The following is a 288,358-nucleotide window of genomic DNA, read 5'->3' as shown; positions in this document are numbered from 1 at the left end:
TGGTGCAGGCTGCCTTTAAGTGGTGCAGTCTGCCTTTATGTGGTGCGAGCCATTCGTGTGATATCGAGGCCCCCCTGCTGGTGAGCAGCCACTCAACAGCGCAGCTAGGCCTAACTGCTCGCAGGTATCAGGTAAATGACCAGGCAGCACGAATGTTACGCGCTGCCTGCATCTCAATGACCTGGATTGGGTTAATCACGCATCGCGACCCCTGCGCCGGTTTCGGGGATTATCCAATTTAGCCCCCAGTGTCTCTGTGAAAGGATGAGAAGTTGGATGGGGTACAGGATGCCTGTAAACTGGGGTCAGGGATTGGGTGTGGGGCAGTGACTGTTGAAGTGCCTTTTGGGAAAGTGATGTGGTAAGGAGAATCCCAGCCAAACCCAATCCTGTTCTCCCCAGATGACCAGACGCACATGCAACCCCTCAGCAGGAGTCATTGGATAATGATTGGACCAGTAACACTGGCTGACCTTTCCCCATCTAGCTCAGGGGATCTAGGCCAATTGTAGTGCCTCTACTGCAACCCCAGCTGAGATCAGCCAACTCCACACAGAGCAGGGATGGGAGACTCTGCTCTGTGTGGCATAGCTGCAGCTTTTACCAATTGCACCATCAGGGGAGATGATAGTCAATCTTTTATTCAGTTTTCAATTGAAAGTTGGGATATTCAGCCATGATCTCATTGAATGGCGAAACAGGCTTGAGAAGCCGAATGGCCTACTCCTGTTCCTATGTTCCTATTCAGCATATATCATTTTTTGCTATTTTACTTGGTAAATGAGGGCAAAACAGTGAGTACCATTCTGTACAACCGATGCTACAGTGCACATAACAGAACATTCAGGCAGAGCCATATTATCACCATCACAGATATAGGACACACAGATTTGGAGACTATGTCAAATTGGGTTATTTAATTTTTGAAATCAGTTATTACTCCTAAATACTAATATGTATCTATGTGCCAACCCTACTCATTATCAATGTTTAAAAAGTGTATGTGAATTGCATCAACTTCATTTCCATTGGCAAAGGTCTAAAACAAAATAGCCCTAGGTGTGTAGAGGAGAGGTTGTGTGGTTAGTTTCCTAATGAAGTTAATTCTAGAAATTGGATTTATGAATCACCTGCGGTATTAGTTACAGGCTCATTGCAAAATGCAGACAGGATGACAGGAATATAAACTCAATGTGCATTTACTATTATATAATTGTCATATGGAAAGTACACAGATAATGAGTACACTTTACAATGGGAAGGAGTCAGAGGAATTTGTCCCTCCATTTAATTTTTCTTAGCTTCATCATTTCTTCTCCTTCATATTCCCCACCCCATTTCCCAGCCAAGGGGACAGACAGGTAACCATAATCCAGGCATCAACCTGTCCAACAACAAAAACGTGCATTTATATAGCGCCTTTAAAGTAGTGGGTAACGTGCCCAGTGAATTCGGGGTGCTCCGCACACGATCACAGCCTAATTGAAGGCACTTACTTTGGCTTCCGGGTTTCGCGCTGGAAAGCTGCTCAGCGGGCGGACTGCGCACCCGCATCATAGGCTGTCAGCTAGAGGAGCCCTATTTAAAGGGGCAGTCCTCCATTGACTGATGCTGCAGAAAGGAGTCAAAATTACAGCATGGAGCAGCCTGGGGGGAAGGCTGCTCCCAGGTTTAATGATGCCTCACTCCAGGTCCTGCTGGATGGTGTGAGGAGGAGGAGGACAGAGATCTTCTCCCCGGCGGACGGGATGAAGTGGCCTGCCTCTGCTACCACGAAGGCCTGGCTCGAGGTGGCAGAGGAGGTCACCAGCAACACCAACATATCATCCATCTGCATACAATGCAGGAGGTGCTTCAATGACCTAAGTAGGTCAGCCGAAGTGAGTACACTTACTCATTCCCCTACACTCCGTCTGCCACATCACCGCCCCCACCCCACATCTCCTTCTGCACTGCCAACACTACTCTATCACATCACTCATCACACCCACTCAAAGCTCATCCTCATCTTACCTGCACTTACTCACCTCGCCAGTACTCATCCCACCACTACCACTCAACCCAATCCTCATATAATCTCATGGCTCCATCTCATACTCACCCTCTCATGCATCTCTTTCACGGTCAGCCTCATCCAACCTGCCACTACCTGTGCTGCAGCCACAGGGCATGCATCAGATATGTGCAGTAGGAAGCGTAAGGCAAACGTGTCGTGAGCATGAAGGGGATGCACAAGGGTGTTTGAGGGTTTGTCATGGTTTTCACTTATATTTGATTTCTGATCAACTTAGATTACATATTATATTGTCACCACTGCTGCCACGTCTTTGCAAATCTTGTCTGGTTTGTGCAATAATGCCTTTTCCTGAGGATCACCATGAAGACCCACAGCTGTTGCCACCCATTGTGTCACTGCAGAGTGGGTGTAGGTGTATTTGCAGGGCTCTTTTGTGCAGACGACTGAGAGATGTCGGTGATGTCCCTGGTGGCACCCTGGAAGGATGCGGAGGAGAAGTTGTTGAGGGCAGTGATGACTTTGACAGCGACAGGTAAGAAGATGGTGCTTGAGCCAGCCGGGAACAGCTCGGCAGGAAGGAGGCTGCAGATGTCCACGACTACATGTCGAGTGACTCTGAGCCTCCGTGTGCAGTGCTGCTCAGAGAGGTCCAGGAAGCTGAGCCTTGGTCTGTAGACCCTGTGGCGAGGGTAGTGCCTTCTGCGACGCATCTCTCTCTGTGGTTGCCCTCCCTCCTGCTGTGTGTCACAGCACTGTGTTGTGGAGCTCCATATGTCAGAGGTGGACGGCGTGGCCAGCGAGGCTGGTGATGCTGTTCGTTCTCCGAGGAGGTCATGACTGCAGCTATGGCGGCTCCTATCCGGAAGATATATATTTGAGGGGATCCGCAAGGTAGTTAAATGTGTCTGCACACCGGGGTAAGTGCAAGTTTGTGAATTTTATTGTTAGTAGGAGGGTGGTAGAGGCCAAACCTTGTCCAAAGTGACAGAGTGGCCTCCTGCAATGAGTGAGGGTCTCCCCCCGCCACCTGTCAAATGGACCTTTGCAGCTGCCACAGGCTGGTGGCTGCAACATGTCCATTTCAACTGGGAGTGATCCCCCCAGTTCGGGAAACAGTCTCAGTTGAGTTGAAAATCCCACCCCTCCTAAAATATCCTACAAATCAGGTCTGCAAACGACCTGAACTATCTAACTGGTTTAAGTGGGATCCCGCCGGCTTTAATTGCCGGCGGGAGTCCCACATGCGGGGGCTGCGCGCGCATCTAAGTGCGTCAGTGGGGAACCCGGAAGTGGGCAGGTTGGAGCCGGGCTCCGGATCCGCCCCGGGAATCCCCGATTTTCGGAGCTCCCCTGCCATGAACCCGCCGGCTCGGATGTCCGAAAATCGAGCCCATTAGGACAGGTGACCAAAATCTTGGTCAAAGAGGTAGATTTTAAGGAGCGTCTTAATAGAGGCGAGGTAGAGAGGCGGAAAGGTTTAGGGAGGGAATTCCAGAGCTTACGGCTAAGGCAGCTGATGGCATGGCTACCAATGGTGGAATGATGAAAATTGGGGATGACCAATAGGCCAGAATTGGAGGAATGCAGAGATCTCGGAGAGTTGTAGGGCTGGAGAAGGTTACAGAGATAGGGAGGTATAAGGCCCTGGAGTGATTTGAAAACAAAGATGAGAATTTTAAAATTCTACAGACAGGTGCCAGGAGTGTGTGAAGGCAGCTGGAGTAGTTCACTTTCTGATTTTCCCTCGCTCACTGTTAGAAAGTGTGTAGCCGCTGTTTAATTCCCCCTCACCCAGTAGCATAGAAGAAACCAGATATTTGTCATATGGGGAGCTCTGGATATGAAACCATCTTTACACCAACCATGGCATGGAACATCAATGCACCAGTATACTGTGCCACCATGATTGTAACTATAAAACAGTCTTATGCTCCCCTGATGGCTCTGTGGGTTAATGCACTGTCCAGTTTAGTACTGAGCTGTACAGACCTGGAAGGTCCTGGTTTGATCCCTGCTCTGTGCTGAGTTAGCTGCAAAGTTAAGGGAATATTGAATTAATAACACACCTATAGTGCTGCTGTGCATTGGGCACGAACTCCTCGCATAATGGGGTGCTGAGGCTTCTAAGCACTAATGAACAGGGTCCGTCATAATCATAGAATCATAGAATGATCCAGCACAGAAAGAGACCATTTGGCCCATCGTGCCTGTGCCGGCTCTTTGAAAGAGCTATCCAATTAGTCCCACTCCTCTGCTCTTTCCCCATAGCCTTGCAAATCTTTTCCCTTCAAGTATTTATCCAATTTCCTTTTGAAAGTTACTATTGAATATGCTTCCACCACCCTTTCAGGCAGTGCATTCTAGATTACAACAACTCACCGTGTGATTTGTTTTTTTCCTCTTTGCCTCTGGTTCTTTTGCCAGAGATGACATTAATACGTCCCAGAGATGCCTGTAGCACTTAGAAGCTGCACAACCTGTTGTGCATCAGGCTCATGAAGGCCCCGATTTTTATGTTAATTGGGGAATGTCTCCATAATGTGTTTGGAGCACCTGAACAACACACCAGACACTTCATACCCATGTAAAAAATGCATTGCATGTGATCCCTCTTCCCTTCAGTCGGTTCTTTACTATTAAAGTGTATTGCTGGATTTTTGATTTTGTATAATGCTTTGTTATTCACTGTTTCGGTGCTATATTGCTGTTGTTGGAAACAGGAAATTATTGAACCTTATTGGAGACTTACTGAGAACTTCTTAATGCTGGAACATTTCTGTTATCTTTGCATGTTTTCCCAGGGAGCAATCCAATTGTGCTACTTTAAGAGAAGCGATGAGGTATCTATATGGGCACACCACTCTATCTGCAGGTTTTAGACAAGGAGGAGGATCACAGGATGCTTGCCAGTCAGATGTGTTTGCATGTCGAGATCACTGCACTGCTAACTATATATACAGGTGCAGACATTCATACCTGGATATGTCAGATGAAACCTATATACAGAGACTATGCTAGCCCAAAGCTGTCACTAAACATTACACACTCCTGCAGCCAGACCTGCAAACCAGCTCAACAACAGGGACAGCTCTTTTCTGCCACAGTCAAGGTGAGTGCAGTCTTGTACTGTTGCTACAGGCTCATTCCAAGCAACAGCAGGAGTATCTGCCAATTCACCCAACTTGCAGTGCACACTTGCATCATATAGGTCACAGATGCCTCGTTTGTCCTGGCCCCTCAATTCACCAGCTTCCCTTTGGAAAACACACAGCCCTGTACTATTACATTCTAGTTGCATTCCCCAAAGTACAAGGCATTATTGATGGCATGCATATAGCCATACAGGGTCCTACTCTTAAGTGCTAACTGTATAAGTTTTTGGGTTTTATGATAGATATTCAACTCAGGTTTAACATCACTGCCCACTCCCTTAAGTGGACCACATTTCCCTTTGATCCCGAATGTTGCCTTACCTGTCCAATACCTAGGTACATGATAAAGGGACCTAGAGATTAAACAAAGAACTGTGGACTTCTCCAATGGATGACCCAAACAGTCTAGGCTGCTTGCACATTCTCAAATGATTGCAATGACTGCTGAGTTACCAGACTATGGGCCTATGAGATCCAAATCCCTGGAGTCAACAACAACAGCTGGAGTTCTGCAACTAACCCTCCAGCCAGCAGGCTCCTGCATTTGCTCTGCCTCACTTATACTCTGTGCTTCACCAAGTGCTTTCTCCTGCATTTTATAGAGTTTTACATGACAAGATATTGTAGTGTGTTAGGCTGCAACGTATGAGTACGTGTGAGGGAGTGAGTAAATAAGGAAAGAAAGCATCAAAGGATAATCCTAGACATGTGCTGGGCGCGCCAACACTTTATTTAAATGAGCCCACCTTGCATTACAGTGTGGGGTCAGCTCAGTGGAGCACAGACTCCTCCAGCACCTGAAGAGCAGCGTTTGTAACACTACTGGTCCCAAAATCCATTATCAACCCTGACAATTTTGTCATCAGGTTACACTTTGTGAACAGCCGTAGGAGTTGATTTTATTCAGCAAGCCATTGAAAAACTGGTGATAACTTATAGCACCAAAAGTTTTACTCCATTATGATATTATTTTGCCTTAAAACTGAGAGGGATCATCAAGACAAAACCCCTATTAATAGTATCAGACCTGTAGAGAGCACTTTCAGTTTGCATCAGGATGACTTGAACTGAATGCTATCCACCCGGGTTTAAATGTTAGACAGGGTGCTGCCCCAGTCAGCTCATACACTGGAAGGTATTGAATTACTTGCCTAATATATGTCCTGGGGTTTGATTTTAAGTAGGAATCAGCTGGAAAGCCACATTGGCCGTCTATGAGAGCCTGATGTAAATCAGCTGCTTTGGAACTCTGGAGAATTCTGAGCTCAAGGTTACTTTGAAATCTGATCAGAACTCCCTATAATTTATATATCACCAACTGCTACGGTTCTTCCAACCTTCTACAGTACAAATAGAATAGGATAAGAGAGAACAAAGATAGAAACATGCTGATCACTTCATTGCTTCTATTGTTGAAATAAAATTATGTTTCACGCATTACGCTTAGTTTCTCGGCAAAGGATCATTTGCTACTAACATCATTGTTATCAGCTTCATATGGAAATATTCACTGAGTATGGACAAGGTTATGAGCTGCAGTATGTAACCATACATCATCCCCATGGTGTGCATTGAAATGCTACTAAAAGTGGCTTGATATTTGGCATTATGCCATTTGAGCATTCACAATATGTTTTTACATATTTTCAGACTTGTGTTTGCAATGTAATATTATTATGGTATGTTTTTGGGGCGGCTAAATGCAATAAAACCTAGAAAGAGTCGGTTACACTACAAAGGAAATAATTATTACTGTGGTGTGTTTGAGGGGCCATGCTGGCACAAGTTAGACTCTTTTGGCACCCTCAGAACCCTATGTATATATAAAATCTTGCACCACACAAGGGAGTGCAGACAGATGCTCACAAAACTAGGTTTTAAGTGCCGTAGCCTTATTATTTGCAAAGAATCTATATCTGATGGTGCAAGAATGCGTCTTGCAATGTATATGCTTGCTTTGCAATAAATAAACTTCCAGCACAGCAGAGTGGCACAATATATTGCTGCACTGAACCACTGAATCATTGTGTAGTAGGATATATGATGCTGAGATTATGGCTGTAGTTCCCCACAAAGCAAAGTTCCCAGTCTCTGCTGGATTATCTGGGAGAGGTGCTGAGTCGAAATAAAGCATGTCCCCATTGGGAGGTAGGTAAAACATTGAATTGCATGTCATTCTGAGACACTTTTGTGCAATTCTTGGGAGCCATTGACAAAATAATTGGAATAGGTCTTCTGCTTATCTTGTCAGTCAGGAAATTGTGTATGGTGCAAGGGAAACTTAAGCTGGGGAAGGAAACATTAAATAGGGAGAAAATATACAAAAATGGAAGGATACAGAAAGAATGGACTCAATACAGGTGCTATTATTGACCATTTCCCCCCCTAATCAAAAATGCAGGTCAGCAACATTTTTACAAATTTGGAGTCTGCCCTAGATATTCTCTCAGGTTAGATCACTAGTCTTTCCCGTAAGTGGACCCTGCAACCCTCACAATCGAGAGGTTTTTTTTTGGTACCTAGTATCTAAACATACAAGAGTGTGACCAAGACTTGCGTTAGGCCTGGTCAGCTCTATTCTTGAGGTGTCATAGACTTTACCTGCCTCTCTCAGTAGACCTTCCAACTGACCTTGAACACGTGGGTCTTTGTTCTTTAGTGGCTTGTCTGGACAGGAATTTTGGCAGTTTGACACCTGACTCCTTCCCTGTCTGGAAGTTGGCCAGTAGAGTTACCAATTAATCCTACTACCATTCACCCGTCCCCCCGATGTGGGGCCCCTGAAACTAGCTTCTGGAAAGCCCAGAAGGACAAAACATTCCAGTCCCTAAAATGTGGATGTTTGCTGAGATTTCTTTGTGATAAACCTCTGTTGTCTGAGGCCATCTGGATAGATGTTCCACAACCCCTGCATGTGCCTATCCTGTGAATGTAATCGCTTGAAAGAAAACTTCAACTTAAAAGCTCCTGCCCTCTCAAAAGTAAATTCTGACCAATACGGTGTACACAGGGACAATTTTAATATAAATACATCAAGCCTCTACCTTCCATGGTAAAATGGTCATTAATCTAGAAACATGACAAACCTCCATTATCATCGTATTTGTATGCAGCTTTTGCATTGTGCCCAATACCAAAACAAAATAACAAGTTGCTGCCCATGGTGCAGGTGAGGTGCAAACGTGCAATTTTGAACTTGCATAAAACTGGCCACTTTTAAATACATGATGGATCATTCCAGAAGTTAAAAGGAAGCAATACAGAACAGTTTTGAGAGATATAAACAATTGCACTCTCAGTGCAGATGAAATGCCAAGAAAAGCCCAGGATAGCTATTGATAGTGCCACTTTATTATTTACCTTATGGAGCATCTGAGGGCCAGGAAGATTTTAGCTGTTAAGTCAGCTCTCATGTTTAAAGACTAAAGTTTCAAAGACCGGCATGACAAGAAGTGGGACAAGCCGGTAGGCTGTCCTAGGAAGAGGTTTTGACATGGTATGAACATTGCATGTAGCAATCAGGTCATTGTAGACCAAACAGCACACAGTCTACTTGAATCTGAGCCTCGTGATGCACTGCTCCTCAATTATGCCCATCTATTGCGGTGGTTCTGCTCACAGAGGTAGTTTGTTCCGTGCATGATTTGCCTCCTATTGATTCTGTGTTCACAGACCACATTCTCCTGAACCCCATTTTTTCAGTGACCTGGTGAACCTTTGAAATATTTCCCTTCATTTGTGAAATTAACAAACGGATATAACTGTGAATTATAAACCCAATCTTAATATTTATCCCATTCTAAGCAAAGCTACGCAAGGGAGTCTTGATTTTCCTTTAAGAAGGAATATTAGTCCGTAACTTATAATTTTTAAAGAGTATCTTTTGCAAAAGCATTATCACATCACCGAGCAGAGAAAATAACAGAAGAAAAATATGCCACTGCTAATTAAATTGTTTTGCTCCTCGAGCCTGCTCTGCCAATTGATAAGATCATGGCTGATCTGATTGTGACCTCAACCCTACTTTCCCGTCTACCTTTGATTCCCTTGTTAATCAGAAATCTATCTAACTCAGCCTTAAAAATATTCAATGACCCTGCTTCCACCGCTCTCTGGGGAAGGGAGTCCCACGGACTCGAGACCCTCTGAGAGAAAAAGTTTCTCCTCATCTCTGTCTTAAATGGGAGACCCCTTATTTTTAAACTGTGGCCCCTAGTTCTAGTCTCTCCCACAAGGGGAAACATCCTCTCAGCATCTACCCCCTTCAAGTCCCCTCAGGATCTTATATGTTTCAATAAGATCACCTCTCATTCTTCTAAATTCCAATGTATACAGGCCCAAATTGCCCAACCTTTCCTCATAAGATAACCCCTTCATCCCAGGAATCAGTCGAGTGAACCTTCTCTGAACCGCCTCCAAAGCAATTATGTCCTTTCTTCAATAAGGAGACCAAAACTGCACACAGTATTCTAGATGTGGTCTCCCCAACGCCCTGTACAACTGTAGCAAAACATCTCTACTTTTATATTCCATTCTCTTGCAATAAATGACAACATTCCATTTGCCTTCCTAATCACTTGTTGTACCTGCATACTAACTTTTTGTGATTCATGTACTCGGACATCCAGATCCTTCTTGTACCTCAGAGTTCTGCAATCTCTCTCCATTTAAATAGTATACTGCTTTTTTATTCCTCCTGCCAAAGTTGTTCACTTTTTCCCACATTATACTTCATCTGCCACATTATACTCCACCTGCCAGTTACCTTTTGTTAACTTTTACCTATGGTGATAAAACAGTTGGTGATGAGGGCTGTTTAGTTGGAGGAAACTGTGACTCATCCAAAACTGGAAAAGCAGTCTGACATCATAGAGGCAGTGGAGGGTTCGAGAAGGAGTGGAGAGGGTAGAGCTGGGAGTCATCGGCGTATATGTGGAAGCTGACCCCATGTCTGTAGATGATGCTGCCAAAGGGGCAACATGAAGATGAGGAAGAGATAGGTACCTACTATGGATCCTCCCAAGGTGATGGTGGCGGGGTAGGAAGGTAAGCCATTGGTAGAGATGCTCTGGATATGTTTGGATAGGAGGAGGAGGAGCAGCAGCAGCAGCAGCAGCAGCAGCAACAACAACAACAACAACAACAACAACGTGCATTTATTTAGCACCTTTAACATAGTAAAACGTCCCAAGGCACTTCACAGGAGTGTTATGCAACAAAATTTGACACCGAGCCACATAATGAGATATTAGGACAGGTAACTAAAGCTTGGTCAAAGAGATAGGTTTTAAGGAGCATCTTAAAGGAGGAGAGAGAGGTAGAGAGGCGGAGAGGTTTACGGAGGGAATTCCAAAGCTTAGGGCCTAGGCAGCTGAAGGCAGGGCCGCCAATGGTGGAGCAGTGAAAATTGGGAATGCGCAAGGCGCCAGAATTGGAGGAGCGCACAGATGTCGGAGGGTTGTAGGGCTGGAGGAGGTTACAGAGATAGGGAGGGGTGAGGTCATGGAGGGATTTGAAAACAAGGATGAGAATTTTAAAATCGAAGCATTGCCAGACCAGGAGCCAATGTAGGTCAACAAGAACAAGGGTGATGGGTGAACAGGATATGGAGCGAGTTAGGTTATGGGCAGCAGAGTTTTGGATGAGCGCACGTTCACGGAGGGTGCAGGTGAGAGGTCGGCTAGGAGAGCATTGGAATAGTGAGGCAACAAATGCATGGATGAGGATTTCAGCAGTAGATGAACTGAGGCAGGAGTGGAGAGGGGCGATGTTTCAGAGGTGGAAGTAGGCGGTTTTGGTGATCGAGGGGATGTGGAGTCGGTAGCTCAGCTCAGGATCAAATAGATGCCAAGGTTGCGAATGGTCTGGTTCAGCCTCAGATAGTGGCCAGGGAGAGGGATGGAGTCGGTGGAACCAAGTGAGGGCAGTCCCACTGAACTGGACAATGGAGGAGAGGTACTTGAGAAGGATGGTGTAGTCGACTGTACGAAAGGCTGCAGGGAAATTGAGGAAGATGAGGAGGGATAATGCACCATGGCCACAGTCACAGAGAATGTCATTCGTGACTTTGGTCAGGACTGTTTTGGGGAAGAAACTTGATTGGAAAGATGGGCACAGATCTGGGAGACAGCAACTTTTTGAAGGAAACAAAAAGGAAAATACTGCAGATGCTGGAAATCTGAAACTAAAACACATGTTTCCAGCATTTTCTGTTTTAATAATGTGTCCAAGGACTTTGGAGAAGAAAGGGAGGTTGGAGGTGGGGCGATAATTTGCAAGGATGGAAAGGTCGGGGTGGGTTTTTTGAGGAGGGGGTGATGAATATCATTTTGAAAGGAAGGGGGACGGTGCCCGAAGAGAGAGAATCATTTAAATTTCAGCTAGCATAGGGGCCAGGAAGAAAAAATGGGTGGTCAGCAGTTTAGTGGAAATATGGACAAGATGAGCTTGGAGAGGCATGGGGAGAGAAATTAATGAGGTACAAGCGTTCAGGGCTAGAGTGAAAGGTATGCGGGGAGGTTTGGCTTGGTGGCGTAAGGGGAGCATCAGAGACAGCCGAACAGATGGTCTCAATCTTAATACCAAAGAAATCCATGAGCTTCCTTGCATTTGTGTTGGAGATGAGGGTGGAGGGACAAGACAGAAGTGGTTGGTAATGGAGAAAAGAAGCCAAGCATTATCTTTGCTCTTCAGGGTGATGCTAGATTAGTGGGCAGTTTTACAAAGGAGCGTGAGGTCTGATAGAACTTGGCTAAGGGAAATGTGGTTCCTACACCAATCATATATCTGTTTCCCTGAGTACAAGGGAATCTCTGTGGTTCTGGGAGCTCTGACTTCTGCTTAAGATGAAAATAAAACTCACTGTTGATTGTAGAGCACATTAAAATTTTTGTAGCCATTTTGCCCTATGAAGCTACAAGATCCCCATGATATAAATACTTACCATATCTAATTAATTCTCCCGTCATATTTATATTTCTCTCTGTTGTTACCTAGATCACAATGTCGCAATTATGTTGCATCTTGGACGATGAATCAAACCCCAAATCAGCTGAAATCCAACCAGCAAAATGCAAAACACCATCGCCAATTTATGCATGCTGAATTGGGGCCAGTTTAAATGAGGCCCAGTTGAGGGGTGAGTTTTGTGCCAATGCCAATTCAGGCACATGCGATTCTAACCTGGCAGTGGACCCATTACTCAATATCCTACTGTTCCAGCCACTAAAACCTCCAATCGCCTGAACAGCATGTAGCATCTGCCCAATCCTTCTTTCATCTGCTGTGGCTACCATTTCATTTTAACCCTCTGCTCAAGAAATGTGAAGAACTGCTTGCTGTAAATGCACTGCCTGGTGTGGCAATGAGGGATGCAGACAAGGAAGACCCCAACTTCAATCTCTGCTCTGTGCTATGTTAGCTGATCACCAAGGAGGCAGATTTGGCCAGTGTTCTGAACTATGGAGGGGAAAACTCAGCCAGGGCTTTCACCCCTGATCTCTAGCCAATGACCACTGCTGGAAAAAGTGCAAGTGTGTGAACATCATGTGATCAGAGCATCGGGCCAGACTGCGAATTACAGTCAAATAGGCTGCCAGCACGCAACATCTAGGTGCACAGACACCAGATGGTCCGTGGAAGGTACCCCAGCATGAATCACCACCTTCTGCGAAGGAGACGTGAAAACTGGAAAGTTAAAAAAACCACAGGAATTGTGTGCCTGTGCAAATGTGGGTGTAAATTCTCTCCTTCTCCCTTGTGGAGCTGCCACATTAGAGCATGCAGCAATACTGGAGCAGTTCTATTTTATTCATCTGTGTGCACCTAATAAACTCAGGTTATGCTGCTAGATCTCAATATTCAAACACACAATCAGTACTCTGGAATATTTCACCTTCCCCATAGGGTGTCTCCTGAAGATCCAATTTTCTGATTTAATTAAATCCAATTTGATCCTTAAATTTGAATGTAGTTCATTCCGATACAGGTAATGAGAATAAAGAGAAGAGCTGAGATTCAGTGGTCAGCAGGAAATGGCCAGAAAAGTAAATATTTCCTAATGTAAGTTTTAGTCTGTGCTCAAGTATCTGGGCTGATTCATTAAAGTGTTTGTTTCATAGGTAAGATTAGTGATGTTTTAAAGCTACTTAGAGCTAATTTCAATTACTTTAAAAATGTGTAAAATAATTGGGGACTGGTGGTTTAAAGAAAATAAACTACTTTTGACATAGCAACTTGGCTCACTTCTGCTTTCAGGGCTTACAAATCACTAGTCCCTGACAGTATGCTTTAGTATGCTCTATTTTTTCACTTCAATATCATAAAGTTTGATTTTTAGTATTACTGAAAACTTAATATTTTAGGATCCAGTCCAATACTTCTTATACACAGCAGTTAATATCCACCACCTCATCTTGTATGCAAATACTTAATTTCTCCTGATCACAGCATCAGTATCATTCAAAGCAGTCATCTTTATCAATGCAATTTTGAGGAAGTTGAAAGCAATCTATGTAAGATCTTAAACTGAATTAACCTTAGAGAACATCAAAGGCAGCTTCATGAGCATCAATTTAGGCTATTCTCCACAAACCATTGTCCATGTCGCAAGCCATTGCTCTTGCTCATTTATCCTTGTGCTGATTTGTTTTGCTAATGTGATTTGACACAATCCACACTGTCGAGACCAGCAATCTTTATCAAGTGACATTAAAAAGACTCCACTTTCAACACTCCACCTAATCAATATAAATAAGCAGTGTTAGATTTCATAAATAAGCTTGCAATGTTGTTTTTAGACTCAAAAATCAATTCAGCTGAGAGCTATTAGTAAAAGGAAGTATATATAGAAGTAAAACTCTGTGACTATATTGTTTGCATTTACTTTTGATAGGAAGCTTTCTTATCTAACATGGTTTCCATAGCAACCATGCCAAAGCAGCTCAAAAACAGTTTAAAGCAAATCAAATAAGCCTAAATATATGTGACCTGACATATAACAATTTATCAGTGGATAAATATAACAGTGCACTGGGAGACTTTTTAGTACACCATGTTTATTATATTTTTGTACCTTTTGTGGTGTGGAAGAGACACAGCTGCTTTGAGATCAATGCACTTGATATCTATTTATACAAGAATTTAATGGGGAGGTCTGTTTTCACTGCCGCAGTGTTCCATCTGTCTTTCTACAGATCTGCATGCATACTACAAATTTAAGGGTTTTGGCTGTACATACATATTAGTCTTGGCAAAAAAGCAAATCTTTCATGAGTTTTTGACTCAACAAATAAACTTGCTAAATTATACATACTGCACTTAATTTTGGCAGTTGATATCTAAGGATTTAAATTTCACAGTTCAAATCTTTAGAAAATTAAATGAGTGCTGAATATCTTCAGATATCCTTGCTTCAAATTATGTATCACTCCTATTTGACCAATTTCTGAAAAGGAAATTAAAAAAATATGTTACCCTGGATCACTGGTAGTTTGAAAGCAATTAAATACTGAGAGGCTGTTTCCCCTGGCTAGAGAGTCTAGAACTAGGGGTCATGCTCTTAAGATAAGGGGTCGGCCATTTAGGACCGAGATGAGGAAAACATTCTTCACTCAGAGGGTTGTGAATCTTTGGAATTCTCTACCCCAGAGGGCTGTGGATGCTCAGTGATTGAGTATATTCGAGACTGAGATCGATAGATTTTTGGACACTAAGGGAATCAAGGGATATGGGGATTGGGCGGGAAAGTGGAGTTGAGGTAGAAGATCAGCCATGATCTTATTGAATGGCGGAGCAGGCTCGAGGGGCTGTATGGCCTACGCTTACTCCTACTCCTGCTCCTATTTCTTATGTTCTTATGTTTAACCAGATGAAAATTTCCATTAGTTTTTACCAAATCACTTGTATTTTAACCCAATAGCATTTAAACAAAAAATGGATATTCATTAACCCACAGCAGACTCAGTTGCACAACTTTTGTACTTGAAGAAGAATCCTGGAAGTCTTTTAAAACTCAACAGATGTTACAAGAGCAGCCGAGCAATATCCCTAGTCATCATGTTTTCAATAAAACTTACAGGTGGTACAGCTGGATAGCAATTTGCATCATAAAATACATTTACAAAGAAAATCAAATCTCTTTCATTATTTACTTTACTTGCAATCTTAGCACTTACACTAGCTGCAATAACTCACACTCTTCTCTCATTATTTCCCTTGCTTTTATCTTCTTTGCTGTGCTTCAGGCTTCTCTCTCTATGCTGTCCTCCTTCAGCTGAGAAGGTGAGATGGCCTCTGTAGGCAGCATCAATGCTGATCAATATCTACTGACAAGAGGCAAGCTTTGTGGGGGATGCACAACTCTCTCTGGTTACTTTGCATCCTCTTGTGCTGGAGCGTTGCACCACAGCAAGGTGCTCCATCTTGTTTCTTGGCTGAGAACCAAAAAAAAGTCACCCACAGAGAACTGAATCAGAAGTACAAAGCCAAAGTGAGGGGTTGCCACAGCGTGGTAACTGCAAGCAGTAACACATGTGGTTCTTGACTTTTCAATGAAAAGGGAAAAAGTTTAGAATCAATAGCTCGGTCATAAAACTTGTTCAGTTAAGGATGTGAAGAAAAAGAGTAGGGAAAAGTCAGCTGTATTAGGGAGCACAGCTCAGAGTAGCAAAGGAATCGCATTGAAAAGGGAACAATAGGTACGAAACTGGAAGTAATGAGAATAAAGAGAAGAGCTAAGCTTCAGTGGTCAACAGGAGATGATACAAGAAGCGGAAGGGGAAAGAAAGAAAAGGTAAATAGAGGGACTGAGAAAAGGGATGGAGAGATTTTTTTGATAAAAGGTAATTATTTAACTCTGGTTATAGGCAGATGGTCAGTTAGTAAACAAACAATTGAGAGACAACAAACTTTTAAATGTCGGTGGTCTTGTTGGTCCTGAAGTATTCCTTGACACTTTGGTTACCATCATGTTTGCACTCAGCATTGCAGCCCATCAGGTTGTGACAGACATATGGGATAGCTATGTGTATTTAACTGTCCAGCACTATGTTGATGAATTTCTTTGCCGATGACTGAATTTAAAGCTTTTAATTGATTTATGTATCTATTTGTATTAAATGTGGGGCAGTGCCTTTTATCGAAAACTTTTGTGGTCACCTTGCCCCGTGGGCAAACTCATTATACTGCCAGGAATCTTACAACACCAGGTTATAGACCAACAGTTTTATTTGAAAATCACAAGCTTTCAGAGGCTTTCTCCTTCGTCACCTGACGAAGGAGAAAGCCTCTGAAAGCTTGTGATTTTCAAATAAAACTGTTGGACTATAACCTGGTGTTGTAAGATTCCTTACATTTGTCCACCCCAGTCCGTCACCGGCATCTCCACATCATTATACTGCCAGTAGTATCAGTTACGCCTGTAGATGGTGCTGTGATAGGAAGGATTATATGTAGAATAATACTCCGACACACTCATATAATCATTATACATATGCACGGTAGTATTATGCGAGAGATAGAAGGCATTTATTTATTGATAAATTGGAACCCACCCCTCCAGTTCTTCCTCAGCCTTGATACAATTATCCTCCACCCTCTAACCCTCCTTGACGTAAAGACTGCACATAATCTCAACTCCTCATGTGCAATGCCACGGAAGATTGACTAGTTTATAATTAAAGACCTATGTCAATTCCAAATATCAAGCAAAAATTTTATCACACTTAATTTTTGTAAATGTGGTCTGTGTTTTAGTTTGAGAACTAATTAGTTGTAAACATAACTACACATTCTAGACAATGTATTTTCCTAAATGCAATTAACAACAATAAAGAATTATAATTTCAAAAGCACATTTTAATCAATTACTATAAATGTTCTATTTGATCAATGCTTTCTAAAATGACACTATTTATTTTATTTTTTTCATATTAATGAAGAACAGTTTAAATGATTTATTTGTATTATTTTCCTCTCTTGCTGCTCCTCTCACACTAAGATCAGTTTGACGGACACTGGCAGTCTTTGGTACCTTCACGTATGAACCTAAACAGTGAGTAGTTCTGGCTTAACACAACCTTTGGGATCATCACAGTCGAGCCTCACTCTGTCCTCACCCATCATTCACACGTGGGCACCTCCGGCATGGATCACTGCACCACAATCAGGGACCGAAACCCTGGCTGATATTTTTTATTACCCTCCCTCCTTCACCCAGTGATAATGAGGTAAATAATTGTATCCCCACCAATGACCCACCTGAGCCCAGCTAACTAAGAGCAGAACATGGATTGAACCTGGGACCTGCCTAATCTGCATGATACACATAGTGCATTTACTCACCGAGCCATCAGGGAGCAAAATAAGTATAGGGAACAATAATGCATTGTAGTGCCAGTAGGGCCTCAATGTATTGCATGCATAGTGTGTAAGTAGCCTAGAGAACTGACCTCGTGAGTGCAGCTTATTTTAATAAGTTAATTATACTGCCAATGCGTATTTGCCCTGGCACAAGGAGCATATTTGATGCAGGGGAGGGATATCCGGTGATCCAATTTAAAGGGAACTGGCTACTTAAACGTAAGCGGCCACGTAGAGCTGCAAAAATTCATATAGCCTTGAGAAAGGCTGAAAGAAGTTCTTGAATATGAGCTACCATGTCCAAAGATTGTTTGGAGAGTAAGAAGTAACAGGCAAAAACAGGCATGAAATTAGCTGGTGAAATGAACGATTTTTTCCCCCTTGAGCCTGTTCTAGGCCATTGCAACCAGCACAGATGAATATACTTCATGTTTTCATTGTAAGTAGTTCATTTTATTCCACTTGATTAGTAACTTGTTTAGCAAATATGCCAGAAAATTGAAATTGGATTCACATTGTGATGATGTAATGCAATTTATTCAGAGCCCTTTCAGTTCCATATGATGTGGTACTTAGTTTATCTACCCGTGATTGCCCACATTCATCTTGGACTTGTCAACATTTGAAACATCTTAATTGCCAACTACAGAAATACAAGTTCACAAACTTTATTTAATGTAGACTGATCTTTCTATTTTCTGCATGGTGAATTGAAAATACTTTAAAAAGAATGAAATGCATTCTCATCATTTAACACTGAAAAATGTATTCCAGCTAAATTGGGTAGATTTTAAGATATACAATTTGAACCTGACCAGAAAGTTTATTGATGTAAAACTGAAATAAGAACTCAGTGGAGAGCCATGTACATTGTCACCAGCATACGACAAATAAGAACATGATTCCAGCACAACACGGTCAGTCTGACAGTCAGTATCATGAAAAACTTGCAGGTCAACCTAAAAAGTTCATTTTTAAATTTAATTTATTATTTGTTCTCAGGATGCAGGCAATGCTTACACGACTGCATTTATTGCCCAATCCTTGTCTTGTGTCTCCACACAAAGTTATTCTTTAGCCATTGTGACATGACTACTAATGCAGTTAGAACACGTTTTTATCGTCTTAGTTTCTGGTTGAGAAGTTGACAACATACAGCTTCAAACTTAGAAAAATATTATGCATGTGACACTACTCATGTTATCCAAATTATTTTTAATAAATACATGGGGCGCAAAAAGGTCTTGGCATCAATAAAAACCTATAGTATGAACAAGATGCAAATTAAGATGCAACAGAAAAACGGAAAAATAGAACTTGACATTGGACCCTATTGCAAATCTGCCTTTACAAGTGCAAATTGTAATCAAAGCATGGTTCTTGTCTATCATTTGATTTTGCTTCTAATAGCAATAAATAGTATAATGTGGTGGTGTCGCTGAGCTTATAATCCCTTAAGATATAATAATGGACAGATCATAAGATGTGGTAGTGAAGAACGAAACTGCCATCAGCAATAATGCAAACTTTCAACTATAGTGGTCGTAATAAGATTGGCTGCCTTTAAAGCAAGAACTTGCATTTATATAGCACCTTTCATGACCTCAGGATGTCCCAAAGTGCTTCACAGCCAATTAAGTACTTTTTTTTTTAAGTGTAGTTTGGTCTAATACAGGGAAACACGGCAGCCAAATTGTGCACAGCAAAGTGCCACAAACAGCAATGAGATGAATGACAAGATAATCTGTTTTCGTGATGTTGGTTGCCTCTCCTGCTCTCCTTCAAATGGAGCCATGGGATCTTTAATGTCCACTTGAGGAGGTAGATGGGACCTCAGTTGAACATCTTATCCTAAAGATGGCACCTCCAACATTGGAGCAGTCCTTCGGTAATGCAATGAAGTGCAAGCCTATATTTACATACTCCAGTTTCTGGAGTGGGGCTAGAACCCACAACCATCTGACAGAGGTGAGCATGCTACCACTGAGCCATGGCTGACATCTAGTTTCATGGTTCTGATTTTCTAGGGTTAAGGAGATGTTACTAGAGATCAGAGATAGAGGAAGCCAGTTGGCAAACCAAATTCCAATAGTTAGAGTGATGGAACTATCAGCACTTCTCTTTTGGATTTCCATTTATTAGATGGTAAAAAATTTGATCTTTACATTATTGCATTCCATATACAAGTGGTGGTAGTTTATTACAGGTAGGGTAAATTCGACAGAAGAAATACCCATTCAGCAAATAGGACAACAACCAACACAATTTTGTTAAGGATATCGTATCAAGTTTTAGGAATTTTAAAAATTATTACTCTGCATCTGTGCCATAGTGCCCTAAAGTTACAATCATTTACTTTATAAAACACATAGAGGTCTTATAGTGCTCTCTTACTTTTAATAATTTTTTTAAAAGTAGCACATCAAAATAGTTTGATTAGATTGCTATGCAGAAACCGCTATTGATATCATAAATTACCATCTTTATCTGTGCTGAGCAGGAATCTCAGGACAGTTACTGTAGGCCTGAGGGCATGGCATACCTTGTCGATAAAACTGATTTTTTTTCTAGTTAAGCAATTGCGCTCTCCACAACCAAATAAACAAACATTTTGATATTTACACTGGTAGCTTGTTAGCTGAGCCGCTTGAGAAACATTAAAGGATTATTATTGCAGGTGTGTTATAGAATGGTTAAGCGCAGAAGGAGGCTATTCGGCCCATCAAGCCTGTGCCGGCTCTTTGTAAGAGCAATCCAGTTAGTCCCATTCCCCTGCCCTTTCCCCGTAGCCCTGCAATTTTTTTCCCTTCAAGTATTTATCCAATTCCTTTTTGAAAGCCATGATTGAATCTGCTTCCACCACCCTTTCAGGCAACGCATTCCACATCATAACCACTCGCTGCGCAAAAAAGATTTTCCTCATAATTGTTTGATACTTATTCTTCACTGCTAATGAAATCCCTTTCTCAGGAACCCTACATTTAAAATCCGTACATTCCTATGATTTCATCAGGGGTTCATTGACTTTGACAAAAATAAACATTTTTCAGAAAATATGAATTTTGGTCCCATGATTTCTTAAAGAAAGTACTTGCATTTATATAGCACCTTTCAAGACTTCACGACCTCTCAAAACGCTTAAAGCCAATGAAGTACTTTTGAAGTGTAGTCACTGTTGTAATGTGGGGAAGGGTGACAGCCAATTTGTGCACAGCAAGATCCCACAAACAGCAATGAGAAAAATGACCCAATAATCTTTTTTTGATAGTGTTGATTGAGGGATAAATGTTGGCCAGGACACTGGAAGAACTCTCTGCTTAACTACAAATAATTCAAGAAGGCAGATTAACAAACTCATCTGGAAGATGACACCTTTGACAGTACAGCACTCATAGAATCAAAGAATCATAGAAATTTACGGCACAGAAGGAGGCCATTCGGCCCATCGTGTCTGTGCCAGCTGAAAAAGAGCCATCCAGCCCTAATCCCACTTTCCAGCTCTTGGTCCATAGCCTTGCAGGTTGTGGCCTCTCTGCTAAGGGAAATAGCTCCTGCCTATCAACTGTATCTAGGCCCCTCATAATTTTATACCCCTCAATTAAATCTCCCCTCAGTGTCCTCTATTCCAAAGAAAATAACCCCAGCCTATCCAATCTTTCCTCATAGCTAAGATTCTCCAGTCTTAGCAACATCCTCATAAATCTCCTCTGTATCCTCTCTCGTGCAATCATATCTTTCCTGTAATGTGGTGACCAGAACTGTACGCAGTACTCTAGCTGTGGCCTAACTAGTGTTTTACATAGTTCTAGCATAACCTCCCTGCTCTTATATTCTATGCTTCGGCTAATAAAGGCAAATATCCCGTATGCCTTCTTAACCACCTTATCTACCCGCCCTGCTACCTTCAGGGATCTGTGGGCATGTACTCCAAGGTCATAGAAACATAGAATATAGGAGCAGGAGTAGACCATTTGGCCCTTCGAGCCTGCTCCGCCATTCAATATGATCTCGGCTGATCCTCTATCTCAATACCATATTCCCGCTCTCTCCCCTTACCCCTTGATGCCTTTTGTGTCTAGAAATCTATCTATCTCCTTGTTAAGTACGTTCAGTGACTTGGCCTCCACAGCCTTCTGTGGGAGAGAATTCCACAGGTTCACCACCCTCTGAGTGAAGACATTTCTCCTCAGTCCCTCTCTTCCTCTACACCTCTCAGTATCCTACCATCTATCGTGTATTCCCTTGCCTTGTTTGCCCTCCCCAAAAACATTACCTCACACTTCTCCGGATTGAATTTCATTTGCCACTTTTGTGCCCACCTGACCAGTCCATTGATATCTTCCTGCAGTCTACAGCCTTCTTCCTCACTATCAACCACATGGCCAAGTTTTGTATCATCTGCAAACTTCTTACCCATGCCTTCTACATTTAAGTCTAAATCATTGATATGTAACACAAAAAGCAAGGGACCTAGTACTGAGCCCTGTGGAACTCCGCTGGAAACAGCCTTCCAGTCACAAAAACACCCGTCCACCATTGCCTTTTGCTTCCTGCCACTGAGCCAATTTTGGATCCAACCTGCCACTTTCCCTTGGATCCCATGGGCTTTTACTTTTCTGACCAGTCTCCCATGTGGGACCTTGTCAAAAGCCTTGCTAAAATCCATATAGACTACATCAAATACACTACCCTCATCAATCCTCCTTGTTACCTGCTCAAAAAATTCAATCAAGATAGTCAGACACAACCTTCTCTTAACAAATCCATGCTGACTGTCCTTGATTAAACCGTGCCTTTCTAAATGATGATTAAAACTGTCCGTCAGAACTTTTTCCAATAATTTGCCCACCACCAAGGTTAGGCTGACTGGCCTGTAATTACTTGGTCCATCCCTTTCTCCCTTTTTAAACAACTCAGCACCACAAGAAGAGTTGGCTTAGATTATGTGCTCAAGCCTCTGTAGTGAGACCTGAACCCACAATCTCTGACTCAGAGCTACCACTGAGCCAAGGCAGACACTGTAACTATCGAGTCGCACAGTATTTTGGAACATCAGCAATGGAACAATATTAAATGAGTTTACAGTCAATATTACCTTCATGGTTATTTCCAATGTTTGTTGTGCCATCTGTTGGAGGCCGTGAGTGGAGGCATGGAGTAGGGGAAGTGGAACAAAATGAAGGGTTAGACACCCTGTACCACTCTTGCATATCTTTTAGCAGATGGGTACAGAATGCCATTGGCAGATCCCTAGGAAGAGGAATAATGGAAAAATTATAGAACTTTTTTAAAATTTGGTTTATTCCATAGACAGATGTATCACATATTCCTCTATAGTGTCCTCCCTGGAAAAGAACAACCTAACTGGCTTGAAGGACAGTTGTATGTTTAAATTTATATATGAACTGAAACTGAGAGGAAAATATGGGCATGATTTTAACCCCAAAGAATGGGTGGGGGGGCAGTAAAAATTTTAAATGTTGGGAGCCGGAACGAGTCCCAGCTTCAACACGCTGAAAAATGAGTTTCACTCAGACGCATCTGGGTGTGTGCATGCTTCAGAAACCCAGAAGTCCCACCGGCAATTAAAATCGGCAGGATGACATTTAACAGGGGAATTAAGATAGATGAAGTACTTAAATCAATTAAATTTGTGGGGATTGAGGCAGACAAATGATTTTAACTCTGCCTGAACGTGTCTCCCGTGGTCTTTGAAACACGCCATGGAATCAGAAGCGAGTTGCAGCCGGCAACTGTTTGGACATTTAAACCAGTGATTGACAAATAGGGTCAAAAGGTGAGTTTTTGCAGCAGGGCAAGCAGTTCTCTCAGACAAACCTTTGGCTGGGTGTTCTTAATGTTTAGACTGAGATTTCTCTGTTCACACTCAGAATTCTTCTGTTCAGACATATTTGCCTGCATTTTGGACCCCCTCAAACTGACACCATCAGGATGGGGGCGCAATGGATGTACTCAGCACTACATCTGAGGAGGAGGCCCATCACCATCCGCGGCAGGCACGGCCTGCAGTTCCGGGAGTTGCAGCTCCACAACACAGAAGTGCACCTCAGGGACATGCAGAAGAGCAGATGGGACCAACGGAGGGGCCAACGTCGCAGGAGAGGGTCTACAGGCAGAGGCTGAGCTTCCTGGACCTCTCTAAGGAGCAGTGCCTACGAAGGCTCAGATTGAGTTGCCATGTGGTCACAGACATCTGCAGGCTCCTTCATGCAGAGCTGCTCCCGACTGGGCCTGGTGGCCTTGCATTGCCCGTCGCAGTTAAAGTCACTACTGCCCTCAACGTCTTCACCTCCGGATTCTCCCAGGGTGCCACCAGTGACATCAACAGGATCTCTCAGTCATCTTCACATAAGTGCATAAGACAAATGACGAATGACTTGTTTGCCAGGGCATCCGACTAAGTGAACTTCCCCATCGACGACATCAGCCAGACTGAGAGGGCAGTGGATTTCCACTCTCTGGCTGGCTTCCCACGGGTACAGGGTGCAATTGATTGCACACATGTAGTAACCCGAGCATCTCCACATGAGCCAGGACTGTTCATCAACAGAAAAGGATATCACTCCATCAATGTGCAGCTGGTTTGCGACCACCAGAGGAGGTTTCTGCAGGTGTGTGCCAAATTCCTGGGCAGATGCCATGATTCCTTCATTCTGCGTGAATCCAACATCCCGGCCATCTTCCATGCATAAGACAGACTTAAGGGCTGGCTCCTTGGAGACAAGGGTTACCCCCTGCAGATATGGCTCATGACACCTGTGAGGAACCCCACCAGTGAGGCACAGAAGCGGTACAATGGCAGTCACATCACCACCAGGTCTGTCATAGAGCAAGCCATCGGACTGCTGATGATGTGCTTCTGGTGTCTGGATCGATCTGGGGGAGCCCTTCAGTATTCACCGGTGAGGGTGTGCAGAATAATACTAGTGTGCTGTGTCCTGCACAACATCGCTCAATGGAGAGGGTTACTGGTGGATGAGATCCCATTTGCACCACAAGCAGCCACACCTACCATCAACATTGAAGAAGAGAAGACTAGGAGGAGGAGGATGAGGAGGATCATGATGGGCGAACCATCGATGCAGTGTCTCATCTGGCTGCTCGTCACGCCAGGGAGTCACTCATACTTGATAGATTCTGATAGGGAGATCTGCAAAGTGACTACAGCTAAGTACTCAGACCACCTGTAATGACCACCACAACCACAACCCTCCTCCCCCACCTCAGGTTGCACAAAACAGTCATACATCGACAGATACACCCATTGCAAATGCAGCCAATGGGTAGCATCAACTCTCCTTTCATGAGCAACCACATGTAAGGGCACTTTCACAAAAGGGACTTAAGAATGGGCAAAACATGGCAGTGGTGGTGAGAATCATAACATTAAATGTGATGTTAACATAAAGCAAACAGAAATGAAAAACATGACAGTCTGTCAGATACCCTTGGTGATTACAAAACCTTAGCCCTTCTCTTCCTAGCGCTGCTATGCGGTGCATCCCTTGTGGCTGCAGCATAAGTAGTGGCAGATTGCTCAGATTCATGCCCGGGCTGCTTAGATGCTTTCGGTCTATGATCTCTGAGTTTTGGAGCCTGTGAGGGCCCTCCAAAAATTGCTCCAGGGCAGACTTGGCCATCTGGAGAGGAGGCAGCTTTGCAGGTACCAGTTGAGGTTGGGGGCGGACAATGGGTGAAGCGTGGGGGCGCTTTGAGTGGAGTCCCCACTTCCATGTCCCCTTTCGCGATCATCCCTCTCCTGGGCCAGGCCCACATCACTCCTACCATTCTGCTGGACAACAGTTTGGAGGAAATGTGTGACACCTTGTAAGGCCAATGCTAATGTATCTTTCTGCCTGTCCAAGGCAGCAGAATGTAGTTTGCGCTGAGTCCGCATGGCCATTGCCATGGCCTGAATGGACTCATTTGAGAGCCGTGCTTGAAGTTCGATGGAGGCTGCCATTCTCTCCATCGTAGACATTCCCGCACTTACCTGCGCTGCCAATGCACTAGCGATGGAGTTGGACTCCCTCATCCTCTCCGCTATTGTGGAGGGTGTCCGTGGCATGTTTTCCATTCCCTCACAAAGTTGGCCCTGTACTTTTATCATTCTCCTTCTCAACGATAGTCCCTGGGGTTCAGCATCTGTGCCAAGCAGAGCAGAGCTTGGAGAGGAGTGCGTCCACCGATGTGGACTCTTCACCGCTGCCCCTGCCCCCAGTGTCTGCTCGTGCTCACTTGCGTGTGTTGATTCACCAGGTGACAACCCAACTACCTGTCTAATAGGACCCACTGAGGTGTGAGCATCTGCGCTGGTGGATGGCCCGCTACAATGTGACGGTGCATCCTCAGAGGCAGGGAGCTCCACCGAGGAATTGCCCTCGGCCACGTCTTCAATCTGTGACACCCCTGGAAGAGAACATTTTTTTTAATATTCGTTCATGGGAAGTGGGCGTCGCTGGCGAGGCCGGCATTTATTGCCCATCCCTAATTGCCCTTGAGAAGGTGGTGGTGAGCCGCCTTCTTGAACCACTGCAGTCTGTGTGGTGACGGTTCTCCCACTGTGCTGTTAGGAAGGGAGTTCCAGGACTTTGACCCAGCGACGATGAAGGAACGGCGATATATTTCCAAGTCGGGATGGTGTATGACTTGGAGGGGAACGTGTAGGCGGTGTTGTTCCCATGTGCATGCTGCCCTTGTCCTTCTAGGTGGTAGAGGTCACGGGTTTAAGAGGTGCTGTCGAAGAAGCCTTGGCGAGTTGCTGCAGTGTATCCTGTAGATGGTACCCACTGCAGCCACGGTGCATTGATAGTGAAGGGAGTGAATATTTAGGGTGGTGGATGGGGTACCAATCAAGCGGGCTGCTTTGTCCTGGACGGTGTTGAACTTCTTGAGCATTGTTAGAGCTGCACTCGTCCTGGCAAGTGGAGAATATTCCATCACACTCCTGGCTTGTGCCTTGTCGATGGTGGAAAGGCTTTGGGGAGTGAGGAGGTGAGTCACTCGCCGCAGAATACCCAGCCTCTGACCTGCTCTTGTAGCCACTGTATTTATATGGCTGGTCCAGTTAAGTTTCTGGTGAATGGTGACCCCCAGCATGTTGATGATGGGGGATTCGGCGATGGTAATGCTGTTGAATGTCAAGGGTTAGACTCTCTCTTGTTGGAGATGGTCATTGCCTAGCACTTGTCTGGTGTGAATGTTACTTGCCATTTATCAGCCAAAGTCTGGATGTTGTCCAGGTCTTGCTGTATGCGGGCACGGACTGCTTCATTATCTGAGGGGTTGCGAATGGAACTGAACACTGTGCAATCATCAGCGAACATCCCCATTTCTGACCTTATGATGGAGGGAAGGTCATTGATGAAGCAGCTGAAGATGGTTGGGCCTAGGACACTGCCCTGAGGAACTCCTGCAGCAATGTCCTGGGGCTGAGATGATTGGCCTCCAACAACCACTACCATCTTCCTTTGTGCTAGGTATGACTCCAGCCACTGGAGAGTTTTCCCCCTGATTCCCATTGACTTCAATTTTACGAGGGCTCCTTGATGCCACACTCGATCAAATGCTGCCTTGATGTCAAGGGCAGTCACTCTCACCTCACCTCTGGAATTCAGCTCTTTTGTCCATTTTTGGACCAAGGCTGTAATGAGGTCTGGAGCCGAGTGGTCCTGGCGGAACCCAAACTGAGCATCGGTGAGTAAGTGCTGCTTGATAGCACTGTCGATGACACCTTCCATCATTTTGCTGATGATTGAGAGTAGACTGATGGGGCGGTAATTGGCCGGATTGGATTTGTCCTGCTTTTTGTCGACAGGACATACCTGGGCAATTTTCTGCATTGTCGGGTAGATGCCAGTGTTGTAGCTGTACTGGAACAGTTTGGCTAGAGGCACAGCTTGTTCTGGAGCACAAGTCTTCAGCACTACAGCCGGGATGTTGTCGGAGCCCATAGCCTTTGCTGTATCCTGTGCACTCAGCCGTTTCTTGATATCACATGGAGTGAATCGAATTGGCTGAAGACTGGCTTCTGTGTTGGTGGGGATATCAGGAGGCCAAGATGGATCATCCACTCGGCACTTCTGGCTGAAGATGGTTGCAAACGCTTCAGCCTTGTCTTTTGCACTCACGTGCTGGACCCTGCCATCATTGAGGATGGGGAGGTTTACAGAGCCTCCTCCTCCCATTAGTTGTTTAATTGTCCACCACCATTAACGACTGGATATGGCAGAACTGCAGAGCTTTGATCTGATCCATTGGCTGTGAAATCGCTTTGCTCTATCTATAGCATGTTGCTTCTGCTGTTTAGCATGCATGTAGTCCTGTGTTGTCGCTTCACCAGGTTGGCACCTCATTTTTAGGTACATCTGGTGCTACACCTGACATGCTCTTCTACACTCCTCATTGAACCAGGGTTAATCCTCTGGCTTGTTGGTAACGGTAGAGTGAAGAATATGCCGGGCCATGAGGCTACAGATTGTGCTGGAATACAATTCTGCTGCTGCTGATGGCCCACAGTGCCTCATCGATGCTCAGTTTTGAGCTGCTAGATTTGTTCTGAATCTATCCCATTTAGCACGGTGGTAGTGCCACACAACACGTTGGATGGTGTCCTCAGTGCGAAGATGGGACTTCGTGTCCACATGGACTGTGCGGTCGTCACTCCTACCAATACTGTCATGGACAGATGCATCTGCGACAGGTAGATTGGTGAGGACGAGGTCAAGCAGGTTTTTCCCTTGTGTTAGTTCACTCACCACCTGCTGCAGGCCCAGTCTGGCCGCTATGTCCTTCAGGACTTGGCCAGCTCGGTCAGTAATGGTGCTACCGAGCCACTCTTGGTGATGGACATTGAAGTCCCCCACCCAGAGTATATTCTGTGCCCTTGCTACTCTCAGTGCTTCCTCCAAGTGGTGCTCAACATGGAGGAGGACTGATTCATCAGCTGAGAGAGGGCAGTAGGTGGTAATCAGCGGGAGGTTTCCTTGACCATGTTTGACCTGATGCCATGAGATTACACGGGGTCCGGAATGAATGTTGAGGACTCCCAGGGCCGCTTCATCCTGACTGTATATCACTATACCGCCACCTCTGGTCAGTCTGTCCTGCCGGTGGGACAGGACATACCCAGGGACGGTGATGGAAGAGTCTGGGACGTTGGCTGAAAGGTATGATTCTGTGAATATGGCTATGTCAAGCTATTGCTTGACGAGTCTGTGGGACAGCTCTCCCAATTTTAGCACAAGTCCCCAGATATTAGTGAGGAGGACTTTGCAGGGTCGACTGGGCTTGGTTTGCCTTTGTCGTGTCCGTTGCCTAGTGGTCTGATGCCGGGTGGTCCGTCCAGTTTTATTCTTATTATGGCTTTTTGTAGCAAGATTGTAAAACTGAGTGGCTTGCTAGGCCATTTCAGAGGGCGATTAAGAATCAACCACACTGCTGTGGGTCTGGAGTCACATATAGGCCAGACTGGGTAAGGACAGCAGGTTTCCTTCCCTAAAGAGCATTAGTGAACCAGATGGGTTTTTGTGACAATCTGATCATTTCACAGCCACCATTACTGATACTAGTTTTTTTTTTATTCGATATTTTATTTAATTAATTGAATTTAAATTCCTCAGCTGCTGTGCTGGGATTTGAACTCATGACTCTGGATTACTAGTTAAGTAACATAACCACTATCCTACCGTACCAGCATACCCCATACAGCAATATTAATGATTATCGCAGAAGTAATGTTGCAATGAGCATACTGAGCTGTGCAACAGATCAACCATTGATAACGTCAATCCATGTTGCATGTGAGGGATGTTAAATTTCTGTCACCAGATGTTTGCGGGGTGCCATTCTCGGCATCCCCGGCGCACAGGCAGTCCACCGTCCAGCTTATATCCAAGGCCTCCTCCTGCGCCACTGTGATTTGTGGACGCCCCCTCCTGTCCTCACCCTCTCCCTTGCATTTTGCGCTCTCTTCTCCTAAAGGGGAGAAAGTACAGACGTGTCAATGAGTGAGGGTGATGTGGTCACCCGATGAATGCATTGCTTTCGGTCAGTATGACGAAGAAGCAGATGCATCAGAGGGTGACTATCAGACAGATTGCTCACATTCCATCAGGATTGGAGTGAGTGGGAGAGATGAGTGCACAATTTGGGGTGGGGGGTGAAGAAGTGTACAAAAAGTGAAGGTTAGTCGAGACTGAGCCCTAAGTGGGTGTGAGGAATGATGTGATGGAGTAGGCTTTGCAGGGCAGTGTGAGGGGGGGCTACTGTTCACCACAGAATGTAGGTCAATCAGTAACTGTACTCACTTTTCCTGACCTGGTTAGGTCATTAAATCTCTTTCTGCATTACAGCCATGACCAGGCCACTGTGCTTCTGTTGCTCACCTCCAGCTATACCTTCTTGGTGACACAACCAGGTTTCTTGCTGCGGTCTGCTGGGTACAGCACCTCCTCCTGCTTCTTACTGCGCCCAGCAATGTCTCTAGGGTGGCGTGGGAGAATCAAGGCGCTGGGTTCGCTTTACAACGTTACCCACTCATTTTTTCCTCCTTTCTCCTTCAAAATGCATTGCTGGAGTGGCCCTTTACATAGTGGGCTTTAAACACATCATACGGGTCGCAAGACTGCCCGCTGCGCAGCTTGAGGACGTGAAATGCAGAAGCTGAGTTAAGTGTTTCCAATTGAGTTGCGATCGCGCGGGAAACTGCACAATTTTTTTCTCTGGGTTTCCCACCCAATTATTGACTCCCCCACTGAGAACCCGCTTCCTAGTTAAAATCATGCCCATGGTGTTTGGGTTGAAGTAGTTTTATCTGCTGACAAAACTGGAAGTGGATTTGCCAATTTTTGCAGAGGAGGAATGATGTAAACAGTAGTTTACTTGGAAGCAATAATCTTCTGATAAGCAGCACTCTTTAAGATGGAATTGATTTGATCAAAGACAGTCCTATAAAGGCAATACTGACTTCAGACAATTGCAAAACAAGATTGGTAATGAGAACATCAGGAAATACTTTGTGGTCAAGCCAGCTGAAGATCAGTACAGAGACATTAGCTTGTATTGCTTTAGATATGTTATTCATTTACCAAAACGCCAAGTACCAAAATACATTTTTCTGGCTCATAACTGGGTAGAGACCAAAATAAAGACAAGATTCAAAGGTAATCTGATATATGCAGTGTGAAAAAGGGTTAGAATTTAGGAGAAAAAACACCCGGAACAAACACATTGCTGCAATGTGATCCTTTAGTTAATTATTACAATGAAAATTACAGCTGTAAATGCCTTACAAGGATTTATCTGTTGCTTTTTCCTGAGTTGTCCCTGCTTTGGTTCATAGCCAAGTGGCTTTACATTGTGGTTTTTAGGTCTTCTGTTGTTAATCAGTATGATCTTCATCTTGGAATCCAGGCAGTACAGCTGGCGTAGTTACTGCAGATACATCTGAGTTCTGTCAAAAAATAACACTAACATTCCATTATGTTGCTACTACACTGTACCTTCACAGTAAGAGCAGCTTGAATATCAAAGTTGACTATTGGAGATTTATGCTGTTAATACCCCCGGCTTCTTTTCTCCACTGTGGCAGATGGATTTCAACGCAGGTAACTTGGACCAAAAAAGGATAGATCTGAGTATTTTTTAAATGGTGAAAAGTTAGGAACAGTGGAGGTCCAAAGTGATTTAGGGGTCCATGTACACAGATTATTAAAATGTAGTAGACAGGTACAAAAAATAATCCAAAAGGCTAATAGAATGTTAGCCTTTATATCTAGAGGGCTAGAATATAAAGGGAAGGAAGTTTTGCTACAGCTATACAAAGCCCTGGTTAGACCAAACCTGGGGTACTGTGTGCAGTTCTGGGCACCGCACCTGAGAAAGGATATATTGGCCTAGGAAGGAGTGCAGCACAGATTCACCAGAATGTTACCAGGGCTTCAAGGGTTAGATTATGAGGAGAGATTTTGTAAACTAGGCTTGTATTTCCTGGAGTTTAAAAGGTTAAGGGGTGATTTGATTGAGGTTTTTAGGATTTTGAAAGGAATTGATAGGGTAGATAGAGTGAAACTTTTTCCACTGGTGGGGGAGTCTCGGACAAAGGGACATAACCTTAAAATCAGAGCCAGGTCATTCAGGAGCGAAATTAAGAAACACTTCTTCACTCAAAGGATGGTAGAAGTGTGGAACTCTCTCCCACAAAAAGCAGTAGATGCTAACTCAATTAATAATTTTAAATCTGAGATCAATAGATTTTTGCTAGCCAAGGGTATTAAGGGATATGGAGCCAAGGCGGGTGGATGGAATTAGGATACAGATCAGCCTTGATCTCATTAAATGACGGAACAGGCTTGAGGGGCTGAATGGCCAACTCCTGTTCCTATGTTCCACTACCAACTGTCTCCTTAAACCCTTCTTTCCTGCCCCCTCCATCGTCACCTCCAACAACAAGTGCAAGAAGCTCATGGACTTCTTTGTCACTTCCATTCAGCTGCACCTTGCCCACCAAGCCAAACTTCCCTCAAGGTTCCCCCCTACCCTAACCCTAAACCCACATCTTTCTCGATTTTCTCTCCGAGCTCCCCTCATGCCCTCTCCAAGCTCATCTTGTCCATGAGACCCATCTTCTGCTCCTTTGACCCCATTCCCACTAAACTGCTGACCATCCAACTTCCCTTCCTGGCCTCCATGATAGGTGACATTGTAAACGGTTCCCTCTCCTCAAATACTTTCAAAATTGCTGTCATCACCCCCTACTCAAAAATCCCACCGTCAACCCTTCCGTCCTTGCAAACTACCGCCCCATCATCAACCTCCTTTTCCTCTCCAAAGTCCATGAATGTGTTGTCGCCTCTCAAATCCGTGCCCATTTTTCCCACAATGTGTTTGAATCTCTCCAATCAGGTTTCCACCCCTGCCACAGTACTGAAATGGCCTTAAACAAAGTCACAAATGACATTCCCTGTGACCGTGACTGTGGTGCACTATCCCTCCTCGTTCTTCTCGACCTCTCTGCAGCCTTTGACACATCAACCTCACCATTCAGCTCTGACGCCTCTCTTCCATTGTCCAGCTGAGTGGGACTGCCCTTACTTGGTTCCACTCTTACCCATCCAATCGTAGCCAATAAATCTCCAGCAATAGCTACTCCTCCTGCCCCCACAAAGTTACCTCTGGAGACCCCAAGGATCTGTCCTTGGCTCCTTCCTACTAATCATCTACGTGCTGTCCTTTGGCGACATCGTCCAAAGACATGGCTTCAGGTTCCACATGATGATGACACCCAACTCTACCTTCCCCACCAGTTCTCTCGACCCCTCCATTGCTTCTGTGTTGTCAGCTTGCTTGTCCGACATCCAGTCCTGGATGAGAAGCAATTTCCTCCAGTTCAACATTGGGAAGACCAAAACCATCGTCTTTGCCCTCCCCCCACCCCCGCCACACAAATTCTGTTCCCTCGCCACCATTCCATCCCCCGCCCTAGCCACTATCTCGGGCGCTGAATTTTGTTTGAGGCATTGGGGGACCAGAAACCAATGTCGGTCAGTGAGCACAGGGGTGATGGGTAAGTGGGACCTGCTGCGGGATAAGATGTGGGCAGCAGACTTTTGGATGACCTCAAGTTTATGGAGGCTGGAGGATGGGAGGCCATCCAGGAGAGCATTGGAGTAGTTGAGTCTGGATCTAATAAAGGTATGGATGAGGGTTTCAGCAGTAGTGGGCTGAGGCAAGGGCAGAGATGGATGATGTTATGGTGGTGGAAGTAGGCAATCTTTGTGATATAGAGCATATGGGCTGGAAACTCAGCTTGGCATCGAATAGGACGCCGAGGTTGTGAACAGTCTGGTTCAACCTGAGACAGTGGCTAAGGAGGGGGATGGAATCGTTGACGAGGATACAGAGTTTGTGGGGGTCGGGGGGGGGGGCGTTGAAGATGATAGCTTTGGTCTTCCCAATGTTTGACTGGAGCAAATTGTGGCTTATCCAGTACTGGATATCAGACAAGCAATCTGACAACACAGAGAGAGTGGAGAGGTCGAAAGAGGTGATGGATAGGTAGAGCTCGGTGTCGATCTTCGATCTGCAACCTGTGGCCGTTCTTTTTAAACATGTGCACATTCACTTTGTTTTAAAACATAACTTTTAAACATAACTCAATCCTAAAATCCTTTCAGTGAAGACAAAGTGATCAAAGATCCATGGCAAACACCATCCTGGATTCAGCGACGGCTTCTCTTGGGATGAGAGTTGGGATAAGGATTTGGGAAACTGTTGAACTTTATATAATCTGTGCTTTTAGTATGTAATAAACATTCAGAAAACAGACTTAAACCATTGGTTAAATAGTTTTACTCCTGTGATTCTACTCAAAAGATGAGTCACATTAATTCCTACAGCACAAAAAAAACCACAATGCTCCTCTCCAATACTATAACTGGATAATAAATTTCAACTACCTCTAAATATCTTAAACATTTGAAGACATTATCTTAAACAATATAAGCTGCTATAATGTAATTCTGAGTTCAGGAGTTCATTACCACATTACCACACTGCCCACTGATACTTAATAAAAGAACAAAACATTTCAACTATCTCTAGAGTATTATTGTTGCAAAAGATATCTAAACAATATCGTGAAGTAGTCCCCAGGCCAGTTTGTTTATTTCCATAGGGATCATTTAACAAATTCTAGAGTTTATTGCTCAATATTTTCACAGAAACTGTAGCATTTCAGTACAGTATGTGGCCACTGCTAAGTTTATGACTGGTTTACTTCAGGACTTTCACATAAAGAATTCCATTAGCTGCAGTGTTTCAAGAGAAACACTAATGTAGTGGTAGTTCATATTTCAAAATGGTGAATTTGCATTTTGAATTGTTTTGTAGCACTCAATACCTATTCTCGGTATTGAATTGAACCTGCAAAATTGGTATCCGTACAATGCTAATGTTCCTATAAAATAGAAGAAGGAATTCATGGAATAAAATTTCTTTAAATAACCCACTGTATGGGACAAGTAAATGGAGGAGAAGAAATGTGTACTAAATTATAAAACTTTAAAAGGAGTCGAACAGCAAAGAGACTGAGGGCTTCAGATACCCACATCTTTAAAAATGGGAAGACATAAAACTGTTTTATAAAGGTTTTATCAATGAGGTCATGGAATACAAAAGCAAAGAGGCAATGCTAAACCCATACAAATCATTGGTTAGGTGGCAGTTAGAATATTGCGTCCAGTTTTGGGCACTATACTTTAAGAATGTCACGGCCCTGGAGAAGGTGCAGAAGAAATTTATTAAGATAACACCAGGGATGAGAGGTTTTAATTATGTGGGAAGTCTAGAGTACTGAAAAAAATTAAGAGGAGATCTGATAAAGGTGTTTAAAATTAGGGGTTTTGGTAAGGAAAATAGGGAAAAACTATTTCTACTGAATTGGTAACTAAAGGATGTAAATTTAAGGTTACCACCAAAAGCATGATGGGAGAGGTTAGGAGAATATTTATATACAGAGGTTTGTCAGGACATTAAATATACACCAGAAACAGTGGTGGAAGCAGGATCCATAACAGCTTTTAAAAGGGAAGTGGATAAATATTTGAAAAAGAAATAATTAAAAGGAAATGGAGAAAGGGCAGGGGAATGGGACTAAGTGGACTGCTGTTTTCGAGAGCTGGCATAAGCATGATGGGCTGAAATGGACCCCTTCTGTGCTCTGAAATTCTATTTTTCTAAGTGCTTCTATTTTATTCTCTGCCAAATAATGGAGAGTAGTCCTTCATGTGTTCTAGAATGGTTAATCTTTATGACAGGTAAATGCGTGTATGAAATTCCTTTGTTATTTTCATGGATTTATTTATTTCAAACAGGTTAAAATAGGAGAGGAAGGAATTTCACATGAAAACAGTGAATGTTTCTATCCCAAATTATAATTTCAAGGTCAAAGTATTTTACTTCTTATTTAGCTTATAGAATCATAGAAATTTCAGCACAGAAGGAGGCCATTTGGTCCATTATAGCAATATCTGTGATAACTGCATATTGAAGTTATCTACTCTAATTCCATTTCCCTGATCGTTCCCCCCTACTCTTTAATATTTTTTCCTCTCTAAGTGTTTATCTACTTCCCTCTTAAATACCATGATTGATTCAGCTTCAATAGCTGCTTCATTCAATTTTCTACATTCCCATTCTCATAACTCTTGAATGAAAGAAAATTATCTAATCTTATCCTCTAGGCTTCTGGTACTAATTTTAAGTTTATGCCTTTTGTTACTGATTTACTGAATGGTGGGCATAATCTTTCACTATTTACCCTTTCACTTAAGTAAAATAGGACATGATGGGTACACATACAGCCATAATTTCTGAAATAATGAGCTAAAAGTATATTTCACCTTGAAGTAGAAACTAAGGGTGGGGATTGTAAACCGTCACAGTCAACTGGGTTAACAAAGAATAAGTTTAGGATTTAGTTACACAAAGCGTACAGAGGAAACCTTCCACACCCCAACCCCAACCTCCAACCCCCAACCCAACCCCCTGGTACTGACTTAGTTCTAGAAGAAAATGATATCACTATTGGGATGTGTTTGGACCCAAAGTAAGTTACACTATTGTCATTGTGCAGTAGAGATCGTATTGTAGGATATCGGCATTAAGAGAAATTGAAAGAAAAATGTGTGCATTTTACTTTATTGCATTACACACTGGAGCCTTTCATGTGTTTCAAATCCTCTTATCTAAAAGTCTGCAGTCACATCTGGCAATTTTTCATCATTTGAAAGCATCTTTTTGATCTACAGAAATAAAAGCAGTTCTAAAAATTAGTGATTTCTTCATATGTGCTGCCAGCACTGATACGGAACAGTAACTGTTCAATTGGCAAGAGTCTACAGAGGGAGTCTGCCGAGGTGCTGGAGAATCCTGCTTTGATGGGTGAAGATGAACCCTATTATGTTTTTGCCAAAGGAGGAAAGCAGTGATATTGACTTAAATACTGGGAAAATTAAAAGAGGCCATATGTTCTCACTTTGTGCTTTGTGTCTAACAGATAGGGAGAGGGCTTTGATGTGTATACTGGCACAGTGGGGTGCAAGGCTCTGTGAAGAGTAGATGGTAAGTGAGGAGGATGTGAGGGGACATAGGGAACACTCTTAACTAATACTGCAGCAAAGAGCATAGGCGAAGCCAATGATAATGTACATCTGTTCAGGGGAATTTTTAAGCTTTGAACATTTCTGTGTGTAGATAAGTGGATCATTTATTTTTTACCATAATGGCCTGATTAATTGGAGTACTTCAAAGCAGATTGCCTGGATGATGTAAATAGGAATAGGAAATTTTTTTCACAGAGCTTTTAAGCAAGAAAAAAGAAAGGGCAAAAAGAACTAGCACTAAACGGGAGCACTGCATCTATTGTTATTAAAGTATTGTAGTAATTCTGCCAGTACAATAGAGAGAAAAGAAAAAAGAATTTCATAAAAAGTGTTGATTTAGGAAAAATAAAGGCAGCTGGTTGCAGTTTCGTCTTCTGTCTGAGCTATTTGTCTCTCTCGATGTTCCACTGATTGACATTGTTCAAGATTTGATAAAACTACCAAAAAAAGTTAATAAAAGCAAAAGAAGTTAATATAAAAATGTGCCAAATTTACCAAGTAAAACTAACTCAGCTGGATATAGCTTTATCTTTCATCTGATCTCTCTGCTGCTACAGAAGTTGTTAAACTTGATGTTTGACATTTCAAAGATGTGTCACATGTTATAATCTCTCTCCTATTAATATATACATATGTACACGTATACAGAGGAGGGGGAACTAATAGAAACTAGAGAGTGATCGAAAGGCTGAAGTTTTAGCGAAGGATTTCACATCAGGTTAAATTCAGCACTACCAGCAGGTCAGAATACTTGAAGGGAACACAGGTCAGAAACAGGATAATAATACTGTAGTGCCAAATCTCTGACCCATGCTCCTTTCGTGCATGGCTCCCTGCGGGCAGTGCAGGATTGTTGAATTTACCCTATAATGTCATAAACATTGGGGTATGAATTTCAAGCAGACTTGTCTCTGAACCTTGAGTTGAAATTACGTGCTTCAAATGACTTCAACTTATTTATTAAAGAAAGAAAGAAGAAAGACTTGCATTTATATAGCGTCTTTCATGACCTCAGGATGTCCCAAAGCGCTTTACAGCCAATGAAGTACTTCTGAAGTGTAGTCACTGTTGTAATATAGGAAACGCGGCAGTTAATTTGTGCACAGCAAGCTTCCACAAACAGCAATGAAATAAATGACCAGATCATCTGTTTTAGGTATCGGTTGAAGGATAAATGTTGGCCTGGACTCCTGGAGAACTCACCTGCTCTTCTTTGAATAGTGCCGTGGGATTTCTAAGTCCACCTGAGGGGGTGGAAGGGGCCTTGGTTTAATGTCTCATTTGAGGGATGGCACCTCTGATAGTGCAGCACTCCCTCAGTACTGAACTGGATTGTCAGCCTAGATTATGGGCCGGAAATTGCTCCGAGCGGCAAACCGGCAGTGCTCATTGTTCATTAGATTTAAATTCACCCACTAAGTTACCGCGTTCTTTTTGGTGGCAACTTCCTTGAACTCTGAGTTCAAATGACATCAGCGTTCTGTCCCAGGCTGTGTGAGTGGTGAAAGGACCTCTAAGGCCCCTCAATCAATCAGCTTGAAGCAAGCCACGCTGTGAGAACCAGGAAATGCAGTTCATTGACAAACCATGCAGGATAAAATCCAGGAAGTGGCCAATAAGGTTAATAAATGTATTATAAAATGACAAAGAGAAAGCAAAATAAAGAGAGGATAAAATTAAAAGACTGAGATAAAAGTGACAGAAGGAAAAAGTAAAAAAAAACTAAATTTAAAAAAAAAATTAAATGTCCAAAAACTATTAAAATCAGGAGTAATGAAACTCCACATTTTTAAAAGTTAATTTTTAGTTGTTTGGCAGCCATTAAGACTAACCACACCATTAAAAGTTAGCTTAGACCTGACATAACTGAACGTATCTGTTTTGTGGCGAGATTAGTTAGTTTCCATCTGGGCAGGAGAGTAAGTTGGCACTGGTCCATTGATTGTAGCCGGCGAGATCCCTTTATCGCGAAGCTGTCAGATCACCAGCTTACCAGGAAGAGCAAGCTCGGAATTTCCGTGTTTGACTGCGCATGTGCAGTCGCCGGAACTTGCTCTTTGATATTGCCACTAATAACAGTGAACGTTATTAGGCTCGCCGTTATTTTAAAAGCATTTCCTGGCCCATTGTGCTCAAGTTTCAAGATTGGGGCTTGAACCCACAATCTACTGACTCAGAGACAAGAGCACTCCCACTGAGCCAAGGCTGACACCTAATTATTTCATACAATGCACATTGTGAAGTTCATGGGCATTGTACTTTTTTGAACCCTTCCATGTGCTGTACCAGCCTCAATGAGAGCCAGTGCACAGCCTGTCACTGATGTGTGATATTGCCGTTCTAATGGATTAAATGATGATCAACAGCTGAGTATTGAGGAATTAACAGAATAAGAGTATGTATATCATCATCATTGCTTAATTTATCCCTATTCTCTTCACCCAAACAAATGTGCTGCTTTCATTAAGTTGGTAGGGAATTCCAGCACATAGTTAACTCCCCAGACAGGGTATATGCCAAACATTAGTTGACCCACCAAAGGGATTGTACCTTTGCCAGTTATCCCACCTGCCCTCCCTCCAATGACTGCTAAGATTGGCAACCTCTGAGTCTAGGACAAATCCAAATGCAAAGCTTAGTTAAAAGGACTGCAGAATTGCAGCACTTGGATTGTCTACAAATTACATTTTTCTCTTTACCGACATTGACATTTCACAAACAAAGAAAACAAATGTACTTCACATGTGAAACCACAGCTGTAATTTACTGGGAAAACCACATCTACATCCTAGCTGTTGTTAACCTCTCCAAAGTGTCATTTCCTACTTTTAACTAAGAAGATTACAGGTACGTAACAAATAAGACACGACATGGGTAACTGGTGATTTGAGTATTGCTTCACTTGTGAGAGACAAATGATACCTCATTCAGTATATTATTGCTTGAGGGGGGTTGTGTATATTTTACTCTTGTGAAACCGCCATTGCAATCAACAGCTCTCCAAATGTTACTAAAGTAGAAGTTTCAAAATTCACGAATGGTTAAGAAATTACATGTAAGTACCTGGAACAAAGTTACAGTTTTTTTTTACTGAGAGCTGGGGCTGGGAGGAGGGGAGGAATAACACAATATCAAGTAACTATATAGGTTTTTGAAAAACACTGTCTGAGAATTTTGTTTGATTTTTCCTGACATCAAAGGTAGCTCTTTATTCTTTGAAGTCTCAGCATGGTGTTTAAGGTACTACCTGAATGCAGAAATGGCAAGTTGCAAGGTGTCCATGTAGTTTATGCTGAACAGCAGAGCAGACCCAGAGATAAAAGGTAAACACAGAGTTTGACAATCAATGTCCAACAACTGGTCTGAACGGAAATGACAGGAATTCTCCATTGGATAACTACTTCTATCATCTTACGGCCATTGCTTCTGCCAATACAGCAACAGGCTATTGGAATTTAAACTATTTCAAACCAACATGAATTACAATACATCACTTGCACCTGTACCTAGTGTATCGTTTTGTATGTCATTAATATTTGTAAATATAAATTTTGTTTAATAAAAAAGAACAGTAATAATTAAAGGGCAGATATATGTAGCTGTTCTGATTTTCTGTTAAGGAAACCTATCCTACATCCATGGCTATCACTGTTTTGAGTTATTCTATATATGGTTTCACCAGATTAAAGCATCCTCCTGCTATTAATCAGCCACCCGTGATATCATGTTACTAATGAAGGCAGAAGTTATTCTGCTGATACTGTAAGCTTCTCTATTGATATCTGGCTTGAAACAGCCCAACTGCTGTGGCGAATAAACTATGAAATATCAGTATTTCAAGAGAATCAAGAATGATTTCACTTTTAACTCTTTAAATGTCTGCAGATATTTTTCTTCTTCAAATGGATTTTCACTACGAAAATCAGGTTTGATCACCATGTCAGAATGGTTCGTAGTGTGGGATTAGGTAAAGTCCTTTTTACATGGCCTGAGCTGTCAAAGTTTTCTGATAGTCCAAGATTGGGCTGGAGACTAACAATCTTAGTAGTTTTCTCAACTCATTCACCATCTAGGGTCACTTTCTATGGATCACTTTCTATAGATACTTTCTAGAGAAATGTGTTTATGAAGCATTTGGTCTTGCTACAGCCAAGATCCACTCTTGAGGTGCCAATAATGTTCACATTTGTTACTTTCATTGGAATGCTGCCAAATGCCATTTTCATGAATGTATGAATTAATATATTGTAATTAGAAAATAATTAGGCAAACTGATTTCTTCAGCCAGGTTACTGTTTTTATTTCCCTTGCTTGATTCTTATTTTTAGGTCCCTTCCACTCTGTTCCCCGGACTTTAATTTTATGCCTGAGGCAATAAATAAGCGAGAAAGCTGCAGACCTGTCCACAGGCCTCCTTTTTCTCTTGACCACTTTTAGTTATCTTCCTCTTTAACTTTCCCCATCCATCCACCATTTCACAAATTGAGATGACAGGCAAGCACTCAGCTACCAGGCTTCAGCCAATTACTCTGTAGGTGTCTGAAAGCGTTTTGGTTTGATTGGCTTTCTGCGTTTTTACCCCTCCTTGCCATGGGATAGTGCCTCGCCTCTGTTTGGTGCTACTTATAACTTGGCTAAGATTTCTGTACTTAGCACCTGGGGAATTATTTTGGTGCACTGAAGCACTGCACCACCAGGCTGCCTCCTCCAATTACACTGGATTTTGGCTACTAATAGTTGTGTTTCAGTGATCGGTCTTGCAATTTTCCCAACTTGTCTCGAAGGCATATCTCAACCACTCACTGTCTCATCAGACTAGCCAGCTGAAATTGGACCTTGAGGTGAAGCCCAAGTATGAATGTCAGACCAGGTTTCTCAGCCAGTGCTTAGTGCCTAATCATGCTTCACTACTGGATTGTATAAGATCATCTTATCAATAATGATTAATGGAGTTTGTAACTTCAAAAACCTCATCAAAGCTTTCATTTTGCACTTTATTTGTCTTCTTTAATCAAAAACTATTGATCAAACAGAGCAATTTCCTCCATTAAAGAACACATTATCCACTCAGAACATTATGGTGTATGAATACATAATTAAGGTCTGTTGAAAAAATGTCATCCTTTCTTATGCCTTCTCTTAATGTGACCTGAGACTATAGTGGATTGGATTACAGTTTTTGTTAGCCTTTTTCTTGTTAACTAACCTCTTCAAACAAGGAGAAACGTTCAGCTGCTTCAACCCTTCACTCGGAACAGGAACAATTCTCGATGGTGCAATGTGCTGAAAATCAAATGAAATTCTCAGTGATTTTTCAAAAACTTGCTGTGCTGTAGTGTGTGGATGTAGATTTAGTCCTTGATTCACTATATTTTGAACTCCTACTTGCAGCCAGGCTATCATGAGAGGTGACAACTGGAGTATGGATGCTTTCTCACAGGGCTGCGTTGTCACACCTAAGGAGTGACACGACTAGATGTGCTACCTGCCTTTTTCAACAATGAATGGTGCATGTCTCGGGGAGACCAAAAGAGAAGGCAAGAAAAGAAAAACATCAAAAATAGGAAGACAAAACTACAGAAACAATCCTCATGCAAAAATGCTCCAGCTTAATGTCAGCAAAACCAAAATCATCCCCTTCACCTCCAAGCATCAATCTCCTTGGCTACCATCTCAGGTTAGGTCATGAACTGTAGAACCTCACTGGCAAAAACCTTCTCAAAACCATTCTCTTTGCCCTAGTCTTTAGCTCCCACCTTAATCTTCTCTGCTTTACATTTTCCCTTTTGCTTCCTGGCCAGCATTATTTTTCTTCATCAATGCAAAGTGCTTTGAGTCTATATTCTTGTGACAATTTAGTACTGTGCTTTTGCATAATACAATTGCTCAATACATATTAAGGAAAGTAAGTGTGAAGGTAGATTTTGCCGGTCCTGCTTCTGGGCATATTGGATTGATACAATAGGCTCAGGGTGCAGGACATGGAAAATCTACCTTTGAACCTTTAAGCGGTGGCGAAAATAGAATACGTCCAGTTTTTTTGGGCATTTTTGAGTTCTTGAAGCTTCTATTTTTCTTTATAAAATGCTTTGATTGGCAGTCATGTTTGTTCTCAGTAGGTAACAATCTAACTGTATTATCAATTTTACAGCACTGTTAAGGAAAGAAATCAGCACTGCTTTCGTGTTTAACTGAAAGATATCATCACTCGACCAGTTCTGCTCAAGCGATAAGGTGCCCGCTTTGATTTTAACTCCCGCACTGCCTGGATTACATTAGGTGGAGGGAGTTAAAATCCTCCAAGGAACATAAACCTTCCTGTCCCACCCCTGCCACTCTGCCAGTGCCCTTGCTGTTGCCTGTCAGCTAGCCAGCCCACTCCTTGTAGAGCATTGAAACTTTATTATAGGAAGATAGGAACAGGAGTAGGCTATTTAGCCCCTCGAGCCTGTTCCACCATTCAATGCGATCATGGCTGATCTGTGACATAACTCCATATACCCGCCTTAGCCCCATATCCCTTAATACCTTTGATTAACAACAATCTATCAATCTCAGAATTAAAATTAACAATTGAGCTAGCATCAATTGCCATATGCGGAAGAGAGTTCCAAACTTCTACCACTTTTTGCGTGTAGAAGTCCTGGCTCTAATTTTAAGCTATGTCCCCTAGTCCATGTATTAAAGTACAGGAGACCTCCAAAAACAGGTACAAATGCATCAGCAGACAGAAACAATAATCCAGCAACTTTTTTTTTTATTCGTTCATGGGATGTGGGCGTCGCTGGCGAGGCCGGCATTTATTGCCCATCCCTAATTGCCCTCGAGAAGGTGGTGGTGAGCTGCCAAAACTAACTTGTAGCTCCTGCATGATCCCTTTAAATAGCGCTGGTGGAGTTTAAGACCTGCTAATTAAGAACATAAGAACACAAGAAATAGGTGCAGGAGTAGGCCATATGGCCCCTCAAGCCTGCTGTGCTATTCAATAAGATCATGGCTGATCTTCGACTTCAACTCCACTTTCCCGCCCAATCCCCATATCCCTTGATTCCCTTAGAGTCCAAAAATGTATTGATTTCAGCCTTGAGCCTGAGACAATGCCCCCTAGTTCTAGACTCTCCAGCCAGGGGAAACAGCCTTTCATCATCTACCCTGTCAAGCCCTCTAAGAATTTTATACGTTTCAATGAGATCACCTCTCATTCTTCGAAACTCCAGAGACTATAGGCCGATTTTACTCAATCTCTCCTCATAGGACAATCCTCTCACCCCAGGATGTTCAGCTGTTCGGCTGTGCGTTGGCTGGAGTGTGGAGTTCCAAAATAGCAGAGGTTTCTTTAAATCAACGTTGCACACTGATTTATGTCATAATCTCCCTACTCTACATGCTACCGGTGTTCGTTAGGTGCGTGTGAACAGCCACCTTTACCAAGATGGCATCCTGCACACATCATGCCGGAAGTGTGCCCGCGCATCTTGGATGCCATTATTGGGGCTTAGGTGTCCATGTAGCGCCTACAGAATGGGCGCTACATGGCCCAATTTAGCCCCCCTTGTCTTTTTCAATAAAGGGAAACTAGTTGAAGATCTTTCCAGGATACAGACTTTCGAAAGTGTAATGAGGCTTGGGTAATGGAGGAGTGGCAGTGTCTGGGTATCTTGTGGCCTCAGCATCTGAGCAGTACAAACACTTTAAATGGTCAGATTCATCTCTAAAATGAAACGTGTTGAGTCCATCACACAAAACTCATTTGGGAACCGGGCAAAAAGACTGGAAGATTCAAGCCAACATCTGTTGGCAGGTTTGCCTCTGATGCAATCATTCTTTAATTCCCTTTCCTATTAAATATGAAGTAGCAGAATGTTTGTGAGATTAATTATAATAAATATCACTGTCATGGAAGGATTGGAAGCAGTCCACCGGTGACTTTGTAACATTTAATTCTTTTAATTCAAGGAACATGGGGGTAGAAATTGGTCCTCGTTGTGCCCGTTTTCTGGGTGGAAAACAGGAGGCAAAAAAGACCATTTTCGGGGTGCAAAGTCCCCTGCTCGATCTGTGCCTGTGTTAAGGGTGCTGCCATTTTGGTAAAGGTGGCTTTGTAGGCGTTCCAGGTGGCCGCCAAAAACTGGTGTTAGACCCCTTACATATGTAAATGAGGGGCTTAAAGCCTCTTTCAGGTAGCCTCGCTGAAATTAGTTGGCGATCAGCAGACTAGATGCCGGGCCTGCTCCATTTAGGATTCTTCAGCGGTCCCTGCGGTCGCCGAGGAAAGTAAGCACATTTTTTAAAAAATCTATCAGTTATCATTGCTGTGGAGCCAGGAGGAGCAGGCGAGCTTTCCTGACTCCACAACACTAGCGATTGACGACCCCCCACCCCATTGACACTCCAACCCGCTGGGACTCACCTTCAAGCGAGACAACCGGTCCTATATTCATGTCTTGAAACGGGTAAGCTGCCTGTGGAGGCACGACAGGTGTCAGCAGCTTACCTAAATTATTGAAATGAGGCCCAAGGCTCAATTTCGGGCCGGCCTGGTTGGTGCCCGTCCTCCGATTCCAGGCCCAAAAACGAGCCTGCACAAATTCCTAGCCAGTGAACTTTTAGAGTTCAGCTCCTTTGATTAGTTATTGTGTTCTATATGTCCTGATAAACTTTACTCTTTCTTCAGCATCAGTTCGTGCCTTATACATTGTCTGTTCCTTTTGAGAGCAGTGAGATTGATGGGATTAATGGGCTGCCTTTACAAGGGACTTGAAGAAAGCTAGAGGCATTTCTCATTAGTCACTCTGACATCTTTTAGTGCTTATCAGATGGGTGAGTGAAAGGAAAGGGCACTTGTTGATCATGGCAAAAGCACTGTGCAGATGTTAGGAAAACATCTTATGTGAAAAGCTGATTTGCAGAAAGTGGTGGAAAAGATATTTGGTACAATTAGAAGAAATCTGACCCAGGCTGGTGAGGCCCAGTTTCCCTAGTTACATTAAAGATGACAAAAGGTGCTGAGTTGCACTTTGTACAGCTTTAGCCAATAACCAAGGCTGCTGACACCTGTCATGCCTCCAGAGGCAGCTTGCCCATTTCAAGACACGAATATAGGACAGTTGTCTCACAGGCAGTGGCCTGAAGGTGAGTCCCAGCGGGTTGGAGCGTCAATGGGTAGGGGGGGTGGGGTCGATAGCGAGTGTTGTGGAGTCAGGAAAGCTCGCCTGCTCTTCCTGGCTCCACAGCAACGATAACTGATAGATTTTTTAAAAAATGTACTTACTTTCCTCGGCAACCGCAGGGGCCGCTGAAGAATCCTAAGTGGAGCAGGCCCGGCATCTAGTCCGCTGATTGCCAACTAATTTCAGCGAGGGTACCTGAAACAGGTTTTAAGTGCCTCATTTACATATGTAAGGGGTCTAACACCAGTTTTTGGTGGCCACCTGGAACGCTACAAGGTCGTTTGATTGCTTTAAAAGACTACTTTTCACTTCAGAGACGAACCAAAACCACAGCACAGCTGATCATGTTATATTCAGAATGCCATTAAAATGGACTCTTATTCAGACTTTTGTTGAACTACAGTAGTTCAATTTCATTAATCGAGGTCAAATGTTCAACACTGTAAACTCCCCAAATAACAATGGCAGATGTTGGAGAAGCCTAATATTGTGGCAGCTATTTTTTATTATAGGATTTTACAATGATAAAGACATACAACGCCATCTACAGATTTACAAATAAACCTGTAGCGCAACTATGCATAACACAGAATACAGAATACAGCACATAATGCAAATATACAGAAACTCGACTAAAGCTGCAAGCACGGAGAAGGGGGTGTCTGAACTCCATCATTTACCTGCCCATGCTGAACCAATAAGATTATGTAGATCTATTGGACAGGAATTCTATAATGCTGTGTATGTATGAAGGTGCATGGAAATAGAGACCTCTGCAGCACTGAATCCATAACTCAGGAACAGTTTAATTTACACCCTGTGTATGCTGATAATACGATTCAGAGCGTAGATTTTCTTTTTCTCAGTTTTCTCATCCTTTTTTCTCTCGTTGTCTTTGAACGCTGACCAGTTCTAGGGTCCCGTGTGTGCTGGCAGTTCTCTAGTGCCTCAACCAAATAGCTTTTTTTTTCATGAGTAAGCCCAGTCTATTCAACCATGGGAGGCAGTCAAATCTATCCTGGCTCAGCACAGACCAGCAATTGAACCTGTGACCTTTCCGGTCTGTACACCTCGGTAGTAATCACGAGTTATACTTAATCACTGAGCTGTCTGCGGAACTCCTGGGATTTTTTTTTCTACATCTGTAATCTATCATTTTTAATGAGCATTTTATTAATATAGATGTAGTTAGAGGCTGCAGTGTGGTGCAGATTCTGAAATCTTGTGATAAAAGCCTACTAATTTTCCAGTTTGAGGCTGGAGCTTAAAGTTGTTGTCAAGCAGAACATTTTGTAAAACTCACCAAGTGATTATTTTGTAAACCCTCTGAGAACTCTGCGTTCCTCCAACTCTGACCTCTTGTGCATTGCCCACTTCCTTTGCCCCACCATTGGCGGACGTGCCTACAGCTATCTAGGCCCTCCCGTCCAGAAATGCCCTCCCTAAACATTTCCCCCTCCCCACGTCTCTCTCCTCCTTTAAGACGCTCCTTAAAAACGACCTCTTTGACCAAGCTTTTGGTCACCTGTGCTGATGTCTCCTTTTTTGGCTTAGTGTCAATTTTTGTCTGATTTTCTCCGGTGAAGAGCTTTGGGATGTTTTACTACATTAAAGGTGCTATATAAATGCAAGTTGCTGTTGTAGTGATTTACCTTTCTGGTAACATAAAGCAGCAGTGACATATTTAAATGATTCCAATAACAAAATAAATTAGTTTCTTTCCTGCTTCAATTCACTTTCTGATTGTCTCCCCTTACTTTTAGAGAAACTCACAGAACTGAATTTGGTTTCATTAGAAATGTAAAGATTGAGAGGAGACCTAATCGGGTTTAAACTGTTGTACAATGAATTACACACTGGCCTTTCACTGCTGGGGTTTTGGGTCTCTGTTCACTTCACAAACTACTCCTATTATTGAACTCAATCATCAATTTCATTGAGAAGAGCCATATATGGCTAAAGTGGTGAATGAGGGAAGAAATGCCTGCTCCTGGCCTCATTTGAAATTCATAGCAGTAGATTAAGGTGTAGGTAGTCTCTGGATAGTAACCGGGAGCAGGAGTCCTAGTTGATTTATATTTTTTCTCCTGAGCCCAGCGACACTGAAGTCAGTTGAAGCACCCATATTGTCACCTAAGCTAAGATAATTCTGTATGAGCCAATTATTTAAACTGGGATCTTCCTGTTCTGTATGATTTTGGTACCACAGCAGGCATTGCATTCACTCAGTGACTGTTGGAGGATTCTATATTTCACCCTTAGTGATGAACTATAGATGGAGGTTTGGAAAGGTCTCAGGTGAGTATCTCCCATCCCTTTTTGTGAGAGTTATCCCATATTAATTTTGTTAATGGGGATATCTATTCTGCAGTGTGATTGTGAAGGATGGGTGTCTACACCTGCCACCAAAATTTTAGGATAGGTAATAAGAACTCAGACATCCTTCAGGAGATATACAGAAGGAGTTCTGGCAGCCAGTGGATTGGTTGATTTCTGGTCTGTTAGGCAGGCTCAAATTTGTGACTCAGTGTTTCTATATCCCTATTTGAGAAACATCAGGTTTCAGTTGTGGAGATGGGTTGGGATACAATATAGCATACTGAGGCACGGGCTGCTAACTTACAAATCTTTGTGCATTATTTTCCCTGACTGTCATGTTTTAGATTGTCCTCCATTTCCTTCAGATTGTGTCAGTATGCCTCAGGTACATTAGCGTAAAGGAGGATTGGAATTTGCTTACTGATTTAGGGAAGGCTAGAGCAAAGCTTGAGGTTATCAGTCTACTAACTGACCCTTAAATTCAGTTAGTAGACTGGTAACCTCATATCACATCAAAGCCAACAAGTACATGGCCTTCAGGTGTTGTAAGAAGTTCCCTCTGGCAGATAAAAGCACATCAGCAGCTGTTGGTGTGACTAAAGCCTTCCTTCTTCCACTAATTATAAGTTAATTAGGGGCTCATTTTCCCAGTATTGGTAGCTTCCTCCCAATTGTACTGGAGGGGGTGACCAACGTATGCTAGTGTCTTGATGTTATGGAGGACGTTGCCACCTACTCCTTCTAACAGGGCAACTGTTGTTACTTGAGGTATTGTAGGTAGGAAAGTGAAGGGTAAATAGTTGAATGGATAGAGGTGGCAGATTGTTTGGCAATGATGTGGCACAGTAAGAATGTTTTATAAGAGTTTAAAACTGTGTGGTCTTTGTTTTATTGCTTATAGCCCTTGAAATGGATTTGTATTTTCTTTTCTCTGGCCTATATGCATTGTATAATCTGCTAGTCTAGAACATAGAAAGTAGCTCATTGCCTGAGTGAAGGGAATGTTTCAGGAATGTATAAGAAGTATAACATATTGTTTATTTTTCAAATGCTGACTCTCCTGAATTAAGCTGCTGTAAGAAGGTGCATTGTTATAAATTGGATAGCCAAGTGGCAAAGGATAGAATACTAGAGCCAGGTCTTCAGTTGCTTCTTAGCCTTTATTCAGAGAGATCCCACATAAACTTTCCTATAAAAAGGATACAAGAGAGTCTCCAATTGACACCCACCACCTGAATACAATTAACACTAATTCAGATAAATCACATGATACAATTAACAGATTGCAGGGCTTTGCAATGTAGGTTTGGTTTCACTCCAAGTACAAAGACATATAGTGGGCAGGCTAAGTAATTAGCTGTATCTATGCATAGATATGTATATAGAACCAGCCATTGTAAGAACTGGGGAGCAGTGATCGAACTAGCAATGGCTATTGTCAATAAAATGTTTATTTGGAATAAGCTCTGAATTTTCTTTGTATGGAAGAACCAGAGGGTTAAGACTTGTAAGCTGGTCCATTTATTTGAAATGTCTGTTGGTTAACTATTCATCCTTCCTCCTACAGAGTTACAATTCTCCCTATAGACATCAGAAAATGATACTAGACACTGATCAGGAAAGTAACAAGCCCTATATTCAGGCCTGACCACCACTGCCTTCCATTATGTTTCTCACTTCAGCCTCCCTAGTGCATTCCTCCTTTCCAAGACTGCTCCTCTGCCCATCAAGTCTCTGAACCTGTGAACTTCCCTCATTGCTTGTTGCCTCCTGTTACTGAATCTACACCCAGCCACAACTGACTTAATCATTTGCAAAGGGTTGATGTGCATTCTGTCTCAGGACATTAAACCAACCAGGCCATGATCAACATGAATCAGACCTCAACAAACAAGGGATTGGAAAAACACAAAATATAATGTAACCTATGATTTTTTAAAAATCTAACTTTCTTAAACTACAAAATAAAAATATCTTTATTTATAAACAAATTATTGGATCAAAAACATGATGCAGATTTTAACACAAAGGCCATCCTCACGAGTATCGTTCCTTAGTGGTGCCAGGTTAGTTGATTGTCCACACTTGTGTAATAATATTGTGTAGTTGCCCCTAATACATATCCAACAAATTCAGGATATTGTAGGATAAATTAATAGGTTCTGAGTGGGAATTGACTCTGGGAAAAGAAATGTTTTGATGATGTGCCACAAACTGGCAGCATTAATGTGGATTTTTAGTCTTTCCTGAGGGAACCATCTGCCACTACATCCACGCTTGTGTTATTTGAGGAGGCTTTGAAAAAGCAGGTGGTCTCCAAGCTATACACACTGAAATTATCTCACCCTGTGGAAAAGCTTTTGGAAAAAGTAATCACTTTAAAATACTTTTTGATGTTCTTCATTAGCAGAAAGCACCCTTGTACATTTATGTAATAACATTACATTACTGAAAACATAACACATTGAAGAAAAAAGGTCACTTGCCTTTCTGTTTTTTTTTCCTATTTACATTTTTTTTTTGTTTTGAAATAACTCTCTTCTCACCCATTTATTTTGTCCTCACAATACATCTCCTGATATTGTGTAGATCTACCCAATGAATAAATTCGCCTACATCCCACCACAACAGTAGCAAAGTTTCACAATGTGACTTATTTTACCAGAACTTAGCTTTTCAATTTCACTGGACTGTAAAAGTCAAGTTGGAAATGCACCTTAGAAAGTATTAGATGGGAATTCAATGCAATTTAAAAGTTGTCAAATTTCAATAGTTTGCTCACAGGAATAGTCTGCTAAGTTTTATCAACTATGCTAGTTTGTTTTGGTGAAATGCAGTTCATATTCTATTTTGAAGGCATTATTGCTTTTCCTTGATTTAACATATACTAGGTACTAGGAGGACAGACCAAATCATACCTACAACACTTTTCTTGTGCTCACTGCAAAAGGCAGCTTCCATAAACAGTCCCATGCTTTTTATGAGCCAAAACTTAACTTTATGGGTGTAGCGAATGGGATGTATTATGTCCAAGGACTAACAATTTACAACCTTACCATTGGGTTATGCTGGATACAAGGACTGATTCTCTGAGTATAGGTTGCTGGCCGGGAGCCTCACCTACCGGCAGCTCGTACCTAGAAAATCCGTCCCACAGTATGGGATGCTCACCATATACTCCTGATCTCCAACAGGCAGAAAAACACCAGGGGGTAGAATTTCAACAGTGGTTCTCCCGCTCTCTTGCCATAACCGACAGAAGATCAGTGGAAACCCTGCTGCTACTCTGAGTTTTTGATGATCTTGCACCGAATTTAGGGTGAGAGTTCAAGAGACCCCCACCTCCTGGAGAAATGCTACTCACATAATATCAGACTATATATTTCAGGCTAAGCTACAAATTGTTCATTACAAGAAAGAAATATATACAGAAGTAGGTTATAGTCAGCAGATCAAATAGTAATAGAGTACTTGGCCCTTTGGGATATTTTTTACTATTTTCCAAGACCAAAAAAAATACAAATTTTTGTAGATTCTTTTAAGTCTTTGTTCAGTGTTTCGGCTGCTGCTTAGATATAGCTGGTCCAGACAACTTTTCATATCTTAGTGAAGAAAATACTTATTATTTCTAAGAAAATTACATTTGAAGCAGCCTCAGAGAGGGAAATAAGCTTTTAATTAATTATATCTTACGGACAGATGGAGCGTGACCTGATGGTCCCCTCCCCCACTACCCTACTCATCTGCTTCATTACCAAATCAATTGCTCTGGCTTTTTTTCCCCCTGTTCTAAAACAATGATTATTCTTTTGAAGGCCAAGGCAATTAGGGATAATGGCTACATTTGAAAGCTTGCATTCTTTGACAACTGCCTGATTGGAATCTACAGCATAAAACATCTATCGCCCTATAAAGGATCTGTAAGTTGGTTAGCAGAGCTCAATTGCTGCTTGGATCCTAACCTATTCAATATCTGTGTTCAGTCACACCCATAGACCACCACCCACCAACAACAACTTGTATTTATATAGCGCCTTTAATGTAGAAAAAATGTCCTAAGGTGCTTCATAAAGTGCAATTAGAATAAATGCTGAGCCAACTCAGGAGTAGGTGTGTACCACCATGGTCCAAGCTAAAATATCTTTTCATGCAGCTCCCTTACCAAAGGGGCCAGCAAAATCCCATTTTGTCGGACCCCCCCCTCCAACAACCCTTGCCCGGCTCATGTCCACCAGATTTTCTGGCTTGGACTCAATGAAGGGAGCTTTAGATATTCCGAACAGTGGGCTCAGACACACATCAACCCGGAGGATTTTGCACTAGATTTGAATGAGTAAAGTACAAAGATTATAATCAAAATATATTTTTATCTTTTGAGCTGTAGGTTGTGTCAGACCTGTTGCTGTAGCTAGAGTTGCCTTGTTTGTGGCATCTAATGTAATTATTCAGCCCTGCACCTTTTAATACTTCATATTACAGCTCTAAACCCAAAGCATGACTAGTGTTTAACAGATCTGAGCACTGAAGAAGCCAGAATGATCATTTTAACATATATTCCTCTCGGATTTCAATGTTAAAAGAAAATGTTCATGTCGTTTACATAGCTGACTTTTTCTTTGATGTTTCTCAGAAGCAATTGTCGGAACAAAAAAGAAATAGAAAATCCTCCTCTGAAACCAGGAGCAACAATCACATTATTATCTTAGTATTTAACATTTTCTGTGGAATTATTGAAATGTTTTTGACATTTGAACTGATCCCCAGAGTGATTTAACTGTGACATGGTAAATTTTAACACAAAATTGTTGTTTCTTAATCTACATTTTGACAGAGAATCGCTTTTATGTTTAATTACATTTGCATGTTTTCCTAGGAATTAGTTAATTTTCAATAATCTACCTTTCCCTCATCACCAGCTTTATACACTGATACTTAGTATCATGCTAATTTTGAAAGTAAATTTGTAATAGCTTGTTTGAATTCAATATCAAAATATTTTACATTTTGTGTTCGCTCCCCATAGTACGGTCTCCTCGCTACTGCAGAGAGAGAGAGAAAGAACTTGCATTTATATAGCACCGTATGTCCCTTAGAAACATCCTAAAGCACCTCTCATACAATGAATTATTTTGAAGTGCAGCAATTGTCAATGTCCGTTTTAAGAATATAAGAAATAGGAGCAGGAGTAGGCCATACGGCCCCTCAAGCCTGCTCCGCCATTCATTAAGATCATGGCTGATCTTCAACCTCAACTCCACTTTCCTGCCTGATACCCATACCCCTTGATTTCCTTACAGTCCAAAAAAATATTGTTTTAAGCCTTGAACATTCGCAATGACTCAGCATCCACAGCCTTCTGAGGTAGGGATTTCCAAAGATTCGGAACCTTCTGAGAGAAAAAATGTTTCCTCATCTCGGTCCTAAATGGCCAACCCCTTATCCTGAGATGATGCCCCCTAGTTCTAGACTCTCCAGCCAGGGGAAACAGCCTCTCAGCATCTACCCTGTCAAGCCCTCTCAGAATCTTATATGTTTCAACAAGATCAACTCTCATTCTTCTAAACTCCAGAGAATATAGACCCATTTTACTCAATCTCTCCTCAAAGGACAACTCTCTCATCCCAGGAATCAATCGAGTGAACCTTCGTTGCACCGCCTCTAAGGCAAGTATATCCTTCCCTAAGCAAGGAGACCAAAACTGTACACACGTACTCCAGGTGTGGTCTCACCAAGACTTCCTTACTCTTGTACTCCAACCCCCTTGCAATGAAGGCCAACATACCATTTAACTTTCTAATTGCTTGCTGTACATGCATGTTAACTTTCTGTGTTTCACGTACAAGGACACTCAAATCGCTCTGAACATCAACATTTAATAGTTTCTCACCATTTAAAAAATATTCTGTTTTTCTATTCTTCCTACCAAAATGAATAACCTCACATTTCCCCACATTATATTCAATCTGCCACCTTCTTGCCCACTCACTTAATCTGTCTCTCTCCCTTTGCAGATTCTTTGGGGGGGAAAAAATGGATAGGGCCTATTATTGGGCGGGGGTAGCGCGATCCGCTATTACCCCGCACAAATGGCCCCTGAGCAAGCAGGACGAGACTTTCGTCAGACCTGAGGACTTACCTGCAAGCAGCATTCCGAATCAGCATTGAATGAGGATTCAATGCAATTCGCACTTTCCACCAGTGGGGGAGCTCTAATCTCTTAAAGGCAGGCAGACTTTTCAAAAAAAAATCTCTTAAAGGTAGCTAACACCTGTTATTTGCTGAAAAAAACAGTCTGCTATCTGCACGGAGTCTGAATGGAGATCAGACATCGCACATGTCAAAGGCAGATGCAGCTCCCATCCCCATGTTTACAAACTGATGAGTTATGTTAAAACGTTGAATAAAGGTTGCGCACTATTAAATCCCACATCCTCCAATCTGGATGCCAGACCTCACCAGTTTGCCAATCTGAGTTTGTACCATACCTGTGAGAGTGCATGCACCAAGGTTCTCTGCGGATGCACTGGAGGCCTTGGTGCAAGCAGGCACATGGGAACAACACCACCTGCACGTTCCCCTCCAAGTCACACACCATCCCGACTTGGAAATATATCGCTGTTCCTTCATTGTCGCTGGGTCAAAATCCTGGAACTCCCTACCTAACAGCACTGTGGGAGAACTTTCACCACACGGACTGCAGCGATTCAAGAAGGCGGATCACCACCACCTTCTCAAGGGCAATTAGGGATGGGCAATAAATGCTGGCCTTGCCAGCGATGCCCACATCCCATGAACGAATAATAAAAAAAAGGTGGACAGAAGGAGGGACATCCTATATCCTCAGGGAGTTAAGAGGCCCTCCAGGCATATACCCAAAAGGCAGTGGGAGACGAAGTCAATGCCAAGCACACAGCATCATGAATATGGATGCAGTGCTGGAAGAAGTTCCATACTTTGACATGAGTGGTCAAGGTGAGTGAGGTCAACTGTCAAGTGGCATCTCCTACCAACTACACCATTAGCCGCATCCACTACTCCATGCACTACACCCCCATCCCCCACATACCAACAAACTCTTTCAATCAGTACTCAACTCCAGATGCTTCCTCTCACCCACACACATTAGTACTGTTGCAAGCCGTACAACCACAACTAACAGGCCACACCTGTTGGCAGCTATTCAACTCTGAGCATCACCCAGACACATGTCCAGCTTTCTTGCAGGAGAAGGTGATGCATGTCAGGAAGCAGTAAGCAGCAGTAGCATTTAGCCCCTCGAGCCTGTTCCGCCATTCAATGAGATCATGGTGGACCTGTGACCTAACTCCATGTACCCACCTTAGCCCTATATCCCTTAATACCCTTAGTTCAGAGAAATCTATCAATCTCAGATTTAGAATTCACAATTGAGCTAGCATCAACTGCCGTTTGCAGAAGAGCATTCCAAACTTCTCCCACCCTTTGCGTGTAGAAGCATTTCCTACTTCACTCCCGCACTCCCTGGCTTTAAATGTTAGGTTATGTCCCCTAGTCCTAGTATTCAAGTATAGGAGACCTCCAAAAACAAATGTCTCAGCAGCCAGAAGCAATAATCCAGTCACTAACCTGTAAATCCTGCATGGTTCCTTTAAATAGCGGTGGTGGGGGTCCTCCAGGCACTCTAAGACACATTCAGTTAGTCGGGATTAAGACTGTGCGTTGAGTTGAGTGTTAGGCACCGTATTGGGACTTATCGCTTTAAATCAGCATTGCCCACTGATTGTATCCATTTTCTCCCTACTTTACAAGCTTCCAGCATTCGGTATTTGTGCATGCGCTAACTCCTACACCATGATGACGTCTGGCACACGTCCCGCTGGAAACGTGTGTGTGCATCCAAGATATTGGAGAGGCCACGTAGTGCCGAAACAACGGGTGCTACACAACCCAATTTAGCGCCCTTTGTGTCCTCCTCACATAGCAAGGTCTCAAACAGCACTGAAATGAATAACCAGTAAATCTGCCAGGGTGATCAACAACCAGCTAAATAGTCTTGCCTATCAAGATAGCACCAACCATATCTGCAGACCCTGGCATATTTCCTAACAATGACCGTTAGGAACCATCTTCACAAGGCCTAGGACAGCAGAGAGCTAGGTGGCAAGCTGTGTCATCTACTGCAAGGGCACCTACAGCTATAATGCAACTGTCCTTGCGGTAGATGGTCAGCTATGGCCTGAAACATGGCTCCAACTTCTTGCAGACATGCTGTGATGCTGAAATAGTGCTGTGGAGAGTCACCCTCCTTGTGATCAACTCATGCAGCACCACCTCCGCTTCAGCAGCCATCAAACAGGGGACCACATGCTGGCCTGCTCTGTCACTTGCATTCAGACCTGTGGTTGTATCTTGGGTTTCCTTTGCTTTTGTTAATGTTTATCACTTCTTAGTTCCCTCCTCCTTCAATCTTTGTAGAGGTTGGTATGTCTTCTAAGCCTTTCCAAAGGCTTCAGAATCTTTGTGCCAATATTCTGACACTCCCTTTTAGTTGTTCTCTTCCCTTTAAGCTTCACTCATACACAATTTTCTTCTCCTATCACGAGTGTGCTGCCCGTACCCATCTAAACCTGCACCCAAAACTATGAAAAAGAGCCAATGTCAGAATACTAGAAGCAAACAATATTTGAATCTGTCTAAATCTAGCTAATTACTATTCCAGTCTACTCATTGTGCCAGTTATAAAATCTAGGCTATAATGGCTAAACGGAAGCAACTGAATGACGCTCTGTGTTTGAAAATGTCAGTGCTCCAGAGCAGTGCTTCTCTGGGAAGTAGCAGTGTTAAAATCTCTTTTATGGAGAAAGAAAGTTTAGGGTAAATTTTTGTTGTTGTTAAAGCTACTCCCTGTTTTTTTATATATATTATCTCAAAAATTTCATGGACCTTTGTTGCCGACATTGAAACGCTCGAGTCAGGTCTCCCTGATTGCTAGTCAACTCCAGTGACCCAAATTATGGGGAGCATCCCAGAGTGGCTGCATTGCAGGCAGTGCTGGGGGCAACTTCAAACCACCCAGAGGGCACCCCTGAGTCATTCAACCTCAGGAAACCACACTGCTGGCTCACATATAAAGATGTTCTCGATCAGGAGTGGCTCTCAGGCTGGTTTGAAGTTGTACCTTCTGCTATTTACCATGGAACCAATGGGGAAATGCCTTGTAATTGATATCACCAGAGGGTCACTCTCCATAGTGGCAATAAGATTACATTTGTACAAAAAGTCGAAGAAATTTCAGGTGGTAATATTATTTTCTCTTATTAAAAAAGAAACAAACTGATCAAGACCTTCGATCCAGACCTTCAAAGCATCCTACGCACTCTCATCCCACGTAATCCCCGCGTGGGAGACTTCTACTGCCTCCCAAAGATACACAAAGCCAACACACCCGGACGTCCCATCGTATCAGGCAACGGAACCCTGTGTGAGAACCTCTCTGGATACATCGAGGGCATCCTGAAACCCATCGTACAGGGAACCCCCAGCTTCTGTCGCGACACTACAGACTTCCTACAAAAACTCAGTACCCACGGACCAGTTGAACCAGGAACACTTCTCACCACGATGGACGTCTCGGCACTATACACCAGTATCCCCCACGATGACGGCATCGCTGCGACAGCATCAATACTCAACACCAACAACAGCCAATCTCCGGAAGCCATCCTACAACTCATCCGCTTCATCCTGGATCACAATGTCTTCACCTTCGATAACCAGTTCTTTACCCAAACACACGGAACAGCCATGGGGACCAAATTCGCACCCCAATACGCCAACATTTTCATGCACAAGTTCGAGCAGGACTTCTTCACTGCACAAGACCTCCAACCAACACTATACACCAGATACATCGACGACATTTTCTTTCTATGGACCCACGGCAAGGAATCACTAAAGAGACTACACGATAACATCAACAAGTTCCATCCCACCATCAAGCTCACCATGGACTACTCCTCAGAATCAGTTTCTTTCTTGGACACACGAATCTCCATCAAAGACGGGCACCTCAGCACCTCACTCTACCGCAAGCCCACGGACAACCTCACGATGCTCCACTTTTCCAGCTTCCACCCTAACCACGTCAAAGAGGCCATCCCCTATGGACAGGCCCTGCGAATACACAGGGTCTGCTCAGACGAGGAGGAACGCGATGGACACCTACAGACGCTGAAAGACGCCCTAGTAAGAACGGGATATGACGCTCGACTCATCGATCGACAGTTCCGACGGGCCACAGCAAAAAATCGCATAGACCTCCTCAGGAGACTAACACGGGACGCAACCAACAGAGTACCCTTTGTCGTCCAGTACTTCCCCGGAGCGGAGAAACTACGCCATGTTCTCCGCAGCCTTCAACATGTCATCAATGAGGACAAACACCTCGCTATGGCCATCCCCACACCTCCACTACTCGCCTTTAAACAGCCACCCAACCTCAAACAGACCATCGTTCGCAGCAAATTACCTAGCTTTCAAGAGAACAGCGTCCACGACGCCACACAACCCTGCCACGGTAACCTCTGCAAGACATGCCAGATCATCGACACAGATACCACCATCACACGAGAGGACACCACCCACCAGGTGCATGGTTCATACTCCTGTGACTCGGCCAACGTTGTCTACCTCATACGTTGCAGGAAAGGATGCCCCAGAGCATGGTACATTGGCGAGACCATGCAGACGCTGCGACAACGGATGAACGGACACCGCGCAACAATCGCCAAACAGGAGGGTTCCCTCCCAGTCGGGGAACACTTCAGCAGTCATGGACATTCATCCACCGACCTTCGGGTAAGCGTACTCCAAGGCGGCCTTCGAGACACACGACAACGCAAAATCGTCGAGCAGAAATTGATAGCCAAGTTCCGCACCCATGAGGACGGCCTCAACCGGGATCTTGGGTTCATGTCACGCTACACGTTACCCCACCAGCGAACAAATGTTATCTGTTTTTAATATAATGGGTCATTTGCTGGCTTTCTCTGCCTTCCGGATGTTTCTGCCTCTCTCTGTTTTTTTTTTTCTCTTTTTTTTCCCTGTTTGTTTTTTTGTTGAATGTGTATTCGGGGGTTCTGCAGGTGACACCTCTCTGTCTGAACATGGTGATTGCCTTGGCAACGGGCAGTTGCAGGGGCAGTCTGTAAACACCATGTATTGTTCTATATGTATAAATGCGTAGGCTTCAAGGAGCTCCTGAACATTTACCTGAGGAAGGAGGAAGTCTCCGAAAGCTTGTGAATTTAAAATAAAATTGCTGGACTATAACTTGGTGTTGTAAAATTGTTTACAATTAAAAAAGAAGGCAATGTACTTTGAACAAATCAGACATTCCATCCACTTCAAGCTGATTGGTAGATATTTGTCAGCTTTATACCAATTATTTTTAACTCACTGGGATAGAATTTGATTTTGTGCCATAGTGTAAAGCAGGTGATAGCGAATCGGCAGCCCGTTTTACATTAACCAATGGAAATAAAGATTGGGAGGAGATGTAAAACTGGCTGCCGATTCGCTATTACCCATTTTACATTATTGCACCAAATCAAAATCTACCCTACTCTCTTTCCAATGCCTTTTAAATACCTGGATGTCTACTCCATACCTGAGAGGCCTGTTTATAAAGAACAGCCTTTTAAATGCTGAAAACGAGGGTAAATCCATTATGAAAGTCATTACGTATCAATTTTTGAATTCTACCTGTTGCTCTTCTCTGTCATGAATTGTCCCTGGCAGCCATATGTTTTTTAGGCCTTGGCCCCTACAGTTCTGATAAAGATTTACACCCAAAATCTTAAGTTTTCTTTCCTTTTCAGATAATATTCAGCCTGCTGCACATTTCATTACAACAGTGACTACACTTCAAAAAAAAGTACTTCGTTGGTTGTACAGCGGTTTGGGACATCCTGCAGTCATGAAAGGTGCTATACAAATGTAAGTCTTTCTTTCTTTCTACAATATTTCCTGTCCTTATTTTAGATTTCTAACATTAATGATATATTTTTGGTGTCAGCTGTGGCCCAGTGTGAGCACTCTGGCCTCTGAGTCAAGAGGTTGTGGGTTCAAGTCCCACTCCAGGGAATTGAGCTCTTAATCTAGGCTGACACTCCAGTGCAGTGCTGAAATAGTGCTGCACTGTCAGAGGTGCTGTCTTTTGGATGAGACGTTAAACCGAGGCCCCATCTGCCCTCTTGGGTGGAGGTAAAAGGTCCCATGGCACTATTTTGAAGAAGAGCAGGGGAGTTCTCACCATTGTAGGTCATAGTTTAGCCAAGCATTGGATCAACAACAAATGTCAAAAAGACTGCATTGAAGAACTAAGGTTAAACTAACTGGTTTGAGTTTGAGGTTAGGCCGAATTAAGTTTGAATATAAAAAATATTTTTTTTCTGAATTATTCAGAGCCAGCAGTATTTAAACAACCAATCTCCATCAGTAACTCTAATATTGACTTAAAGCTGCCAGAGCAGTTAACAGCACACACTGCTGAGGCTGGTGAAAGCATTAGTGCCGGAAGTATGCTGGGAAAATTGAATACGAAGTGTGTCTGATGGAGTCTAGTGAAGTGAAACTAGCTCTCTTAAGCTCACATAGAAGAACTTGCTTGAGGGAACCTTGCTAAGCAATGTGGGATTTCTGCATGATGGAGCTCAGGCTCACCAGGGATGTTGCAGTGGTATAAACAGGTGGTTTGGTTCATTGAAGCCTGCAGCACCTGCCTGCATGTTTAACATCTGCAGGGGCCCTGAAGAATCCTTTGTGCAGTGAGAGAGTCTCATAATATCGAGAACATTGTGGCTTCCCCTTTCATGGTACTCAGATTTGTTACTTTTCCCTTGTATGACAGTTTAATTGCAGTGCTGGAGCATTTTCTTTCCTCAACCTTCCTGCAGCTTTTGGTTGATCCATTGCCTTTTCTCTATGGCACTGCCCTAACATTGCTCCACTCCCACCTGTCCCAAAGTAGTCAGTGCATCAACTCTAATGGCTTCTCCTCCTGTGCCCACACCTGGTGTGCCCAAAGGCCTCAACCTTGCATTCCTTCTAATCATAATTTACATGATGCCCCGCAGTAACATCATCTGTAAGTAGATGGACAATTAGACCATCAAATAGGACTTTTGTTTTTGTTTCATCTCCAATATAATTTAAAACTTTCAGCCATGTGACTCAGTATAATGGTAATTTTACAGTATTAATATTCTTAAGGCTGTTATTGAAAACAACTTGTTTGCAACCTTGGCAGTGGTTAATGAGTCAGAAAACTAGATGATTTGACCAGGTCCATAGCTTACTTTACAATTTTTCTGAGATTATAAATGTTATTTTCAGTGAAATCCACTACTGAGGCGAGATGACATGATTGTGAATATTAAAGAATGTAAGGAATCTTACAACACCAGGTTATAGTCCAACAATTTTATTTTAAAATCACAAGCTTTCGGAGATTATCCCCTTCGTCAGGTGGATAATCTCCGAAAGTTTGTGATTTTAAAATAAAATTGTTGGACTATAACCTGGTGTTGTAAGATTCCTTACATTTGTCCACCCCAGTCCATCACCGGCATCTCCACATCAATATTAAAGAAGCCTTAGTTTTATGATAGTCTGCAGTAAATAAGAAAAATATTTTTTAAACAGTCTTTTCCCCCTGGAATGAGTAAAATTAATATAATACTCATCAGAAATTATGGGATTTTTTCTCACTCATGTACTCAGTGCCATCTAACACCAGAAATTATTTAAATAATTCTCTGATTTAAGGTATTCACTTGTCTGATTCCACCTACTACATGCAATTGCAGAAGGTTATCGACTAGTCTTTGGTTGGCGCTATTGTTGCACATCCAAACCTCCAATGGTTCAGTGCATCTAACACTGTATCAGCACCATCTAATGGTGAAGATGAGACATATCAGGTAAATGGATAATGGTCAGCAAACTAAGCCTGTAGAAACCTGGGGGTAAATTTTAAGCCCGAAGAACGAGTGGGTTGGGGGCTGGGGGGAGTAAAAATTTGAAAAGTTTTTGGAGCGGGAACGAATCCCAGCTCCAACCCACTGACTTCCACGTTTCACGCATCTGGGTGTGCGCGTGCTTCAGAAACTTGGAGGTCCCGCTAGCATTTAAAAGGACAATTAAGGTATTTGAAGTATTAAGGGAATTAAATTAGTGTATTGAGGCAGACAAACAATTTTAACTCTACCTGAACATGTCTCCTGTGGCCTCTGAAAGATGCCACGGAAACAGAGGCGAGTTGCTGCCAGCAACCATTTGGACCTTGAAACCACTGATTGACACATGTGAAGAAAAGGTGAGTTTTTGCAACAGGGCAGTCAGGTCTCTTAGACAAACCTTTTGGCTGGGAGTTCTTTGTGTTTAGACTGAGATTTCTTTGTTCACACTCATAATTCTTGTGTTCAGGCATATTCATCTACATTTTAAACCCCCTCAAACTGACTCCATCAGGATGGGAGATGCACTGGATGTATTCAACACTACATCTGAGGAGGAGGCCCATCACCATCCGCGGCAGGCATGACGTGCAATTCTGAGAGGTGCACCACAAGGACCAACAGAAGAGCAGAGAGGGGACCAACGGAGGGGTTGAGGTCGCAGGAGGCACTACCCTCGTGAGAAGGTCTATAGGCAGAGGCTGAGCTTCCTGGGCCTCTCTGAGGAGCAGTGCCTATGAAGGCTCAGATTGAGAGATCCTGGTGATGTCACCGGTGGTGCCCTGGAAGGATCCGGAGGCAAAGAAGTTGAGGGCAGTGGTGACTTTAACTGCAACAGGCAATGCGTGGCCACCAGGCCCAGTCGGGAGCAGCTCTGCATGAAGGAGCGTGCAGATGGCTGCAACCACCTGGTGACTCAATCTGAGCCTGCAGGTGTGTGCCAGATTCCCGGGCATCTGTCATGATTCCTTCATTCTGCGGGAATCTAACATCCCGGCCCTCTTCTACGCACAAGACAGACTTAAGGGCTGGCTCCTTGGAAACAAGGGAAATGCCCTGCAGACATGGCTTATGACACCTGTGAGGAACCCCACCAGCAAAGCACAGCAGCGGTACTACGACGGTCACATCACCACCATGTCTGTCATTCAACAAGCCATAGGAATGCTGAAGATGCGCTTCAGGTGCCTGGATAGATCTGGGGGAGCCATTCAGTACTCACCAGCGAGGGTGTGCAGAATAATAGTCACGTGTTGCGTTCTACACAAAACATCACTCAACAGGGAGGGTTACCAGTGGATGAGGTCCCATGTGCTCATGAAGCAGCCGTACCTGCCATGAATATTGAGGAAGACGAGGAGGAGGAGGGGGACGATGGGCGAAACATGAGCAGAGCTGCATCTCACATGGCTGCTCATGATGCCAGGGAGTCACTTGTATTTGATAGATTCTCATAGGGAGATCTGCAAAGTGATGATAGTCAAGGACTCAGACCACCCGTAATGACCACCACGACCACCAGCAACTCCCCACCACCACCCCCCCACATCCCCGAGGTTGCACAAAACTGTCCTGCAACCACACATGCACCCATTGTAAACGCACCCAATGGGTGGCATCAAGTCTCGCCATTCATGATGAAGCACGTGAAAGGGCGATTTCACAAAAGGGACACAAGAATGGGCAAGACATTGTAGTGGTGGTGAGAATTAACCAAAATCAAATATAAATGAAAAACATGACACCCTGTCAGACACCCTTGTGCAAACCCTTGGTGATTACAAAACCTTAGACTTACTCATCCTACTGCTTCTACGTGGTGCATCCCCTGTGGCTGCAGCAGTGAGAGTGGCAGGTTGCTCAGATTCATGCCAGGGCTGCTTAGATGCTTTTAGCCTACGACCTCTGGGTTTTGGAGCCCGTGAGGGCCCCTCCAAAAACTGCTCCATCTGCACCTGTGTAGGGCCAGACTGCCATCGGGAGAAGAGGCAGCACTGCAGATACCGGTTGGGGGAGCAACAGATGAGAGGAGGGAGCGCTTTGAGTGGAGTCCTCACTTCCGTGTTACCTTTTTCCATCATCCCTCTCCTGGACCAGGGCCACATCATTCCTACCATTCTGTTGGACAACAGTTTGAAGGACATGTGTGATGCCTTGAAAGGCCAGTGCTAAAGTTTCTGTCTGCCTGTTTAAGGCACAGCATGTTCTTCACCCTGAGTCCGCACGGCCGCTGCCAGGGCCTGAGTGGACTGATTTGTGAGCCGTGCATGAACCTCAATGGATGTTACCATTCTCTCCATCGCAGACATTCCCACACTTACCTCCACCACCATTCTACTAATGTTGGAGGTGGACTCCTCCATCCTCTGCATCAATGTGGAGACCGAGCGTGGCAAGTCATCCAGTATGCCGCAAAGATGCGTCTGTACCTCTATCATTCTCCTTTTCAAGGACAGCCCCCAGGGTTCAGCATCTGTGCCAAGCTGAGCAGAGCTTGGAGAGGACTGTGCCCCCCGATGTGGACTCTCCACCGCTGCCCCAGCCACCAGTGTCTATTCTTGCTCGCTTGTATATGGTGACTGACCAGGTGACAACCCAACTACCTTTCCAACTGGACCCACTAAGGTGTGAGTATCTGCACTGGTACATGGCTCACTAAGATGTGACAGTGTGCCCTCAGAGGCAAGGAGCTCCTCTGAGAATTGCCCTCATCCACGTCTTTACTCCTTGACAGCCCTGGATGAGAACATACAGTAATATTAAAATTCATCACAGAAGTAATGTTGCGATGAGCATACTGATGTGTGCAACATTGATGACATCAATCCATGTTGTGTGTGAGAGATGTTAAAGCTCTGTCACCAGATGTTTGCGGGGTGCCAGTTCCGGCATCCCCCACGGCCAGGCACTCCACCGTTCAGCTAATTTCCAAGACCTCCTCCTTCATCTCTAAGGGCCACGATTTGTGGAGGCCCCCCTCCAGTCCTCGCCCTCTCCCTTGCATTTTGTGCTCTCTTCTCCTGCAAGGGGAGAAAGTACAGATGTGTGTGTGAGTGAGGGTGATGGGGTCACCTGATGGATGCATTGCTCAGTATGACAATGAATGAGATGCATCAGAGGGTGACTATCAGACAGATTGATCACATTGCATCAGGATTGGGGTGAGTGGGAGAGGTGGGTGCACAAATCGGGGGTGGGGGGGATAAAGAAGTGCACAGAAAGTGAAGGTAACTTGACACTGAGTCTTAAGTGGGTGTGAAGAGTGATGTGATGGAGTAGATGTCACTAGGCAGTGTGAGGAAGGGTACTGTTCATCACAGAATGCAGGTGAAGCAGTAACTGTACTCACTTTTCTGCACTGCAGCCAAGACCGGAGCACCGTGCTCCTGCTGCTTACCTGTTCTGCCACCTCCAGCCACGCCTTGGTGGAAGAACCAGGTTTCTTCCTCCTGTCAGGTGGGTATAACACCCCCCCCCCCTCCTGCTTCTCACAGCAGCCAATTGTATCTCCAGGGCAGCATCTGAGAGCCTGGGTGCTGCCTTTCCTCTATAATGTTACATTCTGCTTTTTACTTCTTCCTCCTTCAAAATGCATTGTTGCATTGGCCCTTTAAACAGTGGGCTTTAAATCGCGTCATATGGGTGTGCAGTACACCTGCTGCGCAGCTTGAGGATACAAAACTCGGAAGTTGAATTAAGTAGCTTTAATTGAATCGCGATCACTTGGGAACACGCACAATTTTTTTCTGGATTTCCCAACTACTTATTGACTTCCCACCCCCTGCTAAGATCCCACCTCATTGTTAAAATTTAGGCCCTGAAAACTATAGCACTAATGGCTAGTTGTATCACCCATTCATAGTGGCTGGAAAATCTAGTTCTAGGAGTAAACTTTAGTGCAGGAGGGATGATTTCCATATTAAAGATGCACACGTTTTACAGATTGAATTGAATGAAAATGTATCATCTGTCACCTATGTAATAAATATTATAAAGCAGTACAGATGAAATGTTTCTCATCGCTCTGCATTCAAATGTGTGTTTCTTTAGCATCTCAAATAATGCTCCTCCTGAGGATGATTATTGCGATCTAGAACAATTATCTACATACAAGAACTGGACTGTTTGCCATTTAGTTGTGGGCTTTTGTGTTTAATATTGTTTTAGTAACACAGTGCAAAAAATTCTTGCTTTCATCTAAGTTTATCAGAGGGTTTTTATTGGCTTCTCAAGTCCTTTATGACGTTTCGCACGTTAAAGATGTTGTTTTTGAAAGTACATTCATGATGACAACAACTTGCATTTACTATAGCACCTTGAACATACAAATTGTCCCAAGACGCTTTCTAAAGGGGCAACAGAACACTAAGTCAGGGAGAAAATTCGGGGAGGTGATTGAAAGCTTGCAATAAAAGATGAGATGACAAAGAGTTTAAGAAGGATTTTAAAGTAGGAGAGAGAAGAGAGTCTTGGGAGGGAATGCCAAAAAGCAGTGCTTAGTCGGCTGAAAGCAATGGTGGGGCAGAGGGAAGGTGGGATGTTCATGAGGCCAGAGTTAGAAGAACAAAGGATACAGGAGAGAGAGTAAGTTTGGAGGAGGTACACTGGTGGAATGGAGCAAAGCCATGGTTTGGAGATCCAGTCAAGAATTAAAATGTAACGCTTTGGGCGATGGGGAGTCAATGTAGATCAGTATGATGGTGAAAGATGTTGTGGAGCTTGGTGCAGGATAGGATACAAGCAGCAGAGTTTTGGACAAGTGAGAGTTTTTAGAGAGTAGAGGATGGGAGACCAGCAAGGAGAGGGTTGGAGCAGCTGAATCTCAAGAACAACAGCTTATATAAGGGTTTCAGCAGCAAAGGTGCTGAGGGAGGAGAGAAGGAAGTTAATGTTGAGAAAGTGGAAGTGCATGGTATTTGTGATGGTGAGGATATGGGGTCTGAACCTCAGTTCAAGGTTGAACAAGATGCTAAGGTTGCAAACGGTCTGGTTCAGCCTTAGACACTGGCCATGAAGGGAAGGAATCAGTGCCAAGGGAGCGGAGTTTGTGACAGAGGATGAAGATGATGGCTTTGGTATTTCTGATGTTGAGCTAAGAGGAAGCTGTAACATTCAAGTTTGGATGTTGGACAAGCAGTCAGACAGTGCAGAGGTACTCGAGGAGTCGAGAGAGGTGTTGGAGAGGTACAGCTGGGTATCCCCAGAATATATGTGGAAGCTGACCCCTTCTCCGTAGATGATGTTGCTGAAGGACAGCATGTAAATGAGGAACAGTAGTGGGTAAGCAAAGATCTTGGGGGAGTCTGGAGGTGACAGTGTGGGAAAGGCAAGAGAAGCCATTACTGAAGATTTGCTGCCTACGTTTTCATTGGTAGGAATGGAATCATTCGCGGGCAGTCCCATGAAGCTGGACAATGGAGAAGCTTTAGAGGAGGATGGCATCGTCAACTGATTCAAATGTTGCACAGAGATTGAGAAGGATAAGGAGGAGTAATATTGCATGGTCACAGCCATAGAGGATGTTGTTCATGACTTTAGTTAGAGTTGTTTTAGTGCTGTGAGAGGGGAGCTGGAGAGGGAAGGGAGGTTGAAGATGGGATGGTCTTTGGTGAGGATGGAAGGCTCGATTGTGGGTTTTTTTTGAAGGTGAAATGGATGGTGCCTGAGGAGGAGAAGAAACCTTTCGCAATGTTAGCTAGCATAAGAGCCAAGAAATGGAGTTGGATAGTCAGGGGTAAGTAGGAAGGGAATGAACTGGGCAAAAGGTGGTTGTTGTGGATGAGATGAGCTTAGACAAGGTAGTGGCAGATGGGGAAGAGAAATGGAGCTTCAGGGCGAGAGTGGATGGGACCTGCGGGGGGATGAGCTGGGGCCAGGGGGAAAGAGGAAGGGAGGATACAGCAAGACAGCTGTATAGATGGTCTCAATCTGACCAAGAAATCCATGAGCTCCTCACAACTGGTTTTAAGGTTAGGGTGAGGGGGCAAGTGAAAAGCTTTAAGGAGTTGGTTAGTCGTAGAATAAAAAATCTGGGATTACTCCTCGATCCCTTTCAGCTTCAACCATTTTGACACCATTTATGGAGTACTTATTCGACTCATTTTTCTTCCTATCTGCAGTACTCCGTACTTGTTTATTAAATATCATCTCTCACACTCCTGCTCAAATAAATATTTTTTTAAATGTATTTTGTAATTCACAAAAGCCTTCTCAGATTTAACTGCCAATCTAGTCTGGTAGTATCTGTGAATTTGAACAATTTCTACTAAGCTTATTATGCAAGTAGTTACAATAAATTGGAAACAGTAGAGACATTCTACTGGGTATAGAATCATAGAAGTTTACAACATGGAAACAGGCCCTTCGGCCCAACATGTCCATGTCGCCCAGTTTATACCACTAAGCTAGTCCCAATTGCCTGCACTTGGCCCATATCCTTCTATACCCATCTTACCCATGTAACTGTCCAAATGCTTTTTAAAAGACAAAATTGTATCCGCCTCTACTACTGCCTCTGGCAGCTTGTTCCAGACACTCACCACCCTTTGAGTGAAAAAATTGCCCCTCTGGACCCTTTTGTATCTCTCCCCTCTCACCTTAAATCTATGCCCCCTCGTTATAGACTCCCCTACCTTTGGGAAAAGATTTTGACTATCTACCTTATCTATGCCCCTCATTATTTTATAGACTTCTATAAGATCACCCCTAAACCTCCGACTCTACAGGGAAAAAAGTCTCAGTCTATCCAACCTCTCCCTATAAGTCAAACCATCAAGTCCCGGTAGCATCCTAGTAAATCTTTTCTGCACTCTTTCTAGTTTAATAATATCCTTTCTATAATAGGGTGACCAGAACTGTACACAGTACTCCAAGTGTGGCCTTACTAATGTCTTGTACAACTTCAACAAGACATCCCAACTCCTGTATTCAATGTTCTGACCAATGAAACCAAGCATGCTGAATGCCTTCTTCACCACCCTATCCACCTGTGACTCCACTTTCAAGGAGCTATGAACCTGTACTCCTAGATCTCTTTGTTCTATAACTCTCCCCAACGCCGTACCATTAACGGAGTAGGTCCTGGCCCGATTTGATCTACCAAAATGCATCACCTCACGTTTATCTAAATTAAACTCCATCTGCCATTCATCGGCCCACTGGCCCAATTTATCAAGATCCAGTTGCAATCCTAGATAACCTTCTTCACTGTCCACAATGCCACCAATCTTGGTGTCATCTGCAAACTTACTAACCGTGCCTCCTAAATTCTCATCCAAATCATTAATATAAATAACAAATAACAGCGGACCCAGCACCGATCCCTGAGGCACACCGCTGGTCACAGGCCTCCAGTTTGAAAAACAACCCTCTACAACCACCCTCTGTCTTCAATCCAATTTTGTATCCAATTGGCTACCTCACCTTGGATCCCGTGAGATTTAACCTTATGTAACAACCTACCATGCGGTACCTTGTCAAAGGCTTTGCTGAAGTCCATGTAGACCACGTCTACTGCACAGCCCTCATCTATCTTCTTGGTTACCCCTTCAAAAAACTCATTCAAATTCGTGAGACATGATTTTCCATTCACAAAACCATGCTGACTGTTCCAAATCAGTCCCTGCCTCTCCAAATGCCTGTAGATCCTGTCTCTCAGAATACCCTCTAACAACTTACCCACTACAGATGTCAGGCTCACCGGTCTGTAGTTCCCAGGCTTTTCCCTGCCGCCCTTCTTAAACAAAGGCACAACATTTGCTACCCTCCAATCTTCAGGCACCTCACCTGTAGCTGTCGATGATTCAAATATCTCTGCTAGCGGACCCGCAATTTCCTCCCTAACCTCCCATAACGTCCTGGGATACATTTCATCAAGTCCCGGAGATTTATCTACCTTGATGCGCGTTAAGACTTCCAGCACGTCCCTCTCTGTAATATGTACACTCCTCAAGACATCACTATTTATTTCCCCAAGTTCCCTAACATCCATGCCTTTCTCAACCGTAAATACCGATGTGAAATATTCATTTAGGATCTCACCCATCTCTTGTGGTTCCGCACATAGATGACCTTGTTGATCCTTAAAAGGCCCTACTCTTCAGCCAGAAATGCCGAGTGGATGATCCATCTCAGCCTCCTCCCGATATCCCCACCATCACGGAAGCCAGTCTTCGGCCAATTCGATTCACTCCACGTGATATCAAGAAACGGCTGAGTGCACTGGATACAGCAAAGGCTATGGGCCCCGACAACATCCCAGCTGTAGTGCTGAAGACTTGTGCTCCAGAACTAGCTGCGCCTCTAGCCAAGCTGTTCCAGTACAGCTACAACACTGGCATCTTCCCGACAATGTGGAAAATTGCCCAGGTATGTCCTGTCCACAAAAAGCAGGACAAATCCAATCCGGCCAATTACCGCCCCATCAGTCTACTCTCAATCATCAGCAAAGTGATGGAAGGTGTCATCGACAGTGCTATCAAGCGGCACTTACTCACCAATAACCTGCTCACCGATGCTCAGTTTGGGTTCCGCCAGGACCACTCGGCTCCAGACCTCATTACAGCCTTGGTCCAAACATGGACAAAAGAGCTGAATTCCAGAGGTGAGGTGAGAGTGACTGCCCTTGACATCAAGGCAGCATTTGACCGAGTGTGGCACCAAGGAGCCCTCGTAAAATTGAAGTCAATGGGAATCAGGGGGAAAACTCTCCAGTGGCTGGAGTCATACCTAGCACAAAGGAAGATGGTAGTGGTTGTTGGAGGCCAATCATCTCCGCCCCAGTGCATTGCTTCAGGAGTTCCTCAGGGCAGTGTCCTAGGCCCAACCATCTTCAGCTGCTTCATCAATGACCCTCCCTCCATCATAAGGTCAGAAATGGGGGTGTCGCTGATGACTGCACAGTGTTCAGTTCCATTCGCAACCCCTCAGATAATGAAGCAGTCCGAGCCCGCATGCAGCAAGACCTGGACAACATCCAGGCTTGGGCTCATAAGTGGCAAGTAACATTCGCACCAGATAAGTGCCAGGCAATGACCATCTCCAACAAGAGAGAGTCTAACCACCTCCCCTTGACATTCAACGGCATTACCATCGCCGAATCCCCCACCATCAACATCCTGGGGGTCACCATTGACCAGAAACTTAACTGGACCAGCCATATAAATACTGTGGCTACGAGAGCAGGTCAGAGGCTGGGTATTCTGCGGCGAGTGACTCACCTCCTGACTCCCCAAAGGCTTTCCACCATCTACAAGGCACAAGTCAGGAGTGTGATGGAATACTCTCCACTTGCCTGGATGAGTGCAGCTCCAACAACACTCAAGAAGCTCGACACCATCCAAGATAAAGCAGCCCGCTTGATTGGCACCCCATCCACCACCCTAAACATTCACTCCCTTCACCACCGGCGCACTGTGGCTGCAGTGTGCACCATCCACAGGATGCACTGCAGCGGGATGCACTGCAGCAACTCGCCAAGGCTTCTTCGACAGCACCTCCCAAACCCGCGACCTCTACCACCTAGAAGGACAAGAGCAGCAGGCGCATGTGAACAACACCACCTGCACGTTCCCCTCCAAGTCACACACCATCCCGACTTGGAAATATATCGCCGTTCCTTCATTGTCGCTGGGTCAAAATCCTGGAACTCCCTTCCTAACAGCACTGTGGGAGAACCGTCACCACACGGACTGCAGCGGTTCAAGATGGCGGCTCACCACCACCTTCTCGAGGGCAATTAGGGATGGGCAATAAATGCTGGCCTCGCCAGCGACGCCCACATCCCGTGAATGAATTAAAAAAAAACTCTCGCCCTAGTTACTCTTTTGCCCTTTATGTATTTACCAACCCCCAACCCCACTCCCACCCTGATGCCACTCTTGTAACAAGTATCTGTTGAATCCTACACATCATCCAATTTCTTATCCATTTCCGGGTTTTAGTTTGAGTCGCGTCACTTTAACCTTAAGTAGTAGTCTTTCATGCAAAACTTCATCAAACTTTGCCTTTTGAAAGTACATTACACCATAAGGTTTTTAACTGTCTACTTGGGATGTCACTTGTTCAAAAAAGTCAAGGAGAATCTTTCCCTTCTGAACACATGTTGGCTGCTATTCAGTAGGTTATTGTAATATCGGTAATTTACTCCTGGCAATAAATGCCATTTTACCCAGTATGGATGTGAGGCTAATTGGGCTGTGGTTGCCTTTGTCTGCTTTGTTACTCTCTTTGAAAATAGGCACTATGCTTGTCCATTCCCAATCTAGAAAGATGTCTCTGGCATTTATCGACTCCTTGTAATTGCCATCTCACACCTCCATTTCATTTATGTTGAAGTTGTTAATTCTACTTGGATTATCACTAATCCAAGTAGAGATGGAGCTTCAGGGCTCCAGAGTATACATTGCTTCTATCTCTCCAGTGAATACTGTACTTGGATGAAGGAATCATGTAGTATATTAACTATCTTATGCTCATCTTCAGTTTCTATCCTATTAGCATCCTTTGGGGTTCTTTTACTTCTTCTCAGATTGCATTTTTATATACCAGCTTTACCTGTACACAACAGGGGTGAAGATTCAGGTTTTATTGTGCTTTTAAAGGTTCCACAATCAGATATTTATGAAACCAAATTTTAAATTTATGCAAAAGCCTCCCAAAATACCAGGGAACAGAAACCTATTCACCTACTAGACAGACAGAGGTTAGATATATGCTTATTTGCCATGACTGCACTGTCCCTTCCAAATCACCGAAGCTATCAGTGATTATAGATGCATATTTAGCACTAGACCTTCAGGAATTGGATACATTCCCAAACTGGAACCCTGTCCTCATACTTCTAAGGATATAAAAAGCTACCTATCTTTTAGTCACAGATAGCAGATAAGCATCACAACACCAACCTAACAGGGATCTGACCAATTTCATCCAAATTGTACGAGTGGACATTTTGCTCCGTGTCTGCTGCAGTAGTGGGGACTGCAAAATAGTGTTGTGTGGACCCCTTTGGAAATACATGTCAGCAATTGATTCTAATGGACACCAAGTCTGAATCTTGCCAAACTCGAGTATTCTATTTGCAAATAAACCCGATTCAGGGCACGTTGCATTAGCAATTGAGTTCAGTGCTCATCCATAGCCTGCCTGGAAAGTCCGGTCATGTATTTAGAATATATTATGAAGATCTGCCAGTACGATTTATATTTCATGAGTAGACTGTCTTGATAATTCACAAGCAACAAGCCCATGAGTGAGTTCATCAATAGTATGAGTGGGATAGAAATTAAGGCCATGACTAATGCTGGGTTACAGTTCTAAGGGTATCAGTGGGCCTCTGATATCTCATTCAAGTGAATATTAGCCTGGGCAGTGAATGCCAGAGGGCTATTCGACTATGGAGAGGTAATCACAGCCAAACATGAACCTCTTTTATCCAGTGTACACACATACATGCTCCCAGAGAGTTATTGGAGACAAATCAGGAGCAGAAACCTTGACTGTGTTTTGATCTTTCCCTAGCCAGGGGCAAACAGACTCATTGGGGCAACCCCTAATTTTGCTAAAATTAACAGACTGAACACAAACCAGGGACCTTCCTGGTAACATACCATCCATATATTTGCCCGCTAAGCTGGTAGGAGAGCTGTGTGTGTGTGTGTGTGTGTGTGTGTATATATATATATATATAAGACCTTTCAACCTACCAAGGTGATAAATTTGATTTGGTGCATTCCTTCAGGGTTTCATTCTAGTAACAATACCATAAATATAATTTCATATTTATTTTGTAATTGTGTAAATTTGTACAGTGCCATACAACAACTGCAGACAAATAATTTTAATTGCTGTAAAAAAGGGTCCTACCCCCCACCCCCAGTAATTCTAGCTCCTAAAAATGTTGGTGGTTGACTGACACTATTGATTAAAAATATCATTGTTCTAAAGCATGTCCTCTAGAGACATCATATACCAAGAGACAGTAACAAAGACAGCATTTATTGCAGTACATTGTCAATGTACTGTAGTACACATATGGAATGAAAATTCATATTCTGTCACAAACTTCTGAAAGTTATAAGAAAGATATGTTTGAAATATAAAACTATCTCAACAGCCCATGTTCTTGCAGATTCAATATGGTTAGTCGAAGGCGAAAGGACCACATTTTGTGACAACTGATGCCTCCTGGCTTGCTTTGGAAGTATTAATCCTGAGCTGTAGGAGTGACAATCCATGTACATTGCAGAGTAGGGAAGGGCTGACATTGTTTTGTGATACCAGCTTCCCATTATATATCTAGGTGTCCAATTAAATGGTTTAATCTGTGCAGCAAAGAAATTGAGCAGTTTTTGTAATTTTGCAAAGAACATAATTAGAGTTCAATAAAGTGAAATTCTGTTACATTCAATAGGTCGCCATTGACAAACACTTCAGGTTTGGATGTAACAGCACTGAAATAGTGGTATTTCATAGTGATTTAGATCATGATTACATGCCTGGAGTATGACTGCATGTGAAAGGTTAAAAAAAATCACCTATAGACCATTTGCATTAATGGCTAGTTTTGTTATTTAAAGGTCATGTTTTATCAAGAGTTCACTGCTTGCAAACCAGAATTTCCTCATTACAAAACCAAACAAGGGTCAGTATTATCTATTTGCCCACTGAATAATCAGCGAGCTCAGCAAGCTGTTCTTGTATTTCTTTTGAACTATTAAGCATGGAATCTGGATTATAGATCATCCCCAAAAGTGCTATTAAAGAGAAGTAACAGATTTTTATGGGTAATGCACCCTAAAGATTTCAGGTGATCTTACACCCATTTGAGTGTTAAATATATGATTGAGACGGTCAATTAGGTTTTAGTTAAAGACTCAAATTCATTTTAAAAAGATTTTTATTGGAAAATGACCCTTGTTTTGATGGAATTGACTGCACATTGTAGGAAATTTTTAAAAAACACCTAAAATGCATGCAAAATATTTTAGGAAAAGTGTGGCAATAATTTTTTTGGCAATTTAATTAACTGCTCAAAAACAAATTGTTTGGGAGATGGGGACATCAACAACTTGCATTTATATAGCACATTTAACCTAATAAAAACGTCCCAAGGCGCTTCACAGGAGAATTATCAGACAAAATTTGACATTGAGTCACATAAAGAGATATTAGGACAGGTAACCAAAAGCTTGGTCAAAGAGGTAGGTTTTAAGGCACGACTTAAAGGAGGAAAGAGAGGCAGAGAGGTTTAGGGAGGGAATTCCAGAGCTTAGGGCATAGCTGAAGACATGTCGCTAATAGTGGAGTCGTGAAAATCAGGGACGCTCATTGTATGTATTCCTGCACCACTAACTCTTTCAGTGAAGGCAGGTTGCTTTGGCTTCCATATAGTTCCTCTAGTTCGGTCACCTTATTTTGGAGTTGCTGCATGTTTTTGCCCAGCTCATTACCTAGAGAAATCTGAACCTTCAGCAAAGGGATAAGGTACTTGTGGCGACTGCAGTTGTGCAAAATAAGCCCACCTTTCTCACAAAATTGGTAGGCACCGTCTAAATTACCCAAATCTCTGCAGCACACACTGATAGCGCTGAGTGTAAGTACAAGCCGATCATAGTAACGCATATACAGTTTTTCCTGTAAACTAAGTACATTCAGAAGACTATTCAAAGCTCTGGTATACTGTCCGCTTCTAAGGCACCCGTATCCTTCTCGCACCTCTGGTAGGAAGAAGAACTCAATAAATTCATCAGATACACGGATGTCTTTGATTGCATACAACTGTCCTAAATAGTCCGTGAACGCCAGTTTGCGTTCAGTGATTTTCTCCTCCGTGAAGTTCCCAGCCATGATTTTCTTTGGAAAAGTAATTTCTTCTACCTCTTCTTTAAAATTCTTCAAGATGTTTTTATGTAATTTTTCAAAGTCCGAGTATCGCCGTTCAATATAAGCTTGGCTGCCATCATAGGTGCCAGACTTTATCACCACCACTTTGTACATCTGGGGAAGAAAAAATACTAATCAAAACAGTTGGGAGTAACTTCAAATAATGTTATGTGTTTGATTAGAAAATAGAGAGCTGCCATAAATACCCTTACAATGGTCCAAAGATTCGTCAAACATTTCAGCTCAGATGGTACAATACTATTTTCTTTATTAACTTTGGCACTGGCCAATTTGGTGTAGCATGAAGCAAAATTGGGATTCTGATGGCAGCACAAGACCTTTTGAGAATTTCAGATCCTTTTTTTACATAAATGCAATTCCCACTGAGGTCTGTAGGATTTGTGTTATTAATTAAGGTCTATGTTTTCCTCCCTCACTAATTTTAGCATAAAAATGGATATGAATATAAAGCAGGGAACAGAATTAGCAAGTGGAGGAAAATATTTCCCCAAGGGCACTATGCCAAACTATAAATCTGATCAAAGACCAAACTAAGAGATTTATTTTTTTAAACTTAGAACATTTCCCACACTTTCTTGCACCTGAACGGTTGTGGGTTTCTGAAAATATTGTACTTTCACCTGGGGAAGAATAGAAAAATCACAAGGATGTTGGAAACATCTAGAATTCAAATGTGATTGCAGAGAAATTCCACGAACATGTCACATTGGTATTGCCAGTCTGAAATGGATCAAAACACTCAGAAAATATCTGAGGAGGCAACAACAGTGGGCCAACTAAAAGTTGTTGGCATTTTAGTGAACGAGTTATACAAATGAGCTATAGAGTGAGGTTTAATGCTGTGTGACAGCAGCACATACACTAAGAATCATGTAGCTATACATATCTAATTTGCACACATCGTGAGATTAATCATCCTGATATCCAAATCCCGAAAGGAGGGAAATGTAATATTTGTGGATTTCTCTAATAGGAATACAGTAGTTCAGTGCAAAATGAAGCAAAACATTTTCTCACGACTTTTCGTATCGTGATTAGAAACAATAGCCTCAATATTAACAGGAGACCGGGGCGGGTGCGGGGGAGCCCGATAGCAGGCAACAAACCCAGCAAGGCCGGGGACGTGGAGGCCCTGCCGATTTTAACGGCAGGGTCTCATTTGAATAACTCTTCACTGACTCCTGCCCGACAGCTGGCCAGATTGACTGTCTGGACGGCGGGCGGGAATAGGAAGTTAGCGGCAGGAGGCCGCAGCCGGGGACCCGTGGGGACGGTCCCTGGGAATCAGAGGTAGGAGGACTTTGCAGCGAATGGGGGATCGGGGGTTCCAGTGAGATCAGGGGAGGGGGGAGCGGGGGGAAGGCTGGGGCTGGAGAGGCCTAAGGACTCCTTGAGGAGCCTGAGGGGATAACTCCTGGTCCACAAGGAGTTCTAAAAGGAGCAGATCTTTAATACTTATTTTGGCCAGTCAGCACCTCAAGCCTTTGATCTGTTGCCTGGCAGCTGACAGAATGGGACTCCTCCTGACATTCAGTTAATTCTAGGTTGGGGAGCCGGTGCTGTCATCGCAACTTTTGAATGTTAACTGGGCCTCCGCCTGCCTTTTGCTGGAGCCTTGTCGATGACCTGATTTGGGGTAGTTAAAATTCAAGCGGCCGGGAAAACGACCGGCTGGAGTTGGGAGGTAGAATTTTTAAATTTTAACCCCTTCCACGCACCATTCCCGCTGGGCCGGGGGTGGAGTGGAGGGGCGTTGAAATTGGGGCTAATGTGAATGTTTTAAATAAAAAAGAATGATTTCTACATTTTGATAATCATGAGAGTCTTTGGTGACGAGAAGATTAACTTTATCATCGAATGGGCTAGTTTACCCACTCATTCATAGTTGATGGGTGAAAAGTCAAGGGTTAAATCCTGTTGTAAATGTTTTTTTAAACAGTTGTATCAAACAAATATATGTGGCAAGTTGAAAATTGAGCGTGGAGTTACAATGACACTGACATTGAGGAGAGGAGTTATTTTCATCTGGATTGCAGAATATTCGAGCATCAAACAGGTACATAAATTATCATTTTGTCACAAGGTCACCCCATGTAATAACATCTGTCAGCAGCCAGTCTTCCATGAGTCATGGCAGAGTCTATTGAGGTCACTGTACATATTTCCCTTTGAGCCCTCCAGCAGCAGTATTTCAAACATGAGGTTTTTATGCATCTGGCTTTCCTAATGTCCTGGGAAAAATCAGTTGCACATAAATAGCCCACCTTCTGGGATTGAACTGGTTTCTCGTAATTCAAAACAGCTGGTCTTAGATATATAGGTTGCTTGTTGTGGTTTGGGTAAAATTAAAAGTCTGGTCCCCAAATTTCCGCAGCCGTGCCATAATTTAGATTTGAAGGGGAAGGTGGGGGGCGGTTTTCAACTGGAACGCAAATTTGGCGGGCAGTGGGTGCACTACACCTGTCCGATGGCTTCAGCGAGAGACTCAAACCATTTTGATAATAGGGCCTCATCTAAACATTACGGGCGACCTGCTGAATGTTTAGAAGCAGCTATTAGACGGGCTCACCTGAGTGTGTTGTTTGCACCCAGTTTTTTCAAGGTCAGCTTTGTGCCGATTTGGGCCACTGAAGGGAACACACTAGTTGTGGGATTGAAATTTAAAGGGATGGAAACAATTAAAGGAAAGTGACAGAATAAGGTGACAAAAATTCTTAGTGATTTAGGAAGGTTCAAAAGGTTCTCGGTTTTTGCCAACACTGAAAGAGAATGGAGTAAGAAACAACAGGCAAAAATGACGGAAAAGAAAACCCAAGGTGCAGGCATGATTTGCAGGCAAGTGACAGTGTAGTCTGGCACTCAACTCTCTGTGTGGTGGCTGCTGAAGCGGTGCTGCTGGTGCAGGAGATGTTTACAAGGAGGGTGACCCTCTTTGACACTCCACAGCATTATCCCCATAAATCAGCACTGCCTCATGCTTGCAAGGAAGTGGAGACTGCACCTGAATGGTACGGTCATTGGCTGTGCCAATTCTATGCTTCATGGAGTCCTTGAGTAGATACATCAACTCTTTGGCCCAGACCTTATAACCATCATCAGTTGCTTGCAACAATACCTGCAGATATGGTTGGTAGCAACTTGGTGGTGTGGACAATCTGACTATACTGGCTAATCACCCTGGGAGGTCGCCTTTCATGCAGTATCACTGAAAGCATAACACGTAACTAATAGGAGGATAGAAACAGAATCCATATGGATTGAAATAAAAGACAAGAAGGGATCAATCACACTAATAGGGGTACAATACAGACCACCTAATAGTGGAAAGGAGGTGAAGGAAGAAATATGTAAGCAAATATGCGAAATGAATAAAGGACATGGAATAATAATCATGGGAGATTTTAACTACCCACAAATAAACAGACAAGAAGAGTTAGGTAAAGGTGTACAGGGAATGGAGTTTTTACAATGTGTACAGGACTCCTTTCTTACCCAGTATGTAAAAACCCCAACAAGAGCAAAAGCACTGCTGGATCTAGTAATGGAAAATGAACCAGAACAGATAAGAGAAGTAAGCGTAGGGGGACATCTAGGCAATAGCGATCACAACATAATAAGGTTTAAGATAAAGATTGAGAAGGACATAATTAAGACAAAGACCACAGTGATAAATTACAGAAAAGCTGATTTTAAGGGAATGAGAATGGAACTAGGGAAAATACAGTGGAAACATTTACTGATAAACAAAGAAATAGAACAGTGTGGGAAACATTTAAAACAGTGATCAATAGAGTCCAGGAGAAATATATCACACTAAAAAGCAAGAACAAACTAGCCAGTAATGACACATCATGAATGAATGAAGAAATAAGGGCAAAATTGAAACTAAAGATAAAGGCATACGTTAAGTACATAGAAGTCAAAAAACAATTAGGAAGGCAAAGAGAAACTTCGAAATTAAATTATCAAGGAATATAAAAAGAAATAGTAAAGTATTCTACAGACACATAAATGACAAAAGAAAAACCAGGATAGGGATAGGGCCACTAAGGGATACACAAGATAAACTCACAGGTAATGACAGCGAAATGGCAGAAATATTAAATAATTACTTAGGGCCCGATATTAGCACCCGCTATCCGGTGCATTCCTGGCGGGGGGGCTCTGAAAATCGGGGAATCCCGGAGCGGGTCGGGAGCCCGGCTCCAACCTGCCCACTTCCGGGTTCCCCACAGACGCGCTGACGTGCGTGCTCAGCCCCCGCATGTGGGACTCCCACAGGCAATTAAAGCCAGCGGGGTGCCACTTAACAGTATTTATTCTGCTATTTCAGGTCTTTAACAGACCTGATTAAGGAGATATTTCAGGAGGGGTGGGATTTTACAAACAACTGGGACTGTTTCCCATACTGGGGGAAACACTCCCAGTTGAAATGGACGTGTTGCAGCTATCAGCCTGTGGCAGCTGCAAAGGTCCATTTGACAGGTGGCGGGGGAGAGACCCTCACTCATTGCAGGAGGCCAGTCTGTCACTTGGCACAAAGTTTAGCCTTCACCACCCTCCTCCTAACAATCAAGTTCACCAACTTGCACACTTACCCCGGGGTCCAGAGACATGTACCAACCTTGCGGACCCCCTCAGATGTACATCTTCCAGATGGGGTCCGCCGTAGCTGCAGTCATGACCTCGGAGTGCGAACAGCATCACCGGTCACGCCGTCCACCTCTGACACGTGGAGCTCCACAACACAGTGCTGTGACACATCCACCTGTACAGCAGGAGGGAGGGCAACGGCAGAGAGAGATGCGTCGCAGAGGGCACTACCCTCGCCACAGGGTCCACAGACCGAGGCTCAGCTTCCTGGACCTCTCTGAGCAGCAGTGCACACGGAGGCTTAGAGTCACTTGACATGTAGTCGTGGACATCTGCAGCCTCCTTCATGCTGAGCTGCTCCCGGCTGGCCCGAGCACCATCTTCTTACCTGTCGCTGTCAAAGTCACCACTGCCCTCAACAACTTCTCCTCCGCATCCTTCCAGGGTGCCACTGGGGACATCACCAACGTCTCTCAGTCGTCTGCACAAAATAGCCCTGCAAATACACCTACAACCACTTTGCAGTGACACAATGGGTGGCATCAGGTGTGGGTTTTCATTGTGATCCTCAGGAAAGGGCATTATTGCACAAACCGGACAAGATTCGCACAGATGTGGCAGTAGTGGTGCCAATATAATATGTGATTTGAGTTGGTCAGAAATTAAATATAAGTAAAAACCATGACAAACCCTCAAACACCCTTGTGCATCCCCTTCATGCTCACAACACGTTTGCCTTACGCTGCCTACTGCATATATGTGATGCATGCCCTGTGGCTGCAGCACAGGTAGTGGCAGGTTGAGTGAGGCTGGCCATGAGGGAGATGCATGAGAGGGTGTGTATGTGATAGAGCCATGAGATCGTATGAGGATTGGGTTGAGTGGTAGTGGCGGGATGAGTACTGGCGAGGTGAGTAAGTGCAGGTAAGATGAGGATGAGCTTTGAGTGGGTGTGAGGGGTGATGTGACAGAGTAGTGTTGGCAGTGCAGAAAGAGGTGTGGGGTGGGGGCGGTGATGTGGCAGACTGAGTGTAGGAGAATGAGTAAGTGTACTCACTTTGGCTGACCTACTGAGGTCATTGCAGCGCCTCCTGCACTGTATGCAGGTGGGTGATATGTTGGTGGTGCAGGTGACCTCCTCTGCCACCTCGAGCCAGGTCTTCTTGGTGGCAGAGGCAGGCCGCTTCCTCCCGCCCGCCGGGGGGAAGATTTCTGTCCTCCCCCTCCTCCTCACCCCATCCAATGATACCTGGAGTGAGGCATCATTAACCTGGGATCAGCCTTCCCCCTGGGCTGCTCCATGCTGTAATTTTTCCTATTTCTTGCAGCATCAGTCAGTGGAGGACTGCCCCTTTAAATAGAGCTCCTCCAGCTGACAGACCTTACTGTGCATGCGCAGTCCGCCCGCTGCGCAGCTCAGCAGCGGGGAACCCGGAAGAACAGGCAAGTGGATCCGATTAGGCTGCGATCGCGCACGGGGCAGACTGATTTCACCGAGCGCGTTACCCACGTGCCAATAGACCCCCCGCCGCGAACCTGCCACCCTGCTAATATCGAGCCCTTAGTCTCCCTGGTAAATTCTGAGGCAAACATGGTGGGCATGACATTAGAAGAAGAGATCAAAAAAGATATCAAGACATTTAAGATAGAATGGGGGGAGATAATTGCTAAACTAAGCAAACTTAGAGAGGATAAAACCCCTGGTCCAGATGGATTGCACCCACGCATATTAAAAGATGTTAGGGAAGAGATAACAGAGGCACTATTGCATATATGTATAAAAATTCATTAGGAAAGGGAATAGCGCTAGAGGACTGGCAGACAGCTAATGTAATTCCTATATTTAAAAAGAGAGAGCTAGTCCAGAGAACTATAGACCAATTAGCTTAACGTCAGTGGTAGGAAAGATAATGGAATCCTTACTCAAAGATGTAATAGAAAAACATCTAGAAACTAAAAGTATAATAAAGAATAGTCAGCACGGATTTCAAAAGTAAAGGTCATGCTTGATCAACCTTATTGAATTCTTTGTAGAAGTAACAGAAAGGGTTGACAAGGGTAATATATTTAGATTTTCAAAAGGCTTTTGATAAGGTACTGCATAGTAGACTCATGACTAAGGTCAGAGCAAGTGGAGTCAGGGGACAAGTAGCCGAACGGATAGCAAGCTGACTATGAAACAGAAAAAATAGAGATTAGGGATTAAAAGCAGTTACTCAGACTGGCAAAAGATGGGAATTGATGTTCCACAAGGATCGTTGCTGGGACCACTGTTGTTCACCATTTACGTTAATGATTTGGAGTCAGGAATCGGAAGTACAATTTCAAAATTTGCGGATGACGCCAAATTGGGGGGTATAGTTAATACTGAGGAGGACTGCAACAAAATGCAAGAAGACATTAATAAACTTGCAAAATGGGGGTGTAATAGAAACATAGAAAATAGGAGCAGGAGTAGGCCATTCGGCCCTTTGAGCCTGCTCCGCCATTCAATATGATCATGGCTGATCCTTTGTCTCGATACCATATTTCCGCTCTTTCCCCTTACCCCTTGATGCCTTTTGTGTCTAGAAATCTATCTAGCTCCTTCTTACATATATTCAGTGATTTGGCCTCCATAGCCTTCTGTGGTAGAGAATTCGACAGGTTCACCACCCTCTGAGTGAAGAAATTTCTTCTCATCTCAGTCCTAAATGTCCTACCCCGTATCCTGAGACTGTGGCCCCTTGTTCTGGATCCCCCTCAGCCAGGGGAAACATCCTCCCTGCATCCAGTCTGTCTAGCCCTGTCAGAATTTTATATGTTTCAATGAGATCTCCTCTCATTCTTCTAAACTCAAGTGAATACAGGCCGAGTCAACCCAATCTCTTCTCATACGACAGTCCTGCCATCCCAGGAATCAGTCTGGTGAACCTTCGCTGTACTCCCTCTATGGCAAGTATATCCTTTCTTGGGTAAGGAGTCCAAAACTGCACACAATTGACAAATGAATTTCAATATAGATAAATGTAAGGAGGTACATTTTGGTAGGAAGGATAAGGAGGCCACATACTCCTTGGAAAATAAGAGGTAGAGGAGCGGAGAGATCTTGGGTACGCAAATCACTAAAAGTAGCGATGCAGGTTAATAAGGCTTAAAAAAAAAGCAAACCAAGCACTGGGTTCATTTCTAGAGGGATAGAATTGAAAAGCAGAGAAGTTATGTTAAATTTGTATAGAACCTTGGTTAGACCACAATTGGAGTACTGTGAACAGTTTTGGTCTTCATATTATAGAAAGGATATAGAGGCACTGGAGAAAGTGCAAAAAAAAATTATTAGGATAATACCAGAACTGAAAGGTTATACCTAGTAGGAAAGATTGAACAGGCTGAGGTTCTTTACTCTAGAAATGACTGAGTGGTGAGCTGATCGCGGTCTTTAAGATAATTAAAGGGTTTGATAGGGCAGACGTATAGAGAAGATGTTTCCACTTGCAGGGGAATCCAGAACTAGGGGCCATAAATATAAGGTAGTTACTAATAAATCCAATAGGGAATTCAGGAGAAACGTCTTTACCCAGAGAATGGTTAGAATGTGGAACTCATTACAAGGAGTAGTTGAGGCAACTAGCATAGATGCATTTAAGGGGAAGCTAGATAAACACATGAGGGAGAAAGGAATAGAGGGATATGCTAATAGGGTTAGATGAAGTAGGGAGGGAGGAGTCTCATGTGGAGCATAAACACCGGCATGGACTTGTTGGACCAAACAGCCTGTTTCTGTGCTGCACATTCTATGTAATTCTATGCATTATGATTTGAGTGCTTCTGAAGAAGCATCCAACATAACTGTTAATCAGATATTCATATTTCTCAGTGGTGCTATCAGGTCTGCTGTCCCAGCTGCATTTTGGAATAGGAGTTTCCACCTGTATTAATGATCTGCCAAAGTGTGCTATATTCTTCTCTGTCTACAAATGCAGAGGTGTGGGGATGCTGGTTGGGTACAGTGCACCATTCAAGCAGCCTGCCATCTCTCTGCTAGTCCTCCCCTTCTCCTTCCAAACCTATTAGGTAGCTCCTTGAGAGGTTAATGAGTGAATGGCAGAGTAGGTGTGTGAAATGTACAAACATTTTTGACCCATAAAGTATAGAGCCAACTGCTCCATCCATCATGATCAGGAACATTGGAACTGCTTTCATAGGAACATAGGAATTGCTAGACGAAAATGACCAAGGTCCATCTAGTTCGCCTTCTACGATCCTGTTAGCTGCGTGGTACAATGATAATGGAGTTGTTGACTGATCAAATCAATCAATCTCTATCAATTAGTCTACAACAAACTCAGAAATAACACAAGAAAAACCCCAGTGGTGGGGAGCTTTGGGAACCACAGGTCCAAAGTTACCTTTACCCTCCCAAGCATGCTATACTTACCACGTCATGTCTCAAATTACTCGTACTGTATTCCAAAATGTTATTTTCTGAAAGAAATTTATCTAATTTGCATTTGAATGAGTGAACGTTTGTCGAAATAGCTTTGTGCCTTGAAAATTATTGCCTTCCGACACTAACAGGAATGTGGATGGCAAGAGGGGCACAAAAAGATTGCCAAGTCAGATAAAAAGATTAAAAACCTCTAGGAACAATTCACTATCTGCTGGAGTGAGACTCCATAGCTGCATTGGTCCCTTTATGGGTCTCCAAGGTGGAGTGTCATGTGAGGGCCACAAAACACATCATTACCAAGGTCCTCTACGACATTGATTACCAGCCTTAAATGGCTGCAGTGGGAAAAATTCGTAATAACGTTGTAACTCCAGCAAGTTCACGATTGCTATTAAGTTCAATAGTGAGCCTCGCGGTGAGAATGAACATTTATCAACTTTGGTCTGCGAAGGATTGGATCTCATGGCATGTTTCTTTTCCATGTTGTAACTTCTATGATTCTATAGTTGGTGGGTCTTTTACAAATGAATAATGGCAAGCGACATTAATGTGTCATTCGAATGACGCAAATTCACAGCAATTTCTAGCCCATTATGTCAGCTAGTGTATAAAAGAAGTTCATTCAGCCTCAGCAGAAAAATTAAATAACCAAAAAATCAGCAGGCAATGTGGTGTCGCTATAATGGGAAAATTCTGACTAACCTCAACTAGGCTGAAATGTAACATGGGGGTGGGAGTGATTTGTTTTAATTTTCATAGTAGATGCCACTTATTTGGAAAAATCTGAATTTGGCTCAGATACAAACAGTTTGGATTTAGCCATTCCTGTTCCTGTTTTTATTATGTTAAAAAACATAAATGCCAAATGTCCCCTCCCCGACCCACACATTTTATTTGGCCTGTGACCAATCATGGGGTATTTTCGCAGCCTTTGCTAAATACTTGCTATAACAAATACAGCCATTCCACTAAAATGGATATACAGAACTCCGTGGCAGTCCCTGAAAATACATCACTGGAGAACTCTGGAGTGCAGAAATGACACCATTTCATCGGCTTTAAGCAATGCAAACACATACCATTCTGCACAGTTGCCTACATTACATTTGCTCTTTTACACAATACTCTAGCCTGTGAATTAAACATCAAATGAGCAAGACTTACCAGTAATTCACATTGAGTATTAAGTTTCCTCAAATGTTCACATTCCTCTTTCTGTAGCTAAAAATGATTCTTTAAGGTTTTTCACATGTGGTTCATTTCTCTTATTAATGGGGAAGTGGTTGCAGCATCTGACAACCATTTTGAGTACAATTTGTTTGAGATGGATTTAATGTCAGTAACCGTTGGAGACATAAATGATGCGTGGTATATTTTACAAGGTCATTCTTAGTAGCAGAAGCAGGAGCTAAGCTTTTGAAGAACTTGGCAGAACCATTGGAATCACAATTAAAAATTTTCCTCTTCCAATTTTAAAATATGTCCTGAAACATTCTATTGTGACTTGATTTGTAGCCGTAAAAACACTATTCATGCAGTAACCTGATTAATAAGTTTTGTGCTTTGGGAAATAGATTGATCTCTCCAAGAACAAGCGTGAGGAGCTCATGGAGTTCTTTGCCACTGAGATTGAGACCATCCATCAGCTGCCTCTGCCATTTCACTCCCTTCCCCTAGCCCACCAAGCCGAACTTCCCATAACGTTCCCCCCTGCCCTAGCCCTGAACTCGCATCTTTCTCTACTTTCTCTCCTATCTCCCCTCATGCCCTCTCTGAGCTGTTGGCCAGAGGCTGCAGAAACCTATTGAGGTTAATTTGAATTGCTAACAAAGACACTGACCTTTTGAACTGAGGTGACCTGGACTTCAGTCACTGGTCTGAACTGGCCAGAACCGGTTTGAATTCGTTCCGCTTCTTACAGGGACAAAGGAACTGTGATGAGACACCAGTCCTTATTTAGAAAAGGAGTTTGAGGTGATGCTACCTAGGCCCTTGGAACAGAGCCAATCAGGGGATGACATTGATCACTCCAGCAACTTTGAGCCAACCAGAGAAGACAGCATCATTCGAAAAGACAGACTTGGGAATAAAACTGAAGAATTGCTGGCTTGGTCCCAGTGTTTTTTTTGTGAGGGAGACTCCGGAGACGAACCATCGTGGAAGTGGGAACCCTACGTCAGGGACGTAGAGACTACGTCAGGGACGTAGAGACGACGTTGGGAGTGAGAGAGAGAATTGCCTGGCCAGCAGTACCTCTCCTTTCCGGCTAATATAATATCCTTTCTATTCTGTGACCACTCAGAGAGTGTTCGTCAGAAAAACCTAGTGGGTGTGCGTTTAAATCCTAATACTCAGGGAGTGTTAGTCAGGGAAACCTAGTGGGTGTGCTTTTAAATCCTAGTTTGAGTATAAAACTGTCTAACCTGCTGTAAACTGCGTGCCTATATCTAACTAGACGTATAGGCACTTTGTACATGATCTAATAACGTTAATAAAGCGAATTGAGAATTAAGAGAGAATTGACTCTTCCTCTGTGTACTAAGCCAAAACCGTTAACCGGTGACTTCCGGTCAACATCTTTGGCGCCCCTGGGTGGGCTCGAGGATAAATCTCTCCGTTGCGTCAGTGGGAGCCTTGAGGCGAACCGAATTTGGCAAAGTATACAGAGAACACGAGTTTAAGTTAATTCATAGTTAATAACACAAGATGACGAATAAAGGGAAATCACCAAGCCCTGGGGACTTGGACTGTTTTGATTGGAAGGGACTCCTTCAAAAATATGTAATAGGGAAGTGGCCGCAATACGGGGAGTATGCGGGTCATATTGGAGACAAGGGAACGTCTGTTGGGGAGGTCCTTTGGAAAATTGCGCAAACAAAGATGTCAGATAGGAAATTTAAAAAGATACAAAAGTCCGTAGCGATCGGATGTTTACTTGAGGAATGGATAGAATGCCGACAGCAGGCTAGGAGAGAGAAAGAAGAGACTCAGAAAATCCAAGACGAATTAGAAGTAGAGAATAAAAAACTCCGTGAGGAGATCGCCCGCCTTAGTGAGAAGATAACTGATCTACAGGGACAGAGCAGTGCAAATTTGATGCACATGAACCAATATCAGTTACAGTGCGAAAAATTAACTAATGAAAAGAGTAAGAGAGAGGGAGAAGCCCAAGCAGCTAAAGCTGAGGTGGAGAGATGGAAACAACAATGTAGTGATTTAAAAACTGCTATGAATGTGATTCACAGAGCAGCTCAGGAGAAGAGGAGTAGTACTGGCGATCACACAACGTGTCAGAAACTGATAGGGAAGCTGCAAGATCAACTAGCCGCACAGAGGGGCATATTGTGTGATTTTGCACCCGGAAGAGGTGAAGAAAGTGGTCTAGGGGATGTAGATTGGGATGATTTAGCAGACAAGGCGGATAGATACAGCAGCGGTGATAGGGAACCTCCACTAGGGGACCCACCGCCAGCATATGCTCCAGAGCAGAAAAAACCGTCTGCCCCAATGGCCCCCCTTGTAACTACTAGAGCACAGATGGGGGAAGATGGCCAGGATATGACATATTCCACCCCACTTGGGGTACAGGAACTGAGGGTTATTGCGAAAGATATTGGAACGTGTGCGCCTGGGGATGATCCTAGGGAGTTGTTCCTAGCGGTCAGGCAACAGAGAGCGATACACGGCTTAGACGATGCTGAGGAAAGGAAATTAATCCTAATGTGCCTACACCCACATATACACTCCGCCCTACCGGAGGAACAAAAACTTGGTAGAGGCACAAATGAGGCCTTAAAGGACCAGATATTATCTGTCAAGGGCGATAACAGAGGGGATCCAGTGGAGGCGCTGATGAAATGCTATCAAAGGAAAGGTGAACACCCCACTGTATTTTCGGCCCGCATTTGGGCGGTGTTTCAGGGGGTCTACGGTACAGAATTAGACAGGGATAATTTACAGCGGGAGGTTAGGAACCGATGGCTGAGAACACTAGTGTCGCATGGCACTGAGGAGTCGAGGAAGGCACTAGATCAGTTTGACCCCGCTGATGACACACATACGGAACCCTGGATAATTAGGAAGATGGTTAGAGTATGGGAAAGGGAAATACCAAAACGATCCAAGGCATCCGGGGACAGAGCAATGCCTGTTAAAGATCAGGTGATAATTTGGAGAAATGAAGGGAGGGGACTTACTCAGGGGGAACCCTCTCCAGCTTATCAGACAGTGGGAAGAGGTAGAGGCAGAGGAAGAGGAAACTTCTCAGGAACGGGGAGAACTCAAGGCGAGGTGTCCAAATGCTATAACTGTGGCCAAGAGGGACACTTCGCAAGGGACTGCCCGAACCCAAGATGAGAGAATGTAGGTCGGGAAAGAAATCAGAGCCTACCCATGGAAGGGCCGAATAGACCAAGTCCTCAGTGTGATACGATAGAAATATCACCGAGTTCTGGGTTGTACCCCGAACTGCAATGACGGTTTCAGGCCTCTCCGTTATGGGTGTGTGACGCGCGGTTGGATGACACGAGGAGACCCCTAGTGAATGGTAGGGTCGGAGGCCGCCCTCTTACATTCCTCTGGGACACAGGGGGATCCTGAACCACCGTTAACACCACTCAGATCAATGACACAGATAGGAAAATTCAAAACAAGATTATTCTCAGTGGATTCACAGGGCATTCACAAGTGGGATATGTGAGTGTACCGTTGGAAGTCGGTGTGGGAGACATAGTGATAGAGCATTCAGTGGTCCTTATTAAATTACCTAGAGAACAGGAACATATATTAGGGAGTGACTATATGGCCAAAGCGGGATTCTGCTTCGACCCCGTTAATTGTATGATTTGGCAAATGCCTTTGGGCATGGGCAGTATAAATCACACTCTCGTCCCGGTGGGGGAATATCAGGATAGGATATGCACGATCGGGGAAATGTGGATAGAACCAGGAGAAAGGAGTAACGATCGTGGAGTACAACAGATTATTGTACAAAACTTAATAGTATTTGCCCAACATAAACATGATTGTGGGAAAATGACCGGGAATGTGTGTATACAAGGTCCAGACCCCAAACCACAGAAGCAGTATGGTTTCCCAAAGCAAGCAGAAGAAGAGATCGAGAAGGTGATACAGAGTCTGCTGCAGCAAGGGATATTAAGACCAATAGCTTCTACTAATAACGCACCTATTTGGCCAGTAAGGAAACCCGACGGTAGCTGGCGACTAACGATAGACTACAGAGAATTAAATAAAGTCACCCCGCTAACAGCCCCTACTGTAGCAACTAGCCCAGAGACAGTAGTTCGACAAAATGAGGATGCGCGGTGGTTTACGGTTTTGGACATAAGTAACGGTTTTTGGTCTATTCCACTGGAGAAAGAATGTCAATATAAATTTGCATTTACTTTCCAAGGACATCAATATACATGGACCGCCCTGCCGCAGGGGTTTCACAATTCCCCGTCCATATTTCACCAACGGCTGAGGGAAGGGTTAAAAGGATTCTCGAGGCCTGAATGTCTAGTGCAGTATGTAGACGACTTACTCCTACAAACTGAAACCAAGAAGGAACATTTTCAACTGCTAAGTGAATTACTGCAGTTGTTACATGACTTGGGATTAAAGATTAACCCTAAAAAAGCGCAGATCATGAAACAAAAAGTTACTTACTTGGGAATGATTCTGACGCCGGGACTAAGGGACATTGACAAGCGAAGGGTAGAGACAGTTGGCAGACTCCCTGTTCCGCGGGATGTAAAAGGGTTAAGGTCCTTCTTGGGGTTGGTGGGATATTGCAGGGACCATATTGATGGATTCGCCACAAAGGCGGCCCCGCTGATGGAATTATTAAAAAAGAATGTGGCCTGGGAGTGGAAAACAGAACACAGCCAGGCCATGACTGATCTAAAGCAAGCATTAGCTGCCGCGCCTGCTTTAAAAACCCCAAATCCAACGGAACCGTTTGCATTGGAGGTGGCTACCACAGACACCACCCTCTCGGCAGTTCTATTACAGGAGACACACGGGAAATTACGACCAGTAGCGTACGCCTTACGTATGCTCTCACCAGTAGAGCAGGGGTATACGGTATGCGAAAGACACTTGCTAGCTGTCTTTTGGGCAGTGCAGCATTTTACCTATATAGTGGGACTAAACCCACTTACAATATTAACAGAATACACCCCCGTACAGTTACTGTTAGACGGAGGGATTAAGGATGGTTCAGTTAGCCAAAATAGAATCGCTAGATGGACATTGTTGCTGCAAGGGAGAAATATAACCGTAAAGGGGGTAAAAACCACTCCGATGTTAGCAGACAACTTAGTTTATCAGGGAGAAAAACATGAGTGTCAATTGATGATAGCAAATGATCCCAAGGGCCCATTTGTATCAAAACAAAAAGGAGGGGGTAAGACAGGGCCTGAAAGCAGAAAGACAAAGGAAACAGGAAAGGAAGAACCCTCTTTTAAAATTTTTGTGGATGGTTCTTCATCAGTACAGGATGGGGAAAGGAGATCTGGCTGTGGGATATACATGGAGGATGACCACGGACAGGAAAGATTTAGTGCGGCTCTGAAATTACCTAACACTATGAGTGCACAGGTAGCAGAACTAGCAGCCGTCGCATATGTGGTTGGTCACCCGGAATATTTTCCGCCCAGATCAGTCATATATTCTGATAGCATGTATGTCTGTAATAGCCTCACAGAACATTTGCCCCCATGGGAAGCAAGAGGTTTTGTCTCAGCGGATGGACGATCCCTTCCGTCAGCCCCTCTATTACGGTACATCTTTGAAGAAGCACAGGGGAAAGGATATGGGGTCACAAAAGTGAAAGCTCATTCAAAACTATCTCCCAAAGGGAACAGGAAAGCTGATGAGCTAGCTAAACGAGGTGCTGTAAGTGGACAGGTATGGCAGCCACCGATTGGGGAAATCGGAGGCCAGAAAGAGAAGGAGGTCAAAATAATGGATTTAACGGAGGAGCAAAGGAAAGACGGAGAATTAAAAAAACTAATAGAAGGAGCAGAGTCAGACACATCCAAAAGGCACAAGGGGGTCTCTATATTCAAGACGGAGTGGTTCTGTGTGAAGGAAAATTTGTGGTGTCAGAGGGGGGACGAAACCAAATAATCCACTGGTACCATGACTTATGGGGACATAAAGGGACGGAGAGCACCCTAGATAGGATAAAGGAGGTGTGTTGGTGGCCCAGAATGACAGGTGACGTGGAACACTATGTCAAGAATTGTTTGATCTGTGCACAACACAACCCCGATAGAAATGTTAAGAAAGGGGCCCTCCGACATACTAGACCAGTAGAAGGGCCTTGGACTAATTTACAGATAGACTATATAGGACCCCTTCCTCCCACTCCAGGAGGATACAAGTACATTCTAGTAATAGTGGATACCTTCACTAAATGGGTGGAAGCTTTTCCGACCAGAACAAACACAGCCAAAGTTACTGCGAAAATTCTATTAGAAAAGGTGTTTACTCGTTGGGGTTTACCCCGAAGCATAGAATCGGATCAGGGAACACATTTTACAGCCCAAGTAATGCAAGATGTTATGACCCTTTTTGGGGATAGACAGAGATTTCACATACCCTATAGACCACAGTCTAGTGGAATTGTGGAAAGAATGAATCGGACATTGAAAAACATGATAGCCAAAATGGTGCAGCAGCGCAAGACAACCTGGCAGGTCGTTCTGCCCTTTGTGCTGATGATAGTCAGGAATACCGTGGCTTCATCAACAGGTTACACTCCTTATAGACTCATGACAGGAAGGGACATGAGGGGAATGGAGGGGTTGGTAGGTTTGGATTTGTCTGAACCCGAGGTAGACCACATTATATCAGAAAAATGGGTACAACAGCTAGTAGAAACAGTAAAAGAAGCAAATTATGTAGCCGCTCACCGACAGGGAAAGAAGAAACAGCAAAGCAAGGCTTATTTCGATGCAAAAGCCAGCCCGATAGAGTTGAGCCCTGGACAGAGAGTAATGATTAGAATACAACAGCCCACCTCATTCTTGAGTCCAAAGTTTGCCGGTCCCTATGAGATAGTAGACAAAGCTAGGCCATCTGTATACAGGATATTAACGGCACCAGATAAGAGTGGCTGGTACCACATTAATCAGCTAAAGTTGGTAGGAGAAAAACAAGATAATCATCATTGGCATGTGCTGCTCGATGCTAACGATGTTCTGAATTCTGAAGGTCAGGGAGATCAAGAACAGGACCAGCTACAGGTCCAAGAGGAGGTGATTGAACACAAATTTGATACTGTCCGTTCGCATGCAGAGGCGAATCCAGGAAATAAACGAAAGAAAAATAAAACAAAGAGGGGGAATAAGTGGGTTAGAAGAAACGGACGGTTAGAATCTGAAACAAATTGGGAACAGGATTTGGACGGTCTGGCTCAGTATATGGAGAGACTGGACTTATGATAGTACCTAAAAGAAACTGTACATAAGAGCAGAAATTACACTTGTTTATTCCAGGTCCAGCCTAGAATGAAGGGGATAATGCATTTTGTTGCTATCAGATTGACCATCATCAGAACTGCGGTTGAACCTGCCTCGGAGCCATCACGATGAATGAACGTGCCTGAAGCAGTGTCGGCGACGGAGGGATATCCCGAGACCAGGGACAACTTTGCTCTGCAGAATAAGACAGTCCGAACCAACAAAGGGAAAAGGGAGGATTTAAATTTGTATTATACGGGAGTGGATGGGTTAGCGTGTGTAGGAAAGACTTTGGGTATACCGGAGGGAGCGGGAGTACGGTTTTCATGTAACACCAATAATGAGGATGGTGATAAACGAAAACCTCACAGTCCAACGTACCGATATAGACCAAGATCTGTGGAAATATGTTCCCACCGAACTACCACCCATTCCGCACCTGACTGCAGATTGGACGCAAATAGCGAAGGAAGCCAATGAGATAATTCATCAATGGACTAAACACACTAAAATAATTAAAACTCATGCTGATAAAGCAGATGAACTGCTACAGGACCCCGGGTTCTGGGATAAGTTTTAGAATTGGGGATCTAATGTTCAAATACATCCACGGGTCAGGATTTTATCACATGCTGCTGTAGTTGTGATTTTATGTGCATTAATACTTGTCATATTCAATGTATATCAGCTTAGAAGGTGGAAAAATGAAATTTTGCAACAATTGAGTGTTAGTGCTATAATGAAACAGAAGAAGCGGTTATCAATATAAGGACACTGTGTGAAGTATATTTTATACACTTCTTGTTTGTATTTTTTCTATAACCATTTATATTTTTTCTATAATCATATGATATCATGGATGTAACATGCCCATTGGGGGACAATGACAGCCTCAGGAGTGGTACACAGAAAGGGAGAATAATGATCCTAAGATAGGTATCTTTGGATCAAAAGCGGGGAGATGTTGGCCAGAGGCTGCAGAAACCTATTGAGGTTAATTCGAATTGCTAACAAAGACACTGACCTTTTGAACTGAGGTGACCTGGAGTTCAGTCACTGGTCTGAACTGGCCAGAACCGGTTTGAATTCGTTCCGCTTCTTACAGGGACAAAGGAACTGTGATGAGACACCAGTCCTTATTTAGAAAAGGAGTTTGAGGTGATGCTACCTAGGCCCTTGGAACAGAGCCAATCAGGGGATGACATCGATCACTCCAGCAACTTTGAGCCAACCAGAGAAGACAGCATCATTCGAAAAGACAGACTTGGGAATAAAACTGAAGAATTGCTGGCTTGGTCCCAGTGTTTTTTTTTTGTGAGGGAGACTCCGGAGACTAACCATCGTGGAAGTGGGAACCCTACGTCAGGGACGTAGCGACGACGTCGGGAGTGAGAGAGAGAATTGCCTGGCCAGCAGTACCTCTCCTTTCCAGCTAATATAATATCCTTTCTATTCTGTGACCACTCAGAGAGTGTTCGTCAGAAAAACCTAGTGGGTGTGCGTTTAAATCCTAATACTCGGAGTGTTAGTCAGGGAAACCTAGTGGGTGTACGTATAAATCCTAGTTTGAGTATAAAACTGTATAACCTGCTGTAAACTGCATGCCTATATCTAACTAGGCGTATAGGCACTTTGTACATGATCTAATAACGTTAATAAAGCGAATTGAGAATTAAGAGAGAATTGACTCTTCCTCTGTGTACTAAGCCAAAACCGTTAACCGGTGACTTCCGGTCAACAGAACTCATCTTGTCCATGAGACCCACCTCCTGCTCCCTCGACCCTATTCCCACCAAACTGTTGACCACCCAACTTCCCTTCCTGGTCCCCATGTTAGCTGATATTATTAACATTTCCCTCTCCTTAAGTACTGTCCCCCTCCCCTTCAAATCTGCCTTCATCACCCCATTCCTCAAAAAACCCACCCCTGACCCCTCTGTCCTTGCAAACTACCGCCCCATCTCCAACCTCCCTTTCCTCTCCAAAGTCCTTGAACATGTTGTCGCCTCCCAAATTCGTGCCCATCTTTCCCGCAACTCCATGCTTGAATCCCTCCAATCAGGTTTCTACCCATGCCACAGCAATGAAGCGGCCCATATCAAAGTCATAAATGACTGTGGTAAGCTATCTCTCCTCATCTTTCTCGACCTGTCTTCAGCCTTTGACACAGTTGACCACACCATCCTCCTCCAATGCCTCTCCTCCATCGTCCAGCTGGGAGGACTGCCCTCACCTGGTTCCATTCTTATCTATCTAATCGTAGCCAGAGAATCACCTTCAATGGCCTCTTTTCCCGCTCCCGCACCATTACCTCGAGTTCCCCAAGGATCTATCCTTGGCTCCCTCCTATTTCTTATCTATATGTTGCCCTCAGTGACATCATATGAAAAGACAATGTCAGGTTCCATGTGTACGCTGACAACACCCAGCTCTACCTCATCACCACCTCTCTCGACCCCTCCACTGTCTCTGATTTGTCACACTACTTGTCCAACATCCAATACTGGATGAGCAGAAATTTCCTCCAACCAAATATTGGGAAGACTGAAGCCTTTGTCTTTGGTCACTGGCACAAACTCTTTCATAGAGTCATAGAAAGATACAGCACAGAAGGAGGCCATTCGGCCCATTGTGACTGTGCCAGCTGAGAAAGAGCTATCCAGCTTAATCCCATTTTCCAGCACTTGGTCCATAGCACTGTAGGTTATGGTACTTCAAGTGCACATCCAAGTACTTTTTAAATGAGTTGAGGTTTTCTGTCTCTACCACCCTTTCAGGCAGTGAGTTCCAGACCCCCACCACCCTCTGGGTGAAAAAAATTCTCCTCCACTCCCCTCTAATCCTTCTACCAATTACTTTAAATCTATGCCCCCGATCACTGACACCTCTGCTAAGGGAAATAGGTCCTCCCTATCCACTCTATCTAGTCCCGTCATAATTTTATATACCTCAATTAAATCTCCCCTCAGCCTCCTTTGTTCCAAAGAAAACAACCCCAGCCTATCCAATCTGTCCTCATAGCTAAAATTCTCCAGCCCTGGCAACATCCTTGTAAATCTCCTCTGTACCCTCTCTAGTGCAATCACATCTTTCCTGTAATGTGGTGACCAGAACTGTACGCAGTACTCAAGCTGTGGCCTAACCAATGTTTTATACAGTTCCAGCATTACCTCTTCTATTCTGTGCCTCAGCTAATAAAGGAAAGTATCCCGTATGCCTTTTTAACCACCTTATCTACCAGCCCGACTATCTTCAGGGATCTGTGGACATGCGGTCTGCTACTCGTAGCCTAACTCACACCACGTCCCATTCACTCATCACCCCTGTGCTCGCTGACCTACATTGGCTCACAGTCTGTCAACGCCTCGATTTTTAAAATTCTCATCCTTGTTTTCAAATCCCTCCATGGCCTCGCCCCTCCCTATCTCTGTAGCCTCCTCCAGCCCAGACACTCTTTAAAACCTACCTCTTTGACCAAGCTTTTGGTCACCTATCCTAATATATCCTTATGTGATTCGGTGTTAAATTTAGTTTGATAACCGCTCCTGTGTAGTGCCTTGGGACGTTTTACTACGTTAAAGGTGCTGCAAAAATGCAAGTTGTTGTTGTTGAAAGGACAATGGACAAAAATGATGCTCTCCAGTAGAACCTGAGGCCTAGCCGAAATATTTTATTGGGTTTGTGTAGTAAGTGGGAAACGCTGTTCATCAGTGCTGTTTTTGCTTCTCAGAGTTAATTTTAAGTGCAGTCTACAGTAACGAGAATGTGCACCAATCAGTTGTGTAAAATTTATAAAATAAAAATACTTTAAATATTAATGATGAAAGACCGCCATCCTTTCCCAAAAAGAACTGAAAGTTGTCTTTATTCTTTACCAAGAATATTCCAAATTTGAAAGAATTTTTATGATTCCATATATTTGCAATTCCAGGTTTGATTATTTAACACAAGAAATCATAGGTACTGTATTTTGTAGTCAGTACTTCGTAGGTTCAAGAGGTTCCTCTTTATGGTATGTTTAGAGCAGTCTTGAGAATGAAAAGGGTTTGTTGTGTCTAATTCAGATCAACGAGCAGGAAGGACACACCACTTCCCCCAGCACTTCATTTTTAAATGTACAGTTGAAGAAATATGCCCTGTGTATGTGAGGCCCTTTCAGAAATGTAGTTTCCAAGACAGAAACTTCCCAGTGTTTCTGAGGACACTGTACACTTCTTGTATGTCTGTTACTGGTTTCAGTAAAGTACACACAAGAGTTTTAATTTATTTTGTGTGTAATTTTCTGTATTAGCTCGGTATCAAGTTTCTTAAAGCATAGGAAATATTTCTTGTATTTTATCTTAATTTCTATTTTTTTTGAGTGTCATTGCTGGGGAATGGAACACTTGGTGCTTATCGCTGACATCTTTTGCATACTCAAGTGAGGTATAACATGGCTGGACACAGAATAAAGCTTCCTGTACTCTGTACACTTCGTTCTAGAAATTTATAATTATTATATATATGTGTAAGTTGACACTCCATTTTGCACCAACTATATTGAGTACACAGACTGTTGATGTCTCCATGTCATCAGCTGCCAACAAAAGAAATGGTTGAAAAACAAATTAAAACACACTACAAACTCCACAGAGTATGTATGTATAAATAGATACATGGGGGGGATGTATATGAAGACTATAATCTTATCTGAGGCTTCAGATGACAGTAATAACCTGCTTGAGATTTCGATCTAGTGATATATGATGTCCTCTGAACCCCTTATAATCACTCTTTGTCCTTTATCTTCTGTATAATCACATGCGATCCAGTCTGCTGAATCAAACTTACCACATATTTGGAACACTGGTCTTCTACAATTCTAGTTTCTGGTATTTTGAAGAGCAACCGGATTGGCTTCACCTTCTTATTCACAGTGTTCCAGTACAACAACTGTTGCTTTGTGGTCAGTGTGGCTTCTGGGATTGCAGTGCTATAAGGGGCTAAGAAAGGGAGATAAGCTTTAAAGTGAGTTTGGTTTTAGATTAGTAGCACATCAGCAAAATGTTCAACTTGTAACTTTTTTACTACTGGTTTGGAATCAACCCAGTAACTCTATCATTATAATATTTCAATCCTTTATTGTGTTGGATTTTGACAGAATACATATTGCAGATATCACATTTTCTTATGCCTGTGCCCTATCATGAAAATTATAGCACAGTAGGAAGCCATTAGGCCAATTGGGCCTTTAACTGAAGCTATCTATTCTAATCCCATTTCTCTGTATCCTTTTATTTTACTTTTCAAATATTTATCCAATTCTCTTTTAAATGATGCTATAGGCTCTGCCTTAATAGCTACTTGTAAGATTTTCTGTTATAATTCTGTTTTAAAAAAAATCCTTCGCGCTTCCAATTTCATTCTTCTAGTGATAACCTAGAGTACGTGCCCTCTTGTTGCTGATTTGCCACAGTGGGAACAATCTTTCACAATTTACCCTTGTAAAACCTTTCATAATTTTGAAAATTTTTATTAGATCCCTCCCTTAACCTTTTCTGTTCCAGTGAGTTTAAAAAAAAGGCTTTGAGCCTTTCTTCCTAATTATAACATCTAATTTCTAATATAATTCTAGTGAATCTTCTATGATTTTAATATCCTTCCTATAATGGGGTGCCCAAAACTGCACACAAAACTGCAGCTATGGCCTAACTAATGTCTTGTACAAATTCAACATCATTTCCTTTTATATTCAATGCCCCTGTGTATGAAACTCAGAAACTCATTTGGCTTTTTAATGGCCTTTTCAACCTTCACTCCCACCTTGAAAGATCCTTTTACCCACTCTGTTGGATCCTTCTCGTCTCAGCAGATGGGATTTTCTGCTCCCGTGCTCACCAGTCCACGGTTTTCTGCCCATTAAACTGAATAGGTGGAAAATCGGAGGCTGTTGAGCACAGAAGCAGAAAAACCCGGCTAGTCTGTTGTTGTAACATGCTGTGTCAACATGCTGTCCTGCCCATTCCGGTTTAGGGAGAATAATTCACTCATGTTTAATGTCTTGAGCTATTTTACTCAGTATAAAACTGAGTGTAAGAAGCCAGCGAGATTTGAACATGTATCCTGATTGAGTTGGAAAGCATTCAAATTGCTCAACACCTTAACAGTAACACAATTTAGCATTAAATGTAGTAGTGAAACTATCTTTTAATGTGGTTGGTTACACTACCTTCTTCACCTGCTTTGTTTTGTGGTGAAACTCCATCCATTGTGTTGCACCCTTGTGCATGGAGAACTGTGCTTTCAGTACCAGTAACACTTTCTTCCTCATTAGGCTTTTTGTTGCAAAATGCTGTTGAAAGTTCATTGTTCACTGACGAATTTTGTTGTTTGCTAATCTGATCATTTTTGTCATCTTCCATTGTTGTAACAACCTGCACGTAGTAAAAGCACAATATACTTTTAAAATTGTCTGTTTGAAGAGATGACTGATTGACTGTCATTCACTAACTGTAACGGTTGTTGTGGTGTAGCTGAGTTAAACTATTATTAGCTGCAGTATTTTTACAGTAGTATATGTTTCCTCAGTCCATGTCATAAATGGGAGGATCTGCTAGTTGTACTTATCTAAAAGAATGAACAAAAGAAAGACAGGCATTTATATTCTCAGAAATGTCTCAAGGTGCTCAACACACAAAGAATTCCTTTGAAGTGAACCGAGGCAAGCATGACAGCTATTTTCTGCACATTTTGAGCTGGCCGATATTTGAAGAGCCTGGTTGCCCGATTGGCACCCAGAGATCGCTGCAGTTATGATGATGAATTCCAAGGGCAAATTCAGGATGGTCCTCAGACCTTTCCATTCTGTTGTGCTTTGGCTGTGCGCCAAACGGATCACGCCTGGTCTTGGCCATTAATGAATTTAGGACCCTCTATGTTTCAAGGAATATTTGAGACACAGAGGATCATAAGTTCATTAGGGCCTGAGCCTCATTAATGCCTTCTATTTGTTTCATGCTAATATCACTTCTGCCATGTAATCTTTTCCTGTTCTTTACATAAGCAGTTTATAGGTCATTCTATTTCTTTTCTTGGGGGGGGGGGGGGGTGTATTTTTTTGCCTTTTCCCTTTCCCCTTGTTCTGTTCCTGCTTAAATGCTGGTCATCTGTAATACCTTCCTCTTGGCCCTTGCTATCCAAGTAAGTGGGCATTAATTGCCTAAAAGACCTGCCTTTGAGGTTGATTTTTAGCCGATTGAAAGCTCAAATTCTGAAAATTGATATGATGATGTCATGTACATCACTGGGTCAATCTTAGACTTTTGCAACTGGACATGCAACCTTGCCTATGGTGCACTGAAGGTTAATAAATATTGCAAACAGCAGAAATCCTGAGATTTAACCCTGGGGTACTCTACAACATCCTCCTTTATCCCGTTTTAGAGCCAAATCTCTTGTGAAGCATTTTATCAAATTCCTTCTGAAAACTTAGATGTCTAAACATCCATTACATTATACTTATCTACCAATTCAATTACACCCTCAAGGCTGGGCAGGGAATTACTGCCTTTACTTTTGTTAAATATGCTTGATTAGCTTTCTTTTTAATAGACTCCAATGTTTTTCCTACAATAGATATCAAGCTGGCAGGTCGATATTTCCTGGGACCTTGTTTCTGAGCATTTTCAAAAATGTAAACATTAGTTATGTTATGATCATTTAATGTACATTAATTTAATGAGCTGTGAAAAATTTCAACTACAGGTCCTCTATGTCTACCCACTTCTTCTTAAATGTTTTCTTGTGATTATTTGGCAGCTCCAGATTTTTTTAAATGACCATTATGATACTAATCTTTATTTTCTCCAAGAATTCAAAGATGTATCTCTTACCTCTTAAATGAGGACTTTGATTAAGCAGTGCGTGATGAGTAAGTTTGATTATGCAGCATCGGACTTGGACACCTAGAACATTAAGGTGACTGACACATTGCAAATTGCCCTGTATAAGTCCTTCCACAGGTTGAAGGCAGATGTCTGTCTAATAGCTGATGAGGAAACTTGGGATCCATGTGTTGGATGCCATTAAATGGGAGCTGCATGTATGATTATGCACTAATACATCCAGGGTTCAATGCCTACCTTGATTGGATTGAAGAGCCAAACAGTTACTGCTGAAGCTCCATACCACTGACTGATGGCTATCATTTAGGTTGATGCTGGTGCTCAGCCGTTATGCTGCTAACCTTGCAACTTGGGAGGGATTCCTGGTACCTGACGTCCTTCTCGTGCATTTGTCAATTGTCTAATGGCAAATGGTGGCGATCCCCCATGTGTGTGTTGGCGGCGGGGGGGGGCGGGGGGAGATTGGAGATAAGCATGGTCCCATTGGGGTCTATCCGACAGGTTTGCCATACTCCAGGACACTGTTGATTGCTGAGATTTTAATTTTGTTTCTCTATCTAACCTTAACATTTCATTTTAACCCTTTTTTAACTTTAGAATTAACTTGAAAATCTTTTACCTGTTTTCTTCTTCACCTTTTCTCCCACCGTCCATTTTGTGGCGGGGCAACAACTTCCAAACAATAGTTTTTGTTGGTTGAAAACAAGTTTTAAAAGCCAATTTTCCAACCAAACAAAAGCCGTAAACCTTAAGATTGGTACGGTAATGACAATGACTCAACCAAATCAATCTACCACATGTAAAAATGCTTCAAAACAGGAAGTGACAGCCAAATGAGAATACTTGTCAGCAGCCCCTGAAGCCTGACAGTGTAAATTCATTTGTGGCATGGTAGGCAAGTAGAACTAAGTCTTATCATTTTGCACACACACAAAACATTTCCTGTGTTTGCACATGGATGCACATTTGACAATCTTTATGCATTTTATGTAAATACTGCTAAATAAAGCACTTTGGTAGTGATCTCCTGAGGGTTCTGTAAATGTAGAGCTAAACAACAACAACTTGCATTTATATAGTGCTTTTAAAGTAGCCAAACATCCCAAGGCACTTCACAGGAGCATTATCAAATAAAATTTCACATCGAGCCACATAAGGAGGTATTAGGACAGATGACTAAAAGCTTGGTCAAATATGTAGGTTTTAAGGAGCGTCTTAAAGGAGGAGAGAGAGGTTTAGGGACTTTCTTCTATGATCATGTTGAATATGCATAGAATCTTTCTTGAGTTATTACCTGCTCTCCTGAGCTTTAGAGAATCAGGTACATTGTAAAACTGTCATTAACATTATATCCATTACCTCCTAGACTGGGGTGCCCAAACGACCATCACTGGGCCACTTGGGACCTGTGAGTCCTAACAATTTAGCCCACAAAGCTTCTATTTCTTATTCGCTAATTTGTTCTGTTTGAACTTCATGAGGCTGGAGGTTTCAAATGAGCTGTTGTTAGTGTTTTGTCTTAATGGTGGATAAATCAGAACACCAAGATCTGTTAGTATCCACAACTTGTGCAAATTAATGGAGTGATTCATTGAACTTTATACATGGTCGATGAAGCGCTCTGGCATGCAACTAAAATGGTTCATGAGGGTAAAAAGCTTGGACACACCTGACCTAGAACATGGTAGACTGCAAGAAGACCCATGCTATGTGGGCTGATTGTATAATTACATAGAATTTTACAGCACCTTAACAGGCCATTTGGTCCAACAGGTCCATGTTTATATCAAGTTACATCAACACTGCAGCACAGAAACAGGCCATATGGCCCATCTGGCCTATGCTAGTGCTTATGCTCCACATGAGCCTCCTCCCTCCCTACTTCATCTACCTCTATCAGCATATCCTTCTATTCCTTTCTCCTTCATGTGCTTATCTAACTTCTTCTTAAATGTATCTATGCTAGTTGCCTCAATTACTCCTTGTGGTAGCGTGTTCAACATTCTTACCATTCTTTGGGTAAAGAAGTTTCTCCTGAATTCTCTATTGGATTTATTAGTGACTCTTTTATATTTATGACCTCTAGTTTTGGACTCCCCCACAAGTGGAAACATTTTCTCTACGTCTACTCTATCAAACCCTATCATTATCTTAAAGACCTCTATCTGGTCACCCCTCGGCCTTCTCTTTTCCAGAGAAAATAGTCCCAGCCTGTTCAGCCTTTCGTGATTTTGATATCCTCTCAGTTCTGGTATCATCCTTGTGAATCTTTTTTGCACCTTCTCCAATGCCTCTATATTCTTTTTATAATGTGGAGACCAAAACTGTGCACAATACTTCAAGTGTGGTCTAACCAAGGTTCTATACAAGTTTAACATAACTTCTTTGATTTTCAATTCTATCCCTCTAGAAATGAACTCTATTGGTTGATTTGCCTTTTTTAGTGGCCTTATTAACCTGCGTCACTACTTCTAGTGATTTGTGTATCTGTACCCCTAGATCCCTTTGCTCCTCTATCTCTGATGTGGAGATGCCGGTGATGGACTGGGGGTGGACAAATGTAAGGAATCTTACAACACCAGGTGATATTCCAACAATTTTATTTTAAAATCACAAGCTTTCGGAGATTATCCCCTTCGTCAGGTGAATGAGTGGAAGGTTCTCAAATCGCATATCTTATATTAGGCTGGGACAGCATCACACCAATCAAAAGGTGTCGTTGTTGTTCAAACAGGCCAGTCACGGAGAACAGCACGTCCCAGTACACTGGATATACATTGTGTCAATTATACAGACAGAAAGAAATGGCAGAGAGAGAGAGAAAGAGAATATTAAAACACATAACTTTTTTTTTTCCCTTTTTGCTGGTGGGGTTACATGTAGCGTGACATGAACCCAAGATCCCGGTTGAGGCCATCCTCATGGGTGCGGAACTTGGCTATCAACTTCTGCTCGACGATTTTGCGTTGTCGTGTGTCTCGAAGGCCGCCTTGGAGAACGCTGACCCGAAGATCGGTGGCTGAATGTCCTTGACTGCTAAAGTGTTCCCCGACTGGGAGGGAACACTCCTGTCTGGCGATTGTTGCGCGGTGTCCGTTCATCCGTTGTCGCAGTGTCTGCATGGTCTCGCCAATGTACCATGCTCTGGGGCATCCTTTCCTGCAACGTATGAGGTTGACAACGTTGGCTGAGTCACAGGAGTATGAACCATGTACCTGGTGGGTGGTGTCCTCTCGTGTAATGGTGGTATCCGTGTCGATGATCTGGCATGTCTTGAAGCGATTGCCGTGGCAGGGTTATGTGGTGTCGTGGACACTGTTCTCCTGAAAGCTGGGTAATTTGCTGCGAACGATGGTCTGTTTGAGGTTGGGTGGCTGTTTGAATGCGAGTAGTGGAGGCGTGGGGATGGCCTTACTCGCCTTCAAACAGCCACCCAACCTCAAACAGACCATCGTTCGCAGCAAATTACCCAGCTTTCAGGAGAACAGCGTCCACGACACCACACAACCCTGCCACGGCAACCTCTGCAAGACATGCCAGATCATCGACACGGATACCACCATCACACGAGAGGACACCACCCACCAGGTACATGGTTCATACTCCTGTGACTCAGCCAACGTTGTCTACCTCATACGTTGCAGGAAAGGATGCCCCAGAGCATGGTACATTGGCGAGACCATGCAGACGCTGCGACAACGGATGAACGGACACCGCGCAACAATCGCCAGACAGGAGGGTTCCCTCCCAGTTGGGGAACACTTTAGCAGTCATGGACATTCAGCCACCGATCTTTGGGTCAGCGTTCTCCAAGGCGGCCTTCGAGACACACGACAACGCAAAATCGTTGAGCAGAAGTTGATAACCAAGTTCCGCACCCATGAGGACGGCCTCAACCGGGATCTTGGGTTCATGTCACGCTACACGTAACCCCACCAGCAAAAAGTGAAAAAAAAAGTTATTTGTTTTAATATTCTCTCTCTCCCTCTCTGCCATTTGGGTCTCTTTCTTTCTGTCTGTGTAATTGACACAATGTATATCCAGTGTACTGGGACGTGCTGTTCTCCGTGACTGGCCTGTTTGAACAACAACGACACCTTTTGATTGGTGTGATGCTGTCCCAGCCTAATATAAGATATGCGATTTGAGAACCTTCCACTCATTCACCTGACGAAGGGGATAATCTCCGAAAGCTTGTGATTTTAAAATAAAATTGTTGGAATATCACCTGGTGTTGTAAGATTCCTTACACTCCTCTATCCCGTTTAGACTCTTATTATCCAAGCAGTAGGTGGCCTCCTTATTTTTCCCACAAAAATGCACCACCTCACACTCATCTATATTGAAATTCATTTGCCACATGAGCCTCCTTCCACCTTATTTCATCTCACCCTATCGACATGTCCTCCTATTCCTTTCTCCCTCATGTACTTATCTGGCTTCCCCTTAAATGCATCAAAGCTATTCGCCTCAACCACTCCATGTGGTAGTGAGTTCCACATTCTCATCACTCTCTGAGTAAAGAAGTTTCTCCTGAATTCCTTACTGGATTTATTAGTGACTATCTTATATTTATGGCCCTTCGTTTTGGACCCCACCACAAGTGGAAACATCTTCTTTACATCTACCCTATCAAACCCCTTCATAATTTTAAAGACCTCTATCAGGTCACCTCTCAGTCTTCTCTTTTCTAGAGAAAAGAGCGCCAGCTTGTTCTGTCTTTCAGAATGTATAATCATTCCACCTTCCATGGTAAAAGCCAATAGTTGATTATTGCAGTGATTTTTCACAGCTACAGGTAATGCAATGGTGATAACAAGATCATAATGGATGAGGAAGGCCCTTCAACCCATTTGATTTATCCATCCAGAGAAATCCTAATGCCCCCTCACCCACTGTAGTATTCAACTGTTTCTTAAATGGTTCCAGGGTCTTTGCCTCCGCTACTTTATCTGGAAGTTTACTCCACATGTTGATTACTCTTTGTGTGAAGAAAATATTCCTGACATCTATCCTAAATGCACACTCTCTAGTTTAAACCTGTGCCCCCTAGTTCTAATTTAAAGTAATGTTCTGGATTAACTTTTTCCAAACTTTTAACAATCTTGTACACCTCACTAATATCACCTCTCAGACACCTCTTTTCCAGGCTAATAAACCCAAGTTTCTCCAGTCATTTCTCATAACTCATATCGCTAACACAAGAGATTAGCCTCATGTCTACTCTATGCACTGCCTCTAGCAAATCCAAAAAAACCTCACCACAGATTGACTGGACTGTACATGATGCAAGTTTTCTTGTCATGTCCACTAGAGGTCACAACTCAATTTTTCCAAATAAAGGATAATGCTAGTTTTACTGTGTACACGTTCCAACATATGTCAAGAAGGGCAGTCTTATCTTTCAGTGTCAAGTGTATCATGAGAAACTCTTCTTCTGCCTCAGTCTGGTGTTCTGAGCCACATGGATTGATCCCTGGCCTATGCTGCATTAGCTCATCTCAGTGGGAGCAAGGAGCTACAAGTGAGCTCAATGACCTTGAGCTAGAGAGGGAAAATATTTGGAGAAATCCCACATATTATTGCTATCCAATGACCCCTATGGTAAATATGCATGTGTGGACATCTGCTGAAGGTGAGATTGGGCTCAGCCCCGATGACCTGACACTCAAATAGGCCTTTGAGACTCACATCAAAAGAAGCCGTTTGAATGTATTGCTGGAAGGGTACCAGCACTCACAGAATTAATATACTGGTCTGAGTCAGTACCTTAAGGAGGGGAAAATAGGGTGAAAATGGGGAAAAAAATACTATTGAGTGTAGGTCCCGGTCTGAATGGGATGCATTCTAGGTTGCTGAGGGAAGTAGGGGTGGAAATTGCAGAGGTACTGGCCGCAATCTTCCAATCCTCCTTAGATATGGGAGTGGTACCAGAGGACTGGAGAATTGCAAATGTTACACTTTTGTTCAAAAAAGGGTGTAAGGATAAACCCAGCAACTATAGGCCAGTCAGTTTGACCTCAGAGGTGGGGAAGCTTTTAGAAACGATAATCCGGGACAAAATTAATAGTCATTTGGACGTGTGGATTAATAAAGGAAAGCCAGCACAGATTTGTTAAAGGCAAATCGTGTTTAACTAACTTGATTGAGTTTTTTGATGAAGTAACAGAGAGGGTTGATGTGTATTTGGACTTTCAAAGGACGTTTGATAAAGTGTCACATAATAGGCCTGTCAGCAAAATTGAAGCCCATGGAATAAAAGGGACGGCGGCAGCATGGATACAAAATTGGCTAAGTGACAGGAAACAGAGAGTAGTGGTGAACGATTGTTTTTTGAACTGGAGGTAGATATACAGTGATGTTCCCCAGGGGTCAGTACTAGGACTGCTGCTTTTTTTGATTTATATTAATGACTTGGACTTGGGTGTACAGGGCACAATCTCAAAATTTACAGATGACACAAAACTTGGAAGTGTAGTAAACAGTGAGGAGAATAGTAATAGACTTCAAGAGGACATAGACAGACTGGTGGAATGGGCGGACTCATGGCAGATGAAATTTAACGCAGAGAAGTGTGAAGTGATACATTTTGGCAGGAAGAATGAGGAGAGGCAACATAAACTAAATGGTACAATTCTAAAGGGGGTGCAGGAACAGAGAGACCTGGGGGTATATGTGAACAAATCTTTGAAGATGGCAGGACAGGTTGAGAAAGTGGTTAAAAAAGCATACGGGATCCTGGACTTTATAAATAGAGGCATAGAGAACAAAAGCAAGGAAGTATGTTGAATTTTATGAAACACTGGTTCGGCCACAACTGGAGTATTGTGACCAATTCTGGGCACCGCACTTTAGGAAGAATGTGAAGGCCTTCGAGTGTGTGCAGAAAAGATTTACTGGAATGGTTCGAGGGATGAGGGACTTCAGTTACATGGATAGACTGGAGAAGCTGGGGTTGTTCTCCTTAGAGCTGAGAAGGTTGAGAGGAGATTTGATAGAAGTGTTCAAAATCATGACTGGTTTAGATAAAGTAAATAAAGAGAAACTGTTCCCATTGGCGGAAGGGTCAAGAACCAGAGGACACAGATTTAAGATGATTGGCAAAAGAACCAAAGGCAATATGAGGAAAAACTTTCTTACGCAGTGAGTAGTTATGATCTGAAATGCGCTGCCTGAAAAGGTGGTGGAAGCAGATTCAATTGTGGCTTTCAAAAAGGAATTGGATAAATACTTGAAGGGAATAAAATTGCAGGGCCAAGGGAAAAGAGCGGGGGAATGGGACTGATTGGATTGCTTTTACAAAGAGCCAGCATGGGCTCGATGGGCCCAATGGCCTCCTTCTGTGCTGTAACCATTCTATGATTCTATGAATTATATAGTACAAAAACAAATCTCCATGTTGACCATGTGCAGAACATATTGGTTTGGAAAATAGTCTCGTAAAGCCTCAATTTTATTTTGATAAAATAGGCTGCATTAGTTTATTAGCTCATTCAAGCAATGGAAAAATGATTGACTAAACTGTAATGGTGAGAACATAAACCAATCACAATTGCATTTATAAGATTGATTCTAAAATAGACACTATTAACAGTAAATTGTTTTTCTTTAATTTCTGGAAACTATTTAGTCATTAGTAACTTCACTACATGCAGGATTATTACTCACATGTGAAAATGACAGAAGTAACATACCCACAAAATAAATCTAAGATTTCACTAGTGACTACAAGTTCCAGATGCCCTGATAACTGAGTAATCTCTTACAGTTCAAAGCTATGGGTCCCTCCCACTCACGACAAAACTGTTGTAACTCACTAGTTCCAGTAAAATTTCCTCCAAATATATTAAACGGCCCAAAGAGGACAAATAGAGCAAATCTGTATATTGTAAGTACTGTTTAAAAAAAAAGAAAAATTCAAACCTTGAATTATTTTAATGCAGTGTATACACATTATTGCAGTCTACAAAGGAATTGTAAGAATGTACAAAACAGGAAGCACTGAGTTTGAAGCATGAACTAACCTTTAACGTCTGAATTTCTTCCTGGAGCTGGAACAGCAAAGCAGACTCGGACTTTGCAACTGTTGTGATCTTAGATGTAAACAACTGAAGTATGTCTCCAGCTTTACATAACTGAAACACGTTTCTGTGGATGCATGCAGTTTTGATAAAGACACTGTGGTTTACATGATTGGAAGAAAGACAGAAGTTATGCCCTGTTAATCTAAACTAATTACCTCATGTAAGGGAGGAGTTTATGCAAAATTAAAGCTATTTAGCAGTTTTTTTAAAGGGGCACTGTATCCATTCAAAATGTTTGCAAACCAAGTTTTAGTTTGTGGAGGGAGAAGAGCCAGGTGGTGTGTGCATCATTTTTGTTACAATAACATCATGTTCAAATGACATGATAATGAGTTTGATGATACTTTTATCACCATATGCATTTCTAAAGGAAACAAAGACTTTTATCAATTGGTCTTTTAGGTTCTGATGGTATCCTTTTAAATACACAATATCTTCATGCTTTGGGAAATCTTATTTGGGGTAGAAATATGGAAGACTCATAGGTCTTTGCAGTTAATTTTCCACCAAGGAAAGCCCAGTTTTTTTAACATAATAATAGAATCTGTTCAATGGCTATGATTCTGGGTGAACACTATTAGTCTTGTAGAGGGAACACTGGCCCCTCGCCTTGTTTTTTGCTCCAACAATAATTTTCATAGACCATCGAGTGACACTTCATATTTTAGAGTGGTTATTAAAACTGTTGCTTACGGAAATACCCTAGTATGACTTCTAAATTAAGAACACAATAAAAAGGCTCAGAACAAGTAATTTTTCATCTAAAAGACACACACATATAAGAAAGAACAGCTGCACATACTCACACTTTGCATTTTGAAAGCAAACACCTAAATCTTCTGAGCGTTTATAGTGGTATCAAACGTTAGAGGAAGCACCAGGCCATGATCAAAACTCTCAAGCTTTGAATAATAAAACATTTTATAAATAGATGCTATGAACTATTTATCCATCTTTCGGATGAGACGTTAAACCAAGGCCCGATCTGCTCTCTCGGGTGAACGTAAAAGATCTCAATTGCACTATTCAAAGAGAAGGGGAGTTCTCCCGGTGTCCTGGCCAACATTTATCCTTCAACCAACATCATTAAAACAGATTGTTTGGTTATTTGTCTCATTGCTGTTTGTGGGACATGGCTGTGTGCAAATTGGCTGCCACGTTTCCCTATATTAAGACAGTGACTGCACTTCAAAAGTATTTAATTGGCTGTGAAGCACTCTGAGGTGTCTTGAGGTCATAAAAGGCACTATGCAAACTCAAGTTTTTTTTTCTCTTTCTATGATTAATTCACTTCTAGTTTCTGAAATACTAAGGGTTAGTATTTTTTTAATTGAAAAGTTGTAAAGCACTAGCTACATAGTGACCAGAACAAATAAGCTTGGGATATGTCAGACAGGCAATTTAATCATTCAAAGCAGTGAATGAAATGAACTGAAAACCTGGTATCTGATGCAATTAGACTTACAAAAGTTTAAAGAGGCAGTTGGACAATTTACTTTATCCACTGGGTACGATGTCCACCTAAGCAAACACGAACATATGAAGGGGATGAGTGCCTGGCGACGTGGCACATTGATATGCCAGTACCAGTGCCCTGCCCATGCTCGGTAGCATTAAGAAATGGCATGTTGGTTTGCGCCCAAGGATTCTACAAGTTGTAGGTTCCAGAGTCAACACACATCCCCACACGGAAAGAAAGTTGGGCACCTCCCAGTAGAGAGCTACAGAACAGGATTTTCTGAGACGCTAGGTTTGATTGCCTCTATACTCCTTCAGGTTTGGAATTGTCTGTTTCATGGGAGATGACATGATGATGGGGAGAGATATAGCATTCAAAAAAGTGCAAAGTTGAATATTTCCTTCGTTGTATGAATTTTTTGCTCATCAAGGTGAGGAATGTTGGTGCTGAAAAATGTAACACATGCATTGCATAGTAAAATAAGAAGTATATTTTGCTCTATGTATAAAGTTAAAAAGAAAATTATTTTCCTAAACTGGGGATGTTTATAATGACAGCTTAGTATTTTTTTTTCTTTTAACTTTACACATACCAAAAAAATATACCCCAAATAAACTCCCAGACCACAAGGGTGCTGCACACATCAATAATGTCACCAGGTGCTCAGTTGTTGTGTTGTGTTCTCTTTTTCCCTTCGCTAAAAAACCTGCCAGCACTCACTGTCTTATATATGAAAAGTGGCTATTCGGTCAAGAACCACGGAACTGTAGCACAGCATGAGGCACCACCTTCAGGTGAAGGGGAGAAATAGAGAATATTTTTTAAAAATCTGATATTTTCCTTAGTTCAGGATTGTTAATAATGAGGAGCCAAAAACGTTTATTCGGGGTAGGAGCGCAAATGCCCAGTGCGTTGCTGCCCATGTCGGCCCATGTCACCCATCCCATGTGGCACCACCTGAAAGGTGCTACAGGTCGTGACTCATCACTTTTATATGTCATGATAGATCGAATAATGAAATGAGGAAAATTGGGAATCACAACAGGAGGAAACAGATGGAAAAGCCCATTGCAGCAGCAGGACAGTTAACAAAAGCAGTGAATTTATCTGAATCACATGAATTGTATTATAAGTTTAATTCGGTCATCATTCCCATACATTAATTTATATTAGCCTGGAAATTGCTGTCGGCATTAAAGTTAACTTAATATTAAGCCCACCTGAGTCAGAAGGTCGTGGGTTCCAAACCCATTCCAAGGACTTGGATGCAATACCTATGGAGTGACGCATTGTCGGAGACGCTATCTTTCAGAGGGGATGTTAAGCCAGATGGTTCATGTATGTGCAAAAGATGGCGAGGCACTATTCAAAGAAGAGCAGAGAAGTTCTCATTTATCCCTGTCAATGTCATCAAAAACAGATTAATTTATCATTTATCTTAGATTAAACTTAATTTACTAACTTTAAAAACCTACATGTTAGCGCTGCAAGTCATTAGCGATTAATAGTTAACAGACAATCAGCTGTAAGTGGGTTCCTCACCAGGTATTAATTATGGTGGCTGGAAGTTGACGAACCAGTTGTAACTAGGATGTGTCAGAAAGGTATATAGCACATGGATCTTTACAAAAGCACAGAGCTTGAGCACAGAGGTTGGTAAAGACAGATAGTGAACCTCTAACGGAGTGAATTGCTAACAGAGTGAGGATTTTCAACTGGCAATTAGGTGCAGAAGGGGAAGGAGATGCTAAGGGACTATAAACTAATCTATCAACTTTTTAAAACTTAAATAAAAAATACATAACATTTTTAAAAAGACTAAGTAATTACTAATTAATTTGAAATCAAGCTAAATCCATTTACTAATTATAATCTAGATCTCCAGTGATTCTATTAGTCCTAGAAATAAACTACTGATTAAATAAATGAAAACTAGAGATGTCAATACAGGCTGTGTCTTGGGACAATAAAATGTGTGGGAGTTTGTGGACAGCAAGACTGTCCAAAATTGCCACATCTTCAGTAAATGTCTCTGGCTTGAGATACACTGGCTCAGAGTCTTTGAGTTGCAGTGCAATTTAGAGGCAATCCGACACAAGGGAGGGGGAGGTCCCGCAGACACTGATCCTATCCAACAGGTACGAGGTACTTGTTTTCTGTGAGAATAAGGATGAAGGCTGCAGGGAGGATGCCCAGAATGCTAATCATGGCACCGTGGAGCATGAGGCAGTCCAAGGGAGGGAGGATTCTATAAACGATGATAGATAATGTCCTCTGCGGACAAGACCGAGAGTCCAGGAGGGTGTGTTGCCTAGCTGTGCAAGGGTAAAGGACATCTCAGAGCAACTGGAGAGGAACTTGGAAAGGGAGGTGGAGGATCCAGTTGTCATGGTTCATGTCGACACCAATGACATGAAGAATAAGGAGGAGGTCCTGCTAAGAGAATATCAAAAGCTAGGAACTTAATTAAAAAGCAGGACTTTGCGGGTGGTAATCTCAGGTTTAGGGATAGTCAGATCGGAAAGGTGAATGAGTGGCTGAAAGACTGGTGTGGGAAGGAGTGGTTCCATTTCATGACACACTGGCACCAGTACTGGAACAGGAAGGAGCTGTACCGCTGGGAGGGGCTCCACCTGAACCAAAATGGGACCAGAGTCCTAGTGCAAAAGACAAACAGGGCATTACAAAAGGCTTTAAACTAGCAAGATGGGGGAAGGGATCTGGTAGCAATACAAATGCTTAAAGATAAAAGAAACAGGAGATGAGTGTAAAGGTAAGACCAGAGTAAGGAATAAAGATAACATAAATGGTCGAGGAATAAATACAGTTATAAATCAGAAGTATAAAAGGAATAAAAATAAAACCAAAGTAACTATTAAAGATGAATTAAACTGCTTGTACAGCAATATACAAAGCATCCAAAATAAAACAGGGAACTGGAGGCAATAATCCATAGTGAGGAACCAGATGTAGTTGGACTAACTGAAATATGGCTACATAAAGAACAGGACTGGCAACAAAATATTGCAGGTTATAACATAATCAGAAACAATAGGGAACGAAGGAGGGGGCATGGAGCAGCTGTACTAATTAGAGATAACATAGTGGGAGTAGAAAAAAGGGACATAACTAACAGAAGGATAGAAACAGAATCCTTATGGATTGAAATAAAAGATAAGAAGGGATCAATCACGCCAATTGGGGTATACTAGAGACCACCTAATAATGGAAAGGAGGTGGAGGAAAAGATATGGAAGCAAAAATGTGAAATGAGTAAAGGACATGGAATAATAATCATGGGAGATTTTAACTACCCGCAAATAAACTGACAAGAAGAGATATGTAAAGGGGTACAGGGAATGGAGTTTTTACAATGTGCGCAGGACTCCTTTCTTATCCAGTATGTAAAAAGCCCAACAAGAGAGGAAGCACTGCTGGATCTAGTAATGGGAAATGAACCAGAACAGATGAGAGAAATAAGCATTGGGGAACATTCAGGCGTTAACGATCACAACATAATCAGGTTTAAGATAAAGATTGAGAAGGACATAAGACAAAGACCAAAATAATAAATTGGAAAAAAAGCTGATTTTTCAGGGGATGAGGATAGAACTAGGGAAAATAAACTGGAAAAATTTACTGATAAACAAAGAAATAGAACAGCAGTGGGATACATTTAAAATAGTGATCAATAGGGGTCGATTTTAGGAGGGAGGCGGGTTGGCAGCAGGGGGTCGATTGGGCACATGGGTAACGCGCCCATTGAACTCGGGATGCTCCGCACGTGATCGCAGCCTGATTGAAGGTACTTACCTTGGCTTCCGGGTTTCGCGCTGGAAAGCTGCGCAGCGGGCGGACTGTGCACCCGCATCATAGGCTGTCAGCTGGAGGAGCCCTATTTAAAGGGGCAGTCCACCACTGACTGATGCTACAGAAAATATGCAAAATTACAGCATGGAGCAGCCCAGGGGAAAGGCTGCTCCCAGGTTTAATGATGCCTCACTCCAGGTCTTACTGGATGGGGTGAGGAGGAGGGGGAGGACAGAGATCTTCTCCCCGGCGGATGGGAGGAAGTGGCCTGCCTCTGCCATCACGGAGGCCTGGCTCGAGGTGGCAGAGGAGGTCACCAGCACCACCAACATTACGCGCACCTGCATACTGTGCAGGAGGCGCTTCAATGACCTAAGTAGGTCAGCCAAAGTGAGTACACTTACTCATTCCCCTACACTCCGTCTGCCACATCACCGCCCCCACCCCACATCTCCTTCTGCACTGCCAACACTACTCTATCATATCACTCCTCACACCCACTCAAAGCTCATCCTCATCTTACCTGCACTTACTCACCTCACCAGTACTCATCCCACCACTACCACTCAATCCAATCCTCATACAATCTCATGGCTCTGTCTCATACTCACCCTCTCATGCATCTCTTTCACGGTCAGCCTCACCCAACCAGGGCATGCATCACATATGTGCAGTAGGAAGCGTAAGGCAAACATATCGTGAGCATGAAGGAGATGCACAAGGGTGTTTGAGGGTTTGTCATGGTTTTTACTTATATTTAATTTCTGATCAACTCACATTACATATTATATTGTCACCACTACTGCCACGTCTTTGCAAATCTTGTCTGGTTTGTGCAATAATGCCCTTTCCTGAGGATCACAATGAAGACCCACAACTGATGCCACCCATTGTGTCACTGCAGAGTGGGTGTAGGTGTATTTGCAGGGCTCTTTTGTGCAGACGACTGAGAGACGTCGGCGATGTCCCCGGTGGCACCCTGGAGAAGTTGTTGAGGGCAGTGGTGACTTTGACAGCGACAGGTAAGAAGATGGTGCTCGAGCCAGCCGGGAGCAGCTCGGCATGAAGGAGGCTGCAGATGTCCACGACTCCATGTCGAGTGACTCTGAGCCTCCATGTGCACTGCTGCTCAGAGAAGTCCAGGAAACTGAGCCTCGGCCTGTAGACCCTGTGACGAGGGTAGTGCCCTCTGCAATGCATCTCTCTCTGCGGTTGCCCTCCCTCCTGCTGTGCAGGTGGATGTGTCACAGCATTGTGTTGTGGAGCTCCACGTGTCAGAGGTGGATGGCGTGACCGGCGAGGCTGATGATGCTGTTCGTCCTCCGAGGAGGTCATGACTGCAGCTATGGAGGCCCCCATCTGGAAGATGTACGTTTGAGGGGGTCCGCAAGGTAGGTAAATGTGTCTGGACACCGGGGTTGAGGTTCCAATTTTGTGAATTTTATTGTTAGGAGGAGGGTGGTGGAGGCCAAACTTTGCCCAAAATGACAGAGTGGCCTCCTGCAAAGAGTGAGGGTCTCCGCCACCACCCCCCACCCCGCCCCTTTACAGTTGCCACAGGCTGGTGGCTGCAACACGTCCATTTCAACTATGAGTGTTTCCCCCAGTACGGGAAACAGTCTCAGTTGAGTTGAAAATCCCACCCCTCCTAAAATATTATGTCAATCAGGTCTGCTAACGAACTGAACTATGTAAATAATTGGTTTAAGTAGGATCCCACCGGCTTTAATTGCCAGCGGGAGTCCCACATGCGGGGGCTGCACGCTCATCTAAGCGCGTCACTGGGGAACCCGGAAGTGGGCGGGTTGGAGCCGGGCTCCAGACCCGCCCCGGGAATCCCCGATTTCCGGAGTCCCCCCCCGCCACGAACCCGCCGGCTCGGAGGTCCGAAAATCGAGCCCATAGAGTCCAGGAGAAATATATCTCACTAAAAAGCAAGAACAAACTAGTCAGCAATGATACACATTGGCTGATTAAAGAAATAAGGACAAAATTGAAACTAAAGAAAAAGGCACACACTAAGTACATAAACACCAAAGGAGAGGATGACAAAAGGGAATTAAAAAAAAGTAAGTATTCTACAGACACATAAATAACAAAAGAAAAATCAGGATAGGGATAGGGCCTCTCAGGGATACACACAATAAACTCACAGGTAATGACAGTGAAATGGCAGAAATCTTAAATAATTATTTTGCCTCAGTATTTACCACGGAGACTAACAATGTGGACATGACATTAGAAGGCGAGATCAAAAAAGATGTAAAAACATTTAAGATAGAAAGGGGGGAGGTAATTGATTAACCAAACTTAGAGAGGATAAAACCCCTGGTCTGGATAGATTGAATGTGCACATATTAAAAGAAGCATGGTGAAGACCGCTCTGGGAGTGGCCATTTCCATGAATACTCCCTGGGCTGCTCTCAGTGAAATGACTGTATGAGCATGGGAGGCGGTGCGAGATCACATACCGTCCAGCTCTTCAACCGGGGTAAAGGCAAAGCAGTCTCGATGATGGAAGGTCTGAAGGAATCTAGCAAACCACCAATTGGGAGGGGAAACTTCCCTCAGAGGGGATTCACATGCTATAATTGTGGCAAGACAGGACATTATGCTAAGGAATGTAGACAGTTCAGAAACGAGGCATAGGATAGGAACCCACCCCCATATGGACCATCTCGGCCATCCCCCGCTGACCTAAGGAATGATAAGTTAATAGCTCTCTAAACAGCTAGTGCCGTGTCTGAACTAACTGGACGAGTATCGGTAGTTACCTACGAAACTCCCTTAGCCCCTCCAAGTCCATCAGGGAACTTGGGGCCAGTGTCTTCTAGCCATGCATGACAATCATGGAAGAGAGAAGGCCCCCCAACAAAGTCAGCCGTGAGGTTCCGACACGATGGCCAGGCCAGATCTGTAATCCGTGCTGTCAACGCTCTCAAGACCAACCGCAACATCGTCATCAAACCAGCGGACAAAGGAGGAGCCATAGTCATACAGAACAGAACAGACTATTGCAAAGAAGCATACCGACAACTGGACAACCAGGAACACTACAGACGGTTACCCGCAGATCCGACCAAAGAACACACCCACCAGCTCAACAAACTGATCAAGACCTTCGATCCAGACCTTCAAAGCATCCTACGCACTCTCATCCCACGTGATCCCCGCGTGGGAGACTTCTACTGCCTCCCAAAGATACACAAAGCCAACACACCCGGACGTCCCATCGTATCAGGCAACGGAACCCTGTGTGAGAACCTCTCTGGATACATCGAGGGCATCCTGAAACCCATCGTACAGGGAACCCCCAGCTTCTGTCGCGACACTACAGACTTCCTACAAAAACTCAGTACCCACGGACCAGTTGAACCAGGAACACTTCTCACCACGATGGACGTCTCGGCACTATACACCAGTATCCCCCACGATGACGGCATCGCTGCGACAGCATCAATACTCAACACCAACAACAGCCAATCTCCGGAAGCCATCTTACAACTCATCCGCTTCATCCTGGATCACAATGTCTTCACCTTCGATAACCAGTTCTTTACCCAAACACACGGAACAGCCATGGGGACCAAATTCGCACCCCAATACGCCAACATTTTCATGCACAAGTTCGAGCAGGACTTCTTCACTGCACAAGACCTCCAACCAACACTATACACCAGATACATCGACGACATTTTCTTTCTATGGACCCACGGCAAGGAATCACTAAAGAGACTACACGATAACATCAACAAGTTCCATCCCACCATCAAGCTCACCATGGACTACTCCTCAGAATCAGTTTCTTTCTTGGACACACGAATCTCCATCAAAGACGGGCACCTCAGCACCTCACTCTACCGCAAGCCCACGGACAACCTCACGATGCTCCACTTTTCCAGCTTCCACCCTAACCACGTCAAAGAGGCCATCCCCTATGGACAGGCCCTGCGAATACACAGGGTCTGCTCAGACGAGGAGGAACGCGATGGACACCTACAGATGCTGAAAGACGCCCTAGTAAGAACGGGATATGACGCTCGACTCATCGATCGACAGTTCCGACGGGCCACAGCAAAAAATCGCATAGACCTCCTCAGGAGACCAACACGGGACGCAACCAACAGAGTACCCTTTGTCGTCCAGTACTTCCCCGGAGCGGAGAAACTACGCCATGTTCTCCGCAGCCTTCAACATGTCATCAATGAGGACAAACACCTCGCTATGGCCATCCCCACACCTCCACTACTCGCCTTTAAACAGCCACCCAACCTCAAACAGACCATCGTTCGCAGCAAATTACCTAGCTTTCAAGAGAACAGCGTCCACGACACCACACAACCCTGCCACGGTAACCTCTGCAAGACATGCCAGATCATCGACACAGATACCACCATCACACGAGAGGACACCACCCACCAGGTGCATGGTTCATACTCCTGTGACTCGGCCAACGTTGTCTACCTCATACGTTGCAGGAAAGGATGCCCCAGAGCATGGTACATTGGCGAGACCATGCAGACGCTGCGACAACGGATGAACGGACACCGCGCAACAATCGCCAAACAGGAGGGTTCCCTCCCAGTCGGGGAACACTTCAGCAGTCATGGACATTCATCCACCGACCTTCGGGTAAGCGTACTCCAAGGCGGCCTTCGAGACACACGACAACGCAAAATCGTCGAGCAGAAATTGATAGCCAAGTTCCGCACCCATGAGGACGGCCTCAACCGGGATCTTGGGTTCATGTCACGCTACACGTTACCCCACCAGTGAACAAATGTTATCTGTTTTTAATATAATGGGTCATTTGCTGGCTTTCTCTGCCTTCCGGGTGTTTCTGCCTCTCTCTGTATTTTTTTGTTTTTTTTTGTTTTTTTTTCCTGTTTGTTTTTTTGTTGAATGTGTATTCGGGGGTTCTGCAGGTGACACCTCTCTGTCTGAACACGGTGATTGCCTTGGCAACGGGCAGTTGCAGGGGCAGTCTGTAAACACCATGTATTGTTCTGTGATGTATAAATGCGTAGGCTTCAAGGAGCTCCTGAACATTTACCTGACGAAGGAGGAAGCCTCCGAAAGCTTGTGAATTTAAAATAAAATTGCTGGACTATAACTTGGTGTTGTAAAATTGTTTACAATTGTCAACCCCAGTCCATCACCGGCATCTCCACGTCATAAATAGGGGTGAGCAGCAGTTAATGTTCGTAGACACAGGATCATCAGTGACCATTATTCATACCCCACAGCCTGAGCATTATGAGGCTGCAGGACAGCCACGTGTGCTTTTAAATGGATTTGACAGTTCAAGTCAATATGCATACCAGGTGGGCCGAACCCGATTGACACTCCTGGGGTTCCAGTGCATACTTGAAGCAGTGGTCGCTATGCAAACCATCGATGGGCGTGGGATACTGGGAACCAACGCGCTAAGCCAGTTCTGTGTTATTATCGACTATGCTAACGAATGTGGGTGACAGTGTTGACTCAGTAATTAATGACACAACGGGCTCAATTTTAGCACCCGCGATCGGGTGCGTTGGTGGCGGGGGGGCTACGAAAATCGGCGATTCCCAGAGCGGGTCGGGAGCCCAGCTCCAACCCGCTCACTTCCGGGTTTCCCACTGACGCGCTCACATGCGCGCGCAGCCCCCGCGTGTGGGACTCCCGCTGGCAATTAAAGCCTGCGGGATGCCACATAAGGTATTTATTTAGGTATTTCAGGTCGTTTAGAGACCTGATTAACATGATATTTTACATGGGGTGGGATTTTGCAAACAACTGGGAGTGTTTCCCGTACTGGGGCAAACACTCCCCGTTCAAATGGACGTGTTGCAGCCATCAGCCTGTGGCAGTTACAAAGCTCCATTTGACAAGTAGGGGGGGAGACCCTCACTCATTGCAGGAGGCCACTCTGTCACTTTGGACAAAGTTTGGCCTCCACCACCCTCCTCCTAACAATAAAATTCACCAACTTGCACACTTACCCCAGTGTCCAGACACATGTACCTACCTTGCGGACCCCCTCAGATATACATCTTCCGGATGGGGGCCGCCGTAGCTGCAGTCATGACCTCCTCGGAGGCCAAACAGCATCACCAGCCTCGCTGGCTACGCCATCCACCTCTGACACGTGGAGCACCACAACACAGTGCTGTGACACATCCACCTGCACAGCAGGAGGGAGGGCAACCGCAGAGAGAGATGCGTTACAGAGGGCACTACCCTCGTCACAGGGTCCACAGACCGAGGCTCAGCTTCCTGGACCTCTCTGAGCAGCAGTGCACACGGAGGCTCAGAGTCACTCGACATGTAGTCGTGGACATCTGCAGCCTCCTTCATGCCGAGCTGCTGCCGGCTGGCCCGAGCACCATCTTCTTACCTGTCACTGTCAAAGTCACCACTGCCCTCAACAACTTCTCCTCCGCATCCTTCCAGGGTCTCTCAGTCGTCTGCACAAAAGAGCCCTGCAAATACACCTACACCCACTCTGCAGTGACACAATGGGTGGCATCAGTTGTGGGTCTTCATTGTGATCCACAGGAAAGGGCATTATTGCACAAACCAGACAAGATTCGCAAAGACGTGGCAGTAGTGGTGCCAATATAATATGTAATGTGAGTTGATCAGAAATTAAATATAAGTAAAAACCATGACAAACCCTCAAACACCCTTGTGCATCCCCTTCATGCTCACGACACGTTTGCCTTACGCTTCCCACTGCACATATGTGATGCATGCCCTGTGGCTGCAGCACGGGTAGTGGCAGGTTGAGTAAGGCTGACTGAGACAGAGCCATGAGATTGTATGAGGATTGGGTTGAGTGGTAGTGGCAGGATGAGTACTGGCGAAGTGAGTAAGTGCAGGTAAGATGAGGATGAGCTTTGAGTGGGTGTGAGGAGTGATGTGACAGAGTAGTGTTGGCTTTGCAGAAGGAGATGTGGGGTGGGGGCGGTGATGTGGCAGACGGAGTGTAGGGGAATGAGTAAGTGTACTCACTTTGGCTGACCTACTGAGGTCATTGCAGCGCCTCCTGCACTGTATGCAGGTGCGTGATATGTTGGTGGTGCAGGTGACCTCCTCTGCCACCTCGAGCCAGGCCTTCTTGGTGGCAGAGGCAGGCCGCTTCCTCCCGCCCACCTTAACTGGGAGCAGCCTTCCCCCTGGGCTGCTCCATGCTGTAATTTTTCCTATTTCTTGCAGCATCAGTCAGTGAAGGACTGCCCCTTTAAATAGGGCTCCTCCAGCTGACAGACCTTACTGCGCATGCACAGTCCGCCCGCTGTGCAGCTTAGCAGCAGGGAACCCGGAAGAACAGGTAAGTGGATCCAATCAGCCTGCGATTGCGTGTGGAGCAGACTGATTTCACCGGGCGCGTTACCCACGCGCCCAATCGACCACGCGCCGCGAAGGTAATATCAGGCCCAATGAATTTTTGCACAGTATTAGTAATTTCGGATGTACGCTCGGTATACACGATTAAGAGACAGGAATTGTACGATCCACTGGTGCATGACAATCCTGAAGTACAGGCTGCGTCGCGAAAATGGATGTCGGTATTCGCGATTAGTAAAAATGATTGTGGGCAAATGGAGGGTGAGGAGAAGGTAAATGGACCTCCACATTCATTTGCAAAACAGTACCTGATCCCTCCTGAATGCCATCCGTATATAAAGGCTAGTATTGAGTCATTGTTATAGCAAGGTGTTAGAGTGGGCACGTTCACCACAAATTCCCCAAATGGCCCATTAAGAAACCAGATGATAGCTGGCAATTAACGATTGACTATCGCAAATTAAATTCGGTTACCCCTGCTTGCTCACCAGTGGTCAGGGAAACACCAACGCTGTTGTCCCAGTTACCAACAAGGGGCAAATAGTTTTTGACCTTAGATGTAGCCAACGGATTTTGGAGCATTCCAGTCTGGAAACAAGATCAGTGTAAGTTCACCTTTACTTTCCAAGATCAAAGCTATTCCTGGACTTGTTTGCCCCAGGGTTTTCACAACGCCCCAACCATTTTTCACAAGCGAATGGCCAAAGCCATCAAAGACTTGTCCAAACCTCGCTGCCTACTACAGTATGTAGATGATTTGCTACTAGTAATGGCAACAATAGAGGAGCATCTTGTGTTATTAGATGAACTGTTGCAAATACTCAGTGAAGCAGGTCTTAAACTCAACCCTAAAAAGGCCCAACTGCTAAAAGAGCAAGTTACATTTTTGGGAGTTTCAATCTCGGCGGCGGGACAAACTCCAGACCAGCATAAGGTGGACATTATTCAGGACAAACTCCAGACCAGCATAAGGTGGACATTATTCAGGACAAACTCCAGACCAGCATAAGGTGGACATTATTCAGGACAAACTCCAGACCAGCATAAGGTGGACATTATTCAGGACAAACTCCAGACCAGCATAAGGTGGACATTATTCAGGACAAATTCCAGACCAGCATAAGGTGGACATTATTCAGGACAAACTCCAGACCAGCATAAGGTGGACATTATTCAGGACAAACTCCAGACCAGCATAAGGTGGACATTATTCAGGACAAACTCCAGACCAGCATAAGGTGGACATTATTCAGGACAAACTCCAGACCAGCATAAGGTGAACATTATTCAGGACAAACTCCAGACCAGCATAAGGTGGACATTATTCAGGACAAACTCCAGACCAGCATAAGGTGGACATTATTCAGGACAAACTCCAGACCAGCATAAGGTGGACATTATTCAGGACAAACTCCAGACCAGCATAAGGTGGACATTATTCAGGACAAACTCCAGACCAGCATAAGGTGGACATTATTCAGGACAAACTCCAGACCAGCATAAGGTGGACATTTTTCAGGACAAACTCCAGACCAGCATAAGGTGGACATTATTCAGGACAAACTCCAGACCAGCATAAGGTGGACATTATTCAGGACAAACTCCAGACCAGCATAAGGTGGACATTATTCAGGACAAACTCCAGACCAGCATAAGGTGGACATTATTCAGGACAAACTCCAGACCAGCATAAGGTGGACATTATTCAGGACAAACTCCAGACCAGCATAAGGTGGACATTATTCAGGACAAACTCCAGACCAGCATAAGGTGGACATTATTCAGGACAAACTCCAGACCAGCATAAGGTGGACATTATTCAGGACAAACTCCAGACCAGCATAAGGTGGACATTATTCAGGACAAACTCCAGACCAGCATAAGGTGGACATTATTCAGGACAAACTCCAGACCAGCATAAGGTGGACATTATCCAGCGGTTGCTGCTGCCAGTTTCCAAAACAGCATTAAGGTCATTTCTGGGTCTGGTAGGATACCAGAGGTCTTTTATTCCACGATTTGTTGAATTGGCCAAACCTGTTTTTGAACTTTCAAAAGGGAATGTGGATGAGGTGAACTCGCAATGGACCAAGTCCCACACTAAGGCAGTTCAGCAACTGAAAGAGGCAGAAATGCAGGCCACCTGTTTAATCACCCCAAACCCCGACCAACCCTTCCACCTGACATAGCAAAGACTTGATATCACCCCGAAACGGACTGCCCTCCTTCCCCAGCTGTTGTTGTACTGGGGCGAGCCACGTGAGCGTCCCCTACCCTCGTTGGACCATGCTATTCACCCAGTCCAGAGGGAGCCTTTATTAAATGCATCGGATGTCTATATCGACAGATCATCGTTCCACCATAGGGACACCGCCTACACCAGCTTTGCTGTCGTCCTTGCCGATCGAATAATTCAGCACAAGTGCGTGCCCCATTCGGCACAACATGCTGAAGTCACTGCACTCTTGACTGCTGTGATTGTAACCTCTAACCAACCTGCTAATATCTGGTCTGACAGTGCTTATGCTATCAACACCATGTTGTCATTGCCTTTATATCATAAGAATGATTTTTGTACTTCGGATGGTAAGCCTCTTGTGCATGGGAATGTGTTTAGATGATTGTGAGATGCGTCATCAGGCAGACAACAGCCATGTTTTATCGGAAAGGTTAAGGCACATACAAAAGGAATGGACTCTCATTCAGTTTGGTAATTCCTGGGCTGACCATGCGGCCAAAGAGGTAGCCGTTAACGGGGTTCTCCTGGAATCCTTGTTCAATGATTGGGTGTCAGCTATCACTAGCCACAATCCGGTCAACACGGATCCATATGCCCTACAGATGTCCGATACGCCCAATCGGCAAGTCATCACCTGGCACCGGCAATCCAAACCTTTACCCCAGCCTACTGAATGGGCCCACCTGACGGTGCTCATTGAAAACAGCATGTGCGGATGTCCAGACAACCCAATGCTCATGTATCAGCCCAAAGCAGACTCTTTCCCCATTGTGTGTGTTCCCCCTGTTTTGAGTGAGGAATTTTTTGACATGTTCCATGCTCATCCGGTAGGCAGCCACTGCTCGGCAAAACAGTGTGGTTGCCAGGGTCGGGTAGGGAGACGTCTGGTCTGTCTGCAACACACCTACACACCAACCTTGCTTTTCTCCGGGCTTTTCTGGACCCATCTCCAGAAAGATTTCATCGGTCCATTGCACAAGACTCCGACAGATCACTGGCACTGCCTGGTGATTGTGGATAAGTTAAATGGGCATGCATTTACAGCAGCCCGACTGTTATTGAGTGAGGTGATCTGCAAGTGGGGAGTGCCGATACAGGTAGACAGTGATCAAGGATCACACTTCACAGGTCGAATTTTTATCGAACTATGGAAACTTATGAAGGTAGAACACAAACTACACATATCACTTCACCCACAGTCATCGGGAACCGTCGAAAGGGGTAATCAAAACTAAAGACAATGCTTAAAAAGTTTTGTGCAGATCACTCAATGGATAAATATGCTGCCTAAATGCCTGATGGAAATCAGAACAACTCCCAGTAACACTACAGGTATCTCACCATACCAGGCTATGACAGGAAGATTGATGCGCTCCCCAGGATACCTACTGGTGCCCATAGCAACCCCACGGCAACACGGTGCAGCAAGCCATCAGTGGTTGGACCAAATGGTTGACTGTGAATAAAACCAATGAATTTGTGGCTCAAAACAGTGGGAAAAGCAAGAATCAGATTAAGAAGTATTTTGACTAAAAGGTCCATCCTTTTGAGTATCAGGTTGGAGATTTGATAATGGTTCGGAACTACAAAAAAAAGAGCACCTGTTCGAACCAAAATGGAAGGGACCATTTCCCATAGTGGACCGCATTAGTCCATCTGTATACCTCATCCAGTGCACGGGAAAGGGAAATAAAAGGAACGCCAAGTGGTACCACATTAATCAGTTAAAATCAGGGAAGTAATAGTTCTTTCCTTCAAAAGGTCAGAAATGTAAGAGCATGGTTCATATCGAAACCTTGTCAGTTATCCCAACTTGCTTGGCGTCTAGATATTTAGCAAGAAGGCGGTACTGAGGGATGATGAGGTCCTGTCTCAGTGTGAGGAAAAACAGCCGTTTCTGGGTGTGTAAATGCACAGCTGAGGTAAAGGCCATCTAGAGTTGTTTGACACTGAGTCAGCACGGGAGATGGGACAGTTTATTACTAGAAGATAAGACCAGAAAGGCATATCTGATGTCCCAAATGCCAAATAGTACTTGTGTTAATTTTGTTTATACTGCACTCAATGTATATATGATCACAAAATGTAATCACAGTATGTAACCACAAACACTACGCTTGTGTCTTAGAGGTAGAATAACGTTACAAGGAACCAATATGAGCCCATCATGAAGTGCTTATGGTGGTGCCTCCTGATTGGAGCGTGGGAACCATCATATCTACTTGGGAACTCAGGAATTGAGACAACAGGACTGTAAACGAAGGGTGGTGGGAGATGGAGTAAGCCAAGGGAACCAGACCGACTCCTATTCCATTTCTAGCTTGCACGACAATGAAGGGAACATAGGAATATAGGAACAGGAGTAGGCCATTCAGCCCCTCATGCCTGCTCCGCCATTTGATAAGATCATGGCTGATCTGTGATCTAACTCCATATACCTGCCTTTGGCCCATATCCCTTAATAACTTTGGTTGCCAAAAAGCTATCTACCTCACATTTAAATTTAGCAATTGAGCTAGCATCAATTGCCGTTTGCGGAAGAGAGTTCCAAACTTCTACCACCCTTTGTGTGTAGAAGTGTTTCCTAATCTCACTCCTGAAAGGTCTGGCTCTAATTTTTAGACTGTGCCCCCTACTCCTAGAATCCCCAACCAGCGGAAATAGTTTCTCTCTAACCACCCTATCCGTTCCCCTTAATATCTTATAAACTTCAATCAGATCACCCCTTAAACTTCAAAACTCTAGAGAATACAACTCCAATTTGTGTAATCTCTCCTCGTAACTTAACCTTTGAAGTCTGGGTATCATTCTAGTAAACCTACGCTGCACTCTCTCCAAGGACAATATGTCCTTCCAAAGGTGCTGTGCCCAGAACTGCTCTCAGTACTCCAGGTGCGGTCTAACCAGGGTTTTGTATAGCTGCAGCATAACTTCTGCCCCCTTGTACTCTAGTCCTCTAGATATAAAGGCCAGCATTCCATTAGCCTTCTTGATTATTTTCTGCACCTGTTCATGACACTTCAATGATCTATGTACCTGAACCCTTAAGTCCCTTTGGACATCCGCTGTTTTTAACTTTTTACCATTTAGAAAGTACCCTATTCTTGATCCAAAGTGGATGACCTCACATTTGTCTACATTGAATTCTATTTGCCACAGTTTTGCCCATTCACCTAATCTATCAATATCCCTTTGTAATTTTATGTTTCATCTACACTGCTTACAATGCCGCCAATCTTTGTGTAATCGGCAAACTTAGATATGAGACTTTCTATGCCTTCATCTAAGTCGTTAATGAATATTGTGAATAATTGAGGCCCCAAGACTGATCCCTGCCATCCTGCCAATGTGAGTACCTACCCATTATCCCTACTCTCTGTTGCCTTTCGCTCAGCCAACTTCCTAACCAAGTCCGTACTTTTCCCTGGATTCCATGGGCTTCTATCTTAGCTAACAATCTCTTATTGGGACTTTATCAAATGCCTTCTGGAAGTCCATATAAATAACATTCATTAACATTCCCCTGTCCACTACTTTAGTCACCTCTTCAAAAAATTCAATCAGGTTTGTCAAACACGACCTACCTTTCACAAATCCATGCTGGCTCTCTCTGATTAGCTGAAAATTCTCGAGATGTTCAGTCACCCTATCCTTAATTATAGACTCCAGCATTTCCCCCACAACAGATGTTAGGCTAACTGGTCTATAATTCCCTGGTTTCCCTCTCTCTCCTTTCTTAAAAAACGGAGTGACATGTGCAATTTTCCAATCTAGAGGGACAGTTCCTGAATCTAGAGAACTTTGAAAGATTATAGTTAGGGCATCTGCAATGTGCTCACCTACTTCCTTTAAAACCCTGGGATGGAAACCATCTGGTCCTGGGGATTTGTCACTAATAGTGCTATTATTTTCTTCATTACTGTTGTTTTACTTATGTTAATTTTATTGAGTCCCTGTCCCCAATTCAATATTAGTTTTCTTGGGATTTCCGGCATGCTATCCTCTTTTTCTACTGTAAATACTGACGCAAAGTAATTATTCAACATGTCCGCCATTTCCCCATTGTCAATGACAATATCCCCACTTCCAGTTTTTAAGGGGCCAACACTGCTCCTGACCACCCTCTTTTTCCTAATATAACTATAAAAGTTCTTTGTATTGGTTTTGATATCCCTTGCAAGTTTCTTTTCATACTCTCTTTTTGTAGCTCTTACTATCTGTTTTGTGACCTTTTGTTGATCTTTGTATCTGTGCCATTTTTTGTCTTTTTGTATGCACTTTCCTTATGTCTTATACAATCCCTTACCTCTTTAGTTGTCCATAGCTGTTTTATTTTTTGGCAAGTGCCCCTCAGGGGTATAAACCGATTCTGTATCACGTTAAATGTTTCTTTAAACATTTCCCACTGATCATCAGTCGTTTTACCCATTAACAGATTTGCCCAGTTTACTGTGGACAGTCTCTGTCTCATCCCATTGAAGTCAGCCTTTCCTAAGTCTAGAATCTTAGCAGCTGACTCACTTTTTTCCCTTTCAAACACTATCTTGAACTCAATCATGTTATGATCGCTATTGGATAGATGTTCGCACACAGTTAAGCTGTTAACTAAATCTGGTTCATTACTCATTACTAAATCTAGTATGGCTTGCCCCCTGTTGCCTCTGGGACATACTGCTGTAGAAAACTATCCCGGACACACTGAAGAAATTCACTATCTTTCTGACAGTTGCTAGTCTGCTTTTCCCAATCTATGTGACGGTTAAAGTCCCCCATTAACACCGCTATGACTTTTTTACACGCTTGTCTAATCTCTGCATTTATACAATCTAGCACTTCAGAGCTGCTGCCAGGGGTCCTATACACAACTCCCACTATAGTCTTAGATCCTTTCTTATTTCTCAATTTATCCCATAAGATCTCTGTTGGAGGTTTGTCAGGGAATGTAACATCACTCAGATGGTCATTAAGATTCACATCGTTCACCTGACGAAGGAGGAAGCCTCCGAAAGCTTGTGAATTTAAAATAAAATTGCTGGACTATAACTTGGTGTTGTAAAATTGTTTACAACTGTTTAAGGAAGGCACCTGGGTATGCATACAGTGTGGGTATGGTGGGATAGGTATTAGCATAAGTCCCCACTGGGTGTCAGTTTTTGGAGAAAAGGTTGAGAATACACAAAGTGGCATAATGAGGATTCAACGGTCGCCAGGCAGGGAACGAGAAGGGAGCAGGTTAATTTTTGGGGACAAGGCGATGTATTGGCCCCATTTCTTGAAGTATAACAAGGGATATTACCCCTGCATACTAGTGGCAGGGAGGCCAGGATCGTATGATGCCACTTGCTCATTGGAGGATAGTACGGGTTCTACAGAAACTGCACTACCCCGAACATATGCTATAAGAACATAAGAAATAGGAGCAGGAGTAGGCCATCCGGCCCCTCGAGCCTGCTCCGCCATTCATCAAGACCATGGCTGATCTTCTCCCTCAACTCCATTTTCCTGCTCTATCGCCATATCCCTTAATACCTTTAATATCTCGAAATCTATCGATCTCTGTTTTGAATGCACTCAATGACTGAGCCTCCACAGCCCTCTGAGGTAGAGAATTCCAAAGATTTACCACTCTCTGAGTGAAGAAATTTCTCCCCATCTCAGTCCTAAATGGCCTACCCCTTATTCTGAGACTGTGACCCCTGGTTCTAGACTCCACAGCCGGGGGAAACATCCTCCCTGTATCTACCCTGTCGAGCCCTGTAAGAATTTTGTATGTTTCAATGAGATCACCTCTAATTCTTCTAAACTCTAGAGAATACAGGCCTAGTCTACTCAATCTCTCCTCATACGACAATCCTGCCAACTCAGGAATCAGTCTGGTGAACCTTTGTTGCACTCCCCCTATGGCAAGTAGATCCTTTCTTAGGTAAGGAGACCAAATTTGTACACAATACTCCAGGTGCGGTCTCACCAGGCCCTATATAATTGCAGTAATACATCTTTACTTCTGTACTCAAATCATCTTGTAATAAAGGCCAACATACCATTTGCCTTCCTAATTGCTTGCTGCACCTGCATGTTAGCTTTCAGTGACTGAATATGCCTATAGCACGGATTCAGGGAATGGGTATCATTGGTGTCCCCCTCGTACTCCTATGGGTAACCGTGTGTACTGGAGGTACCCCATATGTTGCAACCCCACTGGGGGAATACATGTTGTGAAGTTTGTTCTCCACACCCAACCCTCTCGTCTCAAACCCAAAGTCATCCAACTAGCGAGACAGACTCGTAGTCGTTCCGACTGACACAGTCGTTTATAATGATTTGCATTATGAGACCATCCCCATCCTTCTGAATCTAACTAATATTGAGTTACCCACATGGTGCAAGTCTGAACATCGAAAGCTGTATAAACGCATGCTACACCAACTCATTGGGACATTCTGGGAGTTGAATAGTAAAGCCATGGGTAATGAGGACCCTGAGGTCTCCCAACACCTAAACGACTACACTGTCAGCATGGCCTCCCCTCCCCATAACACAAAAGTAGGACCAACCAGTGGTAACAGCACTGGACACCAGAGGAAGAGGCGTGGCCTGATACTTGATGGAGCCTTAGCAGGGATAGAAGGCCTGGCTGGGGTCAATACCATAAATATAGAAAGTATAGCAGAAAGCCTAGAGTCCCTGTGAAATAAGTTATGGCAGATTATGCGAGAAGAGGAAGACATACGATCTGGCACCCTGACAAAAGGGGCCAACTCTCAAATTCATATACTGGATTTGGTTGAGCATTCTGAACAGGCTGCACTATCAACGCCCTTATAAAAGAGACCCAGAACGCCTCTGCAGACACATCAAGGGAATCACCTGCACAACCTATGGTGCATGGATGATCGAGCAGGCAAGAGAAAGCCTTCGATAAGTGGGGCAGGGTGGCTACCCCACTGGATCAATAATAAGGGTTGTAAGAAGTGAAACCTTAGGCATGACACCCAACCACTCCAGATGTGCCAGATACAGATGCTTACCAAGGTACTCCTGGGCCCCCATGCGTGACATGTTCAATCTGACTACACGCAAAGGGAACAATCCTACATGGGATTGATTCTCAGGATCCCTATCATTAAACAGAGAAACACCGTCAGCCCTGTGTTTTGCATCGAAAACATAGGAGTAATACAAGGCCAGGTGCAGGTAAGACACTAGCATGCACCCACCTATATCATGGACCTGGGTGGCCCCCGATTTGTCAGGATGTACCTGCACACAGGGCACTTGGTTGTGACCCTATGATGTAACTGATCATAATGTACCTGCTTGTGGGTTTAGTTGGGATCTAGGTAGGGTTAATTGCACCATGTCAGCACAGGCTAGCTGGCAGTACCCATTTGGTCACAGCCATCAGGGAAAGGGAACATACTGTGTTATCACTACCGCCACCACCATGCTATATGGAGATGACATGTCCTGTCTCATCACACACTCCAGATTTTGCTTTAAACCATACCTGCCCACTACCATTGGTCAGCATGTCCTGCTCAACATTCAGGACCACACACAAATAAACATGATTATAAATGACACCCTTAAGGCCAAATTACATAATTCTGTGGCCCGTTTTGGGTACGACATTCCCCCAGTGTCTGAGGACTTTAGTGAGTTAGTGTCATGCTTGAACACCTAAAACGTTTCTACCTACTTGAACAAGATAACTCAAGGCTAGATCACGAAATTGATAGCATAGGAGACCACTCCTACTGATGGGATATGGGTCTCCATATATCAGCTCACTCTTGAGTTCATATTGCTTCACATATTCTAGTAATACTTCAGCTCGTGATAGTTGTTTATTTGATGTGTTTAACTTGTATAGTCAAACATATGTTGAAGAAGATTAAATGCCACAGTCACTTGGAAGCGGCTCAGTTCATGAGGGAAACAATTGAGGGGTCGGAGAGGACTCCCCTTCCTCAAGGCGGGGAATGTAAGATTATACCGTCACCTGTTGAATCTGTATCGAACATGTAGTTTGAGTAATTCACCTTTTATATTAATCAAACATATATCTGATGATTGTTAACCAATGTATTGCGGTAACTCATTGTATCACATGTATTGGGGACATGTAACTTTTGCTATCTTTATATGAACACCTTTCTCTCTTTAGTAAGTAAGCAAGTATATAGAAATTAACCACACAACTTAGAATCTGTCAAGCTTTGCAAAAACCCTTAAAAATCCTTTAATAAATCTAATAAAAGTATGAAATTGCTAGCACAGCAAATAAGCTGTAACCATAGCTACGCAGACATGCCCACTAGATAAGAACTTAATGTCCATATGAGACAATGGAGACTTAGAGTTCCAAGCCTGGGACCCGGACAGGAGTATAAGATAATAGACCTAGAAGTTGCTAAAGGTGGCCTTGAGAGAAACTCCATAGGATAAGATGAGGAGCCAGTCCCATGGGAATGGTGGTAATTGGTGATTGGTCCATCCAAGGGGTATGGTATTGGAGGGGGGGGGTCTACTCCATCACCCCCTGTCCATCAAAGAAAGAGATAAGGAATAGGCCGACTCTTCTTCCTTTGTCCTGAAAGATGCTTGACACCTAATTGGCCACCATGCCTTTTGGCAAGTTCTCCATAGGGTCAAACACCTGTGCCAATAATAGCCCCTGTCACCACCCTCAAAAGTAGCACAAAAGAGAGACCTCTTGCCACAGTCAGGTTGTAGAGGACACGGATGGGAGTAGGGTTGACCCTGGAGTGAAACCAGGCATCCCTGAGGAGAGGATCCGGATCTGACAAGGTCAGAGGCTTACTACGGGAGCCTTGTACCGAGCAAGGGGTCAGGAAGAAAAGAGGAAACCCCAGGCGGGATAGCGGTAGTGGTATCGACAGAAGAAACCCCAGGTGGGGTGACTGTCAAGAATCCTGTGCAAAGTGGGTACACCGACTACCCCGGACGGGTGATACATTTCTAGTTTTGTACGACTAACTACTGCTTAAGCGCGCATAGTGCTGAACCTTGTGTGAAACTTAATAAAACTTCACTGTACCATATTGGTGTCACGTCGCTCATTGGCAGAGGGTTCGAAATACCCTACAACAGATACACTAATCACTAAAAGTAGCAACACAGGTTAATAAGGCCGTAAAAAAAAAGCAAACCAAACAATGGGTTCATTTCTAGAGGGATAGAATTGAAAAGCAGAGAAGTTAAGTTAAACTTGTATAGAACCTTGGTTAGACCTGTGAACAGTTCTCGTCTCCATATTATAAAAAGGATATACAGGTGCTGGAGAAGGTGCAAAAAAGTTTTACTAGGATGATACCAGAACTGAGAGGTTATACCTATCAGGAAAGATTGAGCAGGATTCTCTGGAAAAGAAAAGACTGAGGGGTGACCATATGGAGCTCTTTAAGATTATGAAAGGGTTTGATAGGGCAGAAATGGAGAAGATGTTTCCACTTGCAGGGGAGACCAGAACTAAAGGCCATAAATGTAAGATAGTCACAATAAATCCATAGGGAATTCAGAAGAAATGTCTCTACCCAGAGAGTGGTTAGAATGTAGAACTCACTACCACGAGGAGTAGATGAGGTGGCAAGCATAGATGCATTTAAGGGGAGGCTAAAACATATGAGGGAGAAAGGAGTAGAAGGATATGCTGATAGGATTAGATGAAGTAGGGAGGGAGGAGCCTCGTGTGGAGCATAAACACTGGCATGGATCTGCTGGGCTGAATGGCCTGTTTCTGTGCTATATATTCTATGTAATTCTATGTATGCAAAATTGGCGGTAGCATTTACCTATAAAACAACAATGACTACACCTCAAAAATAATTGTTTGCCCGTGAAGTGCTTTGTGATGTTATGAAGACATAAAATGCACAATATAAATGCAAAATCATTTTTACTTTCTCATTGTAGGTGGCAAACATGCAATGGTGGTCATCAATGACAGGAGTACGAGATGTCACTTTCTGACGGCCCATTTCCTGGGCGTTATAAAACTGCTATTTGGAGATGTTTTAGTCCAAGTGTTAATATGTTCAATTTGTGCAGTAGACTTGTTGAAACTGACTGATTTGGCACTTGAGAGTAAAGCATCCCATTTTGCAATTTTAATGCAATCCTGTGCACTGCTTTCATCTTGCTCAAGTGGAACAGGCATTACTGAGAAGCTACAGTGAGAAAGCTGGAGTCTTCATTTAAAGTAGGCTGTTGCAAATTTTCTTTCCACGTTCTAGGTTTTTGTGCAATCTGGAGGCTGCATTCAGTGATCTACTAGCACTGGATTTGAAGAGAAGGACCAGTAAGATCAAGGAAAGGGCTGCCCATGAATTCAGGTAGTATGCAGTCCATGTCGTCAAGTCCCACCACTCTGCTGCACAGCAAGTCTACCAACCAGGCATGGTCACCTGGTAATGATAATCCACACTACACTGCCATTGTTTGTCAAAGTCAGTGAAGCCACCAATTTTAATGCGTGGCTGTGTTCCAGACTAGTATTGGGGGACATCTGCAGTGTCAACCACAAATTTATTGAGGAACTAACAGATAAATTATTCAACAGGGCCAATTACTTAATCACATCCATGTCCTATATTGCAAAAGCAATTTTTAAAATCTCAATGTGGACATGGTATGCAATCCACCATCAAAGAATCATGCAAGTCAATGTCTGTCTCCCTGGAAGCTTCCAAAATGCCTTCACTTTAAGTGCCACCCTTACTCGAAATTACTAAATATCTAGATGAAGAAAAAATATCAGAAGCAGCCAAAATAGATTTCAGAAATGAAGATCATGTTTGACAAACGTGATAGATTCCTTTGAAGAGGGGACAGATATGGTGGATGGGGGAAATACAGTGGATGTGGTGTATATTTCAGAAAGCCTTTGACAAGGTATCACACAGGAGACTATTGGAAAGGATTAAGAGATATGGAATTAGGGGAAGGGTAGCAAATTTGATTAAAAACTGGCCAGAAAGGAGGAAAGAGTAGGAGTTAAGGGCAGTTTCTCAGAGTGGTTGGAGGTGGATAAGGATGTGCCACAGGGTTTTGTTCTTGGACCATTTCTGTTCACTGTGTACATCAATGATTTGGATATAGGGCTAGAGGAAGTGGTGTCCAAATTTGCAGGTAATACTTTAATAGGAGGCATAGTAAATAATTATTAAGACCAAAGGAAGCTGCAAGGCGATATTCATAACATAATGGAAAGGGCATAAAAATGGCAGATGGAATTCAATGTCAGTAAATGTGAGGTGGTACATTTTGCTAAAATAGATTAAAGTAATAATTATGCTTTTGGTATCACCCAAAGAGGGATTTGGGGGTTCAGAGTCACAAGACATTAAAAGCAATTAGAAAAGCTAATGGAATACTGGGTTTTATGACAAGAGTTATAGAATATAAAAGCCACAATGTAATGGTGAACCTATATATAAACCTTAGTAAGACAATAGTTGGAGCACTGTGTGTAGGGCTCTACGCTATTGGAAGGATGTTGAAGCAAGAGATTTTTTGGGATGTTGCCTGGTATGAGGAAATACCAATACGAAGAAAGACTTGAAAAATTGGGATTGTTTTCTTTAGAACAGAAGTGTTTTGATGGAGGGGTGGGACAGAGTAGATAGAAACAGACTGTGTCCAGCGTTTGAGGGGTCTAGAATGAGGGGAAACAGATATAAGATTAAATGTAAGAGATTTAGGACAGGCAGTATAAGGGAGAGGTTAGACAGACTGGGACTTTTTTCCCTGGAGAGTAGGAGGTTAAGGGGTGATCTTATAGAAGTCTATAAAATAATGAGGGGCATAGATAAGGTCGATAGTCAAAATCTTTCCCCAAAGGTAGGGGAGTCTATAACGAGGGGGCATAGATTTAAGGTGAGAGGGGAGAGATACAAAAGGGTCCAGAGGGGCAATTTTTTCACTCAAAGGGTGGTGAGTGTCTGGAACGAGCTGCCAGAGGCAGTAGTAGAGGCGGGTACAATTTTGTCTTTTAAAAAGCATTTGGACAGTTACATGGGTAAGATGGGTATAGAGGGATATGGGCCAAGTGCAGGCAATTGGGACTAGATTAGTGGTATAAACTGGGCGACATGGATATGTTGGGCCGAAGGGCCTGTTTCCATGTTGTAACTTCTATGATTCTATGATTCTATAAGTGTTTACACAGAGGTTGTGAGGCTATGGAATGCACTACTGGAATTAGTGATTGAAGCAGAGACCATGTCAACATTTAAGAATAGTTTAGATAAGCGGTTGAGGGAAAGGGGAAATAAAGGCTATCCTATGCAGCCACAGCTGATGAACCAATCATAGACACCAGAGGAGTCCGGATATAATAAAACTCTTGCTACAATCAGACTTTAGCAGGGATTACTACCGGAGCCACGTAATAATTGGCATAGAGATAGACAGATCAGGAAGCTGAATGTGTGGCTAAAAGACTGGTGTGGGAAGGAGGGGTTCTATTTCATGGGACACTGGCACCAGTTTTGGGACAGGAAGGAGCTGTACCGGGGTGGGCTCCACCTGAACTGGGATAGGACTAGTATTCAAGCAGAAAGGATAAATAAAGCTGAGATAGGACTTTAAACTAGTAAGGCAGGGGAGGGATAAGGTCCTAGCATGCAGGTCAATGGCATTTTAATCTGCTTATCATGCTTGGTCAATGAGGAATCAGCAGCAGTACCAGCAATGCAGCAAATTAATCACCTTTTACTAAATCAAGTTGCCTTCTAAAGAGTGCCTGAACTGTACCATTTCTTGAAGGGGCAAGCTACCTTGGTCCTACGCATTCATGCTCAATTTTTCAATACCATCTGTTGCTAACTTATACAAATAAAAAGCAAAAATATCATGTAAATGCTGGCATCTGAAACAAAAACAGAAAATGCTGGAGTTACACAGCAGGTCAGCCAGTATCTGTAGACAAAAGACAAGTCGATGATTTGGGCAAGGTGCTTCCCTGCTGGAAATGTTGACCTATCTTTTTGCTCACAGATGTCATCTGACTTCCTGTATATATCAGTTGCCAGCTTTCTCTCCCACAAATATTGTTGCCAATTTTCAGACCCGTCTGGAAAGCACCAGAAACTGGGACACAGCAATGGGTGTGGACCAGGGAAGCGAGCAGCCTCAAAATAATTACGGGAAGTTGTTGATATCGGAGTGATCTGAAGGAATCCCTCGCCCTCCAAATGGCCTGAACGCATTGTGAAATACCAACTGCCTTGGGTATTGAAGTAATGAGCCTGCATGATTTAAGAGGCTCCGCCTTGTGGGAAGTGGAGACGTGGGACAGTGCCCTTCCTCATCCTGTTCCACCCCGTGTCGGGGTTTTTCAGCTAATAACCGCTGAGCATTTGAACACCCGCATCAGAGGCGATGTAACAAGTTCGGAAAGAGTGTAGCCTTCGCGGCCATGAAACTGCCTTCGGCATCTACATTAAATAGGGAAGTTGGTGCCAAGTTTAAGTGCACAACGCAGTCGCCGTGGAGCCACCGTGTTTCTGCTGTCAGGTTAGCAACTGGGAAAAGTACATATTGTTGACATGTCGGATCCCACATTCTCCAGCCTCTTACTGAAGGTACTTGTGCAGTTACAGATCTTGTGTTACGAAAACTTGTGACTGGTCTTGGAAATCCCTCTGTACTCATTGGTAGTCTCATCTTGTCACATGCGCTCATCAAAATTTCCTGCCTGCTATATGGGTAAGTGAACCTTTTAAAAAATGTTCTTCAATGGCATTCGTGGACTCAAAAATACACCTGGAAATATCCATTTGGTAGAACCTGTAATTTCTAACTCTTGCTGTAGCCATTAGTGAGTAGAGGCTTTTATTTATTTCTTGCTGGGTTCGAATTATACAATGCTAATGGGGTTAGATGAAGAAGGGTGGGAGGAGGCATGGACCTGTTGGGCCGAATGGCCTGTTTCTCTGCTGTACATTCTATGTAAAATTAAATAGAAGTGATTCTGTGCTGCGGAATTCATCCGTGTGAACTGTAGGGCGGATTCCACAGCCCCAGAACAATTGTTTGTTTTAAGCTTGTGCGTTTGCAGTTGTTTGAAAGTACCAATTTCTGACTTTATGACAGCCGAACCTTCCTGAAGGGCTGAAGACAGGGCTACAGAGGAGGGTATACTGAGTATAAACACATTTTATTTTTTGGTGGCAAATGTATGCCCACTTTTTGACAGCATGTAATGAAAGCTATATTGAGTATACACACTTTATTTTTGAAGACTTCAACATACATACATGTGGTGCTTAATCCTCCATATATATTTTCATGACAATTTTTCTCTTTCATAAATTTAATTATCATTAATGTGGGCTAATAAATTCCATCTGACTATTAAATGAATAATCCTGAATGGTTTATGGTCTATGAATTGTTATACACAGCTGAAAAGGTGTCAGCCGTGGTTCAGTGGTAGTACTGTCACCAGGTTGTGTCAGAAGGTTTTGGGTTCAAGCCCCACTCCAGAGACTTGAGCACATAATCCAGCTAGCACTTCAGTGCAGTACTGAGGGAGTGCTGCACTGTCAGAGGTGCCGTCTTTCGGATGAGAAATTAAACCGAGGCCCTGTCTGACCTCGCTGGTGGAATTAAAAGATCCCATGGCACTATTCGAAGAAAAGTTCTTTCGGTGTCCTGGCCAATATTTATCCCTCAACCAACACCTAAAAAAACAGATGATCTGGTCATTTATCTCATTACAGTTTGTGGGACCATGCTGTGTGCAAATTGGCTGTCACATTTCCTACTTTACAGCATTGACTACACTTCAAAAGTAATTAATTGGCTGTAAAGTGCTTTGGGATGTCCTGAGGTCATGAAAGGTGCTATATAAATACAACTTTTTTTGGTAAATTGACTTATCCCCTTCCATCGCTCAAAACTGGCACTTGATAGTTTTTGTACACCTCTTCTAGGATTCTATCAATGCTCCTTGGATTTAAAGGCTCTTGGTTAATCTTTGTTTCAGATAAAGCTTTATTACATTGCTTGATCTCGTTGATCCACTTTTAATTTTGATCGAATGCCAATTTTGAAGTTGCATATTATTGAAGGTGCAGAATAATTATAATATGAAGGTTAATGAGAAATGTTGATAGGACAGCACTCTTCATGTCAAATGAGATAAGTCTCAAGTTGTGAGATGGAATGGAACCACCTCTTTCTTTAAGGATTCCAAAGAAGAACATCAGATCCTGGCTTCAAAAGCACAAGACAGCAATTTACACAAGGTAAAGGTACTATGGGTGGGCATTTCTATTGACAGTAGTTAGGATCTGTGGTAGGTACTGATGTGAAGAGCTATTTTTTATGGTATGCTATTATATTATCAATGATTTATTAGTAATATTAGTGGCTGAACACTCAATGCCTTCATATAACCATCTTTTGTCTGCTATTTTAATACAGGTGTTAACCCACTCGTGTTAAAATACAGGACGGAGGAAAATCATACTAATGTCACCAACAGTAATTTCAAAAAATCTAGTGGTAAAGTAAGAGTCAATAAACAGATATATTTTGTAAAGTGTGTGTTTGTATACCTATATCGTCCTTCATCATCGCTGGGTCAAAATCCTGGAACTCCTTACCTAACAGCACTGTGGGAGTATCTTCACCACACCTGCAGCGGTTCAAGAAGGCGGCTCACCACCACCTTCTCAAGGGCAATTAGGGATGGGCAATAAATGCTGGCTTTGCCAGCGATATAATATGGTGTCCTTCAAAATGCTAGAAAATGTACCAAGTATAAAAAAAGTCAAGATTGTTTGGGTGACATGTCTGTGGACTCCCTCTAGAAAGTAAATCCCATGGATGTGCAGTATACTCACTTCTATAGTTGTTATTACTCCACTGACTATAGAAGCTCCATACAGAACAGTGATTTGGAAGTTGCATCGCTGGCTGAGTCCCTTGCAGACAGAAAAGTGGCTGCCTCTGGAGGTACTCTTTGTATTTACTGGCAGTGCCATGTCAACAGGTGCTGATTAAAACCACTGTTACCAATTTTGGGGCTGGCATTGGTAGCAGCCTTGTAAGTAAACTGTAGCATGTATTTTTTCATGTGTTCTCCTTTACGGACCACTTGCCCCCCCAGGTCCTTTCCCGGCTGGGATTGTGGGTGCACATTATTGTTCCTAAGTAGCTCTGCAGTTGTCATTGATGCAACTCCATGATCAGATTCTTAATAGAAAGAAAAGAAATGCAAAGGAGTGGGATAAGGTATTAAATGATACATTCTAAAATAAAGTTTGCTAACTTAGTTTCTGCCTTTATCTGATCTAACTATCTCTGTACTGTTCAAATCCCTGAAACTCTATTTAACTACAGTATCCTTGGAGCTCCTTTGCTGTGAAAACAGCTGCAATTGCTACCCAATATCTATAGTGCAAACAATATCAGCATAGCAGAGTCAACATGGTTTTATGAAAGGGAAATCTTGTTTGACAAATTTATTAGTGTTTTTGAGGATGTAACTCGCAGAGTAGATAAAGGGGAACCAATGGATGTAGTATATTTAGATTTTCAAAAGGCATTCCACAAGGTGCCATATAAAAGGTTGTTACACAAGGTAAGGGCTCATGGGGTTGGGGGTAATATATCAGCATGGATAAAGGATTGGTTAAAGGATAGAAAACAGAGTAGGGATAAACGGGTCATTGTCAGGTTGGCAGGCTGTAACTAGTGGGGTACCACAAGGAATGGTACTTGGGCCTCAGCTATTTACAATCCATATTAATGACATGGATGAAAGGACCGAGTGTAATGTATTCCTGTTTGCTGACGATACAAAGCTAGGTGGGAAAGTAATCTGTGAGGAGGACTCACACAGTCTGCAAAGGGATATAGACAGATTAAGTGAGTGGGCAAGAAGTTAGCAGATGGAGTATAATGTGGGGAAATGTGAGGTTATTCACTTTGGTAGGAAGAATAGAAAAACAGAATAGTTTTTAAATGGTGAGAAACTATTAAATATTGGTGTTCAGAGAAACTTGGGTGTCTCGTACAAGAAACACAAAAAGTTAGAATGCAGGTGCAGCAGGCAGTTAGGAAAACAAATGGCAAGTTGGCCTTTATTGCAAGGGGGTTGGAGTACAAGAGTAAGGAAGTCTTACTACAGTTGTACAGGGCTTTAGTGAGACCTCACCTGGAGTACTGCGTACAGTTTTGGCCTCCTTATCTAAGGAAGGATATACTTGCCTTGGAGGCGGTGCAATGAGGTTCACTAGATTAATTCCTGGGATGAGAGGGTTGTCCTATGAAGAGAGGTTGAGTAGAATGGGTCCATACTCTCTGGAGTTTAGACTAATGAGAGGTGATCTCATTGAAACATCTAAGATTCTGAGGGGGCTTGACAGGGTAGATGATGAGAGATTGTTTCCCCTGACTAGAGAGTCTAGAACTAGGGGGCATAGTCATAGGATAAGGGGTCGGCCATTGAAGACTGAGATGAGGAGGAACTTCTTCATGCAGAGGGTTATGAATCTTTGGAATTCTCTACCCTAGAGGGCTAGGGATGCTAAGTCATTGAATATATTCGAGGCTGAGATGGATAGATTTTTGGACTCTAGGAGAAATCAAGGGACATGGGGTTCAGGCAGGGAGTGGAGTTGAGGTTGAAGATCAGCCATGATCTGATTGAATTGTGGAGCAGGCTCGAGGGGTCGTATGGCCTACTCCTGTTCCTATTTCTTATAACAGACATAATTGATAGGTTGGGAGGCTTATCGCATGGGCTATATACGATAGGGTACTGAAGGAGAACAGGGAGGAAATTAATGGGGTACTGGCTCTCATCATGGAGGAATTGCTGGGCATTGTGATATTCAGGAAGCAGGACAACTCAGGTTTTAAGAAATGTATTAGGTAAAATAACTGCAGGGGTGTGTGCGTGCGCCTGCACACGGGTGTATGTGTGAGTTAGTGAGAAGGCCAGCAGGAGTATTTCCAAAAGTGAATGACAGCCAGGTCCAGCAGTGAATAAATCAAATAGGAAGGTGTTTACAAAGAGTAACTCCAAGAGGTGGTGAGAGAGAGCCTGGTCAAGGATGGCAAAGCTTTAAATCTTCAGGTATGATATATAAAACCCTTCATAACACTGATTCACAAGGAGATCTCTATATTGTGAGCACTGGACAAAATTCATCAGGAAGAAGGGTGAATTCCTGGGTTGAATAATACAGCTTATGGAGTATTAGTAAATTATAAATAAATATTCAGATTTATTTTCTGATCAATGTGTTTATGATCATTTGTTTAGTTTATGACTTGTTTTATATTGCATACTCTTGGAAGCTGGCCAGCAGTGAAGTTTATAGTCACACCTTGAGTATGTGGTAGTAAAGCCCTTTTGACTAAAGCAGGGAAGTTGCTGTTGTACATTCCACTGTCAAATTTGGCAAGGTGCTTGTGCTTAACAATGATGACCTTGTTAATGCATTGACGAGCCAGTTGTGAGTGGGTGATTCAAACAAGATGTTGCATTTTGAGATCACAGATGCGGGGGAAATCATGGCCACTGTGTCCTATGTCACAGTCTCCTATCGTCGCATAGCCTACTTTGTACGACAAACGATAGTCCTTAACCAATTCTTACTTCCAAACAAACACTTTTCTTTAATTCACACAACACAGTCACACTAGAGTACCTTTGGCAACACCTAGTACCCTTTCCAACTCCCAGCTTCTTTCAGCTGCCCTCAACCGCCTTCCAGCTTATCAGCTTCATTCACGTTTCAGGGCCCCAGGCCCCAGTTCAGGGGCTCTTGTTTCTCGGATGCCTCGCCCTTTTATTCTCATCTGGCTAGGGATGTTTGCCACCCAGACCAGCCTCGATTAACTTTTAAAAGGCGAGGTTTCTTAAAAAGGGCTATACCCTTAATCAGGGATTAGAGCCCTCATCAGCCTGTGGCTAACATACCGGTCCTCAATCACCCTGCTACATATCATCCATCGCCAGCATAGAGTCATCGGGTCTAGTGGTCTGTGACACGAGGCAGTAAGCTCTGGAGAGAGCATCAGCATTCCCCAGAGCCAGCCTGACTCCATGCTCTGACCATTTGGTCTCTTTTCCAATGCACTCAAAACTGCTGGCACCTGGATTCAATCATACAGCATAATCCTCTCAGCAGCCTTAGCTGCTGAACCACCAAAGCTAGGCTTGAGGGAAAGAGTATCCTCTTGAACTGCTTCCTGGTCTGGAGCAGGTTTCTTTATGAATTTCTTCGACAGGTGTCTGTTGTGGTGGTACTCTCCACTACCCGCAGCAGTACGCGATCCCATAAGATCACGAATAAACCCTGGTCGTGGCCAAGGATCTCATTCCTTGGTTTCTCAAAGCTTCTCATGAACTGCTTCACCTTCAGCCGTTGCTCTGTGGGATGACAAGCGAGTGCTTGGCTCTGTCCATCTTCAAGCAACAGTCACTCTCCACTCGATTCCTACAGTTTGCACCTGTCCCTCAATTTGGTCCATCTGGTACACCTGTAGGTTTTACCCTTGTGTTTGGTTCCTCTTGCTTGAGGAATCTTTCTCCACCTTTGATTCTCATCCTTCTTTATAACCTCAGTTATGGAGGTTCCAATTGTTTCTTTGCATAGTCCTTCAAGGCTTGACTCTTGCTCTATAATTTCAAGATCACCTTTGCTTTCATGCAGACTTACTTTCTAATGATTGGCCATTTTCTGCTTTGCTCACTTTGGATCTGTCAGGTAATATTGGGGCCTCTTCTTCAGAAATGCAGACAGGCAGTGATGCCCTTTCTCCCTCGGTTTCTACTGATGTAACAGCTTCAGGCTCAGCCAATTTCTGAACACCCTCAATGGTTGCCTCACACACCTTTTGGTTGACTGCGTCGACACCTCTTCCTCTATCGCTTCAGCGCATGGTTCCCTGGAGTTTGCACTCTGGGAATAGGTGTTGAAGTAGTTGACCAAAGACTAAATTTCTGTTCACCAATTTCTTTGATTTTACATTCAGCCAACCCACCTTTAAGCTGTTCTGCTCTGGAGCTCTTGATCATCAAGAGTAGAGCAGTTTAAGGACCATACCACGAGTGTCCGACAAGCAGTCAGCTGTTGCCTCTATTGCAGCCCCTATAATGGTAGCTGTAGTTTCTTACACTAGTCCTTGTACAACACCTGCATCAGGCTCAGCAGGTTGTAGAACCTGCTCCACAGCACTTAACTTTGGAATTTCTGTCTCCACAGATGTTAGTCTCTGCAATAACTTGCTCTTATGGCCACCATAGTCACAAGGAACCCTGGTTCGTGGGACTCTGAATTCTCAGCTTCAGAAAGATCCACCATCAGGGTCACTGTCCCATTTTGTACAGCTTGAAATTTGTCAGTAGAAGCTGAGTGTAATTTTACTTCATGGTCACTTTCCAAAGTTAGACCCTTTGATTCAGGAGCTACTTCACTGTACAACCTTAGTCACACCCACTGCTGGAGTGATTTCAGTGGTCTCTCTGCATCAAGCAACTTGCTCCTTCAACTAGTCAATGGTCCTGTTCATCTGAGCCTCTTTGTAGAGCAGCCTTAAACTTCTTAAAAAAGATAACCTCCTTACAAAGCCTCTTCACATCACTTCCTCTTGTTTTCCAGCCCTCCGATAGTCCCCTGCTGGGAAGCAAGTTGCTCCTGGAGGGTCTCGTTATTCAGAGGACTCTCCAAGACCGGCCAACTTGCTCCTGCACTCAAAGTTGCCTTCAATCTCCTTGACCATAGTCAGTGCGTCGGAGAGATCACTCTGCAGTTTTGCAAATCTTTCCACCTGTTCATTGATGGATTGCTTCCTTTGACCTTCAGTCACCTCTTGCTTCATTTGAAGAGCTACAACCTCAACAGGTGTCTGCTTGTGGGTTTCACAAGTGGACTGGAGGCTCAGGATTTGAGAGGTCAGCTCTGCAACCTCACTGTCCAACCCTTGCACCTGCTGAACCAGCTCGTTTCTTTCTAGGTCTTCGGGGCCCATCTGATTACTTTCCAAAGTCTGAATCTGTTTAGTGAGTATCTTAGTTCAGCTTCCTTCTCAACCTTCACTGTCTGGTACTGCACGGCAACAGACGCCTTCTCATTGCACGTCCTTTCCGACTCTTCCTTGAGCGCGGCCACTTGTTGCAACTTACTCTCTTTCGGCTTCCATCGCTCTTGAAACTGAGCATCATGTCCTTTTTGGCCCTAGGGTTTTCTTGAGGTTCTCACTTCCAGTGGAGATCAAGGCCAGCTTGCTGGGCCGCCCGCTCTTTACTTTGCAGGTCTTCCGCCAGCTGGTGCTTCAGTTTCTTCTTCTCATCCTCCAGCTCCACCACTTTTTGCATCAAGGAGTTGTGGAGCTTCATGATTTCCACGTTCAACTTGTCGAGCTGTGTGGTCAGCCTTTCCTCCTGAACTCGTGCCATTTGCTTGAGCAGCTCCTTCTGATCAACCTTCTCATGGACTGAATGCTGGAGATTGGCAACGGTCACTGTTAGCTGGCTTTTCTCCTCGTGAAGTGCCTTCGTGGCCTGCATGTTAACCTCCAGGCAGAACTTGGCATCTTTGGTGCCCTGCACTCCTTCCTCCACCTGCTGCTCCAGCACCTGCTTCACTTTCTCCAGCTCATGCACATTCTTGCCCAAATCATCCTTAGTGCTCAACAGGTCCTCCACCTTGGCCTGGTGCTGTTTGTTGAGGCACTCGAGCTCCTCGTGTAGCTCATGGATCTGCCTAATCTGCGACCGCCTCTTCTCACCATTCGCCAACTGAGCCTGCAGGGAGACCACCTGCTGCCCCAACTTCAGCTTCTCCTGGAGTAGCTCCCAGGTGTCCTTTAGGTGGGATACCAGACTTGATACCTCCTTGGCCAGTTTGATGGCGTTGGACTCTCCTCAGAGTTCCAGAGGGGTCTTCCAGTTCAGCCTGAAATTTGAGGACCTAATCGTGCTGTTTTCCTCCTGACTGTTACCAAGTAACCACATGTAACTGATCACTCACTCATCCTGGGGAAAACATTCTACAAGACTGTTTTGGTTACAAACATACTTCCTTGACCTTCCTCTATGACCCTTTCTGGTCTTCCGCATCTCTTCAGAATGGGCAGAGGTTGCCTGAAGAATTCCAGCAAGCTGCTTCCTCAGCTCAACCCTAGAGGCCCCTGCGGTACCAACATGAATTTGAGATTGTACTTATCTCCATCTCCTTGATGTCAGCCACTGATTTTTTTTAAAAAACATAGCATTTCCCAGTACTCATCCTCATCACATCCTAAAACAAGATAGTCAGCTTCTTCATCCACAATACCTTGCTTACCATAATGTGGAGATGCTGGTGATGGACTGGGGTTGACAATTGTAAACAATTTTACAACAGCAAGTTATAATCCAACAATTTTATTTGAAATTCACAAGCTTTCGGAGGCTTCCTCCTTTCTCAGGTGAATGTGGAAATGAAATCCTCGAACCCTTCGCATTTATAAATCACAGAACAATACCTGGTGATTACAGATAGTCTTTCCAACTGCCCGTTGCCAAGGCAATCACAGTGTGCAGACAGAGAGGTGTTACATACAGGGCCACCGAATATACAAACAACCAAAAAAACCCCAGAGAGAGGCAGAAACATAGAAACATCCGGAAGGAAGAGAAAGACAGCAAATGACCAGTTATATTAAAAACAGATAACTTTTGTTCGCTGGTGGGGTTACGTGTAGCGTGACATGAACCCAAGATCCCGGTTGAGGCCGTCCTCATGGGTGCGGAACTTGGCTATCAATTTCTGCTCAACGATTTTGCGTTGTCGTGTGTCTCGAAGGCCGCCTTGGAGTACGCTTACCCGAAGGTCGGTGGCTGAATGTCCTTGACTGCTGTAGTGTTCCCCGACTGGGAGGGAACCCTCCTGTCTGGCGATTGTTGCGTGGTGTCCGTTCATCCGTTGTCGCAGCGTCTGCATGATCTCGCCAATGTACCATGCTCTGGGGCATCCTTTCCTGCAACGTATGAGGTAGACAACGTTGGCCGAGTCACAGGAGTATGAACCATGCACCTGGTGGGTGGTGTCCTCTTGTGTGATGGTGGTATCTGTCGATGATCTGGCATAGCTCAGGTTACCGTGGCAGGGTTGTGTGGTGTCGTGGACGCTGTTCTCCGGAAAGCTGGATAATTTGCTGCTAACGATGGTCTGTTTGAGGTTGGGTGGCTGTTGAAAGGAGAGTAGTGGAGGTGTGGGGGTAGCCATAGCGAGGTGTTCGTCGTTATTGATGACATGTTGAAGGCTGCGGAGAACATGGCGTAGTTTCTCCGCTCCGGGGAAGTACTGGACGACGAAGGGTACTCTGTTGGTTGCGTCCCGTGTTAGTCTTCTGAGGAGGTCTATGCGATTTTTCGCTGTGGCCCGTCGGAACTGTCGATCGATGAGTTGAGCGTCATATCCCGTTCTTAATAGAGCGTCTTTCAGCGTCTGTAGGTGTCCATCGCGTTCCTCCTCGTCTGAGCAGACCCTGTCCATAGGGGATGGCCTCTTTGACGTGGTTAGGGTGGAAGCTGGAAAAGTGGAGCATCGTGAGGTTGTCCGTGGGCTTGCGGTAGAGTGAGGTGCTGAGGTGCCCGTCTTTGATGGAGATTAGTGTGTCTAAGAAAGAAACTGATTCTGAGGAGTAGTCCATGGTGAGCTTGATGGTGGGATGGAACTTGTGGAGAGTGCCGAGACGTCCATCGTGGTGAGAAGTGTTCCTGGTTCAACTGGTCAGTGGGTACTGAGTTTTTGTAGGAAGTCTGTAGTGTCGCGACAGAAGCTGGGGGTTCCCTGTACGATGGGTTTCAGGATGCCCTCGATGTATCCAGAGAGGTTCTCACACAGGGTTCCGTTGCCTGATACGATAGGACGTCCGGGTGTGTTGGCTTTGTGTATCTTTGGGAGGCATCCTAAAAACTCTTCAAAGCATCCTACGCGCTCTCATCCCATGTACTCCCCGCGTGGGAGACTTCTGCTGCCTCCCAAAGATACACAAAGCCAACACACCCGGACGTCCTATCGTATCAGGCAACGGAACCATGTGTGAGAACCTCTCTGGATACATCGAGGGCATCCTGAAACCCATCGTACAGGGAACCCCCAGCTTCTGTCGCGACACTACAGACTTCCTACAAAAACTCAGTACCCACGGACCAGTTGAACCAGGAACACTTCTCACCACGATGGACGTCTCGGCACTCTACACCAGTATCCCCCACGATGACGGCATCGCTGCGACAGCATCAATACTCAACACCAACAGCCAATCTCCAGACGCCATCCTACAACTCATCCGCTTCATCCTGGATCACAATGTCTTCACCTTCGATAACCAGTTCTTTACCCAAACACACGGAACAGCCATGGGAACCAAATCCGCACCCCAATACGCCAACATTTTCATGCACAAGTTCGAGCAGGACCTCCAACCAACGCTATATACCAGATACATCGACGACATTTTCTTTCTATGGACCCACGGCGAAGAATCACTAAAGAGACTACACGATAACATCAACAAGTTCCATCCCACCATCAAGCTCACCATGGACTACTCCTCAGAATCAGTTTCTTTCTTGGACACACGAATCTCCATCAAAGACAGGCACCTCAGCACCTCACTACCGCAAGCCCACGGACAACCTCACGATGCTCCACTTTTCCAGCTCCCACCCTAACCACATCAAAGAGGCCATCCCCTATGGACAGGCCCTGCGAATACACAGGGTCTGCTCAGACGAGGAGGAACGCGATGGACACCTACAGACGCTGAAAGACGCCCTAGTAAGAACGGGATATGATGCTCGACTCATCGATCGACAGTTCCGACGGGCCACAGCGAAAAATCGCATAGACCTCCTCAGAAGACTAACACGGGACGCAACCAACAGAGTACCCTTCGTCGTCCAGTACTTCCCGGAGCGGAGAAACTACGCCATGTTCTCCGCAGCCTTCAACATGTCATCAATGACGACGAACACCTCGCTATGGCCATCCCCACACTTCCACTACTCTCCTTTAAACAGCCACCCAACCTCAAACAGACCATTGTTCGCAGCAAATTACCCAGCTTTCAGGAGAACAGCATCCACGACACCACACAACCCTGCCACGGTAACCTCTGAAAGATATGCCAGATCATCGACACAGATACCACCATCACACGAGGACACCACCCACCAGGTGCATGGTTCATACTCCTGTGACTCGGCCAACATTGTCTACCTCATACGTTGCAGGAAAGGATGCCCCGGTGCATGGTACATTGGCGAGACCATGCAGACGCTGCGACAACGGATGAACGGACACCGCGCAACAATCGCCAGACAGGAGGGTTCCCTCCCAGTCGGGGAACACTACAGCAGTCAAGGACATTCAGCCACCGACCTTCGGGTAAGCGTACTCCAAGGCAGCCTTCGAGACACACGACAACACAAAATCGTCGCGCAGAAATTGATAGCTAAGTTCCACACCCATGAGGACGGCCTCAACCGGGATCTTGGGTTCATGTCACGCTACACGTAACCCCACCAGCGAACAAAAGTTATCTGTTTTTAATATAACTGGTCATTTGCTGTCTTTCTCTTCCTTCCGGATGTTTCTATGTTTCTGCCTCTCTCTGGGGTTTTTTTGGTTGTTTGTATATTCAGTGGCCCTGTATGTAACACCTCTCTGTCTGCACACTGTGATTGCCTTGGCAACAGGCAGTTGGAAAGACTATCTGTAATCACCAGGTATTGTTCTGTGATTTATAAATGCGAAGGGTTCGAGGATTTCATTTCCACATTTACCTGAGGAAGGAGGAAGCCTCCAAAAGCTTGTGAATTTCAAATAAAATTGTTGGACTATAACTTGGTGTTGTAAAATTGTTTACAATTGCTTACCATACACTGCACATTGCTCCCTGTCACTCAGCACCACTTTACCCAGACACTCTTGCTGGGCATCAAGGATCAGGAACAAAATGGTATTTCTCTTAAGCTCAAAACAGCTCCAGGCAGCCCTAGCTTCCTGTTTAGGGGGCTCTTGCTTTTCAGGTGCATCACCCTTTTATTCTCACCTGGCTGGGGCAGGTCTCCACCCACTCCAGCTCATTTAGCTTTTAAAGGTGAGGTTTCTTAAAGGGCCACACCCTTTCTCTGGGATTAGGGTCCCCACCAGACCATAGCGGTAGGGTGCATGCTGCTGTCTCTCGGATTTCAGGATCTGATAGCTGCCGTTAGACCAGCTGTGGAGCCACAGATCCCAGGCCCCGTGTAATGGCAATGGCTGGAGTTAACCAGTCTGAGTCTACTATCTCTCAGGACAGCAGCATGCACCAGCCCTCCGGCTTTCCCTCAGAGTGCCACACCAAAGGCAGGTAGGAGCTGACACCAAAGTTGCCCAGGAGTAAGCTCTAGAGCTTGCCATCGCAGCCAGCAGCGACTCCCTCCCAGGAGTGCTGCGATGAGAGGAGGATCACCTTAGTCCCATGACCCTTTTGTAGAACATGAACACCTAACCACCTCTCGTGGTACTGGCCCTCAGTTTGCACCTAGGAGAAGCACTAGAGTAGGCATGTTTAGCTACCCATGGGAAGCTTGGTGTTAGCAAAGGAGTAGGTTGGCATGTGTTCACTTTAGACCTTGTTGTATTGAAATAGAATGTGCACTTAAGTCATACTTTGTTATTCATGGAGGTTACAGTCATACAGGAAAGGGTTCACTTATTTCATGCTGACTTATTCAATCAGATGATTAATATTGGCATCTTCATGTAGGCGCAAAGGGGCCTACTGCTGTTTTACTTTGATGCAGGTCGATGAATTTCCCTAGCTCTCCTGTAAAGTGCATCATTAACCCAATGAATGCATTCTGGCTGATATTAGAGATATCCTGTGGCTGCCTGAACTGATCCTGCATCATAAATGTTGAGTGCGGTTGTCGCCTTCCAAGCCACAGAGAACCAGAGCTGGTAGATCTTCCCTATTACCTGTTTGGTGAAGTGCAATTTTCTAATACACATCTCCTCACTAAGGTCTTCATAGAACCTATGTTTCCTGTATACTCCTGCGGGAGGGGGTAAATATCTGATGGAGGTATCCTCCTTAAATGCTGTATTGCCCTTCTTTCCTCCATCCTCTGCTGCTCTTCCTTCTCCTTCTCCATGATATTGGCACATGGAGGTATGTCCATGGAGAATGCCATACCTGCTCCTGAGAAACCCTCACAGGGGATGTGGGGAGGTCAAAATCTCCCAGTGGTCTCACACTAGCAGAAGAGGTCAGATGCAAATCCAAAGATGTGTAGACGGAATGCCAAAAGAAATTGCTCCAAAATATCAGTCTCAGCTGCAGATTTCAGTGGAAATGAATAGCAGGCGGGCTCTCTAACGGGCTCTGCTAGTTTACCGTCCAAAATTACCCCCATTGAATTGTTCGAGGTAATGTAGGGTTCACAGCTTTTCATCTATTAGCATTTCACTGACTGAATTTAACCACAGGATCAAAGGAAGCCTGTTGCCGTTTCTTGGATCTGCTGCTGCTGAGATTTTAAAGGCCATAAATTGAAAGATATTCAACATTTGTTGCAGTTGTAACTTTTCAAAATAAGTTTATTCAAATAAAAATAACTAATTTCTGTTGAAGAGTTTAGGTGTTTTAAAAAAGATTACTAATAATTTGACTACAGTAACACCCAAGTCCATTGGGGAAGATTTCATCACTAAACTTGCCATTTCATCACTTGCTACACACCCTGCTCCATCCTGAAGTGTATATTTTGCAAGCAGTAGGGTTTTTTTCCTGTTTAGTAGTAAAAAATAGCTTTTCAGTCATTACGTGCAGTTTCTTTGAATTCTTATTGTGAAACAGCAACTGCATCAAATTGTTCAGCAGTTGTTACTATGGTAGAATTTTTTTTATATTTCAATTGGAAACAGTAAGTAAAACTTCATGACTGACCTGTTTCTTTGTCTCAATAGGGTTATCCACCTACAGTAAAATAACCTGGTTGTAAGTGCAGCAAGTGGAATGTGTGCCGATCAGCTCCTTAACACACAAAGACATCAATTCATCACAATTCTTGGGAGAGGCTCAGTAGAAAACTTTGAGAGCATCCTTGATCACTTATTAGCATGGGATCTTCTAAACTGGGAGGATTATGAACATGTGAAATCACCGGGGCTTCTGTCTAGTTCCAGTCGTAATCTCCTTGACGTCGTAACATGTAAAGGGACCAGAGCCTGTGAACTTTTTATTCTGGTGTTGAAAGATGTCATTCACAGCTCACAGCTGACGGATTTAATGCTGGGAAATTATAAGCCTCCAGAAAAGGCTGACGAATCTTCAACATCACCATCATCATCGGCTTCTCAAACTCTTCAAAAACACAGACCCGACATAGTGAAGAAGCTGCATGGACACAGTGCAGCTGTGTTAGAACGTCTGCATAACTATGGCCATTTTTCAAAATATGAATGTGATGAGGTTCAGTTGCCAATATATACACCTTCCCAGCAGGTACACAAACTGAAAGAAATACCTGTGCCTCTATGTAAGGGTCGGGTGAGGGGAGAGAAGGATCACAAAGGCATCAGAAACTGATATCTCTCGTCTTGAGCTTTTTAAATCCCGGATGTTTATAAAGAGTAGATTATATTCAACAGGAAAATATACAGTTTTTTAAATGTAGTATTGTTACAGGTTGTGCTTAAACTACATGTCAGCCCTGAAAATAATTAATTAAACTGTATGTAGAGGACAAATTAAGAGGAGTTTTGAAATGTGATTTTATATTTCATGTGCTTATAACTCATTCACAACCTCTTCACATGAGTTTTGATCAGGCCCATGAGTAACGTATAAATCATATCCTGTGGCTGCTTGTGCTGTATGTTAGATGATTAATTGTTGACCGGAGGTCACCAGTTACAGTTACTGGCTTAGTACAAAGAGGAGAAGAGTCAATTCTCTCTTAACTCTCAATTCACTTTATTCACGCCGTTAGATCATATACATATAGCTTATACGTCTGGTTAGATATAGACTTGCAGTTTACACCAGGTTATACAGTTTTATACCCAAACTAGGATCTAAACGCACACCCACTAGGTTTCTCTGACACTCCCTGAGTGGTCACAGAATATAAAGGATAATACCCGAAAAGGAGAGCTGACGCTGGCCAGGCGTTCCATTCTCTCTCTCTTTCGACGTCGTCTCTACGTCCCCGACGTAGGGTCTTCCACTTCCGCGATGGTTGATCTCCGGAGTCTTCGCTCTGGCTCCACGCCCCAGATCCTTCATTCTTATTCCGAATCTTATCTCTTCAAACTGTGTTGTCTCTCTCCCTTGGGTTTAGGCCTGCTCGCTTTTGCCTGTGTCTTCTCCTCATTGGCTCTGTCCCAAGGACTTAGGTAACATTACCTCATTACTCCTTTTCTAAATAAGGACTTGTGTCTTATCACATCTCCTTTGTCTTTCACAAAACTTAGCTAATTCAAACCGGTTCCAGCCAGCTCAGGCCAGCGACTGAACTCAGGTTACTTCAGTTCAAAAGTTGTTCTTGCCCGTGTATCAGCAGCTGGGGAATCTCAGGTTACTTTCTGCAGCCCCTAGCCAACATTAAATTGATGAGTGTACTTCTTTAAAATGAGGACTAAATAGCTGCGCATAGATATTTTATATTTGCCTTGTGTTTTTCTGCCTCTTTTGACCCTTCCCCAGCCCTTTATCCCACCCTCGTCAAGATTGAGCCCCCACTCCTCCCTTCCTCCACAGTTTTTTTTGCCCATCTCTTCCCCGGTCTCCACCCCACCCTCTCTAAATGTCTTATCCAGGAAGCTCAAAAACTGCTTCCCCTCTCTAGGCCTATGCTTGGCGACATCATCTACCTGTTCCTAACCTCCAGAATGGTCTTTTGTCCTCCACAATTGCTGTCATCACCCACGTCCATTGTCTCCACCTACTGTCCTACGGAAACAATCTGAGAAATATATTAATAAAAAAGGGAACCAAAAAGATTGGGAAAGTTAATACAGAGTATGAGAAAAAGACTAGCAGTCAGCATAAAGAGAAATAGAAACTGCTTTTATAAGCGCTTAAGTAAAAGGGTGGCCAAAGAAAGACTGAGAGCACAGTTACTAAGGAGGCCATCTTAGACCATAAGATCATAAGAGATAGGAGCAGGAATAGGCCATTCGGCCTCTCGAGCCTGCTCCACCGTTTAATGAGATTATGGCTAATCTGATTTTTACCTCAACCCCACTTTCCCGCCCTTTCCCCATATCCTTTGACTCCCTTGCTGATTAAAAATTTGTCTAACTCAGCCTTGAATGTATTCAATGACTCAACCTCCACAGCTTTTTGGGGTAAGGAATTCAAAAGATTCACGACCCTCTGGGAGAAGAAATTCCTCCTCATTTCCATCTTAAATGGGCGACCCCTTATTCTGAGACTATGCCCCCTAGTTTTAGATTCCCCCATGAAGGGTAACATCCTCTTAGCATCTACCCTATCGAGTCCCCTCAGAATCTTGTACGTTTCAATAAGATCTCCTCTCATTCTTCTAAACTCCAATGAGTATAGACCCAACCTGTTCAATCTTTCCCCATAAGACAACCCTTCCATAACCAGAATCAACCTAGTGAACCTTCTCTGAACTGCCTCCAATGCAAGTATGTCCTTCCTTAAATAAGGGCACCAGAACTGTATGCAGTATTCCAGGTTTGGTCTCACCAGCACCCTGTAGCATGACTTCCCTGCTTTTATACTCCATCCCCCTAGAAATAAAGTCCAATATTCCATTTGCCTTCCGGATTACTTGCTGCACCTCTATGTTGACTTTTTGTGTTTCATGTACGAGGACACCCAGATCCCTCTGTACCACAGCATTTTGTAGTATTTCTCCATTCAAATAATATTTTGCATTTTTATTTTTCCTCCCAAAGTGGATGACTTCACATTTTCCCACATTATATTCCATCTGCCAAATTTTTGCCCATTCTTATACTTAAAAGTGAAGGAATGGCAAAGGCATTTCATATAAATAGCTATTTGCCATCCAGTTTGGATCCCACAAACACCTTTGCATCTCTGTCCTACACGCCACCAACTTTCGAGGCTGCCATCTCAGGCTAAGCCCAGAGGTACAGAAAAATCTCAAGCCTTAGCTTCCTCTCCACATATGATCTGTTACCAAGATCCTTCCTTGCACCTTAAGCATCTTCCCTTCTGCTTCCCAAACTCTTATTCATGCCTTTATAATCTTAAGTCTTGATTTGTCCAATGGTCTCTTTGTGGCCTCCCACCCGCCACAAACTACAACTCGTCCAAAGCATTGTTGCCACACTCCTATCCCCTCCATCCTTGTCAAGCTTCTCTGGCTCCTATACCTTAGTGGAATTGACTTTTAAGATCCTTGTCCTTGCTTTCAAAACCCTCCATAGCTTCATCCAATCCTGCCTCAGCGATCTCCTCCATCTGTATGTCTGTGCATGCACTACCACTCATTTAATGCCTGCCTACTCCTTCACCACTTTCTCTACTCCATCATTGGTAACCACAATCTGCAACTTTCTCCTCAGCACCTATAACTTGTTATCTTGTTATGTTCCTGCCTATATTCAAAAGCTTCCTTGTGATCCTTTTCACCTGCACATTTGCCTCCCCCCACCCCACCGGCCATTTCTCTTTTTCTCTCTCCCTCCCTCCTCCCCACAGCCCCTGCTCAGTGTGTGCCCTTGGTTCACAGTCCTATAAAGGACTTTGAGATGTTTTTCTGCATGTGGACTCTATAGAAATGCAAGAATTTGTTGCTTCTGTCCATAAATACTAAAACGGCTGTCAGGAATTCTTGGTATGATTTTAGGTAGTTAACATTTTTGCTCGATATTTTGACTGAAAGCAGCTTCTTCTTGTGAAGCATTCAGACATTCTTCTATGTCAGGGCTGTATATAAATGCAAATTATGTTAAAATTGTTGTGCTGCCATAGATGGTTGTCACTGCTATTATGCAATGTAATCATTTGACAGGTGAAGTATGTGCGTTCTACAGTTCCAGTCATCTCATGCGCTGCTATTTTTGCTGTGTTTCTAACATTTCAATGTTAGGCAAGAAAGCTGCTGGATCTCACAAAAGCCAAGGGGGATGATACAGCTCAGGTCCTGTTAGACTACGTTGAATCTGAACCTGGACCCATCAAGCCAGTCCTTGGTAAGAAATATCTCCAGCTTCTTAAAATTGATTTTTCTGACACTACTCCAATTGTACACTGTTTGGGAGAGGTTCCTGCTTTGTGAGCCAGTAGCATTAAACCCCAGTGCTTTCAAATCCATGAAATGCAGGACACTGTGAACGTGTACTTAAATCACATGAAGAGCTCTGCTAATTGTTGTCCGACTAATGACATTTTTAATATTGGTGAAAACAGACTGACCTGTGAGCTCTTTACTACCATTAAAATCACAAAGGTAGCTCAGTAGCTCATCCAGAAAGGTTGGCTTTGCATCAGTTGCAGTTATATTATAGCAGATGAGAAGCCCAAAATGGGTGAAATTACCTCCCTGAGTTCTGGTACCTAATGTGGACGTTTGCACTGATGCTAGTTTGGCTGCAGTTACGCTATGCATTCTGCATCGCTCCAAAACAAAACTGTGATGCAAAATGTACAATCTAACTGCTCTAAATGAAACATTTATGTTTAGGCTTAACTTATGTCTTGTGGTGTTGCATATGGGTAGTTTGAGGTATGCAGCATGGTTGTTCTTTAACTGCAGATTGGCAGTTTCTTGGCTCCTCCTCTTACTATTTTAATGACCTCCAGGTTATTTTACATCTGAGAAAATAGCGGGAAATACTTGTGCTTTTTGTATACTTTTTTTTGTTCAATTGTGATAGGTGCCTTATACAAAGTGGGATGACTGGAGTGTGACTGGTGTTCTCAAAACTTCTGTATAACCAGCAGACCTCCTGTGGGATTTCTCACTTTTCACAACCCACCTTTTTGACCAAGCTTACCATCTAATATCAGTCCTCCAAGCCATACTGGAGGTTGAAGGCAGGAGGTACAGACTCCTGGGTGTGCACACCAACAAGCCTGCTTGAAATATCGTGTGTCACCAGGAGGGAAGTGGCACTGGCACTGAGTGCCAACTTTCTCACCCCCAGGACTGCAGAGCAGTGCTGGAAAAAGTTCACTGCCTCACCAGGGCAGGCAAGGTAACACACTGGACATTCTTCCTTTTCTTCCTTGTCCATCCTCGGCACCAGCACATTGTTCACCATTTTAAAGCAATATTTTCACAACTAACCTTTTGCAATGCACTCTGATTAAGGGATACTGACTCAGTATCTTGCACTATGGCTATCCAGTTCCACTAAAAGCAATTACTTACATGCACAACCCTAAAATCCCATCCTTCACTTTAATAGGCTCAAAACCCCATATCTTTTACATCAACTCTCCCATATTACTTGGCACACATTCCAAATGCTAGTCTTTCCCTCATTAACTCTATCTTCTTGCAGGAGAAATTGGTACACGATGTTCCCCAGAGCCAGGCCACTAGAGGGGCCATCCCCACCTTTAAACCCCTTGCGTCCTACAAGGAGAAGGCAATGCAGCTCATGGGGAGGCATTCTGTTCTGTTCTTGTTGTGGGAGATGGCGAGGTTGGTGGCATATTGCTGGTGCCATATTGCTGGTGCCAGGTTAGTGACTGAACATCTAAAAAAAAGAAAATACTTGCATTTATATAGTGCCTTTCACGATGTAAGGACGTCTCAAAGCGCTTGCTTTGCATCTATACTGATGCCCTGACATTCCTGGGAAGCTCCACACAAATGCAAGCTTCCACCCCTTTCTCTGTCTCCATAATCCCAAGAGGGTATTGATCACCCATTGTTATATATATATAAGAGCTGAACAGTTTTCCTGAATCTGATCTGTAATCAGATGGCTGTATTTATGGATCAATTTTTGCTGTTGTTTTCCAATTAGAAATTGGATTTCTGGTTGTGGGGGGGAGCGGGGGGAGGTAATGTCATCCTGTCTGTGAGTGATGTCACGACAGATGGAATTTTAAGAGAAAGAAGGGCGGGGGCTTGTGAGAACTGGATTCCTCCCCAGATTACGTCCCTATTCTACCCTCCCCTCTCTGCACCCTTGTTCTGCCCTCCCAGGCCAAGTAATTTTGTGGTCCTTTGTTTTTATTGTTCTGTCAAGAGATGACTGCCAAAACAAGATGGCGACCGAATAGATTCTCAAAAAATATTTGGGCAATTTCATTGGTGCCTGTTCTCCTCTTAGATAGCTGCTTCCCAACTGTTGATTCTTGATTGGTAGTTTGCATTATTGCTTTTGATTGGCTAACTGCTTCACAGTTGATCCTGAACATGGGAAGCACCCGAGTGCATGGCTGTCCACACGCTCAAGATCCGTGTCCACAGGAAGAGCTTTCCTCAGCATTTTGGGGCTGCGTGGTAGCAGTTTGGAAAGCTTAATTTCCATGTTGATTGCGAACACTTCAGGGAAAACACTACGGGGGTTAAATTGGTTAACCCCTGAATCCTGGGCGTTGGCATCGCGGTGCACGATTAGACGGCGGCCAGTGGATCAGGCGCAGGGATTCGTGCCGCCTCCTCGTTTACCTGATAGTAGCGCGGCATCAAGACTTAGCTGTGACATTCCCTCCAGCTTCAGCACTTCTCACCAGCAGGGGGGCCCAAATCTTGCGTGAATTGCTCGCACCTGCTCAGTTTGGGTTCCGCCAGGACCACTCTGCTCCAGACCTCATTACAGCCTTGGTCCAAACATGGACAAAAGAGCTGAATTCCAGAGGTGAGGTGAGAGTGACTGCCCTTGACATCAAGACAGCATTTGACCGAGTGTGGCACCAAGGAGCCCTCGTAAAATTGAAGTCAATGGGAATCAGGGGGAAAACTCTCCAGTAGCTGGAGTCATACCTAGCACAAAGTAGTATGGTAGTGGTTGTTGGAGGCCAATCATCTCAGCCCCAGGGCATCGCTGCAGGAATTCCTGAGGGCAGTGTCCAAGGCCAAACCATCTTCAGCTGCTTCATCAATGACCTTCCCTCCATCATAAGGTCAGAAATGGGGATGTTCGCTGATGATTGCACAGTGTTCAGTTCCATTCGCAACCCCTCAGATAATGAAGCAGTCCTCGCCCGCAAGCAGCAATACCTGGACAACATCCAGGCTTGGGCTGATAAGTGGCAAGTAACATTCGCGCCAGACAAGTGCCAGGCAATGACCATCTCCAACAAGAGAGAGTCTAACCACCTCCCCTTGACATTCAACGGCATTACCATCGCCAAATCCCCCACCATCAACATCCTGGGGGTCATCATTGACCAGAAACTTAACTGGACCAGCCATATAAATACTGTGGCTACAAGAGCAGGTCAGAGGCTGGGTATTCTGCGGCGAGTGACTCACCTCCTGACTCCCCAAAGCCTTTCCACCATCTACAAGGCACAAGTCAGGAGTGTGATGGAATACTCTCCACTTGCCTGGATGAGTGCAACTCCAACAACACTCAAGAAGCTCGACACCATCCAGGACAAAGCAGCTTGAATGGCACTCCCTTCACTACCGGCGCACCATGACTGCAGTGTGTACCATCCACAGCATGCACTACAGCAACTCACCAAGGCTTCTTCGACAACACCTCCCAAACCCGTTACCTCTACCACCTAGAAGGACAAGGGTAGCAGGCACATGGGAATGTGCAGGTGGTGTTGTTCCCCTCCAAGTTACACACCATCCTGACTTGAAAATATATCGCTGTTCCTTAATCGTCACTGGGTCAAAATCCTGGAACTCCCTTCCTAACAACACTGTGGGAGAACCTTCACCACACGAACTGCAGCGGTTCAAGAAGGCGGCTCACCACCACCTTCTCAAGGGCAATTAGGGATGGGCAATAAATGCTGGCCTTGCCAGCGACGCCCACATCCCATGAACGAATTTTTAAAAAGGCAGTCTGCACCATACATATAAGTGCAAAATATAAGATGCGGGTTTGCACGGAGTCTGAACGGAGATCAGACATCGCACATGTAAAACACAGATGCAGGTCCCGTCCCTATGTTTACAATCTGTTGAATTACGTTAAAACATTGAATAAAGGTTGCGTACTACTAAATCCCACATCCTCCAATCTGCACGCCAGACTTCACCAATCTGCCGATCTGAGTTTGTACCGGGCCTTCGAGAGAGCATGCAACAATATTCTGTGCTGATGCACTGGGGACCTTGGTGCAAGGGGTGGACAGACGGAGGGGCATCCTATATCCGCAGGGGGGGGCAAGAGTTCCTCCAGACATATGGTGAAGAGGCAGTGAGAGGCTGTGGGGGACGTAGTCAATGCCGGGTGCATAGCACCACGAACATGGATGCAGTGCGGGAAGTAGTTCAATGCTTTGACACGAGTGGTCAAGGTGAATGAGGTCAACTGTCAAGTGGCGTCTCCTACCAACTGCATCACTAGCCACATACCAACAAACTCTTTCAATCAGTACTCAACTCTTCCAATCAGATGCTTCCTCTCACCCTCACACATTACCGCAGTTTCAAGCCGCACACCTACAACTCACGGGTCACACACACTAGCAGCTATTCAACCATGACCAGCGTATCACCCAGACATCCTGTAGGACACTCACCGACACACGTCCCGCTTTCTCGCAGGAGAAGGTGACGCATAACAGGAGACAGCAAGTGGCAGTGGCAATTAGCCCCTCGAGCCTGTTCCGCCATTCGGTGAGATCATGGTTGATCTGTGACCTAACCCCATATCCCTTAATACCCTTGGTTAACAAAAATCTATCAATCTCAGACTTAAAATTAACAATTGAGCTAGCACCAACTACTATTTGCAGAAGAACATTCCAAACTTCACCCACCTTTGTGAATAGAAACGTTTCCTAACTTCACTCCTGGCTCTAAATGTTAGGCTACGCCCCTAGTCCTAATATTCAAGTATAGGAGACCTCCAAAAACAGGTACAAATGCATCAGCAGCCAGAAGCAATAATCCAGCAACTATCCTGTAAATCCTGCATGGTCCTTTTTAAATAACGCTGTTGGGGGTCCTCCAGGCCATCTACGACATGTTTAGTTGGTCGTGGTTAAGACAGTGCGTTGGCTGCAGCGTTAAGTGCCAAAACGGTGTCTATCCCTTTAAATCAGTGTTGCACACTAACCTAATGCATATTCTCCTTACTTTACATGCAGCCGGCGTTAGTTATCTGCGCCTCCCCTTTACCAAGATGGCATCCAGCGCATGTAACACTTGAAGCATGCGCATGCATTCCGGACGCCATTTTGGAACTTCAGGAGGCCGCATAGCGCCTACACAACGGGCGTCACACGGCTGAATTTCTTGCCCTGACTGTTTTATATGACACCTTTAACATAACATTATGTTCTAAGAAGCTTTACAGGGAGAGCAGTGAACACTGAACAGCAAGTGGGAGGGAGGTCAGGGAGGTGACCCACATCCTGGTCAAAGGCGTGAGTCTTGAGGATGATTTTGAAGGTGGACAAAGAGGAATCAAGGCAGAGTTTTAAGAAGAGAATTCCAGAGTGCAGGAGCATGGTTACTGAAGGGTGGTGATGACAATAGTTTTGAATGGGTATTGGGAGAATCAAAGTCTGAAGAAAGGGAAGAGTTGTATGATGTCTGCAATCATTGGGTCAAAGAGTGGTTGTTGAGTGGTGAAGATTTGGGTTGGAAGGGGACCAAGAGAGCAAGTGGGTCTCATTGAGTAAGTGAGTCAAGGGGACGAGCATAATTTTTGAGACAAAAAAATCTGAACGACACCAACTGCCAGCCGCACACTTGCCCTATAATTCTACTTATGAGGGCTTTACCTCTACCAGTGATCCAGAGCCCTTATCTTGCAATTTCCAGGTAATATGGCTTATTCTAGTTTTGAGCATTTGTGACAGCTTCTTTCCTGTGTCATTAATTCCTACATGGACCACCACCATCAGCTCCTCTCCCGCTAAATCACATTCTCCTCAGAGTTCACAACATTAGCAAACAAATTTACTCTTTCCTGGCCTTGCTCCGCTCCCCTGCCAGTCCAGCCTAGCATTGTTCCCCTCCTGTCCTGTTATTGTAAAAAGCTAATGAAACCTTTGCTATTCTATGGTCAGTGCTATTCTATGGTTGACGTTCCTCCTGGTCCAGATAACTGACTGAATACCGAGGCCCCAGTCTGGTAATAGTCTCCCCAGTGAATGAATAGCAAGGTTCCAGTCTAGTAACTCTCTGGACCCTGGTTTTCTCTTCCAATTGCTCTGTTACTTCCTCTCAGGCTATTGATGCTGCCTCCATTTCCTTTTAAATGAGGATCAAAGATCATCGCAACTCTAATTAAAGTAATTGGGTTCTTCTATGATGTCACCAGATGCTTACTGTTTAGGTGACAATTATGTCACATTTTCTGGTATCACATGTGGTGACATAATTTACTTTTGGCAAGAAAATATGCAGTGGCGCCAGAGGTAATATGATTATCTGTGGAAAAACATTAACCACCGAATGGAGATAAAACTGACTGAGGTAGCACCATGAATGGGTTTCCACTTTCGATATAACTGAACAAGAAAAGTTGAAAGAGATCGATTTTGAAAATATACAGATTTATTTCCATAAGCTTTGAAAAATTTCTACTGCCTCACAAACAAAATAATACAATTTAAAGAAATTTACAAATGTTATTAAAACTGTAAATTTCTTTTATCTATAGAAACCTGTGGACCCATAGAATGGCAATAAATCACTTTGACAAATTGTCAACTTTTAGATGAATAGAATTTGTTGCTATGTGGTAATATACCTTTAATGTCTCTAATTCACAGCACGTTCAGTAGGTTTTTGGCTGCTCTATTATTTCTGACTGCTTCTTGCAGACAAGCTCAACACTTTCAACACTTTGCACCTCAAAACTGATTCAAACTGGTTCTATAATTAACAAAGCATGTGGGTCACCTTGTATTCCAGCTACTTAACAAAGATCCATGGCTGACTGCCAATTATACCAATGTTGTTACAGTACCTATTGTTTGAGAAATCTGCAACACAAAACATTGTACAGATTGTGTTTCAGTTGCATTGCTTAGGCCTCTTGGATAAAACCTGCCTAGCCCTAAGTAATTTGTGCTATAGATCTGGCTCGCTTGATACTTGTCAATGTCTGAATTATGAGGAAAGACTGGAAAAACTTGGCCTTCTCAGTCTGGAAAGGATGTGATGTGGAGATGCCGGTGATGGACTGGGGTTGACAATTGTAAACAATTTTACAACACCAAGTTATAGTCCAACAATTTTATTTTAAAATCCACAAGCTTTCGGAGGCTTCCTCCTTCCTCCTTCCACATTCACCTGAGGAAGGAGGAAGCCTCCGAAAGCTTGTGGATTTTAAAATAAAATTGTTGGACTATAACTTGGTGTTGTAAAATTGTTTACAATTGGAAAGGATGTGTTTGAGAGTTGATTTTATAGTGATGTATAAGATAGATAAGGAATGGAATAGATAATTGTGGAATATTACTTTAAATTGTGAGCAGAATGAGGATTCACAGATTCAAACCGACATTCATCGCTCCATCATTTGCGGCCGTGCCTTCAGCTGCCTAGGCCCTAAACTCTGGAATCCTCTCCCTAATCCTCTTCGCCTCTCTACCTCTTTCTACTCCTTTAAGTTTCTCCATAAAACCTACGTTTTGTACCAAGCTTTTGGTCACCTGTCCTAATAACTCTTTGGGATAAATTTTAACGGGGAGCCCGGAAGAGGGTGGGGTGGGGGTGGGGATTTCCTGACGGGAAACCAGGAAGCACGGGTTTCCCGGACGTCCTTACGATTTTGACGTAAGGACGTCTTTCATTATTTTTTTCTGTAGGTTTCTTCCCCAACAGGCCAGCCAGATTGACAGGCTGGTTGTCAGTCAGACTGGAGAGCAGCCAAGGAGTGGATGCCAGCAGGTAAGTCTTAGATCGGGGGGGGGGGAGGGGTGGTCAGGGGTCATCGGGCGGGCAGTCATTGGGGGGGGTCATTGGGGACTCGGATATTGGGGGTGTCGGAAATCACGGAGGGGTTTGGAGATCATGGGGAGGGGGTCAGAGGTCGTTGGGGGGGTCAGAGATCGTGGAGGGAGTTGGACATGGGAAGGGGGTCGGCCGATCGCGTGTGTGGGATCGCGGCTGGCAGGCTTGTCGGGCCTGGAGAAAACACTGTTATTCCTCCTGACCCACAAGCAGTGCAATAAAGGCACTCACGTGCTGAGTCAAACCTTCTCGCCTCCTTTTACAGGAATCCCGGCCCCCAGGAGTTTAATAATAAAAATCCTATTAAAATGGAGGTCCACAGCCTCCTTTAAAAGATTTCACTGACCGACTTGCCTCCTGAGAGTGGGTTGGTCAACCACCCCTTGACCCGCCTCCGTTAAAGCTGGAAGTGGGTGAGTTGGGGTCAGGTTTTACTTTTTTATGATTTTTACCTTCCCACCTGCCCCCAACCCATCCGTTCCTGGGGTTAAAATTACCCCTTTATGTGGCTCAGTGTCAAATTTTGTCTGATTAACGCTCCTGTGAAGCGCCTTGGGACATTTTTCGATGTTAAAGGTGCTCTATTCATGCAAGTTGTTGTTATACTAAACGGTAAATTTAAGACTGATATTGGGAAGTTCTTTTTCATGGAATGATCAACATTTGGAATAGATGTCCAGATAGAGTAGAGGAGGCAAAAAACCTTGGATTCATTTACGAAACAATTAAATGCTGCGATGCGGATCTATAAGGTCTTTCTGGATGGAAGAATTAAGATGGGCCTAATGGCCTTTCCATCTGTAATTGCCTTGTTAACTTGTTATATTCACAATAAGAATCTTTTTCTGCAAATATGTTCCTGCTACAAACAATCGGGCCATTAAGCAGCATCAACAACAACTGGCATTTATATAGCCCCTTTAATGTAGTAAAACATTCCAAAGTACTTGTGGAAAGAGCTCTGAGTGTATTGCCTGATTTTAAATTCCTCACATATGTGCCATTCCTATCCCCTGTAGCTGCCCAAATATTGCAGTACTTTCCTTTAATACAATATTGGATATCCTGTTCGAAAATTACCCAACACTCTGAAAAGTGAGTAGAAAATTGGAAATTCCTGGTCATTTCTTTTGCCTTCTGCATAGTTCGATATAAGTCCCAACCTGATTTCATGATCTGGTAGCAATTATTTATGAACATGATGAGTTGTCATTCATTTATCTGAGGCTGATGCTGATTATAAGGTAGTAAGACAGTATACCAATAGCAGTCTGAAGGCTGCAGCGAACTCCGTAGTTTTATATTTTTCTCTCTCTTTCAGGTAGTGTTTGCCTGAAGTATCAGGGAAAGTTGAGTTCCACATTGGCAGCTCAGTCCCGATTTCTAACAAATTATGCAGGAACTGAGAATATGTGTCTGGAGGATGTTTATGTGGATAGTGTCCTGGAAATATCCAACACTACTGCTGAAAATGGCTGCTTGTGGATCCTTATTGGGCTAGAAGACATCTTTGGACCAGATGGAATATTGAATAAAGATGCAGATACTGTGTTGATCTCTGGGGAAGCAGGAAGTGGGAAAAGCACTTCACTGCAGCAAATGCAACAATTATGGGCAACAAAACAAGCATTCCAGGACTTTACATTTGTGTTTGCTTTCAGCTGCAGAAGGTTAAACTTCATTGATAAACACATTTCACTTAAAACGTTACTGTTTGAACATTGCTGCTGGCCTGATGATCACCAAGATGAGATTTTCCAATATATTCTGGACCACCCTGAAGAAATCATGTTCACCTTTGATGGGTTTGATGAATTTAAATTCCAATTCACAGACGAAGAAAGGCACTGTTCTCCCACCAAGCCCACCACTGCACTGAATCTAATCTTTAATCTCCTCCAAGGAAACTTGATGAAAAACACTAAAAAAGTTCTGACCAGCCGACCAAATGCAGTAACCGCCATTTTAAGAAAATATCTGCAGAAGGAGATTACCTTAAAAGGTTTCTCACAGGAGGGGATCAAAATGTTCATGAGAAAATGCCACAGCAACTCATCAAGTGCAGAACATATTTTATATTTTGTTGAAGCAAACTCGGCTCTTCATGGACTCTGCCATGTGCCCTTCTTTTGTTGGATTGTGTCAAAGTGCCATGAGCAGTTAATGCAGAATGGCAGTGATTTCACTCAGACTATGACTGATATTTATCTGATGATTCTGGAGCACTTTTTCTTGCATTTTACATACAACAGCCAGAGAATGAATGAAGTTCTACAGAGTCGAGTTGCTACAATCCTCCATCTTGGCAAATTGGCACTGGACGGTTTAATCTCTTGCTACTACATATTCTCAGCTGTACAGCTACGAGAGGCTGAGATATCAGAGGAGGACATTTCTTTAGGGTTCCTTGTCCATAGTCACAGTTTTTCCCATGGATATACTGCAGTTGATAATAGGAATTATGAGTTTCTTCACATCACTGTTCAGTGTTTCTTTGCTGCGCTGTACATCACTTTAAATGATAATGTGGGACAATCAACTCTTTACTCATTATTCAGTCCCAGAGAGAAGGAAACATCCTCTTGCATGATGTTAGCAGCCTGCACTAAATGTTTCCCACTCGATTGCCACCAGTCTACTGAACAACAAGCAAGGAGAAGTGAAACTATATTACAGGAAGCAGAAAGATCAAATCTTCAAATAACAGCAAGTTTTGTTTCTGGGCTTTTATCTGGTAGGCACAGGAACCTTATGGGGATGTCCTCTTGCATCCAGAAGCGATCCAAGAAATACAAACTGGTTAAAAAGTACTTGACAAAGAGCATACAGAAACATTTCCTATCCATACCTCCAGCTGTAGATGGGGAAAAGAAAAGTATGCATGCATTGCCAGAATTTGTATGGTGGATCAAATGCATTTATGAAATGCAGGACAGTGATTTGGCCAAACACGCTGTTAGTAAATTGGAGGTGGATCACTTGAAGTTGACCTATTGTGGAATAGGGCCAGTTGAGTGCACTGCCCTTGCTTATGTCCTCAAGCACTTGACAAACCCCCTGGGTTTACAGCTGGATTACAACTCGGTCGGTGATGTAGGAATTCAGCAGCTCGTTCCCTGCTTGGACATTTGCCAGTCTATTTAGTAAGTGTTTTTAGCTGGAAATGACTGATGCAAATATTAGCAGATGAATGCTTAACGTGTTTGTCTAACATTCCTTTGTCTGCTATTTTGGGAAAGATGTTACCCAAAATTCATAACTCCAATTAACCACACTAATCTTTTACTGCTATGTATTCTCAGCTGGACAGGTAAGAGAGTCCAAGATATCTGAAGAAGGGTTCCTTGTTCATAGTCAAAGATTTGTTATTAAAATAGAAGACAGGAATATTGTAGGACCATTTTTCCACTAATATTGGCAACAAGTCATTTCTAGGCATTGGCTTGGGAACACATGGCTGGGTGATGGGGAAAAAATAATACAAATTAATTTGAGTAGTGTCTTGTGGAGATCAATAGGTCTAAATAAATGGACTTGAGTATTATTTTAATAATAAACGCTGAGGTAAATGAGGTTATAGTGGTATCCGTTGAGTTGTCAGCTCTGTCGAAGACAATAAGGAATATTTCTCCGGTCCCCAAGTTCTTATCTTTGACCCGAGGTTTTAGCCTTGGCTCAGTGATAGCACTCTTGCCTCTGAGTCAGAAGGCCGTGGGTTCAAGCCCCATTCCAGACACTTGAACATATAATCTAGGCTGACACTTCAGTGTCTCACTGTTGGAGGGTAAACCAAGGCCCAGTCTGCCCTTCCAGGTGAACATAAAAGATTCTATGGCACTATATGAAGAAGAGCAGAATTTTTCCGGTGTCCTGGCCAACATTTATCCCTCAACCAACACCACCAAAACAGATTATCTGGTCGTTTGTCTCAGTGCTGTTTTTTGGGACCTTGTGCGAATATTAGCTGGTGCTGTTTCCAACATTACAACAGTGAGTACACGTCAAAAGTACTTCATTTGGAGCGTTTTGGGACGTCCTGAGATCGTGAAAGGTGCTATATAAATGCAAGGTTTTTCTTTTTGAATGCTTTTGAGCACTGAAGATCTGCATCTTTTCCATAATATACTTGTGCAACTTTGTCTACAAACCCAATGCTAAATATTATAGATTGACAAAAATGGAACCATGGGCCAGCATAGTTCAGAGATGTCACGTTACCTGAAATACGTGAAATGGGGGATGGGCAGTTTATAATAATGGTGGCTTGTCCGCTTGATGAATTTTGACCTGGAGGAGTATTTTGGCAGGTATCTAACCACAGATCCACTTTTGCTCTTAATGTTGCAGTGTGATTGGGCAGATGTGGCGGGGGAGGGGGGGGTTAGAAATATGTAATATTTAGTCGTGAACAGTTTTTTGCTTATTGCAGGACTTACTAGACTGCCTCATGATCTTTGGATCAAGGATCAATCAGCTTGTTGATTTTACAATGTCTTTCAGCACAGCTCACTTTTCTACCACCTCTTCTTTTATCTTTTGTCTCTTTTTGCTGCTTGTTTTCATTGATTTATCCTTGTGCCAGAGGTGCAATGTACATTAAAAAGGCAGGAAATTAACATTAACAGTTTGTGCAAAGATGAGCACCAACGTCAGGAAAGGGAGAATGCAGGCATTCAGTTATCACAGTTTCTTATCCCATCACATTGATGTTGCCGATGCACAGACAGCATCCAGGCCTCCTGCACCAGAAAAAGCAAAGTGGATGAAAAGAATGGAAGTTCCTCAGATGTATAACAAAAATTATTTGTAACGGTTCCAAAAATGGAATCCTGATTTAAAAAATGACACCCACTTAGTGCTTGCAGGTCAACACTTTGTAGGCTTTGATAGAACTTGCAACTTAGACCTTAAATTCCAGGCTCCATGGTGTATTTTAAAATAATATTTTACCGTGCTTCAGGCTTTCTGGTTCAATACTAATGACCGTTATGTTTGAACACATTCAGGTGTTGGTTTCCATTCTGCTTAATTGAAGGTCAAGCCTTTGTTTCAACGACACATTACAGTGTGTTCTTCATGTAGAACTTTTTTCATTCGTTGACTGAATAAAAAAAATGATACTGTGGTTTAAACAGCTACCTAAATTTGTGGCGACTCCTGTATTGATTTGATTAACCCTAAAGTTGATTATTAAGTAAGGTATCTATTTTCAGATTAATATTTAAAATCGCTTCTTTCTCTTACTAAAGCAACTAATTTCATTGATGAATGTTAATATTATTTGTGCCAAGTTTAATAATTGCTGTTGATTATTGAATAGCCTTATACTGCACATTGTGTGCTTGTGACCATTTTTCACCAATTGTCAAAAATCTTATAAAATCTGATTATGGACAAAAATCACACACAAGTCATACAAGTGAACTAAAAGCAAGCTAAGCCCCTATCCTGAAAAATTAGTGTGAAGCTAAGCATTTAATGTCAGAATGCAATTCCCTAACTTCATTTTTATGTTTAAACATAAGAAAAATTCCAGGATTACAGTAATATTTTATGGTTTAATACTGTACTAATTTTGAAACTGTTAGCTATACACAGTGCAGTACTTATGTCATACACTAAGTGGAGCACAATACTATTTTATCACTTGCGTCAGTGCATAAGGATCATGTCCATTGGACATTGCAATCGAATTGACAGGCAAGCCAAGCCAAGATTAGGAACCTTTTCTTCAAATTTTGATGATTGATTGGAAACAAAAATACATTTAATTATATTAGTACATAATCTAAGAAAGTATAAATAGGAGGAACGAACCTTTTACTGATAAAGGCCTTTAATCTGTTCTTCAGACTACAACCCAAAACCTGTCTCTATATTTGAACAGAATCAAATAACAAATCTCTTACAGTGATATGTTTGGGGACTAGTAATCCCATATGGACAACCGGCATGGCCATGGCTGCACAGAATTTGAGCTGTTCCTGGAGGTGCACAGCTTCCTGACAATTTAACAGCCAGACCTTGATCAGTCTTGTACCAGTCTCCTTGAAGTGACCATTTTATCAAAGAATAGAATTATGCCATCTTACAAGTAGATTGAAAATCATTACTGTAGTTATAGACATTTTGAATCAAAAAATGTAGTACAGTGGGAGCAAATGTATTAAAATGGAGTTATAATATTTTTTGCAGTTTTTCTTTTTCTTTATGTTAATTATATTGTGTAACCAATTTTATGTTTACATCTTACAGCCTCCGGGCAAATAACATTTCTGATCAAGGAGTCTCCAAACTGGTTGACCGAGCTCTTGGCTGCCGCAATTTGCAAAAGATTGCGTAAGAACAATTTTGCTGGGTGTTTCTGTGAACATTGTACTGACATCTACAACTATTGAGATGGACGATGTGTGAGAGCCGCAAAATTATTTAAAGTGATTTTCTAAAAATACATATAGCTACTTCCTTATGGTTTTATATATATAAGAAAATACAATGGATGATGATGTAGAGATGTGCGTATGTATTTGTTTATTTGAGATTCAAGTGCAACATGAATTTTCATGAGACGTTTAAAAAAAATATTGTACCAATTCTGTGTGGCAAAAGAATCTGACTATAGAAAGTGTTCTGTAGTAGTAGTGATAGTAATTGTAGTAGTTCTGTGTAAAAGAAACATTTATATTCAGGGGAAAAGCATTTACTTTTCAAATTTCTATGTTTTGTTTTTAGATTGTTTCACAACAATTTAACTGATGCGTGCGCACATAATTTTGCAAAGCTTCTTAAACACAAGGACAACTTTCTAGCGTTAAGGTAAGATCAGTATTACCAGGAGTGCTCAACAAAGGAAGCATTTAGACATTTAAGGCCTGAAATTCCAGCCAGGCGTTAGGGCATAAATTGGGCGGATCACCTGAAAAGGATTGAAATTTGTACCAAGTCTCGCTTTAAATTCCAGTGGGCTTGGAGCATCTGAGTCTACCAATCACCACTCCCCTCCCCTATCAAGGGTGTGTGTCTGGGATGGTTCCGACATTACCCAGGGACTTTCACCCAGTGTGTGTCCCCAGCTGAGAGCTGGCATGTGTTTCTTTTGAGGTCTTTGGCCTCAGAGGTTCATAGACAAAAGCAATTGATCCCAGTGGATTGATTACCTTTATCTACTACATTTTGGTTCCTTTTGGGAGTTAAGATTGTAAAAGCAGCCAAAATCTTTTGGCCTAGCATCATAGAATCATAGAAGTTACAACATGGAAACAGGCCCTTCAGCCCAACATGTCCATGTCGCCCAGTTTATACCACTAAGCTAGTCCCAATTTCCTGCACTTGGCCCATATCCCTCTATACCCATCTTACCCATGTAACTGTCCAAATGCTTTTTAAAAGACAAAATTGTACCCGCCTCGACTACTGCCTCCGGCAGCTCGTTCCAGACACTCACCACCCTTTGAGTGAAAAAATTGCCCCTCTGGACCCTTTTGTATCTCTCCCCTCTCACCTTAAATCTATGCCCCCTCGTTATAGACTCCCCTACCTTTGGGAAAAGATTTTGACTATCTACCTTATCTATGCCCCTCATTATTTTATAGACTTCTATAAGATCACCCCTTAACCTCCTACTCTCCAGGGAAAAAAGTCCCAGTCTGTCTAACCTCTCCCTATAAGTCAAACCATCAAGTCCCGGTAGCATCCTAGTAAATCTTTTCTGCACTCGTTCTAGTTTAATAATATCCTTTCTATAATAGGGTGACCAGAACTGTACACAGTACTCCAAGTGTGGCCTCACCAATGCCCTGTACAACTTCAACAAGACATCCCAACTCCTGCATTCAGTGTTCTGACCAATGAAACCAAGCATGCCGAATGCCTTCTTCACCACCCTATCCACCTGTGACTCCACTTTCAAGGAGCTATGAACCTGTACTCCCAGATCTCTTTGTTCTATAACTCTCCCCAACGCCCTACCATTAACGGAGTAGGTCCTGGCCCGATTCGATCTACCAAAATGCATCACCTCACATTTATCTAAATTAAACTCCATCTGCCATTCATCGGCCCACTGGCCCAATTTATCAAGATCCCGTTGCAATCCTAGATAACCTTCTTCACTGTCCACAATGCCACCAATCTTGGTGTCATCTGCAAACTTACTAACCATGCCTCCTAAATTCTCATCCAAGTCATTAATATAAATAACAAATAACAGCGGACCCAGCACCGAGCCCTGAGGCACACCGCTGGACACAGGCCTCCAGTTTGAAAAACAACCCTCTACAACCACCCTCTGTCTTCTGTCGTCAAGCCAATTTTGTATCCAATTGGCTACCTCACCTTGGATCCCATGAGATTTAACCTTATGTAACAACCTACCATGCAGTACCTTGTCAAAGGCTTTGCTGAAGTCCATATAGACCACGTCCACTGCACAGCCCTCATCTATCTTCTTGGTTACCCCTTCAAAAAACTCAATCAAATTCGTGAGACATGATTTTCCTCTCACAAAACCATGCTGACTGTTCCTAATTAGTCCCTGCCTCTCCAAATGCCTGTAGATCCTGTCCCTCAGAATACCCTCTAACAACTTACCCACTACAGATGTCAGGCTCACCGGTCTGTAGTTCCTAGGCTTTTCCCTGCCGCACTTCTTAAACAAAGGCACAACATTTGCTACCCTCCAATCTTCAGGCACCTCACCTGTAGCGGTGGATGATTCAAATATCACTGCTAGGGGACCCGCAATTTCCTCCCTAACCTCCCATAACGTCCTGGGATACATTTCATCAGGTCCCGGAGATTTATCTACCTTGATGCGCGTTAAGACTTCCAGCACCTCCCTCTCTGTAATATGTACACTCCTCAAGAAATCACTATTTATTTCCCCAAGTTCCCTAACATCCATGCCTTTCTCAACCGTAAATACCGATGCGAAATATTCATTCAGGATCTCACCCATCTCTTGTGGTTCCGCACACAGATGACCTTGTTGATCCTTAAGAGGCCCTACTCTCTCCCTAGTTACTCTTTTGCCCTTTATGTATTTGTAGAAGCTCTTTGGATTCTCCTTTGCCTTATCTGCCAAAGCAATCTCATGTCCCCTTTTTGCCCTCCTGATTTCTCTCTTAACTCTACTCCGGCAATCTCTATACTCAAGGGATCCACTTGATCCCAGCTGCCTATGCATGTCATATGCCTCCTTCTTCTTTCTGACTAGGGCCTCAATCTCCCGAGTCATCCAAGGTTCCCTACTTCTACCAGCCTTGCTCTTCACTTTATAAGGAATGTGCTTACCCTGAACCCTGGTTAACACACTTTTGAAAGCCTCCCACTTACCAGACGTCCCTTTGCCTGCCAACAGACTCTCCCAATCAACTTCTGAAAGTTCCAGTCTAATACCATCAAAATTGGCCTTTCCCCAATTTAGAATTTTAACTTTTGGGCCAGACCTATCCTTCTCCATAGCTATCTTAAAACTAATGGAATTATGATCACTGGTCCCAAAGTGATCCCTCACTAACACTTCTGTCACCTGCCCTTCCTTATTTCCCAAGAGGAGGTCAAGTTTTGCCCCCTCTCTAGTCGGGCCATCCACATTCTGAATGAGAAATTCCTCCTGAATACACTCAACAAATTTCTCTCCATCCAAGCCCCTAATGCTATGGCTGTCCCAGTCAATGTTGGGAAAGTTAAAGTCCCTTACTATTACCACCTTATTTTTCTTGCAGCTGTCTGTAATCTCCTTACATATTTGCTCCTCAATTTCCCGTTGACTATTTGGGGGTCTGTAGTACAATCCAATCAAAGTGATCTCTCCCTTCTTATTTTTCAGTTCTACCCATATAGACTCAGTGGGCGAACCCTCGGATATATCCCCTCTCACTACTGCCGTGATGTTCTCCCTAATCAAGAACGCAACTCCCCCTCCTCTCTTACCTCCTGCTCTATCTTTCCTATAGCATCTGTACCCTGGAACATTGAGCTGCCAGTCCTGCCCCTCCCTTATCCATGTTTCAGTAATAGCTATAACATCCCAGTCCCATGTACCCATCCATGCCCTGAGTTCATCTGCCTTGCCCATCAGACTTCTTGCATTGAAATAAATGCAGTTTAATCTAGACTTCCCTTGGTCTTTGCCCTGCTTTCTCAGACCATCTGTCCGGTCATGTTCTGTACACTCTCCCTTACTGCCTTTTGTTTCTGTCACCACTTTATTTCCCACTGACTTCCTGCATCGGTTCCCATCCCCCTGCCATATTAGTTTAAACCCTCCCCAACAGCACTAGCAAACACTCCCCCTAGGACATTGGTTCCAGTCCTGCCCAGATGCAGACCGTCCAATTTGTACTAGTCCCACCTCCCCCAGAACCGGTTCCAATGTCCCAGGAATTTGAATCCCTCCCTCTTGCACCATCTCTCAAGCCACGTATTCATCCTAGCTATCCTGTCATTCCTACTCTGACTAGCCCGTGGCACTAGTAGCAATCCTGAGATTACTACCCTTGAGGTCCTACTCTTTAGTTTAACTCCTAACTCCCTAAATTCAGCTTGTAGGACCTCATCCTGTTTTTTACCTATATCATTGGTGCCTATATGCACCACGACAACTGGCTGTTCACCCTCCCCCTCCAGAATGTCCTGCAGCCGCTCCGAGACATCCTTGACCCTTGCACCAGGGAGGCAACATACCATCCTGGAGTCTCGGTTGCGTCCGCAGAAACGCCTGTCTATTCCCCTTACAATCGAGTCCCCTATCACTATAGCTCTGCCACTCTGCTTCCTGCCCTCCTGTGCAGCAGAGCCAGCCACGGTGCCATGAACCTGGCCACTGCCACCTTCCCCTGGTGAGCCATCTCCCCCAACAGTATCCAAAACGGTATACCTGTTTTGGAGGGAGATGACCGCAGGGGACCCCTGCACTGCCTTCCTACTCTTCCTCTGTCTGTTGGTCACCCATTCACTATCTCCCTCAGTAATTTTTATCTGCGGTGTGACCAACTCACTGAACGTGCTATCCACGACTTTCTCAGCATCGCGGATGCTCCAATGTGAGTCCATCCGCAGCTCCAGAGCCGTCAAGCGGTCAAACAATAGCTGCAGCTGGACACACTTCCCGCAGGTGAAGGAATCAGGGATACAGGAAGGATCCCTGAATTCCCACATCCCACAAGAGGAACATGACACGGCTGTGGGATCTCCTGCCATGACTTAACCCTTAAGTTAGCTTAACAACAACTACAATGTCAAGAGAAAAAAAAGGAAAGAAAAACTACTTACCACTCCCTTTAAGGAGTTTACTCCTTTAAATTGTTCTTAATTTAGGGAATGTTAACTACACTAGGGACCTTGATTCATTAAAAAATAAACGCTACTTCCTATAAGACCTGCAGACCTTCCCTTTCTTTTTACTTTAGTTACTGTAGATAAGTAGAAATACTCACCTGAACCTACTCACCAATCAGGTGCCTCCCCTGTGTCGCGTCCCGATCTGATTCCTGACGTCACTTCGAACTCGGTCGCAGCTCCGCTCGGCTCGGCTCGGCTCCTCTCAGCTGTTCTCAGCGCTCTGGAATCCCGCCTTTTATCGGATGCTCCCTCCGCTCAGCTCGGCTCCTCTCAGCTGTTCTCAGCGCTCTGAAATCCCGCCTTTTATCGGACGCTCCCTCCGCTCGGCTCGGCTCCTCTCAGCTGTTCTCAGCGCTCTGGAATCCCGCCTTTTATCGGACGCTCCCTCCGCTCGGCTCGGCTCCTCTCAGCTGTTCTCAGCGCTCTGGAATCCCGCCTTTTATCGGACGCTCCCTCCGCTCGGCTCGGCTCCTCTCAGCTGTTCTCAGCGCTCTGGAATCCCGCCTTTTATCGGACGCTCCCTCCGCTCGGCTCGGCTCCTCTCAGCTGTTCTCAGCGCTCTGGAATCCCGCCTTTTATCGGACGCTCCCTCCGCTCGGCTCGGCTCCTCTCAGCGCTCTGAAATCCCGCCTTTTATCGGATGCTCCCTCCGCTCGGCTCGGCTCCTCTCAGCTAGGAAAGGTTTTAGCAGATCTCTAGCAGAGTGGCTATGGACATATCCACCTTACAATGGCAGATCAGGGTGGGTGCCTCTAAAGTGTCCTTGAAAGCGTCGGTAGTCACCCTGAGAATTCAAACAATCCTGTCCCTGGGATTTTGCTCTTTGGCCATCAAGTTGGATGGCTATGAGGTCTGCTTCTGCTGCAGAGGACCCATTAAAATTGTTAGGCCATTAGATTTTAAAATGGTGCTTATTTATACCTTGTATTCAATCTTTAATATTCCCAGGCTAGGCAACAACCATTTAACAGCTGCTGGGGCAGAAGTGCTGGCAGAAGGTTTAAAACAGAACAACTCCATCCAGTACTTGGGGTATGTCCTTTTGATTGTTCTCTATTAACATGCTGATACTGAACATTGTACACACTTCACATGCCTTCTATTCACAATTGAAATGCCCAACAACAGCAAAAAAAACAAAGGTGACATGAGGATAAACTTTTTTACACAGCGAGTGGTTAGGTTCTGGAATGCTTTGCCAGAGTGGGTGGTGGAGGCAGATTCAATCATGGCCTTCAAAAGCGAACTGGATTAGTACTTGAAAGGAAAAAAATTGCAGGGTTACGGGGGAGTGGGACTAGCTGGATTGCTGTTGCATAGCGCTGGCATGGACTCGATGGGCCAAATGGCCTCCTTCCGTGCTGTAACCTTTCAATGATTCTATGATAATAAATCCTTAGATTAGAACAATCTCTTTTACCTCTTGGATTTGGTATTTTTTTGCGCCTGCTGCTGTAGAAAATGTATTTTCATAGTAACAGATAAAAATATGAAAGTTAAATAATAGAATAACAGAAATTAGAACACATCATTGTAAGGTTTTAGTGGGTAATTTTAACCTAACCCACCCGGAGGGAAACTCACGATAGTGGGTTTGAAGTCAGTGGAAAGTAAAATCAGGTGGGGTGTGAAACAGACGGCGGATCAGTTTCCCACCAGGCGGGTTAGGTTAAAATGACCCCTATTTCATTTATAATATAACTCAGCAATGCCAAACACTATGAACATGAAATCATTTTTCACCACTTGCTACCATATCAGGATTCATAAAATGTTTGCTTGAATGTTTATCCAGACTTTGGGGAAACAAAATTGGAGATGCTGGTGCATGTGCTATAGCAGCAGCTCTTGAGGATAACACAAGCATGTTATGGCTAAGGTAAGGATGCTTATGTAGCGATGCCTCTAACGGAACTTTTGGATTCAAACTTCATTTTTAAAAACCTGTTCTGTTTAGGTACGTAACTCAATGGACTTTTTTTTCTGACCATTAGTCTTGTAGATAACAACGTTGGCAGTCGCGGTGCTAGAGCTTTGGCTTTAATGCTGAAAAAGAACACTGTCCTCGAGGAGCTGTGGTGAGTGTCTTCAAGACGTCAGCGTGGAAACATGACTAAATAATGAAGCACTTGGAGTGGGGTCAAATCCTTAATCAGTCTCCGTATAATTTATTATTCTTTTATTATGGTTACTGATATTTGCGGTACGCAAACATTTTTTTTCTGTACTCCTAGCATGGTGTTTGAAGAGCGTTTGCTGGTATGATGCAGCCCTCATTGTGCACTTCAAATAAGGTGTGAATCTCTTGTTAATTTTGACACTTCTTTGGAAATGGGTGCTCTTGAGATACTTCCACTAATTCAGCTTTTGCCGCTATGTACAGTAATGTACTCTAAGCAGAGCCCGTAGAATTCTGCAGCACCTCCAGGCCAATGCCTGTGGCAACCCCATATCAATTCTGCAGTGTGAGAATGTAGATTCCATGGTAAGTCTGTCCAGGGTTTGGGGACATCGCAGTTCCAATATCTGTTTAAAATACTACTGAAAAACAAGTGGTAAATGGGTTGCTTTTGTTTAGAAGAACTCAGTATTTTAATTGTTTAAAAGCCATGTGCTATTTACAGTATTAATAGCTGCCACTTAATACCTGGATGTCTCAGCTGACTTTTCACTGAGGCAGCTGGGTGTTGAGTAGTAGATAACCGATATCTGGTGCTCTGAATGGGAATAGTGCCAACTGATACTAGTCTTCCAATCCCTATTGATTTGTGGCTCATTAATCCCCATGTATTTCACGCTTTGTACATTTAGCTGCTAAGCTAGACTCGGAGCTCCTGTAAAGACATCTAATTTAGATGCTGTGAGCAATGGGTTACATAGTACAAAAGCATTTCAACTTTATACGCTTTAACTGCAAATAAGTGCAAGGTTTGAAATGCACAGCGATTTAAGGAGCTGCATAATCAATGGAAATTGATGTTATCTGACCCCATTCGGAATCAAAACATCAGGTATTAGTTCCAATGAGGAAATGAAGTAAAAAAATGGCGGTGGAAAAATTCCACAGCAGTTGATAAAATCCATGGTGATTTCCATGGCCGTGGGATCGCAGAACACTGGGGCCCTGATTATACTGAAAAACTGGGTTCTACAAGATAGGAGGATATTTATTGTTATCTTCCTTTGCTTAGCACACCAAACAGTCAGTCAAGGAAGGCAGGAATTCGGATGAGTAACTGAAGAAATTGTGACAGTTTAGCAATAAATATTTGAAAACAGGAAAAAAAAAGGTGTGTAAATAAGTCAAACTCTGAGACGTTGGTTGGCAAGCATATTTTGTGGGTAAGGAGAAGCCCATTTTATGACCATTGATATTGGTTGGGTATAAAATAGAGACTGACAGTAACGTGGGGCAGGATTTTAGCCTGGAAAAACAGGTGGGTCGGGGGTGGCGGGGGCAATAACAAATGCAAAAATTTAAAACCCACCCCAACCCGCCCATTTCCAATTTTCACAGGAGTTGGACGAGGGGCAGGCGTCCATCCCGATCTTAGGAGGCGAGTCGGTCAGTGAAAGCTTTTAAGGATGCTGCGGGCCTCCATATTCAAAGCTTTTTTGATTTTAGCCATTGGGGGGCCAGGATTACCGGGCCTTCTCCTTCACGCCACATGAGAGGAGGCGAGAAGGCCTGACTGCAGGTAAGGGCCTTTACAGCAAAGCTTGTGGGCCCAGAGGAGCACGAGTGCTTCCTCCAGGCCCAACAAGCCTACCTGCTGCGACCACTCCCACAATCTCCAACCCCCCCCCACCCCCAACCTCGATCTTGGACCCAACCCTGCATGATCTCGGACCCAACCCCCCGACGATCGCTGACCCGAGACCCCCCCAACGATAACGGACCCGAGACACCCCCCCTCCCCCCGACGATCGCGGACCCGAGACCCCCCCCACAGGATCTCTGACCCGACCACCCCCACCCCAGCTTCTCGACCCGAGACCCCCCCCCCCCCCCGCAGGATCTCTGACCCGACCACCCCCACCCCAGCTTCTCGACCCGACCCCCCCCCCCCCCACCCAGGATCTCCAACCCGACCTCCAAACCCCCCCACAGTTGATGACCCCCGACCCCGACAGCCCTCCAATGACTGACAGCACCCCGATGGCCCCCCGATGACTGACCCACAAACCCCCTGGTGACCCCTGCCCCCCGCCCCCCCCCCCCATCTAACAATTACCTGAACGTCCTTTTCCTGGCTCATCTCCCACCCAACTGAGAGCCAGCCCGTCGATCAGGCTGGCCTGCCAGACAGGAAACCTGCAAAAAAGAAACAACGTCTTTATGTCAAAATAGTAAGGACCTCAGGGAAACCCGTACTTCCGAGTTTCCTGACAGGAATTCCACCCTCCTTCCCTGCCCCCGGTCTAAAATCATGCCCGAGTAGTTTCAGATGTGTGTCACAAACAGGGTCAGGGATGGCATGCATTCTTCAACTGACTGTAGACAATGTGATGGGCAGTTTAGTGTGTGTGTGTGTGTGTGTGTGTGTGTGTGTCTGTATAATATACGAGTGCTGGGATTGGCTCAAGTGAGGTGAGAGGCAGGCAATACCTGCAATTAGAAAACATTGATAGGTCGCGAGGGAAGGGTGACCCTACCTGAGGGTACAGAGAGATCTGAAGGGGGGGGGTGGTGGGGAGGTGCAAGTAAACATTGGGAATCAGATGAGGGGACTGAGAATGGTGAGGATGGGCAAATAGGCGGCATTGGGAAAAGAGTAGGCAGAGGAGCATTAACATCTGAAATGGGAATGGAAATGGCAGGGTCATGGGCCAGCATTATGGAGGCAAGGTGAAGCGGGCATCACCATAAGCCACAGTGCCATCGAGCTTCTGGCGGACTGAAAGGCAAACATAATGGGAAGTAAGCATATTATATAGCTGTTCTGTGAGCTGTTGATCAAGCAGCTCTCTGAATCTGATTGGCCCAATGAGCATTTCATAAGGTATTGAAAACCAGTCATGAGTCAATAATTCAGCTGACCCATGATCCTAGATGGTCTGTTCTAGCTTTAAAACTGGCAGGTAATTTTCCTGCCAAAACCACCTCATGTCAAATGGTCTTTAATGCACACTAGTGTGTTTAAAATAAACAGTAATTGGAAAATGAAAATCTAGTATTATTTTCCGTTTATACTTGTTTTTCTTTGCAGCCTTCAGGAGAACAATTTAGTTGATGAGGACATGCTGCATTTTGTCGAAGGACTGCAGAACAACTCAAGCTTGAAGGTTCTCAAGTATGTAGTGATATGCCAATAAATGTGAAATTTATCCAGAATTAATGGTTAAACTCTAATTATATACAGTACTGTAATTTGACAGGAATTTTAAACTACACACCTTGCTTGAAATCTATTGCAAAATTATTTCTTGGATACAATTAATTCTTAGATCTTGGGCGGAGAACTGTTGATTCTATGTGAGAGAGACCAGGAGGGTAAGGTGGGCAGCCCATACTATTTCTGATGCATAACCCAATGGTATAAATGGTCATTGTTCATCCTGAATTAGCTAACAAGGTAAAACAGGCTTTTAGAACTTAAATAATGGATCCAAGAAAATAGTTAATTGCGATGGATAGAGATCCATCCAGTTTCAGGTTTAAGGATATTTCATTTTGATATGAACTTAGGGTGAGGTCATGCTGCTAACATTTTTAACTGTTGATGGCTATGTTCTTAGATGTCCTTTGTCCCTTTTTGGCTGAATACACAGCAATGTGGTTGATTCTTAATTGCCCTCTGAAATGGCCTAGCAAGCCACTCAGTTGTAAAATCTCGCTAAAAAAAGTCACAATAAGAATAAAACTGGATGGAACACCCGGCATCGGACCACTAGGCACCGGACATGACAAAGGCAAACAAAGCCCAGCTGACCCTGCAAAGTCCTCCTCACTCACTAACATCTGGGGACTTGTGCCAAAATTGGGAGAGCTGTCCCACAGACTAGTGAAGCAACAGCCTGACATAGCCATACTCACAGAATCATACCTTTCAGCCAACGTCCCAGACTCTTACATCACAATCCCTGGGTATGTCCTGTCCCACCGGCAGGACAGACCGACCAGAGGTGATGGTACAGTGATATACAGTCAGGAGGGAGTGGCCCTGGGAGTCCTCAACATTGACTCTGGACCCCATGAAATCTCATGGCATCAGGTCAAACATGGGCAAGGAAACCTGCTGATTACCACCGACCGTCCTCCCTCAGCTGATGAATCAGTCCTCCTCCATGTTGAACATCACCTGGAGGAAGCACTGAGGGTAGCAAGGGCACAGAATGTACTCTGGGTGGGGGACTTCAATGTCCATCACCAAGAGTGGCTCGGTAGCACCACTACTGACCGAGCTGGCCGAGTCCTGAAGGACATAGCTGCCAGACTGGGCCTGCGGCAGGTGGTGAGCGAACCAACACGAGGGAAAAACTTACTTGACCTCGTCCTCACCAACCTACCTGTCGCAAATGCATCTGTCCATGACAGTATTGGTAGGAGTGACCACCGCACAGTCCTTGTGGAGACGAAGTCCTGTCTTCGCACTGAGGACACCATCCAACGTGTTGTGTGGCACTACCACAATGCTAAATGGGATAGATTCAGAACAGATCTGGCAGCTCAAAACAGAGCATTCATGAGGCGCTGTGGGCCATCAGCACCAGCAGAATTGTATTCGAGCACAATCTGTAACCTCATGGCCCGGCATATTCCTCACTCTACCATTACCAACAAGCCAGGGGATCAACCCTGGTTCAATGAGGAGTGTAGAAGAGCATGCCAGGAGCAGCACCAGGCATACCTAAAAATGAGGTGCCAACCTGGTGAAGCTACAACTCAGGACTACATGCATGCTAAACAGCGGAAGCAACATGCTATAGACAGAGCCAAGCGATTCCACAACCAACGGATCAGATCAAAGCTCTGCAGTCTGCCACATCCAGTCGTGAATGGTGGTGGACAATTAAACAACTAACGGGACGAGGAGGCTCTGCAAACATCCCCATCCTCAATGGTGGTGGAGCCCAGCACGTGAGTGCAAAAGACAAGGCTGAAGCGTTTGCAACCATCTTCAGCCAGAAGTGCCGAGTAGATGATTCATCTCGGCCTCCTCCCGATATCCCCACCATCACAGAAGCCAGTCTTCAGCCAATTCGATTCACTCCACGTAATATCAAGAAACGGCTGAGTGCACTGGATACAGCAAAGGCTATGGGCCCTGACAACATCCCGGCTGTAGTGCTGAAGACTTGTACTCCAGAACTAGCTGCGCCTCTAGCCAAGCTGTTTCAGTATAGCTACAATACTGGCATTTACCCGACAATGTGGAAAATTGCCCAGGTATGTCCTGTCCACAAAAGCAGGACAAATCCAATCCGGCCAATTACCGCCCCATCAGTCCACTCTCAATCATCAGCAAAGTGATGGAAGGTGTCGTCGACAGTGCTATCAAGCGGCACTTACTCACCAATAACCTGCTCACCGATGCTCAGTTTGGGTTCCGCCAGGACCACTCTGCTCCAGACCTCATTACAGCCTTGGTCCAAACAAAAGAGCTGAATTCCAGAGGCGAGGTGAGAGTGACTGCCCTTGACATCAAGGCAGCATTTGACCGAGTGAGGCACCAAGGAGCCCTTGTAAAATTGAAGTCAATGGGAATCAGGGGGAAAACTCTCCAGTGGCTGGAGTCATACCTAGCACAAAGGAAGATGGTAGTGGTTGTTGGAGGCCAATCATCTCAGCCCCAGGACATTGCTGCAGGAGTTCCTCAGGGCAGTGTCCTAGGCCCAACCATCTTCAGCTGCTTCATCAATGACCTTCCCTCCATCATAAGGTCAGAAATGGGGATGTTCGCTGATGATTCCACAGTGTTCAGTTCCATTCGCAACCCCTCAGATAATGAAGCAGTCCGAGCCCGCATGCAGCAAGACCTGGACAACATCCAGGCTTGGGCTCATAAGTGGCAAGTAACATTCACACTAGACAAGTGCCAGGCAATGACCATCTCCAACAAGAGAGAGTCTAACCACCTCCCCTTGACATTCAACGGTATTACCATCGCCGAATCCCCCATCATCAACATTCTGGGGGTCACCATTGACCAGAAACTTAACTGGACCAGCCACATAAATACTGTGGCTACAAGAGCAAGTCAGAGGCTGGGTATTCTGCGGCGAGTGACTCACCTCCTGACACCCCAAAGCCTTTCCACCATCTACAAGGCACAAGTGAGGAGTGTGATGCAATACTCTCCACTTGCCTGGATGAGTGCAGCTCCAATAACACTCAAGAAGCTCGACACCATCCAGGACAAAGCAGCCCGCTTGATTGGCACCCCATCCGCCATGCTAAAGATTCACTCCCTTCACCACCGGCGCACTGTGGCTGCAGTGTGTACCATCCACAGGATGCACTGCAGCAAGTCGCCAAGGCTTCTTCGATAGCACCTCCCAAACCCGCGACCTCTACCACCTGGAAGGATAAGAGCAGCAGGCACATGGGAACAACACCACCTGCACGTTCCCCTCCAAGTCCCACACCATCCCGACTTCGAAATATATTGTCGTTCCTTCATTGTCACTGGGTCAAAATCCTGGAACTCCCTTCCTAACAGCACCATGGGAAAACCTTCACCACACGGACTGCAGCAGTTCAAGAAGGCGGCTCACCACCACCTTTTCGAGGGCAATTAGGGATGGGCAATAAATGCCAGCCTCGCCAGTGACGCCCACATCCCATGAACGAATAAAAAAAAACTGTGGGGATTTCCTGTTAAAGTGCAACAAGAATTCCCTAATGGCTGGATCATCAAAATGAGCTATGTTTAACAAAAGTAGATGAGGTGTGCACGTTGTATCTGCATCAGCATTTCCCAGGTACCCAGTCACAAATTCCAATTGTCTTGAGTCTGACTAAGTGAACACCCATTCATACAGCTCTCCTATTACCCAACCATCCAGGTACAATAATAGAAACATTTAACATTGATTATCAGGCTGTGTGTGAAATGGCCTGTAATTACCGACCATCAGAGGGAATCCTGCTATCAGGCACTTGACTGTTGTGACTGGTCTTTTGTCTTTGAGATATAGCTGAGGGGCAGGCCTAGTTTCTCCATTTCAGTTCAACCAAGTGCACAGGTCACTGAGGTGAGGTAGAGCTTGGTGTCTGCAAAGGCATGCATTTATGTACGAATGCTCATGAAACGACTGTTGTTATTTTGATATCAGAATATGGTTTTAAGTCACTGATGAGAATTAAGAACTGTATTGGTCATTTAATCTGCTGACCTATTTTGTTTCTCTGTATGTCACTTTCTCTTAAACATAAAGTAGTTTTAGCCTGAGCTACACAGTCTTTCGGTGTGGTGTTTTCATGTCTTTTGGAGAGACCAGGAGGGTAAGGTGGGCAGCCTATACAATTTCTGATGCATAACCCAATGATTCATCGTTCATTGTTCATCCTGAGGCACACTATTCCATTCACTCTATGAATAAGGTCAGGTTTTGGCTTATCAATGGAGGTTGACCTTGTTTGGTTAGTGTGAGTGAACAATATTGGAAGCCGCCCGAATTATAAGAGTAACTTCATTATATAGGAACAGAATGTCCATACCATGGTTTTCTATTTCTTCCTGCCTGCAGGCTGGCTAATAATAGGATAAGCAGAAAAGGAGTCGAGTTTATTGCCAAAGTTCTGAAGCACAATGTCACCATTGCATCTGTTTGGTAAGTAACAAGTTAAAAACAAACAAACCAAGTACACGTGGGTTTTCCAGTTGTATTTATTGAGAAACCATTTGCACTCAACCTTTAGGACCAAGAGTAGGCCATCCAGCCCCTTGAGCCTGTTCCGCCTTTCTTTTAGATCATGGCTGAATTGTACCTCAACTCCATTTATCCACCTTTGTTCTATATCCCTTGATACCATTACCTAACAAAAATTTTTCAGTTTCAGTCTTGAAAATTTCAATTGACTCAGCATCCACAGCCTTTTGGGAGAGAGTGTTCCAGGTTTCCAGTAGCTTTTGTGTAAAAAAAAAAGTCATTCCTGATTTCATTTCTAAATGGCCAAGCTCTAATTTAGCCTAGATGTGGAGATGCCGGTGATGGACTGGGGTTGACAATTGTAAACAATTTTACAACACCAAGTTATAGTCCAGCAATTTTATTTTAAATTCACAAGCTTTCGGAGATTTTCTCCTTCCTCAGGCAAATGTTTCAAGAGCTCCTTGAAGCCTACGCATTTATACATATAGAACAATACATGGGGCTCGATTTTAGGGTCGGGTTACCTGCGGGTTTCCAGCGGGGGGGCCCCGAAAATCCCGATCTCGGATCACGTGACCGGATTCGGACGAAATCCCGGCCACTTCCGGGTACCGCGCTGACGTGCGGGGCTGCGCGCGCAAGCCCCGCTGGTGGGAATCCCGCAGGCAATTAAAGCCAGCGGGGTTCCACTTGAGAGCACTTAACTTGCTCGTTGTGGTCAGTTAATGAGCTGAAGCAGCTGTCAAAAGAAGAAGTGTGGGATTTTACGGTCAAAGCAGTCAGTTTCCCACACTGGGGGAAACAGGACCCTTCAAACCAGGCGTGTTGCAGCCAGCAGCCTGTGCCAGGTGCCAAGGTGCGCTCCACGAGGGAGCGCCCTCACCCACGCAGGAGGCCACCGCGTCACATAGGGCAACCCCTGCCCTCCACCAACCCCCGCCAAGCCAGAGGACAGACCGACACGAAACCGCAGCCCCAGTCCGAGGACCCACCCACCTATCCTGCACAACCCCTCACACCAACACCTGCCAGATGGGTGGTGCGTTGACATCGTCGGAGGACGAACAGGATGACCAGCCCCAGCAGCCTCGCAGTCCACGCCGTCCGCCTCGGAGACGTGGGGCCCCCCAACACGGTGCTGCGGCACACCCACCTGCACAGCAGGAGGGAGGGCAACCGCAGAGAGAGATGCGTCGCAGGAGGCACTACCCTCCGCACAGGGTGTACAGAGCGAGGCTCAGCTTCATGGACCTCTCCGAGGAGCAGTGCATACGGAGGCTCAGAGTCAATCGCCAGGTAGTCGCCGACATCTGCAGCCTCCTTAACGACGAGCTGCTCCCTGATGGACCAAGCAGCATCTTCTTACCTGTCGCCGTCAAAGTCACCACTGCCCTCAACTTCTTCGCATCCGGTTCCTTCCAGGGTGCCACCGGGGACATCACCGGGGTCTGTCAGTCCTCTGCACACAAGTGCATAAGGCAGGTCACCGATGGGTTGTTCCGCAGGGCCTCCCACTACATCAACTTCGCCATGGACGAGCGCAGCCAGATGGAGAGGGCGGTTGGATTCCATGCCATGGCCGGCTTCCCACGGGTGCAGGGTGTAATCGACTGCACCCACATCGCAATACGGGCACCTCCGCATGAGCCAGGGCTGTTCATCAACAGGAAGGGGTATCACTCCATGAACGCCCAGCTCATCTGTGACCTCCGCCAGAGATTCCTACACGTGTGCGCCAGATACCCCGGCAGCTGCCACGATGCCTTTGTCCTCAGGGAGTCCGCCGTCCCGCCCATCCTGCAGGCACCCAACGCCGGCAACGGCTGGCTCCTCGGCGACAAGGGGTATCCCCTCCACACGTGGCTCATGACACCTCTGAGGAACCCCATCACCGAGCCGGAGCGTCGGTACAATGACAGCCACACTGCTACCAGGTCTACAATTGAGCAGACCATAGGGCTTCTCAAGATGCGCTTCAGGTGCCTTGATCGTTCTGGGGGAGCGCTCCAATACACACCATTCAGAGTGGGACGAATCATAGTTGTCTGCTGTGCCCTGCACAACATGGCCCAACAGAGAGGGGTGCCGCTGGAGGAGGCCCCATCCACACCCGCCACCCACATTGAGGAAGGCGAGGGCTAGGAGGAGGAGGAGGCGGAGGAGGCGGAGGAGGAGGACGCGCCCGAGGATGTTGGACGACCCATGCACCGAGCCGCGACTCACCGGGATGGTCGCCGGGCCAGGGACGCACTCATACGTCAACGGTTCTCCTAGAGTCAGACACTGCGAGGTGCTCGCATCTCCTCACCTGCACATGCGAGCGGCCATACCAGCCCCCTCCACTGAAGAGTGCTGCCAGTAATCCTGCACCCACAGCAGTGTGCCCAATGGGTGGCAGCAGGTGTTCGCCGTCATGATGGCCTCCACGGAACGCAACTACTGCACAAGCCGCGGAAGAATGGACGAGAGGTGGCAGGAGTGGTGAGAATAGACTATTTAATATGTGGAATGTGACATCATTTAAGAAACAAAGTACAAAATAATAAACACCCTGGTGTATTCCCTTTGTGATTATAAGGCCTTTGGAATTCTTCTCCGGGAACCCCTACCTGGTGCTACCCCTGTGGCTCCAGCAGAGGTAGTGGCAGGTTGCTCGTGTTCTTGCCTTGACCGGGTAGATGCTTTTGGCGGACGGCCCCTGGGTTTCGGTGCCCGTGAGGGCACCTCCACAGACTGCTCCTCCTGCACCGGGGCAGGGGCAGACTCGGCCACCTGGAGAGGAGGCACCATTGCGGGTGCTGGTTGAGAGGTGGGCGACGGGTGGGACGTGGGGACGCCTTGAGAGGCGTCCCCGCTTCCATGTCCCCGGTCACCATCATCCCTCTCTTGGCCTCGGCCCACATCACCCCTTCCACCCTGCTGGACGGCAGTTTGGATGGCATGTGTGAGGCCTTGCAAGGCCACCCCTAGTGTATCCCTCAGCCTGTTGGTGGCGTCGGAATGTTGCTCACCCTGAATCCGTACAGACGTTGTGAGGGCCTGCAAGGACTCGAAGTGGAGCTGTGCGTGACGCTCGAGGGAGGCCAACCTGTCCTCCACCGCAGACAGTCCCGCACCTACCCGCGACACTGTGTCGCCGGTACCCTCCTGTGCCTGCGCCACCAATGCCCACATGCAGGAGGTGGACTCCTCCATCGTCTGCGCTATTGTGGACAATGCGCGCGGCACCTCTGCCAGCACCTCAGCAATTAGCTGGTGGCCCTCGACGACTCTCCTTTTCTCTGGTGGCCCCCTGGGTTCAGCATCTGGGTCCGGCTGAGCAGAGCCTGGAGATGAGTGCTCCCTTCGTCGCGGACCCTCCGCGGCTGCCCCTGCCACCAGGGTCTGCTCATGCTCACTCGTGCGCAGTGACTCACCAAGTGCTACCCCAACTAGTTGGCGAGGGGGACCCACCGAGGTGCGTGTCTCTGCGCTGGTGGATGGTTGGCTCTGATGTGACGATGCACCCTCAGAGACCGCCATGTCCTCTGAGGAATCGCCCTCCATGCTCGCTTGATCCAAAGACGCACCTGCAAGAGAACAGAGGGCACTTTGAGGCATGTGGACCAACTTGACAGTGCGCCTGATGGCAGGTGATGATACGGTCACTCGCGATCATGGGTGTTGAGTGTCAGCTTTCCCTTACCGGCCGTTTCGGCAGCGACACACTCGCCATCGGCCACCGACAGGCAATGTCGCGGGCGGGCGAGGTCGAGCGCCTCCACCTCTGCGTCGGTGAGCTCCACCACTTGCGGCGGCCCACCTCCGGTGCGTGCCCTTTCGCGGTTGTTCTTGCTCCTCTTCTCCTGTGAAGGCAAAACACAGATGTGTGAGTGGGTGCGTCTTGCATCGTGAGACGCATCGAGCATCGGTGTGGTTGGGTTGAGCGTGGCGCGGAACGGATGGGAGGAAGTGTGGGCCACGTGCCCATCCCATTGCATGGGGATTGGGGTGTGTGGTAGTGTTCGGGTGGGGTCAGGGACGGTGGGTACTTGCGTGCACGGCGAGGATGGTGAATGAGTGGCTGTGAGGATTGCTGATGGAGCGCAGTGGTGGCTGTGCAGGAGGGGGTTGTGATCTGCTTGGCGTGATGGTGGGGACGGGATGTGGGAGGGTGCGTTGGTGTACTCACCTTGCCAGACCTAGTCAGGTCATTGAAGCGCTTGCGGCACTGCTCCCAAGTCCTTGGGGTGTTGCCCCTGCTGCTCACCTCCGCCGCCACCTCTGCCCATGCCTTCCTGGTTGCGGCGGCAGGGAACTTGCGCCCATCCTCAGGGAAGAGTGTTTCCCTCCTCCTCCTCACGCCCTCCAGCGTCAGCTGCAGTGCCAGATCTGAAAAACGGGGCGCAGCCTTTCCCCTTGGTTGAGCCATTCTCCCAGACCTCTTGCTTGCAGCAGGAGGGGCTTTGGGAGACTGCCCCTTTAACTGGAGCTCCTACATCGCGTCGACGGTACTGCGCATGCGCAGCCGGCCGGCACGCAGCTGGGGAGCGCAGAACCCGGAAGCAGGCCTTAATGGGTCCAATTATCCCGCGATCGCGTGGGGGACGCACACAATTACCCGTCCGCGTTTTCGACGCTCCCGGAGGACCACCCGCTGGGAACCCGCAGGCCTGCTAAATTCGAGCCCATGGTGTTTACAGACTGCCCCTGCAACTGCCCGTTGCCAAGGCAATCACCGTGTTCAGACAGAGAGGTGTCACCTGCAGAACCCCCGAATACACATTCAACAAAAAAACAAACAGGGAAAAAAAACAGAGAAAAAAAACACAGAGAGAGGCAGAAACATCCGGAAGGCAGAGAGAGCCAGCAAATGACCCATTATATTAAAAACAGATAACATTTGTTCGATGGTGGGGTAACGTGTAGCGTGACATGAACCCAAGATCCCGGTTGAGGCCGTCCTCATGGGTGCGGAACTTGGCTATCAATTTCTGCTCGACGATTTTGCGTTGTCGTGTGTCTCGAAGGCCGCCTTGGAGTACGCTTACCCGAAGGTCGGTGGATGAATGTCCATGACTGCTGAAGTGTTCCCCGACTGGGAGGGAACCCTCCTGTTTGGCGATTGTTGCGCGGTGTCCGTTCATCCGTTGTCGCAGCGTCTGCATGGTCTCGCCAATGTACCATGCTCTGGGGCATCCTTTCCTGCAACGTATGAGGTAGACAACGTTGGCCGAGTCACAGGAGTATGAACCATGCACCTGATGGGTGGTGTCCTCTCGTGTGATGGTGGTATCTGTGTCGATGATCTGGCATGTCTTGCAGAGGTTACCGTGGCAGGGTTGTGTGGCGTCGTGGACGCTGTTCTCTTGAAAGCTAGGTAGTTTGCTGCGAACGATGGTCTGTTTGAGGTTGGGTGGCTGTTTAAAGGCGAGTAGTGGAGGTGTGGGGATGGCCATAGCGAGGTGTTTGTCCTCATTGATGACATGTTGAAGGCTGCGGAGAACATGGCGTAGTTTCTCCGCTCCGGGGAAGTACTGGACGACAAAGGGTACTCTGTTGGTTGCGTCCCGTGTTAGTCTCCTGAGGAGGTCTATGCGATTTTTTGCTGTGGCCCGTCGGAACTGTCGATCGATGAGTCGAGCGTCATATCCCGTTCTTACTAGGGCGTCTTTCAGCGTCTGTAGGTGTCCATCGCGTTCCTCCTCGTCTGAGCAGACCCTGTGTATTCGCAGGGCCTGTCCATAGGGGATGGCCTCTTTGACGTGGTTAGGGTGGAAGCTGGAAAAGTGGAGCATCGTGAGGTTGTCCGTGGGCTTGCGGTAGAGTGAGCTAGCACCTCACTCTACCGCAAGCCCACGGACAACCTCACGATGCTCCACTTTTCCAGCTTCCACCCTAACCACGTCAAAGAGGCCATCCCCTATGGACAGGCCCTGCGAATACACAGGGTCTGCTCAGACGAGGAGGAACGCGATGGACACCTACAGACGCTGAAAGACGCCCTAGTAAGAACGGGATATGACGCTCGACTCATCGATCGACAGTTCCGACGGGCCACAGCAAAAAATCGCATAGACCTCCTCAGGAGACTAACACGGGACGCAACCAACAGAGTACCCTTTGTCGTCCAGTACTTCCCCGGAGCGGAGAAACTACGCCATGTTCTCCGCAGCCTTCAACATGTCATCAATGAGGACAAACACCTCGCTATGGCCATCCCCACACCTCCACTACTCGCCTTTAAACAGCCACCCAACCTCAAACAGACCATCGTTCGCAGCAAACTACCTAGCTTTCAAGAGAACAGCGTCCACGACGCCACACAACCCTGCCACGGTAACCTCTGCAAGACATGCCAGATCATCGACACAGATACCACCATCACACGAGAGGACACCACCCACCAGGTGCATGGTTCATACTCCTGTGACTCGGCCAACGTTGTCTACCTCATACGTTGCAGGAAAGGATGCCCCAGAGCATGGTACATTGGCGAGACCATGCAGACGCTGCGACAACGGATGAACGGACACCGCGCAACAATCGCCAAACAGGAGGGTTCCCTCCCAGTCGGGGAACACTTCAGCAGTCATGGACATTCATCCACCGACCTTCGGGTAAGCGTACTCCAAGGCGGCCTTCGAGACACACGACAACGCAAAATCGTCGAGCAGAAATTGATAGCCAAGTTCCGCACCCATGAGGACGGCCTCAACCGGGATCTTGGGTTCATGTCACGCTACACGTTACCCCACCATCGAACAAATGTTATCTGTTTTTAATATAATGGGTCATTTGCTGGCTCTCTCTGCCTTCCGGATGTTTCTGCCTCTCTCTGTGTTTTTTTTCTCTGTTTTTTTTCCCTGTTTGTTTTTTTGTTGAATGTGTATTCGGGGGTTCTGCAGGTGACACCTCTCTGTCTGAACACGGTGATTGCCTTGGCAACGGGCAGTTGCAGGGGCAGTCTGTAAACACCATGTATTGTTCTATATGTATAAATGCGTAGGCTTCAAGGAGCTCTTGAAACATTTGCCTGAGGAAGGAGAAAATCTCCGAAAGCTTGTGAATTTAAAATAAAATTGCTGGACTATAACTTGGTGTTGTAAAATTGTTTATAATTTAGCCTAATCACTGAATCAGTTGTGCAGTGAGTGCACTCAGATTTCATTTCACCGTGCTAACTGAAGAGAGCTGGGTTTAAAAAAAGGAATGGAGGCCAGGGATTTTTTTTAAATTAAAAAGCAACAACCAAACACTATGTGCCCCATACCTTACACATGATGGTTTTTAAATAAGTCATATTATATTGGTAATACAATTGAAGGGTTCAATGAGAAGTTAAGATAGCAGCCGTTCATAGCAGAACATTTTGGATGAGATGCACTTTATTATTGATTATTGCTAAACATGTAGCTTACATTAACTGCATCTTAAAATGCAATTATTTTTATGGCAAGATTTAACAGCAGGGTTTGGCAGACTTATTATCGCTGGAAAATCTTGATTAGTTAAGTTTGATTTTCCTGTTTAAAGATAGGATTGGCCTTATCTGTAATGTTCCCAAGGTCAAATAGATTTCCAATACTCTTTCCAGAGTCATATATGAATAATACCTATTTGGGGCGATACCATAGAACTGCAGGTGTTCATGGAAGCATAGCTAAGCGAGGGACGAAAGGGACGAAAATTTTGATGGGTGGAGGGGGCAGGGCGATGGAAAGTTTACTGAAGAAGCTATCAGACACTGCAATGTGTCATTCACAACTCAACCAGGAATCTTGTGCAACCCAAGCTAATTCTGAAACAAAGTTGAGTTACATGAAAAATATTGAGTTGTTTTTCCATCAGGTTAAGAGGAAATCACATTACTGCAGAGGAGATCGAAGAAATGACCAGAGCAGAAAGAAGATTGACATTTTGATCAAAAATTTGAAAAGAGAACTTTGTGACCTTTGATACTTGCCTCACATAAAGAACTGTGTTGCTGTGCTTTGTGTCTTATATGAAATGTATTTATAGATGAGAGAATTTTGTAAAGGCTAGGGTCGTATTTATAAATCTTGTATGTTTAATAAACAATCTTCATTTTATCTGTCAGCTGAATCATTCACTCATTGTGGTTTTTATTTCTGTTTTTCATTGGAATGGTTCTGATGGCTAACACAGTGGATTCTACTTACAACATTGCTGTCCTTTTATTGTTCCTGTCACTTACTGTGATCTTGACGGTTTCCAGTATCAGAGCCCTGTTTTGGCTGAAGAAAGAACTTGCATTTATTTGGTGCCTTTCTCATCCTCAGGACATCCCAGAGCAATTCACAGCAAATGAAGTACTTTTGAATTGTAGTCACTGTTGTAATGTAGGCAAACACAGCAGCCGATTTACACACAGCAATGAGATTTTTTTTTAGTTATGTTGTTTTGAGGGATAAATATTGGCTAGGACACTGAGAACTTTCCTGCTCTTCTTCAAATAGTACCGTGGGATCTTTTATGTCCACCTGATCAGCCAGACAGGGCCCCGATTTAATGTCTTATCTGAAAGACAGTACCTCTGACAGTGCAGCACTCCCTCAGTATTGCAGTAAAGTATCTGCCTGGATTACATGCTCAAGTCTCTTGAGTGGGGCTTGAACCCGTGATCTACTGATTCAGGGGCAAGAATGCTACCGCTGAGCCAAGGAAGACACTTAACCTATTTTTTTATGTCCCCTTTTTTCAATTGTTCATTGTTACAGAACAATTCCTGCACATTTTATCATAATCTGGCTACTCCACACGGATGTGAGGCTAGAATTCACTGTTGTTGCACTATTTAAGGATTAACTGTGGGTTACTGAAAGGCCCGGATTTTCATCAGTCCAGTGAATGAACGGCGCCCACCTCTCAGACGTGCACTTGCTCATAAATTTTCCTTGTTTTTTTCATGGCAAGTTCCTCTCATGGGGCACTGAATCCAAACCGGCCCCCTCTCCCAGGCATCTAGGACCTGTGTGAACAGGGTAAGCAACTCTCCATCCCCTTTATCCAATCAGATTAAAGCATCTGATGAGAAGCAAAGATTCAGAACCAGGAAATGTAAGTTAGAATAATGAATTCAATGCCAGATCAGGTACAGAGAGTGAAATAAAGAGAGAGTAAGAAATATTGAATGAAGTGACAGAGATGAAAGAAAAAGTTTTTAAAAAATTTTAAACTTTAAAAAAAGTCCAACAACAATTAAAATCTTAAAACATGAGATTCCACACTTATAAAAGTTAATTTTCAGTGTCTGAGAGGATGTTTGGCAGTCATTAAGACTTACCACGCGTTAAAATTGTGCTTGCACTAAAATGACTTGACGTACCTTTTTTTGGCGAGATTAATTTGAATCCATCAGGTTAGTGCAGGAACTTCACGCCATTCCATTCATTTGAATGGTGAGTCAGCTGGCGAGATGTCTTTCTCGCAGAGTTTACAGAGGAGCAGGGCATCCGGTACAGCAACTTCCAGATTTCCGCGTTTGACTGCGCATATGCGGTCACCCGAAGTTGCTGTACCAGATGCATGGAAAGAATGGTGAGCCCTGTTAACCTTGTCGTTATTTTCACAGGAAAATCCGGCCCAAAGTTTTTGGGAGAATTTTCTCCTCTCCATTAGTTCCCAATATTGCTATTATTAGCTGAAGGAGTAAATCATGTGATCTACTACTCACACAGTAGGCTGACCAATAGAGTGTCAAAACTGATTTACAATCACAGCAAGAAGATTGCTGACCTGAAGAAAACTGGTACAGTAAGGCTAAACTAAAATATTGACTATCAAGTACCTGCCCCAAGTAATCATGCTATAAAGTGTACCCTCATCTGTAAATTAATTTGTACTGAACCATCCTAACAATGAATAAAAGATTGTCCTGTGTAGTCCTACCACAAGAGAAACAATCCACTGAATACTTACCATGCATGGCATACTGCAGCATGGGAGAAAATGCAGTCAGATAGAAATCTTAAAGGTGCTTGACTCAAGAAATCCTGGTAAGCCAACCTAGCTGCGTGATGCATGTTCATTTAGTGTCATGGAATAAGCTGCAGGATGGGTAGCTGTAAGTCACTGCACTACCTAAACTTGCATGACCTTAAGAATATTTACCTGCTTACATGGCAAGATGGCTCATATAATAGGGAAAGAGCTGGTAGAGGTCACAGGCACTGCACCATTGACTCTATTTGAGGAGGCCATATTACACATCGTAGGACGTGATGGTATAGGAATAGTAGGGGAGGGTGAATCTTGGCTAGTACCTTTATACTCGTCACCCTACTTGGTCATTAACACAGGCATAAACCGAACATCGGACATAGTATATCATAACGGGCGAACTGTTTTAAAGTGCGACCTGAACCATTTGTGCTCGCTCTGTGGTTGCTTATAAACTGTTAAATCTCTACCTTCTTCCAGTTCTGCCAAAAGGTCATCGACCTGAAACGTTAACTCTGTTTCACTCTCCACAGATGCTGCCTGACCTGCTGAGTATTTCCAGCATCTTTTATTTTTATTTCAGTTTTCCAATCCGTAGTACTTTGCTTTTAATTTAGTGTTTAATTTACTGCCATTTCTTTTCCAGGAATGCCCACCTTGAAGAAGTTCTGCTCTTCTCTCCAACAGGATCTCTTTTTGTCTCTTTTACCTTGTTCACCTTCATTACTCTACTCTAGATCCATCTTTTGTTTCTCTACTTGTCCCATTTGCACCCCCTTTTTGCTTTGCACCATCATCCCTTTTGTCATTTATTGAGTCCTGCCCTCCCACCCCATCACAGACATTCCCTTTTGTTCTTTCCTCCCCTTCTCTTTCCCCTCCTCCTCCTCCCCCTCCTTTTCCTGGCTCTGTACTTGCTTATGAACTGTTAAAGCTCTGACTTCGTCCAGTTCTAACGAAAGGTCATCGACCTGAAACGTTAACTCTGTTTCTCTCTCCACAGATGCTGCCTGACCTCCTGAGTATTTCCAGCATTTTCTGTTTTTATTTCAGATTTCCAGTATCTGCAGTATTTTGCTTTTATTTTGACGTTTGTTCCTCTTCTATATTTAAAAAAAACAGGAAGCCCCGCACCCCCTAGGTCTCCAAGGTCACTCCATAGACAGCAAATCATAAAGAAGGAAGCCACTCTAGAAATGGTGCCAAAAGAGAAGGCAGGCAATGAGATACCAGTGCAACAGACACCCGGGCCAATATTTAAAGGGTCAATTAATGCAGTCGAAGCAGTTAGGGGGATTACATTTTTATGTATTCAGTCAGACAAATAATTATAACTTTCCCTGAACATGTCTCCTGTGGCCTCTGAAAGGCGCCATGGATACAGAGGCAAGTTGCAGACGGCCCTCATTTGGACCTTTAAACCAGCAATTGACACATCTGAATAAAAGGTGAGCTTTTTGCAGCAGGGCACTCAGTTCTCTCAGACAAGCGAACTCTTTGGGAGTTCTGTGTTTAGATTGAGATTTCTTTGTTAAGACTAAGAATTCTTGTGTTCAGACATACCTACGTTTTGGAGCCCCTCAAACTGACACTGTAAGGATGGGGAGCAGGTGCAATGGATTTATTTCACTGTACACCTAAAGAGGAGGCACATTACCATCTGCGGCAAGCACAGGGTGCAGTTCTGAGAGCTGCAGGTGCACAAGAGAGAGTGCGCCGTGTGGACCTGGAGAAGAGCAGAGAGGGGACCAACGGAGGGGCCGAGGTCGTAGGAAACACTGCCCACGTGAGAGGGTCTACAGACAGAGGCTGAGCTTTCTGGACCTCTATGAGGAGCAGTGCCTACGTAGGCTCAGATTGAGTCACCAGTTGGTCGCAGACATCTGTACGCTCCTTCATGCAGAGCTGCTCCCAGCTGAGCCTGTTGGCCATGCATTGCCCATCGCAATTAAAGTTATTACTGCCATCAATTTCTTTGCCTCCGGATTCTTCCAGGGTGCCACCAGTGTCATCTCCAGGGTCTCTAAGTCGTCTGCACTTAAGTGTATATGACAGGTGATGGGTGGCTTGTTTGCCAGGGCATCCGACTACGTCAACTTCCCCATCGACGACATCAGCCAGACTGAGAGGGCGGTAGGTTTCCATTCTCTGGCTGGCCTCCCACGGGTGCAGGGCGCAATTGATTGCACACATGTAGCAATCCAAGGACCTACTCATGAGCCAGGACTGTTCATCAACCGCAAGGGATTTCACTCTATCAATGTGCAGCTGGCTTGCAACCGCCGGAGGAGGTTTCTGCAGATGTGTGCCAGATTCCCTGGCAGCTGCCATGATTCCTTCATTTTGCACGAGTCCAACATCCCAGCCCTCTTCCATGCATAAGACAGAATTAAGGGCTGGCTTGTTGGAGACAAGGGATACCTCTGCAGACGTGGCTCATGACACCTGTGAGAAACCCACCAATGAAGCACAGCAGCGGTACAACAACAGTCATATCATCACCAGGTCTGTCATTGAACAAGCCATTGGAATGGTCAAGATGCATTTCAGGTGCCTGGATCAATCTGGGGGAGCCCTTCAGTACTCACCGGCGAAAGTGTGCAGAATAATAATCGTGTGTTGCATCCTGCACAACATTGCTCAGCGGAGAGGGTTACAGGTAGAGGAGCTCAAATGCACTCATAATGCATCCTCATCTGCTGGCAACATTGAAGAAGAGGAGGAGGAGGAGGATGAAGATGGGGAACTCATCGCCAGAGCAGTGGTGCACATGGCTGCCCATGATGCTAGGACTGCACTCATATCTAATAGGTTCTCATAACAAGATCTGCAAACTGAAGGCAGTGAACTACTCAGGCCGCCTGGAACAACCGCCACCAACACAAGCCACCCCGCCCCCCCCGCGTTTGCACAAAACAATCCTTTGTTGTACACGCGCCCAATGGGTGGCATCATGTCTTGGCGTTCATGATGAAGCACATGAAAGGGCGCTTTCACAAATGGGACTCAAGAATGGGCAAGACATGGCAGTTATGGTGAGAATTATAACATTTAATGTGCATTTAACAAATAACAAATATAAACTAAAAACATGACATTCCGTCAGACACCCTTGTGCATTCCCTTGGTGATTATAAAACCTTAGCCTTCCTCTTCCTAGCGCTTCTATGTGGTGCATCCCCTGTGGCTTCAGCAGAGGTAGTGGCAGGTTGCTCAGATTCATGCTCTGACTGCTAAGATGCTTTTGGCCTATGACCTTTGGATTTTGGAGCCTGTGAGGGCCCCGCCAAAGACTGCTCCACCTGCACCTGTGCAGGGGCAGACTCGTCCATCAGAAGAGGAGGCAGCATTTCAGCTACTGGTTGAACCGGGGGTGGGGGGAGTGCAATGGGTGAGACATGGGAGTGCTTTGAATGGAGTCCCCACTTCTATGTCCCCTTTCACCATCATTCCTCTCCCGGGCCGGCACAGCATCATCCCACCACTCTGCTGGAGAGCAGGCTGGTGAGGAGATGTGGCGCTTTCTAAGGTCATGGATGAAGTTTCTGTCTGCCAGAGTCCACACTGCCGTTGTCCTGGCCTGCATGGACTCATTTGAGAGCCATGATTGAAGCTCAATGGAGGCTGCCATTCTCTCCATCAAAGACATTCCCGCACTTACCTGCACCACAATCCACCAGCGCTGGAATTGGACTCCTCCATTCTATCCGCTGTTGTGGAGAGTGTGCGTGACACCTTTTCCATTACCTCGCAACGGCGGAGCTGTACCTCGATCATTTCAAAGTTTGCAGATGACACGAAACTTGGAAATGTAGTAAACAGTGAGGAGGATAGTAACAGACTGGTGAAATGGGCAGACACATGACAGATGCAATTTTAATGCAGAGAAATGTGAAGTGATACATTTTGGTAGGAAGAATGAGTAAATGGTACAATTTTAAAAGAGTGCAGGAACAGAGAGACCTGGGGGTGCACTTACACAAATCTTTGAAAGTGGCAGGACAAGTTGAGAAGGATGCTAAAAAAGCATATGGGATCCTGGGCTTTATTAATAGAGGCAAAGAGTGCAAAAGCAAGGAAGTTATGCTAAACCATTATAAACCACTGGTTAGGCCTCAGCTGGAGTATTGTGTTCAATTCTGGGCACCACACTTTAGGAAGGATGTCAAGGCCTCAGAGAGGTTGCAGAAGAGATTTACTAGTATGGTTCCAGGGATGAGGGACTTCAGTTATGTGGAGAGACTGGAGAAGCTGGGGTTGTTCTGCTTGGAACAGAGAAGGTTAAGGGAAGATTTGATAGAGGTGTTCAAAATCATGAACGGTTTTGATAGAGTGAATAAGAAGAAACTGTTTCCAGTGGCAGAAGGGTTGGTAACCAAAGGACAAACATTTAAGGTGATTGACAAAACAGCCAGAGGCGACATGAGGATATATTTTTTTACGCTGTGAGTTATAATGATCTGGAATGCACTGCCTGAAAGGGTGGTGGAAGCAGATTCATAGTAACTTTCAAATGGAATTGGATAAATACTTGAAGGGAAAAAATTTACAGGGCCATGGGAAAAGAACTGGGGAATGGGACTAATTGGATAGCTCTTTCAAAGAGCTGCCACAGGCACGATGGGCCAAATGGCCTCCTCCTGTGCTGTACCTACTATGATACTATGATTCTCACTCTCAACGATGTCCCGCAGGGTTCAGCATCTGTGTCCAACTGAGCAAAGCTTGGAGAGGTGTGCGCTCCCCGATGCAGACTCTCCACAGCTGCCCCTGCCACCAATGTCTGCTCGTGCACACTTTTCAGTGGTGATTCACCAGGTAACAACCCAACTGTCTGGCTAACAGGACCCACCGAAGTCCCAGTATCTACGCTGGTGCGTGTCTGGATGTGATGTGACGGTGATTCCTCAGAGGAATTGAGCTCCTCTGAGGAATCACCTGCCTGCCTCATCATCAATCCATGAAGGCCCTGGAAGAGAACATAAAGTAAAATTTAAAAATCATCGCACAAGTTAGTTTCCAATGAGCATACTGAGGTGTGCAACAGGTCAATCATTGATAACATCAATTCATGATGTGTGTGAAGGATGTCAAAGTTCTGTCACCAGCTGTTTGCAAGTTGCCAGTCTCGCCATCTCCAGGCACGGCATGCAACTGTGCGACTGATGTCCATCATCTCCTCCTCCGCATCTGTCAGGGGCACTATTTGTGGTGGCCCCCTCCAATCCTACTCCTCTCCCGTGCATTTTGGGCTCTCCCACAAGGGGAGAAAGAACAGACGTTTGAGTGACGAAGGTGACGTGTTCACCCAATGGATGCATTGCTTTGAATGAGGCTAACAATGAAGCAGATACACCAGAGGGTGAATATCAGACAGTCATCACATTGTATCAGGATTAGGGTGAGTGGGAGTAGTGAGTTGACAAATGGGGAGGTGAGGAAGTGCAGAGAAAGTGAAGGTAAGTTGATGATGAGACTTTAAATGGGTGTGAGGAGAGATGTGATGAAGTATGCTTGGCAAGACAGAGTGAGAGGGGGGTAATGTACACCACAGGATGTAGGTGAATCATTAACTGTACTCACTTTTCCTGACCTGGTTAGGTCATTAAATCATTTCCTACATTGCACCCAGGACCTGTGCACCGTGCTCCTGCTGCTGATCTCCTCTGCCACTTCCAGCCATGCCTTCTTAATGGCAGAAGCAGGGCGCTTCCTCTGGTCGGCCAGGTATAAGACTTCCCTCCTGCTTCTGACACCAGCCAGTAGCAACTCAAGGGAGGAGTGGCTAAAACGGGGTGCTGCCTTTGGCCTATGATGCTGCATTTTTGAATTTTCCTCCTTTCTCCTTCAAAATCTACTGTTGCAATGGCCCTTTAAATACTCCAGTTCACAGCACGTCATTCGGGTGTGTAGTACACCCGCTATGCAGCTTGGAGACACGAAACCTAGACGTAAAATTAAGGGCCTTCAAATTAGTCATGATCGCTTGAGCTGAGGCACAGAAAGGTTTTCTGGGTTTCCCACGCAACTACTCACCCACCCGCTGACTTCCTGCTGTCTTTGGTGCCTTTGACATCTTTGGCAACTCTTCTCTGTTCTGCTTGTGCACCGTGCTCCTGCTGCTGATCTCCTCTGCCACTTCCAGCTACGCCTTCTTAATGGCAGAAGCAGGGTGCTTCCTCTGGTCAGCCAGATATAGGACTTCCCTACTGCTTCTGACACCAGTCAGTAGCAATTCAAAGGAGGAGTGGCTAAAACGGGGTGCTGCCTTTGGCCTATGATGCTATGAATATAATATCCATTGTAGAGAATGCTCTTTCAGCAGAAACTTGGCGATACAGCAGTTTTCTTCAGAATTCTACAGCCAGAACCTGCCTAAGTTGCAACACTCATTTCATGTGGGCAATGACACAGCGTATTATATGTAACATGTGTGAACACTAGGATTTGGTATCAATTTGAGTATCAATTATCCACAAGTCAACAAGCCTAAAACACAGCAGCCCTGACTCTTACCACAGGAATTTCGGGCCAGGTGCAAACCAGCTGGCAATAATGCAGTCTGATGGACTCCTACAGTGCTGTCCAGTATCGCTCAATTTATCACAAGAATAAACTGAAAATGGTTATTAAATGAGCACAAAGAGGGCATAAATAAAGGGAGTCCATTGACAGTAATGGTAATGGAAGTGTACAGCAACAGTTGGCAGAGGGTGGTCATAGCTGGAGTTTATTGCATTACCTTAATTGCTACGTATTTTGTTCACAGCTGAAATGTTCAAAATGTAAGAATGTACAGGACCAGAAAAGACCATTGCGGCCCAGGTGGCCAGTTCTAAAGTTCAAAAATTACCCCCAAACCAATTGTACCCTTTAATTGATTTTTTTGTGCTTACAATAACCATCCAACTCCTTAAAGTTTCTGATACTATCCACTGAAACTATCCACTTACACTATCTCTCTGGGCAGTCTATTGTGCATTCATTACCCTCTGTGAAGTAATTAAATCTAAAGTTACTGTTCACTAAACCGTCACCTGAGCTTGAGTGATCTCCTAGTTGGAGATTGTGGTTATGTCAAATTAGGTTTCAATTTATCTGTACCTCTTAGAATCTTGAAAACTTTAATGCTTACCTGAGCTGCCTTTTTTCCAGTATAAATATTCCCAGCTTTCTTAGTGTCTCCTTGCAATTTAGGTGCCTAAACCCCAGTATCAGTTTAGTTTGCATCCGGTCTATTGTAGCTGTTGTTTCATCTAATGGAGCAAAAATGTTTATTGCAGTTTCAGTTTCTGTCTGCTTGTTGCCTAACATAGGCCTTGTAGATTATTGATGGCCTTTCATCTTTGTCTCCCAACACTAAAAATAAGATTGCGTTACTGATATAATTACCAGAACAATGCTGCCTTGAGTTTCCTTCTCTCTAAAATTATTAAAGCTTTTCTGCAATGGAAAAAGAAAGGAAACTTTAAAATTCTGTTGAATTTCTGCTTGACAGTTCCTTACTGGGAAAACACCATTAGTCCTCTACGGGCTTGATTAAGACTGCGTAATATGGCTCATTGTAGGTATATTGCACATCTGCGAACTTTCAAAACAACATAATGGCCCAGAATTTGCTGTCAAAATAATGATGAGGTTAACGGTGCTCACCGTTATTTATGCACAAATCGCACAACAACTTCAGGCGAGGGCAGATGCGCAGTTAAACGTGAAAATCCAGAAGTTGCTGCGAAAATGGCATCTCGCTGTCTGGCTCACCATTCAAATGCATTGAACGGCGTCAAGTTCCTGTACTTGCATGGTAGTTACGAACTAAACTCGCCACAGAATGTTAGAGCTTGTCCATTTCAGTCTAAGTACCCTTTTTAATGGTGTGACAAGTGTTAGTTACTGCCAAACAATCTCTCTGGCACTGAAAATTAATTTTTGCGAGTGTGGTGTCCCATTCCTTCAGGTTTTAATTGTTAGAGGTATACCGCAAAGTCAAGGGGTGTAAAAAAATAAAATAACATTTGCTATGAAAGGTAATTTGAAGGGCTCCAATGTAGAACCCTTAAACTACAAATCTCCCCATTTTTAGAAAACAATTTTGAAAAATAAATTTTTACTACTCTTTCCATTTAAAGTAGGGTTTTGATGCAAGAATTTTGCTTCAAAATTATGCTGGGGGAGCAGCGTATGAACACAATGGGCATGATTTTAACTTAGAGCCTGGAACCCAGGCCGTCCCTAGATATTCGCATGGGGAACCCGGAAGCCAAATGAGTTCGTTGCAATCCGCGATCGCAACTCAATTGAAGGTGAGTATTTGTACTTCTGGGTTTCCAATGCGCCAGGCAGCCAGATTGACAGGCTGGTTGCCTGTCGGAAGGGAAAGGAGCTGCGAATCAGTGAGGAGTGGCGGGATCCAGCATCGGGAGGGAGGGGTCGGCCGATCGCGGGGTCATGTAGTGCCAGATGAGCTTGTTGGGCCTGGAAGAAGCACTCCTGCTCATCCAGGCCCACAAGCAATGCCTTAAAGGCACTCACTTCATGGATCCGGCCCTTCCTGCCTGATTTCACCTGACGTGAATCAGAAGCGATGGGAAACCTGAACAGGTAAGGTTAAATTCTGTTTACTTTTGTAATTCACAAAAACTTAAGTACCTTAACTATTTCAATGAGGTACATTGCTCCTTTAAGTGCTCGGCGGCTTTAAGTGGGGGCGGGACTTCTGGGTGTCTGTTGCGCGTGTGCATCCAAACACGCCTGGGTTAAACCTGGAAGTGAGTTGGAGCCGGGATGCAGTCCCGCTCCAAACAGCTGTTATTTTAACCTCCCACCCACCCACAACCCACCCGTTCTTGGGGGTTAAAATTACCCCCAATATGTTTGTACAAAATTCTTCCCTCTTGTTTTTTTAACAGGGCATTAACACTACTATCCTGCAGTTTAATTTCAAGACCTTTATGTTTGTGGTGTATTTCAGTAATAAGCCACAATGTTGTCTCTTTATATCAGTGCTGGAATTGTGTAATGTAGTGAAGCTAATCTAAAAGTCACCACTCTAAAGTTACAATCACAATATATGACATTTTATGAAGTTTATAGAGTCCCCATGAATTCCAAAGGACTCTGATGTGCTATGATATGTTTGGGTTAATTGGTGTATCAATGTACTCATTACAAAACATTTCCAGATGTTTGACAGATTGTAAATGTGTGGGCTGCTTTGTGTTTACATGTGTTTCGATAGAAAGAACTTGCATTTATATAGTGCCTTTCACGACCTCAGGACATCCCAATCCCCTCTAAAGTCAATGAAGTACTTTTGAAGTGAAGTCATTTTTGTAAAGTAGAGAAACGTGGCAGCCAATTTGTGCACAGCAAGGTCCCACAAACAGCAATAAGATAAATGACCATTTGATTGGTTTTAGTGATGTTGGTTGAAGGATAAATGTTGTCCAGGACACTGGCATAACTCTACTGCTCTTCTTCAAATAGTGCCTTGGGATCTTTTACATCCACCTGAGAGAGCAGATGGGACTTTGATTTAATGTTTCATTCAAAAGACGGCACCTCTGACAGTGCAGCACTCCCTCAGTACTACAATGGAGTGTCAGTCTAGATTTTGTACTCAAATCCTGGAGTGGGGCTTGACCCCACAACCTTCTGAGTTAGAGGCAAGAGTGTTATCACTGAGCCAAGGCTGGCAATAGATGGATCTAAGCGAACACCAAAATAAATGAAGTTCTGGTACTATAGAGTCCAATGTCATTATTAGAAAATCACCGTAAGCAGCTCTTATGAAGGGTTTATTTTTTATGGGGTTATTTCTACTTAATATTAATGGTGCTTCTGTCAGAATCAGGGCCAAAATTCTAAAAAGGAGTTTGTTGTAAGGAGTTGTTACTGTCCCTCACATTTAGAACAACTATAATTGTGCTGTTTCTGAGAAAACTATTTCTGGAGAATTAATAACACCTTCCTTATAGTAGACTGTTCAGGCTAGCAGTATACTGTAACTCCTTAAACACTCTCTTCCACATTTTTTTGATTTGTGGGTGTTTTGTACAACAACAAAAGGGCCAATTCCAAGTGGGAGTGCCAATTTCTGACAAGTCCAAAACTGAACATAGGGTAGAATAGGGATAGCACCAAAAGTTGAATTCTGATGTTTTCGTTGATAAAAATTTATTGATGATCTTAATAACGGATAAGTCTGCATCATAATAGGAGTAAGTGGAAATAAAATTGATTTCTATTTTAGAAACCAAACATTTGTGGGGGGGGGGGGGGGGGGATTTTCTTCTAAATTCTTGTCCAAAAAGGGAAGTTGCGGGGGTAGAGAATTGAGGAACATAAGGCAGAGAGGCCACCCTAAAATTAGCTGCTCATATTTTCCTTTCCTCCTCTCTCCGCCAACAGTGTCACTTATGTCAGCCACCTACCCATTGCTCGCCCACTGCATTTAAATGATGGTAAGTGGGTAGGAATTAGGATTCAGCTCAATTTCCCTCCATTCCTGCCTCTACACAGTCACTGAAAGAGATGGCCACAAGAATAGAAGTGGTATGGAGACTGTGGCAGTTGAAGGCAGGAGGATTGACTGCAAGATAGGAGTTCTGCCTACCTCCCCTTCTTCCAACCCTTCCAAATGCCAGTTCTTTGACTGCTGGGCTCATTCAGAGCCAACTCAAAATTTAGTGCTGGCACATTAAGGGGCTTCTGTCTGTTAACAATTTCCCCACCAATTTCAGGTGCTGCAGTCTGTGGCCTGCAGCAGCACTCCATCACTTACCTCTCCCTCAACGGTGGACTGTCACTGCGTAATTCATTAATCCCAACCTGGAGAATGGGGTGGGGTTGGACTGGCAGGCAGAAGTTTTTCACTGACCAACTTCTGGCTGCAATGCTGACTTTGAGGCAAATCCCACCCTGACTCTTACATTTTAGAAATTCCAATCAGCTCAGTGGGAAAAATAGACTATATGGTTCAAACCAGATGTGCGGCACCTTTAATTGTCAATGGATTCCTGTTAGCTGATTGTTATTTATTCTGCCTATGTTGCAGTGATTTACACATAAACAGACTCACTTTTAATTAATGATCCATTATTTCTCATGCATGAGATGATCTCAGTCACCTGCTCATATTTACAGGTATGATCTCAGCCATCTTTTCTGCCAGGAGGACTCGCGTATTAAAATTGGCCATTCTCACAAAAAATAATTTCAATGTAAATCACTGAATCACTTATCTGTTTCACAGCCTTGGACTGAAAACAAACTTCACCTGACTAGAATACTCTTCTAAAGGACTTCAGCTCTTCTGCCTGATGTTTTATCGAAGCAGACCGGAAGTGGACATTATCCACTGGTGTCAGGCATTGGGATCCTAACAGAGCGCCTATCAGTTGTCATAGAGTAACTCAACTACGGATGTTGATCAAGAACTGGATTTTTTTTTTGTTTTGAAAAATATAATTGCCAAGGTTTGCAGTTGGTTAGATGAAAACACATCAAAATGTGACACGGAAAGGTTTCAACTGAAAAAGATTACTCCAGTCAAGTAGCAGGGTTTCACAGTGAAATGCTTTAGAAGCTTATTCTTGGGCAAGTGAAATGTGCAAACTGAAACATATGCCATAGAAGATAGAATGAATTATGTTGAAAGTATTTCTTAGTGTCTTCTCCTTTAAAGCTGCACTTGTCATCAATGGTTCTGGTTAGTCAGAATGGAAATTCTTGATGATAAACATGTAATATTACTGTTAGTAGCAAAGTGTATTTTAAACTCTTCAAATTCAGCAACATTAAAAAGATTGTGAACCCACCATCATCTGTACGCATTTCTGTGCATATCCAGGAAATTTTTCTCTTCCCACCACCCCCCCCAACCAACAAAAAAAAATGACAATGCACTTTTAATTGTAGTGGAACTGAAATTTTCCAGACTGCTGCAAACAAAGCCATAGGTATCTTATCCACAAATAACATCCTCTTTCAGATGTAACCACTGGGTATTTTTGCACAAACTAACTCCTTTTGATGACCAACAAACTGTAATTATAATTTGTAAATATGAATAATCTGATTTTGCATAATCACACAGACAAGGCTGTTGTTTTTTATTATTCGTTCATGGGATGTGGGCGTTGCTGGCAAGGCCAGCATTTATTGCGTAGGTGTAAGCTGTTTATAACTACCAGGAACCCATAACGCAAATAGTTGTCATAAGAAAAAAAATACATACCTGAAAAACAAAATTGTTAAATCACTCCATGATACTACTGAGTACTGGTGGATCTCCTGTGGCGTTGCTCGTAAGTTGGCACATATGGTCTGTCTCTGTTGTCTTTGTGTTGTTGGCTCTGTTTTTTTCGCTTCTCTGCTACTTATCACTTCAATTTTTCTGTCCCTTTCTCTTTTCTGGTTCTTTCTGAGTTGTCTTCTATTTCTCTCTCTCTCATTTCCTTGAATTTGACATGGTAGGTGGGTGATAGGGGATAACAAGAATGATGTGATTGAAATTGCGCAATTCCCGTGCAGGGGAGTCGTAAAGCGTACTGGAACCGAGATCCAACACTTTCCATCGCTTTTCAACTGCACCACAATTTGTGGTTCGCGGTGGGTGGGGGAGGGGGCATTTCTGTTGCTAGCCCCTCTTTACATTTTGGCAGCAGTTGAGGGGCATCCCTGGAAATTTTTCACTTGTTGACCATGGGTTTTTCATCTCTTCTTTTGCCTCTCCCAGTAGATTACATGGCTAGGGTGGGAGGTTGTGAGGGTGGTGGGGAGGGAGCAAGTGTTTAGTCATGATGCTCCAGCCATCATGGTGTGGGGCAGGCTTTTCTTGTCTGTCAATTTTGTATGTTTGTAATCCTGCCAGGTACTCATCTAATTTGGCCCAGTGAAATCTATGACTGCTGAGAGCAGGCTTATGATCCATTCTGGGCCAACGTGGGCCCCAAAATTCAAAAAGCAAATGGCAGTCAATCCCTGCAGCATCGATTACCATTGGAACAGGTACCTTGGATTGTCTGAACTCACCTGGATTAAAATGTTGGTGTATTCCAAGGTTGGCCAGATAGGCCTCTGCCCTCCCCACCTCCCCCCCCCCCCCTTTAGAAAGGCAGAGTGCTGATCTGAGATTATGCTACTTCTGCCGGGTGGTGCTTACCCCTATTATTTAAATGACCCATTAACTGGGATTTGGGACAGGATCACAGCAGGAGCATAGCAACAGGTGGAAGTTCTGCCCAGCTGCACTTCCAACGGTCCCATTTCGCCAGAATCTCTAAACCAGGGCATTTCTATTATAAATGTTGACATAAAACTGTTACTCAAAAATCATGACAACATGAAGTAAGATTTGTGGACAGCTACACCATGCCATACTCAAGACTTTTAATAATATTGATAATTACTATAATATCCATGATTTCTGTATCAAGTGTTCCATAATTTTAGAAATTCTACATAGAAAAAAATATACTTTATTGCTTTGCATACTTTTCCAATTATTTCTGTTTTTAAACATTTTTGATTGAATGAGAAGGAAACTGGAGGGAGGATACTTTTCTTCAAAGTACTCCCCCATTCCATGTAGAAAAATATTTGTAATCTCTTTGTAAAAATATCATTTTTATTGGTAGGATGAAGCCCTTTAACAGGAAATAGTTTGGTGTTTCAGAATTCTAAAATAAGTTCATTATAGCTTTCCCCATATAATCAACACAACAGCAGTGGTCTCAGATTTATAACTTGGTTCACTTTACCATTTTTAAAACTCCCTCGAGTGGTTTCAATCCTGTGACCTGTCAGCAAGTTGCTGCTGAAAAATATTCACAATTACACTGGTCAAATGTTTAAAATCTGAATTCATATCTTCAATTTTATGTTCCAGCTGACTTGCTTCCACTTCACACTTATGGAATTTGTGAAGCATATTTTGTCTGGAAAAAATGATCCAGTGGAAATATTAACATGAAAGGGGTGGAGTAACATTATTTTGGCAACAACCTTTCAAGTACAGATTCAGAGTCTATCTTAAACATGGGCTTCAATAAAATATAGCCATTTACATGGAGAATTTAGTTTATTTTCTATACAAACGTACAACGTACAAATAAGTTTGTGCATTATTAATTGCTGTTCTCATTAAGTGTAAGATCTTTGTCTTTGTTGAGCCGCAGAGTTCCGGGACGGGTAATTGCTGGGAAACTCCACCTGCGCACTCTGTCACCCCGGCTCCGCTCCGCAGCCGCAGCGCGATGTACGCATGCCCAATCGGCGCACGGTCCACCAAACGTGATAGCGGAAGCAGTGTGACCTCATTGATTGACACCAACATTAGCCATTCGCAAAGTCAATCGCTTCCGATGCCGTTTCTCATTGGACAATTTATCGGCCCTGTAACGAACCAATGCAATGGAGAGGCGGGACGTAGCACTCGCAGGTTAGGTTGTCGTGCGTTTACTTCCGGCGGGAACATTCTTATATTTACAGCTGTCCGGCGGTTGTCGGGTTTGTTGTTTTTAATCCACTGGCCGCGATCTTGTACAAAGGTCCCGAGAAACAGGCGGGAGGCGATCCGGCTCCGTAAGTGAAACATGGGAACTTGAGTAAAACGCCGATTGCGGAGTGTGTTGTGTACCGGCCCAATACCTCAAATATGCCCCCGGGGGCCTCCGGATTGACCCCTTCAGGCGGACCCCATCACCCGAGGCGGCGATTATTCCTGCACTGCCAGCCCAGGCAGCGGTTCAGCGGCCCCTCCGCTCGAGGGGGCCTGATAGCCAGACCCGAGCCGGATTGTGCCCTGTTCTGGTCGGCCCTTTAATTTAAACTTCCACAATTGCCGCTCCTGCTCTTCCTCACCTGAAGGTGCTGGTTGCCCACCGCTGTGTCTAGACAGTGACCGTTGGCATTAAGAGCTGAGCTTGACGGCTATTAATATCCGAAAGCATCACTGGACAGAAATCAGGAGTGGAAAAACCTGGCTGTTGTTCCCAGCTTCAGCCTGGGGATGCTGAAGCCATTTTTTTTTTTGCACCCTGACCACAACCTATGCTGAGCTAGGTTAACTGCACAGACCAGGGATTGCAATTTAGGAGCTTGCTGGTTTGGATGGTTCAGTGCTGCACCTACCCACACTGCCTTTTAAGTGCTTTCTCAAAGAAAGTGATATTTCAGCTTTGAGAGGTTACTTTTGCAGAGTACAGCCACAGCAATCTATTACACGCTTGATTGAGGTTGAATTTAAGGTCATCCAATGGCATAGTCTAACCAGTCCAGTAGGCATGTTCAGCTTTTTATGGTTGAGCACCAGCTGTCTGCATCAGGATCTGATTCAGAAATGCATGATATGAATGCAAACTGATGGTCAAAAGGCTATGCAACATTGTACAAGGGAGAACAGTACTGCCTGATTAATTTTGATCCTCTATTGCTGCTTTGCTGTATTTTTTGGTGTGAGTGCTTTTCTTTGCTATTGATCACCTTAACTATAGTTCTGCATTGGAAAAGGGGGTGGGGGGGGGGGGTCAATTTAAGAGGAGAATAATTTTCTGTAAGTATGGGTTGTTTAAAATTTGGAAATGAGTTATATTCAGCCCTGAGACTTGCACATGCTGCAGTATTTGCCCAACTAATACACATGATTGTAAATATATTTACACCAGTGGACATTTTTGATAGAAAAGATGGTAAAATAAAAAAACAGCAAAATAAGCAGACAGGAGTTTGGTTGAACATCTCAAATGAACCCCTTTCTGAAGCTGTTAGTTGTACCAGGGAGGGTGTTCCCACTGTCAAGTCTGCAGTGATCCCCATCTTGGACAGATGGTTATTCACCATGATCCAGGCCTGAGTGGCTGACTAACTCAATTAATAATACTAAAGTTCTGCTTCAAAGCTCTTCATAAACATCCTCATCCAACTGGGCAGAAACATCAGTTCGCTTCAACCACACAAAAAAGAAGCCTCATCTAAACAACATTTTCAGCTCAGAATTTTCATTGAATTGATTAAACTGTAGAACATCATGAAAGCTGTGATGCTATGGATGTGAGACTTGAGCAGGAGGTAAACCTAGCCCCGTAGAATTGGAATTAAAAGAATTGTGGCTTGTGAACTTAGAGCAGTTAACTTACAGGCTTTCTTTAATGGCTGAATAGAAAACAGGGCTGACCTGAGCAGGTTCTGTTCAGTTAGGCTGGGTTAGAACTGAGCACTTGTTTTTTTTCTATTCCTAACACTGGCAGGCTTCACCTTGATGAGTTCAAACATTCACAAAGTGAAAACTTGGCTCTGACAAATATCTTCTATAGCTATTATTTGGTATTTGATAAATCCATGACTTGATTTACATACATACATTTTGAAAACTTGAGGCTTGATAATCCTGCTTACTTCAGTAAGTCTAACATTTTAAATTTACACTTAATCAAAACAGTTGTGATTAAATCTTTGCTGAATAATTCATGTATTTATGATGCACACCTTCCTTGTATTTTGTGCAGAAATGAAAGTATGTAACAGTCAATAAAATGTTTGGAATAATGCTATTGAAATGCTGTATCTCCTTTTTCTGTCCAGCTCTTCAGGTGCACCTTTGACTAATGTACTTCACTTGAAGAATTTAGCGTTCTTCTACAGAATCTATTTAATATGTTCAACAGAGTGAAGAGTGGACTTGTTTCATGGCCCTTACAATCGTAGCAACAAGTTCACTTTGAGATACGATCAACACGCTTTTACCTAAAGCTTGTATCATGATGAGTTCTGCTATATGGAACAGAGAGAAAGCCAATGTGATACTTCGAGAAGAGCCCAAATATTATTTGGTTGTTCAAGAATGTAGTGCAGTTGACAGATGCACTCAAATGCCTTTAAGACTATCAAAAGGTAGAATGATAATGCTTAATCGAGGTCCTCATGTTTCGAATATTCACAGTAACAAGAATAAAAGAGGGTATATTACTGTGCAGTGCTTAGAACAGCCTTATGTTATCATGCAAGTTGAAGAAAAAGATTTACAAGAAATTGAGGAAAGAGTAGCTGAACTGCTTTTGGCTGTTTCAACCTGTGATGAGAGGCACCTCCTGTCCAAAAACAAACCAAAACTGCAGAAAGCGCTCCAGATTGATTATGGGTCCAAGGTTAAAGTTCAACTGAGGTCTGGTGGAGAAAAAGTACCTGGTATTGTACAATTCAAGGGGTCCTTACTGCAGAGCAAGTTGCTGCATGAATTGTGTTTTGGAGTGGAATTATTGGTAAGTGTTCAAATCGTTTTTCTGTTTCTTGTATGTAATAAGGCAAATGATATTGGAAAAAGGTGGGGGAAGGAGCTGTAAATGTTGTCTGCCTTTCTTATCAAACCTGGTTGTTGAATAATTAATGGCTGCAATCCTTGTATCAGCTGCCTCTTCTACATGTCTGCTCTGAAAAAAACAATTTTTTTCCTGGTTTGTGGAATGCAATAGAGTATACTGATGGTCATTGATCTCCCTTCTGCCTTTTAATTCAGCGATGGTCACAATCATACATTTGTTTAACTTGCTATCTTGGCTACACTTAGCTCCATATTGACATGGCAAAATTTGACACAGATTTGGAAAATTTAAATGAAAAACAACCCTTTGGAATTACAATTTCTGTAATTAAATCCAGTATGCCTCCAAGTACAAATTATGACATCTTTTGTCTTAATAATAAGACAATTAAATATTGTCTTATAATGTTTGCTTATTCAGTAGTATAATGTTCAACAGTCTGTCTATTATCAGCTATTTGAGTTTCAACAATAACATTTCTTGAGTCTTTGTATATGAAATATATTTGTTTTGGGATGTTTTCCTACACTATACATATGCAAACTGTTTGAAAAAGTATCGAACTGAACAGAAATGAATGAAATATCTCACGGAGTTATTTATAAAATGTAAAATTGTAGGAAATAGTAACTACATAACTTTGGCTGGAACGATACATCGGTACCATCATAGCAAATGCTGAGTAGAGGTGAAAAATTTAAAATTATTAGTGGATGTCCTGTGACTTTGCAGACAGGAGGGAAGGAGACAGTGGTATTCCCCTGGGGTCAGTATTAAGGCCACTGCTCTTTTTGACATATATTTATGACCTGGACTTGGGTATAGCGGGTATAATTTCAAAGTTTGCAGATGACATGAAACTGAAATGTAGTAAACAATGTGGAGGATAGTAACAGACTTCAGGAGGACATAGACAGACTGGTGAAATGGGCAGATGCATGGCAGATGAAATTTAGCGCAGAGAAGTGTGAAATGATGCATTTTGGTAGGAAGAATGAGAAAACTAAATGGAAAAATTTTAAAGGGGGTGCAGGAACAGAGAGACCTCTTGGTGCACATACACAAATCTTTGAAGGTGGCAGGGCAAGTTGAGAAGGCTGTTAAAAAAGCATATGGGAGATTTTTTGTTTACTTTTCCTTTCTGACCCTTCTCTCTTAATCCAATCGTTCTTTTTCCCCTCTTTATTTCACTTTGTCACTGATTTGACATTGAATTCACCCACTCTTAATTTATACGTCCTTCTCAGTCCGCAGAATCATAAAATGATACAGCACAGGAGGAGGCTATTCAGCCCATCATGCCTGTGCTGGCTCTTTGGAAATGTTATCCAGTTAGTCCTACTCTCCTGCTCTTTCCCCATAGCCCTGCAAATTTTCCCCCTTCAAGTTTTTATCCAATTCCCTTTAGAAAGTTATTGGGCCAGAAATCGCTCAGAGCGGCGAGGCAATGCTCACCGCAGCTCCTGCGCATTTAATTCACATAAACACTTGCTGCGGGCTCTGTGGCATCGAATTGCTTGAATTTGAACTTTAAACAAAATGTGCGCTATCAACCCAGCCTCTGCACAGTGTGAGTTGCTGCGCAGCTGGAAACATCGGTGTGGAGAAGACGCGCCCACAAAACCTGTCAGGAAGGGAAGTCATGCCCACAGATTCAGGCTTCATTGCTGAAGCAGGCAAGTAGACTTCATTCATTTAAAGTTAGTATTCTGTATGTCATTGTAAATAAAATAAAAAATCTTTTTATAAAAAGCCAAAGAAATAATTTAATTTAAAAGAGACAGAAGGGAAAAGTTAAAAAAAAAATTAATTTAATTATTTTTTTAATGACCAAAATCTATTAAAATAAGGAGTAACACGAGACTCCAAATTAAAAAAATTAATTTTTAGTTGTTTGGCAGTCATTAAGACTAACCTTGCTGTGAAAACTTATTTTAGATCTGGTATTTTTAAGCATACCTGTTTGGTGGTGTAATTGGTTACTTTCCAGCTGGGCAGATATGCAAGTTAGCACTTTTTCAATGATTTCCCTGATTGCAGCGTGCAATGGCCCTTTTAATTCGAAGCTTAAATCATGGCGAACCACTAGGAGCAATTTCATGATTTCCACATTTTACTGCGCATGTGTAAATGCGGGAACTTGCTCCTTCAATTCACCACTCAAAACTGAGAGCACGCTCCTCCGTAATTTTGGGAGTGATTTCTGGCCCGTTATTGAATCTGCTTCCATCCTTTCAGGCATTGCACTCCAGATCGTAACAACTCACTGCCGAAAATTTTTTTTCTTCATGACTCCTCCGGTTCTTTTGCCAATTACCTTAAATCTGTATCCTCTGGTTACTGATCCTACTGTGACTGGAAACAGTTTCTCCTTATTTACTCAATCAAAACCCTTCATGATTTTGAACCCATCTTTCAAATCTCCTCTTAACTTTGTCTGCTATAAGGCGAAGAACTCCAGTTTCTCTAGTCTCCACGTAACTGAAGTCTTTCATCCCAGGCACTATTCTACTAAATCGCCTCTGCACCTTTTCTAAGGCCTTGCCATGCTTCCTAAAGTGTGGTGCCCAGAATTGGCCACAATACTACAGTTGAGGCCTAACCAGTGGTTGGTAAAGGTTTGGCGTAACTCTCTTGTTTTTGTACTCTGTTTTTATAAAGCCCAGGATTCCTTATGCCTTTTTAACAGCGTTTTCAACTTGTCCTGCCAACTGCTCTTTTTGATATATATTAATGACCTGGACTTGGCTATACAGGGCATTATTTCAAAGTTTGCAGATGACACAAAACTTAGAAATGTAGTAAACAGTGAGGAGAATAATAACAGACTTCAGGAGGACATAGACTGGTGAAATGGGCAGACACATGGCAGATGAAATTTACTGTAGAGAAGTGTGAAGTGGAGGAAGAATGAGGAGAGCCAATATAAACTAAATGGTACAGTTTTAATGAGAGTGCAGGAACAGGGAGACTTGGGGGTGTACGTGCACAAATCTTTGAGTTGGCAGATGCACAAGGTTTGTGTTGGTTTCTGTGGGTTCAGTTTTCCTGTTGCGTTTGTATGGTGTCAAAAAAAAATCATTCTATTCTAATTTAAGTTCTCCAGTTTATTCCACTATTTTTAATCATGTTATTATAGTAGCAGTTTCTGTGGTCCACCGCAGTAGTCTGTCATCACATCCTTTGGAAACATCAAGGTAAAACGTTTCTTGACTTCCCATGTGCAACGCCACAGGAAATTAGAAGTAACATTCTAGTAAATCAAATGATGGCCTTGCAGATCCCCAGGGTCCTGGGAAGTTTCTTATTTGTAACAAGTCTCAATCCAGCTTCCTTAGTCTTTTCCTCCAAATCCTGAGACCTGCTATCTTCTCACTTTTACTTTGTACCCTTCTCAATCATATCCTTGCTATGTTATGGTAACACAGTACACCACGTGGGGTCTAATCAGTGCTTAAACCTGCTTTCACCTTTCTTGATTTGTATTCTATTCCTCTGTTACTGCAACAGTTCCTTGTTTGTTTGCGCTGAAGCCGTACACTGGCCGAATAGTTTCAACAGGTTTTTTTTTTACATAACACGAAGATCCCCTTCCTGGTGAGAAGGGTATGTGTGTACATGCTTTTTAGTTTGGTTACTTTCTCCCAACCTAATTATCTTACATTTATCTTGATAACTTGCATTCTCCATCCGTTGGACCAATTTCCTTAAAAAAAAAATTTAACTCCTTTTTGAATTTAGTTGTATTCCTTTATTCGTTTTGATTCAATTTTGTTATCTTGCTTTTGAAACCCTTATTCAAGTCACTTCCATCTATATTGTTACAAACCTTGCATATGTAGAATCACACTTCAAAGGATTACGCGTCAAAAAGTGACTCCGGGGCAAAAAGTCATTGGGGCAGTATACATACGAACATATGAATTAAGAGCAGGAGTAGGCTATTCGTCCCCTTGAGCCTGCTCTGCCATTTGATAAGACCATGGCTAGTCTGATTGTGACCTCAACTCTATTTTCCTATCTACCTACTATAACCTTTGACTCCCTTGTCAATCAGGAATCTATCTGACTCACCCTTAAAAATATTCAATGACCCTGCCTCCACTGGGATTGCATCAAATATTCCATTGTCTAAATGCGAAGTATATGTAGTAATTGGTAATTGCTGGTCACTCCCATGAGTGTTCTGACGTCTTGCATTCAGGAGTGCATCTGTACTGTCCAATACCTAATTATATGATGGTGTAACAATAGAACCCGTGTGACCTGAACTGGATATTGTTTTTTTTCTCAGGCGCGCTTCTCTAATCTTTCCGAAGGTGGTCTTTGTGCGCCTTCTCTCCATTCAGGAAATTCACCAGTAAACTGGTCAATAAAATCGGCTACCTCCTCCCCGCTTGGGGTTTGGGTTTAAAGAGAACATCTCCTGCTAATCTCAAAATGAATGGGGGCCATCCTGATTAATGGTGATAGGTCTACCTCTCTGTTCTGGTATCATCAGAACTATCAGGAAAGATTGAGCAGGCTGGGGCTCTTTCTCTAGAAAAGAGAAGACTGAGGGGTGACCTGATAGAGGTCTTTAAGATTATGAAAGGGTTTGATAGGGTAGAAGTAAGAGATGTTTCCACTTCAGGGGGAGACCAGAACTAGGGGCAATAAATATAAGATAGTCATTAATAAATCAAATAGGGAATTCAGGAGAAACTTCTTTACCCAGAGAGTGGTTAGAATGTGGAACTTGCTACCACAAGGAGTAGTTGAGGCGATTTAGCATAGATGCATGTAAGGGGAAGCTAAATGAATGCATGAGGTAGAAAGGAATAGAAGGATAGGGTTAGATGAAGTAGGGAGGAAGGAGGTTCCTGCGGATCATAAATACTGGCATGGACCTGTTGGGCCGAATGGCCTGTTTCTGTGCTGTATGTTCTATGTAATTCTTCGTAGTGGTACTGGGGTGAAGCAGCTACCTTCATTGCATCAGTTATAATTAGATGGTGAGCTGTGACATTTCACAAATAAGCTCATTTGGCTTTAATACATATCATCAATGCCTGCAGTCTGTTGATTATTTTTTAAGCCTGTGGGCATTTACTTTGATTTAAAATGCAACATTTAAGCATAATCCCAAATCCTTGCTCTTAAAAAAAAAATCAAAAATCCCCAAGTGTGACACTGACCGATCTCAAATTTCTTTGTTGTTTTCTCGCTACAGTCCTTTTGATTGTAGGCCATTGTACAACCTATGAAAATAATGTTCTTTTTATACAAGTACTTTGCAACCATGTACTGTGAACAAGCACAGAAGTGCTTTTTTAATGTGTGAATTTGTCAGTTTGGTTGGTATATGGATAACCAAGTGTTTCTTTTATATAATATCTTTGTTTCTCATTTCAATTGTTATTGAAGCATATTTTGTAAATGTGTTTATATCTCTGATTTAACAGGAAGAAGGCAGGGGTCAAGGATATACAGATGGTTCATACAAAGGAAAACAGCTCTTTAGGTGTGATGATGATTGTGGAGTTTTTGTTCCTTTTGACAAACTGGAACTTGTTGAAGAGGAAGATGACACTGAACTCGAATCTGACAGCGCTGAAATGTTGCATTTCAGTGAGAAATCTCCCATAGAGATTAACTCGAGGGTGTCTGCGTATGTTGAAAATGAACTAATGTTTGGAACAGTCGTATTCTGTGGTCGTCTGCCAGGAAATGAAAGCTGTGGCTATTTTGTAGGTGTTGACATGGTGAGAAGATTTCTTTGTGTTTTCTGATTTTATTTGCCTGGTGTGGAACATCTTTTGCTGCCATATTTGCAACCAATTGTAGCCTGTCTCTGAGAGTGAGGAAGAAGCTGAATTTTGTCTTTCAGGAACTGTTGAGCCTAATGGTGTAGAGAGCTATACTATTGATCACAGTTTCAGCAATGAGTTAGTTGAAGCACTCTTAGAAAAACAAACTAAGAACTTGCATTCATATTGCGCTGTTGTGACTTCAGAATATGTAGTTTAACATTCTGTTGGCTTTGCTGCTCTGCATTGGTTGGATATGTTTACCGACAAGTCTACTAAGACTCCTAGGTGTCTTTTGACTTCCTCCTTTGCTATTTCAACACCATTCATGGAGTCTGTGTGTCACCCATTTTTCCTTCCTATGCACTTTATACTTATCTGCATTCAATTTTATCTGCCATTGTTCTGCCTACCTTGTCCAACTCATTCTCTAATTTCTGAGCTGGCTTTTCCAATCCCATGCCCTTCCCAGTTTGGTATAATTAACAAATTTGACCACTTTGCATTGAGTTCCTGAATCTGTCACTTATGTAAATTGGAAACAGTACTGGATCTAACACTGAACCATAGGGCATCCAGTCAGTGCTTCTCCCCCCCCCCCCCCCCCCCCCCCCACCACCACCATTCGAGTGGTGCGGAGAGGATGAACTGTGAAGCAGAGATTAGTAGCAGGGATCAAGGAGAAGCAAAGCTCAAAATAGTCCAGGTAGGGGAGGAAAGAAACACTTAAAAGCCATGGCTGAAAAAATAACTGCTTTCATCCCTTGAGCAGTGCAAGAATGCTACTTAATACCATGTAAATGTTGACTATTAAAATATTAAAACTTCTGTTTTCAGGACAACCTCATGGGTAATTGGGACGGCACTTGGGAAGGAAAAGTACTGTGCAATACTTTGCAAGAAGATATCTGTCTTCTGTCAATAGAAGATATAATGCTAGGTATACACCGTCTGCACTTTTGAAAATTTATGAAGATTAATGGTCTAATACAATGTTTTCCCCCATTTAATTTACATACAAAGTGTTTTTAATTAATGAGGTATATAGAGAAGATTGACTAAGTCACAAATGAGTTTTAGTTACCTCACAGTTATGTTGTATCTACTCATTATTGAAAGAAAGAACTTGTATTTACATACACATTTCATGTGCTTACCCTTTTTCTCTCTACTTTTTTAACTTTATACCAACTTATCCCATCTTTTCTAACATTTTTTTCTTAAAAGAAATAAGTTCTAAACTTTTACTTGCCTGCTGTTTTCTCTTTTGACCATTTTGCAGGTGGGAGCAGGTTTTTTTTAATAGATGTAGATTGGGTGAAAATAATTTGGCTGAATAATTAAGCATCTATATAGGTTTGACATGATTGTATGGCGAACCAGCTAGTAATCATAGCTATTTAACCAAAATTATTAATTTAGGGTGTACCACTTTATTTTTTGTATACAACTTAATTTAAAAATCTCCTTATTGGTAGGTAGGGATTCAAATTAGGTGAAGCTTATGCCCGAGTGTGCCTGGACACAAGAAGCACTCCAGAGAGGATCTCTCGTCAGTCCATCTTTGGAACCAGACTAGTTATAAATGCTACAAGATCTTTCCATTACACTATTCAGTCCAGCAGCTCCCATAATTATTACTTTTTGCTGCACTTTTCCAGGAAGATTAACTTGAAATAACAAGGTGTCTGGGAACATGGTAGCTGACCAATGTACTGCTGATGTAGAATGTCAGCAAATCTATCAATTTCAGTATAAAAATTCAGAAGGCAAAAGCAAACAACTTTGGAAATAATTTTGAGAATATTGGATTTTTTTTGTTGGAGAAAATTCTTTCACTTTAACGTGATGTGTAAATCTTTGGGTTCTAATCTATATTTGGTGGCTAAATGCAAAGTAAGCATTCTAATATGTTTAAACCAACTTGAATATTTTATTTTTATTTTTACTTTGAATATTTGACATTTACTAATGTCCTCAAGTATATGCATTTCAATGTGTTTCCATGCAGTTGGTTCACACCTTGGGTTATGGTTGCTTGCAGATATCATTGTTTAAAATTACTGTTGCTGAAGCATTAGTATATGTTGTTGTGATGTTCTTTGTGATGTCACAGAGGTCTACCCTTTTAACCTTGCATGTAAGTCAGTACAATATTTACAACCAATCTGTTCAGTGGATGATACAAATTGATATCTGAAGACACAGAGGGATCTTTGTGTATGTATTGTCAAATTTTAGCTAAAACTTTTCCCCAAAGAGAGAGATGGAATAAAATGGTAATTTACCTAAACAGGAAAAAAAAGTCATAAAAACAGAATGATAATGTTGGTGCCCTTTTAAACCATTCTGCCTCTTAAAACGATTGATATAATTGAAGTGTTTAAGATGATTAAAGGATTTAATAGGGTAGCTAGAGAGAACCTATTTCCTCCGGTGAGAGAGTCTAGAAAAAGGGGTCATAACCTTAAAATTGGAGCTAGACCATTCAGGGGTGATATCAGGAAGCACTTCACACAAAGGGTAGTGGAAATTGGAAAAATCTCTCCTAAAATTCCAAAACTGACATTGATAGATTTTTGTTAGGCTACCCCTATGATTGTGCCTCTGCTCAAAACAGTGCTCAAACTATGTTTTGTCAAAATGTAACCTTGTATGTAGTAGTGAAATTAATTTAGAACTGGGTGTCTGATAGTATGATCATAGAAATCAAACAACATGGGTAGAATGGCAATTTTATAATCTCTGTCATGACTAGTATGAGGGACTATAAATGAAATATATTCTTTGTTGTATAATGTATAAACTATTACTAAGGAAAATAGACTTTTCAATGTCTGTCCAGTTATACGAGTGGTAACTTGTAAACCCCAATATTCCACACCGTAAATTTATCTGTATAATTAAATGTCCTACATCTAGCACTTTTGTCCATTTGGCAAAATGTCATGATTTTTGCAAATAACCACTATCTGTTAAATTAACATTACTCATTGTCTCAAATATCCTATTGACTAAACTCAGAAGTAATTAAAAATCAATTTCAATCAATAGATAAGTAGGAAAGCTACCAATCAAGAATGAGCAAGCCTCACAAAACCACCCAATCATATTCATTTTTTTTTCAATTTGGAGTCTCAAACTACCACAAAATGATTCAATCAAATTACTGAAATTTCATTACACTTTTTTGATGCCATTTCTTTTCATCACAAAGATCAGTGTACACGGCTATAAATAACACATTACATAAAGTTTTAAAAGTTGCAGAGTTCTGGAAAAAAAGTCATAAACTTAACCATAAAAATTGGTCATTTAATAGTAGACAATCTAATTTCTAGTTAGCTTGGACCTCCAGCTCACATCTATCTCCTAATTCAGTGCCAGTGGTGTCTTGTGTGGGAAATAGGGAAATAATGTCACACTGGTATAGTAGAGCATGTTCTTGAGTTTATGACTGAGGCACATTATTGGGCCTGAATAGAGAGAGATGGCTTTGTTCTGCATCTGGCCTGGGAGTACTTGATACTGATGTTGTGTGCCTAAAAGAGTTCCATTTCCCAGTATTAACAATTCTTCATATTGACACAGCACAAACATTTAAAAAAAATATATATATCTGGGGAAATATCACCTGAGCCTATGGACAAATTCTGTGTTTTTATTAGAGATGAATCATAGAAGTTGTAGTTTCCCCAGTTCCTGTGGAACAATGTTCAAAATGCACTATGACATCTCGTTTCATATGACAACCAGCCAGAAAGTAACTGAGGTGCAAACAGTAGAAAGAAACTTCAGAAATAAGTCAATTTTTTTCCAGCATTTTATACAGTTTGAAACATTGAGTAAAAAATTTTGGAGTTCTTTGGGATGAGGTTTTTTGTGTTCTGACAGTGTCTGAGCGTGCTACGCCTGTCAAAGAAGCAAGCTCTGATTTTGTGTCGTGGCCTGGGCACGCTGCTGACTCGGTCATGCACTGGGAGGGGGCAGATTGCAAACTGAAGTGTAGCTGCAGGTCTGAGAGATAATACTTTCAAATGAAAAACGAGAGTTTGTGTTGAAGATACTTAGTGTGCTAATTAGGTACTGTGCAAATATTGCAGACCCCCCAGAATCACGACCGTTGAAACCAAGCTTTGCATCAAGAGGTATTAATGAAAAGATCTCTTCAAATGTGACCAACAGATCAAAGAGTAAAGGTAGGGCAGTGTTCAGTTTTACTCCACATCATGAAGGAATCTTATTCACCATATTTAGGATTGGTTTAATGGTATTTTGGCCTCTAAATCAAAGATTTATGCTAATATATTCTAAATTGATTGCTATAGTCTAATTAGAACACTACCTCTGAAGGTTTCTGGAAGCTGCTGTTGATACAGTATGACCACATTCTAGAATTGAAATTCGATTGAATGGAGAATGTAAAAGAAACTACTCTCAGTATAGCAATCTAGCTTATCGATGAGAGGTGACTTGAATTATGTTTTTCTTTTCTGTGCCAATTTCACACCCCCAATCCGCCACAGTCATTGGCCACTTGCTAGAGTCCATGGGTGACAAGTACCCTTTGGTGCCTTATCTGAGTGACCATGTTTCATGTATGAGCCTTGACAGTCAGTATTGACAGGCTGTTCTCCAGGCAGGTATGCCCGAACCTGTTCTATCTGAGGTGCACACATGCGCACTCCCAATAGAGCTGCAGGAAATTAGCTTTTTCCTCCTCCCTTTCCTTAACCCACTGGCACTGAGAACTTGGAACCTTTTTGGCCTTAACCATCTAATTTGAACTGAATTGAATTCCAATCATAGTATTTATTTTAAAATCACTATTTGCATAAATCTTCAGGGTACAAGAAAGAACTCTATGCTGCAATGGGGTGACTTGAGGGTCTTTCTGGATGGATGAATTAAGATGGGCCGAATGGTCGGCCTTATCGTAATTATCTTGTGATCCTGTGTAGGTTTTGCATATGGCTAACAAGACATCAAAATATTTCCAAAAAACTGCTGTTATATTTCATGTAATAACATAGTTGTATATAGAAGTGATTTTTGCTTGGTATTTGAATAATCAAGAGTTTGTGCTTATATATAAAAAAATCAATCTTTAGAATTTTTATACTCCAGCAGCCATATTGAATTGGTATATCAAAAGTGGGTAATATTTATTTCCTGATACAGTCCTCTGACATCAGTACCTGATTAAAATTGTGTAATGTGTTTTCTTGGCAACTAACCAGTGGCAACGTTTCTAAATCTAGCAATGCTATAAAATGATCAAAGTATCTTGCTTCTGTTTTATTACACTGTGGTTTGCTTCAATATGTTTAATATTTAACCCTATTCATTTTGCTTTTACCAGTTATACTACCTGATTCTTTCCAAAATCAGGTAGCATAACTAATAAATCTGTTGATTTTAATTATCATTCCATATAGCACTTGGAATAAGAAGTCATTTGATTTTTAATACAGTGTTGGACTTTGTCATCAACAGGGCTGGTTTCACAATCTGGAAAATCTCCAGGTCATATTAGGAGCCGATCTGAATTACGTTATACATTAAATGGCACATCTACTGATCCACAAACAAAATCAAAAAGTACATGGTACATTGATGAAGGTAATCAATATGGAATCAGCAGATATCATCAACATTCTGAAATAATGCAAATCAATCACATTAGTACTGTTATATTTTGTGACTTAGATTATAATTTCCTATACCACTGGTACAATCTTCACAATTACTCAACTTTGTTACAGCACTAATTCATCAGTTGTAAACAATTTTACAACACCAAGTTATAGTCCAGCAATTTTATTTTAAATTCACAAGCTTTCGGAGATTTTCTCCTTCCTCAGGCAAACGTTTGCCTGAGGAAGGAGAAAATCTCCGAAAGCTTGTGAATTTAAAATAAAATTGCTGGACTATAACTTGGTGTTGTAAAATTGTTTACAATTGTCAACCCCAGTCCATCACCGGCATCTCCACATCATGACTAATTCATCAGGTAATAGGTATGCTATTGTGCATCTTTACCTTCAGAGTTTGACATTTTAAAATTGATTTTAGCTTTGCAAAAATTTTGCACAAGCTTTTTAGGGAATGCATGCTGCTAATATAGATCACAGTGTAGCTAAAATCTTTTAGCATTGCAATATATTTCACAGATTATAATGGCAAGTTTTTAGTTTATTGTTTCTGAATCACTACAATTGAATGTATACTTCTGAAGTTAAAGTTCACTGAATTATACAGTATAAAACAATCACTGCCACCATTTCAATGGGAAAAGTGTTGAATGTATAAGCAAATTTGGTCAGATATGTTTGATTTAAATATTAATAAATAGTTAAGCAGAATTTAAGATTCTGAAATGCTGACCATCAGTCATCAATTCCTAGTAAGGAAATTCAGGATTGAAGATAAAGGGTACGGTAGCATCGTGGTTATGTTACTGGACTAGTAATCCAGAGGCCTGGACTAAAATCCAGAGTTATGAATCCTGCCACGGCAGCTGGCGAATTTAAATTCAATTAATTAATTAAATTCAATTAATTAAATAAAAATCTGGAATTAAAATACTAGTATCAGTAATGATGGCCATGAAACTACCGGATTGTCGTAAAAACCCATCTGGTTCACTAATGTTCTTTAGGGAAGGAAACCTGCCATCCTTACCCGGTCTGGCCTGTATGTGACTCCAGACCCACAGCAATGTGGTTGATTCTTAATTGCCCTCTGAAATGGCCTAGCAAGCCACTCAGTTGTAAAATCTCGCTACAAAAAGTCATCATAAGAATAAAACCGGACGGACCACCTGGCATCGGACCACTAGGCACCGGACACGACAACGGCAAAACACCAAGCCCAGTTGACCCTGCAAGGTCCTCCTTACTAACATCTGGGGACTTGTGCCAAAATTGGGAGAGCTGTCCCACAGACTAGTCAAGCAACAGCCTGACATAGCCATACTCACAGAATCAGACCTTTCAGCCAACGTCCCAGACTCTTCCATCACCATTCCTGGGTATGTCCTGTCCCACCGGCAGGACAGACCCACCAGAGGTGGCGGTACAGTGATATACAGTCAGGAGGGAGTGGCCCTGGGAGTCCTCAACATTGACTCTGGACCCCATGAAATCTCATGGCATCAGGTCAAACATGGGCAAGGAAACCTCCTGCTGATCACCACCTACCGTCCTCCCTCAGCTGATGAATCAGTCCTCCTCCATGTTGAGCACCACTTGGAGGAAGCACTGAGGGTAGCAAGGGCACAAAATGTACTCTGGGTGGGGGACTTCAATGTCCATCACCAAGAGTGGCTCGGTAGCACCACTACTGACCGAGCTGGCCGATTCCTGAAGGACATAGCTGCTAGACTGGGCCTGCGGCAGGTGGTGAGCGAACCAACACGAGGGAAAAACTTACTTGACCTCGTCCTCACCAATCTACCTGTCGCAAATGCATCTGTCCATGACAGTATTGGTAGGAGTGACCACCGCACAGTCCTCGTGGAGATGAAGTCCCGTCTTCGCACTGAGGACACCATCCAACGTGTTATGTGGCACTACCACCGTGCTAAATGGGATAGATTCAGAACAGATCTAGCAGCTCAAAACTGGGCATCCATGAGGCGCTGTGGGCCATCAGCAGCAGCAGCAGAATTGTATTCCACCACAATCTGTAACCTCATGGCCCGGCATATTCCTCACTCTACCATTACCAACAAGCCAGGGGATCAACCCTGGTTCAATGAGGAGTGTAGAAGAGCATGCCAGGAGCAGCACCAGGCGTACCTAAAAATGAGGTGCCAACCTGGTGAAGCTACAACTCAGGACTACATGCATGCTAAACAGCGGAAGCAACATGTTATAGACAGAGCTAAGCGATTCCACAACCAACAGATCAGATCAAAGCTCTGCAGTCCTGCCACATCCAGTCGTGAATGGTGGTGGACAATTAAACAACTAACGGGAGGAGGAGGCTCTGCAAACATCCCCATCCTCAATGATGGCGAAGTCCAGCACGTGAGTGCAAAAGACAAGGCTGAAGCGTTTGCAACCATCTTCAGCCAGAAGTGCCGAGTGGATGATCCATCTCAGCCTCCTCCCGATATCCCCACCATCACAGAAGCTAGTCTTCGGCCAATTCGATTCACTCCACGTGATATCAAGAAACGGCTGAGTGCACTGGATACAGCAAAGGCTATGGGCCCCAACAACATCCCAGCTGTAGTGCTGAAGACTTGTGCTCCAGAACTAGCTGCGCCTCTAGCCAAGCTGTTCCATTACAGCTACAACACTGGCATCTACCCGACAATGCAGAAAATTGCCCAGGTATGTCCTATCCACAAAAAGCAGGACAAATCCAATCCGGCCAATTACCGCCGCATCAGTCTACTCTCAATCATCAGCAAAATGATGGAAGGTGTCATCGACCGTGCTATCAAGCGGCACTTACTCACCAATAACCTGCTCACCGATGCTCAGTTTTGGTTCCGCCAGGACCACACGGCTCCAGACCTCATTACAGCGTTGGTCCAAACATGGACAAAAGAGCTGAATTCCAGAGGTGAGGTGAGAGTGACTGCCCTTGACATCAAGGCAGCATTTGACCGAGTGTGGCACCAAGGAGCCCTAGTAAAATTGAAGTCAATGGGAATCAGGGGGAAAACTCTCCAGTGGCTGGAGTCATACCTAGCACAAAGGAAGATGGTAGTGGTTGTTGGAGGCCAGTCATCTCAGCCCCAGGACATTGCTGCAGGAGTTCCTCAGGGCAGTGTCCTAGGCCCAACCATCTTCAGCTGCTTCATCAATGACCTTCCCTCCATCATAAGGTCAGAAATGGGGATGTTCGCTGATGACTGCAGAGTGTTCAGTTCCATTCGCAACCCCTCAAATAATGAAGCAGTCCGAGCCCGCATGCAGCAAGACCTGGACAACATCCAGGCTTGGGCTCATAAGTGGCAAGTAACATTCGTGCCAGATAAGTGCCAGGCAATGACCATCTCCAACAAGAGAGAGTCTACTCACCTCCCCTTGACATTCAACGGCATTACCATCACCGAATCCCCCACCATCAACATCCTGGGGGTCACCATTGACCAGAAACTTAACTGGACCACCCATATAAATACTGTGGCTACGCGTGCAGGTCAGAGGCTGGGTATTCTGCGGCGAGTGACTCACCTCCTGACTCCCCAAAGCCTTTCCACCATCTGCAAGGCACAAGTCAGGAGTGTGATGGAATACTCTCCACTTGCTTGGATGAGTGCAGCTCCAACAACACTCAAGAAGCTCGACACCATCCAAGATAAAGCAGCCCGCTTGATTGGCACCCCATCCACCACACTAAGCATTCACTCCCTTCACCACCGGCGCACTGTGGCTGCAGTGTGTACCATCCACAGGATGTACTGCAGCAACTCGCCAAGGCTTCCTCGACAGCACCTCCCAAACCCGCGACCTCTACCACCTAGAAGGACAAGGGCAGCAGGCACATGGGAACAACACCACCTGCACGTTCACCTCCAAGTCACACACCATCCCGACTTGGAAATATATCGCCGTTCCTTCATTGTCGCTGGGTCAAAATCCTGGAACTCCCTTCCTAACAGCACTGTGGGAGAACCGTCATCACACGGACTGCAGCGGTTCAAGAAGGCGGCTCACCACCACCTTCTCGAGGGCAATTAGGGATGGGCAATAAATGCTGGCCTCGCCAGCGACGCCCACATCCCGTGAACGAATAAAAAAAAAATTCACGGAGTCCACATTAAAAAGCAAGAGAGTATCGTTCTTAAATTCTTAATGACCAAAGAAGTTTAACTGAAATGTAAAAATGACTTCTCTTAAAGCATATAGCATATACATTCAGGCACCATACTTTAATGGCTGTTGTGAATCTGGGCAGGTTCTATATGAAATAGATCATTCTATCTAACTAAATATCTACATTAAAACCTCAGGTTTTTGACACCTATTTCAGCATAAATAATTTTGGCATAATTTTTTTTATAGCCCTCCATTTCAAATGCTCCAAAAAAAACTAATCACATTCAACATATATATGGCATGAAATTTGAGGTGTTTCATCCTTTTTACATTATCTTCATTCATACTTCAGATAAATGAGCTTTTAGGCAATTATTTCTGATACCATTTCACTTCCTGCCTCTCTTAAAATACACTAATTTCACCATGTTGAACCAGTCTGGGGTTGCTGTTTATAATGTGTTTATTTTTCTTTGACTTTTTCTCATGCATCCTATTCAACATTATCCATTGATTGAACTTCGCTTTCAGAAAATAGATGGGAAATTAGATTGTCCTTTGTGAAAATTGGTAGCAAATCTAGTAGTTAGCCAAGTGGTTTTGATGATTTTATACAAGTTTAATATTTGTAGGCAATTACATTTTTTTAAGAATTTCCTAGGATATACATTTGGCAAATAGACTGGCAAATAACATGGTTAAAATTCGTTAGACTGGCTTAACATTCCTGCGGAATGTTGCATTAATTGGTAATCCTTTTGGTTAAGGAAAAGCTTTTTATTATTGCTGAAATACAACTTTTCATGCTATGTTACCTACATAAGTCACTCCATTTCAAAGTAATTAACTATCTGAAGTGCTTTGATACATTTGAGAGGCATGATGGTGATACATAAATGGTTTGTAATTCCACTTTATGTTCAATATGTTTCTATACACTTAATTGCTACTTTTCTTCGTATTGTACTACCTCGTAATAGTTACTTCCCACAGTCATTTTAGCAAGCAAACCACACGTACTTCTCAAGATTAAAGCTTGTAAGGTTGCACTAATTTGTTTGAAGTGCAGGCTTGTTTTCGTTACTTAATGTTGACCATTGAGGCTGCTCAAGTTACTGAACGTTAGTCAACTTATTATCTTTATTTTACTGTTGTAATTGCTTTTACTTTTTGTATTATTTTACGTAGCTTCTGAATAAATGTAGGTCATAAACCATTCCATTCTTATTACTCATGAGCTACAAAATCACCTACTATTATACAGAAGAGTTTGGATAAACATATAATTGATCCAACTGGCCCTCCCACAGTGATTTTCCTTTGCTTTATTCAGGTTGCTGCTTTTTCTCTAAATTTAAACTCAAAATAAAGGGAGTAAGTAAATAATCTATACATCCACACAGCTGGCAGGCATATGTGCAACGTTAGGTTTCCAATTTCAGCCCTGCTGTTTGGGTAGCTGCTAGTTGGGAAATGAAAATCAGGCACTTTCATAGGGAGAAAAGGGAAAGTCACCCTACATTGCTCTTTGCATCTCCCAGGTACAGAGGGGCATTTATTTACTTGTGTCCCCTGCAGAGACTATTATCTGCCTGTCCTTCAGGTTGGGAATATGTGCCACAGGGAGATGCAAAAGTAGGTGCAATTCAAAAATAAAATTCCTATAGCTAGTAAATATTTTACTTTTAAGGAACCTTGAGAAAATAGCAAAGTGTTTCCTCAGAGAGCGATGGAGGACTCTTACTTCGTGGTATATTGCCTAAATTTATCATTTTAGACAAAATATGATCTCAAACCATTCTCCCTTTTTTTTTTCTTAAAGTCATCATATTAATAGATCACCAACTTTTGGAGGTAATGGGTAGAAGTCTTTCCTCGCCAAGACTGGTTGGAAAAGTGAATTTACAGCTACAGCTACAGCTTTTAAGAACTTAACTTCACATATAGTCAATTTTATTTCAAAATCATACCTTGTTTTTAAAAAAAAATTCTTCAGTCAATCTCCACACAATGGGCAAGGGACTGGAAGGGGTGCAGGAGGAAAAGATTGCACAGGATGCAGTCTGTGTGTAGGAGGAGGAGGTGGTGGTGGCGGCCACATTTTTAAGTGCACCAGATTGAAGCTCGCACACTGGTTAAATGGTCAGTTAGCATTTAGTCTCCTGAGAGGGTTTGTATTTCAGACTATGTTAAGTGAGTCTCAGCTAACTCGGAGGATATGTTTCTTTAATTTATTTGTTCTAGAATGATGTTGGATTGACTAAAATTGGCATGCAAACTGGGTGTCACATTTGCACTACAGAGCTCCGTTAGAAAGTGGCACTTTGAGTTTCTCACTCCAGTTGATGGAGTCACCGGGAACACTCTTGCCCTTTGTGCTCCTATCAATGGTTTGTGATTTTTGTGATTGCTTCTCTTGCTATCGGTCTGAAAAGAGTGAAGAAAAATGCTAAATTCAATGTTATATATAAATCAGAATATAATTCAATTTTTTGCACATTTCCCACTATAACCAATGTTTTTTGTATTGATTCTCATTGAAAATCTGATAATCATGATTTCACTTTTGCTGCCACTCGCATTGGTATTTTTTCTTGAAAATATTAGATTAGATGCATGTCGTCATCTACTTTTATGTATTTGCAGGAAGTGAAGATACAGCAAAATCATTAGTAGATACACACTCTAAATTGAGTCATTCACCACCTCCAAGATCATCACTTCAAGGCTCTCTTTCAAATGAAAACAAATTCCATTCATTGCCCTTCAGCCTCACCAAAAAGCCCAGCGTTAATGGAAGCATTGGTCATACCCTTTCCTTGTCTGTTCAATCAGTAATGATGGACGTGAATACCAGTGCAAATCAAGATACTGAAGTAGTTGGCGTGTCGGCAAAAGAACAACCCAGTTTGGAAGTGGGATCGTTGGTACAAGTGAAGGAAAATCCCCCTCTCTATGGAGTAATTCGGTGGATTGGCCAACCTCTCGGGGTTAATGAACAAATAGCTGGACTTGAACTTGTAAGTAGAATGGATACAAAACTGAATGTAAAATCTGAATTTTTTTTCTTAAAAAGCACATTGAAAATCTCAATTGACTTGCCTTATGATGGAAAAGTGGAATATTTAGTCAGGAAAAACCTCAGAGTTGTCCCTGTTTCCTTTAAGACTTTTTTTAAAAGAATCATTTGTTTTTTTCTTTCCCCTTTCTGCATTTCATAAGACAAGACTGCCCAGAATGTCACCTTCTGTTCATTTTCATCTGTTTTTTGGTTCTCGTCTCATTGCATCTCTGTGATGTGATAAGTCTGCATTTTTCACATTGGCAGAAGGGATTTATCATTTTTGCTTTTGAGGCATGGGGGGGGGGCGGAGGAATGGGAGAGTGTTAATGGTTTCACAAAATAAACATTTGTGCATAGGTTTCCATTTCTGTATTGAGTGCCCTATTATGGGCCACGTATACTGTCTTGGGTGTCTTGCTTGCAAATCTACCATTGTGAAATCTCTAGAATTTTCATAGTGAAAGATAGTGTGCCACAGTGCCTATTATTATCATCCTTCTTGTAAGATAAACATCCAAATAAAGAAGTCACATTAAATGAATTAGTTTGAACCATTGGTTCCTCACCAGACACTGCCTAGTGCTACATTGAAAGTTCTCTCAAAATCCAGTTTCAGTAGAGTAGGCTGCTGAGTTGATGCTTAAGGATTGGAACACAGTATTCAGTGTTTCATACAGGGGATTGAAAGAATTCAGTGCAATTATGAGAGCATGGGGCATGCCTCTGTCTCTGTAATTGATTCTGGTTAGGTGGAACTTGCCTTCCGATGGTTCTGCATTAATGCACAACAGTCTCGCAAAGCTACAACATTGAGTCCTATACCCAATAAGGTTGAATTAGATTGGTGTGATTTTATCAGAGTCCAGGTATGAAACAGATACATACTTAGGATCTGTGCCAAACAAGAGAGTTGATTCTAATATGATACTGTTCTATACTGTAAAGCGCAGTTAGATATAAAGTAAACCTCCCTGGATTATGTCCCAAAAATGTCTCAGCCTGTGAACATCCCCTACTGTGCCAGTATGTTTTTTTTTAACATACGTCAGTTGTCCTGAGGTCTGGCAGAGTGACATTACCAATTAGTGGAAGTTAGGGACAGTTTTGTGCAGTAGGCCTCTGTCCACTAGGAACTGGGGATTGACTCTCCAAATTCATTTCATGTAGAACCACTGCAGACAGAGGAAATTTTCATCTGATCAGTCTGTGTTGGATTTGACGTGCAGGTCGCTGAGGTGAAGGGCCAATGTTTAACTCCCTATCACCCAGTTAAAGAACGAAAGACTTGTATTTATATAGCACCTTTCACGACCTCAGGATGCCCCAAAGTGCTTTACAGCCAATGAAGTGCTTTTGTGAAGTGTAATCATTGCAGTATTGAGGGAAACGTGACGGCCAATTTGTGCATTGCTAGGTCCCACAAACTGCAATGTGATGACCAGATAATCTGTTTTTAGTGTTGGTTGAGGGATAAATATTGGGATCTCTTACATCCATCTGGGAGTTGCAGACAGGGTCTCAGTTTAATGTCTCATCCGAAAGACGGCACCTCCGACAGTGCTGTACTCCCTCAGTACTGCACTGGAGTGTCACCCGAGATTTTGTTCTTAAGACCCTAGAGTGGGACTTGAACCCACAAACTTCTGACTGAGACGCAAGGGTATTGCCACTGAATTACGACCAACAGTTCCCTTAATTTATAAACTTTAATTAATGAGAGATGAGTTGGACGTTGTAAAAATGAGATTATTTTCATCAATTATAAAGTGTGGTCTCATGGTTGTAAGAATATAGAGCTGTTGCTTTTTTTTTTAGTTTTGGAGTGATAGTTCCAGGTTTTTGTCTTTATTCAGGAAGAAGAAAGTGCGGGCTGTACAGATGGTACTTTCAAGGGAGTGCGTTACTTCGTATGTGCATCAAAGAAGGCTTTATTTGTAAAGCTCAAAAGCTGCAGGCCTGATTCAAGATTTGTATCATTGCCTCATCACGCCAATCAAATCGAAAGATGCAATTCAATTGGTAATTGTTTCATATACAGTTCTGCCTTTCCATTGTGCTGGTTTGCTGCATGAAATGAATGTGTAGTTTATGACATACTAATCAAGGTTTCTTTTAAACGTGCTTTCTATAATGCCATCTAGTCCTTCCCTCTCTTGTTGCTTAGCTTCAGGTCAATCTTCTGGATTACTCTGTTACTTTTGACACAACTGCTTGTCATGTGGATCAGTTGATGTATAGATTACATTTGTAACTAAGATATATAAGAAAATAAATGTTTCCTCTTTCTTTCCACCCCTCCCCTCACTACAGCAGTTTAGAGTGGGAATTGCTGAAACTTGCCACGGATTGAAGTGGGTTTAAATATCTGCAGTTCCTAGGAATAAATCTAACTTCATTGAAAAGAAGTCAAAAATTATAAAATGGTTGAGGAAAATCGAAAAGATACAGGAATTAAAGTAGTGATTACTGAAAGTCATAACTATTAATTGTGGGGAAAATAAAATGGGTGTTAGGAGAATGATAACGAACAGGTATGTCTTTTAAGGCATAAACTAGGTAGAAATATTGCGGCAAATCAGGAAATGACAAATGTGTTTAAATAAATCTTTCAAATCAGTTTTTGTGAATGAAAACTATGGAACAATGAGCGAACAAGTTAAACTGCACCAGGAATCTATAACTTATATGGAGGTCAGTAAAGCATGTGTTATGAAGAAACTTGAAGTAGGAGTAGTTTTCTCTACTAAGTTAAAGACAAATCATTATAAGCCAATGGCAGAATTTTACACAGAGGAAAATATTCCCTGAGGGCTGTTGTTCCTTTGGAATTATATCCCAGAATTCATTGATGCCTTCAGGAGAGGAATGTTTTTTCCTGATAGTTTGACGGTACACCATTGAACTCATCAAATGTTTACAGATGAATGAATAGATCATGTGAACTGTTAAGAGGTGCACAAAACAGCCTCTAGGCAAACATTCAAGCATAGTATTAAATGGAAATGCTGAATTTTTAAAAGAATAATAATGACATTTCTCCATTTTAACAAACATTTAATTTTGGTTTAAGGTAAAAGTTTTGTTTCTTGGCTATTCTCTCCAGGCTATTAGTGTTTCATTTATCAGTTTGGTTTTTTTTTTGTCGTGTGTGCTAGCGATTTGAAATGGGTTACATTTTAGCACTGATTTCAAAACACTCCAGATCACATTGAAATCTACTTGCATACAGGTTTCTATCCAAAGTAATGATGGTACAGGAGACAAGATAGGTAAATATGTATTTTATAAAAGTGTCTCCTGGAAACTACAGTTTAACCCTTAGACTGGTGTCTTTTCACCTTTGTACAACTTATTAATTAACCTACTGATACCAGGTCTCCTCCTCCAGTTCATTCTTGGGTGGCATCGGAAGGGATATCCTCAGATTGTCTGTTCTGAAAGAATTACGGTGCTCCTTTTTCCATTTGGTGGACTCTTGGAGATCTAGTGTGCTGTACTCACCACCTTGAACAATAAGGTGCCCCCAAGAGTAGTGATATGGCATTACACCGCTCAAAAAGGATCACAAATGTATTGCTTGGAAGATTCTAGTTCCAATTGTTGATTCATATTAGTACCTGAGGGTCTCGGTAGATGTCGGTTGGTGCACAGTTTTTTGTGTCTGGGATGAGAGGGGTTGAAGGGAAATTTGGCTTTTCTCATACAGTTCAATGAATGAAAAGTCCCAATAAAGGTTAAACTTGTAATGTATAACAGTTGTTCAGACAATTGTACTTCATTATTCAGAATTCCTAGGTAACAGAAGGATCTCCTCTGGCCCAAGTGTATGATTCAAGATTGAACTCTGTGGCTCTTTTTGGTTTAAAAAAAAAAGTGGAACGATTGCAGGGAGGGAGGGCTCTCGGTGACCTGTCACTGATTTCCCTGCAGGGGGAATCTGCCTTGTGGCAGACATGCTTTTATGCCAAAGCCCCTCATGTGAAGACTTGGATTAAACAGCTGGTGACCAGTAAACCTGCTATGTGTCATTAGACTTGGATGTCTGGCCATTGAGTTCGATAGGCACACTTGCAACCTACCCTGTTAATGTCCTTGCACCATGTTGAAGGCAGATATTCATTATATAGCAGATTAGGAAACCTTAGAGATTTGAAAAAACAGCTGCTGGAAAGCATTGCCTGTAGGTCAGGTGTGAGAACATGTGCACAAGTATCCATGCTTGGTGCCTACCACGGTTGGGTTGCAGAAAAGGAAGCAACTGCTTTTGAAGCTTCAGACTTCCAGCTAGTGAAACCACTGTTCAATGGGATATGGTGTGTCCCTGTGTTGCAGTCAGGAGGATGATTCAAGTTTTATGATGAGCTGTGGATGCTCCCCATGCCACTTGAGAGCTGATATCTGTACACCTAGGGAGGGCATTTGTCAGCTGTCTGATTACCAACTAATAAGGAGTTACTCTGGAGTATGGCATCTCTTTTTTTGGGTTGAGGTGACGTGTCTGATGTTGGAAATTCAGAACCAAGTCAACCCTCTTGGTTTTCCGATACCAAAGCCAGGAAAGTCTGCACTGTTCCAGAATACCATTGATTGTTCAGCCAACTTGGAGGGATAGACCTGTCACTGGAGGTTGGAATTCAGGTAAATCAGGAATAGGTGACACCAAGTTTACACTTTAAAGGCCTGCAGACTAGAAAGAAAGGAAGGCTGAAGGAGGTATGAAGCAGGTTGTTAGTCAGGTGTGACCTTGAGGAGGAGGGTGTGAATTCTTTATCAGGTAAATAGAAACTCCACCTGTGTGGATTAGCTTGGTTTGGAGATTCTTAAATATTGTGACATGTTTCTGTATGTGTCACAACCCAGCTGACCACAAAAACAAAATCCATTCTGTTTCCTCTTCCAGCTCTGAGGACCACAAAATAGTGACATTTCATACCTCCTTCAGCCTTCCTTTCTTTCTAGTCTGCAGGCCTTTAAAGTGTAAATTTGGTGTCACCTGTTCCTGATTTACTTTCCTACAATTATAATCTTGATTTCCACATTGTGGCCTTGTTTCCAGGTGTATCATTTTTTTTAAAAAGGTCCTGTTACACCGATTTAAAATCTGTTTGCTTTAGTATGTTACATTACATCGGAGAAATTTTTAAAATCGATCACCAAGCAGTTAATATGATTTTTATCCTAATAAGGACAAGTACTTTTTCTTTTTACAGATATAGGTCATATTATACTCTATATTGCTTGAATTTTTGAACTGATATTACTTATTGTTTGTGATCAGGTACCATACACTTTATGGTATGATTACCTTCACTTATTGTGAGTAAATGTGTACTGAGATGTGGTTTCAAAACCAGCAGGTCCATGTTTTGTATTTCTTAGTTAATTGATAGAGCAGGAAGAGATTGCTGACGGTTTGCTTTTGTTCTAGCATTTGGAGGATATCGAAGTGAAGTAGTTAAAGAAAACACACCTCCCAAGATGGAGAAAGAAGGCCTAGCTATAATGGTTGGGAAGAAAAAGGGTATTCAAGGGCATTACAATTCATGTTATTTAGACTCCACTTTGTTCTGGTAAGTGTGCATGTATAGCAATTCTATTGCTGTATGATGATTGGGACTTATTCTTGATCTATATGTTCGCATTCTCCCTCCTCCATTTTCCACTGATTCTGAGGCTGTATGGTCAAACACGAGGTTTTAGCACTTTACCGTGCTGTGAACACCCTTTCTTCCCAATCCCCACACTGGAAGGATAATGTTAACTCATGAGAATCGTGTGGGGGCACTGATTATTGTGCATTACATGGCTGATGTGAGAATAGGTGAATCATTGCTAATATTTTCACTGTCATAGCTGAAGCAGTAGACATGTTTCATATCTAATTAATGCTAAATATTGTATATTTTCCTAATAGTTTATAACATTTTCTCCACAGTATGTTTGCTTTTAGCTCTGTGTTGGACACTGTGTTGCTTAGGCCTAAAGAAAAGGATGATGTTGAATTTTACACTGAAACCCAAGATTTGTTAAGGACAGAAATAGTCAATCCTTTGAGAAAGTAAGTATCGTGTATTTTCATGTAATTCGTGATTTTAAACTCATTTTATGATTTAAATATTTCTGGCAACCTCACTAAACTATTTTGCATTTCAGAAATAATTGAGGGTTAAAATCAGATGCTCGGCAAAACCAAAATCCCAAATTGATATGGAGTTAAAAGCAAATGCAAACTTCTAGAAATTGGAAATGTTGTGCATGACTAGGTGTACTTATCTAGATTTTGGAGTGTTTGTTTCTGACAAGAAATGTGGCTATTTTAAATTTTTTAAATTGTATACTGTATTACTCCATTGCTGAAAATTGTGGAGGTGCAGTTGTGCATGTTTAGATTAATTGAACAAAACTGTACTTTGTTCCTTTTGAGGCTGTGATTTATTTGTTGTGACGTGTTGTGCTTTCTTTAATCGCTACCGAAAAATGATTCATTTTTCCCCTTCTAGTCATGGGTATGTATGTGCTACTAAAATAATGAAACTTCGAAGAATTCTTGAAAAGGTCGAGGCAGCTTCAGGATTTACTTCAGAAGAGAAAGGTGTGTTGGTTTTTGTGTGTGTGTGTGTGTGTTTATGGAGACCCATATGCATTTACTTTCAATCAACATATATTGCACACACATGCTTACTATTGCACAATGCTTAACACATTTGTCTAAAATTCCTCTTTCCACTGTTTTAGTGGCAGCATTAATCTTGTTCAAATGAATTAACACTTCAGTTTAAATTGTGGGAAGAGGGATTTTAGCTTCTGTGCCGATGTAATTTTAGGGCCGTAGTTTTTTTTTATATATAAGTGATGCAGATTTGATGGGCCAAATGGGCTGTTTCTGTGCTGTAGCATTCTGGGATTTTATCAATATCTTCTTATTAGACACCAGGCTCCACTCAGATACACTCTGACTGTCTTAAGTAGTTGATTTAAAGAGTGTTATGGAACTATTATGTAACATTTACAGATCAGATCATGATTCTGCAGTTTAGTGTCCATGTCTTTGAAAAGACTTCTTGAATATGTTCCTTATTCACAACTATTTTTGGACTTCTCATTTTTCCACTGAGGGGCCATTAGATTAATGTTTCAGGAACATTTTTTGCACCAACCCCAGCCACTAACATGTTCCAACCAATATGGCCTGCTGTACAGTAAAGACCCTGTGATTTATCCTCAACGTTGTGCTTTAACCTCAATCTGAGTATTGTAAATGTTCAGTTTTTTGCTCTGGATTTAATTACTAGGAGTTGGGTTAAGACATTTGAAATTTAAATAATTTCCATCTGAGTCGAGATTAGATTTGAAACAAAGCCCTGGAAGTGTAAGGCGAATAGACAGACTGCCCACCCAGCCAAATAGGGATCCATTTTAATTTATGCATTTGGTGATTTCATGAGTTTTGAAGAACATCTTAAGTGGTCATTTTGAAGTTTCAGATTTAAATGGAAATAGGTAAATACTGTAGCCAGTATCTGTTTGTGCAATGCTGAGCAAAACAGGATTTATTTTTGTTTATATCTCCTTAGGGAACATTTTTTAAAATTCACAATTGATGTAATTTACAAAATGTATAATAAATGTAGAAGAATAGTTTTTGGACATTTGTTTGTCTACCTATCCAGTTTTTCAAAAATTGTGTTGATTTCATAGATCCAGAAGAATTTCTCAACATATTGTTTCATCATATATTAAAGGTAGAACCTTTGTTGAAAATCAGGTAAGCAAACCTTTATCAGCACTAACTGAAGACTTGTATTGCAAATACTAAGAGGCCAGAGTTTGCTGCTTCTTCATTCACTCACCCACAGTTAAAGTCTTGGGCTGATGCGCACAGAAGTCGAAAACTCCAGCCAGAGATTTGATGTTCATGTACATATGGTCAAGACAGTAGCTTTATGATTGAAAGCTTCCTGTCCAGCTCTGTCATACAGATGTATTCATAAATAAATTAAAAAATTTGTAGTGTTTTCATGTCCTCAGAATTTCCAAATGTGGTTAATGAATTACTTTTGAAGCCTATTCATTGTTATCATTTAGGCAAATATGACAGCCAATTTGTGTATGGCTATTAAGTTGAATGACCAATTAATCTGTTTTGGTGATGTTGGTTCAGAGATGAACATTGGCCAGAACTCCCTGCTCTTCAAAAATTGCCATGAGATCTTTTACTTTCATCTGAACAGGCAGAAGTGACCTCAGTTTATCATCTCGTCCAAAAGAAGGCACCTCGACTCGTTACTGCACTGAAGTATCAGCCTAGATTATGTGCCTGAGTCCTGCAGTTGACCTTATACCCATGACCCTCTGATTCAGAGGCAAGAGGGCTCACCACTGAGCCAAACTGACACTTGGGGCTCGATTTTAGGGTCGGGTTACCAGCGGGGTGGCCCCGAAAATCCCGATCTCCGGTCACGTGACCGGATCGCGATGAAATCCCGGCCATTTCCGGGTACCGCGCTGACGTGCGGGGCTGCGCGCGCAAGCCCCGCTGGTGGGAATCCCGCAGGCAATTAAAGCCAGTGGGGTTCCACTTGAGAGTACTTAACTTGCTCGTTGTGGTCAGTTAATGAGCTGAAGCAGCTGTCAAAAGAGGAAGTGTGGGATTTTAGGTTCAAGGCAGTCAGTTTCCCACACTGGGGGAAACAGTACCTTTCAAACCAGGCGTGTTGCAGCCAGCAGCCTGTGGCAGGTGCCAAGGTACGCTACACGGGGGAGAGCCCTCACCCACGCAGGAGGCCACCGCGTCACATAGGGCAACCCCTGCCCCCCGCCAAGCCAGAGGACAGACCGACACGAAACCGCAGCCCCAGTCCGAGGACCCACACACCTACCCTGCACAACCCCTCAGACCAACACCTGCCAGTTGGGTGGTGTGTGGACACCCTCTGAGGACGAGGAGCATGACCAGCACCAGCAGCCTCGCAGTCCACGCCGTCCGCCGCAGAGACGTGGATCCCCCCAACACGGTGTTGTTGCACGCCCACCTGCACAGCAGGAGGGAGGGCTACCGCAGAGAGAGACGCGTCGCAGAGGGCACTACCCTCGCCACAGGGTCCACAGACCGAGGCGCAGCTCCCCGGACCTCTCAGAGCAGCAGTGCACAGGGAGGCGCAGATTCGCTCGACATGTAGTCGTGGAGATCTGCAGCATCTTTCATGCCGAGCTGCTCCTGGCTGGCCCCAGCATCAACTGCTTACCTGTCGCTGGCAAAGTCACCACTGCCCTCCACACCTTCTCCTCCGCATCCTTCCAGGGTGCAGCCGGCTACACCGCCGATGTCTCTCAGTCGTCTGCGCGGACGAGCCCTGCAAATACACCTGCACCTACTCTGCAGTAACACGATGGGTGGCATCAGTGGTGGGTCCTCATAGTGATACCCAGGAGCGGGCATTATTGGACACAACGGACAGGATTCGCGGAGACATGGCAGTGGTGGTGTCAATATAATGTGTGCTGTTTGTTGCTCTGAAATTCAATATGGGTAACACCCATGACAAACCCTCAGACACCCTTGTGCACCCCCTTCATGCTGACGAGACGTTTGCCTTACCCTGCCTACTGCACATATGTGATGCATGCCCTGTGGCTGCAGCACAGGTGGTGGCAGGTTGAGTGAGGCTGGCCGTGAGGGAGATGCACGAGAGGGTGAGTATGGGATGGAGCCATGAGATTGTATGAGGATTGGGTCGCGTGTCAGTGGCAGGATGAGTACTGGCGAGGTGAGTAGGTGGAGGTAAGATGAGGATGGGGTGTGAGTGGGCATGAAGGGTGATGTGACAGAATAGTGTTGGCGGTGCCGAAGGAGATGTGGGGTGGGGGCAGTGTTGTGGCAGACGGAGTGTAGGGGAAAGAGGAAGTGTTCTCACTGTGGCGGACCTACTGCGGTCATTGCAGCGCCTCCTGCACTGTATGCAGGTGGGCGATATGTTGGTGGCGCAGGTGACCCCCTCTGCCACCTCGAGCCAGGCCTTCTTGGTGGCAGAGGCAGGCCGCTTCCTCCCGCCCGCCGGGGGGAAGATCTGTGTCCTCCCCCTCCTCCTCACCCCATCTGATGATACCTGGGGTGAGGCATCATTAAACTGGGAGCAGCCTTCCCCCTGGGCTGTTCCATGCTGCAATTTGTTCTATTGGTTGCAGCATCTGTCAGTGGAGGACTGCCCCTTTAACTAGAGAGCCTCCAGCTGACAGATCGTACTGCGCATGTGCAGCCCGACCGACGCGCAGGCCAGCGCCGTGGACCCCGGAGGAGCAGGTAATTGATTCCTATTAGTGGGTTGCCTGCTACGATCGCGTGGGCAACCCACTAATTTCGCCGTTCGTGTTTTCGACGCTCCCGGAGGACCACCCGCTGGGAAACCGCAGGCCTGCTAAATTCGAGCCCTTGATATTTAAGACATTTCCTGGATACGCTACTATATCAAAACTGTTTTGTCAATCTCTTATTGTTAACTGATAATTTCAGTTCTTGGGCAAAGAAAAAATTGATTTTTAACTAGAATTTGATCCTAACTGATTTCCTTGGATCTGATGATTTTTTTGTAAAAATCATTGTTTTTTAAAATTTGTTTCATGACAGGTCAGCAGGACAAAAAGTACAAGACTGTTTCTTTTACCAGATATTCATGGATAAAAATGAAAATGTTGGTGTGCCAACGATCCAGCAGTTACTTGAATGGTCTTTTATTACCAGTGACCTTAAATTTGCTGAGGTATGAAATATTTAAATAAACATCTCAAAGCTGCATGACTGCAAAATTTCATTGTAATTTTGGATGTATGGGATTTATTAAAATGCTCATCCCCTGAGTAAACTGGAAGGCATTGTTTAGTTTTGATGATGTAATTGGATTTAATAATTTAAAAGATCAGGGGCTCGATTTTCGCACCCGCAATCGGGTGCGTTCGTGGCAGGGCGGGAGCCCGGCTCCAACCCGCCCCATTTCCGGGTTCCCCACTGACTCGCTCACATGCGTGCGCAGCCCCCGCATGTGGGACTCCCGCCGGCAATTAAAGCCGGCGGGGTGCCACTTGAAGTATTTGAACAGGTACTTCAGGTTGTTTACAGACCTGATTGACCTGTTATTTTAGCAGGGATGGGATTTTGCAACTGACTGAGACTGTTTCCCGTACTGGGGGAAACACTCCCTGTTCAAATAGACGTGTTGCAGCCATCAGCCTGTGGCAGCTGCAAAGGTCCATTTGACGGGTGGGGTGGGGAGACCCTCACTCATTGCAGGAGGCCACTCTGTCACTTTGGACAAAGTTTGGCCTCCACCACCCTCCTCCTAACAACAAAATTCACCAACTTGCACACTTACCCCTGTGTCCAGACACATTTACCTACCTTGCGGACCCCCTCAGATGTACATCTTCCGGATGGGGGCCGCCGTAGCTGCAGTCATGATCTCTTCGGAGGGCGAACAGCATCACCGGCCACGCCGTCTACCTCTGACACATGGAGCTCCAGAACACAGTGCTGTGACACATCCACCTGCACAGCAGGAGGGAGGGCAACGGCAGAGAGAGATGCGTCGCAGAGGGCACTACCCTCGCCACAGGGTCCACAGACCGAGGCTCAGCTTCCTGGACTTCTCTGAGCAACAGTGTACACGGAGGCTCAGTCACTCGACATGTAGTCGTGGACATTTGCAGCCTCCTTCATGCCGAGCTGCTCCCGGCTGGCCCGAGCACCATCTCCTTACCTGTCACTGTCAAAGTCACCACTGCCCTCAACAACCTGTCCTCCGCATCCTTCCAGGGTGCCACCGGGGACATCGCCGACGTCTCTCAGCCGTCTGCACAAAAGAGGCCTGCAAATACACCTACACCCACTCTGCAGTGACACAGTGGGTGGCATCAGTTGTGGGTCTTCATTGTGATCCTCAGGAAAGGGCATTATTGCACAAACCAGACAAGATTCGCAAAGACGCGGCAGTAGTGGTGCCAATATAATATGTAATGTGAGTTGATCAGAAATTAAATAGAAGTAAAAGCCATGACAAACCCTCAAACACCCTTGTGCATCCCCTTCATGCTCGTGACACATTTGCCTTACGCTGCCTACTGCACATATGTGATGCATGCCCTGTGGCTGCAGCACAGGTAGTGGCAGGTTGAGTGAGGCTGACCGTGAAAGAGATGTATGAGAGGGTGAGTATGAGATAGAGCCATGAGATTGTATGAGGATTGGGTTGAGTGGTAGTGGCGGGATGAGTAAGTACAGGTAAGATGAGGATGAGGTTTGAGTGGGTATGAGGGGTGATGTGACAGAGTAGTGTTGGCTGTGCAGAAGGAGATGTGGGGTGGGGGAGGTGATGTGGCAGACGGAGTGTAGGGGAATGAGTAAGTGTACTCACTTTGGTTGACCTACTTAAGTCATTGCAGCGCCTCCTGCACTTTATGCAGGTGGGCGATATGTTGGTGGTGCAGGTGACCTCCTTTGCCACCTTGAGTCAGGCTGCCTTGGTGGCAGAGGCAGGCTGCTTCCGCCCGCCCGCCAGGGGGAAGATCTCTGTCCTCCCCCTCCTCCTCACCCCATCCAATAAGAGCTGGAGTGAGGCATCATTAACTTGAAGCAGCCTTCCTCCTGGGCTGCTCCATGCTGTAATTTTTCCTATTTCTTGCAGCATCAGTCAGTGGAGGACTGCCCCTTTAAATAGGGCTCCTCCAGCTGACTGACCTTACTGCGCATGCGCAGTCCGCCCGACGCGCAGCTTAGCAGCGGGAAACCCGGAAGACCAGGTAAGTGGATCCAATCAGCCTGTAATTGCGTGCGGAGCAGACTGATTTCACCGGGCGCGTTACTCATGCGCCCAATCTACCCCCCCCCACCGCCGCCATGGTAATATCGGGCCCCTAGGTTTCAGTTTTGGATCTACTTGATCTCATCTGCCTTTATCAAACATGGAAAAGCCTAACTTTTTATATTGATGTACTCGGGCTCTTGACCTGCGTTTTAAACTATGCAAAACCCATATCAGCACCATTGGCTTCTGACACATGAGTCTCATGTAAGCAACTGCAATCTGAAGTTAAACCTACTGGGTTTCAACAAAGTAAGCAGCCGGGAAGACTATGGGGAACTGGCAGTGCCATCAAGGATCTTGCATAGTGTAAAAGCCATTTTAGATAAGGAGCTGATCATTTTAGAGGACGAAGAGTTTATTTATATTGAGGTCACAATTTATGTAAATAGACAGGAGTTGCCTTCCTTGTGAAAGTAATGATCAAGTATTCTGTGTGTTAGATATATAATATTTAACAGGGAAAAAGTGCATTGGCTATTTGCCCTTCTGAATTGGAGAAGACGCTATCGCTGCTCGAGTTTACTTTTCATTTTGCAAACTGAAATAAAAGTATAAATTTTACTGAAAATAAATCCAAAAGAATGTAGTTTTGTAGATATTGAGCTGAAGAAATGGAAAGTTTTGGGAGAACCTGAAAACGTACATACTTTGCATGATCTGATCTTGTTAAACTACAGAGCATAAGATCTCATTTAAACACCACTGTTACAAACTATGTAAAACTTTGAAAGTTCATTTGAGCTTGTAGCTCATTTTAACACAAATGACTAACTGAAATCCTGTGGTTGTCCAATTTTTCTTTAAGGCGCCTTCATGTCTCATAGTTCAGATGCCTCGATTTGGAAAAGACTTCAAGATGTTCAAGAAGATATTTCCATCTTTGGAATTGGATATCACAGATTTATTAGAAGACAGTAAGTAACATTTAGTGTACTTCTAAATGCTTTGAGAACTCATTGCTTCTTTCAGTGTTATTATTGAGAACCTAGGAAGTGAAGGTCTATTTGGCCCATTCAGCTTTTCCTGTTTTTCTTTTTAAATCTGGGCCTGTTTGTCCTGCTCTAACCCTGTTCTTTTTCTGTTCCTCGATCAGGAAATTATCTGTTTCTTCTCAAAAGACTCTATAGCTACTGAATATGCAACATTTTATGTCATTTACTCAAATTTATAACCCCTTTTAAGTGTTCTAAGCTATAAATACAGCATAACCATTAAAGCCTTTTTAACTGAAGGAGTCATTAGAATGCTTAGCCTTAGCATTTTCCAGTATATGATAGCTTCACTGCTTGGAATCACCATACCAAAGAGAAAACTACTGTACTTCGGACCTGCCCCATCAGGCAGGTTCTAAGCAGATCCTTGAGGTATCTATCACTACCTGTGCTCAAGTACTGAGATTGTGCTGCACTGTTTACTATTTTAGCACCGCACCTGTATACATTATATTTTATTTAAGGTGCCGTCTTTTGAATGAGATGTTAAACCAAGGCCCCATTTGCCCTTACAGGTGAACATAAAAGAAGAGCAGGGGAGTTCTCTTGGTGTCTTGGCCAACACTTATCCCACAACCAGCACCACCAAAAATAGTAGATTATCTGGTCATTCATTTCACTGCTGTTTGTGGAACCTTGCTGTGTGCAAATTGGCTGCCGCATTATAACAGTGTCTACAATTCAAAAGTACGTCCTTTAGCTGCAAAGTGCTTTTTTTCCTTTTTTGAAGTGACATGCTGAGAAAGAAGCACTATTGAAGGCTAGCAACACGTTCAGTCCTCTGTTTCCAAGAAGCCTCTCAAGCTGAGGAGTTGAATGAAATCAAACCTCCCAAATTATAAAGATCTAGAATTAGGTTTGGGATATTTTTGGACAAGGTGAAGGATATTTCCCACCCAAAAAATCCTGCCTAAAAATCCTGCCTAACTGCTTTGGCCCACCTTCTTGGGTTTAGCCTCTGCTTTCAGAGGGTTATTGGCATCCTCTTTAGCAGCTGCACCAAGAAATGCTTTATTATTTTCTTTTGGCTTTCATTGTTGCACAGACTGCTTTAGCTGAAGCATTTTGAAGCTTCTATGATCTTGGTTGAGCCAGTTAACCCCTTGGGAGGGTTGAAAGATGGGAATATGCCACTTCTGGAATCACAACATCTTTGGGCTAATTTAGCACCTAAGTGACACCATTTTTGAGTATTTTTACCTGCTGTCCACACTTTGCAGTTAATCATTTCTATGGGCATTACTAAGTGTGCCCTTTTGCTTCCTATGATTACCATAGATTTAGTTTGGAAAGGACTTTCCTTATTGCTTTCTAGATTTGAGAAACTAAAGATTCTCAGCCCACTTAGAAACCTTTTTTAATTTCCGTGTTTCAAATTCCTGTGAAATCTCAGGTCAGACCCTCAAACCCTACTCCACTGTAATTTACTTTACAGCTTTCCATCCTTTTTTAAAAATGGAAAAATCTGCTGGAGAATTCCCTGGTGTAAATTTTCAAGAAAGGGGTATAGAACATCATGCTTTTTGGTTGTCCTTAACATCATCACAGTTCATAAATCTAGTCTTCCATCATAAGTCTATGTACACTTCATTGGACCCACAGTTAACTTGAGCTTAAATTTCTGGTGCTTAAGATTGTTACAGTTCTGTCCTCCCTTGGCACATAAAAGTCAGTGAGCTTCAGACTCTTGTACTAGGTTCACATTATTTCACACTTGCTGAAATATTTACCTAATATTTTAACAGAATTCCATTTCTATAAAATAATTACAATTCTGAAATCCTTTCTGGCCCTGCATTCCTCTGAGATCAAATACAGAGCTAACTGTGTCTAGCACAGTATGTCAATAGGAGTAAACATTTGCACAAGTCTAAATAGTAATCTCATTTGGCGTAAGACTTTGGTTAAGGCCATCACCAAGCAAAACATTGCCAAATCTATTGTGGAATGTATAATATTCGTAAGGGACTAGCAGGTTGACAATCATCAGATAAAGTGCAAGCTAATTCCACATCGGGGGCAGTGTCTTGGCTCTATTTGTAAGATGAAAGTAGAATAATAGTCAAAATTTTACTAAATATTTTTTGTCTAGTTTTGTCTTAGCGATAGTAGTTTGGTGCATTAGACCTTGAGACAGGTCTGAACATCCAATCAGGGATAAGCCATCCCATTTTTGATGCAACTGTTGCTAAACCTAGTGAAGTATATATAAATCAGAAACTAAGATTGGCCGTCTAGTTTATCCTCCATTAAACCTTTATTCTACTTTTCTTCACCATTCTGTCCAGCTGATATGAACTCTAAAGACTATTTAATTTGACAGCCTTCTCATCATGGAACTGTGTAAATGCTGCATAATCCACATGACTTCAGAAAATTCAAGGAACACTGTCTATTGTTTTCCTTGGCTGTATAATAGAGCCAATCCTAGAGTGTGTGGTGGATCAACTACACTGAGATGGAAGAGGATCATATCATAGTTAATCTGATTTACTGGTGGACCTTGCAATTGCTGGCTCACTTTGTGAAGGCATAAAGATTGACCAGCTAAGTTTTGTTTCTAGGGTGTATAGTTTTATCCTCATTGAGTACTCTGTTTACTATTTTAGCACTGCACCTGTATACATTATCTTTTATTTAACAACATTGAGTACCATTTGTCACTTCCTTACCCAGGTGCTAAGTCTGTAAATCCCTTTGAATGATATCCATCCCTGCATAATTTAGTCTCCTCAACAAACATTGATGTTCTATTTGTAGTCCTTTTGTCAAGTTTATTAAGAAATAGATATTCAAGGTTATTGCTCCAATCTTGAACAATTCCCACTCGGCAGTACCACCACTGTATAGTAAATATTGTACAATTCCTTGTGCTGCTTCTTGTCTCTCTAAATTAATGAGGTCAGGGCAATCCTATGTGTCTGCCACTGACATTTTCATTCAGGGTAATGAAAATTTGTCATAATTGCTACCAAACTTTCCATTTCACGTAAGTTTACCCCCTCCCTAATCGACACATACTTAAACATTTTTAAAATTGATTTCATCGCTCAGACTTGCTGGTTGATGACAGCTCCCTGTCACCGAATACCTGCCTTTCGTTGTCAGTTTTATCCGCTTAGATCTGACTGTGGGTGCTCTAGTGTCTGATATTTGTTGGCCGACAGGTTTTGAGATCTTGTTGATACAAATTTGAACACAGACACTGATTATAGAGAAACAAAGATAAGTTTCAGCTGTAATACAGCTAACAGCCACTTGAGGGAGTACAACTTTGCAAGAAACCCAATTACAGTCCAGTGCAGATTCCTTTAAAACAGGATGTTCTTCAGCAGATGAAAATTCCTGAAGCTGAAAATCATTTCTGGTGATTACCCACTAGGCTACAAATTCTTCTAATTTGGGATCCCTATTTTCCCACCTCAATTTAAGTGACCTGGTAGTCAATTTCTACTTGCAGGTTTGAACATCATGCTTTGCTGCCTTCCCTAGCTGATCCCTTAAGGCAGCAATCCCATCATTAATTTGAGTTTTATTGTTTAGGATGTTGCTCCCAGTGTCCTTGTCAACATTTATTCCTCAACCAACACCATTACAGTGATCTCTTAGAAGTGGTGACATTAGCTGTAAATCTACCATTACTGTAGGTACCCATGTTTGATATGTCATTGGTTTATTGAGAAAACTAATGGCATATCCACAACCATGATATGTAGCTGAGACAGATGTCTTCCACTGAAACAATAGTTTTTGTTAAAATGAACTAATACCACAATTATTCCTTTCCTGCTAGTAGTTGTAATGAATTAAGTGAAACATGTACCCGACTTAACTTTTTCCTCGTCAGTAGACAGTGATTCTGACTCTACTGACAGCCACTTGGTATCTCTCCTAAGTGGCTTGCCTTCATCTGTAAATCTACAAGATTGTTGGCAGGCTATTCCACAAAAACAGCTTGCACTTTTAGAGCAATCCTCGCATAACAGGATTACCAACTTAGGGTGAAAGGGCTTTAGAAAGTTTTTGAAGGCAGAGGAGAAAGAAAGTGAAACAAAGTTGTTTTACGAGAGAGTTCCAAAGTAGTTGGAAGATCTGTCTCCAGTGGTGGAGCAGAAGACACAGAACAAGTAGTAGTCTGGAGTCGGAAGAATAGAAGGTGCACGTGGGGACATAAGGCTGGACAAGATCACTCATAGAATGCAAACATTGCTTACCACCAGATTTAGCCCGAGAAGTTAATGGAGTCGGCGCCTGAGATGTGTAGGTACTTGCACAAGGCAGAGGATGGATTTTCTTTTGCGTTGTTGAGCTGTTAAGAAATTGCGACTCATCCAGCATTTGGTGTCCAGCCTAATGTCCATGCATGTCCCTTGGTGATTTTTATTTTTTTCTCCCTCTAGCCCAGGCGCATTGAAGAAAGCTATTGTGGTTTCACCATCAATCCAGCTGAAATTAGTTCACTCAGCACACAACACAAATCTGGGACCTGAAAGCTGGTCTGTAACATTCAGTAACACGTCTCTCGGATACTTATTGACTGAGCTATTGGAGAGGGTGATGCCATTGTTTCCCACCCCCCCTCCCCCCTGTACTACCCAAGTTGCTAGTGTAGTGTACAGAATCATAGGACAGGTTAGTCAATTACTGACACAAAAACTTGGAAGAGGTTGTTGCAGGCACCTAATTCCTCAATCGGATTCACTGTTGCTCAGTAGAAATGAATGTGGATTTAAATTTTTGTATGCATCATTTTAAAGAGCACTGAAATATTAAAACTTTTATAATTGTCATTTTTATCAAAACAGTTTGAAGTATAGTACAACTTGCTGATAATTTTGTCTTTGTTTTAGCACCCAGGGACTGTCGTATCTGTGGAGGTCTTGCACTTTATGAATGCAAAGAATGTTATGATGATATTGATATCACTGCTGGAAAAATCCAGCAGTTCTGCAAAGCTTGTACTACCCAAGTAGGTATTTTTCTTAGTGGATTTTAGAAATTCTGTACCAGGATTTGAAACTCCACACTAACTAGAATATAACATCTGTTATCAGTTAAAGCTGAAGCTCATCCTAAGTTTCTCCTTGAAGAGCTGGTTATCACTATGTTTAGGATAATAGCAATATTTAAAATATATAATTCATAGGAACTTAAGAATTGCTAGATGAAAAAAGACCAAGATCCATCTAGTTCACCTTCTACCATCCTGGTAGTCGCATGATACAATGATAATGGAGCGCTTTGGGAATCATGGGTCCAAAGTCACCTGTTCCTCCCAAGTATGCCATACATACCACACGTCACATCTCAAAATTACCCATAAACTAAATCCCAAAATGTTGTTTTTGGAAAGAAATCTTATCGATTCATTCAAATGCAAATTAGATACTAACTGCTTCCACTGTCTTCCTAGGGAGCCTATTCCATAGATTGACCACTCACTTACTGAAATATTGTTTCTGCAGATTATTTCTCAATTTCTCAAGCCTTCAAGCACAGGCTTTGATTCTACTGTTCTGGACAAGGTGAAATAGTTTGTCATGGTCTAAATTATGTAGTTCTTTTAGAATCCTAAAAACAGCAATTGTATCGCCTCTTAACCTTCTCTTTTCCAGTGAGAACATGCCCAACTTATATAATCCCCCCCTTATAATCCATTCCTACCATCCCCTCAATCATTCTGGTTGCTCTCTTCTGCACCCTTTCAATAACTGCAATATCCTTGTGTACAGTTCTGGTCACCATAGTACAATATTCTAAGTTTAGTGGCACCAATGATTTATAAAGCGGCAGAATTACTCCACTATTTCTGCTCAATATTGTCCTTTTTAATACATCCCAACCTCTGATTTGCTTTACTCACTGCCACCGAGCATTGCTGCAATTTATTGTCAATCAGGACCCCCAGATTGCTTTAATTTTTTTTGCACATTATTTTCTTTCCATTTAAGTAATAGTCCCTTCCTGAATTTTTTTTTTGTCCCCATGTGAATTCAGTCGAGTAGTTGTGATGTGATGCACGAGTGGTGGTTCACACACCTGGTGTGAAGCAGCAGCAGAACCCCAAAGTGTATTAACTCACTAGCTGCTATCTATTGTGTATAATTAAAATAGATTCTTTTTTACTTTTTGCATCATTATGCAATAGACAGACTTCCATTTTGTGGGTGCCACCATCCATTTTGGGGGTGCCACAATGTGGGTAAAAGATCTTAAAACTGCATGTGACATAGGGTATGAAAATGTTTGGCAGCATCTTGCCAATTAATAAACTGTTTATATTATTATGGCCTTTTTGAGAAAAGAGGACCCAGAAATGGTAATGTTATTGTTTAATTCTTGCTGTATTTGGGACAAAAAGTATGTTCTTACCTTTGAATTTCTTTCATTTTGCAAGAATTGATTTTCTGCAGAATGTTTGTTTATAAAAGTAACAGATGGAGTTATGATCCTCTTCACTGTTATCTACCATGGACACATTGTGAACTTTTTTATTAAAATATATTAAATCCAAAATTAATTTGAATTAATACCATTAATTAATGAATGTTTTGGAATGAGTATCGGGATAGATAGAAAAGATGTTTACTGTAGATACCTGGACACAGTTTTGAAATCCAGAATAATTGCATTTAGCTATTGGCCCCATTACTGATCAGTGAATGCCATCAGGATAATATGTCTGAGACTTGAGTGAACATTTATTTGGCTGCCGTCAACCCTACACATCAGCCTTGCTAGCCCAGATGTAAACTGTATCTAATCTCTTAAATATCCCAGTGTTATTTGGTTTGTCATGTTACCTTGTTTGTTGACTATTTGTTGCAAAACATTACAACAAAAGCATTGCAGAAAAATTGCATGAAGTACATTTACAAATCCTGAACTGAGAACCTTTTTATGTGCTGTACCCAAAATTCTAACTGGTTAAAATGATTCCCTTTAGCCAACTGATATGTTCCAATGATGACTGAAAGGGAAAATTAAGTTCTTGTACTCTGTATATTCTTTGGTGAAGGGGGCATGCAGATGCTCTACTCTTGAACCTCTGATAGTGTCACTCAGGCATGCAAGAATGGGCCATGGTGATCCCATCAGATTGTTTTTTTAATTCCTTCCTTCTCCATGTGAAGACACTTGATACTCCCAGCCTAAAATATGTTCTGACTGAACAAGATTGGCCATTTGCTAGATGGGGAATTGCATCATAGATGCAACTTAACATAGATTGAGCATTATATATTCTTGAGTTAAATTAATTTATATTCATTTATAAAGTCCCTATAGTTATGTTATGTTACTGAACTAGTTATGTTACTGGACTCCAGTAATCCAGAGACTACACGTTCAAATCCCACTATGGCAGTTTGAGAATTTGAATTCAGTTTGAAAAATTGGGAAATAAAAAAACTAGTATCAATAAAAGTGACCGTGAAGCTGTCAGATTGTTATAAAAACCCAACCGGTTCACTAATGTCCTTTAGGGAAGGAAAACTGCCTTTCTTACCCGTTTAGCCTATATGCGACTCCAGTCTCACACCAAGGTGGTTGACTCTTAACTGCCCTCTGAAGCGGCCTGGCAAGCCACTCAGTTGCATCAAAATTAATTTGGGCATTAAATGCTGGCCTTGCCAACTATGCCCAAATTAATTTTTTAAAAGTATTTGAACTGTTGGCTGCTCAAACCCTGCACCTTGCAGAATATTGTATTAGTGTCTTAAGTTTTCACTGATGCAATCTGCTTTGTTCCAGGTACATCTCCATCCTAAGAGAGAAGGACATAAGCAGAGAAAAGTGACTCTACCAGAACAGATGGCTGACTATGCCTGGAGGCGGCATTGTGTGCCCAGACAGAAGATGAAACTGTTTGCTGTGCTCTGTATAGAGACTAGTCACTATGTGGCTTTTGTCAAATATGGCCCAGATGACTCGGCCTGGTTATTTTTTGACAGCATGGCAGATCGGGATGGTACGGTGAAATTTTTATGACCTGCACTTCTTTTGTGCCTTTACTCGTTCATGCTGTTTGTGTGTTGTCTGTCATTGTGCTGGAAACCAGGATGGGTGCCCAGAGGTATTCTGTGTAGCAAATTATAATGGCAGTTTAGCACTAAAGTTTTATTTGAGTTAAATGCAATCTACAAATGAGGTTCATTCTTCTGTTATTGTATCATCCGTTTAGTTGTAGTTTTATATTTCATGGGCAATTTAATTACAATGCAAAGGAATGCTAACTGCTAAAATCATTGTGTCTAGGTAACTGAAGTTTCTCCAATAGCACTTTGAGCAATTTGAATATACTAAAGTACATTAGAAAAGAGCAACTGGTAACAGATGGCTAAGGACGTGCAATATGGTAGTAACCTATCACGAAGTTCAGTCAATACTGTAAATGCAAGAAATGCTTGAACATTTTGGCCCAGATTTTGCTGAAAAGATAATAGCATCTGAACGACGCGCAGATCGGCCATCAACTTGCGGCGAGGAGATAACCTGTGAATTGCGAATTGCCACGAGCTGCTGGCCGGTTTACGTCGCTCCGCCATTAGCTTTGTGAAAACGGCATCTCTCACTTAACCTCCCTGTGAGTTTTGTGAAGTTGCTGCATTTGCGCATTAATTGGCCATTAAACTCACCACAAAGTTAAGTCTAGTAATTAACAGCGTAGGTACCCTTTTAACGACGTGATAATTGTAATGACTGCCAATCAACCTAACTTGCCCAAAAAGTGAACAATTGTAAGTGTGGAATCTCATTCCTTCAGGTTGTGAATTGTTGGAGATTTTTAAAAAGTCAAATTTTTTAAAAAAAATGTTCTTTTCATTCCTGTCTCTTTCTTTTTCTCTTAATCCAATCTTTCTTTCCCTCTATTTCTCTTTTCTGTACCTGATTTGACATTGAATTCACCCACTCTAATTCACCCTCCTTCTCAGTCCTTCCTTTGTTTATTTCTCAATCCTTTTAATCTCATTGGTTAAGGAGATACACTGTCCTGTTGTTTGCCAAGGTCCTCGCTGTGCCGTTATCAGCTCGCACTTCCAGTAATTTTGTGGGCAAAAATTTTAAAACCTAATCGTGCACGACCAAGTCTAACTAATGGGGCACGCCACGAGATGCCCCGATCCAGCAAAATCTGGGCCATTATCACAGCAACCAAATCCCAGGATGCTGCTGCCTTGAAATGTTCCTGAATCTGTTCTTTAAGTAAATTCTGAGGTAGCAGATTTGAGCAACAAGCCGCTGCATAACTCAAATTACTGTTACATGAACTTTTATTTCAGTGAGTGATGCAGGGAAATCAAATGCATTTAATATATTGCAGAGCATTTGTTATATGCACTTGTGTGTGCACGTATGCAAAGCAGAATGCTTTGGAAAACAACGAGCTTGACTGTCTCCCATTTCAGGCTTAAGAATGACATTTTAGTTCTTTCTCATTCTTCCTTTACCACTCTGAAAGAAAGAGCTTACGTTTATATAGCATCTTTCAAGTCTTCAGGATGTTTCTAAGCTTCACAATCAAGGAAGTACTTTTGAAATGTAGTCATTGTTATAATGTAGGGAAATGCAACATCCAATTTGCACACAGCTAGGTCACACAAACAACAATGAGATAAATGACTCAATAATCTTGTTTTTGTAGAGTTGGTTGAGGGATATGTGTTGGCAGGATTCCACGAGAACTCCACTACTGTATTTCAAATGATACCATGGGATCTTTTACATCCACTTTAGAGAGCAGATGGGGCCTTGGTTTAATGTCTCATCCGAAAGACGGCACCTCCAGTGCGTTACTGAAAGTGTGCTACACTGTTGTAGTTGTAGCCTAGATTATGTGTTCAAGTCTTTGTCCATTAATTTATGATTTCTCACTAATTTAGCAACAGACTTTAAATGCCTTTTTGTTATCAGACTGGAGGCTTATTCTAAAGCTAGCTTCATACTTTTTTCAAGGATACATGTCAGGGCCTTGTACAGAATAAGCCACAGAGTGACGCCGACCATGTACTTCAAGTGCAAGCAACACATTTGACTTCTAAAAAATTATTTAAATTCAATTTAAGTTTTCACCAGTTTCAAGCTGACCACAGGGGACTGCTGGGGACTTACTGCAAAGTTACCTTGAATGGTCCAAAAGCAGTTTAAATAAATCCTTTTTATAAAAAATAAAAATAAACTGACCATCCAGAGTGTTGGTTTGCAAAATATAAAATCATTGCTGCATTGACTGTTCTCTTGGGGGAGAGAGAATTCTGGCAATGATTTATATCAAACATCTGAAAATGTCCAAACCCTAGTCACCCTTTCATGAACCTCTGGGTTCTTGCTGTGTTCATTTCATTATGTCCTTGAACTCTCATTTTGTGATCTAAATATTTGTAACATTTTATTAGATTTTTCATGGACCTTGATTCAGGATCAAAGGCCCATTCAGAAGATCCTTTCTAAAAATGTCATGCATGTACTTGTGTTATAACATGTTACTTTAATAGCAAAAACAATTTATCATATCACCAAACTATATTAGGAGTGTCCTCTCAGATCCTTCCTTTTAAAACTGCATAAGCTGGAAACCACATGCACATTTCCATTATAAATGCACTTACATGGGGACACGTCACCTCAATAACAGCACTTTCTTGTCTTTTCACCTGACTATAAATTAACTTCCTCTCAACAGGTTCAAGGGTCTCTTTGAAGGCAGGCATGTTGAGAACTGATATTCAGTGAATATCCTTGCTGACATAAAAAAAATGCATTGTAGCAGCCCACTGCCAAAATTCTATCCCTCCATTCACAGTTACACAATAATGCTGCTTTCATCAAGGTAATGTTAATTATGAAAGTGGATTTGTTTACTGAGTGTATAACCTAACCAGTTTCAAATCTTCTCTAAATGTTGATTTGTTCCTAAATAGTCATGCAGATGTGCTATTTTTATATTGGCAAGTAAGTGTAATGGGTGCTGAGTGAAATTCAAGTAGAGCTTTTTCTTAAAAAAAAAAATTGGTATTAATTTCAGGTTGAAGATTGTTTGTTTTTACATGTTTGTAATGTTCAAAAAGTGTTTAATTCCAATCGGCAATTAGGGATGGGCAATAAATGCTGGCCTCGCCAGCGACGCCCACATCCTGTGAACGAATTAAAAAAAAATATGATTTGTACAAAAAGTATTAGAAATAAGACTGTTGTTTGTCTGCTTAATTTGGATTTCTTTTTGTAGGTGGACAGAACGGCTACAACATCCCCCAAGTGACTCAATGTCCTGAGATAGGAGAATATTTAAAAATGTCACCAGAGGAACTACATGGATTGGATCCTAAAAGTATCCAAGGCTTTGCACGAAGGCTGCTATGTGATGCATACATGTGCATGTACCAGAGTCCGACTATGAGTTTGTACAAATAGACTGAACCCTTTAGTGCTTAAGAGACAACCCTGACAACTAATTTATTACACTTAAAGGAATGTCCGAGTTACATAAAATAAAGTGGGAACATTGCAGTAAAGTGTCTTGCACTGTAGAATATGTCTGGTATTTCTTAAGCGTCCACTAATTGACTGTAAAAGTAGGACTCCTTTTAAAGGCTGTTCTAAGTTGAATTAATAATGATGTGTAAATATACATTGAATTTTTTTCATTTAACTTTGAAAATGTGTATAGGTACTAATTTGTTGATGAATCCCGTACCTTTTATAGCTTTAATAGATCTTTCGTAGCAAACTGTTTTAGCACCCTACACATCATTGGAATAGTGTTAACTAATTGTAACATGCAAACGCCTAACTTGCCTGTTGTCTATTTGGCATATGTTGCTCACTGGCGATCTTGCATTCCAACGGGTATAGTGAACAAATTAAGTTCTTTTTATTGTCCGTCCCCATCTGTTAGCACAGTTTTCCAGGAGTCCCAGTTCTTTTCAATAGATCTCCATTAGTTTCTTTCTTGATGTTTTCCATTGTATTATGAACTTCTGCATCATTTACTTTACATTTTTGTGCACCTATAAACCTAATTGTAATTTTCTGGTAATTTCCAGAAAACTTAGTTGCACTGGAATAATGGTTTTTGTTTGAAAGTTGCTCATTTTCATTTTGAGCCTTGAGGGAGAAACTTTTGTCAGTAAAAAGCAGTGACACACTGCAGCCCTGATTTGAGTATATTTTTAGTATAATGTTCTTGTGTATGTCTTGCTATTCAGCTACACCAAGGCCTAACCAGTCAGATCCTTAAATTGGGTAACGCAGTAAAATTCAGTGATTATCTAATCATCACTGCGCACTGTTCGGGATACAGTTTTCCCCTCATATATTCTTCCACAGTGAAATCTGCATCTGAAGGAGACATTGATCAAAGGGAAGCTACTTCTGCATAAGATGTAAGGAAAAATAAGGCCAAGTGAATCTGCACTACCTTTTCTACCTTAGTTAAAGAATAGCGTTGGCATAAGGACTCTTTTTCACAAGATGGTGTGTGGCATAGTATGGACTTAACTCATTTTCTTTACTACTTTATCATTATATACATATGTATATATGAGTGGGTTCATCCTGATCATTGTGTTGTGATGCATTAGCTTTGAAAATCAATTTGCATTCAGTCTCAACTGGATCTGAAAGTATTACATGCATGGGGTCATTATAATTCTAAAAGATCTTCGGTTTGGTTTTGGATGAGCATGTTTAATTTATATTTTTATGAGAGTACTGTTGTATTGATATAGCACTTGAAAAGGAACAACTGGAATCAGTAAAGTACCTCTAGGATTAGTGTAGTGTTTTTTAAAGCTAGATGTCATGGGTTCACACCCCATAGCCTTCATAGTTGGAGTTTCAATAATTCTTGGTTTAGCTACTAAGTGAGGTGCTATGCACTGTCAGTACATTAGGAAAAATAAACGATGGATACTGATTGTTTCTGCTCCAAAGAGAATGGGCACCAGGCATTTTTGATTGTTTTTTTTCCTAACGAGACAGTTGCAATCTTCACCTTGGTGTTCCGATTCAGTATTGCCTATTGTGAGTTGAGCTGTGTGAAGCACAACCCTGGAGATGAATATTCTAGATGTGGAGAAGGGAGAACATGAGCAGGATTAAGACCAGAAGTCTGACCCGTACTGTTCTACTTACTGGATTGAAGCAGTTTGTGCAATGGAGGCAACTGAAAAGGAGAAAGAAACCACCTTAATTGTAATATACTTATCTTAGTCCATAAATGCTTGACTTCTTCCCTCCCCCTGCCCCATTCACTTTCAATATTTGTGTTTTATTTATTTTGTGTGTTTTCTAGAGAGGTTTTGACTTTAAGTGTGATAGAACACTTTTTTTTTACATTTAATCAGCCATTTGGAACTAATACAGCAAGGGAGCCATTGATCACCAATTTTATCAATGGAATATAATCTCAAATTAAAAATTCTAGCTACTGGTTCCAAATGGAATGTATTTTTTGCTGAAAACTTGAAGCAATCAAATTGCACAAGTGGAAAACATTTGTTTTAATTTAATCTCCTCTCCTCCCTTGAAAGATTCCCTCCCCCTGCACATGCAAGTCGTCAGTTTCATTCAGTTTCTTTCTCTTCTGATTTCTGTTTTATGCAGCATTTATTCCGCCCCCCCCCACCACCCATGACAGAATTTATTTATTTGCCATCCCTATAGAATCACCAGCACTTCTGTCTTTTTTGTTCTTTGTGGCTGGAGTGAAATTCATTTCAGGAGCTTAGAGTAATGTCCAATTAAGGCCAGTGTCGCTGCATACTGCATGGTATACTGAGTGGGAATTTTTAATTTCAAACTATGATGGGGGCAGACAAAAACCTCAGCTAGCAGAATCAACTTTTTTTCATGACTGAGGATGGGAGAAATGAAGGTGAACTTTACTCTAGATTGCAGAAATCTTGATCAAACTGGTCACACCATCAGCATCCAAACAGATCACTGGAATTAGTGAGTTGAAGAACACTCAGACTGTTGGAGATGCAAATATATCATGTACCTAGGGTCCATTCTCTAACACTCATTCGTTGGCCTCTGATTGTGATGTTTCGGCAACTCCTTGCTGCACTGCTATTTTGCTTTAATTTTTTAAGTTTGTTTATTATAACAATGTTCAAACTAACGAGAATTAACAAGATCAGTTTTTTCTTTAATTTTGCACTTTCTACAAGTCAGTTTCAAGTTGGTTCTTCATGGAAATTGGGCAACATGGCAGTTAATACATTGTTTTCTCCCCTCTAGCATCTCCTTTGCCTGTTGTCTGAACAGTCCTATGTGAAATACTTCAACTCTGTTCAGTGGCCCTCGGCACAAAAACTGCCCACTAATTGGCAAGCTCACTTGAGAGGTATAAAGGTAACCGATGTGTTAAGTGGGAAGGGGGGGGGCGGGGGACCGGGGGGACAGAACCCTACTGGTATAGTAGGGGGTGGCTTATTGTACCCTTTGAGACAGAAAACTTCAGTTTGCATTGGGCCATGATCTATCTGACCTGAAAGTGACTGCTATTGACACGGGATGACAAGCAGATCATGTGTTCATTCCTCAAAACTGATTCCCTTCACCTTGCATACAAATAAAAAAAACAATGTAAACTTCAAAAATAAGAAGTCTGTTTTTTGTACTTGATAGAAACACAATGCAACTTGGGCCACAGTTAAGTTCCACTTCTATATCATTTGAGAAGTAATTTCTTTACAGTGACACAGAAGTGACAGCATAATTGGAACCAGGTCCCAGTCATATTCAAGCGCAGTTCGAGAACCCTTGGAGAGGCTGTCTCACATCACTTGGCCTTGACACCATGTGGCGCGTAATTCCAGCGTGGTGCCAATCTGCATTTAAAAAGTGATCTCATAGGCACTTTATAAATTGAAAGTTTTTTTTTCTTGAGAACATGCGCAGTGTTCTGGGCACAAGAACAATTCCAGTCAGGCAGTATAAATCAGGTGTTGCTGGCTGTGAATTGATTTTGTAGCTTCCAATCTCAGACTGGTAACACAGTATAGTTGGCCTCAGACTCCATTCAGACCTTGCATTTCTTTTTAAATAGCTAGGTTCAGAATGGTGATACAGAACTGCTGCAGTATTGGAAAATGTGAAGCTGCATTTGAAGAGGTGAAACTGAATTTTGTTAAATTATTTTCTTAACTGTTTGTTTGGTTGTATTTATATACATTCTAGAGAAATAAAAAGAATTTGCATTTATATTGTACCTCATTACATCTCAGATATGTGCTAAAGCATCTCATATACAATTAATTTACTTAGATGTGCCTTTGGTATGTTCTTTGAATTTGCTCCCCAATGTGACTGTGCATGTAGCATATGTAACAACTGCATAAATACAGACCATGCATGCTGAAATTTTTCAATCTTATTGATATATCAGTTGATTTTTTTTTTTGAGTTCCTTTGTTGTAATGTACAGCTTTTAAGTTCTCAATTGGTGCACTCCTCAAACATTGTGACTGTTGGCCTGTTTTAATAACAGCTGGTTTATTTTTCTACCAAGGATCAGTAATTGCACACTTTTTTTTTGTTTGAGCATTGCATTAGGCTGTTGACAATGTTGTGATTTGCTCCTTCCATCACAGAACCAGGAATTAGGGCTGCGAGATTGTTTTTATTTAAGTAAACTTGAGCTACTGATCCTGGTTAATTTTTTTGAAGTTTTAATGAAATATTTTTGTTAGGCAAAGTAGCTTTTGGTGATAATTTGGAGGTGCAAAACACACTGAACTTAAGGGCAATGGAGAAGGACTGTGTTCCAGATCTTACAGTAGATGATCTAAATGTTGATGCCTGGCATTTTTCAGCTGTATTGTATGAACACTGAATTCTGATAACTCGACATTGATCCTTGTTCCAACAGACATATATTAACATTAGCAGAATATGATTGTAAAGTCTATTTGGAGCAAAGTGGAATTTTTCATTTATTTTCTTGTGTGATTGCCTTCTGTACCAAGTGTTCAGATTAAAAATTAAAATATCTAAATTACTGAGAAATAATGTGTAATTTTGGCACTTTATAATGGAGTGTGTGAAGTGATTTTTTTTTTTGTTTGCATCAAGTATGTTCTTATTTGCTTTAAGAATGCAGTAACCTACTTTGAAACTATTTAATAATTTTGTGTAAACAAAATTTGATATACAATATATTGTATTCAAATCCAAAGGGGGTGAACTTTGAAAATTGTGCAATCATTTCCCAAAACATAGCTTGTCTGAAAAGTTGTAATTAAGCCTTAATTGAACAAAAAATTGAAGGAATTGATTCCTTTAGGAAATGGTGTACTTCAGGATTGGGTCTGTCAAATTTGTACATTTTCATTTGGTTGTGGTGATTTGATTTATGGCTCCACCTTCAGGGTTTTAGTTGAATTGCATTTTCTTGTTTCAAGAATGAGCTTTAATTAGGTTTTGCTATGTGCTTTTGATTTAAAACATTTTTAATAGTATTAGACGTTTGGAGATCAGAAGTCTACAAGTCAATAAACTATATTTACATTCCATAATTGCTCAATTGTCAATTTACATATGCAAGAAGAATATTGTAAGAACATCTGGGATTAATACCCTGACGAATGTTCATCAAAGACACCAGACAAATTCTTAACCCTTCACCATAACTCCTCATTTAAGGAATTATCTGGGGTTTACCACCCACTTTATGCCTAGAGTTAATGACACCTAAATTTGGCTTGCTGAATTGTCTTGTTTTAACTAGTTCAAATTATATTAGCATTTACAGTACCAAACTCTCATCAGGATCTGCACAAGCTACTGAATTAATGAATTAACACTTTTTTTGACAATTAGCAAAAAAGTTAGACTACACACACTTATTTATTAACCTTAGAATCATAGCACTTATTCAGTATTCAGATAATTAGTAAATATGATTAATTGAGAAAATGAATAAGGGGTTACAAAGCCAGCTCAGCTATGTCAAAGTAATTCAGCATTAACTGCATGCTGATCATAAGTTTACAACTGAGATCAGTGTCTGAGTATGATATAAAAATGGTGAAATGAATTTAACTTGTCAGCTCTCCAAGGAGCTTAACAGCATTAGATAGCCAGTTTATTGAATAGATTAAAGTCTATGTATGTTTAGTTAGCGCTGTTACCAGAACTTACTACAGCCTCCTCTGTATGATCCAGTGTGGATGAACTAGTTGCCTTGCCTTCCTCTGGGAGGACGGTGTTAGCCTTCTGAGACTTCAGAGTGATGAACCTCCGTCTGTAGGGGTGCTATCTGTTCCTTCTGGATTCTTCGCTCCATGGGTAAATTCACTTGCCACGGTGGTAGGGGTATCTGGCCTAGCTGGCTTAAATCTAACCTCCCTTGATCTCAGGGAAACTTGTACATTTAAATTTATATCTGCCATGTATCTGGCTAACCTGCATAATTTTGATCATTGTAATCCAAAATCCTGAGTATGAGATTCCAGAATGTTGCCTGATACACTCTAGGTTGTCAAAATCTCATGCATTCACAAGCTACTTCTTAATTTGGCACATAATGAGAAAACAGGGTTTTTTTTAAAAAGCATTTTGTGGGCTGGAGGGGGTGGTATGGTGCAATGGATTACATGGTGGCCTTTCACCCCTAGAAATAGTTCAAATACAGCCAGATTGAATGGTTGTAAATCTCCTTCAACTGTTGCCTGTAGAGATCCTATGTGAAACTCAACCCAGCTTGTAATCAGTAAACTGCTTCTAATTCAGCACTAATTGGATGATAATTCTTTTGAGGTTGACACAAATTGGGACCGAGTTGAGGGTCTTCACTCTGCATATAGTCATGTATATAATATGCTTTAGGGAAGTGTTGAATTTCCCAGTACAAATGGGGTAGAAATTGCTTGGAGTGGCGAACCAACACTCTTCACCGCTCCATAGATTTATACTAACCCACAAACTAACTGCGGTCTTCGGGCACTTCCTCGAATAGGAAGCAGAGAGGAGCCCAGTGTCCATTCAGTGACGCTAGGAACTCAGAAAAAGTGAGAGGATTACAGTCTCCCCCCGATCATCAGATCGCAGCATTTTTGACAGATGCATTCACTGTCTGCAGGCTTGCAGCGTTAAACCAGGAAGTGAAATATTTTAAATCAATGTAAAAAGTTATAGACAGTGGGTAGGATAAAAGGGGTAAGAAATAATTGAATTAAATAAGAGACAGAAGGGAAAAGTTTTTTTTTAAAGTTTTCAATGACCAAAAACTATTTAAAATGAGTAACGAGACTCCGTATTTTTAAAAAGTTAATTTTTAGTTGTTTGGCAGTCATTAAGACTTACCACGCTGTTAAAACTTAGTTTAGACCTGTATTTTTAAGCATACCTGTTTGGCGGTGTAATTAGTTACTTTACAGCTGGGCAGATAAGCAAGTTTGCACTTTTTTAATGATTTCCCTGATTGCAGTGTGTGATGGCCCTTTAATTCGAAGCTGTCATATCGCCGGCAAACCAGTAGGAGCACGTTCTGGATTTCCACCTTTCACGGCGCATGTGCGAATGCTGGAACTTGCTCCTTCATTTCGCCACTAAACAGAGTGCTGTTGAGCTCTCCGTTATTTCGCAAGCAATTTCTGTCCCAATATTTTGCTATGGGCAAAATTTAAGTCCATTACACCATTTTATGATGGGAGTAATTTTGTTCTTGGTTTTGAGATATAGTCTCATTAAGACTATTCTTCTCCCAAGGCTCTCTGCACACCAGATTTTGATTCCTATTGTTCTATGCTGCAAAGGTGGGGGTGGGTGTATGAATGACTGCATTGTTCTCCTTTTGCCCCGTGCTTAAACTTTTTTTGTAGTAGGTGATCGATTCCAATCAAATAGTGTTAGAGTAGATGGCAGTGACCGGGAACAAAGGATCTCCCTAATGAGGTAGATTCCCTGATCTGGCCAGTAGTGGAGTGCAGAGTGGAGCACTGGTTAGGAAATCACTGGCTGCAGCCCTTTGGCTTTCCATCCATTTAAATTAATTTCCTGTTTTTATTTCAGATTTCAGGCAGCTTCTTTTAAGTCTGAAATAAGAACAGGAAATACACAGCTCATTCATCACCATCTGAAAGAGAAAGAAAGATTAATGCTTTGGTTGTGACCCAGCTTTTTTTTTCAGGTACTATTGACCTGCTCTGCTTTTCCAACATTTTCGGTTTTACTTTTAATCCTTTAAGTAGTGTAGCTCACTGTTCACTCTGTCCCCATTCTCAACATCACAAATGTTTTTCACTGCACTAGAATGTATTCAGTGCAAATATTGCACTCTTGGGCTCTTGTAGCTGTGATTAACTCATTGTAAACATAAAATGTATTTCTCCTTAATAAATGATGACAACACTCTTAAAGCTGCTCATCCTAAATGTTTAGAAACTTGTGAGTTATATACTGGATCAGACATGATTTTGAAACATCACACATTAATAATTTATTTATCTAGATAGTTAACATTTGTCCTTGCCTTAATTGGAGTAAATATACCATTGTATCCTTTCATTTTCTATAGCCCTTTATCATGTTAAATATATAAAACAAGAAACAGCCTATCATCTACTTTACTTTGACTATCTTGCTTAATTAACATTTAACAGAATCAAACCTCTGTTAGTCAAAGGTTTAATTGCTCTTCCTTGGTGCTTCAAACTCAGTGCAATCACTGTGTGAGGGTGGTATGATGTAATTAAGTGACCAGTCATTCCAACTGTTACAGTTCAGAAACACTTATAACGATATGACTATTAGGGAAACTGAGGAGACTGGGATGCTTTTAGTGCTACATTTAGAGAAAATAAAATTCATTTGCATATTAAAAACGGGGATTGGATAATCGTGCTTTTATCTAATGCCAATAAACGTTCTTCGACTTCTAAAAAGAGCTTCAATGTTCTTTTTCTTGATACTGAACATTTCTGCGTGGAATGAATACCAGGCTTAGTTTAAGAACAAAGTGAAGAATTTGAATTAGTGCAATGCTATTATGCAGTTTCCATCGACATCCTTTAACGTCAACACTTTTGGTCCAGATTTCATATTACTACAACGTCATTTGCTCCAAACTTCTGTCTTTTTACCCTGGCATCTAATATTCTTATGAAGAAATAACTGTTTTAAACCATTTTATTCTGCACTACAGGCTTGGTCTAAAGAGTGCAGAATATCAACATTTTGAATCTCATCTGCACATGAATCTCAAGCTTTCAATAGCCATCAGGTTGCTCTACCAGTCCACAATGGCTGCAGGAAGCAGACTAAGGCTGCATTTATATTGCAAGTTTAGCATTGGTGCAAAGCAGTTTTGGTGCTGCGCATGCGCTCAACTTCAGTGTTGAGGTCTGAACTGGATTTATACTAGAGAGCAGTGAGGGAGTCTTTCTCTGATTTGTTTAGGGTGTTCGATTGTGCTCTTGATTCCAGATTCTGGCTGCATTTAGTGTGAAGTGAAACTGCTCTGCACTGATTGTACCGTGGCAGTGTAAATGCACCATAAATTACTGTCCCTGTATAGTCAGTAGTGAAAGGGTCAATCATTTCTTGTGTTCTATGGTATGCGCCCTCTGAAAATCTTTCAATTTAAAATTAAAAATGGTGTATTTTGATCAATTTTCATGTTTAATTGGAGGAAATTTTGATTCATCCAGGACTGGATGTCGGACAAGTGGTTTGACATCACCGAGGCATTGGAAAGTTTGAGGTGTGGTGGTGGTGAGGTAGAACTGGGTGTCGTCTGTGTACATGTGGAAACTGACGTATCTTCAGATAATGTTACCAAGGAGCAGCATGTAGATGAGGAAGAGGGAGCCAAGGATGGATCCTTAGGGGACTGAAGAGGTCACGGTGTGGGGGTGGGGAAGAGAAGCCATTGCTGCAGACCAGTCAAGAGAATGAGGAGGGATAGTGCACAATGGTCCCATAGGATGTCATTTGTGACTTAGATTAGGGGTGGAAATCTAATTGGAGAGATTCAAACAGAGTTGTGAGATTTGGGATGTGACAACACTTTCAAGGAGGAAAGCGAGATTGGAGATGGAGTGGCTGTTTGCAAGGACAGAAGGGTCAAGCAAGGTTTTTTAAGGAGGGTTGTAATGAGTGATTTTGATTGTGAAGGAACTATTTACAATATCAGCTCACATGGGGGGCTAGAAAGGAATGATGGGTGGTCAGCAATTTAGTGGGAATTAGGTCAAGACAGCAAGAGGTGGGTTTCATGGGCAAGATGAACTCAGAGGGGAGGGCATGAGGGGAGATAGGAGAGAAGCTAGAGAAAGATGAGGGATCAGTGTTAGGCAGAAGGAAGCCCGGGAGAAGGTTTGGCTCGGTGGATTTTGGGGGTGGGGGGGGTGGTTGGTGGTGGGTGTGGTGGCAGGGAAGCAGCAGAGGTAGCTGACTGTCTAAGTCACAGAGACAAAGAAGTTAATGAGCCCCTTGCACTAGTTGTTGGTGAGGGTGGAGGGGGCAGAGGAAAGGGGTTTAAGGAGATGGATGGTCGTGGACAAAAGAAGCCAGTGGTTATCTGTTCTCCAGGATGAACCTGGAGTAGTGGCAGTTTTGGCAGAGGAGAATGAGGCCCAAACGTGATTGATATGGTCCAGCCAGATCTGGTGATGGATGACTAAACTAAAATTTTAGTGCCCCAGCTTTACTACAAGTGAATCTAAATATGTACAATATGGAAATTCTTATAACTTGATACCAGATCTCATTCTGTCAGACATGACAAATATAACCACATGACCAGGACTATGAGTGGCATTTTCACGTCTACCATCTCATTTTATTTTCACTGGTAGGGACTGAGATAACACCAATGAATGAATAATGACTTATAACGTATGATATCATTTTTTGATGTTCATTAAAATTGCCTTGTTCCATAACACAAGTTATAGCATCTGTCAAGTGGATCACATCCCAATCTTTTCTGTCTAAATTCCCTCTATATTTGTAACAGTTGTGGGAATGACTGTTCTCAAGTATCAAAATCACAAACAAAGGCTGCTCTACAATTTTCATTAAGTGTTTGTCAGTAAAAGCTTTCTATATTTTTCAGTGATTTTTGTAAGTGCACGAGGCAAAATACATTAAGAGATACTGCTTTTCAAAGTAAAATATAATACCATCTGCTGGTGTGTTTTAAAGCTACAGATAGGACTCCCATCAGTACCTGTCTCAAAATCTGTGTGTTAGATGCTGAGATGAAGAATGGCATTAAATACAAGTGGATTTGGGAATGTTGTTTCATTACTTTTGTAATTTTGAGCAATACTGAAAGAAAGCCAACATCTATTATATCCGATAGAAAAGCTCATGAAATATTCATCACTTGCACTTTCCAAATTGTGCCTCTGAGGAAAGAGATGAAGGAATTATTAGCAAGCTAAATGAGTTACCATTTCACCTGAAATTTGCATTAGATAATGTACCAAAAACAAGTGTGAAGATTTAAAAGTCTGGAGTTAAGGTAAATGCAACAATTGGCACATTTTGCAGTGATGTTCATGTTTCACCTGGGGTGTATCATCTCTCACCTTGACAGAAGCAAAGTAGAGCCAATCATCAGTTAGACCACTTAATTTAACTAGGAGTACTGGTGCTTTTAAAGGGTACCATTGTCTGGTAAAAGTGACTTTGATTTTTCACACTGTTCCAAAACAGAACTGTTTACAGTGATGATAAAATTGTACCGTTGTACTTACCCTGGCAACACTTTAAACTTTGAAAAAGTAGGATATTTAAAAGTTATTACTAAAGTTTATGCTCCACTCAGCATAGAATCTGCAACAATGCAGACTTGTCTTACGAGACAATAGGATTGACACTCAGTTGAGTTCTTGGAGCATAGAATCCATGATTGTTGTTGCCGAAGTTCTACCTAAAAGAAAAACGCACCACAGTGAGCAACTATATCACTGAGGTTAGAGTACTATTTTTATTTTTGAATTTTCACAATAGCTAATATTTTATCATTTATAATACACGAACTTTCATTTATATAGTACCTTTTAACATGGAAAAACATCCCATTAGCTAATATCCTAAGTCATCTTGATTTTAATCTAATTTGTTTCATTCAATTCTTTTTGATAATGCTTGACATGGTCTAGCCAGATATGACTGTGGATGACAAGTGTGGTTAAGTGTGTGGTTCTCAGACTTTAGAAGACAAAAGTTGTACCAGAGGAATGGCAGAAGTGGGAGATGGTGCATGAATCAATTGGTGGTGATGAGGGCATTGAAGGCAGTAGCTAGGAAGCTTTTCAATAGCTCAACAGTGTTGGTGGTAATGTGACCGGTGAAGGGCATGTGAGAGAGAGTTTGAAAGCAAGTTGGCAAGGGAGTGGGGTTTTCCAGAGGTGCAGGGTGAGGTTAGTAGTACTGGAAGAAGATAGGAAGATGGAGATGAGGAAGTGATCAGAGATGACCTTATTGGTGATCGAAATCTCAGACATGGCAAGGGCATGTGCAATGAAAAAATTGAGACTACCCTTGGGTATAGGTAGGTATTTTATTGTATGCTCTTAATGTGTATTTTGATTAGAACTTCACCAATAAGTAGCATTCTCTTCAATGTTCATTGTAGATTCGTGTGCAGTTTGAACATGGTTACATTGTGCCACACATTTTCAGCTTTTCTATTTATGTGGTGTTTAACTTGAAGTAAAAAAGATTGTGCTGAATGAAATAATATAGAATCTGACATAAGTTGTCTTAAATTGATAGTTGAAAGTTTATACATAATCAATGAATTGCTGTCACTTGATGCTGATATAATTAAATTACCTTCACGTGATCAGTTTTATATATCCAATCTATCTTGTATTATTAGTCAATAAACTGTTCTGAATATTTTTCTACTGTTCTTGAAATCCAGTAATTAGACCATGGCATATAACTGAATGAGGTATGACATATTTATGTTTACACATTCAATTGTTGCTCGGTAACTTAAGTTGAGTTACTTGGGAAAGATAAAACTAAATTCCTTTCTGTGGCTTGCTTTCTATGTAATGGATATACAAGCAATTTATCTGATTAAGGAACAGAATAGTGGTAGATGTTTGGAGAGATAGTTTGTTCACACTCTACTAATGCACAGCACTCAGATTTCTGGATTAAGAAAGGAAGATTGGGGATGTAAATAATTCATCAGGAGCATCATGTGTGTCTGTGTTAATGAATGAATGTTTTCACAATCTGCTAATCCCTCAAATTCTGTGTAAAGTAGAGTAGTTTTTCTTTAAATTGTTCAAATGGCATAGGATTAAATGTTCTTTTTTAACAATACGATGACCGGAACAATTACTTTCCAAGAAATGCTGAGCACTTACTATTGTGGTGCAGGTTGAAAGCATATAGCAGATAAGTAACGACAGTGGTATCAGAAATGATAACACGGCAGCTTAACTTGTTATAGTGAGGCTATTTTGTATATTTACTTTTGTAATGGTATAAATACACAAACAATATGCAACAGTATATTTATTTTGAAGCACTATATGTGCAATATACATCACATGAAAGCTACCTCTGTTTCTGAATTAGGTACCACATTTTGTCAGAAATATGATTGGAGTAAAGTGGCCTGGCCAGAATGAGCACAGCTCTGTGTATAGTACACCACACAGCTGGATTCTTGTTTGTTTCAGTGTAAAGAAACTCAAAGTCTGTTCAGGCAGCTGTTTGGATTACCTACCAGTTCCCACTAAAATGCCAGAGATTGGTTTGCTACCACTGTTTTTGCTGACTGCACTTTCTTATTTCACAGTTCACATCATAATTAACAATCTTTCCAGAAGTTAAAAAGAAATGTAATTCTGCTACCAGGTATTTTCACAATTGGTTATCTATTATATATTAAATTCAGTTTTTGGGGCACATATTTGATTGAAAACTGGTTATAACTACCTGTTACTCCTGTAGGCGGTGCCGTATTTTCAATGTTAAAGGTGTCGTGCCTTGTGGTGCACATTAGCTGCTATTTTATCATTGAAGAATATTACCCTGAGGTCGCGCAATCTGATCAACAGGTCCCTATAAATCACGCAAAATGCGTTCAGAAAGAACCATCAGCCACCATTTCTCTCATGAATTGAAATTTCTAATATCCAAAATAAGAGTTTAAACAATATATTTTTAAAAAAATACATATTTCACAATAACATTAAATTTACCCATTTAAATTGCCTTTTGTTTCTTTATTAAAGTTTTTACTTGAAAACCTCAGCCTGTCTCAAAAGCCTGGGCTTCGATTGAATAATGTTGTCTCAAGTGTTAGAGCTTTTCTGAGCAGGTGCAGTTTTCAGAATTTCCCAGCCCGCAATCTGTGCAACAACAGGATTTGATGGGTAGAAATCAATCCTGTGAGGATCGGAGAGTTTTTTTGCTTTTTTCCAAAAGCAATGAAACAAAATTGGAGACTGAATTCTATGCCTGTTGGTTGGAAAGGGCCAAATGGCAGTTTGCGTTCCTTTCTCCTGGTACCCCTCCCCCACAAGGGTATTGGATCCTGCTCTGCTATGCAGGTGGGGTCCTTTTAAATTGCAGAGCGGGCATCGGGGCCTGACTACAATATTAACCTGATACCTGAGCCAAAGTGAAAGCTATTTTTTGTGCATGCTTAAATTTATTTTGAAACACTTTTCAGCTGTCACATAATTTGGCATCTCCATATCCTCCAACATTTCTAGTTTTGTTTGTCCTATTCAGAAATACTGTGTGAAGCGCAATATATTTTTTAAAAAACCTTCATTTGCTTGCTATCTATAACAGAAGTCAATGCAAGCTAATTTTGCTAGACCTCAGTGAAGCTGCAGCAGTCACTCGAGCACAACACAATGGGTAGTAAGCTGCTCCAAGTGGCGAACCAGCAGTGCTCGCCGCTCATTAGTTTAATTTCACCCACTGAGTTACCGCGTTCTTTTTGGCGGCAACTTCCTTCAACTGCGAGTTCAAATAACATCAGCGTTCTTTCCCGGGCTGTGTGAGTGGTGAAAGGATCCCTAAGGCCTCTCAACCAGGAAATGAAGTTCATAGACAAACAGCACAGGTTAAAAACCCGGATGTGCCCGATAAGGTATTATAAAATGACAGAGAAAGTGAAATAGAGAGGATAAGGTTAAAAGACTGAGATAAAAGACAAAAGGAAAAAGTAAAAATATAAAGTTAATTTTTAGTGCCAGAGAGATTGTTCGGCAATCATTAAGACTTTTTTTAGACTTAAAAAAACTGAGCGCACCAGTTTGTGGTGAGATTAGTTTGTTTCCAGCTGGGCAGGAGAGCAAATAGCCGCTGGTCCATTGATTGCAGCCAGGATATCCCTTTAAGGTGAAGCTGTCACATCGCGGCACACCTTAAAGAGTAAGTACCGGATTTCCGTGTTTGACTGCACATGTGCGGTTGCTGGAACTTGCTCTTCGATTTTGCCCTTAACGGTGAGTGCTGTTTGGCTCACTGTTACTTTGAAAGCAATTTCTGGGCCATTATTTCTAATTCCAGATAATGAGTTGTATCTCAGTAGCAAAACCACTGCTTATTTTGCCAGGACAAAGCTGTTGGGAAGTGGATCCAGGGCCCGAAGAGGCCCAGATAGGCAAGTTTTAAAACTTTTTTTTTTAAAGATCCTTTGTGGGCCAGGAGGAGCAGGAGTGCCCTATGCAGTAACCTTGGGCCTCTCCTGCCCCGGGCTTCTTTCCCTCTCCCCTGATCGTGATCAGTGTCTGATCCCCTCCTGGAGTTGTACCTTGGTGCCGGGGATCGTTCCCTCTGGTCCCCGGCGGCGGCCTCCTGCCATCCGATTTTAACAGCCGGACAGCCACTTCCCGCCGACTTCCAGGCTGTTTTGGTCAGGACGTGGGCCAGCGGTTTGCTAATAAGGCCTGGCCGTTCAAATTGGCTGGGCCTCCCCAGCCGCCACTCCCAGGTGGGCTGACTACTTGCTAGGCCGTGTTCCCATCCGGGACTTAAAATCAACCCCTATAACTTGTCTGCAGTTATTGTTGTAGTCTCCTACTTCATACTAAGTGAATAGTTTAAGACTGCGATACCACATAGTACATTTGCAAAATGAGTATTATTATAACAACACCATGAATAAGTAGTGTTTGCCAAAGTGAAAGCTGTTTTCTGTGCATGCTTAAATTTATTTTAAAACACTTTTCAGCTGCCACCTAATTTATATGGTGTCTCCATATCCTCCAGCATTCTTAATTTTGTTGTTTGTAATGTTCAGAAGTACTGTGAAGTGTAATATACTATAAAAACCCTCGTTTGCTATTTATAACAGAAGTCAATGCAAGCAAGCTAATTTTGCTAGACTCCTGTGAAACTGCAGCAGACACTTGATCACCATGTAATCTTTTTAATTCCAGCTAATGAGTTGTATCTCAGTAGCAAAACCACTGCTTATTTTATTGCAGAGTTCAACACATCCACTGTACTTGTCACTTAAAAGTAATCTTACTAACTAAAAGCATGGTTTCACTACTCTGCACGAAATGTGTGTAATACCAGACTTGAATGCAAAAGCCAACATGAACTCTATTGAGAGCTGACAGTGTCTGTAAGATCTACAGCTAGCTTCTGTTTGCTGTGCATGTGATAAAAATCCAACAGCTTCACTTTAAGAGCCAGAAGTAATGTGTGTTGCAAGTGTAATGTTTTGTGACTTGCCAGATCTCTTGATACCGGAGACGATATTTTTCAAGGGGTCATGTTACCACGCATGTCATTCGATAGAAAGGTGTTGCAGTTTATTAAAACTGCAGAGAGGTGCTTGCCACAAACATAAATGAGCCTGTAATGGTCCATATGCTTTGATTTTTATTGGGTGATCCCTCAAGGGTTTAAAGCTTGAGTGCAAATAACAATGCTTCAGCCCATCTGCTGGTGCATTATCAGCCCTGGTTAAATTCTCACATGCTCCGAGTAGCTGGCATATGTTGTGGCATAAAGATGTAAAAAAAAGTGTTATCAGCCAGCTGCTGTGTCAACAAATACTTTTCAGCTAGTCATTAACTTTCTCACACTGATCAGGGAATACTTTACCTAAAATGATTTTCTCTTGATGGAGTGAGTTTGAGGAGAAGGCAGGGGGAGGGAGCGGGGGGGAGGAAGATGAACTTTTGATACCATTCAGTGTCTGGTCTCCCTCTCACATGAGAAATTTCTTGAAAATTTTCACAGGAAATGTCTTCAGTCGTGTTCTGTTCTCGGCTCTGTTCTCCTTCAGGGAGTGTCTTCACATGCACTCATTGGAACTGTTTCAGCATTCTGTTCCCAATGTCATTATCAGGCTGCAGCAAGCCCGAGAACAGATCACAACACTTTTTATCTGACAGCAACATTTACAATTTTCTTCCATTTCAATGCATGCTAAGAACTGAAAAGCTTCTCGCACGGAGCAAAGGGTAAAAATTCAAAGAAGGTAACAGTGAATAAACGAGAAGTAATCATCTAAAGGTTACTTCAAATACTGAAAAGATGTGCTATACTCGCCTGCATTTTTATAACGTGGTTACAGAAGCAGTGAGCAAAGAGGAAATGGGGTTGAGGTGTAATTTCTTCAGTGTTGGTTCATTACTCCTGCCTCGTACTTAAGCTACATGTGAATGATTTACAAAATTGCCTACGTAACAATAGTCACTGCAGTTCCAAAAAAAATCCATTGTGAAGATTGAGATGTATTGATATGAAAAGGTGCTATATCGATGCAAAAAATATTATTATAGATAAAAGAAATCAAGAATAACAAAGTTAATGTAGTTGAAAAACTAACTGAGATGTTCCCGTGTGTCCTAAACCCTGTGTGCAGCGGTAAATCTTGTGAACCAGGAGGATTAAGTTACAGCCTGTCACAGATTCCTTGGTGACTGTTTGCGGCATGTTGTCTGTCTTGATAGTTTTGGGGGTTCCATTGTGTCTGAACAGTGCCGAATAGCATTCACTAATGGATTACTGGAGCATTAGAAATACTTCTATTGTCCTTCTGGAAATGTATCAGTGGTTTTATCTTAATTTTTCTACATTTATTATGCACAGTGCTGTTGATGAAATAAGAAACTATGGCTGTTATTTTCATACATGTCTCTATTCTAGATCACTGAGCCAATAACATGGGATTCAAAACCTACAATAGAAAAAGAAAAATTATAGCCTTTGTTTATTGCCTTCGATGTCCTGTCTCAAAACGTTGGGATCCAATGAAAATGTGCTTCAAGTACCTACTTAGGTAATGCTACCGATCTGATGCACACTCTGCAAAGATTATTTTGACTTTTTAAAAAATTCAACAAATGTTTATAAAACATATTTCATAATTATGCTGGAAGCTCACTGTAAAATCTAGTGTATAAGCTGCACGTTCAGACTACTTTTAGGACTTACACGGATAGGTAAATGACTAAGACCAGACTGACTTTGACATACAGAAGTGAATGAACAAAGGAAGTCTGAGGGGACAGTATTATCATAGGTACTGGACTGGTATCTGTAGAGTACAACACAGGGCTCACAGTCCCAAGTGACACCTTGCAGCTTCTACATTGCTTTTTTGCCCAGGAGTAATACAACACTGCACATTTGCTTTGCAAACTGTAGAAGCTGCATGCATGCATGCGTAGAACTCAACTCACTAGACTCAGAATGCTGGTTAAATTTTAATGTTGAGAGAGGTGACTGGGACTGTGGCTCTCTGTTAACACTCGAAACATTAAAAAATTAAGTATAAAAAGTTTCCAGATGTCCTGAAACTGTAGCGGTGTGAAAGTATGTGCAGGAAGGGGTCTCACACTCTTGCCATAATGTGGCCTACAGCCAGATCCCTCACCTGACTCCTAACGATTTTATCCAAAATGTCTTTGCAATGGCCCAAAGCTGGTAATATAACTGGCCTATTGGGTAACTTGTAGTTTATTGAAATAAAGCTTTAACAGTATATTTTTACATGTTTTCTAAGTTCTTTGTGACTGAGGCAGAATATTTGAGAAAAATATAATGAATAAAACAGTAACAGGCATTTGAGTTAAAAAGGTATCATGAAAACAGAGATGCTCATGAAATGTTAGCACGTGTTTCACATCATATTCATGCATGTGCTGCATAGCCAGGTGTAAGATCACAAGTCCAAGGAAGTTCTATTGATGCATTGGAAAATATTATTGAAACTGTTCTTTGAATACTGCATCCAATTCTTGACAATTGAGAATGGTGAAGGAGATACGATTCAGAGGTTTACAAGTGAGGAACTGAAAAGTTCAAAGCTGAAATATTCTTTGTGAGGGAACCAAGAGTCATGATTATAAACTTGTTAAATCACAAATTAGTTGTGACACAAGGCAAAATGTCCCTCACACTTAATATTGTATGTATATTTATGGAGTAAACTGCCACCAAGCATTTTAAATGTGGAATCTGTTCAATCATTCAAGAAGGAAACAGATATTAATAAGCCAATTCTGAAGCAGTGTGTTGTACTGATAGTAAAAATGATTTAGGATAATTATTTTATTAACACAGCTGCAAAACATCTGCAAAGCTGCCTATGGAAAACAGTATCCAGATGCATCCTTTTTAAAATAACTGCAAACTATATGTGCAAGATGCATGTCAAATATTTAAAAGCACTTGTCTCACTTGAGACTTACTGTCTGTTAATGTTATTACTGCAATATGCAGCTTTGTGTGAAACAGTAGGTTTCTCAGGCGGGGAATTCTCTTTAGGTAAATCTTAATTTAGTGCAAACAAGTTCCATCCGCGACTGGTGGTAAGACTATTAGTGCACCCAGCAGGTAGCAGTTTACTGGACTGTTGAGTCCCAAGCACTTTACAACATTCTGTGGAGTAAGAATATTACTAATAATAAGTGATTAATTTATATCTGGCTTTTGCATTAAAGGATAAATTACATTAATTTGTAAGTAACCCAATCTGACCGTGATTGTGAAAACTACTGGTTAAATAAATAACTCATTAAATGATCAGCTTTAAATAGAAAAAGATTCTCACTGCAATGTTTGCAGTGTTTTAAAACACAATTGACACTCTTCGCAGTAGAAATTAATGCTTGAAATATCTAATTTTGACAGGTTGCAAATTGTGCCTTTTTGTGGTATTTTACATTTTATGATAAATAGATGTGCAATGGTTTAATGCATTAAAATAAAACACTGCTTTAAAATGATTTGTGCCAAGTCGTCATAAATTGATTTTTAAAAAAAAACATGATAAAGTGGCCTACCAAATAATTGAGATCTATCATTTTGCATTGTTAGGATGTAGACAGTATTTCTCAGGTTTAACTTGGACAGACACATACGTGTCTGTTTGTTTTAATTTATATCAATATAACTCGAACCTTGGATTTTGTTAAAGGCCAAATTTAAAATGTATCAAAAAAATAAAAATGAATCTCCCATGATTCTGAGGATATGCCTTATCTTAATATCCAAATTTAGTTACGGATCCATTCATATCACAATTACATGCTAATGTACAGCAGTGGTATCACCTTTTCTAACACATTATAGGCAATACATAACGTATTAGTTACTGAAGATACTTCTGTGAACTGGTACTGTAACTCTTTCTTGTTTCGTTCACAATATCGAAATGGTATCTCAGCTGTGAATACTCGTATTTACTTCAGCTGAGATACAACACTGACAATTATTTTATTTATAAGAATTTTTTATGGAATAAGATTCACCAGCTCAGACAGACGGCCACCTGCAATGTGTATTGGAGATCATTAGTGATCGTTAAATTCAATCTGAATGCAACACAGAGCTCAGGCAACATAAAATCATTTGCTGATAGCTGCAAGGTTATGTGTAATTTTATTTTTAAAAGCAACCCAACCCAAATAAAAGTTGTTGCTTTGTGTGAGTATGTTGGAGGATTGGGCTTAGTTTGCATTTTGTCAGCAAGTAAATGGTTATTCTACACAGCAATGAGAGCACAGTATATAGATATTCACTCACTTTCCCTTCTTTTAAACATATACTGTTTCCATAGGTTGAAAAAAAATCTGCTCTTAAAAAGAAACAATTGCATATGGTTTGTGAAGATAAGCCTTCCAATACCTGACAATGATCAGGATATTTAAAATTCTATGAGCTTCCTAACCTTTTCTTCATTAAGGCATTTTAATTTAAAGCTTCCACTACAATGTTCATTTTGTGTACCATATAACTGTGGCATGAAGTTAAAACTCTATTTTTAAAATAACATTGATTTCAAATAAGCTGACAGAAGTTTATGTCCTAATTAACTTAATGCAGGTGGAGGCTGTAATTAGCATTAACGTTAGCTATCTGCTAAATCAAGCTTTATTGGTATTTTGGTTAACTGTTTTGGGGGGGGGGGGATTTCTAAAACTAGAAATTATTGTTGGCAATACTAGCAGATGAAGACTTAACATGTCTGTATGGTGTTCCTGTGAATGCTTTAATCCATTTAAATTAAATGAGTTAATGCTTGTATCAAAATAGTGATCAAAAGAATGTCATGCAAACATGTTAAGCATTTGTCCATTAATACTAGCAATAGTAATTCTAGGCTTATAATTAAAAAGTTAATGAATATTTTGTGTAGAAATTCTAGGATTCGCGAGCTAGAAAAACACATCTGAGGCAGATAAATATTTTAACTGTATTCTAAAGGGAAATAAAATTGTGAAATGAAATCTCTTTAATAGTTTATCATATTCTAGCCATAAAGAAACAAGAGGCACCTCAATTAGGCCAAAGAGGTTAAAAGTGGAGTTCCTCCACGTACCAGAATGGCCCTGCATGCCAGCTGTTAGCAGTAACTCGGCTACATTATCAGCCATAAGCTAGCATATGAATTGTTAATTAGAGCTGCCTTTTGAACCTGTGGATTGTCATGAATAATAGGACAAGGGGGTTGACAGAATGTTGATTTTAATTATAACTGGTTCATTTAATTCAGGGATTCATTAGCATGTATGTTTGGCACCATTGATTATGATATTACATACCAAACAGATGACCCTGCTCCTGCAATACAAAGACAGAAGATATGTATGCAGGCTGGAGTTCCAGAGAGTTATGAATAAATTGTTTCTCTTGTAAAAGGCTATTAATTACACAAATTAGTGAGTACTGGGTAATCAGGTTGAGCATGTATAATTTATAATAATTGATTACATTTTGACTGACCAACAGTAGCCCTGTAAAAAATGCCCTCAGAAGAAAAATGGTCCCATTAGGAAAAGTTTAATCCTAATCATAGTTAATGAATCTTATTGCTTTAAGGTCATATTTGAAGCTTTGTTAATTGTCAGAACCATTTTAAATTGATTAGTGTTAAATTAAATCAATGTAATGTTTAGAAAAACAATATTTCTAATGGATGAGGCTGGAGCAACCCTGAATAAACATATTTATCAACCGATTATAGTGAATGAGAAGACGAGTAGCTGCACGAGTAATTCATCATTGTCTGCAGCAATATCAAATATCACTATTTGAGTAACTATTTTTACTTAATATGCCTACTTACTATATGATAAAATAATCTTACTCAACAAAGCATTTTAAACAAGTTATAGGTCTTAAATACTTAGAGGCAGAGATAACAACATTTGGCTTAAATTTTGTGCACAGGGAAATTATTTAATAGATTTTTTTTTAATACTGAAACTTTGCTTTATGGCTAGTTGGGGAAATGTATAATTCTGCTGATCTATATTAATTAGAAAATGTCTTGTGTATTCATTTTCCATATGTAAAGATAAGATGTTATTTAAAAGCTGAAGTGTAGGTTCAAGAAAGATTTTAACTTTTGCTTTGAATAACACTGACCATGAATATATATAAAAAAAATACCACTCAAGTTAATTGACATGGTTCAACAGGCAAGGAAAAAAAGTCAGGCTGTTCGTCACTGCAGGAGCCTGTTTGTAAGTATTTAGTCAGGCCACTGCATGGATTGTCATGTTGAAAGAAGGGAACACATTTTCCATTTGATCCTAATGAAAGTCGGGGCCCCTGCAGGCAGATAGCGAAGCTCAGAGAGAAACTGACCGTTCACATCATCGCATCCTCTTGCCTATGGGGAGTCAGATCTGGATCATGTCATGTTCCATGAATTAGGAAATCTAATCCTGAATTGTAGCTTGCCTCTCATTCATGGTTCTCCCTGTCAGTTGCTGATCTCAACCTAGCCACCATCTGCAAAAGGAATAAAGAAAAATCAAAATCCCTTTGGGTTATTCAATTATTTCTTATCATCTGACCAGAGTGATGTGAGGAGAATCCATGGAGTTGTCCATAGTTCAATGTCTATGCTTTTAGCTGGGCTGCAGGGGGTGGTTTTACCCCCAGACGGGGTGGCTGGTGGAACATGCTGGCTCGACGGCTGGTAGTTCTGTTGAGACCTGGTCAATTTTGAGGACCAGCCTCATTTGCATCAAGCCAGCAGGCTGCATTCAGTAATTTCAGGGCGCCGCAATAACGGACAGACCAGATGAAGGTAAATTCCTGGTGGGGTGCAGAGGTGCAGTGGCCCAGGCTGGTTTTGCAGGGCCAGGTAGAGACACTCCTGCTCCTCCCAACCCCACAAAAATGAAGAGGAAATCACCTTTCGGGTTATCTTTGGCCAGTCGGTCACCTGATTCTAGTAGGAGCATCTATGGCACAGACTCTGGCCAGATCAGGCCAAAATTGGCGATTGGGATTCTATTAAATACATAGGACCCCGATTTCCATTTTAAATGGGCTTACCACCTGACTCCGGAGGGCCACTTCAGCCGTCCAGTGGTAAACCACTGTGAACATTACCACAGCCATGGCAACGGGGCGGTCGGTCGTTGTCAACTATTTTTGGGCTGCTACCCTGCCCCCCTCCACCGCTACCCCATTTCTGCCAGGTGGAAGGACTGATAATTAAGCCCCAGGTATAAAGCCAAAGAAGCTGCAAACGAGATTCATCATTATTTTTATTAATATATTTAAAGTATTTTTAATATACTAAAAATCAACAATAATGTTTAACTTGGGATGAATAATTGATAGACTTTTTCATGACCAACATTAGACCTTAGTAGATTCAATGCTCAACATGTCCAAACAATGCAGAGCAGCAATCAACAAAGCCAAGAGGATGTTGAACTATATAGCCAAAACAGCAGAATATAAGCCAAAGGGGGAAGTGATCAAACTGTACAGTGCTCTGGTCAAACCCTGCCTTGATAAATTAAGATTGATAAATTAAGATTGATCAAATGGCCTCCCTCGTCTGTAATTATCTTATGATCTTGTAACCTCCCCTATAATGACCTTGGAGGTACTCCCAGCCAAAAGGCCAGAAGTTCACATCCATCCTCTGACTGACATTGGAAGTTATTCATTAGCTGTGGAGCATTACATCTCAAGGAACAGAAGCACCAACGTGATCAGTTGAAAACTGATGACTCTGGAATAATCCACAGTCCAAACATTCTGACTGAACCAGGAAGTTACGGTGGCAGCAGCAGTGGTGGAAGAAAACTGGGAGAAAAGTAAATATCAATTAAAAAGTGTTTGGTCATAGGTGCTAAAATATTTGGTTTGCGAAACCAAAAGGGGTCTGGATGGAAAAGTTGAGACCTTCACACTGATATGGCTTTGGGTTCATGTCTCATTAATAAGGACCGACAGCTCAAGGGATACAACAAAAAAACATGAATAATGTCACAATGATATAACCTCTTGTATTATGGCTATCTTACCAATTTGTGAGTCACCTGCAGGTTTGGAATTTTTTGTTGTTGCAATTTTTAACGAGGGTGAAACAACTCGTGATATATCCAAATTGAAGGTGAGAAAAGACATCAGCTATCTCTCACCGTGGTTGGGAAAATTGATGTCAAAATCTGTAAGAGCCTGTGGCGAAGGGAAATGTGGGGAACAAAAGTTAAAAAGCTTCTTATTTTAATGTAACATTAGTTGAACCAAAAGCTTATTCCAAAACTGACTCCACATTGAGCAGCCCAGTGAAATAGCACTCTTGGCATCTCTGAATGGTAGCATATGGGTTTGCATTTTCAATTCCCCACAGAGTGAGTTCTTGTGCTGAGTTAGTCTACTCGGGAGAGAAATCCAGAAAGAAAATCATTCCTATGGATCTCTGAGTGGTCAATTCAAGACCATCATTTGCTGAGGCCTGGAATAAAGGCCACTTGTCTGGTCAATCTTCTTGAGCATGGGAGCTAAAAGCTAAATATATTTTAAATGTGTCTGCTGCACTAAAAAAAAAGTCACATGTTTCTGATCAGCTCTAATTTACCAGGAACCCATTAAAAAAAACACTTCCTCAGAATCCACTAACTACACTGTCTCTCACCATATCTCTCAAACATCTACATTAACCTTTGACCCACCACGAGTAAAGCTATGGGAGATCCACTGGTATTTTTTTAAAAATGCTTGGTTCTATTGACCAAAAGTCCTTTCTTTGCCTCAAAGTAAATGGCCATATTTTTTGTATTTTTTTGCCTATAAAATTCTATACTGTTCATCTTCTATCAACTGGGGCAGGATTTAAACCATCAGCCATTATTTACTGTGAAATTAAATATTTTTTCCCAAAAGATGATACATTTATTATTACCATCGGTGTTATTAGATGAATAAATAAATTCTAGTTGGAACACAACTGCATTGTCTGAAAATTGCTGGTATGAAAAGCAGCTGGCAGTTATATTCTCTCATTGCTGGTGCTTGCTTGTCATTTATTATATGTTGCACTGCTATCTGTCAAATGTTGTGCAAGAGTAAATTGATTTGTGTCTGCTCTTAAGCAAAGGTCACTTTGATCAACACAATACAAAGCCAGCAAATTAAAGGTCTTCCTGACAGCATGCTACTTGAAATGAAGAAAAAATAAAGGCCGGTGAAAAATACATTTTACTTTAACTTACAATATGACCATAATTAACCCAAAAAAATGTTATTGATTTACAAAGAAATGACCAGATTTCTCTGTTGAGACTCCTTAGAATGGTTGGTGTTTGTGGTATCACTGGAGGAGTGGTATTATTGAAGAATTTAAGGTCAGACAAGATGGATTACTGATTTCTCCAGCCAATGTAATTACAAGGTAAATTGGCCCACTGCAAAAAGTTTTTCCACAAAATCTGTAACTTGTGATGCTAAATCACTGGGTTTTTATTTATGATTGATATTTTGGAGAATAATATTTATCATTTTGTCTTTTATTATAACTTTTATGATTTTAATACTTTAAAAACTTGAATGAAGTGTAGGAAAAATGCTAGTAAATTTAATATAAATTCATGAGTAATTTGTAGGAAATTTCCCTCTTTTTTTTCCTTCGGGTATCTATCCTCCTTTTCTTCTCTCCTCCCATTTCTCCAGGTCACACATCACCTGTGACTCTGATGGTAAGCAGGTATGAGGACAGCCTGTGCTCACATTTCTGCCCATGCCACCCTGAACTGACTAACTGCAGTATTGTGAGAGTGACACAAGGACAATGCTTCCCTCCAACTTTCACTGTCTTCCTGTTGGGGGAGTGGGGTGGCTGGTCTCCTTATGACAGTAGCTGAGATGGGGGACATGTTGCTGTGCAATGCACTGCATTACTATGTTATCCTATTTTTCTGAATATTTAGTTACCTCTACTCTTATCACTAACTTCCCCTCACTGTCAGCAGCAGTCAGAATAGCAAATGCATTCTTTGTTATTGTCCTGCACAAGGCTATCCCCATGTGTAGTTAGAAATACAGATTTAAGATTAGTTAATTTATCTCCTCTAGATTGTACTAGCAGTTTTCAAACAAAATTATCCTGCATGTAAGATCTGGGAAACTAGAAATTAACCTTTGATGACTGTAGCTGCATTCCTCTTCCAAAATTTCAAGCACGACACATTAAATAATTCTATTAATGAAAAAATAGTTCTAGGATTGTATTTTATAATTTTCAATATTAGACATCTATGCAAATCAATTTGACAGACCTGTATAGTTGAAAAATTATGTGCACGTTTGAGAACTGAAAGGATCTTTCACTAAACTACCGGCAGGATCAGTATTGCTTAACGTTGATTTCATTCAGCAACCATTACCTTATTTTTAAATGTGGGCTCAATTTGAATCCATATATTGAATTCTGTTCTGACTAAAGGTCATGAACCAAATCTTTAACTTGTCTTATGTCTTTTAGATGCTGGCATACTTGCTGTATACTTCTAGCATTTTCTGTCTTTACTTCAGATTTGCAGCATTTGCAGCTTTTTTAAACCTCTTGAAAATATTTTCTTTCACATTTTTGAAATCTATCTTCAACTTCCTGTATAATGGGCCATGAAAAAGTCGAGCCATTTGATTTGATCGTCAACTGTTGCTCCTCAGCTGCAAGTTCCTCCTCCCAACCTGTGTTGAAATCCAGACTCACCCCACAATCTCCTAATGTAGCTCATTCTTTCGCAGGATCTCAAAACTATGAAACTTTTTATCTTCCTCAGTCTTCCTTTTGTCCTATAATCTGTTTAAATCCAAGCTTGCATCACTTAACCTCTACCTTGCATCATCTTCCCTACTGTTTTCAGCCTTACAAGAGTCTTGCACTGTGGGCCTTGACCCTACGCCCAGGTTTTCGAATACAGTAATAACATTTTTTTTGATGTAGCCACCAGCAAGGAGATATAGCCCTTTTAAAAAGACCTGAATTACAAATAGTGTTCTATTTAAATAAATGATATAGCCTAAAATTAAAACAAATTAAAATGCAGGTGGTCTGTATGTTAAAAAATTTCTTGGGGTAGAAATTCTTTCTGGGCCTATTTACGGGCCACTCGGCGCTGTGTGGGCAGCGTGTGCCTGAATGGAGAGGCCTGAAATGGGGCTTCATCTAAATCCTCTGGGTGAGCTGCTGGCTCCACAGGCAGCGTGATCTTCGGGAAGATTGAATTTTGGGTTGCTTTCTTCACCGGCAGTGGCCTTGGGTAAGTCCCAGGAGTGGCGAGGTCAGCAGGAAGGGAGCCCGAATGCATCTGGTAGCAGCTGTCAGGAGTGCAGTGGTGCCAGGCGGGGGACTCCTGCTCCAAATAATAAAAAAAATTTAAATAATGTTTTTACTTACCTTTTTGGTGGTGGATGCTTGCAAGGCCACATCTACACCAGCAAAACCTGAGGGGAGCAGGCATAGCGCCCAATCCACCCAGGGCAGCCCAATTTCCTTGAGGGGACCTAAAGCAGGTGTTAAACTCCTCATTAGCATAGATAAGGGCCCTAGCGCCTCTTCTAGGCAGCCGCCCCGGACGCCTTAAAATTGTTTGAGGCCCACATGGTGTCGGATGTTTTTCAGGCGGCCTTGGTCTACGGCCTAATGATCTTGCAAAATTGGTCATTTTTGCCCCCCTTTTCCACCTCCAAAACTGGCGCGATGGTGATCAGATTCTACCTTCTTGTGTCAGCGTTTGCCTTTTCAAGACACTGCCAGAGACAGCAGTTTAAGTGTGACTTGTACATGTGAGCCAGCTTATCAAGCCGACTGGCACTATTCTTGGTCTACCACTGAAAACAAAAGTGGCTGTAATTCAGCTCTGTGGAGACGGTTTCTTTGTTAAATGTTTATGCTGTCGGCCTATCGAGCAACCAGGCACCATTTGAATCTCAATTTCAAGGCAAAAATAAGGTTTTGTATTGGATCAAATTGATTTTGTCCACTTGGGATGGTCAAATAACAAATGGCATACCTTGGACCATCCCCTGGGTGACTCTTAGGTGAAACACATACCTTTGTTTTCAAAAAAAATTGTTTTGATTTTCATTGAGATGTGACTTTTCAATCCATCTCATTGGCAGGTCAGGCTATGCTGTTCATTACAAAGGGTTTTGGCCTTTGTCAATTTTCTTTGACGGTTGATTAAATGGATCACTTTATCATCATTTGTCTATGGTGCAGACTGTTTTTATTCTGTCTCTGATCCCTCTTGGGTTACAGCTGTCATAACTCATTCAGCTTAATAGCATTGAAACTTGTTACAGATCTCCTCGCATGGCTTTAACACAGACATAGTGCACACAGCGAGAAATTAGAGATTGGTATTATTAGCAACGTGTGTCATCAAATAGAAAGGATGTGCCGCAACTAATTGAGAATGTTACAGTATTTCCTTTCTATAAGGATTAATATAATGAGCTATGTTTTAAAGCTGCAATATGTCTGTGCAGTGCAATTTCAAAATAGTAAAAAATATGTCATACATAAGTGCAACGAACTCGGCTTCCATTTAATGATCCAGGCAGTTTTCTTGACACTTTACACTTTATAGATGACAGTAGCATCTTACAGCTGCAATATACTGCAGCACATTCACACTGCTACAGACTAAGTAATGTCAGCTGTTGATGTCACCAGAAGTACTCCAGTTGTGGGAGTGCAGCGAAGGTTCACCAGACTGATTCCTAGGATGACAGGACTGTCGTATGAAGGGAGATTGGGTCGACTAGGCCTATATTCACTCGAGTTTAGAAGAATGAGAGGGGATTTCATTGAAACGTATAAAATTCTGACAGGGCTAGACAGACTGGATGCAGGGAGGATGTTTCCCTTGGCTGGGGGGGGGTCTAGAATGAGGGGTCATAGTCTCAGGATACGGGGTAGGACATTTAGGACTGAGATGAGGAAAAATTTCTTCACTCAGAAGGTGGCGAACCTGTGGAATTCTCTACCACAGAAGGCTGTGTAGGCCAAGTCACTGAATATATTTAAGAAGGAGGGAGATAGATAGATAGTTAGATTTCTAGACCCAAAAAGCATCAAGGGGTATGGGGAGAGAGCGGGAATATGGCATTGAGATAGATGATCAGCCATAATCATATTGAATGGCGGACCAGGCTCGAAGGGCCGAATGGCCTACTCCTGATCCTATTTTCTATGTAGTTTAGGTTATACTATGTAATTTAGGTTATACTTTGATTGCAGAGTTGAGCTGCACTTAGGTCCTGCCTCAAAGCAAAGTTAAGCTATTCTTCTGGAAATGCACCTGCCCGATTTTAACTCTGGGCCAGTTTTTGACGGATGAGTAGCGATGTGAGTTAGGAACTCACACACTCCTCCAGAAATAAGGCTCGGAATGTTTTAACTCCCGGGCCTCATTTAAGTCCCGCCAGCTGACTTCCTACCTGTTCCGACTGGGACGTTGGCGGGAAGTGTCGGAAAATCATGCAGCCCTGAGGCTTCCCGCCAAGAACAGATAAATGGCGGGATCGACTGCTGGGGCAGTCCCGCAGGACCCTTGCTCTCCCTGGCCCCACAGGGAAAGTTTTTTTAAAAAAGCTACCATTTTGGGTCTCTTCCCCACTAGGTTGGCCTGGTGGGAAACTCACCGCGGTTTTCTGCTCAGGCGACCTAGTTAAAATTGCAATCATGCATGTGTAAAAAAAAAAGGACCCCCGCTGGCTTTGGACAAGTGTCCTTACTGCCTGCTCAGTTGAACATGTGAAAATCGGGAACCATCAGCTCCCGGCATCTTCAGGTTGGGTGAGTAAACTGGGCATTATTAACTGTCCACTTACCCGCTTTCCGCCAAGTCAAAATCGTCCCGCACATCTTAAATTCAGAGCATCACATAGTAAAGTCACTTACAAGACTTTAAAAAAAATCTGGTTTGAATGCAGGATTGTACATTTATATGATTATCAACAGTAACAACTTGAGAGAGGTGGAGGGATTTCGGGAGAGAATTCCTGAGCATGGGGCCTAGGCAGCTGAAGGCATATCTACCAATAGTGGGGCAAAGGAAAGGGGGTATTAATGAAGCAATGATAACATAACATCATCAATTACATATGTCATCATACAGTTTTAAACTGAAGTAAAGTTTCATTAAAATTCACCTTCAGTATTGAAACAACCCACTGTAGATCAAGAGGGGACATTTATCCTGCAGCAGATATGTAGTCTGTTGCAGCGCAAATATTCCCCAATGGCCAATATGCTGTAGTACGAATATAATTTCAAAAGCAGGACATTGCATCCTGGATGTTCGAAGAACTCAGCCTCTTTGAAATTTCCACAAATACACCATCCCTCTAACTCGTACAATGAATTAATAAAAGATTCATTTCAATGCTTTAGTTTGTACAAAAACAAAATAGTCCACTTTCAAGATCATGCCCTCTGTCTTACAAACTGACTGACACAATGGGTAGAAACTGGTATGCGTTGCGCCCATTTTTCGAATGTAGAACAGGTACAAAGCATACTAGTTTGGCAGTGGGATGGCCTGTGCCCAATCTGCGCAGGTGCTGGTCTCACTGCTAAATTCGTGGGGCCCATAAAACAGGCATTAGGCTCCTTGAATATGTTCATTAGGGGCCTTAAGCCTGTTGGAGGACCCCTTTGTAAAATTAGTCACCGATGAGCGAGGCAGATGTTAGGCCTGCCCTGCTCAAGATTCTTCAGTGGCCACCAAATACAGGTAAGTTTATTTTTAATTTTTTTAAAAAAACCTTTCTGTGGAGCCAGGAAGAGCAGGACTACTGCCCCCAACTCCAGAGTCATAGCATTCCCACCCTTCCCCATTGCCTGCACCAACCCTCCTCCTGGAACTTACCTGAGGACCGCTGCCGATGAGGTAAGCAGCCCAAATTCACTCCTGGAGAAGGGCAAGCTGCCTGTGTCGACGTGACAGGCTCCAGCAGCTCGCCTGGAATATTTAGATGAGGCCCAAGGCCCAATTTTGAGCCAGTCTTAGGCCTCTCTGTTCGAATGCGTGCTGCTTGTCAAGCCCGGACTAATGTCTACCCCAATGAGTGAACAAGACTGAGTATCATTTAGAAAGAGGTTTTTATATTGTGGGCTGCAGAGCAATTGTCACCCAATCAGTGACTATTTACAATGAGCTTTACATGTGAAATCTTGTAAATTTTACCATATTACTGGCAGGATAACCAATTGCCCTACCAACTAGGGCATTGA

The 288,358-nt window shown here is 43.0% G+C and overlaps 3 protein-coding genes across 7 annotated transcripts; 2 read left to right on the top strand and 1 right to left on the bottom strand.

The window, feature by feature from the left end:
* Positions 1 to 73,967: 73,967 nt before the first annotated feature.
* Positions 73,968 to 109,702, bottom strand: snx20 (sorting nexin 20). Its single transcript, XM_067997474.1, has 4 exons — positions 109,505 to 109,702; positions 99,806 to 100,010; positions 98,428 to 98,579; positions 73,968 to 76,197 (listed from the first exon to the last, which is right to left on the bottom strand). The coding sequence occupies exons 2-4, from the start codon at positions 99,996 to 99,998 to the stop codon at positions 75,526 to 75,528; spliced, it is 1,017 nt and encodes a 338-aa protein (XP_067853575.1). The 5' UTR covers positions 99,999 to 100,010; positions 109,505 to 109,702; the 3' UTR covers positions 73,968 to 75,525.
* Positions 109,703 to 137,511: 27,809 nt separating this feature from the next.
* nod2 (nucleotide-binding oligomerization domain containing 2) lies at positions 137,512 to 193,725 on the top strand. Of its 5 annotated transcripts, XM_067997897.1 has the most exons (13): positions 137,523 to 137,943; positions 138,024 to 138,135; positions 152,400 to 152,937; positions 156,527 to 156,629; positions 165,813 to 167,634; positions 170,747 to 170,830; positions 171,224 to 171,307; positions 176,783 to 176,866; positions 177,630 to 177,713; positions 177,829 to 177,912; positions 181,045 to 181,128; positions 185,528 to 185,611; positions 193,484 to 193,725. In XM_067997897.1, the coding sequence occupies exons 3-13, from the start codon at positions 152,449 to 152,451 to the stop codon at positions 193,554 to 193,556; spliced, it is 3,075 nt and encodes a 1,024-aa protein (XP_067853998.1). In that variant the 5' UTR covers positions 137,523 to 137,943; positions 138,024 to 138,135; positions 152,400 to 152,448; the 3' UTR covers positions 193,557 to 193,725. The 5 variants fall into 5 exon arrangements, with proteins under 5 accessions (XP_067854001.1, XP_067853998.1, XP_067853997.1 ...); XM_067997896.1 differs by having other exon boundaries at positions 137,523 to 138,135; XM_067997898.1 differs by lacking the exons at positions 137,523 to 137,943; positions 138,024 to 138,135 and adding an exon at positions 139,633 to 139,679.
* Positions 193,726 to 210,058: 16,333 nt separating this feature from the next.
* cyld (cylindromatosis (turban tumor syndrome)) lies at positions 210,059 to 258,328 on the top strand. Its single transcript, XM_067997895.1, has 17 exons — positions 210,059 to 210,181; positions 212,180 to 212,856; positions 218,361 to 218,660; positions 219,543 to 219,645; positions 222,809 to 222,904; positions 224,202 to 224,327; positions 231,131 to 231,504; positions 233,402 to 233,567; positions 236,977 to 237,118; positions 237,484 to 237,606; positions 238,049 to 238,140; positions 239,247 to 239,313; positions 242,173 to 242,305; positions 245,208 to 245,316; positions 250,245 to 250,363; positions 253,147 to 253,363; positions 256,619 to 258,328. Exons 2-17 carry the CDS (start codon positions 212,356 to 212,358, stop codon positions 256,801 to 256,803), a joined length of 2,853 nt encoding a protein of 950 aa, XP_067853996.1. The 5' UTR covers positions 210,059 to 210,181; positions 212,180 to 212,355; the 3' UTR covers positions 256,804 to 258,328.
* The last annotated feature ends 30,030 nt before the right edge of the window (positions 258,329 to 288,358 follow it).

This window comes from Heptranchias perlo, chromosome 16 (assembly GCF_035084215.1).
Source record: "Heptranchias perlo isolate sHepPer1 chromosome 16, sHepPer1.hap1, whole genome shotgun sequence".
NCBI classification, from domain to species: Eukaryota; Metazoa; Chordata; class Chondrichthyes; order Hexanchiformes; family Hexanchidae; genus Heptranchias; species Heptranchias perlo.
Note: the sequence above shows the minus strand (reverse complement) of the source record. Positions and strands in the feature narration are given on the sequence as shown.

Bases quoted from the DNA above. Each gene is read 5' to 3' on its own strand.
- snx20 (XM_067997474.1), bottom strand. From the start codon at position 99,998: ATGGAAGATGACAAAAATGATCAGATTAGCAAACAACAAAATTCGTCA. The intron at 98,580-99,805 runs GTAGTGTAACCA...TCCCTTTCTTAG, and splicing joins AAACAAAGCAGGTGAAGAAG to CCCCTTATAGCACTGCAATC. The intron at 76,198-98,427 runs GTAAGTTTGATT...TTTCTTCCCCAG, and splicing joins ACCAGTGTTCCAAATATGTG to ATGTACAAAGTGGTGGTGAT.
- nod2 (XM_067997897.1), top strand. From the start codon at position 152,449: ATGTGTGCCGATCAGCTCCTTAACACACAAAGACATCAATTCATCACA. The intron at 171,308-176,782 runs GTAAGATCAGTA...TAATATTCCCAG, and splicing joins GACAACTTTCTAGCGTTAAG to GCTAGGCAACAACCATTTAA. The intron at 181,129-185,527 runs GTATGTAGTGAT...TCCTGCCTGCAG, and splicing joins TCAAGCTTGAAGGTTCTCAA to GCTGGCTAATAATAGGATAA.
- cyld (XM_067997895.1), top strand. From the start codon at position 212,356: ATGATGAGTTCTGCTATATGGAACAGAGAGAAAGCCAATGTGATACTT. The intron at 222,905-224,201 runs GTAGGGCAGTGT...TGTCATCAACAG, and splicing joins CAACAGATCAAAGAGTAAAG to GGCTGGTTTCACAATCTGGA. The intron at 237,119-237,483 runs GTAAGTGTGCAT...TTTTCTCCACAG, and splicing joins TTAGACTCCACTTTGTTCTG to TATGTTTGCTTTTAGCTCTG.